The 249467-nt window shown below is 42.2% G+C and overlaps 5 protein-coding genes across 9 annotated transcripts in view; all 5 read right to left on the bottom strand.

Moving 5' to 3' along the window:
• Positions 1–24981, bottom strand: part of CACNB2 (calcium voltage-gated channel auxiliary subunit beta 2) — a 135588-nt gene extending 110607 nt beyond the window's left edge. For both annotated transcript variants that reach the window (XM_035129854.2, XM_035129858.2), the window contains exons 1-2: positions 24439–24981; positions 15960–16052 (exon numbers count right to left, since the gene is read on the bottom strand). In XM_035129854.2, coding sequence (XP_034985745.1) covers positions 15960–16052; positions 24439–24546 — 201 coding nt within the window. In that variant the 5' untranslated portion in view covers positions 24547–24981. The remainder of the gene's footprint in view (positions 1–15959; positions 16053–24438) is intronic.
• Positions 24982–42854: 17873 nt separating this feature from the next.
• On the bottom strand, positions 42855–59865 carry SLC39A12 (solute carrier family 39 member 12). The gene is given in 12 exon segments (XM_035129852.2): positions 42855–43051; positions 43511–43663; positions 45103–45193; positions 50633–50656; positions 50658–50752; positions 50755–50778; positions 52390–52554; positions 54547–54754; positions 56282–56352; positions 56355–56470; positions 56472–56548; positions 59671–59865. Coding segments are annotated over 12 exon segments (1341 nt in total). The 5' UTR covers positions 59791–59865.
• A 7667-nt stretch (positions 59866–67532) lies between these two features.
• LOC118091915 (macrophage mannose receptor 1) lies at positions 67533–111076 on the bottom strand. 2 transcript variants are annotated; one of them, XM_035129502.2, is made up of 30 exons: positions 110907–111076; positions 108139–108540; positions 106779–106952; positions 105539–105703; positions 104044–104157; positions 102976–103119; positions 101873–102055; positions 100989–101146; positions 100191–100304; positions 97486–97601; positions 96549–96697; positions 95245–95444; positions 93944–94065; positions 91720–91798; positions 90540–90681; positions 88674–88709; positions 85571–85740; positions 84753–84820; positions 82916–83016; positions 81954–82096; positions 80902–81013; positions 78873–79015; positions 78081–78183; positions 77374–77606; positions 74935–75100; positions 74282–74434; positions 72319–72429; positions 71350–71538; positions 69252–69290; positions 67533–68179 (listed from the first exon to the last, which is right to left on the bottom strand). In XM_035129502.2, exons 1-30 carry the CDS (start codon positions 110965–110967, stop codon positions 67947–67949), a joined length of 4323 nt encoding a protein of 1440 aa, XP_034985393.2. In that variant the 5' UTR covers positions 110968–111076; the 3' UTR covers positions 67533–67946. The 2 variants fall into 2 exon arrangements, with proteins under 2 accessions (XP_034985393.2, XP_060136777.1); XM_060280794.1 differs by lacking the exon at positions 110907–111076 and adding an exon at positions 110029–110438.
• A 10820-nt stretch (positions 111077–121896) lies between these two features.
• Positions 121897–186402, bottom strand: LOC118092113 (macrophage mannose receptor 1-like). The gene is made up of 30 exons (XM_060281062.1): positions 186184–186402; positions 182512–182913; positions 179466–179639; positions 174454–174612; positions 173901–174014; positions 171286–171429; positions 169742–169924; positions 169186–169343; positions 167612–167725; positions 165814–165929; positions 164630–164778; positions 164151–164347; positions 158869–158978; positions 158114–158189; positions 156397–156532; positions 152247–152282; positions 150916–151085; positions 149177–149277; positions 146706–146806; positions 144140–144288; positions 143214–143325; positions 140343–140485; positions 138203–138305; positions 136799–137031; positions 132461–132626; positions 130867–131022; positions 128121–128231; positions 125550–125729; positions 123692–123730; positions 121897–122416 (listed from the first exon to the last, which is right to left on the bottom strand). Exons 1-30 carry the CDS (start codon positions 186242–186244, stop codon positions 122280–122282), a joined length of 4230 nt encoding a protein of 1409 aa, XP_060137045.1. The 5' UTR covers positions 186245–186402; the 3' UTR covers positions 121897–122279.
• Positions 186403–191583: 5181 nt separating this feature from the next.
• LOC118091811 (macrophage mannose receptor 1) lies at positions 191584–243840 on the bottom strand. Of its 3 annotated transcripts, none has more exons than XM_035129237.2 (30): positions 243684–243840; positions 242719–243114; positions 242135–242308; positions 241102–241266; positions 240311–240424; positions 239660–239803; positions 238359–238541; positions 237654–237811; positions 235613–235726; positions 233896–234011; positions 231848–231996; positions 231565–231764; positions 230988–231106; positions 228279–228357; positions 225717–225849; positions 225276–225311; positions 222127–222296; positions 220417–220484; positions 218627–218727; positions 216640–216782; positions 215181–215295; positions 213098–213246; positions 211827–211932; positions 210702–210934; positions 208783–208948; positions 206660–206812; positions 201349–201459; positions 199584–199793; positions 197521–197559; positions 191584–192044 (listed from the first exon to the last, which is right to left on the bottom strand). In XM_035129237.2, the coding sequence occupies exons 1-30, from the start codon at positions 243742–243744 to the stop codon at positions 191815–191817; spliced, it is 4335 nt and encodes a 1444-aa protein (XP_034985128.2). In that variant the 5' UTR covers positions 243745–243840; the 3' UTR covers positions 191584–191814. The 3 variants fall into 3 exon arrangements, with proteins under 3 accessions (XP_034985128.2, XP_034985129.2, XP_060136776.1); XM_035129238.2 differs by having other exon boundaries at positions 191584–192041; XM_060280793.1 differs by having other exon boundaries at positions 199584–199790.
• Positions 243841–249467: the final 5627 nt, after the last annotated feature.

Below are 249467 nucleotides of genomic sequence, written 5' to 3'. Positions count from 1 at the left end.
TCACCAAGGCCAAGAAAATGCCAACATTGTTAATAAGCAGAGTAAATGAAGCTGTTAGAGACAGTAAGTCTTCCTTTAGAAAATGGAAGTATTGTCCTTACAGTAGAGCAAAAAGGAACACAAACCAAATAAATAAACAACACAAAATAAATGCAAATGGACACACACAAAAATGATTTTGAGGAGCACACTGAGAAAAGCAAAAGCCCAACAAAATACATTCTTCAAATATGTTAGTAGCAAGAGACAAGTGGTTGAATCTTTGGATAACAAGGGAGTCGAAGGTGTACTAGAGAAGGAAAATGAGATTGCAGCAAAGCTGAACGAATTCTTACTATCTGCCTTGAGAGGGAAAGATACACAGTGGTACCTCGACATATGAATGCCTCGACTTCCGAAGGTTTCGACTTACAAAGTCGACAACCCCGGAAGTCTTTTCGCTGCGCGCATTCTGCACCTGCGCAGAAGCGGCACGTGCGATCCGCGTATGCGCAGAAGCGCAAAATCACGTTTCGTGCATGCGCGCAACGGGCGCTTCGACAACCGAAAACCTCGACTTCCGAAGAGTGCCGCAGAACGGATCGTCTTCGTAAGTTGAGGCACCACTGAACAGCACATCCCTGTGCCTGCATGGGACTCTGAAGAACTGTGGCAAACAAAAGCTGTGACAAAAGATGAAGTTCTAGATTTTACTGAGAAATCCACCAGGTTAAGATGACATCACTGGAGAGTTTTTAAAGAGCGTAAACCTCAAATTGCTGATCTTCCAACAAAAATATGTAACTTGCCCCTAAGATCAGTCCCTGTACAGCCACAGATTTACTACCTATTTTATAGGCTAGCCGCCAGCTGTTCCTCCGGTCACACTTGGTTCTGCACCTGACAACAAAGTGGGCACAATTTGAGGGAGGTTCCCACATACCCTGATTGTAATAATTAACAATAATGTTTGGCAGTCATTTATATCCACCCATATGATTCGTTTTCCTTAGAATTCTCACACTCAAGAAAACTGGCTTTTAAACTCAAGGGATATAACAGGCAGTTTGCTAAGTGGCATGGGAGTTTTCTATTCAAAGGTCCCAAATGTTAACTTATCATCTGCAATAAGATAAACAAAGACTGTACTGATCTTTTGTCCCTTTGTTTTTCTCTCTTTCTTTCCCAAGGGCAATTTTGTAGTGGCATAACAGAACTGTAAGCAACTGCTGTTCTAGGAAAATTGTTGAAGATAGAAATCTACACCACTCTGTGGAATATAAATGTTTCAGTACTTACTTATGCAAGCGGTATCTATTCAGTAATGTTTCAGGCAGTAGTAGTCTCAAACAGATCACAGCCACTTTACATTTTTGGCCTAATGGAAGACATGTTCACTTAAAAATTACCCAAATAAGCTGAATAAAGTACTCTTATTTTCAAGTACAGCATAAAACTCCTCAAAGTTTATATTCTTTATGTTGCCACCCCCATAGCAAATACTCTGCAGTCTCTTTCATATTTAGAATTTTTCAGATCTGAACTTGCCTGCTGACTCACAGCTCATAGATTGGTCTCTCATAATCAGGTGTTATTCTTAACCATTAGCAACAAGGCATTAAAAAATAGCAGTCAATACAAAATATAAATATAAATACAGTGGTACCTCGGTTTAAGTACACAATTGGTTCTGGAAGTCCGTACTTAACCTGAAGCAAACTTTCCCATTGAAAGTAATGGAAAGTGGATTAATCTGTTCCAGGCGGGTCCACGGAATACTCAACCTGAAGCGTACTTAACCTGAAGCAAACTTTCCCATTGAAAGAAATGGAAAGTGGATTAATCCATTCCAGACAGGTCCGTGGAGTACTTAAACTGAAAGTACTCAAACTGAAGCGTACTTAAACAGAGGTATGACTGTACTATTTTAACAACTGATGGTACAACCCATACAAATCTGATGGCAGGAGGGAAGGTTCATCAGGTACTTTTCTAGAAGCTCTGACAAGAGAGAGAAGTGTGGGTATGCCATTCCCCAGTATTTCTGGCAACCAGTCTTTCCATTTACAGATTAGAAGGACACTGAGCCATGCTGGTTGCAGACCACACTGGGAGACACCACTCTACTGCCCTCATAGCAGAATAATAGCCCTTCAAACAGAACATGCATGATATGCGTTGAGTAGAGACTTGGAGAACTAGATGTCCATATTGGGGCATCCTTGCTTTATTTTTGGACTTCCCACTGATAAAAGGATGCTGAACTGGGTGGGCCACATTTTATCTTTCCATGAAAAGAAGTTGCAGAGGCTGCCAACTCTATCAGTGAAACATCACTACAGAAGGAGTTATAGCTTAATTTGTCTAGGCTGGGAGAAAGAAAACCTGAGGGATCCAGTCATGGATATGTTGAATAACATGCAGTTTGATCCTAACATCATTAATGTTAGTTTAATACCTGTTTTTATTTAAAAATATTTTTTTAACTAATGACTTGTTAGTAATCATAAAAAAATTGAAATAGTATTTCCAATATAAAAATAGTGCCATCCAAACCTACTGATTTTTCCACGGCAGAACATTTTAACAGAACCAATGACTTTCAGAGCAATCTGATAGAATCCCAACAGAAGATAGCACAAGCTTCAAATTGGAACATTTCCCTACTTTCTGTCATCAAACAGAGTCTCTTCTATATCAGATGAAATGTTTGTAACCCAAACATTATCTTAAAAGTTCAAGAACTACCATACAAATGTGCTATCTTATCATGCAAGAGCTTAGATTTAATTATGTGCTGTATGTTTATGTCTTCATATTCCTAAAAAGGCAGAAGCATTTTAAAACGAAGAAATGAACTTTCTGCCCTGTTAATGATAGCATTTTATGGATGATTCTTTAATGTCTTTCAACAGAAAAAGAAAAAAGGAACACCATTAATTCAAAACTGCAATAGAAATGTATTTAAAAGCCATTACAACTCTAGTCTGTTTTTAAAATTGATTTTGCTAAAAAACGAGAATACTGATGGAATATGCTTTTCTCAAGAGGAACCACTAAAGTATTTTCATCTCAACTTAAAATGTACTAATATAAATTAAAGGGCAATACAGAGACCTGTAAGAAATATTCTGTCTCACAAAACCAAGGTCTCTTGAAAGGAAGCCTGGCCCATTTACAATCAGTTGCATAATGAGCACCAGGATTTATAACCCTTCCTCAAATTATAAATAATTTATCATCCATTAAATGAAAATTACAAGCATTTGCAATCAGAATCTATATCGTTAAAAAAAATAAAATTTTAAAAAACCATCTACCTTACTATTTCCCCGAATACTCAGATGATTCTGCAATGTTTGTAAATTACAGAGTGAAATGATAGAAAATTTACCTTTTTGAAGATTTATTACCATATCATTAGATCTCATACAACAAAGGCAAAAGCTTACAAAAAATCAATGCTGTAGACAACTGTTTATGTATGCCATCACAGTCGCAAGAATCTTGATAGCTAAAAATTGGAAAAGTAATATAATCCCCACCCCACCAAATCTGACTGGTTAGCCAAATGATTGCAAAATAGACAGGGAGAATAAGAGGAAATACCACTCAAAAAGTTGATAAAGAATGGTTAATCTTCAAAGAATATCTTAAAAATTATATGGACAATGCAAGTCTCTTAGCAGATTTAGACTAAATCAGGCATCCCCAAACTTCGGCCTTCCAGATGTTTTGGACTACAATTCCCATCTTCCCCGACCACTGGTCCTGTTAGCTAGGGATCATGGGAGTCGTAGGCCAAAACATCTGGAGGGCCGCAGTTCGGGGATGCCTGGACCAAATCTTGCAAATAAAGGGAAAGTATAGAAAAACATGATTAGATAAACAAAAAAGGAAATGTGAAGTAATTATTGGGACTTGCGTATTGAGTTAAGATTGGTAACAAAGCAATAAGTGAAGAGTTGTAAGTCAAATGTGTGTGGTGTGATATCCAATATGTAGGTAAGAGGGTATGTATAGTAAGCAATGTATGTAATGTGTGTAATATTTGTTGAGTTTTATGTTAATTAAGGTGTGATAATAATAAAGATTATGTTTAATAAAAAACAAAGAATCAATGTTATTTTTATTTTATAAGCTCCTATCATACTGTTAAAAGACGTTATTAACAAAACCTGCATCTTCATGCTATGGCCCGTCGGCTATGCTAATAAAGTTTGATTTTATTTGAACCTGCATCTTCAACTGTTGCTTTTAGAAGTTTTGCTGTATTTTGTACATCGTTATTAATTCCTATGGATTTTATTTTTGTGCTTTTGCTATAGCTCTCCACAGCAGCATATTGTCCTCTTTTTGCATAATCCTAAAAAATCACAATCTTACCATTACATTCATCTGTACCAAAAGCATTATACCGTTGCATCAAAAAACATTGGGTGGTATTCAACAGTTGTGCTCAGAGCAGGCCCAATGAAATTACAGTGGTACCTCGAGTTACAAACGCCTCAGATTACAAACGCTTCAGGTTACAAACTCTGCTAACCTGGAAGTTACCTCGAGTTGAGAACTTTGCCCCAGGATGAGAACGGAAATCATGTGTTGGTGGCGCAGCAGCAGCAAGAGGACCCATTAGCGAAAGCACGTCTCTAGTTAAGAACAGTTTCAGGTTAAGAACGGACCTCCAGAACGAATTAAGTTTGTAACTAGAGGTACCACTGTAATTAACATGGCCAAGTTAGGTCCATTCATTTCAGTGGGAATACGCTGAGTAAAACGTAGTTGAATACCCCCATTAATGCTGTGTAAGTAGATTTTGCTAAAATTTAGATGCTTTTAGAGAGACTAATGTATATATTTAAGAAACTATAATGCTACTGTTTTTACACTTATTCACAGTAATTTTAAACCATGCATAGACAGACTCCAGGCTTGTTTGATTTACGTTTTTTTACTAGAACCCCGAGGTCCACCAACCAGAGCCAAATACAAAGGAGAGTGCCACAGATAGCAGGGGATACTTGTGAGCATGTGCCCAGCCCAGCAATTAATTTGTAATACAAAGTTTATTTCTGATTTCCACAAACCTTTTTAAAAATTTCAACAGCCTAATTAAGAGAAAAGCTTTTTACTGTTGCTATTATCAAACAACTGGGAGTTACAAATCCTTGCTGATCCACTGTTAATCATCCAGAGATCTACTAGTAGATAGCAAATTCAATCTATCTGCTGTCCAGCTCCGGTTTAACAAACCTTCTGGACTTGAGGACCACAAAAATGAGCCTTACTTTTCTCAAAATAGGGGGCAATGTTAGTGGCAACCAAATATAATAATTTATTTAAAGAGTCAGGCCAAGACTTGGGAGACCAGCAGTCTCTGCCTATCAGCTTGTCCTACCTCACAGAGTTGTTATGGGGATTAAATGCAGGGGGGAGACCCATGTACACCACCTTGAGCTCCTTGGAGAAAAAGGTGGAATATAAATGCACTGTATAAAATTAAATAAATACAAATCAAGCATGTTTGACTCTCATTGCCTTATAGGCAATTATAGGTATTATAGGTATGACAATTAAATATAAACTTGTATTCACAATGTTCCAAAACTAGCCACTCTGACTAAATCATTATTTTCACCTTCTTGGAAATACTAAATTGCATTAAAGGAAACTAAGAAAGTGCAATGATATACTTAAAAAGCACAACAATAGACAAGATGATAAAGGAAGAAACTTTATTCGCCTCCCAGGTATGCACTATGTCTTTTAAATAAGATCAATAGGAGCTAAACCGGGAGACTGGTAATTTTTTGAACTTGCAGCGATGGGCTCCATTAATCCCTTTGACAACCAAACTACTCCTGATTAAACAGTATACCTTATAAATATGCAAAACCAACTGTTTTATATGCTTCAATATTTAAAAGAAACTCTCTAGCTTACATAATTACTTCTTATATATTTGAAACTATTTTCTCTGCTACATATTATACTTTTCATGAAGCTTTTGCCCGGAAAACATATCCCTTTTCCCCAATCTATGTAATTCAAATGTGGTCTCCTCCCAAAAGTTCAAAGTATTACAACCTAGTCATAAAAAAATCTATTAAAATAATAAAGCAATGCATAAACATTACATTTCCGTTACCTTCTTCTCTTTTTCAGGTTTAGGAACTAGAGTTTCCTTTGCGTCCTCACTTTCATTTTTATTTGATGGTTCTTCTTTGCTTTCTTGTTCATCTTTATTTTGCAGTTCCTCAGTATTTGGAACTGTATCTGCATTTTGTTTTTCATCTGTATTCTGTATATCGGTATGTATTTCCATATCTGTATTTTCTGTTTCATTTGAATTCCATTTTTCTTCAACATTGGAGGTTTCTTCAACAAAGTCTTCTGCCATTCTGAACACATAAAACAGTGCAGCCAACTTTCCCCACAAACATTTAAGTGTGAGTGTCCAAGTATTAAGTTTGTGTCGAGGTGATAGGATCAAAGCGAGCTGGAAAACAGACACCTGAACCTAGTACTAACACCTATGTGAAACGAAAGCCTTTTGTTGTATTCCTCTTTTTACATTTAGTTCTAATACTCCACTAAGGAGAACATTAAAATATAAGGAAAACTGAGAAAGACCTAAAATAATCATATTAGGTGGATAAGAAAATAAAAGATCAAAACCTTTAAAACAATCAAGGGTAAGTGTACGTGTATGTGTAATTCTATTGCTTAGTCTATCATTGTTATGGAACCCAAACTGTGACTGAAAACTGACAAGAGAGTAACAATGCAGCAAAAATAAACTAGTTCTACAACAACATTCCCCACAGTCCTCTAGTTGTTCTCAGTGAAGGCTGACATGGATACTTGATCGTTAGTCTTGTAATTAGAGTAGTTTCAGCCAGCAGGAATCAACCAATGCAAAGGGTGTGCTTGGGCATTCACAAGTGGCAAGTTGTACGTATCTGTGCCCAACATGGTTGATGAACCTTCTAAAATATAAAAGGTAATTCAATGGATCATCTCTCTGTGACAGTTGACATTCAGGGTATTTCAGGAAATGAATGAAGCCCCATGAGGTTAGAGATACAATCTATGTATCACTGGAATTAAAAGCAGAAGACCATACTGTATATTGCAGGCTTCCCCAAACTAAGGCCCGGGGGCCGGATGCGGCCCGCGAGGCTCTTTTATGTGGCCCCCAGTGCCCCCCGCTGTTAACGGTGTGACGCGGCACAGCTGCCCACTTCCGGGTCGCTGGAGCATCAGAAATAGCTTGTGTGCATGCGCAAGTGTCATTTCCTGAGCACTTCCGGACCAGAGGAGGCCCATGCGCATGCGCACAAGCTATTTCCAGTGTTCTGGCGACCCGGAGGTGCGCTGGAAATGACGTGTGTGCATGCGTATGGGTGTGCGCTCCCACGCGCTCTGGCCCGCAGCACAATCAGCGCTGGTGGCACTTGCCCTCGGTGACGTAAGTTTGGGCACCCCTGGTATATTGCAAATAACTAGGGGGTTTTGTGGCAGTTGCAGCAGTGAAACCTCTAATTGGTTGAGCTAATGTGAGCTGCCGGCTGCTAATTCCTCCCCAAAAAAACTTCTTTGTTTAGCCTGGCTTGATTCTTCCATCACTATAAAACCCCCTTCCTCAACGCCACCAACAGTTAGTTATACTGATGGGTGCTGAAAATGATAGTAAAAGTAGTGATGGTGTTGCCAATGTACAAGTAGGCCACATTTCTCCTCCTCAGGGGTTGCTTTCCTATCTTCAGACATTTTTTTGCAATATGATTCATTTCCCCTTGACTAAACAGCAAGAGAGGCAATAATTTGTCGCAGAGTACATGAGCTTGTCTCAGACACATTAGCCTATTATCTTGCTGAAGCTAAGCAGGTAGAGGCCTGACCAGTGCCTGGGTAGGTGACCACCTGGGAACTATGTGGTCACTTTCTTAATCGAAGAAAGATGGAATATAAATGGAAGAAAATAAAACTTTATTGTTTGGCAATGTCTGGAAGATGTTAGCACTTTCTGTGCATTTTTTTTACTGCCAAGAGAACAGCCTGACCTCAGAATTGCTTTCTTAATTGCTTTCCTGCTGAGATGAAAATGGAAATGGTCAGTGGAGATAAAAAGAAATTATCCCACTCCTTGGATTTAAAAATTGTCAGAATAGCTGTGCAGGGAAATTACAACTTTTTGGAATGGGATAGTGAACTGGAGAAGAATAGGTGGAAAGGGAATAAACTGGATGAACATTTTCATATAATTTTTACAATAAGATGGCCGTTGTGTATGATTTCTAAATGGAAAAAGTACCATATTTTATAGGTAATTTAACATATGTTTTGCAAAGCAAGTTGAAAATCTGCTGGTACTGGCGTTTCTAAGTTCTGTTATAGAAGTGAAAGCTAGTCATTAAATTCTAAACCTTAATTTAATGATATCCTTAAATTTGGCCTTACAACCCAATCCCCTAGGTTAGACTCTGTATGACATTTCTAGGTCAGGGTAGGTATATATATATTTAAAGAACCAACATTATAACTACACAAATTTTAAACACTATAGCTGATGAAAAGTTAAATCAGCAGGGAGAAAAAAATGTAATATTTGTGTATGATGATGATATCATTTATTTCTTGAAGAAAATCTTGTGAAGAAATCTGACATCAGGAATCATAAGACAGAGAAACCAGTAGGAGAACATTTCAATCTCCCAGGACATTCTATACAAGATCTCAAAGTAGCTGTCTTATTACAAAAGAATTTCAGAAATAGACTGGAAAGAGAAGTTGTTGAATTGCAACTTATTACCAAACTTAAAACCATGGAGAGACCTGGTCTGAATAGAGACATTGGATTCTTATCTCATTATACATGATAAAGTAGCTATCTCACCCTTTGCTTTTTCCTGTAAGACCAATTGCAGTCGTTAAAAGTCATCAACAGGTTTACCACACCTATCAGCCAATCACCCATTCCCACCACCCTTCTGAGTAATACCCCTTCTCCTGAGTAATACCCCTTCCCATCCTCTCACTATATATAAGGGTCTGGTGACTTCTGTTTCTATCTGAAGAAGTGTGCATGCACACGAAAGCTCATACCAATGACAAACTTAGTTGGTCTCTAAGGTGCCACTGGAAGGATTTTTATTTTATTTAGTGAAGAATAGTTCAATTTGTCATATGACTTTCAATTATTTTTTTCATATACAGTGAGCTGAGGGGGGAAACAGAGGGAAAAGATAATGCTTAGATCACTGTGAACACAACACCCTTGTTGACAACGAGTGAAATAAAAGATATCCTGTGCTCCAAATCTTGTTGGCATCAATCTGTCTCAAGAGATAATGGAGGAGTGCACACTTTTAGTAAGATCATACTTTCAGAAGGATACAGCACCTGCTGTGGCTGTAGAGAATGATGTAGGAGAGACATGCTTTATTGCAGCTAGGGTAGATGAAGGCATCCAGTTTTGCTGCTGCAGATGCACCATGGTGTTTCTTCTTTCTGTGCTCCTCCCAGAAGCCATTCCTTCTCTGGTCACTGCTATGGATAGAGCATGTCCTTGGGGATCCTGACATTTTCCATTCTGTGGACATGACCAAGCCAGTGTAGACATCGCTAAGATAGAAGTGCAAACATGCTGGGACTGTCTCATTGATCGGTTCCTCTGTTGGTTAGGACCAGGTCCAATATAGATTGTTGCTTCTTCTGAGAAATGAAATTGTCAATGGAAATTGTCAATGGAGCAATGGATTCAAACTACAAGAAAGAAGATTCCACCTAAACATTAGGAAGAACATCCTGACAGTAAGAGCTGTTTGGCAGTGGAATTTGCTACCAAGGAGTGTGGTGGAGGCTCCTTCTTTGGAGGTCTTTAAGCAGAGGCTTGACAGGCATATGTCAATAATGCTTTGATGGTGTTTCCTGCTCGGCAGGGGGTTGGACTGGATGGCCCTTGTGGTCTCTTCCAACTCTATGATTCTATTATTCTAATGAGGCAACAGATGAATTTTTTGGACCTTACATTCTTGACAGAGTTACAGGTAGGTAGCCATGTTGGTCTGACGTAGTCGAAACAATTTTTTTTTTAAAAAATGATTTTTTCTAATTCTTGACAGAGTTTGAGTTCCTACAGATATCAGAAAAACTGAAGTCTCCCATGACTATTAGCTCTCTCCTTTTTGAATGTTTGGTAATCACTCAGGAATTATCACTCAGGTTTTCTGTCTGACTTAGATGTCTATAGCAGACCCACTCCTACAATAGTAGTTTCCCACTCCTACAATTTTTACCTGTACATACATTCTCTGTCTGCCCTCCATGCTTCAGGGCATGTATCTCTTCACAAGTGTACACATTCTTTACACATAATGCTACTCCTCCTCGCTGTATGGTCTATTCCTTTTGAACAGGTTATACCCCTCAATTCCTACATTCCAGTCATGAGTCTCATCCCACCAGGTTTCAGTAATGCATATTAGGTCATATTTGCCATTCTGAATTTAGAGCTCAAATTCGTCTTGCTTGTTCAACATAGTCTGAGCATTAGAACAGAGAAAACTAAAACCACAAGTCCAGCTGCTTCCTTCTTGTAGCGTCCTATCCTTTAGCAGGTTTCTCAAGCAACAACTCAGTTTCCTGTGCATCAATGAAGTGATTATTCCCAGTACCAGGTGTTCCCCTGTCATCTGTAATACTGTCTCCCTCCTCCTTAGGATTTAGTTTAAAGTTCTTCTGATCAGGTTTGCAAGACTCTTAGCAAACACATTCTTGCCAACTGCTGCGAGGTGCAACCCATCTCTTGCTGGAAGTCCTTCCTCAAAGAAGCAGAGGCCACGCTCCAAGAAGGCAAACCTTTCCTGATGAAAACACCTGCACAGCCAGTGGCTTACTACCAGTATTTTCCTCTCTTCCTGGGCTACAGTCTTCAACAGGAAGCAATAATTTAAAAAAAAACTCTGGGCCACAAGCCCCTTCAGCTTGACACAAACTCATAGTCTCTTGCTATACGTCAAAGGCTGCATGTTCAATTTCCGAATGCATCGAATTTCCAAATGTTTTTGAAAAAGTTGCTCCCTATTAATATTGAACACTCTCCTGACTGCATTGTTGATGATATGTTCGGATATCCTCTATTTTGAAATTTAGCTAATATTCTGGAGTCTCTTAAAAATCCCCCAGGTTGAGTTCTGTCTGAGTCTAATCATTCGACTAAAAGGGAGACTGTCTCTTAAGCGTCATAGATGAAAGGAGTCATATCTTAAAAGGGAATTTTAATCTTTAAATTTAGTAAAAAATGTAACACTCAATTGCCCATTGAAACTCCTATATACGGTCATGTCTAAAAAGGAGATGGCCTGTTTGTTATGCTGCAAACTAAGCTTAATTGTGGGATGAACTGAATTAAGCCAATTGTCCAGGGCATCCAAATGTGGTTCATTGGAAAAGTTCATAAATATGTCATCTATACCAGGATGTACAACACGTCGATCTCGATCTACTGGTCAATCCCTGTGAGGCTTTGGTAGATCCCGGTCGATCGCTTGTCCCCTTCCGGCCCCGGCCCCTCTCCCTCCGTTGGCCTCTATCATAGCAGTAGGGAAACCTGAGTTTTGAAATGGAGGTGATCTTGTCAGCGATCTAAGTTTATTTGTTGCTTCCGTGCTTTCCCCCTCCCTCTGAAGAGCTTGGCCAAATCCCGTTAACCCCTTCAAAATGGAGCATTTCCATTTCCAGCCTCTAAAAAAAGCTCAACAATTTTGAGCGGAACCCCCCAAAATGGGGGGTAGAGCCCTGCCAGATTTTAAATCTGAAAGTAGATCACAGTCTCTCGGGAGTTGGCTATCCCTGATCTATACATTTATATAACTCAATGCCATGGAAATAAGGGTTAGTGTTGGGATCCAAGATCCATTGTTTTTCAAACTGATACATTAATAAAGTCTCCACACTAGGGGGAAATGGTGAGCCCATTGAAATACCTCTAATTTGGCAATAAAAATCATGGCCAAATCTGAAATAATTCTTTTCAAAAATCAAGTCAATTAATTCAATCAGGAAGAAGGTGAGGGTGGGGGGGGTCAAAGACTTTCGAGCATTTAGAATATCCTCCAGAACTAACCTTACCTCATCCAAGGGAATAGATGTACAGTATACAGAGACTGTGCACCTAAAATGATTAGAATGTTTGATTCTATAACTGGACATTGTTCTATAATTTGAATGAAATATGTCGTATCCTTAATATATGTATCTGACTTACTAATGTGAGGCCCTCGGAGCTGGACCTCAGTGTCCGGGCAGAACGATGGGGGTGGAGACGCTCCTTCAGGTATACCGGACCGAGGCCGTTTAGGGCTTTAAAGGTCAACACCAACACTTTGAATTGTGCTCGGAAACGTACTGGGAGCCAATGTAGGTCTTTTAGGACCGGTGTTATGTGATCTCGGCGGCCGCTCCCAGTCACCAGTCTAGCTGCCGCATTCTGGATTAGTTGTAGTTTCCGGGTCACCTTCAAAGGTAGCCCCACGTAGAGCGCATTGCAGTAGTCCAAGCGAGAGATAACTAGAGCATGCACCACTCTGGAGAGACAGTCAGTGGGCAGGTAGGGACTCAGCCTGCGTACCAGATGGAGCTGATAAACAGCTGCCCTGGACACGGAGTTAACCTGTGCCTCCATGGACAGCTGTGAGTCTAAAATGACTCCCAGGCTGCGCACCTGGTCTTTCAGGGGCACAGTTACCCCATTCAGGACCAGAGAGTCCTCCACACCCACCCAGGAACTGGTACAAGGGGATGAGATTGTATTAAAAATTGTCCTGCCTTATCCGATAGGTAACCCAGTTACATAGCCTCCTGGATAATAGCCTCCTGTTATTGCCCCAACTCTATTCATTATTTTCATTGGCATGATCCTACACTTTGTCGACGGGAAACTCCCCACCAGAGTAGAAATCATATATTGAACAGATGGAAAGCTCTTCAATCTGAGCAGGCTGAAAGCAAAGAGTAAGGTTACCATAACTTCCATCATAGAGCTTCAGTATGCTGATGACAACATAGTGTGCGCATGCTCAGAGGATGACCTCCAAACCATCCTAAATATCTTTGTAGAAGCTTACGAAAAGCTTGGCCTATCACTCAACATCCAAAAAATCAAAGTCCTGCACCAACAAGTACAAAACAACCCCTCTGCAGTGCCACAAAACCAACTCAGTGGTGTAACGTTGGAAAATGTTGATCACTTCTCCTACCTAGGCAGTTACCTTTCCACAAGGGCCAACACTGATGCCGAAATCCTGAGCTCTGCGAGTGCGGCTTTCTCCCGGTTGAAGTGCAGAGTGTTTGAGGACCGGGACATTCGCAGGGAAACCAAAATGCTTGTTTACAAAGCTATTGTACTACCAACCTTATTATATGCTTGTGAAACATGCACCACTTATAAACGCCATCTCCAACTCCTTAAAAGATTCCATCAACGGTGTCTCCGAAAATTTTTACACATCACTTGGGAAGACAGGCGAACTAATATCAGTGTACTAGAAGAAGAAAGGTTACCAGTGTTGAAGCAATGATTCTTCAACATCAACTTTGTTGGACTGGTCATGTTGTGCGGATGCCTGATGATCGTCTTCCAAAGCAACTACTCTATTCCGAACTTAAAAATGGAAAGCGTAATGCTGGTGGTCAACAAAAGAGGTTTAAAGACATTAAAAAATGTAGTATAAACACTGACAACTGGGAAACACTGGCCTGCGAGCGCTCCAGTTGGAGAACAGCCTTTACCAAAGGTGTCATGGGCTTTGAAGACACTCGATCTCAGGACGCAAGGGAGAAACGTGCTAAGAGGAAGGCGTGCTTGGCAAATCCACACCGTGATCAACTCCCGCCTGAAAACCAATCTCCCCACTGTGGAAGGACATGTGGATCCAGAATTGGCATCCACAGTCACTTACGGACCCATTGTTAAAACCGTGTTTATGGAAGACAATCTTACTCAGATACGAGCGATCGCCAAAGAAGAAGAGTCCTTACCAAATTTTGAATATGTGCTGTGGGGTCTGAACCTATTTTTCTGTAGGTTGTGTCACCTGCCAGTTTTCTCCTATTTACTACTATATAATCATTGTTTTCCATTATTATGTATATGTAGTCAACAAATGCATGTTTGGGGAACCTGCTGCTAATGAGGCCTCTCTGAAGAGTGAGTCACAAAGAAAAAGATGGGCACATTTTGTCACTCATGGTATTGGACATGAAAGATACAAGCTATTTCCTCCTTGGGAATGATATCCAAGTACACAATTCATCATGTGTAAAGCAGTGCTAAAGACAGAAAAGGCCTCTACAGAAAATCACATGGATAATAAATTCACTTTGCCATTATTTATAACCCTGTTTGTGACTGAACACAGCGTAATAGGCATCCTGCCAGTATTTAAACACTGTGGGGCTACACTGGAAATATTGGTCTAAAGCAGCCCATGTAGCCTGTAGTCTTTATCACAGCTTAATATTTACAAAAGTGATTTTTAAATAAGGTTGCTTATTTTTAATAAACATCAGGATATAAAATAAGATCTGAATACAAGGCTCACAAGGATAACTTTTTATATAAAAGTACCAATAGCATATAGAATTGCTTTATAACAGTTATGTGCCTTTCATCAAAGTGATTTTGCTCGCACAATTTGGTTTACTTGATCTGTACTTTTATAAGTCTTTTTAATAATTAGATAGCTGTGATCTACTTGAAACGCTTAACATGAAATTATAGTCAGACAAAAAAAATCACTTGCAAGTAAACTATTTTGAAATTTTGCAAACTTAAGAACCACGTTTCCATATCTAATTTCATTACCGAAACAGTTGAAAGTTAAAGTTATGGACTTCTCTAAATCATCATCATCATCATCATCATCATCAGTACTAGTCAAACCCCTACATAAAAATAAATTGAATCTAATTAATTAAATAAAATAGAGTACAACAGAGTACAAAAAAATAATTATGCCTTCAATACAGGAATTCTTCCTTCATACCCGTACATCAAAATGTTAAAACAAACTGCTACTGCTGTTTAATCAATACTGAAAGTTATTTTCCATTCCAAAAATATACACAACTGAGACTATCTAGTTTGGCCCTCAAATTTAAAGTATTTAATTTGAAATGTTCAAGGATACAGAAGTATCGTCAAATTACTTTTTATATATTGCATTTATGTTCAGAAGGTACAGTCATCTCCCATCCAAGGACTGATGACACCCACACCTGCTTTGTTTCAGTATTACTGAAACCACTGGAGCCTGAAATCCACAAAGTCCTTGATGACTGCAAGAGTTGCTCTTTCAGTTCCATTCTAACTCATTAAATGGGAGAACCACAAAAATCCCACACTAACATTGAGAAGAAACACTATTGGGGAATGTGAAAAATTAAGTTAAGTACAGGCAGTCGTCCCCCCCCCCTTTTCCACGCATTCAATATGTGCAACTGTGCATATGCGCATAGTGCTGACCCTGGAAGTGGCCATGAAATGTTATAAAGAAATCACTGAAATGACACTAAAAGGGCAGAATGGGGTGTTTGCAGACTTTTTCAATGGGTTTCAATTATACATGATTTCACCAGCACTGCGGTACCTCGGAATGTAACCCCTGTGTAAATGGCGGGGGCGGGGCGTCGCTGCCTATGCTATTCTATCCAACAGGAATCAAATGCATATTTAAGCCAGGAATCTACATATTCAATTACAGTGCTTTTGCCTTGCTCTCCAACACTCCTAAGGAACAGAAAACCACAACTTGTAGTAAGATCTACTGTGAATATATATGGGCTTTTAAGCTTCACAGGATGCATCAACATGAAATTATATATTCTACAGTTACCACCATATCACCTTTGATTTGGATTATGGATCAACACAACACAATAATACACCATTGGGGAAAGTGGAGGAAATAACATACCTGTCGGACAAAACTATTAGAGGTAGTGTCAGAAGATGTACTCCCATCTGAACCTTTGAATCGGTGTTTTCTTCTTGCACCTTTGCTGTAAGACTGTTAAAAGAAAAGGTTATTACTTTATGCATACATTTCTATACATCAAGTAGACACAAATACTCAACATATTATTATTATTATTTTATATTAGCAAATGTCAGCTTTAGAAATTAGCCAGGCACCAGAATCTACATATTATAGCACAAAGTGAACGAACCCCTTACACAAGTGTTTGCCCAACTGTGCTGAACAGCTATTTTCTTTCCACTCACAGTTCTTCAAACACAATATAAGAAAGACAAATGAATAATCACAGAGAAGAATGTGTCACGATAGTTTGCTACTGGGTGTTTATTGAGTTCTTAAGATTATACATGGGAATAGATATCAGCTTCTGGCATTAGAGAGAACACTCCCTGTGGCATGCAAGCAGTAATGTTGTAGCAGTTATAATATATAATATCAATATTGAAGGGGAAAAAAATCAAATCAATAGGTAAACATCACAGGAAATGGTGCTTTAGGGCAGTGCTTCAGCCATTATGATCTCCTGGTTCCCTCTAGCTCAATTTTTTTTAACATACTACTTGTACATTAATACACTCAGTAAAATTGACTTACCAAACATACTGAAAATGATTTTTAAAAAGTTAAAGGAGAATAATTGTTCTTCTCCACAAGTGGTAAAAGAGTAATAAGGCAAGTTGTTATACAATAATATCCTCCTTTGATTTTAGGAGGTTACTAGTCCAAAACAGTTTAGCTTGGTTAATAATATTCAAATACAACTTTTTACAGCAGTATCCCTTCAATTAAATGTCATAAATGGAGTCAAGTGGTTCACTGTTTCATGACCTAGTTGTGAAAATCTAGCAATACTGTACATAATTTATCTTTACAGGGCAATGAATGTGATTGTATAAAAATATGAAAGCTACACAAGAGGGACTGGAAATAAAAACATAAGGAAGTTAGCTACTCAGATAAGGCACTGACAAGACTTCAGGGGGAAAAACAGGGCTCCGAAGGTATGCATATTTCTCAACAAGTAGGAATTAAAAAGCTATGACAAAATGTAAACGTTCAAGAGGTTACTCAAACCAGAGACCGTCATATTTAGAAATCTAATTTTAGCAATGTTAAGATGTACTTATAAGGGGGAAATTAGAAGACTAAGATTATTTAAGAAATGAAAAGAAAACAGCTCCAAATTAGAAACACAGAGACCATCAGGAGTAGCAAGTTTAAGGAACAAACACAAAGTAACTGCTAAAGTACCAGGAGCTGTATAAAAAAATTAAATAAGGAAAACAGCTAATGAAAGAGGAGACACTAGTAATTTATTACAATTAAGCTCTGCCATGAATTTCTACCCTCCCTGCTTTGGGGGGGGGGAGTTCTTTATTGTTATGAATATATGTTACTGATTATCAGAGATTACACTGTCAGAGGTAATGGTGCCAGAATAATGAGAACAAGGACGATCAAAAGGTGTAAATCCAAAAGGAGGGCATGGATAAGCTTGAACTGGCAGAACAACATTAGCAGTCTGCAATATGGAGTTATAGGAGCCATATTATAGCCATTCTATTACAAACCAATACATCAGAGCTTTCCAAACTGTGCGTCACGACACTTTAGTGTGTCGGCTGCAGTGTGTAGGTGTGTCATGTGAACACCCCCTTGCGCTCCTCCCGGAGCTGGAAAGGGGTTAGTTTAACCTCCAGTTTGCTAGTAAAACTGGATTACTGTGTCACAAAATGATGCATGCCAGGGGCGTAGCCAGGATGAAAATCAGGGGGGGCAAGGGGCGGGGAGCAAGGGGCGGGGCCAAGGGGCGGGGGCGGGGCCACATCGGAGCAGCCTGAAATCGGGCTGCTCCGACTCCCTCCTCCCCCTCCGCAATAGGAAGGGACGAGGGGGAGCCAGGATCAGCCCGAAATCGGGCTGCTCCGACTCCCTCCTCCCCCTCCGCGATAGGAACGGACGAGGGGGAGCCAGGATCAGCCCGAAATCGGGCTGCTCCGATCCCCTCCTCCCCCTCTGCAATCGCTGGGGCAGGTGGAGGGAAAGCCCCAGAGCCGCGCAAAGCGGTTGCCTGGCTTTCCCTCCGCCCGCCCCACAGCCACCCGGCTAGAAGGGACGTCTCCCTTCTCCCTTGCTGGCTGTGGGGCGGAGGGAGGGAAAGCCAGCCAAACGCTTTGCGCGGCTCTGGTGCTTTCCCGCCGCCCGCCCCACAGCCAGCCAGGGAGAAGGGAGACGGCACCGGGCGGGCAGTGGGGCAGGCTGGCCAGTGGCCCTGCTTCTGGGGGGGGCAATTGCCCCCTCCTGCCCCCCCTGCCTACGCCCATGATGCATGCCTAAAAAGTGTGTCACCAACGAGAAAAGTTTGGAAAGTTCTGCCATAAAATACATGTTTTCCCAACCAGGTAAATTAACTCAAATTAAAAATAAAAGACAATCAATGCCAATTTATAAAATAAGCACAATCAAGTGAAAAGGTTTTCCTAGCCTATGCTGCTTCAAGCTGCAGATAGGGGTTGTATGTCAGGATACATCCTGGCAAACATGCTTTCCCTTTTTTTACTGTCATGCTTGCTTATATGCAGAAGAGTCTGTTCCCTAGCAGGGGCATTTAATAATACAGCCCACTCATTCAAAGCAGCCCAATGCTCAGAAAGCTTGTATATCCTAAAGAACCCTTGGGAGAATGTTATGGATGGGTTTTTTTGTTATTGTTATTCCCAAGGTTTGAAAATGATGGCAATCAAGCTGAAAGATCAAAAACAACAACAACAAAATTAAAATCCCTTTGTTCTAACTCCATTTACAAAGGCTGTCCAGAGTGTAATGATGTCCCCCCCCCCATTTTGACAACTTCTCGCAACTCCTGCATCTAAGCTAGTGCTCTGCTTTCCTTTGGACCACATCAATGAGGCCTTGAGAGACATCGTCATCTGGGAAGTCCAGGATTTCTGTACACACTGCTCCAGGCTTACACCCCAGAAAGGTCAATTTGGTGCTGCTGACACTGCAAAAACAACGTGGGAGACAGCAATTAAGAGTTACCAATCTCCATAGCCACAGCAGGCACTGTGATTCTCCAGCAGTTTGTGTTCAGTCCTGGAAGCACACTCCATTGCCTCTCAAGACAGATGCCAACAATATTCTAAATGCAGTTGGGTCCTGTTCATTAGATGCTAGTTAAATAATATTTACTAAAATATTGTGCTTAGTGAAAACTAGGGCCGAAACCATTTATGGATTTGGGGAACATATGTAGCTCAGTTTAAGAACATATGCTTTGCATACAACACGCCCCTTGAATACCTCACATCTCAGGATAGGAATGGGAAGGACTGCTGCTCTAAACCCTGTCAGTGTCAACAATACTGAGCTAGATGGGACTAATAGTCTGACACCTATAACTTCCTATGTTCCTACGTAATTGATTAATTCTAATTAAACAGGCAACATGGTTGGTTTTTTTTAAAAAAAAATGTTAATTATTTTTATATAAAACGTATGCTTTCATTTCAAAACATTCTATCCTGCCTTATATTTTTCAGAAGACAATCCAAGGCAACTATTAAATATACAGTTTTAAAAACAAACAAAGCAAAGCAACTAAGTAACAAAAAACAGAATCAAAAACAAAAACCGTAAGGAAAACTGCCAAACAATAACTGAAAAAAATCCAGATAAACCAACAAAAAGCAACATCAGTTCAGTATACACTTGAATTTCAAAATACTTAAGATTTACTTGTTGCCTTTAACTGGACATTAAGTGGTAGGAAGTGTAGTTCATGTATTTATAAACATATTTATATGATTCCATGTCATAAAGTATTAGGTTGGTGTACAATGTTAAAGCATAAACCACAAAATAAAAATGTATGTACAGTGGTACCTCTGGTTAAGAACTTAATTTGTTCTGGAGGTCTGTTCTTAACTTGAAATTGTTCTTAACCTGAGGTACCACTTTAGCTAATAGGGCCTCCCGCTGCTGCCGCCGTGCGATTTCTGTTCTCATCCTGAAGCAAAGTTCTTAACCCAAGGTACTATTTCGAGGTTAGAGGTGTCTGTAATCTGAAGCATTTGTAACCGGAAGCGTTTGTAACCCGAGGTACCACTGTATTCAGTATCACATGGTGCTAACTAAGTACATACTGGCTGGAAGGTGGAACTTCATATTCTGCAACATCTGAAGGTTTCAAACACTTTTCAGGCATGATCCTATGTGGAGCACATTATAATAGTAAGGCTTGCAGTTTACAAAAGCATGCTTATAGATAGCAATTCCCTTCTCCTCAAATAAGCTATATCCAGTTAATTAAATAGAGGGTAAAAGTATCAGTGGCAACAAGTCATGATGGCTGTGTTACCTCCAGTATCAAAGGCAGTGTGACCGAGCAGGAAACAGCTCATGCCCTGTCTGTGGGCTCCCATAAGCATCAGGTTGGCTACTCTAAGAACAGAGTGCTTGACTAGAAAGGCTGCTCTTATGTTCTTAAGGCTCCTGACATTCCAGAGGAGGGAATGTGGTGAAATTCCTGAATTGAAGAGATACTGCTGGACTTTGCCTCTGGAGTGGCTGACACTGAGCAAGTGCCCAGCTCTCTAGCACCCAGACCAACTGTTACTTGTTCTCTGCCTAGAGACACTGCTTTCAGGCTGGTAACCTTTCCTGTTAAAGACGCTTTCCCAGTTGAGCTGTATAAGATGCAAGTGCTGCAGGACAGAGATAAGTCAATAATGATTCTGCAAGATCTTTGTTCTGACATACTGAGGATAACAACGTATATACAGGCAGCAGCAGACCTCATAGTGTGGGTGTGCCGTACACCTGAACTCCATCCTGCTGAGCTGCTGCAGCACACCAGGACAGAGGGAGAGTGGCATATTGGTGGCAAGGCTGGCATGGTACAAGCACAATGGCAGGAGCATCAGATTGGCTCCCCTGGCATGTTTGCACCGTACCAACCTTACTACTCCTTTGCCTCTTCCTTTCTCCATCCAGATATGCTGCGGCCACTCTGCTGGATGGAATAGAGGTGAGTGGTCCACTCCCATCAAGCTGTCCATTGCTGTATGCAGGGATCCTGCTTTACATCTCTGGTGTAGCAGGAGCATGGCATCACCAATTCCACTTCTTCCCAGAGAGGTCATACTAATTCCATAGGAAGAATGGAATAGGACTTGAGAAAAAAGCAAAGTGAGCAGAAGGACCCAGATCCTGCAGCAGCTCCAAGAAGAGATAACAAATTGGCTATCTATCTATCTATCTATCTATCTATCTATCTATCTATCTATCTATCATCTATCTATCTAATGTAATGCTTTCCATCAATAGCAATGGTAGTTAACCCTATGGGTGCTTCCGCAAATGATGGACCTGCCTGTGATGTATGACAACAACCAAGATGTTCAATGTCAGGTTTGTTGCATCCTGAATTTGAGTAATGCATGCTGTACTTTATCTCACAGCTATTATGGTTAGAGACAGCAGGATACTGCACTGGAGATACGTGACCCCCATCTCACTATTATCGCCACTGGTTCAAGTGACTCTTCAAGCCAAAATCTTTGTCTGCAAAGTTATGCAGGCCAGGCATTCCCAGTTGGTGGTTTATGAACTCTAACTGCATTTTAATCTTATTCATTTGTTCTTCACTTTTAATTTTTCTACGGTTTTCAATATGTATTTAGAGACTACTTTGTGCATACGATTGCAAAAAGCTGTTTTTTCCAAAAATAAAAATAAATTAAATTGATAAATAAATAAATAAAAGGCACAGGCAGTGCTGTGTCACTCAATTAAAATTAAAAATTTAATTAAGAGAGTAATATTTCAGATTTTTTTTTTAAAAAAACTCTGCCATTAATTTTTTAACTGCCAGTGAAATGCATGTTTATTCAAACAGCATTGGCTTGTTTTATTTAAAAAGGTTATTAGGATAATTTGTTTTTGTCTCAACAGAGAAACACTATTGTTTCGTATGACCAAAACCAGTTAATTCCCAACCCACCTGTTTCATTGTTAAAAACTGTAATGCTATTCTATGTAAAAAGTCAACAGTTATGACTGCAAGAAGTCCATAAAAGGGAAAATGCAGTGAAAAGGAAAGCATATTTTTCAACTGTAGATGTTTCATTTATTCATCATTAATGTCCCCCAAAAGAAGGTCTATGATGCAGAATTTATCAGACACCAGCATAACAGCAGCATGAAATAAAACAATTGTAGTGGCCCATGTTTCTGATGTCAGATCTTTAATACTAACACAAAAGGTCAGGGTCACTTTACACTACAAAGAACCAGTCATTGCAACCCTGAGGAAAAAGCAAACAAATCAGAGCATGGGAAATATATCCTGAGAAAAAGATACATTTGGGGCATAATTATGATCACCATGTAATGTACTTGTGCAGGTAGTGGGGATATTAGCTGATGAAATCTATAAAGGTTTGTCTGATTTTGAGCAAAAGTAATGAATGGAGTTACACAAGCTTGGTGGATACTCCAATGATCTTTTAATACTTATTAGCAATACGAATAGAGTCCTTCTAGACACTAGAGTACTTCTTTTTGGCTGAATATTCCAGTCAAATAATGCATTTATCATTGTTTTTGTTCATTCACCAACATTAAAATAATTAATTAGGTTAAAAACACCATGCACAATAAGATGTTGCCATATCCCTGGTGAGTTTAAAAGATTCAGCAGCAATTTATGCAGGTAACTAACTAAAAAAATGGAATAATATTTGAAGTGTGAACTACAGTAAGGAACACATTTCAAATACATGCTCACACATAGATCTATAAAATAGTTCCCTTGTCAGTAACACTGAAAACCAGAAAAAGAAATATGGGTTTAAAAAACCAAAAGTAGCATGTAGAAAATTGTTGCTGAAACAACTGAGATGCTAAGGAAAGAAATCATGGCAATACAGTCCTACACATGTACTTTTCAGAGAATGAAAACTATTTGTCTGGCTTTAAGTACTGTAGAGCTATTAAACATCATGGCTTGCTTACATTAACACACGCCATGATACATAGTATTTAAAAACAAAACAAAAAAACTCCAACAACATACAGAAGTACTTGTTCCGTACTGTATGAGTTAAAATCTTTGCCCTGCTCATAAACTCATGCACATTTTTTTCCTCCACTCTGGTCCTCTAACATCTTTATTGTGAGTAATTTATACAACAAATCATATTATGTGTTTTATTAAAACAGATGCAACAAGAACCTGCCTCAAAAACTCCTCGTTGGCCACAGCTCTCCATGTGCCCATAAGGGGAAAACATGAATTTTCCTGACCAGAGTTTCCCCTATCCCACCAACTTTCCAAAGCTGAGCCATTCATATTGCTCTGATTTCCCTACAACAAATACTTGCTTCTAACTCTGAACTTGCTTCTGACTCTGAACAAAGACAAGATTTTCGTTAGGTCTAAAGGCACCTATTAAAGACCATTTAAGGTAAAACATAACCACCGCTGGCCTGGTTCACACAACACTTGCTTTTTCTACGTTTGATCACTGCAGGCTAACTGATGAGTGGCAGTAAAGCATGAGCAGGTGCCACTAAAGTACACTGTGTGGTGAGTGGGATGGGGGAAGGCGACCAGCGAATTATGGGTCTGTTATTTGTGATGGTACAGTGATCAGGTGGTGAAGACTCACGTGTGGAGACAAAAGCAGCCTGTTGCAGTCATAATTAAGGGCACAAATAGCCAGCAACCCCACCCACATCTGAGCGCATGCTTGTAGGTAAAGATTTTCATTCACACCGGCGCATGCTAATAAGGAATTAAGAGCGAAACTGTTCCAGATTGAAATTCTGAAGTTACACTACGACATAAATCTTACAAAAAACAGAGAGGGGCTTACTTCTTAGTTGCAAACCCTAAATACGTTGGCATGTGACAAAATCCCACCGGACACATAAAGCCTACTTCTGAGTAAGCCCACTCACAGGGCTGGGACGTTAGCTTGCAATTCTGTGCTCACAGACCCCGGAGCAAGTCCTCCTGAACTCGGTGGCAAGTAAATCCGAGTCGACACGCCACGGGGCAGAATTTCACCCTCTGCCCAATCTGAGATTGCTCAACAGCGGAGTCTCCTCGCCTTTCCCTTGCTCTTCCCTTAGAACCGCAGCTTTACCTTGTAAAGTAAAAAAGATGGAAGCCAGCAGGATTCTTTTTTTGGGGGGGGGGCCGTCAGCAGGGGATTTTACTGTCAAGTGAAGCCTCGAAAACTCTCGCTCCCAAGAGCAACAATCTGGAAGCGGAGAGTCACCACAAAGGTTCCCCCTGGCCATATGGAGGGGGCGGGGGCCGCACGGAAAGAAAGACGCCCCCTAATTTTTAGGCGAGCAGCCCCTCCCTCTCTGTCACCCTCCACCCCTAAAAAAAACTGCAGCCTACCTGCACAGCCAGGACTGGAGCCGGTGGGTTGTCCAGCAACTCCATTTGCATCTCCTGCGCCGCCGTTGCTGGAGTGGGAGGCGATTTGGACATGTCACTTTGGACCATTGGAGAAAGCGGGTCGGGAAGGTGGGTGGGTGAGTGGGGGGGGGGGACAACTCGCCGACACTTCCAACAACAAAGCGCCTCAGCCAAGCCGTCGCCAAGTAGTCGCCGCCTCTCTCTCTCTCTCTCTTTCTCTCTTTTTGAATCGGCAGAGGTTGGTGCACGAGGATGGCTCTTGCTTCTTCTTCTTCTCCCTCAGGGATGGGCCATTTTGAAACGGTTCAAGTGCCTTTCCTTGCTTGCCTGCTCGCTCGCTCGCTCCCTCGCCCGCCTGGCTTGCTTGCTTAGGTCGGTTGCTGACTTGAGGGAGATGGTGAGAAACAAAACGAAGAGACTCTGGGCTCCTGCTGCCGCAGCTGCTCGCCTCGCCCAGCCCTCAAGTACCAGCGCGGCTCCTCGGTGCCTTGGAGAGCCCAGAGCGCAGCAGCAACCGCTACTACAGCCGAGCAAAAGGGGGAGGAGACGGGGAGGAGGAGGAGGCGCCTGAGAGAAGATGAAATCTCGACAACGACCACCCTCTCGTTCTTCCCCCCGCCTCGAGAAAGGTGGGCGGTGGGAAAAGCGCGGGAAAAGCTATGGGGGGGGATGCTGGGAATCATGCCAAACATTATGTGCAGTTCTTTAAAAGCATGATTCTTGCTGCCACTTCTATTTTGGAGGGAAAGCAGCAGTTCAGCATTTGTTGGTGAGGATAGATTGTCAAATGGTAAGGAAATATGCTGAGTTAGACCAGGCATCCCCAAACTGCGGCCCTCCAGATGTTTTAGCCTACAACTCCTATGATCCCTAGCTAACAGGACCAGTGGTCAGGGCAGATGGGAATTGTAGTCCAAAACATCTGGAGGGCCGCAGTTTGGGGACGCCTGAGTTAGACCTTTGGTCCATCTATCCCTGTACTACAATATTTGGTGTCCTTCCAGATGTTGTTGGACTATCCCATCACTTCTAGCCACTGGCCATGCTAGTTGGGACTGATAGTCCAACAGCATCTGGAGGGCCACGGCTTCCCCATCCTAACCTTGTTGTTTACTCCAATTGGCTACAATTCTCCAGGGCCTAAGACCAGGACCTTTTCATCCCTATTGTTAGAGATCCTTTTAACATGGTGGAACTACTAGAGATTGAACTTCATCCTGCATACAAGGTGCATGTTCTACCATGCTATAGACTGGACTTACTGTTGCACTTTAGAAAGTCTTCTCAAAATTATTGACACAGATAACTCAACCTTTAGTATATTTTAACAATGCATTTGTTCATAAGGATCTCCCTCCCCCTGTGTTTATTATTATTCCCCTTGTGCAGTATTTTCCCCTTTGCAATTTAAATTGTGGCACTGTCGGCTATTTTTATCATAACATGTTGGCTGCTTTTGGATTTGTTTTTGCATGCTTTTTAGTGAATGAATGTGACAGCAGCTATAAAGTAGAGAGGTTCTTTCACTGACATATGAGATAGAAGTGCTTAAATGCAGAAGCAGTGGGTGTGAAATCCGGCCACACTGTCTGCTCAAGTACCGTATTTTTCTGTCTTTAAGACGCCCCTATGTATAAGACTCAGATTTAAGAAAATGGCCTAGGCACTATCCGTGTATAAGACACCCCCAATTTTTGACATAATTTATTAGGGAAAAAACCTAGTCTTATACACTGAAAAATACGGTAGTTTATATTCATATATTTATAGAGAGTTTTAAAAAAACAAAAAACACCTCACAGTAATAGGCTCTTGGTACATTAAACATACTCTTGTATGAAGTAACTGTATAAGGAAAGAGTCAGAAGGGAGGAATGCAAAGTAGCTCTACCAAGATGGATTTTATCATCACTCGTCATTCACAAACCCATATGTCTGTTTATCTCCAAAGTCAAACAAAGAATCTAACAAAATGCAACTAATCTTTTTTCAAAGTATATCTAAGGATTTCACAGTCTATCATGTGGTTAGCAAGTTAAAATTATGTTTCTTTGCTGTTAGTGTAACCACAGCTTTTAATTAAACAGACACAAATCTTCAGAGTAACAATGTAGTCTCACTGACAAAATGTACCAGTGTTAATGAAAGTCTTGTTAGTTTCTTTGAAATTCCTTGGACTTTTTTGTCTGAACAACAGCCTCAAAATTTGCCTCGTTGTTTTTTCCTTTCACCAACTCTAGTGGCAAGTTATGCAGCTGTGCATGCAAACCTGCACACAAACCTTATTTTTAATCTTATTTTAATCATATTGTTACAGAACGGGAGGGTGGGGTCCCCTAAACACTAAAATTAATAAATGGTAAGATTTGTGATATGAAGGGAGAATATAAGCTGCAAAGGAATTCCTGGGTAGCCTGGCCAAACTAGGGGCCTGAAAAGAGCCATTGTGGGTCATTAACAAGACAAAGTAGCTTCTTATCCCAGGTGTGACCAGAGACTGGAGATTTGGAAGGTTGCCAGTGTATCTGCTGGGGGGGGGGCAAGGGGCTTTTGGGAAGAAGGAGGAAGTGAGGTTGAGATCCATCTTTGTGGAGAAGAGAGAAGGTTGCCTGCAATGCTTTGGGCCATGCCATAAGATTTGGACTCTCTCCATGCAGACTGTAAATCCTATTTCTTAAAGCATGACAGTCACTCTGCAGTGTACTCTATTCTCCAAAGGGAGAATGGCCCCCATGCTCTCTGGCCTTTGCTTGGTGGAGAGAGAGGCGGGCACTGGGCTTTTGTAAGAATATTAAAATTATTTTAGTTTCCCCCAGAATTCTTCAGGCACAGCTAATGGCAGAGACGACAGGTGCTATGGAAAGCAGGATATGGATATGCCAATAGATGCTGATGCATGGAGGGTTATATGCAGAAAATGACCTTTTCATTCAGTAGCTACTAGCTAAGGGCCAGTACCTTTTTTAAAGTCACTTTCCCTGCAAGCTCTTAGCTGTATGTTTAGTGCAATGAGTCCTCAATGTTGTAGAGAGTGCAAGGAGATTGGATCTTTCTTTACATGTGGCATTGTGGAAAAATATTATGATTTTTGGATAGATATTAGGGTGATGAATTTTTCATTTTTTGCTCAAAAATTATTTCCTGTAGCACAAATGGATGAACTTTTGCCTACTAATGACTAAAATGAGGTATATTCCATTGAAATATTAAAAAAGGTTACGCACAAACCGTTTTTAATTTTTTTGTATGCCATTTTACCATTTCATAAAATTGTATTACCAATTATACACACACACCACACACACACACACACACACACACACACACACATATATATATATATAATCAAATTTGGACACAACACAACATTCCACAATGGGGAGTGTTCTTAGCAACATAGGGTATACAAATGTCACACCTGTGCAAGGTAAAAGCCCCCTTTTGGGACCTCAAAACTCAGCCAGCAGACCCTGCCGGGCATGCTGGGAAAAGAACCTACAGGAGAGGTAGCAAAAGATCGCCCTACTGTTACTGCAGCTAAAAAAAGCTTCCTTGTGATGACCCTATATAATGTTGTATATATGTGACTCTAAAGCTTGGGTTCAGTTTTATATCTGCCTTAAAGTGACTTCAAAAATGGTCAAAAAACTGATAAATAAAATTTTTAAAATCATTTTGTGCGTGAGGTTTTTTTTTAAATCAAATCTCTTTGAAAGTAAGATTTTATCTAATCTTTAATGAAAGCTCATCAAATTATGATACAGGGAAATGAGGTTGTAAAAAAGTAATCACCCTAATAGATATCTTTAAGATGGTTGGTGAGATCATGGGACAAAGCCATTCAGTGTGGTCCTAAACTGGCCTTATTACCTTTATTTCAAAAGGGAAACAAAAACAAACAAACAAAACAATAAACAAAACCCTGTAGTCATTTACTTCATTTGGTGGCAGCTAGACTAAGGGATGCGGGTGGCGCTGTGGTGTAAACCACAGAGCCTAGGGCTTGCCAATCAGAAAGGTTGGCGGTTCGAATCCCTGCGGCGGGGTGAGCTCCTGTTGCTCGGTCCTAGCTCCTGCCCACCTAGCAGTTCAAAAGCACGTCAAAGTGCAAGTAGATAAATAGGTACCGCTCCAGTGGGAAGGTAAACAGCGTTTCCGGGTGCTGCTCTGGTTCACCAGAAGTGGCTTAGTCATGCTGGCCACATGACCTGGAAGCTGTTTGCGGACAAACGTCGGCTCCCTCGACCTATAGAGCGAGATGAGCGTGCAACCCCAGAGTCGTCCGTGACTGGACATAAGGGTCAGGGGCACCTTTACCTTTACCTTAGACTTTCAGAAGCTGCTAAACCAGTTGATTACTCATGAGTAGTCTGACCAGCAGTACAAGAACAATGCAACTGGAGAGGTGGCTGCTGGAGTGGTTTCCACATGGCTCCCAATGGTTTATAAGCCTAAGAGGAAGTTGCTGTAACGATAAGCCAAAGGCTTCCTCGTGAGGGACAGCAAGCAGACCGAGGAAACCCTGATTCTTGCAGATACAGGAACTGATAGGGAGGGGTAGGGATGATTGTCTCCTCTCTCTCACCTTTCATTTGCACCAGTGGAAATGTTTTTCCCAATGCAAAGCACAGGCAGTGGGCCTTGCAAACTGATTTGGAACTGCAGCAGGAAGGAAAGGATTAAGGCTCCCCAGACTCATGCCAGGATCCCGGTTAGGACCCCAGAGTCACACTACTGTACTTACTTTTTAAAGCTGTTCGTGTGTGAATGGCATCTTTGTCTAGCTTGGCTAGGAAGCAGCTCTCCAGATTCCCAAACATGAGTCTTTCTGCACACTACCCAGAGATAGCAGAGACTGAATATGGGGCATGTGGTTCTTTGCTAAACATACTTTACATGTTTAAGTGTACACTTGAAATGCCTTCCCTAATGATATAATGTGGTCCTGAGGATACTTAAGGAGGATAATGCTTAAATGAGCTTTATTGGGATGGAAGAGATACAAGTTACATTTACAAGACACAGGAAATGAGTTCAAGCAAATAGGTGGGATTTAAGCTTATAATAATAGCTGAGCGGTGCCCAGTTTGGGAGCAAGAGGAAGGGAAGAGGGGCATTTGTTGTTGCTTTGGATGTGCTCTTTTATAAATGCAAAATAAACCTGTTAGTGCTGCTGTGTATTCTCATAATCTGAATGCCTTGTTCTTCCTTCTCAGGTCTCCTTTGAAGTTTATCAAACTGACTCATTTGTCACAAGCACAACCTACAATTAGCATGTCTCTGCAAACTGAATACTGGCATGGAAAATTGCACACGTTCCTCATGGTGAACAAGTCAGATGACCATTTTGCTATGAAGAGGGAGCCAGACAGGTAGGAAATGTTAGACGTCTGTCATGATAAATGTAATTGTTAGCACTATAGTGAGAGGAGGGTAGGTTTTCATCAAAACAAATTGCACATATGACTGGGGGCAGGGGAAAGCCTTCTAAAACACACAAAGAAAACAGGTGATGACTGAAAATACATAAGGCATTTCTGACATGTTTTCTCTCAATTATATGCTTGGCTGAAGAAAGGATAAAGGAATTATTCACAGTTAACTTAACTTGAATTATATGTGAAGAAATTGTACATTTTAACTTATCTTTCCCTTCCCATTCCTGATCATCAGCTTCACCTTCATCTTTTCCCTTCCTAAAATTTACCCACCTGCTCCTTTCTGAGCCAGTGTGGTGTAGTGGTTAAGAGTGGTAGACTCGTAATCTGGTGAACCTGGTTTGCGTCTCCGCTCCTCCACATGCAGCTGCTGGGTGACCTTGGGCTAGTCACACTTCTCTGAAGTCTCTCAGTCCCATTCAGCTCACAGAGTGTTTGTTGTGGGGGAGGAAGGGAAAGGAGAATGTTAACCTCTTTGAGACTCCTTCGGGTAGTGATAAAGCGGGATATCAAATCCCAACTCCTCTTCTTCTTCTGACCACTGTCCCGCTTCTCTGGAAGGGGGAGCTGGAAGGGGTATATCAGGGGGAAGAGGCATTGTATACACACTTCCTATAGGTAACTGTGAAGTTCAATTTCTCTCCATTACTCATTTTTCTAATCTAAAGTTCAGTTCTCCGCATTTGTACATAATTTTGTATTTTTTAAAATAGAAAAAGGCCCTCATGAAATCCATCAGCATCTTAGTGAGAATTTCACTTACTGTATACATTTGTATACAATTTTGTCTAATATACTCATTTCCCAAAACCAATTTCCCCTTAAATAATACACCTTTATGTTATTTGCACAAATATATGCATTTTTATGGACATTTACCCCACTATATTTGTGCAGATCAATTCACTGGAGAACCATATTGCAGAATTAAGAAGAGTGTGAATTTCAAAGTATAGTTGTGTTTTAGTTCTTGTATTGTTTTGGAGAGTGTGAATTATATAGGTTCACCTTTAATTGTGAACTTCCGCTTCCGTATCTATAGCACAATACTTCTGTTTCAGGTTTGAGTGTGGAAGAGGCAAAGTTCTGTTCAGGAGTAGCTTATCTCTGAAACATGAAATAATCCTTTTGACACGGATATATTCATTTTCATTATCTGATATCTTTGTCATAGTGCACAAAATCAGTGCTTTTTTTCTGCGGGGGGGGGGGGGACGCAGGGGTACACATACCACTAAACATTTTGTGAATCTAAGTTTGGCCTCATTGAGGGGCAGTATTTCAATATGAGTGGGAAAATGAGAGTACAGTGGTACCTTGGTTTAAGTACACAATTGGTTCCGGAAGTCTGTATTTAACCTGAAGCGTACTTAACTTGAAGCGAACTTTCCCATTGAAACTAATGGTAAGTGGATTAATCCATTCCAGACGGTCCACGGAGTACTTAACCTGAAGCGTACTTAACCTGAAGCTAACTTTCCCATTGAAAGTAATGGAAAGTGGATTAATCTGTTCCAGACGGGTCCGCAGAGTACTCAACCTGAAGCGTACTTAACCCAAAGTATGAGTGTAATTGGTTCTGGAAGTCCGTACTTAACCTGAAGCATACTTAACCTGAAGCGAACTTTCCCATTGAAAGTAATGGAAAGTGGATTAATCTGTTCCGGACAGGTCCGCGGAGTACTTAAACTGAAAGTACTCAAACCGAAGCGTACTTAAACCGAGGTATGACTGTACCCCTAAACGTTTTTTTAAGAAAGCAAGCACTGCACATAATAGTTTAAAACATATAACATTGTACTGTATTATGTTCCTGGAGACGATGTACCTAATTAGAAAACCCTGGCTAAATTACACTAGCATAAAATATTTTTATTCATAAGCTGAATAGATAGAAAAGTATAACTCAGCTTTTGTTTATGGTGCTTAGACATTGTGAACCTGAATGGGCAGGTAGCATCAAAAGAACCTTTTTAAAAAAAATTATGTTTCATGATTTATTACCCAGAGACTTGAATGTGTAATAGGGTCAGGAAGAGAGAGATTCAAATAATGACAACCAGAAAACTTCATTGTGAGATGCAAAGTTAAAACTTGGGGCTTATCTGAAGCTAATAGAGAGCAGAGGCACCATGGCAACAGGGACAAAGTAACACTCTCCGTAACACTCTCCGTATAGAGCTTTTATTCCCCACAGGGTGCAAGACATTGCTTGCCTATTCACAACATGTAGGAAGGAAGGAAGATCTTTCCTTTGTGCATTTTACAGCATTCCAAAATCTACTTTATGCCATATGAAATAATGTTAATGTAAAAAGGTAAACAGTGAAAAGTGATCATAATATCTAATCTGTGGAAACAAATAATAATAATAATAATAATAATAATAATAATAATAATAATAATAAAATTTATTATTTATACCCCACCCATCTGGCCGGGTTCCCCCAGCCACTCTGGGTGGCTTCCAACAAAATATTAAAATACAGAAATCCATCAAACATTAAAAGCTTCCCTAAAATAGGGAACAACATTGAGATAATTATCAAATACCAACTGTGTATAAATAGCTGTTAGTTACAGAGAAAGAACAAACTGAATCTAGAACAAGCGGTTTGAAATATAGTCCCTCAAATTTTAAGAAACCTGTTTTTAACAGTTTCCCTCATATTTACCTTAAGAATTGCTTTCTCTTAAAATTTTTACATAAACAAAAATAAAAGAACAATAAATATTTGTTCTTGTATATAATAAAGGAACCTTGATGGCAGAAAGTGAGGAGGAATTAAAGGACTTTTTAATGAGGGTGAAAGAGGAAAGCGCAAAATATGGTCTGAAGTTCAGCATCAAACAAACTAAGATCATGGCCACTGGTCCCATCACCTCCTGGCAAATAGAAGGGGAAGAATCATAGAATCATAGAATCATAGAAGAAATAGAAGAAATAGAGGCAGTGTGAGATTTTACTTTCTTGGGTTCCATAATCACTGCAGATGGTGACAGCAGTCACGAAATTAAAAGACGCCTGCTTTTTGGGAGAAAAGCAATGACAAACCTAGACAGCATCTTAAAAAGCAGAGACATCACCTTGCCTACAAAGGTCCGTATAGTTAAAGCTATGGTTTTCCCAGTAGTGATGTATGGAAGTGAGAGCTGGACCATAAAGAAGGCTGATTGCCGAAGAATTGATGCTTTTGAATTATGGTGCTGGAGGAGACTCTTGAGAGTCCCATGGACTGCAAGAAGATCAAACCTATCCATTCTTAAGGAAATCAGCCCTGAGTGCTCACTGGAAGGACAGATCTCAGGATCTGAGCCTCCAATACTTTGGTCACCTCATGAGAAGAGAAGACTCCCTGGAAAAGACCCTGATGTTGGGAAAGATTGAGGGCACTAGGAGAAGGGGACGACAGAGGATGAGATGGTTGGACAGTGATCTCAAAGCTACGAACATGAGTTTGACCAAGCTGCGGGAGGCAGTGGAAGACAGGAGTGCCTGGCGTGCTATGGTCCATGGGGTCACAAAGAGTCGGACACGACTAAACAACAACAACAACAAAAAGAAAAAGAAAAAGAAAGAACTTTTCTTTATAGAGTGGCTGGGGCAAGGCAGGGTACAAATAACAAATTATCATTATCATTATATATAATAAATATAGGCAGTTACTGCCTATAGAAGACAATAATCAGTTCTTACTGTTATATAAAATAGCGTAAGTATTAAGGTTTCTATTATATATAAACAGTATTTTTTTTATGTATTGTAATCAAATCAAACTTTTAATGCGCTAGCCAATGACCATGACAACATCCAAAACATTGACAGACACTAAATATACCAGTACAATAAAAATATACAACCATCTAACACTGATGTCCTGATAGGTAGGGAGAGTGCTGCTCTGAGAAATTTATTCTGCAACATTTCTAGTCCTTTACTGGCTTTCATATTGATACCCAAAACCTCTGCACCATAAAGCATCTGGGGAACCAATTTACTAGTAAAAAAATTAAAAGCAGGTACAAACAGCTTTCCACCTACCATGCAATAGAACTTCATTAGGGTCTCCCAAGCTTTCTGCACCTTAAGTTTGCAGCCTTAAGTTTGCAGCCTTAAGTTTGCAGCCTTAAGTTCTGCACCTTAAGTTTGCAGCCCTTCCACCATAGTGTCTCAGCGAAAAGGACTTCAAGGAACACATTTGCTCTAGATTCTGCTGCTCCATTTTCTATTTGAATCTGGGACTATGCTTTCCAAGAACCATAATTTTGATCTTGGAGTAAGTCACGGAAAGCACATGCTGCTAGCAATACATACTGAAGGCTTCCAGTAGTTTATTGAGACCAAAGCAGGAGAGTGATAGCACCCCCATGTCATCAGGTTATCCGTCTGTTCCTGATTGTTTGGACAAGGGAGTGGACCTATGTTAAATATGGCACCTTTCATTTTTCATTTATGTAAAAATGAAAAAGTGTAGGGGGCAATATGTAGCCTTGTTTCACACCTTTAGATGATTTGAGGACATCTGACAAGTACCCCCTTAGTCCCACACCCACCCTTGTTTCAGTACCACAATACAGTTCACAGATTAATAAAAGTAATCTAAGATCTGTGTTGACATTAGAAAGTTTCTCCCACAGTCTGACAAATACCTTGATAAATGCATTATGTGTGTTGGATCAAAGAGTACCTTTCCAATAGCAAAATGCCTCTTCCAAATGCTGTATCCCTTCTGTCTTGGGAGACAGCGGAGGAGTGCGCCTTTGGAGGTTAAGTCAAGCTGTTGGAAGGCTACAGCGCCTGCTGTGGCTGTAGAGACTGACACAGGAGAGACATGTTTTGTTGCAGCTGGGGCAGATGAAGGCATCTAGTTGTGTTGCTGCAGAAGTTTCTTCTCTTTGCACTCCTCCCCGTGGTCATTCCTTCTCTGGTCACTGCTATGGATGCATGACCCTACTGCCTGTCTCCAGGTACTGCAAGGGATTCCTACAGGGTGGGGTTGATGTTGCCAGCCTTCATGTCACCTTTGCAGACATCTCTGTAATGCAGAGTTGGTCTGTCAATGGGCCTGGTACCTGAAGTCAACTCTGTTTGGGGATCCTGCCATCTTCTATTCTGTGGACATGACCAAGCTAGTGTAGATGACACTGACAGAGGAGTGCGAACATGCTGGGAATGTGGGCTCGCAACAGCACATCTTTGTTTATGACTCTGTCCTGGTATGTGATGCTGTCAAGGCTGTGTCATCTGCAAACAACATATCTTGAATAAGGACCCACCGCAGTTTTGTCTTGGTGCAGAGATGTGCCAGGTTAAGCAAATGCCCTTCATTCCTTGAATGGAAGTACACACCAGTAAGCAGTGACAAACGTGTAGAACTACTTTTAGGACTGTTTCACGTGTCACAAAATTGCTGACCATGTGAGAATCTACATTTGAAATGTGTAGATCCAGTGTAATGACCCTACACACAATCTCAGCAGCTGAAACAACATTTTTCCTTGTACAATTTTGCTTCAAAACTTTTTAATGTTACAATTCAATGGCAGGGGATGTGGTGATAGTCAAATTCAATGGGAGTTAACCATCCAGAGGTTCTTTACCTTTTATAGTCCCTTCATACAGCACTTCTCATCTCTATGCTATTGCATCCTAAGTAAGCCCAATGGGCTTCTGATAGCTTCCATTTGTGAGACTGAAATTAAATGGAAGCTTTAAGCCTCACACAATTGCTCTGCAAGCAAGAATGAAAAGAAGGTTCACTCAAAGGCTTGTTGAGGGCTGTTAGTGCCTTACTGTCCCTTCAGGTAGTGATTGCAAGACTGATTTGTAGAGATGGTTGCTAGTTCACAGAGACAATAAACATTGAATCTACACCATCTATGAAAATATAGGCAAATAATTGTACAGTGGTACCTCTACTTATGAATAACTCTACTTACGAATGTTTCTACTTACAAATGGAGCTCCGTCCGCCATCTTGGATGCGGTTTAGATAGGATTTTTTCTACTTACGAATTTTTAGATAGGGTTGCTTCGACTTACAATTTTTTCCTCCCAATGCATTCCTATGGGATTCGACTTACAAATGTGCATTCAGAACGCATTAAATTCGTAAGTAGAGGTACCACTGTATTTGCAGAACCAAGGATCATAATAATGTTATCCTGTGATCACATCACACGTTCATGTTAAGAGCATTTCTGCTGTTCCAACTGTCCAATTTAATAGAAGTTTAAGAGGTTTTTTTTATATTGTGTTGCTGTGGCCACATCCATAAAAATTGTGCTCCAAATTCTCCAAGATTGAAACAGGGACAGCTGGAGTCCCTGTTTCAACAGTGACTCCAGAAGGAACTATTCTCTTGATGCAGTGAGGGAGTCTCACATACAGCTTCTGTCAACACTAATCCCTATCCATTGAGAGCAAAAGAAGATTAAACTCCTGTGGTGATTCTTTCCAACTGAAATTCAGATTGTGAGGGAATCTGTAGTGTAATCAAGAGAAGCCATATAGAGTCCTCATTTTTCTTGTACAGCTTGCAAATGAATTACTGACAGAGGAAAAGGACTTGTACTGAAACCAAACCAATTCATTTAAGGAGCAGCATGCTGCTCCCTGGAACAGTCTAACATATTGTGTGAAGTGTCAAAGGGCCAACTAAAGCATGTACATTCAAGGCAAGGACAATGGGCCTGAAAGGGGTGGTGATGATAAGCTTCCTGGAACATCTGGTAATTAATCTTAGTTTTGGAAGCTTTGTAGAGTATTGGCTAATGTAATTGCTATTCACTTTCACTGTAGGAAAATGTAAAACAGCAGACAGCCCAAAGACTTGTCATTATAATTCCCCAGATTTCTTATACAGTACTAGCAGAAAGAAAGAGAAAGAAGAAAGAAGAAAGAAGAAAGAAGAAAGAAGAAAGAAGAAAGAAAGAAAGAAAGAAAGAAAGAAAGAAAGAAAGAAAGAAAGAAAGAAACTTACCTTACTCAGCAAAAAGAGTGCAAAACCAACATCTTCGAATAAGATAAGGGGGCAAAGTGATGCAAAGGTGACATGGTAAAAAAAATCTATGCAAAGATGTTTGCCTCTCTTTCAAATCAGGGGTGATAGAACCATTTTTCCTAATACCACAAAAATGTACCTTATTCACTTCTGGCAGGCTACTGGTATACAACTTTTGTCTGGTGATTGAGAATCCCATATGTGGATAACTGGAATTTGTGCATTGAATTGTTCACAAACTGCTTATAAGGCCATGACAATCAAATCACAACAGTTAGCAATATGGACACTATGGAAGTAAGGGGAATTTTTTTTGAGGGAGTTAGCCATCCAGAGTTAGGGTACTTTCTCATCTCTGTATAAAACTAAAAATATGGATCTAAAGCAGAGATTCTCAGCTTTGCAACTAGTTCTTGATTATCAAATTGTTCTCCTCTATTTCCCTTCAGAATCTGTGTCTACCATTACTGCCTCCTTAGGTCATCAATCCAGGAAGGCTTCTTGCCTTGTGTTTTTTTCCAATGGTATAATTCCAATGGTAGCACTTATGCCACATCCAGTGCACTCCTGCTGCTAATTTTTGAAGCCGCATTGACATGATGTTGATCCATATTAATCCTGTAGTTCCTTGACAAATACTGCTGCTTGCTAGCTTTAGTTTGATTAGAAAATAGGGTATGTTCACATGACCACTTGTTCCACATTCGAACAGCCATTGTGCAAGTGCAGGTCACCACGGAAGCACAGATGAGAGCTTAACAAATAGGAGTTCCTGTTGGATTTTCTCTCTGTGTGTGAGAGAATCATTTGTTCCAGAAACAGAGAAAAACAGAGAAGAAGTTTCAAGAAGAAGCAGAAGGTTGCTTTTTCTATGCAAGGACATTTTCTGTGGGAACTGTTCTTTGGATATTGCGCAGTGTGACAGGAAATACTGATAACAAGAGTTCTGTGTAACTTGTTGTAAGTCTCTTGCTTGCATCTTACAGTGAGAGAAGTAGAGAGAGAGTCCTGCACTCTAAGCATGCCTTGACCACCTCAGTGGTGAGTGTCTGTATATATTTGCTACCAACATGTGATGTAACTGCTGAGTATGGATACTGGCACACACATGCAGTGAAATTGATGCCAGATCGAATCCTTCTAAATCATCCATCAGAGGTTGATTGATTGATCCAACAGTTCCCTGTGTGTGTGTTGAGACATTCCCATCCCCTGCCTACTGTGGACAACTCCATGCAAACTCCATGCAACTCCATGCAAACTCCATGCAGTTTGAAATGACGCAGGGGAAAATGACACAGGCACAGAAGTCCTGTCCACTATTGAGTCTGGCAACCCTAATTATAAAATGATTCAAGCCAATATGGCTAATTTTCTCCAACTCCTTTCAATTCCTACAGACAATATGAATAGTTTAGCCCCTATTAAAGTGTAACTGATAAATGCAGTTTGCATTCTAAACCTTACTATTATTTATTATTATTATTATTATTATTATTATTATTATTATTATTATTTTAAAAAAACTTCCCTCCCTGAATCCCAGCCTGATCAAGGACCCTGGATATGTTTGTAAGATGTAAGGGGGAGCTTAAGGAGATATTAAATTAAAAACTACATTCAAAAGGGATCCCAACTATTCCTAAAATACAATTCGTTAATGTTGTGGAATGGTAGAAACTCTCTGCTCACAAGCTTCTTAGTTCTCTTAGTCTGAACACACACACACTCCCCACAGTCCACACACACACACACACACACACACACACACACACACACACTAGCTCACAGTTCAGTGTAACTTCTCCCTCCACAGCAAGGCTGTGTCCCAAAGCATGTAATACAATGCTGTCAGTTGGTGGTTTCTAAAAAATATGGTGCACCTTTCCCTCTATTTCATCAATCGGCTAGGCTTGACTACAAGAACAGCCTTCTTCCCCTGATCATCCTTGGGGTGTTCAGGCTGCTGTGGCTAATCTTCTGGTGTCTCTAAGTCTGTTTTAACAGGATGAGGGGGAAATGAAATTTGCTTAGCAGCACATACTCTGTCTTGCATGTAGGGTGGCCCCCAAAGAAGAAATGCACTACCAAACAAAGAGGTCAGAAGAGGGCATAGATTTGCATAAAATTTACATATGCTAACTTTTCATTATAGAGCCAACTTAGAAATAATTGCTTACAAGTCTGTTCAAAATGCAGCATTCTATAGTGGGGGAAATTGTGACCAAGTGACCTGCATGTCTACTCAGGTGCTATCCAGGAACTAACTGTTGATGGCTCCCAATCCCCCTCCTTAGAATTCTTTGTCTGGACTTGGGCCAATCAGACATTCATACAGGATGTCTTCAAAAGGGGGCTGTCTGATGTAAAGTAGGATATATAACCACAAAATGTAACTTGATTTGAACTTCACTGGAATGCTAATACTGTATATTATGAAGTAATAATGATGTCTCACATTTGGATTGTCAGTTATAAAAATACCAATTTTTTTAGACATTTATAGTAATTAGGATGCTATAGATCAGGGGTCCCCAGACTACGGTCCGCGGGCCAGATGCGGCCCAATTGGCCTCCCAATCCGGCCCGTGGCGCCCCGCCACCCGCTGCTGCCGCCCGCTCTTGCGGCACGCTGCGCGGCGGCGCACTTCCAGATCTGAAAAAAATCGCCAAAAATCGTTTCTGCACATGCGTATGGGCCTCTCCCGACCCAGAAGAGGTCATTTCCGGTGCACTTCCGGGTCGGGGGAGGTGCCACGCGATTGGCGCAGTGGCCACCGGCCCAAAGGCGGGTAAGTCTGGGGACCCCTGCTATAGATTATACCTGTGTCAAATTTCAGTTTTCAGTGTCTGCTTGTTTAGAAGGAGATATTTTGTCTTTCATACTTTTCTATAGCCAATGTGTCATAAACTATATGCTTTCTATTTTCAGCTTTCCATATAGTTTAGAGGTGTCTTAACTAATTCCATTTTGAAGAAGACATACAAGTGTTCCGTTAGCAGATTTTTCTTTAAAAATAGCATTTTGGGCTATATGTTTACTAGAGTTTAAGCTTCATGTCTTGGGTCATCTGAATGGCCTAAGCACAACGGCCTAAGACACTAAACACAACAAAATGTCCTCCTGAGGCATTATCATAAATGGGTTTTGCATAGAAAAGTGGTTGAATGTTCCACAACAAGTGCTGGAAATAGCTCAGGTGTTGCGAACATAGCCAGATAGGTTTGTCAAGAGAGAAAGATCAGGTGTTTCCAATTTTATCGTTCGAGGGCTCTTGGCAGCTTTTGAGCAATCAGCCTGAAACATCATTATTAAAACCACAATAAAATGGTTCTGGTTTATTACAACTGTCTGCATTTGTTTGATCTGCTGTTCTTCTTGAGTGTTCAGTATACAGTTTAACATGCACACAGCACTATGAAATAACCCTTTCAGTTTAAGAACGCATGAAGGAGAAAATGAGATCGGTTTAGCATGGATATGTGTGTAGCATGCTAAAAAGCTTCATATTTTCATTGTTCTGATGGATTCAAAATTGTCTTTTTAGGCATCCAGTTTGGAATCATTAAGTTCTATTATCCCAGACCAGCTGGGTAGCCGTATGCATCTCTTGGCATGGGGAAAATATGTTTGACTGGTTTCCTTATATTCTTGAAATAAAATAAAATGGAGAAGGAATAATAAAATAGTTGATAGGGCATTTACATCAGGATAAGTTATATGAAAAGTGTATTCAATTTGCTCTCTTAACCCTAGGTCATTAGTCATACATATCATTTATACTCTGAGAATCTATTTTACTTCATCACTCAACACCATGGTCTGTTGGAAAACTCCTCAGTGGAAAACAGCTAACCAAGTAAATCCTATCCCTTCCAAGAGAAAGAGAGGTCTTTTTTCAAATTCTCTTCCAGGATTTGCATTAAAGTGACTAGAAGCTGGAGGTGCCACTATGAACAGACTTTGCAAGCCCAGCCCAGCTCACAAAGAGAAATGCCCATTTGCTTGCCTAGTCTTGGGACTCCAGTCATTTGCCACACTAAGTGCTGTGTCCACTCCATCCTTCAAAGGAAGGTTCTGGAGACATGCCACTTGTTAGATCAATGTCTTAGCTTGTGCTTAGCTTCTTGTACACCTGCTGTATCCTGTAGCAGTGCCTTTCTTATGTACCATTCTTAATTAAGCATTTAAGTTTTTTGGTAGTTAAGTTTTTTCAAACTGGGAATTCAAGTACTTCATACACCAGTAAAACTAGCAAATATATACCATAACCATGATAACAAATGTTGGAGATGTAAGAAAGAAGTAGGCTCATTTTACCACATGTGGTGGACATGTCCACTAGTGAATGACTTCTGGTATAAGATTTATAATGAACTCAAGAAAGTGTTGAAAAACACATTTGTTAAGAAACCAGAAGCATTTCTAGTGGGCATTGTAGGGAAGAAGATTCCAAAGAAGAATGTATCGTTTTTTATGTATGCTACGACGGCAGCGAGACTTTTGATTGCTAAGAACTGGAAACTACAAACATTACCAACGATTGATGACTGGCAGATGAAGATGATGGAGTTTATGGAACTGGCTGAGATGACCGGAAGAATCCGCAACCAGGGAGAGGAAGCGATGGAAGAAGAATGGAAAGATTTTAAACTGTATTTAAAAAAATATGCTAAAGTAACATATTAGATCAGAAATTAAGGTGTAAATAAACTGTGGAATTTAGGAATATGTGATATGAAAGTTAAAAAGTAAGGTTAGGCAAGGTGATGAAAATGATTTAGAATTTGCTAACTATAAATGTGTTAAAGAACCACAGGGAGGGAAGCCCGAGGAGGTCCCATTAAATCATGTGAGATGATATGAGAATTATTACTATATATGTTTTTCTTTTTCTTTTCTTTTTTTACTCTATGTGTTTATCTTTTCTTTTTTCTTATGTATTGTTGTTATTTTTCTGAAAACACTAATAAAAAATATTATATAAAAAAAAATCAAGTACTTCAGTGAGGGCTGGGACAGTTGTGCACCCAATTATATCATTGGTGTCTCATTTGACTCATGATTGGGCTTAGAATAAACTACTAAACTACTATAAACTACAGGATGGTAAAGATCGAACCTGGGAACATTCATGTTCTGTTACTGAGCTATTGCTTTCCCACCCTGTGTACTGGAAAATACTTTATTCTGCCAAATTGCTTACAAATTAAAAAGCAGGAACTGTGATTTTCATCACTAATTTGATACTAGTCATAGCTTATTTTGAAGAGTCATGGGAACTGTGATTATCATTTATCGCACACCTTTCCGCTAAGGAGCTCAAGTTGCCATAGGTTGTTCTTCCACTCAGATGTAATGCACATTCAGTTCAACCAGACCTTTCTTGGTAAGCACGTATATGGTTGAAGCCTAAAACTATACACACTATACACACTAATCATATACACACACTTCCTTGGAAATGTCCCAAGGAACTCATTTGTGGTTAGTAGCCTTCGTAGAAAGCTGCAGGATTGTACTGCGCAGTTAGCAGACCTCTTCAGGCACTAACAATGAATGCTTAATTGCCACATGAAGAGCAGCTGCATTATGGAAACAAGCTCATTAGCTCCCGTCCTCTGTTACCATGCTTGCCACTTATCATGAGTTGGAATAATAATAATAATAAGAAGAAGAAGAAGAAGAAGAAGAAGAAGTACCCCATCCATCTGACTGGGTTGCCCCAGCCACTCTGGGCAGCATCTAACATATAGTTAGACATAATAAAACATTAAACATTAAAAAGCTTCCCCATACAAGGCTGCTTTCAGATTATATAGGTTATATATTTACTCATCTCCTTGACATCTCATTCCTTCTTTCCTATCATAAGATCAATGTGATCCTGATTTCTGCACTGAAAACAATCAAACAATGCTTGTGATCCAAATATCCATTACTGCCATCAGCCTACAAGAGTCCTGCCCATGTACAAGGTGAGAAGGTTAGAAAGAATATAGTAAGAAGCAAGAGGGAGAACCAGCCTAATAGTAATCCAAGGTTCTGTAGCAGAAACATCAACCAGGGCCTCTGTGTCTGGATGTGAGTCATTTCAGGAAGCTAAAAAAAGAATGAGGCAGCAGTAAGAGAGCCAAATATATTAATATCTGGGACTGGATGGGCAGGCTGAGTCTTATGGGAAACATGACAAACTTCATTAGTAAAGACTTTTAAACCCAAGGTTTCTAAATATAAGATTCAAATCTGTAGTAAGCTTGGAACATAGTTTTCTACGTCATGAAATGAGAAATATAGTTCAGTTCTGAGATTTCAGCTCTTACGCCATCACTATTACTGGAAGTTTACATGAATAGGGTTTTTAAAGGAATCCTTCCAAGAAAAGACTGTTTGATAAACGCTTTCCTTATAGCAGAAAGTCCTACTTTGGTTGGAAGTGGGTTTGTTGCACAAGAGCTGCAAATCAACTTTAATTGTGCAACCTACATTTGCTGTTATATAATTGAATCCTACCCGAAATTAGCAGTAGTCCGGAAGCATCCAGAGACTTGATGCAATAGTACAGCACCATATTTATGAGCTAAGCTATCCAACTGTTGGACGCTGACAGAAAGTCAGTGTGGTGTAGTAATTAATGCAAGGATCTTTTGATATTGAAAGGCCAATGTAAAGTCCTATGAAAGCAGTTAGAGCACTTAAGAAGTTCATTAAAATGGCAATCTTTGAAGAAAGACCTGTACTTAACAGTACTGCAAAATCTCCTGGGGAGAGGAAGAGAGAGACATAAAATATTAATTAGCCAATAAAAGGCTGGTACTGTTTCACAGTAGTGGCGACAATTAAGATGGACCTTTCCATGCAAAATGTTACACCATTTCCATATGTGACATTGCAGTCACCTTTCCCTTATATTCTTTATGTCAGGCATCCCCAAACTTCGGCCCTCCAGATGTTTTGGCCTACAACTCCCATGATCCCTAGCTATGAGGACCAGTGGTCAGGGATGATGGGAATTGTAGTCCAAAACATCTGGAGGGCCGAAGTTTGGGGATGCCTGCTTTATGTGAATGCCTGAACATTTTTTATGCAGGAGAATGGGGGCCGGGGGGAGAGCAAGTATACGTTCTGGCCCAAGAAGGTTTTATATTTGCATAATAGCGCAAACCTAAATGCACTTACAAAGGAGTATGCCCTCTTGTTACTTCTGAGTAAATGTGCATATAATGTGCTGTAATTTGTTCTTCAATAACTACATAGACAGGGATATCAGTTCCTAGTGTTCCAGCCTGGCTCGCTCACAAAAGTTAATGTGTGAATTCCCAATCTTTCTCACTTGGAAATGTGATGCAGAATCATATTACTAAATCCCACATGATCTACAGGTCCTTGTTAAGAAGTGATTCGTGTTGGGAATTAGAAGCTTAGGCCCCAGTTTTGATCTTGCACATTGGTTTTTAAAGGTCATCTGAAATATCACCTATAGCAGGCATGGGGAACTGGATCTTGCCAGTGGGGCAAATCTTATCTCCCTCACTTTCCGGGGTTCAGCGTTGATTGTTCGACCTATCAATCACACAAGTAACAAGTCTCTAACTCACCAGGGGTTTTAGACCCACCCATTGGCTACCCTCACCTGGTTCAGAACCTACCTCCCCTAAGCTTTCTGGGAGTTCTTCACACTTGGTAACATTGGCAGGCTTGCTAGATTTCTTTGCCAACTTACTGACTAAACCTAGATGTCAACTTGTACATCCATTTTAAAAAACATGAAAAGCACATTAGAGCATAGAACAAGAGTACTGCAAAAATAAAAGATTCTCTTTGCCACTTTAAGCTTGAAAATGGCTACACACATTAGCTAGGTCAAAATCTTAGAATGCCACACCTGAGGCTGTTCTACTAAGATAGAAATAGATATAGATATAGATGTAGATATAAATATATGTATATGTAATGGCTGTGATAAAGGACAGAACTAAATGGCCTTAACATTTTGTACTTTGGCATTCAGGGGTGATGGGGCTGCTGAGCACCATAATAAGCCCAGACTAGATGGAAAACAATTTGTTTTCCATGACTTTACTGTATTTGCTAAAGATAGACCATGGAGAAGCAGGCAGAAATAACTGTTACCATTGACTAGTACTGCAATATTAAGCAAAAGCCATTCAGCTGATGGTACTGTATTCCATATACATACTTACTATGGGTAGCTGCTTATAATAGTAAAATAAGTGCTTATAGACGTACCCTGTATATAGATGGCTACTGCTTGTAATCAGTTTCTTAAGCTGGAAAAAGTGACAGTATGCCAAGTATGCTTAATGCATGTCCTAAATTAAAGTGGGGAAACAAGTGGTTGTTGCCTTACATGGAAACCAAATACAAAATAATAAGAACAAAGCAAGGACATTGGAGAAGAAGAGGTACCAAAGAGAGTGAGAAGAAAAAGATATATAAGGATAGAACACTGAGCTTCTGCAGGAAAAAACTCATAAAGTTTTTTAAAGCTGATTAATATGTATAGTTGCAAATTTAGATCCATTTTCAGAAGGAATCCAGACTGTAAGTGATTTTTTTTAAGAAGGTGAAGGGTTAGGGCTTAGGTAAAATATTCAGTGCTTGGACCTGTAATAATCCATTGGGGGATTTATATCTCACTCCTGGCTGCTGGAAAGGAGGTTCTAGTGTAAAAATCCACATCTGAATAAGAAAGTGGTGTTACACAAGTCCTTAAAGGAATCATTTGTTGCAGTCTTGAGATGCTCTACTTGTGCAACCATTCTACTTCTAATGCAATAACTCTTGGGTCACTTCTAGATGACCTGTTTATTGAGCTTTTGTTTATGGAGAGATTAGATAATGTTGATTGTTTATTGAGCATTCATTCTGATTTGTTAGCAGGGTGGTTAGCTAATGCTTCAAAGCAAGTGCAATCTCAAGCTTCCCAGTGCATTTTCCTGTCACTTTCCTTTTTGCAAAAAAAAAGTCCAATGGGGGGGGGGGAGAGAGGTTTGTTGAGGTTGACCAAATCAACTATAAACGTGCAGTCTAAATTTAAAACTTAAAAATAGCCATTTTTTGGAAGCACCCTTAGAAGTTGTAGCTATGTATACTCTGTCAACCTTAAACTGGGCCATAGCATTGCTCTTCAGCTACTAGAAATGCAAAAATTGGAAGCCTTTCCTGTCAAAACTGCAAATGAGAGCAAAAAATCACATATCTATTTCTTTGATGCAGAGAGAGATGATGAGATAAAGGAGGACACTTTCTTAGAATTATCCCGATTGCGGGCACAATTAGATTGAAGCAAATTACTGTTCTGTTCTGTTACCTAATATATGTTTTATATTATTAGAGTATGATGATTGAACAGCACAGGAACAGCCAAAGATGGATTAAGATAATAGCATGGAAACTAGCTCTGAAGAAAAGACAGCATTATGCCACCCCTGAAATGGATAGCAAGTCCTAAATGCCAGGGGAAGGAGACTGCTAAGGATCCTACCAGAGCATTTAGGGGTCATGTTTTGAAATTTCCTAGATTAAAGGAAACTGAAATGTATCATTACGAAATGAAGTTGTATACCTATTTGTTTCCATCTGGGCTAAATGAAGTTAACATGGGGATGGGTGAATCTGTCAATTTCAGTTTCTTATTTTTCCAATCTTAATTTCTCCAAATTTCCACATCAGTTTATGGTTTTAAAAAAATATATCCTTTTGAAAATTCATCAGATTTTTTGGTGTAAATTTCTCCTAATGTACACATTTTTGCAATGTAATTTCCCCTAATATAATTCATTTTCGTATATTATCTTCAGTAATATGTGTACATTTTGGTACATATTACTTGGTGGGAGAACGGAATTAAAGCTATGGTTTTCCCAGTAGTGATGTATGGAAGAGAGAGCTGGACCATAAAGAAGGCTGATCGCCGAAGAATTGATGCTTTTGAATTATGGTGCTGGAGGAGACTCTTGAGAGTCCCATGGACTGCAATAAGATCAAACCTATCCATTCTTAAGGAAATCAGCCCCAAGTGCTCACTGGAAGGACAGAAGCTGAGGCTCCAATATTTTGACCACTTCATGAGAAGAGAAGATTCCCTGGAAAAGACCCTGATGTTGGGAAAGATGGAGGGCACTAGGAGAAGGGGACGACAGAGGACAAGATGGTTGGACAGTGTTCTCGAAGCTACAAACGTGAGTTTGACCAAACTGTGGGAGGCAGTGGAAGACAGGAGTGCCTGGCGTGCTATGGTCCACCGGGTCACGAAGAGTCGGAAACGACTAAACTACTACTACTACTACTACTACTACTACTACTACTAAAGGACATAGCTGCCAAGTTTTCCCTTTTCTCGCGAGGAAGCCTATTCAGCATAAGGGAAAATCCCTTTAAAAAAGGGATAACTTGGCAGCTATGCTAAAGGATGGTTCTGTTTTGGTTCACATAGTGTTTTTGAAAGTATGAATTAGATCCCTTTAAGTGGGAACTGAATCAAATTTCTCTTCCATCCCTAGTTTCACATTAATTCATTAATGTGCTCCATTAGTTCAAAGACTCTTAGAGCAGCTCAGAGTTTTTAAATGACTCTCAGAACAAAACATAAAGCACAATAAATAGGTAAAAGCAGTTGCAGTGGTACAATCAATAGAAATACATACACCTTTATGGATAAAAATACTGAAAAATATGATGTGTATCTGGCTCCTTCTACAAGGTTTAAGGTATTACATGACAGAGATATGTTGTGTGTGTGGCAGGGGGAGGTTCTCTTAACCCAAATTTTAAGCATCCCTCATTAAGATTGCAATCCGATCCATGGGAGAAAGTTCCATTGTATGCATGCATACATTTGTGCTGTAGGATGGCAATCCTGAATCGCTAGGATTCATTTTTACCTCTGAGTCAAAATATAGCTTTGATTCCTGGATCAAAATTTTGTAATGAGAATTGAGAGTTGTGAAATTAAATTATTATTTTTTCTTTTTAAATGATCAAAATTTAAGTCCTTGAGGTTCCACAAAAAACTTATGGTATCAAGGCATCACAGGGTGGGATGAAAAACGGCAGTTGGTTTATTTTAAGTGACAAAAATATTGGTGGGGAGATATGCTCTATAAGCCCCTAATACCCATAATTTAAGGGGAAATGTCATTTTATAGCCATGATGGGTAGCATAGAATGTGATTATGTAGTATGGAAAGAGAACTGAACCCCTGGATGGTTAAGTCCAGTCAAAGGCGACCATGGGGTTGCGGCGCTCATCTTGCTTTGAGGCCGAGGCAGCTGACATTCGTCCACAGACAGCTTTCCTGGTCACATGGCCAGCATGACTAAACCGTTTCTAGCGCAGTAGAACACCATGACAGAAACCAGAGCGAACAAAATCACTGTTTACCTTCCCACCACAGTGGTACCTATTTATCTACTTGCACTGGCGTGCTTTCAAACTGCTAACCGCAAAACCCCCAAACTCCAAACCACATAAATCACTGGCCCCCTCTCCTGAATCAGCCTCCAGTCCCCCTGCCTTTGTCACACGCTCGTCAGAGCCCTACCAGTCCCTGACAGCAATAGTTTGGTTGATCATGGGCTTGTCCGCATGGTTACATGTGTATTCGAAACTGCTTGTGTCTCTATCTAATTAGCAGCATTCATATCAGGCTGGTGGGTGGGCAGGTGGGCATCCAAGGCTTGTGAAGAAACAGCAGCCCAGGCCAGTGAGTGAGCAGCCAGGAAATTGGGTAGCCCAGGCTACCAAGTGGAGGTTTTACTAGATCTAAGGGGAGGGGAGAGGTGGTAGTTTTGGGCAAGGTTTAAAGGAAGGTTGGTAGCTTTGAAGAAGGAGTACAGGGATGGGGGTGTCTTTGTCAAGGAGTAAGAAGGTTGGGGATTCCTGTGGCAAGGTATGAAGGGAGGAGTGGGTGGCTTTGGTGAGAAGGTTAAGTGGAGTTGACAAATAAAGCAAGCAGGGATGCAACCCCCATTTCTTGATAAAGTTTTACACATATTAATGGTAGTTTATTTTACTAAATTAGTTTGAAATCATTAGGGTTGCAATCGTGTACACAAAAGCTTGGGATTAAGCCCCACTGAAGTCAGAAGGACTTACTTCCATGTTTTCCTCTACTGCAGCCCTCCAGATGTTTTGAGAGTACAATTCCCATCATCCCTGACCACAGGTCCTGCTAGCTAAGGATCATGGGAGTTGTAGGCCAAAAACATCTGGAGGGCCGAGGTTGAGGAAGCCTGTTGTAGACATACATATAATTGCACTGTAGGCCAATTTGGTTTGTGATCATTACCCTGATGGCGTGCTTTAGAAGATTTGGCAGAGAAAATTCATTTTTCTTTGTACACTTTCCTTTTGGTGTATTTCCAGTTGTTGAAGATAAAACTATGTCCTAGTTCATCATCAACAATCCATTTAATACATGGGACAGGTTTTATCTCTTGCTCCTCCTTGCCTCTAAGGAATATACTTGCATTGTTACATTGCAGAATTCTTGGAGGCACTCACTAATTACAGGAAATGTTTTAATGTCAACATATTCCGATTCTATATTTAAAAAATTAAGGGCAATGTTTAAAAATAACTTAAGGGATTTGCAATCCTTAAACATCCTGGCTGAGTTAATAAATGTTAAGTATGGGTTGTAGTGACTGATGTACCTACACTTTGTCTTAACTTGTGGTAATGTTACCAGCAATACATAGAGATAGAATTGCCATTTCAAATGCTTAATGACAAGTACGGTACTGTAATACTCTTATAATCCAGAGAACCAGGAGTGAATTAGTATCAGTGTGATTCCATGAACTCTTGTGGAACTGGTAGTGGAAGATGTGTCCCGTAATGCAGCAGCATGATAATCTGAAGATTGCATTACTGTATAAGAAAAATGATAAATATCGGGAGTGTGATATAAACAAGTGAGCCGTATCAAGTGGGAAGTTCACATGTACCCCTCACATGTTTTGAAAAAATGGGATAGTCTACACTTCCTGCCACCTATAGCAGCAATGCTTCTCTTTCAGATTCAACTATTTGGATGGCATAGAGCAGGCATCCCCAAATTGCAACCCTCCAGATGTTTGGGCCTACAACTCCCATGATCCCTAGCTAACAGGACCAGTGGTCAGGGATGATGGGGATTGTAGTCCAAAACATCTGGAGGGTTGAAGTTTGGGGATGCCTGGCATAGAGAAAGGCTTTCCACCCATGCTGATTTATGTGGAGAGTTCCTCCACATGGGGAGAGACTCTGGCTCAATTAACAGTGGAGGTAGGACTATTCCACATTGCTGTACAGTTCCTTTCACATTCATTTACCATATTTCATATATTTGTATACTGCTTAATACTTAAAATCACCTCTAAATGGTTTAGAAAACAAAAAAATACAACATAACAATAAAACTGAGAAATCAAAATACAATATTAAACAAAAGTATGATACAATGTAATAAAGCAATAACATCCCGAAAACAAAAACCTACCAGCATATTTTGAAACATCTTTAAAGTCAGGGCTCCCCTCTCTCTTCAGTCTCCCTCTTACCAAGTAACAACCTGACTCACAAAATACCACAAATCACACCCAAATTCTGCCTTACATCTAGACAAATCATAAAATACTGAAGTGCAGTGTGTGTGTGTAGAATGTGTTTATTTGGGGAAGGAATCAGCAGGAATTGGAACTTAAGGAAATAGAAATTTTACATCTCCAGAAAGAGTTCCTACAGCTTAACCCCACAAATAGCTGTAAAATGAGGGTGTAACATTCTTGACAGGAATTAAATAGAATGAGAGTTGTGCTAAACATAGATCCAATTGTCATAAAACTGCAAGAGTGCTATAGTCATATTCTATAGAAGAAAAGATGAAAGCAATGCTAAAAATAATTCTTGCATTTCTGTTGTTAAATTAACTTGAAAGCTCAGCTTTTGAAATCTAATTGTCAAATAAAGAAAAAGGCAAAGAAGCACTTCATTAGGTGAAAGTAAGTTCCATGAATTTCAACAGCTTTCCCATTAAATAGGATTTCTGCCTGACCCAGGTTACAAACCATAGGTCAGAGCTCATATATGCTGGGAGGAATAGGCAAGACTGTGATGTAAGGCAGATGAAACAAAGCACAGCAAAGCAAAGCAAAGCAGAGATGCTGAACAAATGAGCAGGTCATCCTGCAGCAGGCAAAGTAAAATTGGGAAAAGAGGATCAAGTGAATCTGAAGATTATATATAAAAAAATTCCTTCCAGTAGCACCTTAGAGACCAATTAAGTTTGTTATTGGTATGAGCTTTCGTGTGCATGCATACTTCTTCAGATACACAGATTGTATGTTAAAGGAGCCCTGACCATTAGGTCCAGTCGTGACCGACTCTGGGGTTGCGCGCTCATCTCCCATTATTGGCTGAGGGAGCCGGCGTATAGCTTCCAGGTCATGTGGCCAGCATGACAAAGCCGCTTCTGGCAAACCAGAGCAGCACATGGAAACGCCGTTTACCTTCCCGCTGTAGCGGTTCCTATTTATCTACTTGCATTTTGACGTGCTTTCGAACTGCTAGTTTGGCAGGAGCTGGGACCAAGCAACGGGAGCTCACCCCGTCACAGGGATTCGAACCGCCGACCTTCTGAGCAGCAAGCCCTAGGCTCAGTGGTTTAACCACAGCGCCACCTGGGTCCCACGCAGATTGTATGTTAGCTATGCCTAATGGAAGACAATACACTGAACCACTGTGGAGGCAAATGTAATGCTTGATTATATTTAGGTCTTACTAGCAGAGAAACGGTAATATAACCAGTACTTTTGTTATCCTTATGCTAATTCAAAACATTAAAAAATAGTATATGCAATCATTGTGCTGTTAAATAGATAGTGAGAAATGAGACAAGGTGGAGGATGGATAAAAAAACCATACCACTTTTTTATTCTTGAAAAATAACATATTGTATCAAAATAAATAAAAAATTGTCCAGTAGCACCTTAGAGACCAACTAAGTTTGTTCTGGGTATAAGCTTTCGTGTGCATGCACACTTCTTCAGATACTTTTCGTGCATGCACATGGAAGCTTACACCCAGAACAAACTTAGTTGGTCTCTAAGGTGCTACTGGACAATTTTTTAAATTTTTATTTATTTATTTTGACTGCATCACACCAACACGGCTACCTACCTGAGTATTGTATCAAAGTATTGACTTTCAGGAAAGGGTTTCCCAAGTTTGGGTCTCCAGCTGGTTTTGCACTACAGTTCCCATCATCCATGACCACTGGTCTTGCTAGTTAGGGATGATGGGAGTTGTAGTCCAAAAAGTGCTGGAGACCCAAGTTTGGAAAACCCTCCTAGTGTATAGCCTATTGTTGGAAGCAATAATAATGCTACATTAGAGGAGCCACGGAATGCAACACTGACTTTTTACCTCACATTGAATTTATGACACTTTGCTGTCATATATCATTCCAACATAACGTACTTTCAAGAGGTGTCGCTAGAGATTTTGTTTGTTTGAATTCCATAAGCTTGCAAGAACAGCATAGTAACTGTTGAATGATTGCTGGGCTCATTAATGTGAAATGTTCCTTAGAAACTGATGTAAGACCGCAATGAAAAAATATATCCACAAGCTCATTTGCAGAGAAGAAGACGGTAGGCAGTTACCAAATACAAAATACAGAACCACAAGGCAACAATAATAGATATACAGTTCTTTAAAAAAAGCATTGGAGCATGAAATTTATAGACATGGACCTGCATCCAGACTGTTTGAAGGTAGGACCACTGCCATCAGTTGGTCTGAAGCAAAAAAAAGGATGGGTAGTGCTACTGTTTGTGAATGGGTGTCAAGCTTGACTTCTATCTGCAGTGGCCATCAGTCATGTTTACCTGCTGAAAATGCACTGCCCCAGCCTAAAGGATCAATAAAATCTATAGTCTTCATCCTACTCAGACTGCAGATCTATAAAATCTGTATAACTATCAATATATATTATGGATGGATGGTATTACTCAGACTATAGATCTATGGTCCAATTGTATCCATAGTTTTTTTAGTTCTATAGGTTGGAAAAGTGTGCTTTGAATATGGCAGGTGGGAGTGACTCCCATTCAAAAGTGTCTTGGTCCCTTGGCTAGCACTGAAACAGCTCTGGAAGTCTGATGGATAGTGGGAGTGGGGCAATCTGAGAGTGTTGCTACGCTACAGTACATGAGATGCTTTCAGCGTGTGAAGTCCCATAGGACAGACAAAGAAAAACTCATCTTCCTAATGTCTTGTGTTGCTAAAAGCTGCATTGTACCTTGCAAACATAGTTATTCAGAGCCATTGCAAACAGAAATGGCACACTTAAATTGTGCTGAATTTGGATAGGGTTGTAGCTCAGTGGTAGATATCTGCCTTGCAAATGACCCCAGATTGAAATCCTGGAGGCCTGCTGCCAGTCAGTATAGACCAGGCATCCCCAAACTTTGGCCCTCCAGATGTTTTGGACTACAATCCCCATCATCCCTGACCACTGGTCCTGTTAGTTAGGGATCATGGGAGTTGTAGGCCAAAACATCTGGGGGGCCAAAGTTTGGGGGTGCCTGGGGTAGACACACTGAGCTTGATGGACCAATGGTCTGTTTTGATATAAAGCAGCTTCCTATGTTCCAGTACTGGTGGCAACCATTTTAGGTGCACCCAATTGACATACGATCAATGTCAAAGAGGGCAGAACGGGGATATAATGGAGTAGGGTGTGGTTATGTGCACTCTGCCGATGTGCACAGGTAATTTGTTGCATGAGGGGAAATCTTATTTACTATTTGACAAGGGAAAACACAGGAGGGCTTTCAGAGCTCCTTACTGTTTAGAGAACTCTACTTACATGTTTTTCTTTAACATCACTGAGATTTTTCCTTTCTTGAGATTAACATTTTAATTCTAATTAATATAATGGCTTTTATTTTATCAACTATTTTCTTGACAGTTGATGGCCTAATTGTATGGCATTTTATCTGAAGAAAGAAAATTTTGTTTCTTAAATTAATTAGCAGTAGCAAAAACTGGTACCATTTGTTACTAGTGACAAATAATGTTTTTTTTATGTCAGTGTGAAAAACAGAAGATAAAATTTAGTAACAGAATGAAATATATCACTCTCAGCAATTACTTTCTCAAAGGAAGATGCTCATGTCATTAATGAGGCAATTAAGAGAAACAAGAATAAAGGGTGATTAGAAAAAAATGGCTCTCTCTAAAGATGCTTTCAGAATTACTAGTCAACCTAGAAACCATGTAAATCTTGTTATTTGTCTTATTCCTGCCAATTTAATCCCATAGATAAGCCAGTTTGATTTTCACCCTGGCTACAGTTTATCTGGTTTGAGGGTATGATTCTATGAGTGTTAAACAAGGCACCCCCAAACTTCAGCCCTCCAGATGTTTTGGACTACAATTCCCATCATCCCTGACCACTGGTCCTGTTAGCTAGGGATCATGGGAGTTGTAGGCCAAAACATCTGGAAGGTCGCAGTTTGGGGATGCCTGGGTTAAACTATAGTACAGAGAGGAGGCTCTCCAGATTACAAACTCCAATTCTCATCAGCCCCAGCCAAAGATATGAGAGCAAAGATATATTTGGAAATCTACCTGTTATATGGAGTTCATTAATACTGTTTGAAGAATGGAGACCATATTGCATAAAGAATTATGGTGAAGGTAAACGTGTTTTAGTCAGGCAGATTCCATGCAGGGCCAACCTGAGAATGGCAGCGCCCAGCCAGGGAATGGTACTTTCATCAGCACCACTGCTGTCCAGGACAGCAGCTTCCCTTTCCAGGACACTTATGTGTACACACTGAAAACAGGAGAGAATTGGATGAATATTTTTTATGCATTATTTATCAAGAGATTCCTTTACCACCAAAATGGTCGTAGGATGTTTAAAAGAAGAAAATATACAAACATACGGTAACATTTAATTAACTTAATCACCCTGTAGTGCAAATAATGATTCAAAAGACACATGAGAACATTTTCATAGATGGGGCTTAAAGTTGTCTCCTGACTGAGAGAATTTTGCAAGAAGCATTCAAGTTGAACTATTAAAATGGATTAAAGTGCTGTGCTGCCCTAGCACAACAAATCCAGTTGTGTTTTTTTTTAACAAACCAACAAACCAGACTTACTGCTGTTCGCAAAATGACAAGGAAATGCACTTAGAAGTGTGGAATGAATGAATGATTAGTGGGAAGGTATATAAACACCATGCAAAGAAATCAGGATGAATGCTCAATGAAGACCAGATAGTCTAATTTCTACGTAAGCTTTGTGCAAGAAAACCAAAATGAATGCTCAATAAATGGGTCATCTGCAGGAGTATCAGTCTACAATGCAAAAGTACAAACTATGTTTGTTAGAAGTAGTGATGAACACAGAGTTTAGAATTCAGAAGGTTGGAGTACAAATTCTTGCAGGTACAAATGAATGCGGCCTCTCTACTGTTGCAACTGCTGTATCTGCTGCCCTTTCAAGATGGCTACAATGAGAAAGCTTGCTAGCTGCTGCAACATCCATTAAATAGTATCATTGTGGGCACCCAGACATTGGGGAAACTGCATTTTACTGGTGGTGGTGGGTGGTGGTGGAATGAGGCTTGGGGCTGTTGTTCAACAGCAACATATATTAATTCTAGCAGCCAGTTTAATAATCCTGCTTCTTGTTTTGTGATGATCACATGCAATCTAAAGGAACCTGCAAATTGGCCTTTAAATTCAATGTTTAATCAAGGAGAATGGGACGTTCCCCATTACTGTATATAAAAGAATGCTATTTTTACTCACTTTAGATACTGAGCAATTCGCAAACATTTTCTCATTCATATATAAAACAGATTACCGTAACTAGCAGAGGGTTGAGCCATAGAACTCTAGCCTCAGGAAAATATATTTTGAATACATTTCCAACTACAGTATTGCTGTGGCGGTTTTGCCCCATCCTGACAGACATAAAATAGATGAGGTTTTTCTGGAAAATAATACAAGGTTTGGCCAGCATTCTAAATTTCCAGTTCCTGCCCACTTTTGCCACTGCTTTTCATCTACATACAGTTGAAAAGCTCATTGATAAAGCTGATAAGCAAATTTCATTTTCTATGAACTTTATTGCTTTGTGTTGATTTCATGTTTCACCATATCCTTCAAGTTTGGGCAGCACTGTCTACTCAAATGTGTTCATTGATTTTAATTAAAAATAAGTGGTGGTGTTAAGAAAAAAAGGTAATACCTTTTGTAACTGCCATTGTACTTTGGGCATGAGTGCGTACCAGCTAGCTAAAAGAATCTACTCATCATTTTACCTGTGCATTCCTTCAATTTACTTTTACCTGGTATTCAGATATTTTTAAATGTTTCCTTATTGCTTCCACTACATCTTCAGTTTCATTACAAGAGAAAAGTCTTCATTGCTTCTTCAATTGACCATACTAGTTAGGTAAAATTTATAATCTTGGCTCCTCTGACTAAACATTGATGGACAGATGTCTCTTTGATGAGTAATATAATAAAGAAGAATTTTTTTGGAAGACATCTTCACTAAAATAGCCTACTAAATCTCCTCCAGCCATTAATATCAAAGTGTCTGGTTCAAGGCACTGTGAATAAGAAAAAAAAAACACATAAAATTTAAAACACGGCTCAGCAGCAAACCTCAATTAATATTAGACAGGGTACACATTACTGTCTTCAGGTCTTGAATGTTACCCGCAAGTTTGGCAAGTCTGGATGAGCCAACAGAGGTAAACTCCAAAAGAAAGACTCCAAGTTTTCTAATTTGTTAGCACACTATTCATCAGTGGTTGGTGTCCATTGGGACTTATAAGAGCTGAGGGCAAGGAGACCAACAGTAGGTGGAGCCAAAGTCAATGATAGGCAGGGCCAACTAATTCTTGTTTTGTCACCATCATGCTCCCTACTGAGTTCTACAGGGACAAAGCTGAAGCTGAGGAAGATGGCAGCAACTAATCATAAATAATCATAAATAAAAAGGCAGGTTGGCTGAGAGCAGAACAAGGTTGCTGGAGCAAGTTGTAGGGCTGCCATATGTCCAGATTTTTCCAGACATTACGGGGATTTCAAAGGTGAAATTAATGTATGGGAAGAATTTCTTAGACAAGTCAACAGCTTTTTCGGTGTCCTGGTTTTCACTTTTTGAAATATGGCAATCCTACCCATTTGCCCTTATGGATCAGCCTCCACTGCTCTTCATCAGATCTCTTTGCTGTGCCTAAAAAGAAAAACTCATTAAAAGAAGTTGCCTTTTATCAAGTCCTTTTAACTCAGTATTGCCCACTCTGGCTGAAAGTAGCTCTTCATGGACTCAGGCACCATTTTCTTATACCATCTTCTCCTTGATCTTTAAATGAAAAACAAACACATAAAATTGGACCCAGGGACCTACCACATGCAAAGTACGTGCAAATGCAATTATGATTCATCGCTTCTTCATTTTCTCCCTTCCCAGAAGGGAACAACTGGTTATTACCCCTGATGAAGAATATACCATACTCAAAATGCATTTAGCAGTTTGGAGAGGTTCTGTAAACAGAAGCAATTTGTTCAAGCACCTCTTAAAGTTTATCTTTGTTTGTTGGGCTGAATATTGGTGCTGACCTCCTTCCTTTCCTCTCCTTAGACTTTGCCCCAGTTACTCTTGTACCTGCTTTTTCCCACCACAGCTACCACTTCCTGGCTACTACTGTTTTAGGAGCCATGGTGGTAGGTTATGATGCAGGGTTCTGGAAGTAGCATCAGTAGTGAGGTAGAAGAACTGTGTGGTGAGTTCTTTCTTTATTGTTGTATTTTGGGAGTTAATATCTAATGCATAAGCAGCAGAAGAAGAATTTGCCGAAAGCCATCTGATAAACTTCATAGCTGTGTTGGAATATGAACCTGTGTTTCCCACCTGCTCCTCAGCCACATCCAGTGGTGCCAACTTGAATAAAATAGGAGGGGTAAGCCCCACCCTGCACAATCAATCACCCTGCACAAATGCACACTATTTGAATGGCAATACCCATCAACTTGGGGGGGGGCAGGCCCCTCAAATATTTTATTGGGGGAGCGAAGATCCCTTGGCCCCTAGGAGATGGCTCCTATGGCCACACCCCTTGCCACATCTAAATGCTCTAGACCAGGCATCCCCAAACTTTGGCCCTCCAGATGTTTTGGACTACAGTTTCCATCATCCCTGACTACTGGTCCTGTTAACTAGGGATCATGGGAGTTGTAGGACAAAACATCTGGAGGGCCGCAGTTTGGGGATGCCAGCTCTAGACCAGCAGTAGGGAATCTTAGTTCTGGGGGCCATATGCAGCCCTTCAGAATTCTGTGTCTGGCCCTTGGGACTCTCCTTAGGCCATGCCCCTTCTCAGCCACATATTTAATGCCTCCTTACTCTAAACACTGTCTTACATTGGTTTTAAAAAAGTCTAAAAACAGGTGTCATACCCTCCAAAATCTGACAGACAGAAAGGACATGCTTGTAATAGGCAGTATACTCTAAGGGCCCAACTAGATGAGATCCTATTCATCCAGTTACCATTTGTGTGAATGACATTTTAAAAGTCTGATAATCTGAATCATTGGCACATTACCAACATTTTGAACTTCAGGCTTGCAGGAAATGGCAAATGGATCTAAGATCATTTTGGCTATATATTTAGCTCTGCAAAATAAAATAGCTTAGGAAGTTCCAGAGAACCATTTTAGTGTTTGTGAACCCCTTTCTAGTGTCTATGTAAGTGTTACAGTTGAAGCAGAAAAAACTAAATGGTAACAAATAAATGTACACATGTACCTGAAGAATATAGGAGCTCTACCTCTCTTTCAAATCAGAACCAGTGAAGGCGGTGAAGGTCCTGTGTGAGTGCCTGGAGGCGGTTGGAGGATGGATGGTGGCTAACAGATTGAGGTTGAATCCTGACAAGACAGAAGTACTGTTTGTGGGGGACAGGAGGCGGGCAGGTGTGGAGGATTCCCTGGTTCTGAATGGGGTAACTGTGCCCCTGAAGGACCAGGTGCACAGCCTGGGAGTCATTTTGGACTCACAGCTGTCCATGGAGGCACAGGTCAATTCTGTGTCCAGGGCAGCTGTCTATCAGCTCCATCTGGTACGCAGGCTCAGACCCTACCTGCCTGCAGACTGTCTAGCAAGAGTGGTGCATGCTCTAGTTATCTCCCGCTTGGACTACTACAATGCGCTCTACGTGGGGCTACCCTTGAAGGTGACTCGGAAACTACAACTAATCCAGAATGCGGCAGCTAGACTGGTGACTGGGAGTGGCCGCCGAGACCACATAACACCGGTCTTGAAAAATCTACAGTACGTTTCCGAGCACAATTCAAAGTGTTGGTGCTGACCTTTAAAGCCCTAAATGGCCTCGGTCCAGTATACCTGAAGGAGCGTCTCCACCTCCATCGTTCTGCCCAGACTCTGAGGTCCAGCACCGAGGGCCTTCTGGCAGTTCCCTCGTTGAGAGAAGCCAAGTTGCAGGGAACTAGGCAGAGGGCCTTCTCGGTGGTGGCTTATTATTATTATTATTATTATTATTATTATTATTATTATTCTGTTGAAAACAACATATAAAATGAATAAATATATAAATAGCAACACAATCCTTCTTTGCTGAGATGAGAAGTGAATCACATGAAAGTGAAGGTGTTGTGCTTATGAAGTTATCCGTACAATTTTCCATTCACCACTTGACTCACTGACCAGATTACAGTCCTCTTGCACCCCCCAAATCCTTTGTGGACATAAAGTTCTCTCCAGTATTTTCTTGATAATTTCTCTTGTTTGGTTCTGGTGGTGTTCACTATAGTTGCTAACTGACATGATACCTAAATCAACTTTCAGATACCTGTGGAAAGAGGCAGAGCTGCTTTCTTCCTTCAGTTCTTTATCAGGCTGCATTCCTGCAGTATTTGGTCCAAATATAAAAGTTAAAGATGCCATCCAAAGAGTGAGACAGGTAGTCAGGAAACCCATTTCCTCCATGTAGCCTGTGTTTGCGTTGGTGATGTTGAATTCTGGTTTGCAGTTCACAGCTTTAAACTTGAAACCTGAAGAATTTATACAATAAAGGGAGGAACCCTTAATTAGAGTGGCTTAATTAGAGTGGATTTATATGGTTGGCTAAGCTGATTTGCAGCGACAAGCTGTTTCTGAACAATGTGGGGGTCTGCAGGGAAGCAGCAGGAAGCTAAGGCGAATGTGGGTAGAATGGTTCAGTAGCATTACACAGTAAAAGGGTGACTCAAATGGATCATTCCTCTCCCCCATCCCCAACAACAACAATAATAAAATCCTTGTAGTAAACTGCTCCATTCTTCATTCATGGTAATGGTAGGCTTCTGTGATAAGGTTATGAAAAGGTTGTACATTTCCCTTTCACTGCATAATATCAGGAGGACTAGGAAAATTAAACAAAGATTGCATATTAGCATAAGAGCTCTGCAAGGGTAAATATGTACCAGTTTCCAGTCACTTCCAGTCACAACAAAGAGCTTGAAGCTATGAGCCACTGAACAAATAGAAAACAGCAGGTTTCTATTTTATCTGTGTTGAAGCACCTCTGCTTTGGTCTACATTTGTGGGAGAATGAGGTGGTATTCTGCACTACACAGCTTCAAATTGTAGGTGTGTGTTCTGGATTTGAATGTTTCTAAATGGGAGAAGGTGAAGAACACTACTCCAGCACTTTGTTGTGCTGGTTTTCTATTCACAAAGGCATAGGGCTGTATTAAAAATGTGATCACCCACCCACAGATTGAGTGGTACAGTCCAGAACACCGCCTCATCATAACTTCTCAGTCACTGCAGTTCTAGTGCTCTGCCTTCCAACAAACACACATAATACTGCAACATCCAGTTTGTTTATGTATTACATTTGTGCCTCACCTTCCCTCCAAGGAGCTCAACGCAGCATACATGAAGTTGCATTGCATCCCAGTTTATCCTCACAACTATCCTTAGCTTAGGCTGTGAGAAAGTTATATGCCCTTGATCATCCAATGAGCTTCGTGACTGAGTGGGGATTTGAATTTGATTCTCCTTGTCATACACACTGTCAGAGGCTGGACTGAGGATGAATGGTGGGAACCATGCCCCCCTCTTCCTGCACCTTCCCAAGAAGAGGAGGACAGTATAGATTTGGAACAGTGGTTTGCAGAGGGTTCAGAGGCTAGAGGGGAGAAGCTGGGAAATATTGGGGAGCAGCAGAAAGCAGCAGCAGCAGCACCACCAGGGGAGAGACAGCTAACATACTCAGTGTCTCTCGAAAGCATTCCTGACCCCCACTCTCCCGGAACAAGGTGTGCCTTGAGAGTGGTAGAACAGAAAACTCAAAGGCAGAAAGCACAGGTCAGTCGGCGCAGGGGTGACGTATAATAGGGGGGACTGATGTGGTGGAACTTTACTTGGAGATATGCCATTAACTAAGAGAGACCGCATTCCTTTGTCTCTCTCTGTGAATATTGAATAAACTACCTGGTAAGAACTCTTTTGTTTTTCCACTTCTTGGTATCCCACTGTGAAGGGATAGGATTCCCTGAAGCCTTGACACTAACCACTACAACACACACTGTACTCACATTGGATTTAAGATTATCTGTATTGGCCTCGGAACCCAAGACAAAGGGAAGACAGTTGTCATGTTGTTTTCATCAAAATAGAACCTGTAAAAACACTTGTACAACACTTATTTAAGATAGTGTGCCATTGCACATATGTAGAATGCCATTGCCTCCTCATTTTTTTATAGAAAAATCAGTTATTCTCTACGCATCTATAGACCGAAGACGAGTTTCCATGTAAGAGGTCCAACAAGTATGATTTCCAAACGAGATTGACTCCACACTTCTTATTTAGCAACTAAGCCATAGAGCATGACATCATTCTTAAAATTCATGCGTTGTTTGTACCTACACACCCACTGCCAAAAACAGACACAAATACTTTTAAAATTTGAGGAAACACCTGCTTCTAGTTGCATGCAATTTTCCTCCCTGTAGAAAAAAACACACCAGTGAACTTTTCATTATCCAAAACCATTCTTTCTCTAAATTTAAAGAACAAAGGATTCTATGGCACCTAACAGACTAACAAATTTATTAAGACATAAGTTTTTATGGACCACAGGCCATTTCATCAGATGCCTGAAGTGCAATCCTGAATTAGCAAGCTTACATACACGTGGTGGTAGTGAAGAATGTAAAAGAGTGAGATTAGAGGGAAATGAAATGTTAAAAAAAAGAAGAAAGCAGACTAACATCACATTTTGATTAAAGTTTTTAATGTTCTCATCATGCTGAAACGAACCTTGCAAATATGTAATTTTATCAAAACATGATTAGAAATGTATGAAGATTTGCTTGTGCCCATGCCAAGAAACTCCTATAGACGTACAATTTATTCTATAACTAATTCCAGATACCGCAAAGGACAGTGCTTTTTTCTGGGGGGGGCAGGGGTACGCATACCCCTAAACATTTTGTGATTTTAAGTTTGACCTCATTGAGGGGCAGTATTTCAATATGAGTAGGAAAATTAGAGTACCCTTAAACAATTTTCTTAAAAGAAAAAAAGCACTTGCAAAGGACATCGCTCATAAAATGTCCTTCATTCCAATACAATATACCTGCTGCATCAAAAGATAAACTTTTGCTTTGAAATAGGAAGTTTGGCCTACTCTAGCCAACAAACACAGCAAGAATGCATGCATCCCTTTACTGGAAGCATCCTCCATACAGCATTCATGCCTGTTATACACAACATCAGACCTGATTTACTGTAAAAGAATATAAAAGAATATTGCAAAATAAAGCAATACTTAGAAGCTATAAAAGTAGAAGCAGCTAATAATGCCTGCCAAAGCACTGCCTGGCGTATAGTCAGATGGGAAATTAACAACTGTGTGGATGTTGAAGAAGGGCTTTTGATGATTAAAAATAGTTTTAGTTTTAGGGTGGCACTGAGAAAGGATTTAGAACCGAAAAAACGTCAGAAGGAAACTCCTATCTTGAATTTTCTCCTCTTACCTTTGCTCTGGGGGATAAAAGGAAGGACTGTGTATCTTTAGCTTTGTGGCCTTTTGAATCCCTCAAAGTATTAAGCTGCTGGGAAGCCCAGTGTTTTTTAAATTCCTTGGCGGTGCTCTGCAAGCCAGAGAGGATTAGTTTATTCCTGCTTTGAAAAGTTTCTGGTTGCTATGGAGAGAGTTGCACTTAAGGTAACAAGGGAGGTGGATAGACATTTTGTACAAGTCCTTCCTGGCAGGTTGCAGAAAGTACATTGTAAAACATAGCTAACTATTTTAAGTGTATATCTTATGCAACTATACCCTAGTTAGTCCAATCAGAAAGCAGGATGCATATCTGCAAAACAATTTATCCTTCAAAAATTAAGTAATTAGGAAGCACTGCTTCTCCTATCTTTAAAATGATATTTTCCTGCAAAAGAAAAAAGTATTGAAAATGTAAATGCTTTCTATTTCATTCACAGAATGTCTAGATTGCAGGCCCTCTTCCGATCCCTAAAGTAAGAATAACTTAAGAAAGAAAGCTCTATATCCATTTTTATTATTTGGGCTCCTTCCAGGTGACCCATTTAGCAAACATTCATCCTGATTTGTTTGCAGGGAGAGTAGATGACATTGGCTATTTATCAAACATTCGTTCCGATTTGCTTGCAGGGAGGTTAGATGTTGTTGGGTCAATGCCAATGTTATCCCACTCTTCTCAGCACATCCCCCCCCCCAAAAAAATATTTCTTGCAAAAATTATTCCATCTTTTTGGGGAAGCGGGTTGTTCTGCAATACATTCAAATCAATATCTCCTGCCTACTGAGTGGTTCTGTGTTCTCTTTCTACTTTCTGTTATCCTGGCTGTGTGTTTGCTTCTGTAACTGAATGCAAGCTTATGAGCTAACGTTTTTGAACCTTAGCCTACTGGGGATCCAGAAAGATCCTGTATGCTTTTGAACCTCAGTAAATTATTACTGAAGAATTCTACTGCCTGAGTATATATATTTTATTTTGAACTCTGCACAGGATTTGAACCCCATACATCTGCTACTCCCCTACATGGAGACAGGGGGGGTGCTGGATTCTAAATGGAAACATTGCAGACAAGGGCATGCTCTGTGGCTCACATGGATTCTTACTCTCTGCTCAGTGCTGGAGACAGAGCCAAGTAATGGCTAACTTGTATATTTTCAACAAAAAAAGGGGGGTAACAACCATTCGTGTTTCTGTGTCCCAGCAGCCCTTGATGCAGTCTGAAATCTATTTCGCACCCTGGCACAATATACTGTAATTTAATTCAGTCTACATAAAACTTCCCATGTTCCATGTCAAGATAGTTAGATTCTGTAGAATTCCAGGCATTTCCATAATCTCCCTTCTCCCCTCCATTAATGTTATGGTTTTGCTTTACATGTAACATGACTTTGTGATATATTAGTCAGCCCTAATAAAGGCTGTCGGATTTTTCCCCCTATTGGGCCAATCACATGGTTGCCTGTAATTTTTCTAAGCATGAATGCATAGTTTAGTCAAGACAGCCAGTGCTATGTAATGCATAAGAATTCCCTAAATGCAAATATAATCAGAGGGATGCACTCCATCAAAGTCATGCATATGGCTGTTAGCCAGCATTTGGATGGTTGAATCCACAGGTAAGGGCATCTATATCTCATTAGCTCATGACAAGGATTACTTTTGTCAGGGAATGGATGGTGGGAGTGCAACCCTATTGATTTTCCTGGACCTTTCAGCAGCTTTTAATACCAGCTGTCAAGTTCTTCTGGATTAGCTGTCTGAATTGGGACTGAGGCAGGATAGTTTAGTCAAGACAGCCAGTGCTGTCTTACTGAGGCAGGGGAGCAGAGTGTTATGGTGGCTCTAGTCATTCCTGGAGAATCATTTTCAGAAGGTGCCGTTGGCGGATTTCTGTTCCATGTCTCAGCCAGTGGTCTATGGACTGCCTCCTATTCTTCTGGAGATCTGAAGTATCAGCAGTGTGACAACGACACCTATCTCTACCTCTGTTTATGTCTGAGCTGGTCCCAGAGAGGCTGCTGAACTTCTGAATTGATGTCTGGAGGCTGTACTGGGTAAACAACCTGAAACATAATTCCACACATCATATTTTGACTCCCTTCCCCCCTTGAATTTTAAAGGTGCAGCTTATTTGCAGATGTGCCTTATATTCGGGCCAATACGGTAAACACTATGAGTTATTTAGATTTGCTGAGAGTTGATGCTCTCACTGGAGCAAGAGTGAGGGTGATCTTCATCATCATCATCATCATCATCATCATTTATTATGTATACCCCGCCCATCTGTCTGGGTCTCCCCAACCACTCTGGGGAGCTTCCAACAAAATATTAAAATACAGTAGTCGGTCAAACTTTAAAAGCTTCCCTAAACAGGGCTGCCTTCAGATGTATTCTAAAAGTCTGGTAGTTGTTCTCTTTGACATCTGGTGGGAGGGCGTTCCACATGGCGTGTGTCACTACCGAGAAGGCCGTTTAGGGCTTTAAAGGTCAGCACCAACACTTTGAATTCTTCCTTAGCTCTACATGGGAAAACAGGAATTGGGGGAACTCAGGTGAAGTCTGAATCGAAGTGGAAACATAAACCATGTTGCTTTTTCCACCATTCCACATACCGTTGGCAGAACATTGCTATGAACAAGTCCCGGATTTCTGTATTGCACAGTTATTTCCATCACTGACAGCAGCTAAAAAACATGGGGATGTTAATAATAAGCTTTATTATACTCATTTCTTGGCTAATAGCAGAAATAACTCTATATGTTCCAGCAGTTCAGCATAAGAGTTTAGTTTTATTTACACAGCAGTGTGGGATATTATATTTTAATGATACCCCCTTGGTAATGTGCAGCTTTCTGATAGAGGACCACAATTTACTGAGCAACAGCCACTACTGAACCAGTGAACAACTTAGTAAATGAGCTTTGAGCTGTCTCACAGAGCACAGCAACTGTGAGGAACAAAGGACGAAACCTGCACACTTTAGATTTCCCCTATGCTATCAGTGTGCCATGTGCATATATTCTGTAATTAGATCCATATGAAAGAATCTTATTCACTGTACAAAAAAAGAAGTGGTGGAGGAGTACACGTGGCAAGTCTGCCAGTGCAGAAATTACGACAAAAATAATACCCACATTTCGGAGTAATAAGAGAAGTACCATGTGCCAGTGTATATGTGTAGAACTAGATCAGACAATACTTCTCCCCTAACCTAAGCCATCAGGTGGTCTTCCCATGGAGGCATATTGAATTTGATGGATTCCTGAATGTTCTGGGGAATTTTGCAGAATATAGTCAGATAAAAAAACAACAACACGATTTTCACTGTTGTGCTGTAGAGATCCTGGCAGCTAACAGCATCCATGTCAAAAGCCCCTTTTGGTGAAATGTTGTCATAGAATTTGTCCACATATTTAGTAGGATAACTGAGGAGAAATGTGAATGTGTGTTTTAATAATTTCAGATCTCTCTTGATGAATTTCATTCCAGAATAAAGCATTTTCACCTGAGGGGGGGGGGGGAGTACCCATCACCTTTCCCAGCAGTTTGTTGATGTGTTGTAATAATATTTGAAAGGGTGTGTGAGGCTACCAGTGTAGAATTTTTAAGGAACACATGTTGCAGGTACCGATTAGTACGGCTTCAACTTTTATTTAGTTAGTTAGTTAGATTTGTATATCAGCTTTCATCCAAAGATCGCAGAGCAGTTCACAACTTGAAAATACAAAATGAGAACAAAAAACAGTTAATGTAACGAAAACGAAAACAAACCAACCCCCACAACACATTGAAAAGGCCATAGAATGTTAACCAGTCAAAGTCCGGGTTGAAGCGAAAAGTTTTTGCCCAATGCCTAAAGATATGTAATGAAGTGCAGTTGGGCCAGGATTGGTGTAATATGCTCAAACCATCTTGCCTTGGTGAGCAGCCTGGCCGTCAAATTCTGTACCAGCTGAAGTTTCCAAACCGTCTTCAGAAGCAACCCCACATATAACATGCGGCAATAATATAACATAGAGCTTACCAGAGCAAAAATTGTAATTATTTGTCATTAGGTGGGTCAATTATAAATGGAATGTAATTAATGAAATGTAATAGTGATGTTTATTTTTGTATTATTGTAACTATTACTATTGTAACTATTATTGTAACTATGTATTATTTGTTTTATTACTGTGGAATTTCCAAAAGAAAGCATTTGTAAAAATTAAAAGAAAAATGAAAAATAATAAGTTGCATTACTGAAATAAATGCAATTTTCAACGATATTCCAATTTTCCGAGTTTCACAGTTAGGTACTGAATCAGCTGAGCTGCACATATGGAATTCCTTTTTTTAAAAAATCTGATGATTGGCTTCCCTGGAAGAGTGGAGGGGGGGGCTAGATATACCCCATACTCTTCCTATAAAACCAGACAAGTGGGAATTTAGCTTTATGCATGGACACTGTGCTGATTTAGGGCAAAAATATTGTGCAGTACCTTGGTTGCCAGGGGATATCAATGACATGGTCCTTAGTTTTTCAAGTCAAGTCATCTTTAATTTATTATTTTTTATTTCATAAAATGTATACACCTCTTGATTTTTAAAAACCACAAAGTAATTTACAAAATGGTAAAACAAGAAAATCAAGGAGAAATTACAACCATGCTTAAAAAAAAACATACAAAAGTTGAAATACTAAAACAGATTAAAATTACCTTAATTTGAAGTTATTCTAATTAATTAATTAATTTGAATTTATTCTATTTAGAATACATATTTTTCTAAATAATAATTATGCATTCAGGGCATGACACACAATGAATGTGGTGATAGAAAGGACCTCTGCATATGCATATGGTTACTTCTTGGAAACGAATTAATGATGCAACCCTACCCCTGTCAATTCAGAAGTAATTCCTATTGAGCTCAAGGAGACTTACTCCCACATTACAGCCTATCTCCCTCTTTATCACCCACAAGCACTTCTGAATCATTTTTGTGAAGAATGATCTCAGTGTCACGATACAGAGAGTTATCAAAGCTGCCAGTGGTTCGTTGTTTTCTACTTCTTCTTTTGTAGAAAATAAAGAGTCCAGTACCCATGCCAATGAGGATGAAGATAACCGGTAGAACTACCTTTGCAACTCTGCCATGTGCTGATGCAGGAATATCTTCTTGTTCTGTAAATGGGGAAAGATGTATATTACACACACGCACACAATAGACCCCCTTGTATGAAGAGGAGGGATAGCTGGGTGGTGTTTGCAGCTCATAAGCATAGAGTGCCAAGAGCTTACAAACCAATGAAATGGCCACATGACTGGAGGGTACGGAGAGGGGATACAGAAGCAGAAGAGATGTGGAGTCAGAAACATATTGTCCCTTCTTAAAGAAAAGGGTTTTGGCAGACTGAAGGAATCCAACCCAAAAGATGTTAGCTGTTTCAATGCAGCTGAAAAAACCCCAAAAACTACAAAATGCCAAGGCAATGGTGTACCACCCCCCAGTTATTTTTGTACTACATCTTAAACAGAATGCTATTCTGTTCTTTCATGATCCAACTGAAACACTGTGAAATATTCCATTACACGGAAATCTCTCACACAACCCCCAATTCTTCTGCTTCATAGTGGCAGTTCTGTACCAGAAAATAATAATAATAATAATAATAATAATAATAATAATAATAATAATAATAATACATTTTTATTTATACCCTGCCCTCCCCAGTCAAAACCGGGCTCAGGGCGGCTAACACCAATAAAATTACAATAAAACATAGAAAGCAATTAATTAAAATACAGATTAAAATGCAATATTAAAATTTAAAATGCAGCCTCATTTTAAATGGTCCATAAATCCAAGCCATGAGGGAGGAAAACACAGGGGTCCGACAAAGTCCAACCCAAAGGCCAGGCGGAACAGCTCTGTCTTGCAGGCCCTGCGGAAAGATGACAAATCCCGCAGGGTCCTGGTCTCATGTGAAAGAGCGTTCCACCAGTATTGGGGCCAATACTGAAAAGGCCCTGGCCCTAGTAGAGGCCAATCTAGCCACCTTATGGCTCGGGATCTCCAGAATATTGTCGTCACCCTTTCCCCCCAGTAGAGAGCTATCATGCCTTCACCCTTTCCTAGAGATTTCTCTCTTCAGCTTTCAACCAGAAGTTCTTTTCTCAGAATGTTTGGTGCAATGCTCCGGATAGCAAGAATGCTTATAATTTTTCCTGAGTTCTTTTCACTTAACAGCCTTACCTGTCCTTTTCGTAGGTGCTTTAGTTGTCTCTTCAATAACTGTAAAACAAAAGATATGCTTATGTTCTCAGCATAGTAAGAAAGTTAGGTGTGCAAATCAATATTTTTTTAAAAATAAATAATTAGCATTGATTAGCAACAGAGTGAACCAGACTGAGGAATGAAAAGAAACTTAAGCAGCGTGCCAGCAAGCACACCCAGGTGCCATTCCTTCCCATCTAGAACAAAAAATGTAGGATTGGTCAACTGACATTTCATAGCTTGTCATAAGAAGATAAGAAGAGTTTGCTGGATCAGGCCGGTGGCCCATCTAGTCCAGCATCCTGTTCGCACAGTGGCCAAACAGATGCCTGTGGGAAACCAGCAAGCAGGATTTGAACACAAAAGCCCTCTCCCCTCCTGTGGTTTCCAGCAACTGATATTGAGAAGCATTGCTGCCTCCAACTGCAGTGGCAGAGCAGAGCCACGGTGGCTAAAGAACACAGCGAAAATACAGCTGGAGATTAGGGGGGAAAGGTTGGCATGTCCTCCTCCTACTCTGGCTGGTACTGGCGTTTTCTTTGATGGAGAACAAATAATAGGCAGTCTTGGTCTGGCAACTGGAGCTGGAAAGAAGCCTGATTCACTCTCTGTGATGAGTCCAAAGCTAAGGGGTTGGAGACACCTCTCCCCTCCAAAACCTAACAGGGAAAAAGATCTGTTGGCGTTTTAATGCTGTGTGCACTTTCATCTTATGCCTCCAGTGGTTTTCCTCCCAATGAAACAAATACCAAAGGTTTGTGATGGGACCTCTGGAATCCCTTAGTGCCTGAAAAAATGTGGTGTGTGTGTGTGACAATATTATAGGAAGCACATTTATCCTTTTATTTTTCAAGCTCTGGGCCCCGACATATCACACCATGAAAAGAACATGATTATGCACTTTAGATACAGCATTTGCTTTTGGGTGTGCTTCTTTTAATAAAAATAAATAAATATAACTTACTATTTGAAAATGGGAGCCAAGTTTTAAATTTGAAGTGTTTAGTGTAGTCACTTAATCCCTTTGCTTAGCAAGATCAGCAATGATGAGCTGAGTTTTATGTCAATGTAAAGGTAAAGTAAAGGGACCCCTGACTGTTAGGTCCAGTCGTAACCGACTCTGGTGTTGTGCGCTCATCTCGCATTATTGGCCGAGGGAGCCGGCGTATAGTTTCCAGGTCATGTGGCCAGCATGACAAAGCCACTTCTGGCGAACCAGAGCAGCACACGGAAACGCCGTTTACCTTCCCGCTGTAGCGGTTCCTATTTATCTACTTGCATTTTGACGTGCTTTCAAACTGCTAGGTTGGCAGGAGCTGGGACCGAGCAACGGGAGCTCACCCCGTCACAGGGATTCGAACCGCTGACCTTCTGATCAGCAAGCCCTAGGCTCAGTGGTTTAACCCACAGAGCCACCTGGGTCAATGTGGAGACTACTAAATGGTCTTCCCTTTTGAAGAAAATGACCAATTTATGATATTTATCGCACAGCAATTCTGGGGACTGAGAATGATTGTGGGAACCTTGACTATTAGATATTGATCAAATGTTAATAACCTTACCGTATTAGTTATAAAAGACAGAATATTCTTTTATAAATAAATAATTAATAGACCTCAGCTTTGGTTCTCCCTTCTCTCCTGCCATTTATTATTAGGGAGTATTTAGTTGGTTGGAAGTATCAGTAAAGTCTGTCAAAAGTTGAAAAAAAGAATAGGAAGTGACAAGGAGTAGGAAAGACAAAGTGCAGTGTATCAATTTGATGAAATGTGGCTTATGCTAGAAAAAGGATGTCTGATAGTCTAGAAAGATTACCTAATAAGAATAGGACAAGGTGGGATATTGTTAAAATGCCAAGAGAGAAAAAAGTCCCTTCCTGTAGTAACATGGAAGTCCCTTCCTTGGAGAGCTTTAGGAAGAAGGCAAATAAAGAGACAACAAGGATAAACTTCTAGTAGCATAATCAGAGAGCAATTAGAGCAGAGTGCCCTAAGACACAAACTTTAGACAAGCGACTCAATGTTCAACTGCATCAGAATTATTGTGAAATTCAGCTGAATAGCCATTTAAGACTTACTTTTGCGTCTTTTACATATAAATCCCTTAGAGTATCCGCAGTGCTCCCTGGACCACTTCCCATTATGGCTGTTCATGAGAATGCAGTTCTTATCGCTATTACTGAAAATAGCTTGAGGATCGGGGGTGGACTCTTCATCTTTCCAGTTCACAAAATCCAGTGCAGTGTTATCTTGCCATATCCATTCTCCTAATTAGAAAAGTAAAATAAATGGCATAAAGACTATCGAGAAAAAGAGTAGTGCCGCTGCACAATCCTGGATCTGCATGAAGTCAGATGGGGAAAGAGCGAGAGGAAGAAAAGTTGCGGTTTACAACAGCAGCGTTTTGAGTAAAGCAGGAATGGGGAAAGGTTGGGGGGGGGAGAAAGGAAAATGGCAGCTGTAAACCATAGGGATGCCATATTTCCAAAAGTAAAAACCAGGCCACCCTGGTTTGAGCGCGATTTTTTCGAATGACTTGCCTAAGATCCAGTGCAAAGCGATGCCTTTCAGAAATTCCCAGCAATGTCTGGGAAAATCTGGACGTATAGCAAAGGTTTGAGTAAAGCATGGATGGACAGAACTGACTGGGCAATGGCGCTTTAAAACAACAGCAAGGTTTGTGTAAAACAGGGGTGGGGTGGAGGAACAGAGAGGAAATGGCAGGTTTAGACCATGGCCAAGGTTTCAGTAAAGTGGGTAAGGGGGAAGCTAAGGTGGAAGATGGGGAAGATCTAGGGCAGTGTTTCCCAAACCTGGGACTTCAGCTGTTTTTGAACTACTATTCGCACCATCCCTGACCATTGGTCCTGCTAGCTAGCTAGGGATGATGGGAGTTGTAGTCCCAAAACAGCTGGAGACCCAAATTTGGGAAACACTGGTCTCGAGGGTTAATGTGGGGGAAATGGCTGGGGTGGGTGTTGATGAGTGGAGCAAGCAGGGCCACAGCCCCATGTATTATGAATAAATATTCAATGTTAAACCATTACCATCTATGTTTCTGAACAGTCCTATCCAATAGTCAGCATGTTGGGATTGCTGAGTATGCTCCATCAAAAAGTTCAATTCAGCTGAATCTTCTATAGAAATCAAGGTGCTACCTGGGAAACATCATACAAGTAAAGTAAACTCATTTAAAAATTGCATTCCTGTTTTAAATTTTATTTATGCATTTTAATTTATTTAAAATATTCTCATTTTAATATTGCGTTTCTAAATGTGTATGTATGTATGTATGTATGTATGTATGTATGTATGTATGTATGTATGTATGTATACTGGTAGAACTGACATGCAGTTTGATGGGACTCTTGACAGCCTGGCATGTGGTCCTTGGCAATAATGAGGTTGTCAGGAGTGTTGATGAAAACACCTGCCCCCAGGATGCAGGAATGGTGAGCTGGGTGGCGAAGTCCCTTTCTTAGTGAAGCCCTTTTCCCAGGCAGCGAGGACTCTGCTCACCTCATCACCCCTCTGCTTATCTCACACCCCAGGCCAATCTCTCTTCCTCTCACTTTACTTACAGGCAGGCATGTCCACAGCCAACAGCAAAAAGTCAGCTTAGCAGGAAAGCACTGCTTGCTGGCACAAACCATTTTTTGTTCCCCCACAGTGCTTCTCTGGCCCCAATGGAGCAACCTTCTGTCTGTCTGGAGCAACCTACTGCGGAGGAAATAAAATGGCGAGCCACAGCAAGTGGGGTTCCTGGCTACACGGACAATCCTGCATGCTTCAGGTGAGGACAGGTGGAGGGGAGCTGTCCTTCAAAGTGCTTGGATCATCAGCCAATGCCTGAGTGTGCTGATCCCTGATACCAGGCCTGCATATCAGGTTTTCTAAATATTCTTTTCATAATAAATCTTTCTGTTGTTGGATTCAGACAGTAAGAAAGTGAGATCTCATGGGAGCCTCCCACAGCCAGCATGAGAATTCTCCGCCTTGCATATGAGGCAAGACACGCTCGGTGTGCTGGCTCTGGGCAGGTAGGAATGGTTATGTGGGTGGTGGTTCCAGGGTTGTTCTGGCTTTACACGCAATCCCTAGAAACTAACCCCCATATAAAGGTGAAACTTGGAAAATTAGAATATCATCGAAAAGTGCATTTATTTCAGTAATGCAACTTAAAAGGTGAAACCATTATATGAGATAGATGCATGACATGCAAAGCAATATATGTCAAGCCTTTATTTGTTGTAATTGTAATTATTTGTCATTGGACAGTGTTCTCGAAGCTACGAACATGAGTTTGACCAAACTGCGGGAGGCAGTGCAAGACAGGAGTGCCTGGCGTGCTATGGTCCATGGGGTCACGAAGAGTCGGACACGACTAAACGACTAAACAACAACAACAATTATTTGTCGTTAGGCGGGTCAATTATAAATGGAATGTAATTAATGAAATGTAATGGCGATGTTTATTTTTGTATTATTGTAACTATTTGTTTTATTACTGTGGAATTTCCAAAAGAAAGCATTTGTAAAAATAAAAATAAATAATAAATAATAATAAGTTGCATTACTGAAATAAATGCACTTTTCGACGATATTCTAATTTTCTGAGTTTCACCTGTAAGTCATCTGTACCTCCAATGTGTTCAGAGAGATATGCCAGGTTTATTCCCTTCCTGATTTATCATCACAGCAATCCTGGGAGATAAGTTAAATTGAAAAGTGGGCATTGGCCCAAGAGCACCCAGTAAACTCTATGAGTGAGCAGGAATTTGAACCTCTGTCTCTCTGGTCAAAGTCCAAGGCTGAAAGCCCATACCCACTTACTGTACTTAGCTATAGGCTCGATTGAACTCGATGGGACATACTTCTGGATAGGCATGCCATGATATGTATAGGACTGCACTGCAACACTAACTAGTGTACAATACTGGCTTTGGACACTAACTAGGAATCTCCTAGCATGGAAAAATCACGTTTGATTTGAATCAAAATGACACCCACCTAACTGAGTACATTTGAAAGATGCATCCGGCCATCCATTTGAAGGTTTGTTGATTTGATAGCAATGAGCCCGAAAAGGAATCCAAGATCTCTGGTCCTGTTTTGAGTCAGGGCATTTCCCTGGGACTTGTGGAGCCTCAGTTGGGATTTTACCTATTATGAAACAAATATTTTATTTTTTGAACAGGTATCTTAGAAACCCTTAAGTACCAGAGATATGCATAAGATTTGAACAAATCCGAAATCTTGAGGTGCACATGATTATCTTGGAGGAATCGTGGAAATGTAGAAAGCGAAATGGGAGGTGAAACTCTGCAAATTTGCACATGTCAAAGAACTCCCCCTAAAATAATAGGTTTATAGTTTCTGAGTACTCCTGGGTGCTTACTCACAGTAATGTCAAATGGGGCTTACTCCTAGGTAAATGTGTATAGAATTGCTGTCTTAAAACACATGCCTGAGTCTAATGAGTTGCTAAACATGGTTACCTAAGGCTGGATTGTTTACTGCAACCTCTATTCTATTTTTGTTTGCCTATTTATTATAGCCTGATGGTTTGAAAAGTAACATTTTATTCCTTCCCTACGAAAGAGGCAGAAATGTCAATAGTACATTTCTCAGCTCTGTGCTCAGATGGACATTGCTTTGCTTACCGTGGTAGTGCTCACAGAAAGAGAAGTATGCTTCATTGCAAGTTCCGGTTTTCCAGTGACCATCAATGTCTAAATAGACACAGGCTATTTTCTGCTTTGGCTCCCCAGGGGCCCAGTTAGTATATACCAGTCTCCAGTTGCCTATCCACCTATATTGCTCATCAGTCTGAAATCCAAAGGCACAGTGGATTAACACATGCTGGCCTAGAGAAAGCTTTTAAGTTCATTTTCCATAACATGAACTCCACAACATTTACTTTTCTTTCCCTTTCATTTTCTTTATACACACATTTTATCATCCTTTAGGGCAGGCATGTCAAACCTGCGGCCCTCCAGATGTTTTGGCCTACAACTCCCATGATCCCTAGCTAGCAGGACCAGTGGTTGGGGGAGATGGGAATTGTAGTCCAAAACATCTGGAGGGCCACAGGTTTGACATGCCTGCTTTAGGGGATGAAGTCTGAGTAGTAGTACTATATTTATGACGTCTGAAGTCATGCCTATGAAACAATTCTGAGCTATCAAAGGCAGGGGCGAAAATAGGCTTTGTTTCACCCCAGACAAGGATCCAGGTCGGCACCCCCCCACACGTGTTTGTGCACGCACAAACAAACAAACAAACAAACACAGAGACATAGGCTGGGAGCCTGAATGGTGCCCCTCTAGAGGCTTCACCCTGGGCAAAAAACCTGGCTAGCCCCTCTGTAGCTATGGCTCTGTCCAAGGATTTGGAGCACAATGTTTTCAGTATGCTGGTGGCATGAAGCTCTAGCTCTTCATTCCATCTGAATCATGAGAAGCTGTGAAGGTGTTGGACAAGAGCCTGGAAGCAGAAATGGGCCCTGTGGGGGCCAATGAACTGAGGCTGAATCCTGATGAGATGAAGGTGCTGTGAAGGGGTGGTTCCTATGTCTGGGAATTAGGTAGATAACCTGTCCTAGAAGGGGTTGCAATCGCCCTGGAGGAACAGGGTCATAGTTTAGGAGTGCTCCAGGATTTCTACCTGCTGCTGGGCTCTCAATTGGCTTTTCTGACTAGGAATGCTTATGTCCACTTTATGTCTGCCAATCAGGTCCATTCTTGGACCTCCCACCTGGACTACTCTAATGTGCTCTATCTGTGGCTATCCTTGAAGATGGTCCAGGGACTGCAGCTACTGCAGAATGTGGCTGCTAAATTGGTAAGTGGGGAAGCCTGATGGGACAATGTGTGGGTCACCCATCCAGAAAGCACTGCATTGGCTGCCATTGACTTATGGCACTCAATTCAAGGTATTAGCCTACCAAATCCTGAACAGCTTGGGATCCAAGTACAGTACCTAAAATATCAGGAAGGAAGCACTTTCCTTAATATCTACTGTCAATCTACAATCAAGATAGCCAACTTTTTATAAAAGAATGGAAATAGGTTTTTTTAATATTTACAGATAAATTGTAAACAGATAAGAACAGGATTGTTGTAATAACCTGTAGTTTTATAACAGTATATATTTAAAGTAGATGAATAAATGAGCAAATTAAGTTAATTTGAATATGCAGAAGATATTAAAAATAAATTTAAGGAACTGCAGAGAGAGGAGGAAGGATGTCAAGTTTTGAATGTGTGTGTGTATGTATATGTATGAGAGAATCCTGGTTGGTGTTGATCCAGTATGGTACTTAGTTTACGAATGCCTTGACTTCCAAAGGTTTCGACTTACGAAGTCGGCAAACCCGGAAGTATTTTCGTGGTGCGTGCGTTCTGCGCCTGCGCGGAAGCGACGCACGCCTGCACAAAATGGGCGCATCGACACCCGAAGGTTTCGACTTACGAAGAGCACCGTGGAACGGATCGCCTTCCTAAGTCGAGGTACCACTGTATTCATTATCAGCCAGGTATATAGCACATGACTCAGGACTTGTCAGAGATGTGAGCCTTTTGAGACAACCAAAGGTCAAGGGCTAAAAGGCTCTTGTCCTGAGGCTTGTCTCGCCATGAGAAAAGTTAGCCTAATGCACTCATCCAAAGGGACTATGGAGGTATGTAGAAAAGGCATTGTAGACAATGCAAGTCATCTATGAAACCTGTTGCCTCACCCCTCCTAAAGCAACATAGAAGTGATTGATTTCTCTTTCTGAGGGAGAAAAAGGAGTCAAGACTAAAAACTACTAAAGATCTTGCTGCCTGCGGGTATGCTGCTGCACTGGGTGCAGAAGCCCCTTTAGAGACTGGAAATTGTTATATTTCTGTTAAGCTTTTGTGTACAGATAATTTATGGCCACTGAAAATAGCTCATAGGTAACCCACAGATGGTATCCAAAGCTTTTGTAATGCTTACCAAGGATATTGCTAATAAAGTCAGGTAATAAAAGCTATGTATTTTCTATGTCCTTCTGAACACAAGCTCTTGATGTGGATATATAGTACAATATTATGTTCATGTATATCATATGTATTTACCATATTGCTATTTAGGCCAATCCATGCAGGCTCTCCATATTTTAACACCCATAGCCATAGGAATGATTCAATGTAGGGATCCAAAATGCTGGCAAGCTCTGACTGTTCAGATTTACATTTTTTCCTTGCCTCTTCCCATGTCATTTTGGGGCTGAGGAGAGTGTAATTTCTATTCCCAAAAGGGGCATAACCAGAGGCTGGAATTGTTGTTTCAGAGTGTGATAATGCAGGATCTATAGGCAAGTAATCAAGAGAAAAGATTGAGATCAGTTTAGGCTACACACACTTGGCACTAAATTTCTGAATACTATTATTCCCTAAACATTTTAAATCTTGAAAACCGGCATTTTAAATGCCGGCTATAACACTTAGTCAAGTTTTCATCAAAAACATATATGGATGAGGCCACAGAATACATTTAATTTACAATCACAAAAGCAGCAAACATAATCCCTAAAATGTAGTCAACATGACCATTAACAACACACCTCCATTTCTTTCCAGAGAGGTCAAGAATCTATTCTGTAATTAATTTCCTATCCACCATCATTCTCAGATGACAAAATCTCAGTTCAGTCATTAAAGCTGGCAATCAGCTTTTTAAAATTTTTTTACCAGAATGACAAGCCACAGAAAACGAGTTAGACTCTATAATGCAATCTGCATTAAACACTGTTTTCTGTTCCTTCTCTTCTAAAAAAGCATACCAGTGTTTCTTTGGCAGATGTAGCTTTTCTTAGCAGAACATGGCCCATCTCTCCAATATCCTGCCAGCTTTTCAGGCTCCTTCATCATAAAAATGCAGTCTTCCTAAGAAATAATAGCAAAGGGACAAGTAACACAATAGCTATTTACGGTATACAATGTAGGGGCCAATCCATTTGTACTTGAAACTTTCCTTTTATACTCTTAACCTGAAACTCGCTGGAACTCAGTTCTGGCACCTCTCAGGTGGGTGCCATTGCCATTATAAGAGAACAAGGGAAGTGTTCGTGGTGAGTTCTGGCACCTCTTTTTCTAGAAAAAATAGCACTGCTCTTGACAAATACCAGACTCCACAATCACCCAATCAGAGATAGTGGCAAGAATAAACCCAGACTACAAGTGCAGTTTGCATCTGTCAGCGCAAGGCTTTGCAAATGATCTCTAGATCCTATTCAGGAGTAGGAATCAGTAGCTGATACGTGCTCTAGATCAGGGATTAGCTGATGCTTCCTGGAAGTGGGGTGAGATAGCAGATGAGTTATAAAACTTGTTAGGTGTTGCCTAACTGTTACCGTACTTTACAAACTAGCTGCTTAGCTTGAGACAGCTGGCTCTAAAAATAAACAAAGGCGACACCAGCCAGAGAATGAATGGGGAATTGGTGCAGAAATGGGGTGCTAACACTGAAGGTTCTCTGAACATGTAGTTTCACTGCAGGAATGGAATATAGAAGATATTTCTTGTTTCTGGGGTAAAAAGACGAAAAGATGAAAGCCTTTGCAAGCAGGACTTACACCATAAGCTGGAAAACCTTTGGCCCAGTTTGTGTAGTGGACTCCACTTCCATCTGTCCATACAAACATGCGCTCAATATTAATATCATTCAGTCCAATCCAAGGATCAGTTGCAGCACTTTTTAAGTGCACCGTGAGGAATGCTAAATAAAAACAATGACACGTTTTATCAAACGGATTAGGCAAATGTATGCCCGTCACATATAAGTGTTTGATATACAGTGGAACCTCGGTTTATGAACACATTGGTTTATGAATTTTCGGTTTACGAATGCCACGGACCCATCTGGAACGGATTAATTCACTTTCCATTACTTTCAATGGGAAAGTATGCTTCAGTTTATGAACGCTTCAGTTTATGAACAGACTTCCGGAACCAATTGTGTTCATAAACCGAGGTACCACTGTAGTGCATCAAAATGTGATTTGTTGTAGTTTGGGTTCATGTTGTATCATCATCATCATCATCATCATCATCAAAATACATTTGATTAATGCAAGAATCTCCAGTGTGCTGGCCTTCAGATGCTGTTGGACTAAATCTTCCACCATTCCTGACCACTGGCTATGTTGCCTGGGGCTTAATGGAGTTATAGTCTCACAAAGTGTGGTGGACATCACATTGGCTACCCTAGTTTTATAATAACAAAAAGGGCCACTGAATCCAGCACACCACATTCTGTACCTGGATAAATCATTAATAGGCCACCCTTACAATACACACCCCTTGCTTTTTCCCAGCTGAAGAAGGGTTTAGATCTGAACTGACAAGATGTTTGGTGAAGTGAGGTTTTGCCTTTTCTAAGATTTAGAATCATCACCCATTTTCCTTTCTTTTTCCCCAATATAATTTTATTGAATTTCCCAATTTTTACAAATTAACTTCAAATTAAATACATTGTTTCATATATTGACTCCCCATCTCCACAGTATTCTTATTCAAACTCTTTTCTACTGCATTCTATATAAAATTCTCATCTATTACCAAAATCCCTCTGATACAATTACTTTATCATTTTTCTTCTGCTGTTCCTATCTCAAACCCTGCCCTCGATTTCATTTCTTTGTAATGCTTTTCCAAATAGTCCCTCCATTTTCCTTTCAAAATGATGGACAACAGACTATTTCCCTCAGACTGACAATATAGATATTAATTAAGACTCATTATCCTATCAATATAAGCATTGTTGCTTGCCGAAATGGTCCATTTACAAAATTATGCTTTGAGAGACAATAAAATTGGAGTGGGTAGCTTAATTTTGGCTATCAGACTAATTTCGTATGGGTGACGGGAAAGGGTGGCAGATAAGTGGGCAGGGAGGAAAGAGTTGGGAGAGAAAAAGGATGCCCTGGCCACTTTTGCCTTCAGCTCTACCCATTGACAGTATGCAGCCCCTACCGGATGACCCCCCCCCAAGCTCTCAACAGATACAAAGTTTTCCCACCCCAGCTATTGAGCTTGCCTATTAAGTCTCTTTTAACTGCTATTAAAACAGCAGTCACTCTTTCTCAAGTTCCCCAAGTATTGTCCAACTGAAGCCACCAAATGCATTATACAGAATAACTACTGGGTCATTTTATTCTTCTTGCACTTGTCTTGTGGGAATCTTTGCAGAGTAGATTCTTCCTGTGCTGCTTGGGGAATTATAAAATCATAGAATTGTACAGTTGGAAGGGACCACTAGGATCATCTAATCCAACCTCCTGCAATGCAGGAATCTTTTGCCCAACGTGAGGCTTTTGAACCCACAACCCTGAGATTAAGAACCTCATGATATACCAACTGAGCTGTCCCTGAGGTCTATGGCCATGTGGAAGGAGCTGGTAATGCTCTGCTGCATCACTGCCCTGGTTTCCAGCTCCCCCATGTGGCCTGAAGTTTCTCAAGTCACCTGAGTTGTAAGGAGCCACAAAGGAGCCATTTCTAACACTTCTTCTGGCACAAACGTAACTTGAGTTGAGGCTCTTGGACTTCTAACATGTCAAGTCTATATGAACAATCTGTTTTTTAAAAAATAACTGACTGCACCTTGTGTAGCTTTGTTCGGTATAGTTGCCAGATTCCCTCCTAGATTCCTGCAAGTGGTTCGTGCATAGGACCAGTTTTTCCTCTCTTCATTAAGACCAAAAAGCTGGAAGCACTGTGGGGGGGGGGAATAACAACTCTCCAAAATTCCATACATGATGTAATGGTTAATGAAAGTAGCAATCATGAAACGGTATTGAGCAAACAGACAGGGATAATTTAGCTTGGCTTTAAAGAGCAGCCCTACCCCATAGGATTTGCTGGTTGGAAGGGGATTAGGATGGGGTAGAGAATCATAGAATCATAGAGTTGGAAGAGACCACAAGGACCATCCAGTCCAACCCCCTGCCAAGCAGGAAACACCATCAAAGCATTCTTGACATATGCCTGTCAAGCCTCTGCTTAAAGACCTCCAAAGAAAGAGACTCCACCACACTCCTTGGTAGCAAATTCCACTGCCGAACAGCTCTTACTGTCAGGAAGCTCTTCCTAATGTTTAGGTGGAATCTTCTTTCTTGTAGTTTGAATCCATTGCTCCGTGTTTGCTTCTCTGGAGCAGCAGAAAACAATCTTTCTTCCTCCTCCATATGACACCATTTCATATATTTGAACATGGCTATCATATCACCCCTTAACCTTCTCTTCTCCAGGCTAAACATACCCAGCTCCCTAAGCCGTAGAGATTGGGGCAGAGGGAGGGGCTGGGGAGAACACCCACCCTAGTAGTTGTTAATTTGAGCTTTTAAAATATCCCCCTTTAATCCAAAATGTAAACTATTCAGATACAGATTTGATTTTTTTTTTGTATTTACTATTCTAACACAATAGTCCTCTTCACTTCTTAGTGGGGAAGAAGGATGTGGCAACACAATGACAAGCTGCCCCACCTGGTCTATGTGCACGTTCATTTTAAGTTCTATACGGGAAACCTGAATAAGACATGGAGTGAAACCTCTGCATGTTCAGCAGCTCTGGGAAAAGTATTCACTGTATGCACTAATGCTATCCAAAAAGGGCTAGTATGCCAAGTGATTCGTAAGGACTACACTAGTTACCTTTTTATCAAAGAAAAGCCATCCTTCAGCACAGCCTCCAAGAGGTACAGGCAACATGGGAGCAACAGATGAAGGGACAGAACTGTTATGTCTTTCACATACAAATCTGTCCTCAGTACCACAATTGATATCATTCCATAAACCTAAACAGAGAAGTTATTAAATCACTCGCAAACTGAAAAGGGCAAGCAGTCCTTCAGGTATACAATGCAAATGAGAACAATAAAGAGCTACGACAGCAACTTATTCCATATTGGAAGAAAACAGGACAATGTGTAGATGGAATAAGCAACCAGTTGTTCACAATATAAACTGCTGAAAGTCCCAAAGTTATTAAAATAGCATTGAAACAGTGTAGTCTTTCCCCAAATCTCTCTTGCCATATAAAGTTGCTCATGTGATTAAATATACAGCATCCTTTAAAACTTTTATTACCATGTCATATTTTTTTAAAAAGCAATTCAAGACCTGTAAAATAATGAATTTTCCCTCCTAATCAATGTATATGGATGAAATAGTCATTGCAACTATAGATTCAGGGTTTATCCACACTTGCCTTTCCTCCCTGCTTTCCAGGCACAGTCTGCACTTTAAAGCTCCATGTCCGAGTGCTCCTTCCTTCCTTCCTTCCTTCCTTCCTTCCTTCCTTCCTTCCTTCCTTCCTTCCTTCCTTCTTTTGCCTTGGAGCTTTCTCTATGAATACCCACTCTTTAAACCTCAATCGGAGCAAACAGCAATCTGCGAAAAACCTGAATTGCTGTTTGTTGTGCTTCGGTTTTAAAAAGTGGGTTTTTGCAGTGAAAGCTCTGGGACATGGAGCTTTAAAGAGGGGGGCAACGGGCAAGTCCAGATAATCCCTCGCTGTATTGTACTTGTTCTGTATTAATCAATCCCTTGCCCCATCCTCAAGCACACACTATCTCAAGATTTTTGTTTTAATGGTAGTATTTTATTCTACTTGCCTGTGCTGTAATACATGACCACACAGTTTTCATCATCATTTGCAAAGTTGGGTTCATTTGGTGCCCAAGCTGCATAGGTCACTGGAGTTCCATCCAACCAGCTAGAGAAAATGATACGACAGTATTGGACAGAACAATGTAATTGTCCTTTATTTACATTACATATTTCCACAATGGTTTTTGCTATTTGTGGGCTTTTTTAGTCAAGGGAACACCATGTCCAGAAAACATTTCACTTTGAACCTTGCAGGGCAGCATTAAGTTGGCAGCATTAAGAATATCCAGCAAAATTACGGAAGTAATGTACTCAGAATGGCTAGGAAAACAATCCTAATTTTGAAAGACTTAGGTGCTGTTAAAGAGGAGCAAATTGCCAGTTACTTTCTTTAATAATAATTTTGTATCACCATGCCAGACAGCATTTGAAATTTCTGCCTGAGGCAAGGAAACATCTTCTTTAAGATAATGCATTAAGACTTTGCTTCAAATAATGTTAATAGATAGAATTATGAACAGCTCAATTATGAGGGTTTACAAAATCAGTGATGAGGCTAAATTAGTGATGAGTTTATACCTGGCTTTAGCTCTGGCCCAGCCCTATCCTCAAAAATGAATTACTACTACTACTACTACTACTACTAGTAATACCACTACTACTAGTAGTAGTATTACTAATTCATTTTTTAGGATAGGGCTGGGCCAGAGCTAAAGCCAGATAGAAACTCATCACTAATGAGTACTACTACTACTACTACTACCATTACTACTACTACTACTAGTAGTAGTAATGATGAAGATGATTATGTGCTCAATGACTGACAGGTAGAAGTATGGGCTCTTATAGTTACTGGAGCAGTTCATTTTAATTAGAAGAAAATGAACTGCTTGTATTTTATGTAACATTCATAATTACATATGTAACATTCATAGTTGAGAAATGATCAAATAGGTTCTTAATTCACACAAAAAAACTTCATTTACGACTGCAACCTTAATGTCCTGATTTTTGGGGGGGGGGGCAGTAGTGAGGGAGAACAGCAGATGGCTCATTCAGGGGAAGAGGAGCGAGGTTGAGCATGCTTCACATTGCTCCTTTGCTGGCCTGAATGGAAGAAAGGCCAGGTGTGTCAGGTGTGGGGACAACCATCAGCTGAAAAGCACTCTAAGTCTCTTCCAGTGGCATCCCAAAAGAGCTGTAGCTGGGAGATGGGGAATGTCATTGCTCCAACATTCAGAGCTGGGAGGAAAGCAGAAGAGAGACATAACTGGAGACACCCAAGGTACATAAAACAACTGTAGGAGTCAGGGAGATAGGAAGGTGGTGCCCTCTTCTTCAATGCATAAAAAGAAAGTTCACCGGGGGGCGGGGAGCACCCCCAGACCTAATACAGCCTAGAGAGGCAAGGAAGTGGTGACAGCCTGGTAAATGGTATTCTCCACAGTTTGGGGATACATTGTGGGACTAGGAAGGTGTTGGTTCCTTAGGATACAAGCTTTCTCCATGTTCATTTTCCAGCCATGCCAACATTGGGGCTTTCATGTTATTAGGCTGTGAGGTGGCAAGGAGACAGTAACTGACATTAAAGCTTCCTCTCCGTGGTCAGGGAGGGAAATCTGAAGTTTCATGTAGCCTCCAGGACACCATTACAGGGAACAGGACTGTAGTGCAACTTCTGCATTTGGAAGAGTCCTAAATTTCCTTTAGAGATCAACTGTGGAGGGGGGGGGATCTTATAGCTTAGATTAATTAATATTAGCCTAGTAACTTAGGAGAAACTTAGATCTACAATTTTGTTAAAAATCTTTTTTCCACTTTTAGTTTTTCTTCTTCACTTACCCGAACTTTCTATCAAGACCCAATATTAAACCAATGTGAATGTTCTTGTAACTTCCATAAAGCTTGTTCTACAACATACAAAGGTAAAATTCGAAGTAAATGAAACAATATAGTATTCAGATGCAGAGCAATGTAGGAAGCGCAGCAGTCATAAATCAGGCAATACAGAAAGGTTTGTAATGATGAGCACAGCATCTCTTCTTTTTACAAACATCATTAAAGGTTTCCAGTTAAGATAAATTAAAACATGCCAGCTAATATTAGACTAAGCATGGAAGAAAATTATGCATTATGTTGTAATATACTAATGTAGGGCTTCACTGATTTAAGCTGGTTTATTAAAGATTTTTAGTTCTATGTAAGAATTACAGTGCAACTCACACAATCAGCTTTCATGCCAGAATTATACCCACTGTTTCCCACTCTTCCACTTAGTGAATTGCACTTTTTTGTTTTTTAAGTAAGGAGAGGGAGGGGGAAAATTAAACAATGAATGCAAGAACCCTGAATGTCTGGAATCCTGATTACATGGAGACATTTTTCAGCACTCTTCTGTGCTCATGAATAAAGCATGAATCTGTGACGATTAGTGGAGTGACTGGATCATACATTCTTTTTTAAAACTTGGAAAGCCTCACTTACCTGTTAGTGCTGGATGCTACAGTGAAAGTATATGACCACAGAAAGTCAAAGTCCTTTAGGTTGCAATTTTCTACACACTTACTTGGAAGTCAAACCCATTAGATTCAACGAGGCTTACTTCTCAGTAGACCCAGCTATATTTGATTAGGACAGCATATGTTTCAATTATTTCTTACATATTTCCACAAAAACTTTTGTTCGCTGTCTTTTTCAATGACCGTAAGATCTCCGCCATGCTTCTTGCAGTATGCTCGAGCTCTTTCTGCAGATGCTGTTTCATTGCTGAAATAGTACTCATTGCCCTCATACAAGATCCAGCCATTTTCAATTCTTTTGAATGAATATTCTGTAACAGAAGAAGTATTAATTTCATTTGAAATATTTCTTAACTACTCTGCATCAAAATATTTCAGAGTGGTAGTCAAACATGTGAATAGCTTTAAATCACCCAGTCAGCAATTCTCCAGTGTTTCATCATCCTGATCATCATCATCATCATCATCATCATACCTTTATTGTCAATGAACAACCTGTGTACAATGAAATAAACCGAGCCCCCCCAACACTCAAATTCATTGCACTCTGTGTGCTTGTCACACAACACACCAACCCTGAAAGTCAGTTGCACTATATTATTTTCCATTCAGCAGCCTAACAGCCCATGGATAGAAACTATTTTTTAGCCTGTTGGTATGACTGATTATACTTCTATATCTCCTGCCTGAGGGTAGAAGATTCATCCCTGAGAATTTTTCTCGCTCTCCTAAGGCATCAATCCCTTGCGATGTCATCTAGCGGGCTCAGGGGACAGCCCATGATATCATGTGCTGTGTTCACCACCCTCTGTAAAGACTTTCTGTCCGTGGCTGTCAAGCCAACGTACCACACCCATAGCTGCCAAGTTTTCCCTTTTCTCGCGAGGAAGCCTATTCAGCATAAGGGAAAATCTCTTTAAAAAAGGGATAACTTGGCAGCTATGACCACACCTTGATACAATATGAGGACACTTTCTATTGTGGACCGGTAGAAGGTGGTCAACATTGTTCTTTTGCAAGACCCTTAGGAAATGGAGTCTCTGTTGGGCCTTCCTAACCACCTGAGTTATATTGTTTTTCCAAGTGAGGTCTTCATTAAGGTAAACTCCCAGGAATTTAAAGGCAGGGACTCTCTCCACACAACCCCCCCCCCCATATACAATGGGGCTGGTTCCCCTCTCTTCCTCCAAAAGTCCAACACCATCTCCTTTGTCTTGCTAATATTTAGTTATTCTCTAGGCACCATGTAGATACTTTTTGAGCATCTCCCCTGTATGCTGATTCACCTCCACCTATAATTAGACCCATTGTGGTGGTATCATCTGCAAACTTAATAATTGCAGTAGATGGATCAGATGAAATACAGTCAGGAAGGAATCTTTCAATCCCTACCTGAAGATGCTGAGGACAGAACCTGTGGCTTTCTGCATGCAAAGGATGTGGCCCACCATTGAAGTACAGCCCTCCTCCAGTTGAATGTAGCCAATTTGAGGAGCGAGAAAGCCCAAGCCAGAGAGTATCTATCATGGGATCCTCATGACAGAACTGCCAGTGGCCAAAGAGAATCACTGGGGCTGCCCACTTTCCATTAGATTACAAAATACCTCTTTGTTTTGAGGGAAAGCAGAAACTGAGAAGCTGAGGCCAGGGAGCACACATAATGGGTTCTCCAATTATGGAGAGCACGCGTTGCAGGAGGGGAATCAGGATAACCCTGGGGTTGCTTGGCAGATTAGGCAAAATGGCCACTGGTATGACTGGGCATTTTGGTACTGTTGCTGGGTAGAAAAGCTTGTTGCAAATTGGAGTAAGGGTTGGCCCCTAGCCTATAAAAACCCTCTGTGTGACTATATTGGTTTCACTTTTGCCAAGCGCTTCAGATCTCCCGCCCGCCCACCTCCTTTTTTAAGGATGCTTTGCATATTGACATTGCTGTGCCTGTCATGGGGTCACCTGCCTTGGGGCAGGGGCCCAGTAGGAATTTTGCCACCTGGCTGATTGGCTGTTGCCATTTGGTTTTTGCCTACTGCATAGCAAATCGTCACAACTTGTAAGGTTGGCGGCTAGGCATTGGTTAAAATTGGCTGGTAAGAGATTGACTGGTATGAGGAGTATGGAAAGGCTGGAAAGTTACGCTAAATTGCTGCTGCTTATAGAGGTATTCCATTAAAGGAATCCTGGGGCTCGAACGGCTCTCGTCAGTTCCCCGTTAGGGGATTGGGCCTAACACAGAGCAAATTGAGCCTCGGGGAACATTCGAGGGAGGACAAGAAGCATGGGCGTACCCAGGATCAAAACTAGAGGGGGGCAAGGGGAGGGGCCAAGGCAAGGAAGGGGAGGGGCCACAAAGTGGGCGGGAACGGCGAACTCGCGCTCCGCCGGGCTGTGCCCCTCCCTAGAAGCAGGGCCGGTGGGTGGAGGCGGAGCCCAGCCCAGCGGAGCGCGAGTTCAGCGTTCCCGCCCGCCGTGCCGCGCTCTCTGGTTCCCCGCCGCGCTTGGCCTTGCCAGAGGGCGCGACGGGGAGCTGGAGGGAGGGCGCAGCGCGGCGGGCGGGAACGGCGAACTTGCGCTCCGCCGGGCTGTGCCCCTCCCTAGAAGCAGGGCTGGTGGGCGGAGGCGGAGCCCAGCCCAGCGGAGCGCGAGTTCGGCGTTCCCGCCCACCGCGCTGCGCTCCCTGGTTCCCCGCCGCGCTTGGCCTTGCCTGAGGGCGCGCCGGGGAGCTGGAGGGAGGGTGCGGCACGGCGCGGCGGGAATGGCGAACTCGCGCTCCGCCGGGCTGTGCTCCGCCTCTGCCCACCAGCCCTGCTTCTAGAGTAGGGCAGCTGCCCTAACTTGCCCCGTGGTGGGTACGCCCTTGGGCTCGGTACACGGCTCTGTCCTCCCTCTGAGAATGTTTACCTACTTACTTCCTACTTACTTCCACAAAATACCTAGAGGAAGTCAGTGCAGAATCTGTCCCAGGGCAGGGGACAGATGGGTTAACCAGTGCCTAAGCAACCACTCACATTTGATTGTATTTTAATAAAGTTGTGGCCAAAATAATGCCAAAAACCTTAAACTTAATTAACGTGTGTGTGTGAATTATTGGGGGGGAATCCGGTGACCTCGACACGCAAATCTTTGGCTCCTGACAGAATGCCCAATAGCCCGGAAGACCTGTTAAAGCAGCTCCACCCCTGCTTTCCACAGTGTGGCTTAAGATAGACCCGTGTGAGCTGAGGAAAAGCGAAGTCACCCAACATACCGAAATGATTGTTTGGCTCCGGTTTTAATGACACACCTGAAAAAAACAAACACATTAATTATATCATAGCGAATTTTATTCTATTACTTTATTTCATACAAACAGGAGTTTGTAAAAATGGAATTGTTATTTGTACATTTCTACAGCACAATTAACAACCTAATGCAGAGGAACTATCAGCAAATACCTATATCCACCATGGTGTACGTGGCTCAGGTTCATTGTTCTAATTCACGGGTGTCAAACACAAGGCCCGGGGGCCTAATCCGGCCCGCCAGACCTCGTCATGTGGCCCGCATAGCCGCCGCCGACAATAGCCGCTGACAGTAGCTCTGTAGCCTGTGATTGGCCGAGGGTCAAAACCGGGGGCGGGGCTGCAGGCGGAGGCCGGGGCGCTGGAGCCGCGCTGACGGCCTTGGCCAGGGAATTTCAATTTCGAATGAGGCTGAGGGAGGCGGTGGCACAGCGGCCAGACGGGGAAGTGAGATGCAGGAGGAGGAGGAGGAAGCCCGCCGAGGAGGTAGGAAAGCCCTACAGGCGCCGCCAGCAAAGTTGGTGCCGGGACGGAGCAGCGCTGGATTTTTTTTGGGCGGGCTTTGCTGTTGTCTCCAAGAGCGAGTGAGGCGGCACTGGGGAGCTGCCGCCCGCTGCTTCCCTTCCTCTCCTCGGCTGCATCCGGGAGGTGGGCGAGCGAGCGGGCGAAAGGGACGCGGAGTGAGCCTGAGGGGGAAGTAGGCGAAGCGCAACAGCCACTCTCTTGATGGAGCCAGGTTTCTCTTCCCCCGTTTTCTCCTCATAGACACTCGGGAGGGTGCCTGGCTTTTGCTCTGCCCCCCACCCCCGAGCCACCCTTTGGCTTCTCAGTTCCGGCGGAGCTGCTCCCCGGGGGGCGGCCGGGAGGGAGGCGGCACGGGTTCCTGCTCTTCCCGCTCTGCCGCCGCCTCCTCTCAGCCCCTCGTGATGTAGGGCTCCAGATGGAGTCGCCTCGCAGTTTGAGTAGGTGGGAGGGGAATTTTTTTTGGGGGGGGGAGGTTTTCAAGCCTCCTCTGCCTGCAGTCCCGGTAGGGAGAGGCGGCGGCGAAGACGACAACAGCGCGGGTGGGGGGAAGAGCAGTCTGAGGCGAAGATGCACGTCTGCTGGGGCTGCCGCCGCCTTCCTCCTCGGAAAATCCGCTGCCCTCCCTCAGCACGAGGGGAAGGGACTCTGGCGCTGAGGAGGGAGGATGCAAAAGCAAAGCAGGGAGTTGGCGCTGCACCGCATGTTCCTGCCCCTCTCCAAAGCATGGGGTGGGTTGCAGCGTGCAGCCCTCTTTCCATCTGCAGGTTTTTAATCCCAGCAGTGGCTTTCTCCTTCCTGCCGAAGGTTTAGTTGAGCCCCCCCTCGGAAGCCGTCGATCCCCACCTTTTGTTCAAATTTCCCTCGTTTACCTCCCCTCCCACACACGCGCCACGACGCAGGAATGTGATCCGCGTGGGGGCGGTAATGAGCTTACATTATTACAAAAAACAGTAATAATTGAATGCAGTGACAATAATTTATGATAATAAAGAGTGGACACATAGTCCTACAGACACAACCGGCCCTTTGAGGGTGACCAAACTGCTGATGCGGCCCCCGATGAATTTGAGTTTGACACCCCTGTTCTAATTGAAATGGAAAACTTTACATCTCAGCATGAAAGCCAATGATATTAAACCTGCAACAATCATTATGAAGGCTAAATGTGTTTCACATTTCTCATTTTTAACCTCTTCTCAAAAGGCAAAAGGTTAATAGTCATGGGTTTTTTTAAACCCCAGGTTTCAGCAGTGCAGCAGATGTTGGCTTTGTTTAATGAACCTGTTGTAAATGAAGAGGAATCTTACCTCTCTTTATTTGGCAAATCCAATTCAGAAAATGCTCACACCAGGAAGGTTTCCACCACGAATAAAATGAAGCCACTCCTCTGCATCCCATGTCTTTATCTCTTGAAACTTGAAAGAAAAAGCTCCTCTCTTCGAAGTTTAGCTACAGTATGAATAAAGTTTTCTTACTCATTTCCTTTCTAAGAATCATCAAGGGTAACATATAGAAAAGGAGAGACTTACAGCGGTTGTTTTTGAATGACTTGTTCACTAAGGTTACCAGGCATCCCCGTTTCCCGGGGACAGTCCCCAGATTTACAAATCAGTCCCCATACAAAATCCATTGAAGTTGAAAAGCGTCCCTGGATTCAGGTGCATGTATATACATAGAGAGAGATGGGGTGTCATATACACATTAATTGTGTGTGTGTGTGTGTGTGTGTGTGTGTGTGTGTGTGTGTGTTTTACAGGTGTAAGCTTTTGCAAGTTATTCAGATGACTGGCCATGTCATCTGGACTAGAGGGGAGCAGATATATCACCTGGTTAGCCCACATCATCATGGTAATGGAAATGCATAGATTTAAGGAGATGGTAAAAAGCAAATGCATTTTTTTCCTGGCTATCTTATCTCTCTACTTTTTTTAAAAAATGAAATAATTTGCATCTGGGTTGTTGTTGTTTTTACTTTAAATTGTTCTAATTATTTTAATTGACATGATTGCTTCCCCAAACCATGGGTTTGCCTCAGGTAATGCAGCAACAGCAGAACCGAAGAAGGAATGCAGCAGCCACAATCTCTGTTTGTCCTAAGCCATAGCTTGGCTTTGCATTATATGCAAAGTGGGTAGTTAGTGTGTGTTCTCCTGTTTTTACATTTTTTATAAATTAAATTAAATGTTCCTTACACACACACACACACACACACACACACACACACACACACACACAAACACACAACTGAGCAAGCAATAAGTTCAAGCAACTGTGCAGTAATTGCCATAAGTGTTGGGTCTAAAAACTAGATTGCACATCACATTTATAAATACTTTGATGCTGGACACTTCAATAACTAAACTTTTAAAGTATTGCTAGGGACTATATCAAAGTTCACTAAGAGAACAAGAGGCTCAAATACTAAGATTATAAATGAATTTGCAAATAATTTTACCAACAATGGATTAGTATTAATCATTTACTTACAGGAGTTCCATCACTCCAAGTAAATCCTTTATCGGGCTCCAACTCACTTAAACCAATCCAATAATAGTCTGCAGAAGACCTAAAATATATAAAAAATATTGTAAGCTGGTTTTGCTCAACAGGATTAGAAAGGACGATGAAATAAAAGGAGTGACTGTAGGGAAGAAACAATATAAACTTAAAGCCTTTGCAGATGATCTTGTCCTGACATTAGAGGATCCAGAGTCCAGTGTGCAAAGGGCTCTGGAAGTAATTCAAGAATTTGGAAAGGTAGCAGGTTTTAAATTGAATAAATCAAAAACCAAAGTTCTAGACAAGAATTTAGACAGTAAGGAAAGAGAAAAGTTACAGGAAGCGACTGGTTTATCTTTAGTTAAGAAAGTAAAGTACCTTGGTGTTAATATGACTGCAAAAAATTTGAATCTATTTTAAAAATATTGTAAGCAGAGAGTTGATTTCAAGAGTTTTAAAATTTACAGTATAATGACTACTCTGAGGATCACCTTAGATGAGCCATTTGGAGCAAGAACTCTCTCTCTCTCTCTCTCTCTCTCTCTCTCTCTGTGTGTGTGTGTGTGTGTTTGTTCAGATTACATGTGGTCATTTCTTAGGCATGCTTGCATTACATGCTAAGACATTGGATATTTACAGGTGACTGTATTATAAACTAGGCCAGGCATCCCCAAACTTCGGCCCTCCAGATATTTTGGACTACAATTCCCATCTTCCCCGACCACTGGTCCTGTTAGCTAGGGATCATGGGAGTTGTACACCAAAACATCTGGAGGGCCACAGTTTGGGGATGCCTGAACTAGGACATGGGTAGGCAAACTAAGGCCTGGGGCCCGGATCAGGCCCAATCACCTTCTAAACCCGGCCCACGGATGGTCCAGGGATCAGTCTATGGGTTATCTCTGGGAATCAGCATCTCTGGGTTATTTGTGGGGCCTGCCTGGTGTTTTTTTATATGAGTAGAATGTGTTCTTTTATTTAAAATGCATCTCTGGGTTATTTGTGGGGCCTGCCTGGTGTTTTTTTTTTTACATAAGTAGAATGTGTGCTTTTTATTTAAAATGCATCTCTGGGTTATTTGTGGGGCATAGAAATTCGTTCATCCCCCCCCTCCACCCCCCAAAAAGGTCTGGCCCACCACAAGGTCTGAGGGACAGTGGACTGCTGAAAAAGTTTTCTGACCCCTAACTAGGAGTTCCCAATGCAGTCCATGAGCACATTTAGAAATCTTATAAAACTATCATGAGCCCCACACCAAAATGGGGCCATAACAAGTGATGATGGATAAATAAGTTTCTGAAGAAACTGAGGTTGAGGCAGAGGTTTGATCTGAACCCAAACAATCAAAACCCATATCTGACCCCACATATCATAACAAAACACCTATTTCAAAGAAGTCAAACTGGTGATTCTTAGAGAGAAGTAACCTATGCTTGACTTAACCCTTTCCCTGCTAACTGCTTCTATGTTGCAATACATCACCAAGTGATGTATTTGTTTCTTTTCGTTCCATTTAACAGTGTTATTACTCTAATATTTTATGTGGTGTGTGTGTGTGTGTGTGTTTATATATATACTCACCGAGTATATATAAAAAAACAATTAAATTGTCCCTTTTGCTATGCATGCAAGCAAAAGGTGCCTTTAAAAAGTCACAATTTAAAGTGCTAATAACCTAAGGCTGAACTGATCTGCTCCAACCCCAGAACCAGCTGGACTGTACATGGGTAGCAAAATTGTGATACATGTTGCAATTTGGGGGGTGGGACAGTTGTGTTCCTTCTGGGTTCAAGCAGCTGGGAGTTGCCTCTTTTATTTCCCAGAAGTTTCCTGCCAGCTGTTGGCCATTGGAATGTTTGCAAAAGATGGTGGGACAAAGGGAAGCTGGGGGTGCCAGTCTCAGCTCCTCCTTTCAGGAAAGCACAGCAAGCATGAGAGAGGGATGGCACTGGTGCTGCGATCTCCACTTCTGCCAGTTTGGGTTAATTCCTCTGTTTGCGATAAATGACATTTTCCAGTGATGCCTCGGGTACCGTGTGGTTTTTTGGCATGGCTGAAGTGTGTGATGCAGCAGGATTCAGAGTGTTAACTTTAAAAAATAAATAGGTTTTGGTATGTGTATTGGTTTGGGAATTGTGAACTGGGAAGCTGACATTAAAATGCCATTAAACTGATTCTAAGACAATGAGGATTAACATTATATGAAACTCACAACTCTGATAGCATTTTCTGTTCTTCTTCACTATGAACAGACATGAGGTCTCCTCCAATTGCTCTACAGAAATCTTGTGCTTCAAGCCAAGATTTCTTGCTCTCTTTCTCTTTTTTATAGGCCTAAAGGCATAAAAATATAGTTAAATGTCAGTCATAATAATCTGTTTTAAATCTATAACATTCCCTCTCCCTGAATATTGGTAATTCCCGTCTTTATTTCCTAACCAAGGTTCATATCCTGATACTCTTTTCTGTTGGTTCTCCAACTTCATATTATACATCTGATTTGACTACATTTGCTTCTGAGCAATAGCCATTTCCAGCACCCATGTTTTTATCCCAACACAGCCATAAACATTTTATATTGTTCACCCCATTCCTGTGACTGTAATCCATTTTAACTTATTTAAATTTTAAATTGTTGCAACCCACCCTGGGACCTGCTGGTGAAGAGTGGATAGCTGTAGTAGTAAAAGTAGTAATACCAATTCAATTTAAAAGGCTTTTCTGGTCCTTTTCTTTGACAAATCACAAATTACTTCCCCCAAGTCAATTTCTTTAGCAAGGTCACATTTGATAGAAAAAAAAGTATGATGAACGCCAGTTTCCTTTTTTTGCTTCTCTCACTGGCAGGGTGTAAAAAAATCTAGAAAGCTATGAAAATTAGATGCATTGTGTTTTATTTTTGCTGTAAATCTCATTTAATAAGATAAGTGATGACATTTAAAACTCTTTCTAAAAAGTAAATTGAAGGATTTTCCCTCCCAGAACCAATGTTGCACAAGGCAAACTATCTGAAAGTTCTGGTGGATACTTGTGAGGCAGACATTTAGAATCTTATTCCAGTCCCTTAGGCTACAGAGTCACATATTTTAGGACTCAGCCAAATATGAAATGAACATTCTTGGTTGTTTTGAACCTTTGTTTGAATTCATAGATGACAACAATACATAGAAAACATTCCTTCTGGACAAAGACACACTCTCCATAAATATCATTAACCATGATCTATAGTTGCGATGCAAAAATCCATTCTGATCCACCTCTAACCCCCCAGTGAGCTCCATTCTGCCCACTCCTCCAATAAAATATAAAAAGTCTGTACTTCAAATAAAGTACAGTTTAAAATATTGAAGTAAAACTCCACAATAAAGAGAGTCACAAAAAAACCTGCACTGAACATTGACTTTAAAACTAAAACTACACCCTCAAATATCTCAAATGGTTTACTGATCGAGAAGAGCCATTTCTACATTGCCTTGCTATTTAAACAGACAAGAACTTGGACGCAAGTTCTACCTTGAAGCACACATTTCTAGTACTGCTTGAACGCCATCCTTCTGGGCATGGAGGTGGAAGACTTGAGGTGGGGGCAGGAGTTGTTGTTACACCTTCTGCCCATTGTTTGCAGATGAAGGCTGCCTCCTCTTCACAGTTCACAACATCCCACAATCCAGCTGCAGTCCCCGTTCTCATGGCAACACAGCCAAGATGTTGTCCTTTTGGAGACACAAGACAAGAGCCACGTCAATTGAATTTCTGTTCCTATGTGTAAAACTACTACTACTACTACTAATACTACTACTACTAATAATAATAATGCAGAAGCCCTTTGTGAAATATCATTCCAATTAGGCTTCAGGAAGTACTTAACACACAGCTGTCCAATGCAGGTTAATTCTGCATCCAGGGCAGCAGTCTACCATCTCCACCTGTTATGCCGGCTGACACCCTATCTGTCTTCACCCTGTCTCACCAGAGTGCTGCATGCTCTGGTTATCTCCCGCCTGGACTACTCCAATGTGCTTTATGTGGGGCTACCTTTGAAGGCAACTCGTAAACTACAGCTAACCCAGAATGTGGCAGCTAGATTGGTGACTGGGAGCAGTTGCCGGGACCATATAACACTGGTTATCTGCTTCCATTGTTCAGCCTGGACACCGAGATTAGCTCTGAGGTCCTTCTGGCAGATCCCTCACTGCAAGAATTGAAGTTACAGGGAACCAGGCAGCGGACCTTCTCAGTAGTGGCATTTGCCCTGTGGAACACCCTCCCATCAGATGTCAAGGAAATAAATAACTAGGGAAGCTTTTAATGTTTAATAAATTATCGTATTTTAATATTTTTGTTGGAAGCCGCCCAGAGTGGCTGGGGAAACCCAGCCGGATGGGCAGGGTATAAATAATACTGTATATTCCGGTGTATAAGACGATTGGGCGTCTTATACTTTTCCAGTTAAAAGATAGGGTTTGGGATATATAGGGTTTGGGATATGCTCGCCATATAAGAAATACGACCCGGCGTATAAGACAACCCCTCGACTTTTGAGAAGATTTTCCTGGGTTAAAAAGTAGTCTTATACACAGGAATATACAGTAAATTATTATTATTATTATTATTATTATTATTATTATTATTATTATTACTTTTAGAAGGCAGCCCTGTACAGTTTTTAACAGTTCATGTTTTATTGTGTTTTTGATATTTTGTTGGGAGCTGCTCAGAGTGGATGGGGCAACACAGTCAGATAGGTGGCATATAAATAATAAAATTATTATTATTATTATTATTATTATTATTATTATTATTATTATTATTATTACCAGGCATTGCTGAATTCCAGTGGGTGAACAGAACACCATCTCCATTGGTCCAGTTAAATGTCCCTGGTTGCTGTACGCCTGAAAGGCCAATCCAGAAATATTTTTCTGAACGAAGCCCAACTAGACTAGTCAGGTAGGCCTGTTCATATCTGTGGAGAAAAATAAGTAATAAATGCATTAAAAGTGGGTGCTTTTTTTTTTTAAGAAAAAGTTAATTTTCAGGACTGGCCACTCTGTACATCAAAGCAGATGTGAGTTCAACAGCTATCAATCCAAAGTGTCAGACTCCACTACAGAATCATTGTGGATGGTGATACCTGTAATTTATATGAGAAATGTGCTTTTGTCCTGCTGATCAAAATGCTGAAGGAGATCTTCAGATGCAGAAGGAGATCAGAAGGAGATCACATGCAGAAGGTAGCTGTATCATTGGGTACATGTGTGTTCAAATTGCAACTTAGAGGTAAATGTTCTAAATGCCTTGTGTGGTTGTGCTGCCTAAAACATACACAACTCATGAATGCTGGGAACTGTTGTTTACCCCTCACAGAGCTGTAATTCAAAGCACCGTTAATAAACTACAGTTCTCATGATTCTTTTTTCCGAGGTGTGTGCGCCAAATGTATGGTGTGTATACAGCTTTAGTCTTATGTGGTGCTTAGGTGGGCCTGTTGCAAGAGTGTCATTGAACCAGTTGGGTATATTGACCATAGTACTATTCAAAGCAAAAGGTAAAAACACACACATACCCTAAGCTTTCAGGTCCATTGTCACTAAGCAATACATCTACGTATTGCATGTACCAGCACAATCCATACCAATTATTTATCTGCTTGTAATCTTAGAATATTCAGAAATAAACCATTTTTTGCATTTTATCGATATTAAAAGCACTTCTATTTGTTCCTTTCTTCTGGAAAGAAAATCTCTTTAGTACCTGTTTTCCACAGAAGTCAGAGATCCCTTATTTGTTTCGCAGAATTTCTTTGCTTCTGAAAATGTTACAAATGTTTGTCCAATTAAATAACAATAGACACCATGCCTTTTCCAACCCTGTCAATATAAAAGAAACAACCACCACTTATTATTGCAGTATTAGGTTGGAGACATCGAGGTTTTGCTTTAATCATTTTATTTTCTCATTTTACAAATATTATAACAAAGATAAATTTACATAGGCAATTTTTTAAAAACCACATCTTAATATCGACCCCTCCCCCCTTTCTGTGGTTACTTATATATTTTGCCACTACATAACCAATTCAAATAAATTTACTGGTTATCCTTTATATTCTATTTAAGTTATTCTCACTGCACGTTTTTATGTCAGTTCTGCTAATGATTTAAGATGAGGGTTTCTTTTATATGCCACCCCTCCTTTGTGAACACAGAGCCCTCCTTCCAATGACTAGCTAGTTCCAGCTGCTCATTGCTAACAATTCTCTATTGAAGAAGAAGAAGAAGAAGAAGAAGAAGAAGAAGAAGAAGAAGAAGAAGATGGAATATTGAATTTATTTTATTATTATGTTTATTACCACTTCCAATCAATAAGAGCGCTAGAATCAGATCTAAGTGTAGGATTATTGTTATTTTGTTAATTTTGCCTAATTAGATAAATACCCCCTTCCAAATTTTTGAGCTATAGGGCAATCCCACCACAAGAAGCATGAAGTACCGATCCTCTTTCCCTGCATCTCTTCCAGCATAGTGAAGTTCCTTTTATAACATACGATAGTTGTAACAGGTGTCCAGTACTATCCGAATATTATCTTTAAAGTAACTTACTGAAAACACATTGGAATTGAGGGACTGAGTTTATTTTAATGACGCTGCTGAAAGTTTATTAAAACAGGAATCTTGGTCCACAGAAATTGCATGGACATCTTTGAGAATGTTGTCATTCTCTAAATTGGTGCAAGAGCCTTTACATCTGCATAGAAATTAATACACTGGCCATTTCATACAGTCATTGAATTGTAGAGTTGGAAGGGACCATGGGGGTCATCTAGACCAGCTCCCTGCAATGCAGGAATATTTTGCCCAACGTGTCGCATGAACCCATGACCCTGAGATTAAGAGTCACATGCTCTACCAACTGAGCTGAGCCCAGGCAATTGATACAAGAGTCTAGAGCAGATTCTAGGGGAAAATCTGGTAGAAATCCAGATGATGAGTGTGACTTTTGCAAACTGTTTCTAGAGCTGAACATATGAAGCTGTCTGCAACAGAGTCAGACAGCTGGTTCATTTCCTTCAGTAGGGCAGAAGGTTTCCAGGGGTGTTGTACAAAATCCTCTTGAAATGTCAAGGGTTGAATACGAGGCCTGCAGCATATGCTCTGCCCCTGAGTTGCATCACCAGCAGTTGTGTCCGTTGCTATTTTGAAAAATTCAGTTGGGTGAAACAAAAAATTTAAAATAGAACAATCCTGATAACTAGAGATTGAAATACAGTGGTACCTCGGTTTAAGTACACAATTGGTTCCGAAAGTCTGTACTTAACCTGAAGCGTACTTAACCTGAAGCAAACTTTCCCACTGAAAGTAATGGAAAGTGGATTAATCCGTTCCAGACGGTCCGTGGAGTACTCAACCTGAAGTGTACTTAACCTGAAGCGAACTTTCCCATGGAAAGTAATGGAAAGTGGATTAATCCGTTCCAGACAGGTCCGCGGAGTACTTACACTGAAAGTACTCAAACCGAAGCGTACTTAAACTGAGGTATGACTGTAAAACTGAAATGTTTAAAAAATACAAAGCAGTGAATCGATGTTGAAGGACTTTCAATGCACCCATAACATCTCCAAGACATACACATAATCTCCACGTGCCCCATATCTTTCTTTGAACCAGGAAATGCTTCATGCATTTAAAGGAAAATTCACAAATGCATGCAGACCATTATCTGAATCAAATGAAGGAATTGCACTGCCCCTGTAAGCAAATACTCCCATAAGCACCTCCACCACATTTGGTTACTAGCTATGATCCATAAGAAGTGAAGAATACTTGGTTCCAAGTGAATTACTCTTAGCACTTGATGCCTTGGAGACTAAGGCAGATATATGGGAATGTTTCCTGCTGTTGTTGGCAGTGGAAGCAGGGTATCTTGCATATATGTAGTGGATCTGTTCTCAAGTTTAAACATTCTGGAAACAAAATATTAAAAAATAGAAAAAAATAATTGATGTAGTAGCTGTTTGAGATCCATGGCTGCTTATCTTGGGTTTTTTTTTAAATGTAAGATCAGCAAAAAAAAAGGACTCTTCCCTACTAATAGGCACAAGGGTATAATTACCCTTTGGGGGGGGGAGCAGTAACTATTGATTAGAAACTCTCTATTGAAACTTTCTCCAAATTGATATTGTCTTTCAATCTTTGATAAAGCAGCCTTCCCACGGTCAGCAGTAAAAAGGGAAAGAAGCAAAGAAAGCTGACCCATGATGTAGTTGTTGAAGAGAGGAGAAGAGGCTTGAGTGGCCATGGGAAGGGTATGGAATTGGAGGGGAGGGGGAAGATAAATTTTACAGCTCACCTCAAGGCTAGAGAGACCTCTGCATTAATGGACAGTTTTAGGAATAGAAATAGTTTGTGTCTGTGCATATTTCACTTTTTAAACCACCACACAGTTTACTTTAAACTTACTTTCTGGCAATTTGGATCAGCAATTTCAGGTTCTCCAGGAAGAGATGCCAAAGGTTGTCTTTTACAGATGTAACCAAGTTCCGCTTCACAGAAATAATCTGCCCAGTACCCATTCTAGAGATGGGAATGTGAAAAAATACAAATATCAGTGAAGAGGGACCCACTGGCTTTCTCATTTTCTTCCTGCTTGATGCCTTTGTGTCAATGCAAAGCTTTCCATTTTTGCATGAGTTGGACAACTTCACAAAATTCCTATTACATTTGAACTTCACTGAAATCTTCAGCTGAAACTAATGAAGTACAGTATTCAGCTTGAGGATCTGATACTTCTTCTGCTGATGATTAGGACATTGAGTTGGCATGATGGCAGAGAGAGCAGTGGCAGGAAGGAGGAAGCAGTGGCCAGCCAGCTGGCCTGGTAATCTGTTTCCAGTGCTGCCATTGTAAACCAGCCTGTGATCCTCGGATGAAGGACAGTATAGAAATTTAAGAAGAATTGGTCCCACTTGGCTGGAGAAAATTCAAGGGATTAGTGAAGGTAAGTGTGTGGTGTGGAAGCTAGTGAGGTGTGGGGCAAGGTCTAGCAGATGATGCGGTTGGCAAGTGAAGCCAAACAGAGCTTCAATTCCTAGGGCAGCCTAGAAAGAGGGAATGATTGTTAAACCATTCTGGGAATTTTAGCTCTCAATGTGCCAGATTGTCCCTCCATCCATTTATTCAATCTTTTGTGTAATAGGCTGAATAAATGTATTGAGGACCAAGGGAAATACATCTCTCTTATAGGATTCATATTTTTACCTCCTCATTCATAACGACGCATTCATTTTGAGCATCATTTATTTGTTGTGGTTTTCCTTTCTGCCACTTGGTGAATGTCACGGTAGAACCATCACTCCATTCATAATACATCTGAATCTTCTGGTCATTCAGTCCTATCCATAGGAGATCTGTTGGTTCTAAGAACATAAAGCCATCTTATTTATTTGCCCCCAGTCCAGAGTGCCTAGGATCCTATTGCACACAGCCCTATGGTGCATAGATTTGGAAATGGGAGACCACTTTGAACTGTAGCTCAGTTTGACATGTGCAACTAGTTACATAAAGATTAATGGAATACAGAACTACAAATGAGTAGCATCTAATTGACCAGCATTCGCCAAGCTGGTAGGGTTGCCAGACTCAATAGAGGACAGGACTTCTGTGCCTTTAATTGCCCTGCTCTCTTTTGAGTCTGGAAAGCTTAAAGAGAAACCAGCAGACCCGCCGCTTGGAAATTAAACAAAGGGTCTGCTGGTTTCTCTTTAAGGTTTCCAGACTCAAAAGAGAGCAGGGCAATTAAAGGCACAGAAGTCCTGTCCTCTATTGAGTCTGGCAACCCTACAAGCTGATGCTCTGCAAATATTTTGAGCTCTAACTGTAATCATCCCTGACCATTGGTGATATTGGCTGAAGTTGATGGAAGTGCACTAGGTTGTGGAAGGCTATAATAGTCAGTGTCATCTCTCATATTTGACTTGTTTGTGCACCTTAATCACTTAAACAGACTATCGTTCCGTGGTGCTTTTCAATAGGGGAGGGCCTTAGTAACATTGTATAATTGTATTTGCTTGGGGGGGGGAACCACCCTCTCTCTTTTACACACACCAAATACCAGGAAAACAGAATTTTCTGGATGTACTCACTGTAGCCTAGCTGAGAAATGACAAAGCTGTATTCTTCAATGTTGTGTATACTTATTAAATCTCCACCTTCCTTTCGACAGGACCATAACGCATTCTTCCATGTCTTAAGGTCTCTGTTAAGCCGGTAACAGTGACCTGCATATGCAGCCCAGCCATCTGGACATTTAATTGGTTTAAAGCCATCTAAACAGAAAACAATTATATCTAAGATTGTATGACTGGATGATCTTTATTGATCTGCCATTATGCTGTCATTGACTCACCTGTGTGCCAGGACCCCGTGACCCCACCGTTCCCCTAAGGGGGTGAATAACCAGACAAGACAACAGTATATAGGCTTTATCGGTTAAAATTGGCCACAACTTTATTTGTTACAGATGTGAACAATTTGGCACAGGCATTGGGTGAAGCAAGACTACAGCACTCCAGCCTGTCTGCTGGGAGTGTATCTAAGGCTAAGCCACCACCAGAGGGGCCCTATGACCTACATCAAATAGGGGTGCCCCCCTGAGGGGTCCTTGTTGGAGGAGTGCTATGGCCCTGTCCCCCATCTAGGCACCAGACAGAAGCTGCTTCTCCTGGATTCCTTTAACAGGATACCTTCCACCAAGGAGGGGGAGGCAGAGTCTACAACAGGCATCCCCAAACTGCGGCCCTCCAGATGTTTTGGCCTACAACTCCCATGATCCCTAGCTAACAGGACCAGTGGTTGGGGAAGATGGGAATTGTAGTCCAAAACATCTGGAGGGCTGAAGTTTGGGGGTGCCTGGTCTAAAACCTCCTCTCCAGCCAACACCAAGGTTTACCTGATGGCTCACAAAGTTGTGACAATTGCTATGAGGTAAACGAAAACCCAATGCCTGGTGCCAATTTGCCTGGCCCCGAATACAGTGGTCGACATAGGTACCGCTCCAGCGGAAAGGTAAATGACATTTACATGCGCTGCTCTGGTTCGCCAGAAGCGGCTAAGTTATGCTGGCCACATGTACGCCAGTAAAGCGAGATGAGCGCTGCAACCCCAGAGTCGTTCACAACTGGACCTAACAGTCAGGGGTCCCTTTACCTTTACCTAGGTAAACTTCATTCCCAGTTTATCATCCTACCTGAAGGAATAACAGAAGCATCTAGTGAAGAGTTTTCTTTTTTACAAATGTATCCAAGTTTCTCTTGACACTTATCATTCCCCCACTTGCCATTCTTAGACTGCATTGATCCACAGATTTTTTCTGTTTCTGGGGATGGGCTCCCTTTAAGAAAGAGTGAGACAAGTGATTATTGAGTCCTGTGTTAGCACTGCAATGCTGCAGTTTGAGTAGATCTTTCACAAAGCAGCCTACAATATTTTAAATTAGCACAAAACCATTTAATATATATATATGGCCAGAAACGATAAAGTTGAAACTAACCAGCATAGAAAAATAATAAATGAGCCACTTTCCAGTAAACTAACCTAATCCATCCATTGCCCCTTCATAAAGAGCTTTTGAAAAGGCTTCTTTAAAAGTGTGAGTCTGCCTAATCTCTACTGGAATTACATTCCATAATTGTGGAGCCACCATCTTATCACCATATCTTCAGTCTAATCACCTTTACTGGTGAACAATGAAGCAAACCACATGAGCTGGAAAATAAGTCCAAATGTGCATCCGCTATGCAATTGGAAGTGGGTGATCTGTGATCTACCTGATAACTGGAAATCTCTGTTTGGGTTCAGGTACCTTTTCACTTTATTGTGACTACTGAATTACACCACAGTTCCATATTCTACGCAGGAGGAGGGCACATACATTACTTTAAGAATTATGGCACAAATTGAGGTTCTGTTAAGTGTCATTTCCCCTACCGCTTCAACACTGTGATGGGAGAATGTGCACTTAAAGATTCCTGTCCCCTACAGAGCTCTTAAAAAACAGAAGAAGCTGAATGGACAGAAAGTGGCAGATCTTCTCAGAATCATGGTACAAGAACTTTTAGGGAAAGTTAACAGTACAAACTATTCGGTTGAATCATTGCAAGAAGGCTACAAAGAATGATTATTCAAAACTAATTCCTTTAGGTAGTATATTCTGGATATTGTAAATCCCTTCAAAATTTTGGAATTTGTGCCTGAATATTAAGCAGCAATGTTGTTCAGCATTGATCTGATTGTTGGCACATAGTTGTTCACTCACCTGGAGCCCAGTTTAAATATCTGAAAGGGCGGTTGCCAATCCACTGCCATCCACTGTCAAGATCCAAACTGTTTAGACCAATCCAGTAGTAAGTAGCTATACCATTTATTAATCCTATTCACGGAAAAGAAAATCAATTAAACTGTATTATATAGCTAGGAGATTTATATTGATGAAGCTGGGGGGGGGGGGAACATAACAGGATATCAGATCCCCCCCCCCTATAAAGCTGGGTACCAAACAGAAATTAATCAGAAAAAAACTTTTCATCTGGTATGCCGAAACAATGCTTCAACCAGCATCAGTTTCAACCAATGAATTTCTGCTTTTCATACAGTTTTTGAAGACACATGGGTCTTATGTCTAAAAGTATTGGGAAAGTGAGAGACGATGTATGGCATTTCGTTCACAACAAAGTCATAATTGTATTCCTCTGATTAAAAAGGAACATAACATGGTGCATACAACACCAAAATAAATAAATGTAGAGTTTCAAAAGTATTTTACTATATATTCTCCAAGTATATATTACATTTTTTTCAACCAAAAGGCACTTTAAAACACCAAAAGAACAATATACCAACAATAGGAAGGTGATGATTTGCACAAAAAACTCATCCGTGTAAGGTAGCAAATAATAATAACAACAACAACAATAATAATAATAATAATAATAATAATAATAAATATATTATTTGTACCCCGCCCATCTGGCTGAGTCTCCCCAGCCACTCTGGGCAGCTCCCAATCGAATATTAAAACAATACAACATTAAATATTAAAAACGTCCCTAAACAGGGCTGCCTTCAGATGTCTTCTAAAAGTAGGATAGCTGCTTATTTCCCGTTGGAAGGGTGTTCCACAGGGTGGGTGCCACTATCAAGAAGGTTCCCTGTAACCTCACTTCTTGCAGTGAGGGAACCACCAGAAGGCCCTCAGCGCTGGACCTCAGTGTCCGGGTTGAACGATGGGGGTGGAGACACTCCTTCAGGTATACTGGGCCGAGGCCATTTAGGGCTTTAAAGGTCAGCACCAACACTTTGAATTGTGCTCAGAAATGTACTGGGAGCCAATGCAGATCTCTCAGGACCGGTGTTATATGGTCTCGGCGGCCACTCCCAGTCACCAGTCTAGCTGCCGCATTCTGGATTAATTGCAGTTTCCGGGTCACCTTCAAAGGTAGCCCCACATAGAGCGCATTGCAGTAATCCAAGCAGGAGATAACTAGAGCATGCACCACTCTGGCGAGACAGTCTGGGGGCAGGTAGGGTCTCAGCCTGCGTACCAGATGGAGCTAGAAGACAGCCGCCCTGGACACAAGAATTAACCTGTGCCTCTGTTGTGTAAGGCTGTGTGTGTACACATACTAAGATATTCTAGGAGTGGAAAGACACTTCTCATAATTGTTATGAAATTTATGCTTAGAACTGAGACAGTATTGACTAATTAGCAAAATATCACAAGACTTCTTCAGGTATGCTTTGCTATGTCCTACCTGTCATGTATGCTTGTTCATGTAAATCGGTGATGCTCAATAATTCTGCATTCTGTTGCTGGCAACTTTTTCTTGCTTGGTACCATGTTAGAGCTGAGCGAGAATTGATTTGATAGAGATCCCCTGTCCAATGGTTTCTAGTCCAGAAGAATTCATCATGGTCATCTGTAAGCATTGTTAACTTGAGTGCCAAATCTTCAAATCACCTGTGATTAAGCTAATTCTACAGCTGAGATATATTTGATTCTTTAATGATCTAGATTCTTTGAGTTTTCCAAAGAATAATCAAAGCAATCCGCAGAAACACAGAATTTGTGTGATCAAGGGGCAGCTCAAGCCCCACTCCAAGCGTTCACATATTAGGTGTGCTTATATACACATACCTAGATATCTAACCATTTGTGCTTCCCCAGGACCTGGAAACCCTGTGTGCAATCAGGACTTCAGGTTCCAGGATAGTTTTGATGAGTTGGCTTTCTCCCTGTAAACCTCCATACCTAATGCATGAATGTACCTGCACCTGTATGGCCGGCACCAGTCCAGAGCTCTTCCCACCACACAGCTGTTTTGCTTCACCCCATCTCCACTGACACTGCTGCTGGGAGGACATCACGGTGTCCGCCCCACTCACTGCATGAGCCACCACTGGACAGATCTCAAACTGGGAGGGACCAGACTCAGGCCGAAACACTTAGTTTAACCCACCATCACACAGAGAGACCTATTCCCCATAGAAAAGGGAATAAAAGTTTTAGTAGTTCCACTCAAATTGTACCTTCAGGTTCCCTCTCTGTTTTAGTTTTTCTGCCTCTGAGAAATGGCATGCTTTGTTCAACATCAGAACCCAGTTGCCTCTCAGCTGCTCCCCACTGAACAGCTGGTGGTTGTGAAGACCAAGGAGTCAGGTGAAATCTGGCTGAAGGCTATATCCAGAAGGACCCATGTCTGCTCTACGCTTTGATTTTGGCCTGAACTAGACTACATCCTCATCTCTGTTCCTTTTAGATGAAGAACTGCAGGCTTGATCCTGTAGGGGGCCCTGATGTTAATGATAATTCATTTTGTTCTGACTTGCAAAGGAAAAGTTATTTCCACATTTTCTTTTCTTAAATTGCACAATCTGTAAAGATGAGGCAATAATAGCAGCTTCCCTTTTCTCTTTGTAGGTTAAACGTCCCTCTAAGCAGCAAATACACAATAGCATAGTAAAGGCTCAAACAAAACATTGTTAAGTGCTTACCTTTTACTGGACAATATCCGCTTAAGGAGTCTCTATCCACATCTGCTGTTGTTCCACACCAAAGTTGTCCATTTTCATCGTCATCTCTTATGCACTCTGCATGCCATTTATTCTTATACTTGAATGGAAACACACAGGGGGCTCCAAAAGCATTGCCTCCTATGGTATACAGAGCTAAAAGAACATTGGACAGATCATGTTAGGCTGGAATAATTTTGAACACTATTGAGAGGCAAACTCAAATAAAGCAGAAATAACTAAGACAAAGCCCTCTATAGGATTCTATGTAAACTCAGATATGCACGGTTTGTGTGTACAGCCTTACATTTTCACCTCAGTGGAATTTTGAGGATCCATCTCTTTGCATGTACACAGAATAAATGCATGTAATTCCTCCATTAAGTGGAGTGAATTGTCAGCCTCTGGTGTCTCCAGGCAGGGTTAGGAAAGTAGAGGAAGGGTGCTAAGTTCCCAAAGGTGCCACCACCCAGCTGCCCATGCTGGTTGGTCCAGCTTCTACCTAGCCAAAGCTTGAACCCTCCTGACTGCCCAGCCATCACTTGAGGACATCAACCAGTACAGACAAACAGTCAGCGGCAATCAAGTATTGGGCTCTGTGTGTGAAATCTATAAAAACAACAATATTATAAAACAGTAATATGTATGTTTATATCAGATATATGAAAGAAAGCCACTCAAGCTTTTAGATATATGAAACATCTAAAAGCTATTACCATACAGGACAGTCATCCCTCCAGAGGGAAGGGAGATATTCACATAGGGTTGCCATATATCAAAAAGTGAACATCCAGACACAAAGGTTTTTGAGATATTTTTAAGGAAATCCGCAAAAATCCACACTTCCAACATGGGTTGCCATACATCCAGATTTTCCCAGACATTTAAAGCAATTTTCACCCGGTCACAGTTTCCAATGGCCAGGTCCCGGTTATATACAGGATATTCTGCACGTATGGCAGCCCATATACACAGGAACATAATTTGAGAATGGGGGTGGGATAAATATTCTATTCAGTGTGGCAGAACATCTGATATGTAAAAAAGGATGTGTGAGAGTATTGTATTGTTTGTATGAAGGGGGATTTTTAGCTGCTTATTTTTTCAATTTGATCTTTAATTCCCTGACTGTATATATAGTTGGTGCTTATGTTGAGCCACATTCTTGAGTACTCTGCCTTTAGATCCTATTTTGTCCTTCTGATATAACTGGAGTCTGGACTGATAGTTTTGTGATTTGCATCATACCTATTTTGGGTCCCAAACATAGGGGATTCAACATGCTGGAAGCAGATACACCAACTGAATATCTAAAGAAAGAGGATCAACTCTCTCATTTTACCTTCATAGCCCTTGGAACACAAGCTGTCTTTCGTTCCATAGATCTTCCAGGTGCTCTTGCTGTTGGCTACTTTAGAAAGAATAAGACGTTTTTTTTGGCCATTTTCAGGATTTAAAAACAAATCCCCTTGTTCAAGTGCAAGGAGGCTCTCATTTCTGCATTCCCACTTCTGAAGTTCGTTCGTCTCATTACAGGGGGAGAGGGTGAGTGCAACCAGGTTTGACTTGGAAGGCACTGCCAGGCATAACGTCACTGCCATGTTCAAAATCTGATCGTCGGAAACCCACTTGAAATGTTGCCACTCATTATCCTTATCACAGTTGACCAAGATGATGGAACGAGATCTCTGAGGTTGTATACAAAGCTTGAGGTTTTCATTATGTATCAGAAAGGTGTCACTTTCTGCAAAATGAAGAGAGGAAAAATTATAGGAACATGGTGAAAAAAATCCTCATAGCTTCCAACATGGCAACCACTGGCAGGATGGATAATACCAAGAGGCAATAAGATTGAAAGAGCAAAGAGAAATGACTCTCTTGTTAATTCTGCATTTTACAGTGCTGCATCTTAATTTATCAGAGGTCCATAACTTGCTTAATTCCTAGCCAGACAACTGACTTTGATGTCCTTCTTGCAAATCCTGTTTGCAGTTTATTTTATTCTGAATAAGTTTGATTGTTCTCAAAATGCTACATTTTTAAAGGTAAGTGGTTTTCTAAAACAAAAAACTCATACCTTTATAAATAAAGCTTTTTTAAAAAGGATTTTTAAAAAAGGATTTCACTCCTTTTGAGTGCCAAACTAGACATGATGCGAGACATCTGAGATTGAATCTTCCTTATGGTTATTTTTTATTTATTTTTTGCTGAAAGCACGGGGTGGGGGCAATTTGGACTGGAGAACAGAGGCGAACAGGTTCACCTATCCTTCCACATCTGTGCCCTGAAGCTATCTGTCCCCCTGCCACCCACCCCATATCCTGCACTGTACAGGGAATAATATGCTGGCACCAGCATTCTGTGAAAATTTTTCCTCTGCCCCATGGCTAAAAACAGCTTTGGTGGAGGATTTGGACAAATGTATAGCTGGAAAAAAGTTTAGCTCCTCTTGCCTACCCAAACCGTTGATCTGATCCAAATATTCCCCACTTGTCTGCTTTTATTAAAACCAAGACATCTTCTATGGCCCTCAGTATGTGGTGACCAACTGATTTCCTATTTATTTATGTAATTAAAACCATTTGCTATACCGCCCATCAGTAGGTAGGAATTAGTCTGATGGTGAATTTTAAAAAACAACAACACACACACAAGACATGGGAAATTGTTGTTGTTGTTGTTGTTTAGTCGTTTAGTTGTGTCCGACTCTTCGTGACCCCATGGACCATAGCACGCCAGGCACTCCTGTCTTCCACTGCCTCCCGCACTTTGCTCAGACTCATGTTCGTAGCTTCGAGAACACTGTCCAACCACCTTGTCCTCTGCCGTCCCCTTCTCCTTGTGCCCTCCATCTTTCCCAACATCAGGGTCTTTTCCAATGAGTCTTCTCTTCTCATGAGGTGGCCAAAGTATTGGAGCCTCAGCTTCAGGATCTGTCCTTCCAGTGAGCACTCAGGGCTGATTTCCTTCAGAATGGATGAGTTTGATCTTCTTAAAATAAAAAAATTCCTTCAGTAGCACCTTAAAGACCAACTTGGTCTTTAAGGTGCTACTGAAGGAATTTTTTTATTTTACTTCGGCCCAGACCAACACGGCTACCTACCTGTAATTTGATCTTCTTGCAGTCCATGGGACTCTCAAGAGTCTCCTCCAGCACCATAATTCAAAAGCATCATACAGTATCCTAAAACTAGCATCAACAGTCATAAAAAATACCAGGACAAATTCTTACCTAATAGATACAGTAAAAACAGTCATGTAGGCTAACAGCCTACATGATTATAACACTCCAGCCATACCAATAAATAACCTGAGAAATATCACACTGTATTCAAGAACGGTAAGGATATGATGCTGTCCTTTCATGAGGAAGGGGTGTAATTTAGATTTGCTAAAGTGCAAGGGATGCACTCAGTGGGATCCTTCACTCTGAAGGGAGGCTCTTTGATCCTGCAGTTTTCTGTTCGCAAAACAGGAAGGCAGGCAATATTTTGGCATTTCCCCATTCCTCCTGTACACCATATATTTCCTCCCAATTTGCTCCAGAGACTTGGGAGACCCCTTGGCACAGCTTGGGAAGCACGTGAGGAAGGAGAAATGGCAAATATTGTCTCCTGACAAAAGGCTCCACTGGATCAAAGAGCTCTATGTCAGTGCAAAGGACACCAGTGGAAATAACAAAATATGCCTTTTTTGTTGTGCACATAAATATTTCAGATATTCTTCTTGCTTAATATTGTTAAAATGTTATTGTTGACGCATTTCTTATATTTACAGTTTATTTTTATATTGTGAAAAAATAAAGTAACAGGATACAACAGAGCATTGCATAAAGAAAGAACAAATTCTTTCTTGCAACAGTAAAAACTCATGATGTAAATTACATTCAAAATGATGTTGGCTGTGCTGTTATTGTACTGTACTGTAATTTAAACCTGATTTTATTGCTATTAGCAGATTCAATGTTTAATTAATTCTCATTGTATCTCCTGTTGCATGGATTTAACTTTAGCCACGTAACATTAACTTCCAGAAGATGATTTAAATGTCAACAGTTAAATTTATTGAAGATGCACCTTCACTTACTAAAGTAACAATGGTGGAGCTTACCTGGTACCTGAAAAGTCACTTGAATGAGGACCAAGAGATTTAGGAGCAAAAAGGAAGGCATTGGCCACAACCAAACCTACCACACAGATCCCATGGAAAGAAGACAAATCCAAGTCTGCTGCTTTTGAGTTACTTCTTCATAAATGAGTCAAGCAGAATGAAATTTTCACTTCTGTGTTTGACATGTTATAATGTACACAACGCCAAATTTTGCAATACTGCAATTTTTTGTCTTAGGCGAATGCAGCAGTGGACTCAATCTGAATACAGTACACCAGGGCCAGAAAATCCTCTTGGCACCCTTGAATTTTGGGGGGATTGAAAGGGGTCCTTTGACTCTTAAAGGTTGGGAGCCACTGATATAAAGGAAATCTTTCTTGGCTACAGGGAGAAGTCAGCAGGTTGGCATCTTCAAGAACTGTAGAATATGTGGAGGGTAGCAGGATATATAACCTGTACATGTACGGGATTCTTACTTCATAGCCGGTGACATTTTTTCTAATGAAAATAGGCAAATAAATATGTTGCACTTCACATTTAATGTCTTATATTGAGCTTCACATTTAGAAGGATTTTTTTTAAAAAGACACCCAATAGTTGAAATGCCTTGATGAGTCTCTTTATATTTCTGGAGAACTAAATTTCATTTTTACTATTTCTTTAAAAAAAATTATTACTTTTATACCATGCTTTCTAGCCATGGACCTTAAAACTGCTCACAAAATTCATATTTTGGTGTAGGTATGCAATGGTGTCCTTGCCTGCCTTTCACTCATTAGCACCATATGCTGGAACCCATAGCACTGACAATGATCAACACAGTATTCTACCTTCTTAGAATCATAGAATTTTGGAATTGGAAGGGACCCTGAGGGTCATCTAGTCCAACCCCCTGCAATGCAGGAATCTCAACAGGCGGTTCCCCCATCCAATTCTAAACCATATTGTTTCTTTTAAAAATAACATTTTATAGTCATGGTTGCAGCTGACTGGGCATGGTTGCAGAAACCCGTTTTACTTCTGCTTTTAAAATATATTCTTATTATATATTTATTTATACCCCCTACTCGCTGGATCATTACCTTGTCGTGGTGAGTGGGCTTGTATGTTCCTATGACCCTTGTGAGTGAATGGTTTTCGGCCTTCTAGGGGGGTAATGGACATGATTTTCACCGCTTAACAGCTTCAAGAAAAATGCAGAGAGCAAAACCAACCCCTGTATATGGTGTTTATTGACCTGACTAAAGCTTTCAACACTGTAAATTGTAATGCCCTGTGGATTGTCCTTCGGAAAGTTGGCTGCCCAGATAAATTTGTAAACATCATTCGGCTCCTCCATGATAATATGATAGCAACAATTGCAGATAACACTGGCTTTCAAAGTGAACCATTCACAGTGGGATCAGGTGTTAAACAGGGTTGTGTTATTTCCCCAACTCTATTCATTATTTTTATTGCCATGATCCTACACTTTCTCGACTGGAAACTCCCCACTGGAGTAGAAATCATATATCAAACAGATGGAAAGCTCTTCAATCTGAGCAGGCTGAAAGCAAAGAGTAAGGTTACCATAACTTCCATCATAGAGCTTCAGTATGCTGATGACAACATAGTGTGCGCATGCTCAGAGGATGACCTCCAAACCATCCCAAATATCTTTGCAGAAGCTTACAAAAAGCTTGGCCTATCACTCAACATCCAAAAAACCAAAGTGCTACACCAACAAGTACAAAATAACCCCTCTGCAGTGCCACAAATCCAACTCAGTGGTGTAACGTTGGAAAATGTTGATCACTTCTCCTACCTAGGCAGTTACCTTTCCACAAGGGCCAACATTGATGCTGAAATCCAGCATTGCCTGAGCTCTGCGAGTGCGGCTTTCTCCCGATTGAAGTGCAGAGTGTTTGAGGACCGGGACATTCGCAGGGAAACCAAAGTGCTTGTTTACAAAGCTATTTTACTACCAATCTTACTATATGCTTGTGAAACATGGACCACTTATAAACGCCATCTACAACTCCTCAAAAGATTCTATCAACGGTGTCTCCGAAAATTTTTACACATCACTTGGGAAGACAGGCGAACTAATATCAGTGTACTGGATGAAGCAAAGATCACCAGTGTTGAAGCAATGATTCTTCAACATCAACTTCGTTGGACTGGTCATGTTGTGTGGATGCCTGATGAACGTCTTCCAAAGCAACTACTCTATTCCGAACTTAAAAATGGAAAGCATAATGCTGGTGGTCAACAAAAGAGCTTTAAAGACTGTCTCAAGGCAAATCTTAAAAAATGTAGTATAAGCAATGACAACTGGGAAACACTGGCCTGCGAGCGCTACAGTTGGAGAACAGCGTTTACCAAAGGTGTCATGGGCTTTGAAGACACTCGATCTCAGGACACAAGGGAGAAACATGCTAAAAGGAAGGCACACTTAGCAAACCCTCACCGTGATCAACTCCTGCCTGGAAACCAATGTCCCCACTGTGGAAGGACGTGTGGATCCAGAATTGGCCTCTACAGTCACTTACAGACCCATTGTTAAAATCGTTTTTATGGAAGACAATCTTACTCGGCTATGAGTGATCGCCAAAGAAGAAGAAGAAGAGGAAGATTTATATCCCACCTTTTCACCTGACAGGACAAAATATATTCTCCTTTCTGGGGCAGCAGAAGCTAACTGCATTTTATTCCTGTAGTCATGAAAGTGCTACAATTTAAATGAGTTTAAAATGCAAAACGGTTTGTGTTCATAGCATTTATTTATTTTTGTAAAATTATGTTTGGCAAATGTGGTTTGTTTGTATGTTTGTTTGTTTTGCTATAACAAATCAGGAATATGGAAGCAGCTGTAAATAATGGAATAGCTGGGGCTGTGAGGGAGAGATGTTGATTCTGTGCTTCAGAACTGAAGTAATGCAAATTGCAATCTAAAAGGAGGACCCCTTAAGACCATTAAGTCCAGGGTCTAAACTCAATTAGCTGCACTACTGCTCTTTATCATTCCACATACAGAAGCGGACCGGAGTGGCTGTTGAATCTTCAACAGTGGCATTGGGCTGGCATCCTGGACTTCACCTTATGCAGCAAGTTAGTTTAGCAGAGTAGGCCAAGTGGCTCTGCCTTCCAGTTGGGAAGATGGTGGTTAGGGGGCTTAAGAGGAATAGGCAGGGGAATATATTGGGGGAAATTGCACACAAACATGTTTTTGCTCAGAAAACTTCACACTAAGATGATGTTGAATTTTCAGGACCCCATGAATGTAAATAGGTGGGGAAATGTTGAGAAATGAATGGGAAAATGACAAGCCACAGCCCTCCAACATCTGCCACCTAAGGTGATCACCTGACTTTGCCCAATGGTAGGGCTGGTTTGCTCCCAAGGTCTCCTTCTCATTACAGAACTTTGACAGAGCAGCACTGTATGTAAAGGTCCTCTTCCCAAAGGACAAGCTTGATTAGACCAAAGGCCTATCTAGTCCAGATTGTGTTCTCAAAATAGTGAAGCCCTATGGGAAGCTCATAAAAGTGCAACAGCATTCTCCCACTTGCGGGCCTTAGGAGCTGGCATTCTGAAGTCTTCTGCCTCTGATAATGGCGGCAATATAACCATCATGACTAGAATCCATGGACAGCCTTCTCCTCCGTTAATATCTCCGCCTCCACCCCCGTAGAAACTATTTTGCTATGCTCTGTGTTCTCCTGCATCATTATGCTGAGTGTTTTTTCTTGTCCTCACCACCAGCAGCCAATGCCTATTTCTGGAACAGGGGCAGGAAATAACGCCAGGACACGAGCTATAAAGAACAACATGTGCAGAGGAGGTGGGGCGGATCATGGGGCTGCTGTTGTGTCTTGTGCAGTCCAAGTAATCCCTAGCCCCTTGCCCCCTGCCCCAAAGGAGAACTGAAAAATGTGACTCAAGCAGAAAGAGAAGTGAAAGCATTCTGTCATGTTCAGAAGTTTCCTGGAAAAAAATGGAAAAATTGTTCAAGGCACTTCTTCACTGCAGACATTGTTACTGTCTGGGCTGGATACTACTAGACACTACTAGAATACTAGATACTAGAGAAGAATTAATTCAGAAAAAAGAAGGAAATGCTATATGAGCATCTCATCAGGGATTTCCAGATATGTGAAACCCCTCTGAACACATTGTGTGTGTGTCTAAGTGAGGTCTCCATATGTGGACATGGGTTTGTTGTGTATCGATGCTTTGCCCCTGAGCTTTCTGGACATTGATCCCATTGATTCTAACCCCATTGATTGCAATTGTGGCCCTTCAGGAAAAATGGTTCTACACCCAGGAGGTATAGGGTTGTATTGCAACACTGTAAAATTATCATACAAACTGAAGTTTTGCATGATTAGTAGTCATGTGATCATGAACTTCAGGGCCGTCTTATCATTGAGGCGTGCATTAGATTTGATGGCGCATTAGATTCAAGATTCCTAAGGTAACAATGGTGATGGAAGTGAAGAAGAGATTACCTGATACCTGAAAAGCTGGTTGAATGAGGATCAGGAGATTTAGGAACAAAAAGAAAGACATTGGCCACAACCAAACTTGCCACACCGCTCCCATGGAAATAAGAGAAATCAGGGTTCGCTGTTTTTTAAGAACTTCTTGATAAATGAGTCAGGCAGAATGATATTTTCACTTCTGTCTTTGGCATTATGCACACTCACAGATTTTTTGCTAAACTTTTAATCAGCTTCCTTCAGAGAAAAAAAAACTATTTCTGCTGAAAATCTTTGGGTTATTTAGATTTATTTCCCATCACATAGGCTGGTGCAACTCACCAAGCCAAAAAAACAGTACACAGTGCTCCGGAAGGAAGTAGCTAAGAGATTCTCATTGATAACTATGCTACTGCTAAGCCATGACCAAACTCTGAGACGTTCTATAGCTGGGAGTCTGATTCTGACCTAAGGAAATGAGGATGAAAAGGACCAGAGGCAGATCCAAAGGCTATCCATTGCTACTAGCCATAATGGCTATACTCTGTCTCCACAGTAGGAGGCAATAATGTTCCGGATACTATTTGCAGGAAACTGCAGGAGGGGAGCATGCACTTGTGCTGAGGTCCCACTTGAAGTTTTCTGTGGGAACAGAATACTAAAATAATACTGGCCATTGACTTGATCCCGTAGGGTCATCTTACAATGTAGTGAGAGACGGGGTGAAGATCAAGTTCCAGATCAAACAGATAAGGAATCTCTGTGGCTAAAGTCAGTGAGATGAGCTGCTCAGAACAAAGAGCTGACTGGAACTGTGTGAGGCCTGGCGTGTCCCAATGGACTTTGTGGGACCACAGACTGCATGGAGGCTGCGTGTGTTAAGGTTAAGATTCGAGCTGCGTCCTACCTGGGCCCACAAAGTTTACTCTGCAAGGTTTGCTGAGGAGAGTGAAAACTTGTTTGTAACTCCTGCCCTTTTTCTTGGCACCCTATAGATCAGGCACCCCCAGACTTCGGCCCTCCAGATGTTTTGGACTACAATTCCCATCTTCCCCGACCACTGGTCCTGTTAGCTAGGGATCATGGGAATTGTAGGCCAAAACATCTGGAGGGCCGCAGTTTGGGGGTGCCTGCTATAGATACTTGAAGAGTGTGCAGCTACAGTCTCTGACTAAGAGCCATCTATGTAGCTCCTTCTTGTAATAACCTAAGTCCTGTGGTGTAGTGTGGGGAGGGCAGGGAGGTGTTTTATTTATTTATTTATTTTTAGGGGCACAACCAGGCACCCCCATGACTGGCTCCCTCATTGAGGCCAGAGTCGCGGTGAGGGAAGCTGTGCCCAGGTCGTACCAGCTCCATCTGGTACGCAGGCTGAGACCCTACCTGCCTGCGGAATGTCTTGCCAGAGTGGTGCATGCTGTAGTTATCTCTCGCTTGGATTACTGCAATGCACTCTATGTGGGGCTACCTTTGAAGGTGACCCGGAAACTACAACTAATCCAGAATGCGGCAGCTGGACTGGTGACTGGGAGTGGCCGCTGAGACCACATAACAGCAGTCTTGAAAAATCTACATTGGCTCCCAGTACGTTTCCGATCACAACTCAAAGTGTTGGTGCTGACATTGAAAGCCCTAAACGGCCTCGGTCCAGTATACCTGGAGGAGCGTCTCCACCCCCATCATTCTGCCCGGACACTGAGGTCCAGCGCCGAGGGCCTTCTGGCGGTCCCCAGCCAAGTTACAGGGAACCAGGCAGAGGGCCTTCTCAGTAGTGGCACCCGCCCTGTGGAATGGCCTCCCACCAGATGTCAAAGAGAAAAACATCTGCCAGACTTTTAGAAGACATCTGAAGGCAGCCCTGTTTAGGGAAGCTTTTAATGTTTAGCAGACCATTGTATTTTAATATTTTGTTGGAAGCCTCCCAGAGTGGCAGCCAAATGGGCGGGGTATAAACAATAAAGAAGGAGAAGGAGAAGGAGAAGGAGAAGGAGAAGGAGAAGGAGAAGGAGAAGAAGAAGAAGAAGAAGAAGAAGAAGAAGAAGAAGAAGAAGAAGAAGAAGAAGAAGAAGAAGAAGGAGAAGAAGAAGAAGCCTGGCTCCAACTTGTGAGGGAACTGCAGAGGCAGCTTCCTTGCATGACGGCCTAACTGCGGCAGCTGGCCACAGCTCCACTCCCAGGCTCCAATGCAAGAGTGCACGGCCTGCACCACTTTATGAGGCTGAGGTAGGGCAGTCAGACCCCAGCTGTACAGGGCTACCAGGGCAGCATGTGTGTGCCCTTGAAACAATGCACTTGCCCCAGGCAACAGTACCATATGCTCTGCCACTGTCTAGTTCTTTAAGAATGCACTGGATGATATTCCAAGCCCCCAGCTCTTAAGAGAGCTGGAAAACACACACCACATCCACCCCCCCCACCATTTATAGTCTCTGCAGGCTTTAGTCTTTTCTGAAATCTTGAAAGTTCCAGAGCTGATTTTCAGAAGGGTGAATTTAGTGGATGAAGTCAGTCCCAGCAATAATCACTGCAGGTTCTGGGGAGCATGAAAGCAAAAGTATATACAAACCACCCACACCTGACTTACCAGGCAAAGGACAAGAATGATGGGTATGTAACCTACTGCTGCGTATCACTTAAACAAGGATATGTGGGAAATTCAGCCTCATATAAACAGCATGTTTAGTATGAAGGAGTTAAAACCATAGAGTAAACTATTTTTGCTAGACTTGACTGGGTCATACCCCCTTACATTGGGATGAAGGAGGTGAAGTTTCTTTGTTCGCCCCTCTTCCATGATGTGAATCTGGCCATGGAGGACACCTGGGCTTGTCACTCCAAGCCCACCCCATGTGTTTAGAAACCATGTTATTAAATTTTGCAACTTAGTTTTTCTGCCTGTGTTTTCCTTTCTAGTTTTCTATGGGAAACTACATGAATCTGATCTTTGGAAACTTTGTAAGTAAAAAAATCTTTTTAAACTTACCAAACTGTGTGGCCTTTTCTACGCTAAAGGGAAACAAAGGGAAGCTTTGTAAGTGAGTTAAAGTGGGATGTTTTAAAGCTCTAACGGTCTACATTCCCTTGCTTTACTTTGCTGCATGTTTCATTATTTTAAATCTCTGCTGGGCTTACTGACTGGAGAGGGCTTGCCCATCTCTGGATCCAGGCATCCAGGAAATTATTATTTTATAATAATCAGATACCAACAGGTTACATATGCTCCGTGGGAGAGCTGAAGTAGGGAGTGTGCATTATTATGGGCAACTAGCTTATATTACCTTAGAACAGTTAGAACTGTTGTGTCCTTTCTGTAGGCCTTAAATCCTTGGAAACAGGTTAAGTTTAATGTTGCTCAGATTTTGTTTTTTGTCTAATTATGGTGTTCTTTTTTAAGCACCTGCAGTTATTTTTCTGGCACCTATTTGAAGATCACAGTGAAAGCTGAGATGGAAGGGCAGACACAGACTGAGGCAGCAAAACCCAGCTTAAGAGAGAGAGAATGGTATTTGCAAGCATGCGACTGTGCTCATGTGTTTACTGGTCTTCTTAAAATTTTGTGGCAGTGTTATTAACTGCCATACATACAGAAAATCCTTGCATATGTGATTTATGTAGATAAAACACTGTTAATGGTTCATGTTAAAGAATCGTAAGTTATTTGGCTCTGTCACTGCTATTGCAGTGAGTTCCTTCAGAAACTGTTAATAAATACCTTTGCCATCCAAAAGAGCACCAAGAATCGATACTAAACACATTACACTTTCATTGTGAAAGATGCATTGAGTGCATAGTCACATGCTACCTTCTTTCGACATTTGGATTCATGCTTGCTGATATGCTGACAAAATATTTATTCCAATGCTTTAGTTCCTCTTCTGGGGAAATGCTGTGGAAGGAGAAGCAGCCCTTGGTTAATTAAGCAATTTCATGGAATCATAGAATCATAGAGTTGGAAGAGACCACAAGGGCCATCCAGTCCAACCCTCTGTCAAGCAGGAAACACTATCAAAGCATTCTTGACATATGGCTGTCAAGCCTCTGCTTAAAGGCCTCCAAAGAAGGAGGCTCCACCACACTCCTTGGTAGCAAATTCCACTGCCGAACAGCTCTTACTGTCAGGAAGTTCTTCCTAATGTTTAGGTGGAATCTTCTTTCTTGAAGTTTGAATCCATTGCTCCGTGTCCGCTTCTCTGGAGCAGCAGAAAACAATATTTCTCCCTCCTCCATATGACATCCTTTCATATATTTGAACACGGCTATCATATCACCCCTTAACCTTCTCTTCTCCAGGCTAAACATACCCAGATCCCTAAGCCGTTCCTCATAAGGCATCGTTTCCAATTTATGCCTTTTTAAACTGTGGGGAAGCGCAGGGCTGCCCTGGCAGGGGTGTACAATGGAATGGGGGGGCGGTCCACCCCGGGTGCCACCCTGTGGAGGGGTGACAAGATGGCCCACTGCCTCCCCCCAGCTGTAGAGCAGCCGAGGGTGCATGCAGCATCTGTATGGGCTGCCGCGCATGCGCAGTCCCCGTCCCGGGTGCCAGAGAGGCTTCCTCCAACACTGTGCCCTGGGTAGGAAGAAAGGGTGAGCGGAGTTGGGTGCAAGGGGTCTTGCTTTTTATTTTATTTTTTTTAAAAAAATGCTTTATGCATCTGCATCTAATTTGCCCCTTTTAATTTTTTTATTTTATTTTTTGGTATGTGGTTTTCTTTTGGTAAATCTACCAAAGCATAAAATAAAATAAAATCAGGACTAAGGGGTTTTCTCAGGATGGTGGAGGCAGTGGCGTAGGAAGCTGCTCCAGCACCCGGAGCGGCAACCCGCATACATGGTGTCGCACATAGCGCGCATGCGCAGTGTCGCTATGTATGACGCATGCACGCTGCCGGCAAACCGCGAGCAAGCCAGGGAGCAAGGTTGAGGAGATAAATGCCCTTATTTTTATCTGGGGAATGTTGGAGGGTATGGGATTTGTATGTGAGTGGTAGTTAGCCCCTTATTTGCTAGTAGGCATGCTTAGGACATATATTTCAAGAAATATATGTCACTGTTTTCAAGAATTATATTTCACAAACAGGATGTTAGGAAACCCTTTTTCAAGTAAGTTGCAACTGAAAAACAAAACTATATATCCTGTGCAGCTGAGGCCAAAGTTCAGCAAACCCCAAAACGGAAGTATTTGTCTAGAAATCTCTTCACTTAAAATGCCAGATTTGTTACAGGCGAGTAAGCAAAGAAAATGAAGAGCTGGAAATTTTACTATTAAATTTATGTCAGGCTGCAAGCTTAAGAATTCTTCCATGAATATAAACCCAGTGCTATTTTTCTAGATAAAGAGGTGCCAGAACTCACCATTAGCACCCCCCCCCTGTTCTCTTAGAATGGCAATGGTGCCCACCTGAGAGGTGCCAGAACTGAGTTCCAGCAAGTTCTGGCTGAAGAAGCAGCAGCAGCACTGAATAAATCCTTTTTAATTCAATGGGATTTCCGTCTAAACAAATATTGATCTATTAGAACTAAATATATATAGTTTCCCCCTTATAAGTTAAATGGCAAACAAACAATGTAAAAATTCAAGAGTTTCAGCGGAGTCAGCAGGTGTTCAGATCATCTGCCAGCTGTGTGTGAAAGCTGGGCCGCATTCATAGATACTGAAAATCACTCGCTACATATTTATCCCACCTTTTCTCCATGGACCTTCAAGGTGACATACTTGGTTCTTTTCTTTCCCATTTATCATCATAGCAATATTTTGAGATATCTCAGGCTGCAATGCAATCATTGTCCCAAGGTCACCCAGTAAACTTCATGTTTGAGTGGATATTTTTATCCCTGGCCCCCAGTAGCTTGAGCTGCAGGAGACCCTATACAAGAGGGTGAGGGAAATGAGAACACAAACGAGTTCCATGCTGCTGTCGCTACTGACTATTAGAAGAAGCTGTGTGCTGTTGCTTCACATAGTTAGTAGTCATTGATTTTGCAGGTGTTTGCAGTTTCCAGATCATTCTCAAGGGAAGACCCACAAATACTGTGTTTCAGTAATCCAGACCAGTGTGGCAAAGCTATCCCAGCCTAGGAACATTTGCAGCTGTTGTGCTAGCTGAGGGCTGTACAAGAAGCTCAGAGTAGCCACAGACCACGTTTCGTTGCATTTGTTGGCTGACCCCCCCCCCAGGGATGACACCCGGGGTGGCCGCACCCATCACACCCCCCTTCCTACACCACTGCACAGAGAGGTACAAACAGATCTAGTTGTATAGGGAACTACATGCACACAGTTAAGTGCTGCACAGGCAGTCGCACTCTCTGCAACAGCACCTAGGCCCCCTTTGTTAAATCTTGAGAACTGACTCTTCTGGAGGAGATTCACCCTCCTGCTCTTCCTCCTCCTCCTGACAAATGGGATTTTAGCTTTCCTGAAAAGGCCTTTGTGCATAAATGGCCCACTGAATTGGGGCGAGAATATATTGCAGCACCTTGGTTGCCAGAGGATAAGATTGACACGACCCTTAATTTTTTTCCCCAAATTGCATAATCTTTAATCAGAATATAATCAGTACAACTTATTATTTTACTCGTACTAGATAATATGTATTCAGAGTATTCTACATCATGAGTCTCATTGTAGAAAGTACCTCTGAATGCTGCTGCTTAAGACACATAACTTCCAGCCATGGTTACTTCTTGGAAATGAATGAATGAATGGTGCAATCCTACGCCTGTCAATTCAGAAGTAAGTCTGAATAGGGGTTCAATGGGGATTACTTCCAGGTAAATGTATACAGATAGCAGTAGTGCCTACATTTGTTAATTTCCCTCTTCATTCACCACATGTGATTCTGAGCCATTTTTTCCCCTGAAGAATTATCCCACGGTCAGAATGGAAAGAATTGTCAAAGCCTGCTATGGTTTATAGTTGTCTACTTCTTCTTCTTCTTCTTCTGTAGAAAATACAGGCTATGATACCTGCACTGATGAGGATGAAGATAACTGGGAGAACGACTTTCAAATATTTGCCGTGTGCAGATGCAGAGACATCTTCTTGCACTGCCAATGAGAGAAAAGGTGTAGATATATACATACAAAATCCAAGACATTAAATGCTTTACACTATGATAAGAAGGATGTCGGTGTGTGTGTGTGTGTTTACTGTACCTAAGCACAGTGTGTTGTGAACTTGCAAACATGAACATTGCCCCTTCTTTGTAGGGAGGAAATGGGATGCAGAAGACATGTGGAGTCACAACCTGAGCATGTATAGGAGCAGCTTTTATTCTACTCAAAGTAGAAACAGAGTGGCCCTCTTAAAAGAAAGGGACTTGGGCAGGCTGTGAAGGAATGTAACCCCAAAGCTGTGGGATGCTGCAAGGCTGCTGAACAATTTCCATGTGTCCAAGCAATAGTGTATCTTCCCCCAGTAGTTTCAACACTATGGCTAAAAATGACAACATTATTCTGTGCATGTGCCCATGAAAGGGGAACCTAACCTCAGGGGTTCCCCCTCCCCACTTTTCACATGCAACACTATGGAATTTTCCAATAAATCAAAATATCTCTCTCCCACTCCCCAACTCTTTCACTTCAAAGGAAAAGTTCTTTACCGGAAAACAGACCTGCCATTATCTCCCCCCCCCAATAGCCTCCACAAACCTCCCAGCCTGCCATTTTGCTACCAAAGACACAAATACAACCAGGGGAAGCAAGTGACAGCCCACCAAGCCAAATGGCCACCCGTTATTTGATGGTATTGGACAACACAGTCTTGTTGGGCTCAGGAGGGAGGAGTTCCTCACCATGAAGAGTGATGCCTTGATTAGAGAATTTGTTGTGGGCTGGATGACCCTATGGATATTTGATGAATGCTTTCAGTGCTGTTTTTGTTCTATGGACTTGGACTTTCTAGTCATTGCTTTCTGTTCCAAAGTGATTTCTTCCTGCCATGTTACTTGCTGAAATTCAGGCGCATGACAGAGGTTTTCTTATTTCAGCTGGCATTTCAAGGTAGGGTGCTGTTGTTTATAATAATGGAATTTAATTGTCTCTCCCCCGTATGTTTTGTTTAGAATAGAAATTTTACGTACACCACTTAATATACAGAATTTCTAAGCGGCATATAAATGTATGAAATTTATATATATATTAAAATACTGAGGCAGTGGAAGACAGGAGTGCCTGGTGTGCTCTGGTCCATGGGGTCACGGAGAGTCGGACACGACTAAACGACTAAACAAACAACAACAACAACAACATACTGACATGAGTCAGTGAGGGGGTAGTGGCAGCCATCCAAGCAGAATGACCATGTGTCATTAATAGCCTTACCTGTACTGTTTGTAGGTGCTTTCGTTGTTTCATCATTAACTGCAAAATAAAAGACATGTTTAAGGTGTAATCACATACATTGTGCAAGCCACAGAACTTCCTACTTAGCCCAGTAGGGAGATGGTTATGCAAGGGAATGTTGTTGTTGTTTAGCTCAAGAGTTCTGATCAGCAGGAAAGTGAACCAGTGGGAGTTTTGAGTGCAAGGAAATCTAAGCAGCCTCTCTGCCAGCAGGTCTAACCCTCCCCCCCCCCCCGCACAAAGCGCAAGAATCCAGGTTTGGGCATTTGATGCACCAAAAGATGATTTGGCCCATTGGTCCTTCAAATGTTGTTGAACACTTAATGGTAAAGTATACTGTATTAGGGCCATATCCACTTGGATATTAGGCCATATCCACTTGGATATTAGGCAAGGTCTATCAATATTGTAGGGAAAACTTTTATATTTTTCAGGCTTTGGCCCTTGACATATCACATCATGAAAATAACTTAGCAATGTATGCTAGACAGGGCTCTTGTTTTCAGACATGCTTCTTCCTAACTTTGAAGTTTCAATCCAACACATTACTATTTAAAAATGAGAACCATTTGAAATGTTTATTGCATTCATGGCTTAAACAAGCCATCTTTGTGTTTCTCTACAAATGATTTAGAAACTCCCATCACTTTGGAAGCTAAGTCTTACTGCCTATCTTTTCTTCCTGCTGTATGGAAAAGCACATGAATCTGGCCTTTGGAGTGTTTGTTAGTAAACCATTTTTAACCAGCCAAATGTGTGGCATAGCTGTCAACTTTTCCCTTTTCTTGCGAGGAATCCTATTCAGAATAAGGGAATTTCCCTTTAAAAAAGGGAAAACTTGACAGTTATGTTGTGGTCTCTTTCTATGCTAAGGGAAGTGGGGAACTTTGGAAGCAACCTAGAAGAGGATATTTTAAAGGTCTAACAACCTACATTTCAATGCTTTACTTCGCTGCATATTTTGTGATTTTAAATCTCTGCTTTGGTGAGAGACACCAAAGAGTACTTACCTCAAACCTGGATCTTAAGCATCCAGGGAACTCTTTCTCTTATACCTAGTGTTTTTTTCCTTTAACCAAAATACAAAATACCAACAACTTGTGCTAGAAAAGGAATGACTGACAGTTTGGAAAGAACGCTAAGAACTTGCTAGTAAGCATAGCAGGGGGTGGAAGGTTGTTAAACTGCTGAGGTAGGAAAAAGTCTGTTTTGTAGAATCACAGAAACACCTTCCTTCGAGAGCTTTCTGAAGAAGGAAGCAGATAAAGAGATAAGGATAAACTTCTAGTACAGTGGTACCTCGTTTAACAAACTTAATCCATTCTGGAAGTCCGTTCTTAAACCGAAACCATTCTTAAACCAAGGCGGGCTTTCCCTAATGAGGCCTCCAGCTGCCGGTGCCCTTCCACCATTCGGATTCCGTTCTTAGACCGAGGCAAAGTTCTCAAACCGGGACATTATTTCTGGTTTTGCGGAGTCTTTAAACTGAATCATTCCTAAACTGGACTAAAATAAAAAAAATCATTCCAGCAGCACCTTAGAGACCAACTCATTGGTATGAGCTTTCGTGTGCTTGTACACTTCTTGGTCTCTAAGGTGCTACTGGAAGGATTTTTATTTTATTTTATTTTTTACTACAGCAGACCAACATGGCTACCTACCTGTAACTTAAACCGGACTGTTCTTAAACCGAGGTACCACTGTACAATTAATCAAGCAAGAGAGCAGTTGGACAAGATCACCTTAAGACACTAATTGCAGTTCTATATAACTCAATATTCCCCTATTGTATCAGAATTATTGCTAAAATGTAGTTTAATAATAATTTATGACTTACTTTTGGGCGTTTTACATATAAATGGCATAGATTGGCGGCAGCCCGTATCCAACCATTTCCCATCATCGCTGTTCATGGCAATGCATTTCTGATCATGAAAAGCTTGAGGATTGAATACAGGCTCTTCACCTCTCCAATTGACAAAACCCACTTGAGTTTTATCTTTCCACATCCATTCTCCTAATTATAAAAATATATAAATAACATAATGACTGAAAGGAGAAGAGTAGCACCATGACTGTAAGACATACTATATGGAACCGTGTCTTAAAATTACAGTGATCCTTTTTCCTCTTAACCTTTTTCAGTTTGGAGATTATGCAAGCTACTGCCATTATCATATCAGAACACTGAATACACTAACAATAAGGGGGGAGTGCCTCTGATTTCTGACAGCACGTACCCCCCCTCCCCATATTTAATACTATTTTGGATGGTTCTCTGTAGTGTTCTTTTTGGTATAAAGAAAGGAGGGTCTGGTGCCATAGGTGCCAGCAGAAAATGCCTGCAAATGATATCAAAAAAATGAAATAAGTGACAGACCGGGTCCTCCCTTAAAGGTGAGACCTGGCAACCAAACCCTTGTGTTGTGGGTGGGTACGATTGGTCAGCCACAACACCCTATTGGCAGGTCCCTTGATGCTGGGTTCATTCTGACCAATGGGGACGCTAGCCAAAATGGAGCAAGGGACCTATATATGCCAATGCACGTGACCCTGAGCTTTCTCTCTTGGTCAGTGCATCGGAACACCCACCCACCTCTCCCTATATTCAGGGCTTGTGCGCTTGACCTTGCTATGCCGTCATGTGTCGGCTGTCATTGGGACAGGGGCACGGCAGGAATTTTCCCCACTTGGCTGATTGGCTGGTGCCATTTTGGTTTCGCCTGCCACATAGCAAATCGTCACAACTTGTAAGGTTGCGGATAGGCTCTGGTTCAGGTGATAGGGATGGGGGAATGCTCTCGCCATCCCTATGCGAAAGGGGTATTCCGTTAAAGGAATCCAGGGACTCAATGGACTCAACCCTGCGACCCAGAAGAACGAACAGTGCTTTAGTTCCCAGAAAACAAGCCTGGGGCAAATATGCTGGAAATGGGGGTGAAAAAGAGAGCTGTGATTTTTAGGCTCAAATCCATTTCAATCAGGGTTTAGGTCTGGTTTTGGCACAGAAACTGCTTTGGTCGTCTTGTATGGTGACTTTTGTCAAGAGAGAGGGAAACATGTCCCTGTTAATTCTCCTCGACCTCTCAGCAGCTTTCGATATTGTGGCCATTCTATCCTTCTGGAGTAGCTGTACAAGTTAGGGGTAGATGGCACTGAGGTGGTATCGTCCCTACTTGGATGGTCATTCCTAGAGGGTGATGCTTGGGGAGTGCTTTTTAGCCTGGTGGGAAAAAGTGACATTTCAGTCCGCTATCTTGATTCAAAATAGCGCCTGCCATTCCAACATCAATGGAAACTGTCACCCCGACCTCAGGAACCCTCATGCGAAGTTTGGCAATGATATCTTGAGAGATGCCTGAACCTACGGAGAAGAAAAGGACAGGCCACTTCCCAAAGTAATTATAAATTTTATATTCCCAATATCCCTAGTGGGACATCTGGGATGGAACTTCAAGTAATGGCAGAGCCATAAATCAAGTTGAAAGAGATGTGGTATGGGGCAGGGCTTGATTATTTGAAAGCATAGTCAGGGGTCAGCAAACATTTTCCACAGGTGGCCAGTCCACTGTCCCTCAGACCTTGTGGGGGGCCGGACTATATTTTTTTGGGGGAAACCCCCCCACGACTCTCCCCTCCCTTCTCCACAGCACCGGATGAGCCCCGGTGGCTGCTTACCTGTGCCTTGCAAGCGGCAGGGGCTGGCGGGGTGGGGGTGGGGGCAGGATGATGAGCGGCGTGAAAGGGCTGGCTCCGGAGAGGGGCTGCTTAAAATGGCACTCAGCTCAACAGAGGCCAGCCCCCTTCCTCCTCTAGGCAGGGTTGGGAGAAGCCAGGAGGAGGGAGGGAGGAGGCACCGCCACGGTGTGTGTGAGGGAGTGGGGGAATGGCACAGCCCGAACGATCAGAATCCCCACACCGATCCATGCGGCGACCATCCGCGAGCCGGATCCAGAAGGCAATTGGACCAACCCCGGCCCCCAGGTCTTAGTTTGCTAACCCATGGCATAGATCAGGCATCCCCAAACTTCAGCCCTCCAGGTGTTTTGGACTACAATTCCCATCTTCCCCGACCACTGGTCCTGTTACCTAGGGATCATGGGAGTTGTAGGCTAAAACATCTGGAGGACCGCAGTTTGGGGATGCCTGGCATAGATGCTTCCTATACTACTGTTTACCACCTAGTTGATGAATACTCAGATAATGGGTGAGCTTTCTCCTTTTTCCTGAATGCTTCCCAAGAAAATGCAAGCAACATTCACTTACAACTGACAGCTTTTGCTGCTGAGCTCTTTTATGTCCAAACTCCCCCTTCCAAATGAAACATGTGCCATAGTTGAGGACACTTTTGAATAAATGCAGATAATACATTTATTATATATATAAATATTGAGTGTTAAACAATTACCATCTATATTTTTGAACAATCCAATCCAAAATTCTTTATGATCGAACAGCCGAGTGTATTCCAACAAAAAATCCAGTTCAGCTAAATCTTCTATTGAAGCCAAGGTGCCACCTAGGAAATATACCACAGAATTAAAGTAAACTCATTACAAAGCTATCTTCCCCTTGAAAAAGACTGCCTAACAAGATATGACCAAGGACTCACTGCTCACTGTCCAGCACTGGCAGCAATATGAAGTTCTGAATACTTTAGAGAATATACCGGTATATATATATCTTTCAAATGCTTGTGACTGCTATTCTATTGCATATTTTTATTGAAGAAGGATCATTGTAACCTACCCATTTGTAGAAAATAATAATTAACAATTAAAGAAAATCACTTAATCAAACATCCAATAGAAATGTCATTTTTACAAATCAGATGGTTCACAAAAATCCTGTGCTCTAGTACTGAAAACGTTTTTCACTCTATTTCTAAGTGCATATAAAAGGGGAAAAAATCACCTCAGTTCTCTGGAAGAGAAAGATAATACCCTTTTCAAAGTATTTATATTAATGGGGTGCCAATGTGACTTTGATGTCATGTTTGCTGAGTAGGAGGAACTCAGATTAATCCATCCATTCTTATATCAAATAGAATTTGTTGTGATGTGATCGATCAGTTTGAAACAGGATGCAAGTTTTCTTCGGAGAGATATAGCAGCAGCAGCAGCACAAAGAGTAGTATATTCAGCAATATGAACTGGTAGCGATGGATGGATGGATGGATGGATGGATGGATGGATGGATGGATGGATGAATGAATGCAACAGGATGATGATTGGCTGAGGTTCCATTTAGAACTGACACAGCCTAGTTTAAAACATCTGCACGGGTAGCCCTATCATTTCTAGACGCAATTCAAGGTGCTCCCATTTGTGTTAAAAACCCTAAAGGGCACAGGCCTCAAGTATCTGAGACTGATCCCTTCACTCTAAATACTCCCTGATTGCCTTCTTGGTAATTCCACTGGCCTTGCAAGTGCAAGGAATGGCAGCCCAACAGAGAACAGGCCTATGGCCCTAAGTTGTGAAATTCTCTTTCCACAGAGATATGTCCTCTTGCACCTTCATTTTATCACTTCTGCCATATGATGGTGCCCCTCTTCCCCCTGGCCTTGCACACCTGAGATATGTAATTCTCAGGACTGGTTTTAACTTTGTACTGTTTTAACCTGAACTGAGAAGTTATGCTGAAGGACAGGTAAGACCTCCAACATATGACAACAAGAATTGACAGTCAACACCTCCACTGGCGAGGTTTGTCTCTAACAGCATTTTATTTCTTTCCCAAACCTCATATAATGATCTTCTTACCACATGGTCTGTAAAACCTTTATGGACTTTTGTTTTATCATACCAGAGGTAAGCATGCCAACCAAATCTGTTGTCATAACCTTCTAAATCTAACAGATCTGTGTTTTCCAGTGTTATCCATTCTCTTAACCAACAGAGACAGGACACTTCATAATTATCTTCAAATCTGGCATGGAGAATCCACCTCTTTCTTTTCTATCAACCAATAATTTAAATTTTATTCTTGGTTTTTTCCCGTCAGACAAATCTAGACAGAATTTTCTGCCATTCTTTGAATTGTCCTGTCCCTTTAATTATAGGAATTGTTTGAAATAGGAATAACATCTTGGGCAACACATTCATCTTAATTGCAGCTATTCTTCCAAGGAACGACAACTTCATTCTATTCCATGTTTCCAGATTTTTCTTTACCTCTTTCCACACTGGTTCATAATTATCATTGAACAAGTTAATATTCTTTGCTGTCATCCATATTCCTAAATATTGTACTTTTTTGCCACCATGATTCCCAACAGAGAATAGGCCTGTGGCCCTAAGTTGTGAAATTCTCTTTCCACAGAGATATGGCCTCTTGCACCTTCATTTTATCACTTCTGCCATATGATGGTGCCCCTCTTCCCCCTGGCTTTGCACCCCTGATATATGTAATTCTCAGGAATGGTTTTAACTTTGTACTGTTTTAACCTGACCTGAGAACTTATGCTGAAGGACAGGTAAGACCTCCAACATATGACAACAAGAATTGAATGGTGCCACACTGGCAGAACAATGCCAGGTTTGACAGGGCCCTCTGCAGCTCTTGCCGGTCAGTTCTTGGCAACAGTGATGTCCCTTGGGAGGCACGGTGAGGTGGCAAAGGCCCTGTCCAGGGCAGTGAAGGCAGAGATGATGAAGACTCCTTCCCAGGTAGGGCCAACTCTGCTTGCTTGAGCTCTCCTCTGCTTTCCTTTCGCCCCCTGGCCCAAAGCAAGTGCACCCCCAGTGCCAAAAAGCCAGTGTAGCAGGAAAGCACAACTTAAATTCTTCCATGGGGCTTCTGTGCCCCAGTGGAGCAACATTCTATCTGGGCCCAGGGGCATTATGGAGGAATCAAAAGATGAGCCACAGCAACATGGTTTTTGGGCTGCACCAACAATGCTTTGGGATTGGGCAAGGAGAGGAAGACGGGCTGGTGTCCAGGGAATTCAGGCCATCAGCGAATGGTTGTTGGCGCTGATCCCTGATACCAGGCCTGTACCGCATGTTCTTCTCAATATTATTTTGATAACAAAACTTCTTCTTATTGGATTGTGCCAGAAAGAAAGAATTTCCTGCGTGCCATGGGCTGTACCATTTTTCTCCCTACCATTCTCATTTGTAAAACAAATCATTTTTCAAAATGACACTCACCAAAATAAGAACACCTGAAGGCCGCTTGCCACCAAAGTTCCCTATCAGGGTAGAATTTATAGCAATGAGCCCGAAAAGGAACCCAAGCTCTACCGTCTTCCATTGGTGGAGGAGGGCATCTTCCTGGGAGCTGTGGTGCCTTGGTTGGGAATGCACCTGTTATAAAACAAGTAGTTTTCTTTTCTTTTCTTTTTTAAAAAAGGCATCTTAGAAACCCAGGAATACAAGGGGAGTGCTTAAGGTCCAGACAAATCCTGAGTCATGAGGCAAAGCACAATACCTCTTTGGCTTATAAAAGCTGGCATGGGATCTGTACAAGCCAAACATTTAAACAAACTGCTGCAGACAGGTGCCTGCTGAAAGCAAAATGAATTAATGCCTTTAGGGTACCAGATGATGGGAGAAGGGAGAACAAACACCAGAGGGAAGTGGGGACAAGAAGGGGGAGCTCTGTTGTGATTGACAGATCAAGCTTTTAATCAGAGGGAATGATTTTACCTAGAAAGCCAACCCCAAAATCTAAATACTTATTTTTATTTCTTTAATTAAAAACATATAATTCCACAACATAGAGGAACTAAAGAAACAAAGAAGAAAATACAATGGAAGAGAATTTGAAAATAAATACACAGACAAAGACACAGACACAGACACAGACACAGACACACACACACACACACACACACACAAATTTAGGTTGTTTTAGCTGCAATCCCTGGCAATAATAATAATAATAATAATAATAATAATAATAATAATAATAATGGAAGTTCACCTGGTGCCTTCATTATATACCTTTAGGCGCCAGGTAAAAACATTCCTTTTTTAACTAGGGCTTTAGTTGACCTGAGTGACATCCTATATATCCTTTTAAAATGTGGCTCTTTTGGGGGGTGTCATTGGGTTATTGTTTTTATTTTTATTTTATACTAGCTGGCCCTGCCACGCGTTGCTGTGGCTAATCCCTGTGACTGCCACCACCCTGTGTCGATCCATGATGTATCACACCCCCTCTTCCTCCCACCCCCTGGGTCATCCCTCTGACTGGCCCCACTGTGTCCTGACCTATCCCGTCCCCTCCTCCCCCCAATCCCCACCCAGGCGAGTCAGTACCTCCATTTGGCCTAGTCTGTAAAGGCTTCGGCATAGTATGTAAACAGCAGCTGAGGTGCTGTTGAGAGGGAAGGTTCTATAGGTGTAGTACCAGTGTAGCCGCCGCTAGAGGGCACTGGTTTGCAACCTGGTTCTTTTCCCAGCATGCACTTTCGGTGGGCGAGCAGGACCAGCCCCTGCGGAGCCAGCGCAAACCGGCTGTGAGGAGAACCGCCTTGAGCATGGTAAGGACGGGCCTTCAGGTTTGCTGCCCCGGGTGGCCAAGCAGCTAGCTACGCCGCTGAATGTGGTTACCCTCGTTCTGGATGAAAGTGATTTCTATGTTCAGAATTGTGTACTCCAAAATCAGAATTAACTGTTTTATTAAGATCCTATCTGATCAGTGTCTAGAGTACAGTTCTGAGCTCTGTGTTGAAATGGAGACCTTATTGGAATTAGAGTGCTATGCCCCACATTAAAAGAGAGAGGTTCCTTTGCTTACCATGATGCTGCTCACAGATAAATAAGTATGTTTCATTGCAAGTTCCTGTTTTCCAATGACCCTCAAGGTCCATGAAGACACAGGCTATTTTCTGCTTTGGCTCTTCAGGTGCCCAATTAGTGTACATCAGTCTCCGGTTGTTTATCCATGTGTAGCGCTCACCATTCTAATGCACATTGGAACAACACATGCTGGTTGTAGTTTATTTCCCATAACATGAGCTCCACATCACCTTCACCCGCCCTCTTTCATTTTATTTACAGAAACACAATCAGGTGATGAATTCTGGGTACTGCTATAGCTATGGCAACTGAAGACATCCCTGTGCTGTTTAATATCTATTGGAAAAACTCTTGGGAGATGTCATCTGGAGATCTGAAGCAAGGTGTCATTGGTATGCTGATGGCACATAACTCTATCCTCTCCAACTGAATCTGGAGAGGCCAGGAAGGTTTTCGGCAGGGGTCTGGAAGCAGTGAAAGGCTAGATCAGGCATAGGCAACCTTGGCTCTCCAGATGTTTTGGAAGGACAACTCCCATGATCCCTGACCACTGGCCCTGTTAGCTAGGGATCATGGGAGTTGTAGTTCCAAAACCCCTGGAGAAAGGCTGCCCATGCCTGGGTTAGATGGATGCTAGTCGGCCAGCTGTATTTGTTCCTGAACTGAGATAGTTGGGCCTTACTTGTCCATGTTCTGGCGCCTCTCACCTGAGCTACTCCAAAGTGCATTATGTAGGTCTTGCCTTGAAGATGACCCAGAGCAGGCATCCCCAAACTGTGGCCCTCCAGATGTTTTGGCCTACAACCCCCATGAACCCTAGCTAACAGGACCAGTGGTCGGGGAAGATGGAAATTGTAGCCCAAAACATCTGGAGGGCCGAAGTTTGGGGATGCGTGACCCAGAGGATACAACTACTGCAGAACACAGCTGGATTGGTAATGTGACCCTGTGTCACCAATTATTGAGAAATAGCTTAGACTAGCATATGCTCTGACTCTTCTTGACAGAATGAGGCCTCTTTGGGTTAGTGGAGGTAGATAATTGACTGAGAAATGGCAAGTATTCCTGTTCTGTCCCAACTGGGGATTGTGTTAATCACTGTGTTTAGACTGCTGGCAACTGATCAAGTCTTGGTATCTGGTTAGTTATGCTATATCTAGCTGTGAGCTGCCTTGAGTCCCTATCAGGGAAAAGGGTAGGATATAAATAATATAAAATTCTGAAAAGACTGCATTGGCTGCTAGTGACCTACAAGGCCCTATTATTATTAAAAATTTGTATACCGCCATATACCTGCAGGTCCCCAGGTCTTAGCACTAGCACACAAAGCCCTACATGGCTTGCAACCCTGGGCTCCTTTGGAAAGAAGAACTAGATATAAATTTATGCTGATGATAATAATGATAATTAATTATGCACGGAGGATGTGGTCAGCAGAAATCCTCTTGGTTTGTTTATCCCCCTGTCTGACAAATGAGCATTTCTACAGGGAAAACTGGAGAAGTCAGTTTCTCTAGGAAGGACATTTTAAAAAGAGAGAATAAATACATGAGTCTCAGGAATGGTTTTGTTTTTGTCACATGTGTGGCATCTGTACCCTAACATCCCGTGACCCATGAGGCATGGGAAATTGCCTGTGTCCTGCATGCCAGGCAGGAAATGACATTGCTTGTGAATGGTGTTGCTGTGTTTTGTAATTACAGTGAATGTGGATGTTTCTCCTGAATGGGCAATTACTCATGTGGTAACATGCTGGAAGCCAATTATTATGGTATGGTATGGTATGGTATGGTATGGTATGGTATGGTATGGTATGGTATTATAATTACTCTAACTTCCCAGGGAAGGTTACAACATCACCATTTATTGTATCTGAAGAAGTGTGCATGCACACGAAAGCTCATACCTATGACAAACTTAGTTGGTCTCTAAGGTGCTACGGGAAGGAATTTTATTTTATTTTTTGTTTCGACTAGGTCAGACCAACAGGGCTACCTACCTGTAACATCGTTTATTGTGTTCTGATTATTAAAAACAGTTGAAACACTATTTGCATCTTCCTTCAAAGGGAAATATGGAAATTCTTCCTGCACTGGGAGAGATGCTAGGGTTGTCATATTTCAGAATATGGGAAAATCCGGACGTATGTTATTCATATGAAATTAGGTCAAGAGCCAAAAATAAGCCACTTACTCTTGCTTTATTGTCTTCCAAAGTGGAGTTAGGGGAAATGGTCATTTTGGGAAGCAGCAAACCTTACACAGATGAACAAACCCAAATTGTTGAGCTTTTTTGGAAAACCTCCAAACGCTTTTGCCATCGCGTCGCCATACATCCGGGTTTTCCCCCTGACATTTTGCTGACCCCCCCCCCCCCGATGCCATTTTTACACCCGGAAACCAGGACATGTCAGGAATTTGCCTGACGGATGGCAAGCCTATGATGATAATAATAATAATAATAATCCCCAGCCACTCTGGGCGGCTTCCAACAGAAAAATGAAATAAAATAACCTATTAGACATTAAAAGCCTCCCTAAACAGGGCTGCCTTCAGATGTCTTCTAAAAATCTGGTAGCTGTTTTTCTCTTTGACATCTGATGGGAGGGCGTTCCACAGGGTGAAGGCCCTCTGCCTGGTTCCCTGCAACTTGGCTTCTCGCAATGAGGGAACTGCCAGAAGGCCCTCGGTGCTGGATCTCAGTGTCCGGGCAGAATGATGGGGTGGAGATGCTCCTTCAGGTATACTGGACCGAGGCCATTTAGGGCTTTAAAGGTCAGCACCAACACTTTGAACTGAGCTCAGAAACGTACTGGGAGCCAATGAGATGCAGAGAGGTGGAGGAGCTGCATTCAGCTGCTCACATACAGACAATCCTTCACATATATTGCATTGAGAGGCAGGCCCAGAGATATGCATGGGAACAGGGGCTGAACGAGTGGTTTGGTGCCCCCCCCAGTGTACATTGTTAATTCTAGGAAAGGGCTCTGGTCACTTTTATATCTACTGCCTCTGGAAAGTGTTCTATCTAAGTTCCTAGTACAGATAAGAAATACCGTATTTTTCCACCCATAAGACGCCCCCATGTATAAGACAACCCCTATTTTTTGAGCCCAAAATTAAGAAATAAATATTTTAAATATTCCCGTGTATAAGACGACCCCCAATTTTAAACTTTGGGGAAAATATAGTCTTATACACAGAAAAACAAGGTAGATGGACCTCCCCTCTTCCATTAAAAGTGCCTGTAGTGAGGTTTAACAAGAGGAGTGAGCTGGCACTTAGCCATAGACATTTAGCCAGATGCTGGATGAAGCTCCTGGCTCCCTGCCATTGAACACGCCTGCTATGGGGGTTAATGGAAGGCCCTTCAGCAAGTCACTTGCCCCTGTATTAAAGATGCCTGCAAGGGGGGGGGGAGAGGAGAGGTGTGCTTCACGCAGGCTGCAGTGTGAAGCACTTCTCCTTGTTGTTGTTGTTTAGTTGTTTAGTCACTCTTTGTGACCCCATGGACCAGAGAACGCCAGGCCCTCCTGTCTTCCACTGCCTCCCGCAGTTTGGTCAAACTCATGTTCGTAGCTTCGAGAACACTGTCCAACCATCTCATCCTCGTCATCCCCTTCTCCTAGTGCCTTCAATCTTTCTCAACATCAGGGTCTTTCCCAGGGCATCTTCTCTTCTCATGAGGTGGCCAGAGTATTGGAGCCTCAGCTTCATGATCTGTCCTTCCAGTGAGCACTCAGGGCTGATTTCCTTCAGAATGGATAGGTTTGATCTTCTTGCAGTCCATGGGACTCTCAAGAGTCTCCTCCAGCACCATAATTCAAAAGCATCAATTCTTCGGCGATCAGCCTTCTTGATGGTCCAGCTCTCACTTCCATACATCACTACTGGGAAAACCATAGCTTTAACTATACGGACCTTTGTTGGCAAGGTGATGTCTCTGCTTTTTAAGATGCTGTCTAGATTTGTTATTGCTTTTCTCCCAAGAAGCAGGCGTCTTTTAATTTTGTGACTGCTGTCACCATCTGCAGTGATCATGGAACCCACTTCTCCTACCCTGTTTTAAAAGGGAGTTGAGGTTGGGGTGAGCTGTGAAGGGCGGGGCTTGGAGGAACCAGAGGGATGAGAGGGCAGTTGGTCGGATGTGGGGAGAGAGTGGTTGCCAAAGGGGTAGGTGGGGTTGGCAAGTGCAGCGAGCAGTGAGCAGGGGCAGTCCCTAGTTTTGAATAAAGTCAGCTAATGAAAGCCCTGTGCTTTCTAACTTATGTCCTTCTGAATACAAACCCTTGGAGTGGAAAAGCAGTATCATGTTAACATACATTGCATGTTCTTACCGTGTTGCTAGTTAGACCAATCCACACGGGCTCCTCATATTTCAACACTTTTAGCCACAGAAATGACTGAATGTAGGGATTCCAAATGCTGGCAAGCTCTGCCTGTTCAGAATTGCATTTTTTCCTGGCCTCTCCCCATGTCATTTTGGTGCCAATGAAAAAGTAACTGCTATTCCCAAAATGGAAATAGCCTGAGGCTGGAATTGTTGTTTCAAAGTATGGTAAGGCGGGATCTATAGCAAAATAAATAAATAAATAAATAAATAAATAGCCAGAGATTGTTTTAGAATGCATACATTCCTAAAATTTGCTTTCATTTCATACTGAAATGTCTGAACATTATTATTTCCCAAGATTTAACATCTGAAAGCACTAAGAATTTGCAGAGAAACATTAAAACCGACATGTTAGTCAAACTCTATTCTTTACTGCCACAAATTCCTTTACAGCCAGAAATTCCTAAGAAGTAGCCAACAGACCTTCTTGAAACACATTCATTTCTTTTCAGAGAAACACATTCATTTCTTTTCAGAGAAGCCAAGTGACTATTCTTCCATTAGTTTCCTAGCCACCATTATTCATGGATGATAAAAATTTCTGCTTCTGTTTTGGTAATTTCTGTCCAAAAACAGACCTCGGATGGTGGCTGTACTCATAGGGGTCTATTCTTCTTATTAAAATGAAAGTGCATTGATCAGGGGGCAGGCTGTCACTTGCAACATGGCTAGATATTATGACACTAAGAAAGAACTAAATGAATCAATATGGTTAACTTAACCCAACAACATCGCTCCCCTCTCTCACACACAAATCCCACTGCAGCCAACCAAAGACAATCAACCACACCCTAGGCCACCCCAACCAGGAATGTCAGGAATGCTTTGATTGTGTTTTCTGCTTGGCAGGGGGTTGGATGGCCCTTGTGGTCTCTTCCAACTCTATGATTCTATGATTCTAACCTCTCTCACTACTAAGGAAACATAACAAGCAAATAGAAAGAGAATCTACCCAAGTGATACTGACACAAAAACCCCACATACATGTGCTTTTGTAAACAATGAAAACCTTTAACAAAAATTGTTTTAAAAAGAAATAGAACTAAACTTTTCCCCCCCAGCAGCCTCCTCTGTCCTGTTTTGGGGGTGGTATAGAGAAAAGTCAAGTCCCCTATCAAGAAGTACACAACTGAGGTTCTTTGACACCAGGGTTCATCTCTATATATCTATAAAATATTGTTGTCATGATCACATTCTTTTCTTTATACAGCCAAGTACAAAATCTCTAATACTGGAAATCTAATTTTGTTTTTTGACAAAATGATATGGCACAGAAAACAGGCTTTGGACTCTAGAAAGCAATCTGAACTGCAAAATAGTTTTTGTTCTTTCTCTTCTAAAAATGTACCAGAGTTTCTTTGGCAGATGTAGCTTTTCCTGGCAGAACATGGTCCATCTCTCCACTTTCCTGCTGAATTTCCAGACCCCTTCATCATAAAAACACAGTCTTCCTAAGGAATTAAAAGATAAGAAAAAACAAATAAGACAAGAGCCATCAATTTGCGCAGGAGGCAATTATTTTATCCTAGATCAGGCATAGGCAAACTCGGCCCTCCAGATGTTTTGGAACTACAACTCCCATCATCCCTAGCTAACAGGACCAGTGGACAGGGATTATGGGAATTGTAGTCCCCAAACATCTGGAGGATCAAGCTTGCCTATGCCTGTCCCAGATTACACTTAAAAGCCCTCCTTTTGTACTTCTCAAATTTGATGAAAGCAGTACCGTATCCTTTTAGAACCAAGTTTGAAGATGAATACTTGTCGCTTCTCGCCGCTGTCTTACCCAATCCAGCCAAGAAACAGCCTCCACCGTTGAATGAAATCTCTAAGGAGGTGCTGCCCCCAGTGTGTCCTGGGATTAAGGGGGATTAGTGGAGCCCGACATATAACCTGAGATTTCCACCACTCAGGGTACCTGTAAAAGCTAACAGGTCGCATAGCCTAGCACCTGACTCCACAATTACCTGTGTGATTCCAGGATCAGATGGTGCAAGGTCCACACCAAAGCCCCAACTAAAGCTGTAGTGTTTGTCTAGCAGCACAAGAGGTCCTGTCTCTCAAGAGTAGGCATCAGTAACTGATGCATGCTCTGGATCAAGGGCCCCCTGATGTTTACAGGAAGTAGATTAGGTAGCACAGCCAGCTATAAAACTGTTCACATGATGCCCAACTCTTCCTGGTACAACACTTTCCCCAACTAGCTGCTTGGCTTGAGATGCCTGTTCTTGCTAACTGGCTGCACAGCTCCCTTTGCTGTTTCTGCAGTTCTGCCCTGCTTTTCAGTTCCAGTACTGCAAGGCATAGTACACTACCACTAAGTACCCCTCCCCACAATGACACCAGCTGATAAGGTCACTTGACAATCCGCTGATTGACAGCACTTCAAAAGTCCAGCCAGATAAGAGGGCTTGGAAGGCCTACGTAGGCCATAGCTGTCAAGTTCTCCCTTTTTTAAAGGGAAATTCCCTTATTCCTCGCAAGAAAAGGGAAAACTTGACAGCTATGACTTAGGCTTGCAGAAAGACATTCCCCACAGCTATTCTAAAGAAAGGTGTGAGCATCAAACTGGAGCAATAACAGTGGGTGGTCTCCTAATAACTCATCCTATCAGTCCAAGGATTTCTGCTTGCACCATGGGATTTCCCCCTTCCCTTGGATACATCTCATGCCCAACCCAAATCTGCTTCAGAGGGGTTGGGGGAACCCCTATAATATATTTAGAGGGTGCAGAAGGTGAGGAGATGGGGTGGAAGACATTGGTCTTTGCATGCAACTGAATCCTAGTAAGCCAAAATAGGAAAAAATAATAATTGCTGGACAGAGGCAGTGACAGGAAGATGTGTAACAATGGGTGAGATACCTTTTGGAATTTTCTTAATTCCCCAGCACACAAGGGGATGTACAATTGAAGTGAATGGCACTGCTGCTGTGTGATGGGAAGGAAAGAATTCAGTCTAACTAGGAAAAAGGAGCATTGGAAGATTATCCCTAAGTCCTTAACTCATTGGCAAAATTCAGACAGAATAAAAGCAGCAGACAGAGTTGAGATTAAAATTGCAACTCTGGAGAATATAATTGGCTTTAAGTCAAAATTGTCAGAGGATCCTCAGAACATGCTGCCCACCTTGGATACTTCATATATATTTTATTAACTATATAATTTATCTACAGTATTTGTAAAATTTCTATTCCACACTTATTCAGAAGTATTTTCAGAGTGGCTCACAACAGTTTAAACTACAATAAACAGAACAATGAAGAGTAAAATGAGGATTAACAATCATAACCACCAATCCATGTGTTAAATATCAAAATATGGCCAGCTAACCTTGCAAGATTGGCATGGGGAGACTTGTACTTTAATGGGGTGCTAATGCTGAGAAGGCACTCTGAATATATATAATTTCACTGCAGGAATGGAAAATAGGGAACATTTCTTGTATCTGAAAAAAATAAAGATGAAAGCCTTTGCAGGCAGGACTTACACCATAATCTGGAAAACCACTGGCCCAGTTTGTATAGTAGACCCCACTTCCATCTGTCCATAGAAAACTGTTTTCAGTATTAATATCGTTCAGTCCAATCCATGGATCAGTTGAGGCACTTTCTAAGTGCACTATGAAAAATGCTGAATAAAAACAAGGACATATTTCATCATAAAGCATTTGGTAAATACTCTCCCTCACTTATAAGTAATCAATATAGGATACCATGAACTGATCTAGTTATATTTTATGTTCATTTTGTTTTGTTTTTTAAAATTGTGTCATGCAGAAGTTGCCACTATGGTCCACTTCAGATCTTACTTGACTGCATCTTTTTTTAAAAAAAACAACAACAACTTTTTAAACTTGTTTTTCTTACAGAGAAAAACTATATGTGCCACCATTCCTGACCATTCTCTTAATGCAACAAAATGTTGCAGATGCTACATTGGCTACCCCTGCTCTTAAAAGGACCACATAATCCAGCTCATTAGATTTTTGCCTGGAAAAAACACAAACAGGCCATGATTACAATAAACACCCCTCGTTTTCACTCAGCTTAGGAAGGGTCTGGATCTGAATTGGAAGGGTCTTAGGAGAAAAAGGTGAAGTCATGATTTTGCCTTTTCTAACATTTGGTACCATCACACATTTTCCTTTCAAAATGACACACGGCAGACAATTTCTTTCTGACTGATAATATGCATATACATATAAGTTAAGATCTTATATATTAACAATGTAAATGTTGTTACTTCTCAAGTATTATAGTGCTTGTTCACAAGAAGGACTCCAAGAACAATCCCAAGAATTATTGATTTGTTGCATGTTGCATCATATTGTTGAAATTAGAGACTTGGGCAGATAACCAGAATATGATAGCTAAGGAGAAAATGCCTTATCTGTTGATGGATATGAATAAATATACTACATATTTGTTTCGACAGACCAATAGATTAGGCAAAATTTCATTGCAAAGTCTAGTGTGCTGAGGATCACTTATCCCCCTCAGCCTAACTGTGCTTTTGTATTTACCAATGATCTGAGCAAATAAATTTGACTTACTGATGGACATATAAACTCAGATTCATTATTTATCTGTCTTAAGCCTTGCTGCTTCCCGAAATGAGCATTTTACCTAACTCCACTATAAAGAAGGAGTAGGTGGCCTAATGTTGGCTCTTGGCCTAATTTCACATGAGTAACCTAGGGATGACATACGTCTAGATTTTCCCAGACATTACTGGGATTTCAAAGGCAGAATTGATGGGGGGAGGGAGAGGCGGAATTTCCGAAAGGCAGTGCTTTGTCCTGAATCTTAGGGTTTTCCTTAAAAAAAAGTGCAACAACTTGGGGTGTTTGGGTTTTTCCTTTTTGAAATATGGCAACCCTAAGTAACAAGAAGGAAGAATGTGTCAGAGAAAGAGGGGCAATGGGGGAGGGGAAAGAAGAAGTAGAAGAAGAGTTTGGATTTGATATCCCGCTTTATCACTACCCAAAGGAGTCTCACAGCGGCTAACATTCTCCTTTCCCTTCCTCCCCCACAACAAACACCCTGTGAGATGAGTGAGGCTGAGAGACTTCGAAGAAGTGTGACGAGCCCAAGGTCACCCAGCAGCTGCATGTGGAGGAGCGGAGACGCAAACCCGGTTCCCCAGATTACGAGTCTACCGCTCTTAACCACTACACCACACTGGGGTGCCCTGTCTATGTTTACGAAATAACTACTCTCCTGACATTTGTAATGTAGGAAGCTCAACAGAATGGATTCTTCCTATGCAGCTTGGGGAATTGGAGGCCTAGCCACATGGAAGGAGCTGGTAATATGCACTGCTGCAGAACCACCCTGGTTTCCAGCTCCTCTGTGGGGCCTTGAGTTTCTGGCTCATAGATATCTTGCACCAAGGATTCCCTTGCCAAGCTGCTTCAGGTCATAGCGGATGTGCTCCTGGAGACACCTAGTTTGGTTGTCCTAGGGGATTTTTGACATCCATGCCAACACAACCTTACAAGGGGCTGCTTAGGACTTCGTGGAAAGCATGGCCTCCATGGGGCTGTCCCTGAATAAGTTTGGGCCCAACTCATAGTCATGGACATGCCTTAGACCTGGTGTTTACCTCTATGGATGTGGGTGATCTGACACTAAGTAAAAGTGAAATAAAATAAGTGCCATGGTCAGATGACTTCCTGGTGCAACTGGACTTCTCCGCGACCCTTCCCCTCTGCAGGGAGGTGGGACCGATTCAGATGGTCTGCCCCTGCCACTTAGTGGATCCAAATGGTTTCCAGAGAGTGGTAGGGGATGTTTTATCCCACATTGATGGCCTTTCAGCTGATTTCCTGGTGGTCCACTGGAATGTGGACTTAACCAGGGCTATTCCGTGTGCTGCTCTGGTTCGCCAGAAGCGGCTTAGTCATGCTGGCAAAATGACCTGGAAGCCATACTCCGGTCCCTCAGCTAATAATGTGAGATGAGTGCCGCAACCCCAGAGTCAGTCACGACTGGACCTAATGGTCAGGGGTCCCTTTACCTTTACCCTTTTTATTCCCTCACTGCGAGAAGCAAAGTTACAGGAAACCAGGCAGAGGGACTTCTCGGTAGTGGCACCCGCCCTGTGGAACACGCTCCCATCAGAAGTCAAAGGAAAAAACAACTACGAGACTTTTTGAAGACATTTGAAGGCAGCCCTGTTTAGGGAAGCTTTTAATAGTTGATGAATTATTGTAGTTTAATATTTTGCTGGAAGCTGCTCAGAGTGGCTGGGGAAACCCTGCCAGATCGGTGGGGTAGAAATAATAAATTATTATTATTACGTATTGAGTCAGTGTTAAGTCAATGTGAGCAACGTGTTCTAAAAGAACCAACTGCACCTTGTGTAGCTTTGTTCGGTATAGTTGCCAGATTCCCTCCTAGATTTCTGCAAGCAGTTCGTGCATCGGACCAGCTTTTCCTTTCTTCTTTCAACCCAAATAACTGGAAGCACTACGTGGGGAGGAAAACTCCAAAATTCCATCAATTATGAAATGGTTAGTGAATTCAACCATCATGGGTTGCAGACATGGATATTTTAACTTGGCCTTGGAGAGAAATCCCAACCCTCAGATTCACTGACTTGACAGAGATTCAGATTGTGTGGAGGATGTAGTGTAGTTAATTTCTTCATATAGAAGCCAGGGACTAATAAAAAGTTGACCAATGCCGTGGAAAATGGAGGTGGGGGGAATTTACCTAGTTCCTGCTCTGGCCCTCCACCAGCCTGCAGAGGTTTGTAAATGGTAGACCATACACTACTTTACCTTAGTTCCCCAACCCAGTCACAAATGCTCTACTGAACATCTTTGGAAGTGATCAGATATGGAAATACATGTCAGTAAATGAGTGATGGATTGAAAGCAGGGTAGATCTGATTCAAATCAAATCAATTTAAATCACTAGCCAGTAAGACTTGATTTGAATCATTTTTTATTTTTACAGAAAGACTCATTCTTGCTGGTGTAATCTTAATATTTACAACTGGGAAGAAGGGCATGGAACCAGTGAACTCTTATTAGCTGACTGGCCAGCACTTCAAGGTCTCGCAGATCCCAGGACTTACAGAGTTACTATTTCCACCACCACCACCCCCCTTGGTGAAGAAGTGTGCATGCACACGAAAGCTCATACCAAAATATAAACTTAGTTGGTCTTTAAGGTGCTACTGAAGGAATTTTTTTATTTTGCTTCGACTCAGACCAACACGGCTACCTACCTGTAACTGAAAATATACCAGTATATTTGCAATCACTTTCTTAGTTACCTTTTTATCAAAGAAAAGCCAGCCATCCGCACAGCCCCCAACAGGTGCAGGCATTGTGGGAGCAGCAGTTGAATGGACAGAACTGTTATGCCTTTCGCAGATGAATCTGTTCTTAGCACCACAGTTTATGTCGTGCCATAAGCCTGAATAGAGAAGTTATGTGTTGATCAGTAAGATGAAATCACTCCCAAACAAAGAATGACATTTTTTTTAACCTGTTAGATGAAAGTGGAAGTCAAGTTTCACCTAGCGGTTGCTGGCAAAATTGCTACTCCTGCTGCAAACTAAAAACACGCACCAAAAAAACCTCTCTCCTAGTAGAGATCTCAGGGTTGCCATATGTCCTGTTTTTCCAGGACATGTACTCTTTTTCATGGGTTTGTAAAATGAGATTCATCATAGTGATCCGCAGTTAAAAGCAGAAGTTGGCAAATGTGTCCTCTTTTTTGCTCTTTAAAATATAAGACTCCAAGAGACTGGAAAAAGCACAATGATAGCACAACCAGAAGAAGAAACACTCTGCCAAACAATAAACGACAAGTAAAAACTAGAAAAGAGGTCAGGCATGCTAGAAAAAAAATCCCCCACAAGCTGAGGCAGCCCAAGACCTACAGTGTGGGACCTGCAAACACTGATATCAAGGGAATGCTAGTCTCTTTCAGAAAGATAAACAGGAGGAGAGGAGGGAGGAATGGAGTTCCTGCTGGCAGTGGAAAGGTGGCAAACCTTAGGGAGAAAGGGAGAAATAATTCAGACTGTTACACTGTCCTTGTGGAACACATGGCTGTTTTTGAGCTCTAAGATCCATTGAGCAAAGGAGAATGCCACTAGGAAGAGAACTCTTGAGAGTAGGTGAAAAGAAGCACACTTCCACGAGGGAAATCTATTTCTGTGTGGAGGTGACTTCAGGATGGCCCCACTATGAAACTGTCTGGGGAAAGGATGAGATCCCACTGGCTTGTTCAGATCCTTAGAAACAATGCCAGCATAGATGCCTGGTAGTTAAGCATGTTAGGCCACAGCCTCAAGATAAGACCTTCTTGCAAGAAGGGCAGCAGGGATGAAATACCAGCCTTTTAAGGGACAGTATGGTGTTTCCAACCCCAGTCAGAAAAGACTTTCCATCTCCTCAGAACACTTTGGTTGTAGAAGGTAACCTAGAAGCAAACATAATCTCAACTGCTGATGAGGCCGTCCCAGTTTGAGAAGTTGCTCTTGTTTCCTTGCCAAAAAATCTTAATTTCACATGGGATCTGAACTGGTGGTGACTGATAAGAAAGAAACTTTGGGTCATAATGGATTGCTTGAAGAAGATGTCAGCCAAGTGTGCAGCAGCTGTGTGAAAAGCAAGCTCCCTGCTAGGGATCATTAGGGAAGGAATTGAAAATAACACTGCAATCATAATGCCATTCTATGCACAACTTTGTGGAGCAACTGCATTTAGAATACACTGTGTATTGCTCTCATCACTTTACTTCAAAAAGGATATTGTAGAGTTGGAAAAGGTTCAGAAAAGGGCAACCAAAATAATAAAGGGGATGAAGCAACTCTCCTAAGAGGAAAGATTACAATATTTGGTGGGAGGTAAAAGCAAGCAAGTAAAAGCAAGTAAGAGGTGAGACAATACAAATGCATAATATTATGCATGGCAGGAAGAAGGTGGACAGAGAACACACACCCCCCAATAGTACTAGAGCTCATGGACACGCAATGAAACTAAAAGCTAGAATATTCAGGAGAGACAAAACAATGTAGTTCTTCACACAGTGCATAGAATTTGCTCCAGTATGAGGCAGTGATGACTACAAACTTAACAAATGAGCGCTAACAGGATGCTAGACTAGATGGGTCACTTGTCTAATGCAGCAGACAAGAAGAAGAAGCAGGAGGAGGAGGAGGAGGAGGAGGAGGAGGAGGAGGAGGAGGAGGAGGAGGAGGAGGAGGGAGTTTGGACTTGATATCCTGCCTTTTACTCCCCTTAAGGAGTCTCAAAGCGGCTAACACTCTCCTTTCCCCTCCTCCCCCACAACAAACACTCTGTGAGGTTAGTGGGGCTGAGAGACTTCAGAGAAGTGTGACTAGCCCAAGGTCACCCAGCAGTTGCATGTGGAGGAGCGGGGAAGCAAACCCGGTTCCCAAGATTATGAGTCCACTGCTCTTAACCACTACATCACGCTGGCAAGTGATATGTTCTTCTGTGTGTGAGCCGAGGCAAGCAAATGCATTAATGAAAGTAGTGACCCACATATGTTGTTGTTGTTGTTTAGTCATTTAGTCGTGTCCGACTCTTCGTGACCCCATGGACCATAGCACGCCCACATATGTATTAGTGCCCTTATGTGGACATACCCAAAATGTCCTCTGAAACATTTCCATATTCTGAGATATTCAAAGGAAATGCCAAATAATATTATTATTCCACCCACCTGTATCTTCAATGGGCCAGAATAGTTATTGTGATGTGGCATGGGTTCCACTTGTGGTAGTTTCTTTTAATTAATCAGTTGCCCTGCTATTGATTGTATATGCCCCTCCTTTAAAAATTGTAATCTTTTATTCTACTTGCCTGTTTCACGATAGATGCTGACACAGGTTTCGTCATCATTTGAAAAGCTGGGTTGATTGGGTGCCCAGATTGCAAAGGTCACTGGAGTTCCATCTAACCAACTAGAGAAAACAATATTAAATTATTGAACAGAACAGCATAATTTCTCTTTCATTTACACTGCATACTTTTACAATGGTTTTCAGTTTTTTGTGGGTGTTTTTGTTTGTTTGTTTGTTTTAGCCAATGGAACACCAGGTTAAGAAAAGATTTAGATGTCGAATTGAGTTTTGTATCTAGCAGCATTGCCAGATTTTTTTTATTGGCAAGATTCAAAATATGGTTAACAAAAAACCCCTAATCATTATCTTTAAAGATTGAGTTGCTATTATAGGGGAGCAGATTGCCAGTTATTTTGTACAATATTATATTTTAATCACCATGCGGTGAGAAATATTGGTGGTCCAAGGTCACATACTGAGCTTCATGGCTGAGTGAGAAGTCAAGCTCTGGCCTCAGACTCATAGTTCAACAGTCTAGCCATTACACCACACTGGCTACAGGGAGAAAGGAAGGCTGTGCCCCCAAAAACCTTGGAGCAGAGCACAGTAAGTTTGTAATGAGGGAAGCAGCACTCTCAGACCTAATACAGTGGTACCTCAAGTTACAAACGCCTCAGGTTACAAACGCTTCAGATTACAAACTCCGCTAACCTGGAAGAGTTACCTCGAGTTGAGAACTTTGCCCCGGGATGAGAACAGAAATCGTGTGCCGGTGGAACAGCAGCAGCAAGAAGCCCCATTAGCGAAAGCACGGCTCTAGTTAATAACAGTTTCAGGTTAAGAACGGACCTCCGGAACGAATTAAGTTCGAAACTAGAGGTACCACTGTAAAGCTGTGAGAGACGTGGCAGTTGTGGCAGCCTAGTAAATTTTAAGACTGCATTTGTACATTGCAATTTGCCCCGAGACCTTCTGGTGAAGGGCAGGTAAGAAAAGTATATTGATTGTTGTTGTTGTTGTGCGGACAGGCGGAGACCCCCCGACCCTGGGCAACACCTGTGCGGAATAATGACTCAAGACAACATGTTATGGGATTAAAATTTGGCCACAACTTTATTAAAACTTCAGATGTAGGGAGACCTTGGCTTAGGCATTGGGCGTTTATCACTCCCAGGTATGTTCCACCCACTATTGTGTGGGCTGGGCGATCCCTCCCCTTACCTGGCCAACTCTCTACTGGCAACGCCTCCCCATCTGGGATTTGGTAACTGGCAGAGGTAGGCGGCTACCTCAAGGTGTCCAGCCTAGGGGGGGGGGGCAAATCTAGGCTGTACTGCTGGGAGCCGCATGGGATGGGGGGGCTGCGCACGACTGTGCAAAAGGCGCCCCCTCATTTGATGTGGAGAGTGGTTGTTGTTGTTGTTGTTGTTGTTGTTGTTGTTGTTGTTGTTAATTGGCAAGTCAGAGCAGTGATGAAACGTGCTACTGAGCTCTTTGAGCCAAGGCCCCACCCACCAGGTAAACTCTAAAGCAAGAGGTAGCCTGGGGCTCTAAGGACACACTGCAGCTGTACTTTAACTGAACTAAAATGGTGAAAATGGCTAAACTGCAGTATCCCAAGCATTTCTGGGCTCACTGTAGCAGACAGGGGCGCTGATTTAGGCCCCAGATTATGGGCGCCAAGCGGCGTGGGACGTAATGTGACATGTTGTGCTGTGCCATCCTGAAGTCACATTGTGCATGCCGCAACGGCTCCTAGGGACTCTGGAAGTTGTGTCCGAGGCCCAACAAGACCTCAGACACCAACCCCCAAGGCTCTGTGAGGCATCAGCCATGATTTCTGGTGCTTTCTGAAGCACCAGAAGTCACGTCAGAGGCCCAGTGGTGTGGGTGCCAAGCACCCACAACAATTGTTCTCTGGTAGCTCAGGTACCAAAGGCCCCTTATAGTTGGCACCAGTGGTGGCAGAGCAGAATTGAAGGTGGGGTAGGATTTGTGCACTCCCCCATCATTTTCAATCCGCCTTGCCATTAAATTATTTCCACATGCTGATAAACACAAGCTTCTCCGTAGTTCAGGGGCATGGTTGGGGACTAAGAAGATTTTGGATCTTTTGGATCAAAGACTTCTCCTGGTCAGCCACTGGCACGCTCACTTTCCAGTCATTGGAGATTGATTTCAGCAAGGCAATGGCCATGGAAGTTCCTTAGGTGGCATGGAGAATGTAACTGACATCCAGCTGTCTCCGCCAAGCTCAGACCTCCCTCTCCACTCCCAGGAAAGGAAATCTGATGTTCTCATAGGAAACCATCAAAAGAACCACGGGATTGCAGAGTTAATCAGAAGACTAACTGATGAATGGTGGGCAGGTGTAACATCCTTATATACAGAACACTTAAATTTTAATGCTAACCTAGTTATGATCTAGAACAAAGTTAGTATTTACAATTGTTAAAAATCTGATTTCCTCTTCTTCTTTTGTTCACTTACCTGAACTTTCTATCGCGTCCCAGAATTAAACCAATATAATAATAATCATTATAATAATAATTATAATTATAAAAATTAAAATCACTTCCATAATACTTGATCTAAAACATACAAAGGAAAAAAAGAGAGTAAATGCAACGTAAATGCAACGATAAAATAATCAGGTATTCTCCAGAGCAATATAATTCAGTTATTCCTTGGAAAGTTTGTAATGATGAACATAATGTGCTTGTGCTGTTTAAAAACACAATTAAAGCTTTACAATTAAAACAAATTAAAATAGGTCAGTTAAAATGAGGTTAAGCAAGAAAGAAAGTTTTTTATTATGTTATACTTTAACTGCCCATTGTTTCCCAGGCCAGTTGTCCATTTAGAAGAGCATTCTGCCCTTCTGAAACATTATTTTATCTATTACCAGCACCATCAAGTTCCTTAGAAAATTATTCCTGGGCGGGATGTTTAACTTTGGTGCCATTAAAATTACATGCTTCGCCACAAAAATTACACATTGAAGAAAATATTCATAGATTTTAAAAGAATACAAATGTGCTGGAAAGTAGTACAATATAGCCACAGAATATGACGTTCCAACAGGAATGGGCAATAGAACATCTGCTGAGATCCAACAAGAGGATGATAATCACAAACTGTTTGGTGGACACTGTACCTCACTACATCTTAACTTCCTTGTTAACAGATAGCAATAAGTGTCAGCACTAGCAATGCCTTGAGAGTCTAATGCACACACGCCTTGCTATTTTCATGCTTGCTATCCAAAAATTCACTTATCTGCACTTAAATAATTATGCCCAGACCTTGCTATACTCGGGGGCAGAAATCAGAGGGGGGGGGAGCGAGATCATACAATTCAGAGAGCAGGAGAGGTCGGACAAATAAGTTTTTTTACTTTGTCTCTCTTTTGCTGATTGGAGAAGGGGTGGGGAAGAGATAAAACAAATCCTACATTTGCAATGTTCCCATAGGAATGAATGGAATTCATGGACTCATTGTGCAAACTCTCGCCTACCGAAGGATTTCCAGGGAACACATTGTGTTCAGTAAGTAGCAACTGCATCTGTTGCACCACACAATCTCACCAGTCCATTCAGGAATATGACTCATATATCCATGCCTGCGTAGAACCCTGATTCCGTGGAAACTGTTTTCAGTACAATGCTCTGGGTATGTGATGATTATTGGGGGTGGTTATACAGTACATGTATTTGCAAGCCTCATTTCCTTGGCTTATGCTATGATAGAAGTATATGACCACAAAGGTTGCTATATTTTACACACTTACTTGGAATTGAGACCCATTAAAGATAAAGACAATGAGACTGACTTTTCAGTAGGCATGCATAGAATTGCACTGCTAATCTCTGCAAGCTTTTGGTGCCACCGTCCAGAAGAAAATGATTAGCAGACAAAAAAATGGGGGGGGGGCCCTCTGGTGCGGGGGAGGGGGGAGGGAATAAACTCAACTATGAAATGGACCACCTTTGACTGTCAGCCTTCACTGGACTTCCTTGTGGCAGGAGGGGGCCTGTGGATGGCGGATGGGAAAAAGGCGGATATTATGTATGTATGTTTTGTTTTTAATGTGTAAAATTAATAATAATAATCTTTTAAAAAAATTAAAAAGCAGACAAAAAATACCCATGATCAAATAATTTATGTGCTCTTTTTTTAAAACCAAGCTACACTTGATTGGAAAGCATATGTTCCATATTTTTTCTTACATATCTCCACAGAAAGCGCCATTCACTTTTGCTTTCAATGACAGTAAGATCTCCTCCATGTTTCTTGCAGAATTCACGAGCTCTTTCGGCAGGTGTATATTCATTACTGAAATAGTACTCAGTGCCCTTGTACTCAATCCAGCCATTTTCAATTATTCTGAACGAATATTCTACAAAAAGAAGCAATTTTATTATTTTAATAATGAGTATTAAATTTAATATTAAATATTGAAGAAATTCTTAGCCATCCTTTATGGTATACAAAAGTGTGAATAACATTAATTCACACAAGCAGCGGTGTGGCTAAGCAACTTCAATGATCTCGCCCACTTTAGACTGTCAGATATATGATTTCAATTTTGAAGCACACAATGAACAACTTCTCCCTCTCCATTCCCCTGCCACAGCATGGTACATTTAAAGCTGCTACTTTCCTGATTACATTAAACTAAAAAAGAGAAAGAAAACAGTTCGATTACCCTGATAATTTATTTTCAAATTTAAATTTAAAATGAGCACCTAGGACTGTGGAAATATACAGTGGTCCCTTGACTTACAAATTACTCGACATCCGATGTTTTCGACTTACGAACGGGACAAATGGCCATCACACTTACGAATTTTTCTACATCCGAACGGAAACCGTTGGCGGTTTTAAATGTGGTTTTCCTCGACTTACGAATGTTTCCAAATATTTTTTTTCCTATGGGAAATCGCTTTTCGACTTACGAACTTTTCGACCTACAAATGTGCATTCGGAACGGATTAAGTTTGTAAGTCGAGGGACCACTGTATCTCCCATGCAAAAACAACAACTGGTTGGTTCAGTAATGACGATCATGGCATTATTTGCGGGGGGGGGGGGAGTGCTGAAAGGCAAGTTTGCAAAACTGAAGAAAAGACACTGCATATGTTTTTAAAGGTATTATGTTATGACTTCACATTTTCTAGCAGGGCCTGGGATCTCTTGATACAAAGCAGTTGTACCACCGAGCTATAGTACTTCCCCAATTGTATGTAATCCATTTCGGAGGAATGTGCAAGGCCAGGCCAGAAAGCAGCTACCATTGGCTCCTGGCAGGACCCTCAGTGGCCAAAGACAGCCTCTGGGGTAGCCCCTTCCCCGTTTTCCTTGAGGTTACTTAAGACCTGCTTATGCTGAGGGAAGGCAGAAACTGGGGTGCCCAAGCCAAGAAGCACACACATCTTTGGCTCCTGACAGAACCATCAGTAGCCTGAAATAGCTGTTAAGGCAGCTCCACCTCCACAATTATAGTGCTGCTTAAGAGAGATACATGTGACCTAAGCAAAGGTGGAATCACTCGACATACCAATATCACTGCGTGGTTCCGGTTTTAACTGTGCACCTGAAAACCAAACACATATTGCTTATAATGGAGCACAGTGTGATTTATATGGTATTGCATTGTTTCATATTGCAAACAGGAGTACATAAAAATAAAAATGTTTACGAAAACCAGACCAAAGCTGGCAAGTGTATAAGGTTAAAGCTATTCAATGTCACATCAAAATAAAATTAATCACTGTTACATGACATTGCATACCAAATCGAAGGGCAGTACAGAAAATAAATAAATACTTTCCAAATATTTCTCAAAAGTGTTAAGTATATATGATATCACTAGCTGTACCCGGCCACGCGTTGCTGTGGCTAAGTGCGTTAAATTGAGAAGGAAAGAGAAAGTTGACGTTTCCAAGTTGTAGAATATCATAATAGTTGCGGGTAGACAATATTTTTTGTTGTTCCATTGTTTGTGAAGGGCGGTTTCGGGGCCCAGCCTGTGTCTTGAGGGGGCGTCGTCATTGGTGGCGGGGTCTGGCCTGCCTCTGGTGTCATTGGTGGAGCTAGCTTTGGGGTCCAGCCTGGCTCTTGAGGTGCCATTGGGGGCATCGGGGCCTGGCCTGCCTCTTGCGCTGCCGCCGCCGCCACCACCACCATCGGCAGAGGGCCTGGCCTGGTCCTGGAGGTGGTGCTGGCGCCCGCGGCGGGGCCCAGCCTACCTCTCGTGCCTTCGGTGGAATCGGTGGAGGTGGCTTTGGGACCTGGCCTGGCTCTCGAGGCGGTGGAGGCGGCGCGGGGCCCAGCCTGGCGCTTGGGGTGGTAGTGGCTTTGGTGGTGGTGGCTGAGGGGCCGGCCTGGTGAGGTAGGGGGAGGGGGAGTAGGGGGTGGGTGGTGCTGAGAGAGGAGGAGGAGGGGGGTGGGGTGGGGTGGGGTGGTACTGTAGAAATGCTATCTGTTCCTTTTCGGAGATAAGTTGTTTTATGTGTGTGTGTGTATATATATATATATATATATATATATATATATATGTGTGTGTGTGTGTGTGTGTGTGTGTGTGTGTGTGTGTGTGTGTGTGTGTACCCAATGCTATTTTTCTATAAAAGGAGGTGCTAGAACTCACCATGAAAATCTCCCTTCTTCTCTTATATAAAGACAATGGCACCCACCTGAGAGGTGCTGAAACTGAGTTCTAGTGAGTCCTGGCTGGAAAAAAGCCCTGCATGCAGAGGTGTAGCAAGGTCAGGTGGTCTCCGGTGCAGGTTTTTTTTGTCACCCACTTCCCCACGTTGGGAGATGAGTAGGGGGAAGGGGGGAGCTGCAGTGCTTTGCTGGCGGCTCTGACGAGCTGCCGGGGTGGCCGCTCACTGTAGGTTTGGGAGTTGTGGGCAGGGGGGCGCACACCGAATGTCACCCCCCTTCAAGGATGACACCTGTCCTGTCCCCTGCCTGCCTGCCTACTCCAGCCAGGAGCATGGGCGGCAGGGGAACAGTGCAACCCCCTGCTTTGCCGTTGCTTTGCCGTTGCTTTGCTGCTCACTGTAGGCTTGGGAGTCAGGGCGAGGGGGGGCGCCGAATGTCACCCCTCTTCAGGATGACACCCAGGGCGGCCCGCACCCCCCTGCATGTACTTACCTGAAGAGTAGATTTACTTGTCCAGTATAGCATCACTGGGTTGGGCTTACTTGTACCTCTAGTGGACAAAGGCAGGAGTAGCCTTTTACAGGAAATAGGCCTGTTTATTTTGCTCCTGCCTCTTCAGTTTTACGTACAGTGGTACCTCGACTTACGAACGACTTGACAACCGAATTTTTCGACTTACGAATGGGGGGTAATGGTCGCGCGCTTACGAATGTCTCGACATCCGGGGAAAAACCGTGGCGGTTTTAGATAGGGATTTTTCGACTTATGAATTTTTAGATAGGGTTGCTTCGACTTACGAAATTTTCCGTTTCCAATGCATTCCTATGGGAATTCGTGTTTTCAATGGCGTTTTTTGACTTACAAATTTTTTCGATTTACGAAGGTGCCTTCGGAACGGATTGAATTCGTAAGTCGAGGCACCACTGTATTCACCAAGCATGAACAGTCCAGAACTGGAGGCCAGAACAGTATTAACCTATTTCCTATGAGAAACCATTAACTGAAAGCCAACAGAGTTGCAAACAGAGGTGGGAAAAGGTGTTGTAGGTCATAGAAGGGTGTGGCCCCAGTGATCCATTACACTGGATAAGCAAATCTACCATTCAGGTAGGTACAATGCTATTATTTTGCTTGCCGGTGTAGCATCCCTGGGTTGGGCCTACTATTCTATGATTCTGTGAACTAGGGTGGCTCCCAACTGCAACAAGTGATTCTTGTGGGGCAGCCTGCTGTAAGACCTTCTGGCTAAATGCTGCTCCAGAGGATGCAAAGGCCCCATCTTATAGTGCCTGGGGAAAGTGCTCGTGGATGTCCAGGTCGCTGATATTTCTAACAAGGATGCATTCACAGAAAAAGCAGCTGAACAGTAGAAAGAGTGAAATCACAGAAGAAGATTGCTAAGCCAAGATGAAGGAATAAGAGGATTCAAAAGAGAATTTGACTGCTTCATTGAGGCAGGAGCAAAAAACCTATTTCCCATAGAAGCTACTTCTGCCTTTCCCCGCTAGAGGTGCAAGTAAGGTCAACCCACGGATGCTACAATGGCAAGTGAAATCATCTGTGGTACAGGGTGAACAGACTTAAACCATGGAACAACGAATTCAATCTGATCATCCTCCAACAATCCCTCATGAGAAAGGCACACAGGAAGTCCTTCATTTATCAAGTATTTCAGCTTTCTCATTCTGCTAAAACTTTTATCTTCCTTTCATGAGCAGTGCCTGTTGTTGCTGCTGAAGTTCTTGTATCTGTGAGAGTGTCCAGTCTAATGTTATATTCCTTAAGCTTGAGTCTCCATAGGAACTATTAGATCTTTCCACCTTTCTTATTTGTAGTTTCAGTTGCTGTACTACAAATGTATCTCACATGTTGCTTTCTCCTTTCCTAGGAGTGTTTGGCACATCTTGTGTTGAAGGTGGTATGTTAGATGCAGCCTGTTTTTCTTGACAGCCTGAAGGGGAAACACAGTCTTTGGGTTGAAAAAAGGGCGGTCAGATCTCTCATTTTTACCTGCATATGAATTCTTTCTTTCCTAGCTCATGGAGGCAGGATTAGTGCTTGTTGTTGTTGTTTAGTCGTTTAGTCGTGTCCGACTCTTCGTGACCCCATGGACCAGAGCACGCCAGGCATCTCTGTCTTCCACTGCCTCCCGCAGTTTGGTCAGACTCATGTTAGTGGCTTAGAGAACACTGTCCAACCATCTCATCCTCTGTCGTCCCCTTCTCCTAGTGCCCTCAATCTTTCCCAACATCAGGGTCTTTTCCAGGGAGTCTTCTCTTCTCATGAGGTGGTCAAAGTATTGGAGCCTCAGCTTCAGGATCTGTCCTTCCAGCGAGCACTCAGGGCTGATTTCCTTCAGAATGGAGAGGTTTGATCTTCTTGCAGTCCATGGGACTCTCAAGAGTCTCCTCCAGCACCATAATTCAAAAGCATCAATTCTTCAGCGATCAGCCTTCTTTATGGTCCAGCTCTCACTTCCATACATCACTACTGGGAAAACCATAGCTTTAACTATACGGACCTTTGTTGGCAAGGTGATGTCTCTGCTTTTAGTGCTGCAGAACCTCAAAAGTAGGAGGAGATTCAGGTGCCTTTACAGAACTCTCTCTTTAGTTGGCCATTTCCTCAGGTGCTATGACCAAACCCCAATATTTTTACATTTCTGAGGAACAAATAATAACATAATGCGAAGAAACCTTCAGTGGCTACCTGTATTAAGTCCAATGGCCCATCTAGTACAGCTTCCTGTTCTCACAGTGGCCACCTAGATGCCTGTAGGAAACCAGCAGGCTGAATCAGAGCACAAGAATGCTCTCTCCCTCTGTAGCAATTGGTATTCAGAAATATTGTTGGAGCAAGTTCCATGATTTAACTATGCATTGTGTCAATAAGTACTTCTGAATTCACAATGGCCTCCATGCACTAGATTCCTGCTTCTCACTGAAATGGAACATATTATACCTCAGTGTGTACCATAATAAAAAGGCCCTTTCACCTTGCTTAATGAACTAGCTGTAAAATTTTGAAAGTAATCTTACCTCTCTTTATTTGGCAAATCCAGCACAACAAATTTTCACACGGGGCAAGTTCCAACTGCCTATAATCTGCAAACGCTGCTATACATCCTTCGTCTCTGACACGACGTGAAAAATGCATATTCGGTGTAAAGTCTACCTGCAGTAGGAATAAATATTTATTACTCTTTTTCTTTATAACAGAAATCTACAGAAAAGGATACAGACTTACAGTAGCATTCTTTATACACCTGTGGACATGTATTATGTATGTAGAGAAAGATGAGCTGTCATTTCCCTATTAATACAATCTGGGTGCGATAGGCTATTGTAAAGAAACAGTTCCTGCCATTGCAAGTTTTCCCAACGACTGAACATGTTTTGCCTCCGCCTACCAATGCACCTGCTCTGGTTCGCCAGAAGCAGCTTAGTCATGCTGGCCACATGACCCAGAAGCTGTACACCAGCTCCCTCAGCCAGTTAAGCGAGATGAGCACCGCAACCCCAGAGTTGGTCACGACTGGACCTAACGGAAAGGGGTCCCTATACCTTTACCTTTACCAATTCACCATATTCCCACTGTGGGCCAGAGCAGGGCAGACATATCAGCTGATTCGCCCACAGCAATCATACTGAAACCATCATTCATTCATTTATTAATTTAATTTAATCCTTTTACATCATTTTGTATGTTTTGTGGTATTTTATGTATTGTGATTTGTTGCTGTTTTTATCAATTAATTTATTATTATTATTATTATTATTATTATTATTATTATTATTATTTGTGTGTGTGTGTGTGTGTTGTAAGCTGTCAAGGGTGGCTGGGGCAACCCAGCCAGATGGGCAGGGTATAAATATAATAATAATAAAAAAATTATTACATTTTTGCACTGCCCTTCATCTGAGGATCATAGGGTGGTTTACAATATAAAAAACAAAAAATACACAACATAGTAACAAACAAAATTCATAACTAGTTTTAAAAGCCATAGATTGTTTAATTATCCAAAGGCATGGGAGAAGAGAGATATTTTTGCCTGGCACTTACAGATATGTAACAAAGGTGCCCAACAAACCTCGCTGGGGAGAGCATTCCACAAGCAGGGTGCCACTGCAGGAAAGGCCCTTTGTCATGTTGCCACCCTCCAAACCTCTCGTGGAGGAGGAGCATGAAGAAGAGCCTCGGATGATGAAATGCCAAAGGTAATAGAAATGCATGCATTTTATGAGATGATAAAAAGCAAATGGAATCTTTTCTGGAAGTCTTGTCGCTCAACATTCTTTAAAAAAATATTTTAACTGTAATGGCCACCACAATCTTTGTTTTCCCATTTGCACTAGACCATAGTTCATTTTTGCATTACATGTAGGTGTTTATGCTCCTATTGGTGCATTGTTTAATGCTCTGTTTGTTACATGATGATGATGATGATGATGATAATAATAATAATAATACATAAGAACACTATTTTAAAAAGAAAAACAAATCTAATCCAACTGGATAAGCAGCAAGTTCATCAACTCTGGAGGAACTGCCATAGGTGCTTGGTCTAAAAATTAGATTGCATACAAATAATATGCTTAAAGGCTCAGATGCTGGAAATTTAAGTGACTAAACATTTAAAACAATGCTATGGGATCAGCCAAAAAGCAAAAGAGCTTCAACTTTCATATTCAAAATGGTTTCGTAAAGATGATATTACCGGTAATTTTCCTGTCAATACATCAGCATACTTACAGGAAATCCATCACTCCAAGTAAATCCTTTATCAGGCTCCAACTTAATTAAACCAACCCAACAATGCTCCCTAAACCTAAAATATATAAAAGATAATTTTAGAGTGCAGAAAACTGTAAACATAGGGTGTGTTTAAAAACAGCCAGAATTTTAAAACTTGCAACAGAACGACTAACTTAATATTCTCTAGAACAACATTGTGCACCTATCATCAATTCAATCATTCAATTCTTGTTGCAATTTCTGGAACAGGTGTGTCATTTGGAGCCGGAACTCTGCATGTGTTTAGATAACCTTGACCCCTACCTCCTTTTTGGTTGGTTGATGGGCACATTTGAACCTTAAAAAACACCACCCTATTATCGGCACCAGACCAAAATGCCTGACATTGGGGCACGGATAGTCACAATGGACAAACAAGTTCCCAAAGACACTGAGTTAAAAAGCAGAAGTTGTGTCTGAGCCCAATTTCAGTCTACATAGTGCACATATTTCACAGAAGTCAAACTGGTGATTCTCAGAGATGTGTGGCATGAGGTAGGTTCTTCCCCCTCTTTTTGATAAAGGGCCGTCTGTTTTTTTCAGAATAGTTAGTGTGTGTAAGAGAGAGTGGAAGGACATTTTAGTGTGTGAATTTCAAATGAGACGGGTGTTTGGGAGAAATGCAAGCCAAATACAACGTCTTCCCCATCCGTAACCAGAATAGTTTTTGATCCTGAGACAATGTGAAGAAATAAACATTTCATGAAACTCACTGTCGGTACAACTGCGACTTTTCTTCGCTGTTAACAGAAGCTAGGTCTCCTCCAATTGCTCTACAAAAATCTTGTGCTTCAAACCAAGTTAGCAAGTTCCTTGTATAGGCCTAAATCATATAAATACAATTGCATATCGGTAAGAATCTTGCAAATTCCATTCACAGTGAGATCTGTGTGGTTTGCACAAACACCTATTTGGCATGTAATGGTGGTAGCTAAGGGCCAAAGAAGACATGGCATAAAAGTATGTGATTAATCTGCACTATTTTATTTTATTTTATTTAAAAAAAAATAGATTTGGGTGGGAAACGCCCACCAATGCTCGTTAGAACTTTCCTCCTATGTTTCGTCCTTTCCACCAGCTGTCTCTGCTACCTGCCTTTGCACAAGGAAGTCCAGGACTGGTGGTACCTGAAACAGCTGGTCAGATTAGGAAGCACAAATCTTATCTTCCCATCCCAAGTCCTATTTTAACTGCACAAGCACAGTCTCTTTCTCTTCTATAAAAGGGTGTGGATCAAGTTCCCTGTAGAGGAGGAAGCTTTTTAATGTGTAAAGATATATTACGTTTTTATATATGTTGAAAGTTGCCCAGAGTGGCGCTGCCCAGTCAGATGGGTGGGGTACAAACAATAAAGCAATGACAACAACGAAAGTTACTTCTTCTGCTCGAGTACCAGTTCTGATTGTCTCCAGCAAATCTCACAAGATTTGGACCCTAGATACATACGATGTAGCTGCCATAAATATCTTCAAGCATAATCTATCATTAAGCCTCATTTCCAACCTCTTGGTAATAGGGTTGCAGGTAGATAGGACTGCATGGATCTTCAGACTCTAGTAAAGGCACCTACTGTGTTACTATCAATATGGGGGTGTCTTTTGGGGGGGCAGTTTGGGATCTGGTGTTACTGAACAACTTTGGGTTAATGTTGACAAAATGGAGATGAGAACTATGAATAGTGAAATAAATTATGAGAGAGCCAAATTCCAAGGTACTCACCTGATTAAAACAGAAATAAATTTGCATCTACAGTCATACCTCATGATACATCCATGTTGCATCTTTTCAGGTTACGGATATGCCGAATCTTGAAGTCCCAGAACGGGTTACTTCCGGGTTCGGCACATCCGTAACCTGTGCACATGCGCAAGAAGCGCTAAATCATGCATCACACGCATGCGCAGGTGCAGCACTTCATGTTGCGGCCTTTTCATGTTGCGAACGGATCCTGTTCGCAACATGAGGTACCACTGTACAATATGCCAAGTGACCCATGTTAAGTATAGTGATTTTTTAAAACCTGAAACTGGTAATGCTAAAATGCATTGCTTTGTGTTTAATTCTGGGGTGTTCCCCAGTAACTTTCATGTGATTGGTTAGCTTTGGTCACATGGGAGGTATCTTATTCCATTTTCCATTGTTCTTTTGTGTGTGAGTGACTTGACTGTAACCACTGCATCTCCATGAACACTGATGGAGAGATAATTCACTAAATGCAATAGAGGAGAGGAGGGCTGATGTTTTCTGTGTGAATGCATGTGGCAGAAAGAAGCACGGAGGTTTGATGTTCTCCCAAAGAATGAGAGAAGTCTGCTGGAAGGAGAAAGTGGAAATCTCTCAGAGAAGGAACTGCATGGCCTAGCTGGGCGAGTACAGAAGGCTGAGTACAAGAAAAGAGAGAAAGACACAGTTAGTTTGAATGTTTAAGGAAGAAGCTGTAATTTTCAATTAAGTAAAACTAAACCTATGCTTCAATAAGCATGTGAATGTAAATAGTTTGCATATATTCTTCTTTAGCTGTTCTGCAAGTAAAAGCTTTTGAATATTTTAAAAAAATGTTCAGACATTGTATTAATTTGAAGAAAAGAGTCAATATTGCACATGATTTGGCTTCCCAGCTGCAATTTAGTTGCTCTGCCAACCACCCACACACTCGGTAGCAACACTGTTGAAGGAGAAAATTACAGTCAATAGTGATATATTAATACAAAATATGACTTTGAGGGAAGTATTGGATGCCTCGGAAGAAACATTTTCTATGCGGATTGGCAGCAGCACTCCAGTAGTTTAGAAATGATCTGCCTCCACTTTCATAAAACATAGGAACATTGTAAGCTGCTTTATACCGAACCAGGCCATTGGTCCCTCTAACTCAGTACTGTCTACAAGGGGACTGGCAGCAATTCTCCAAGGAGTTCAGGAAGTGTCCCCTCCCATCCCTACTTGGAGACAGGGGGGACTATGGACTTTCCAATTTCTGTGGCAGCCTCTGCAAGGACACAATTCAGTGCCCCCCCCACTCTTGCCTTCTGTTCCGCACATGCACTAAAAAAGAGAAAAGCTAAAGGACCCCAAGATGGTTATGCCCAGTCAAAGGTGACAATGGGGATGCGGTGCTCATCTCGCTTTCAAGCTGAGGGAGCAGGCGTTTGTCCACAGACAAACCAGAGCCCGCGGAAATGCCATTTACCTTCCTGCTGTAGTGGTACCTATTTATCTACTTGCACTTTTTTTTTCAGATACTTTTTTATTAAATTTTCCAATTAAAAAAAACAATTCAATTATTTCAATTATATCCAATTATACATATACATATCAATTAAGCCAAATATTATGCCAAATCCTTAAAACAATTTTTTTTCGACTCCCCATGCTCCAAAGTCCTGGGATTTTAAGCAGCTGTTAACATTGCCATCCTAATCCTATTGTCAAAATCTTGCTGTTATCCATCATAGTCCCAATCTTTTCAATAATCCTTCTAGATGTTTTCCTCTCTCTTTTATCTTTCGTCGCAGCTTCTGAGATAAGCATCAAACAAGATTTAACACTGTCCATTTTTCCTGTGTGGGTTTTTTATCCAGTCCAACCTCCCCATAAATCTCTCTTAGTCCAGTATGCCTTTCTTGCCACATCAACAGTCCGACACAAACCAGCGCCATTTTAGGAATCTCGGATTCTATGCACTCTTCTTCCAAACTTCTTATAGATTTTGCACGAGTCCAGCTTTTGGCGTGGAACAGCTGTTTCACATTATGTATAACCTCTTATGATTGACTTACAGCCTTCCTCGTCCTTCAGCTGGTCCCCGCACTCCGAGACTCCCGTTTGGCTGCTACTATCCATCAATTTTCACATACGCCACAACTCAGCGCCATCTTGAGTGCCTCGGGATATACCTTCTTCTTCCAAACTGATTATGAACTTAGCGAGAGAACAGCTTTTTAGCGAGGGGCCGTAATTGATTTATAGCTTTCCTCACCTTTCTGCTGAACCCTGCAGTCCGAGACTCCGATTAAACCACAATTAGCTCTCAGATTCCAAAGACGCCACAGCTCGTAAATCCCACTCGTCAGCGGCATTCAGGCAGTACTGATAAACGTTCCGGGGAGGGAGGGTTTCCAGTTAAAAAAAACATTTTCTAAAATCATACCAGATGATAATCCTCTATTTAAATAAGATCCAATGCCACACAGTTCATTTCCATTTCTCATTTGTCTAAAATAGTCAGGCAGTCCGTCCAGGAAAGTTATATGTACGTCTTAAAATATGAAAATAGAAAGTTCACTTCCCTTTTCGTTCCGCCCCAGTCATTCTTTTCTCTTGATGAAATACTCTCTCGGCTCTTCTCATTCAGAAGCTGATAAAGTCCTGGCAGTATCTTCCTCCCTTTCCTTTGAAGCATGTCCATGGTTTTAAATCTAATTATTCTTCTTACTCATGGCGTTCGTGCTCGCATGGGGGGCCTCCAGGAGTGCCGGCTCCCATGAGTGCTTAGCCCAGTCCCCCCCACCCCTTCAGGAATCGGGGTGGGTTAAGGGGCACCCGCGGGCCAGCGGCCCCCCGTCACCCCCGGGGGGGTCAGGGGACTGCCTTACTCCCCTGGCAGCCGCCAAAATTCCTCATGGGAGTCAGGAGCGATGGTACGGGTCAGCCATAACTCCCATGAGCACGAGCGGAAGTCATTTATCTACTTGCACTTTGACATGCTTTCAAACTGCTAGGTTGGCAGAAGCTGGGACACAGCAACAAGAGCTCACTCTGTCATGGGGATTTGAACCACTGACCTTCTGATCGGCAAGCCCAAGAGGCTCATTGGTTACACAGCGCCACCCGTGTGCACTACATCATAATTGAAACACCCTGCAGTGGCACCCCTACTTTGGCTTGGTGGCCTGTGTGGAGGAACCAGTCACACTGCTCTAAATCTGCCTCTGCTGGAGAGGAACCAAACATCTTCTGTGTGCAACTCAGGTGATCTACTACTGACCTATAGCCTTTCCCCAAACTTAAAATTAAAGCATTCTGAGCCCATGAGTGAATCACAACTCTTCCATTCAACGCAAAATTATCTGCTCCAAACTGTTTTCATTTCAGCAGTAGAAAAGGGCAGTGGGGATGGGTTGTGAGAGTCATTTTATTGCTAAAAAAATGTAAAGCAAAAATCTATTTTGATCTGCAAACGTACCAGAGATCTGCCCATGGGCGTACCCAGGAAGGGGCAGGGGGGCAGCTGTCCCCCCCGAAGCAATTTTTGTTTTTTAAAAAATGCTTCGCCTCGCTCCAACTTTCCCCACCAAGCCTCTTTGCAGACGCCAGCAAGGAGGGAGGGAGAGGGTCTCTAACCACCCCGCCCCCCCACCCGCCCTTTATCTCCGCTCCGGAAAGTGCGAAGAAAGGAGGACCCTGCTCCGCTCCCACGGTGCACCTTCTTCGCCAAGTGCCACTCGCGGCCATGGCCAGGAAGGAAATGGCACACAATGGGAAGGCAAGCTGGAGCCCCCCCTACAGCCAGTGCCGTCTTTGCGTGCGTCGCGCCCACCCCGCCCCGACGAGAGAGATCCAAGGAGGAGCCATGAGTAAGATGGCAGCAGAGGCTCCACTAAGGCTGCCCCCCCCCCGAAGGATCGCGGAGCACTTCGGGCAGCGGCGGGAGTGCTAATCCCCATTCCCATCCTCCTCCTCCCTTCCTCCCTTTACCATGGCTTGCCCCCCCCCAGTTTTGATCCTGGGTACGCCCCTGGATCTGCCCTCCCCACCTAGGAAACATTTAAAAGGCAATTGAACATTGACACTTCAAATAAACCACAGTACAAAACATTGAACTAAAACCCACTTTAAAAAGAAGAACAACAAAATCCTGCACCAAGCAGTTAAATTGAAAACTAAAATCACATCCTCAAATATCTCAAAAGCTTCATTTAGACAAAAGTAATTTCTCTCTTTGCTTTGATTTTGAAACAAACAAGAACTTGGATTCAAGAAGCAGTATACCCACTTTAAAGCATACGCTTCTGTAAGGGCTTTGAAACCATCCTTCTGGGCATGGGGGTGGGGGAATTGTTGATGGGGCAGGAGTTGTCACACCCTCTGCCCATTGTTTGCAAATGAAGGCTGCCTTCTCCTTACAGTTCATAACATCCCACAGTCCAGCTGCAGTCCCAGTTCTCATGGCTACACAGCCGGATTGTTGCCCTTTTGGAGACACAAGACAAGAGCCAGTTCAATTGAGCTTGTTTTTCATATACATTCAAAACAACTGGAGAAAGGTTTTGTAAAATATGGTTCTGTTGCATAGCCCACCTCATATAACTTGCTTAACCCTTGGCAGGCTGACAAGGGGCTCTTGGTTTTCGAACGTTTCGGAACTCGAACGGTCTTCCAGAACGGATGACGTTTGAAAACCGAGGTACACTGTATATCTATTTTTCCCCCTTGCCATCAAAACATCCCAGATAGACTTCAGACAGTACCTACCAGGCATCGCTGAATTCCAGTGGGTGAACAGAACATTGTCTCTATTGATCCATTTGAATGCCCCTCGTTGCTTTACATCTGAAAGGCCAATCCAGAAATATTTTTCAGAACGAAGCCCAACTAGACTGGTCAGGTAGGCCTGTTCATATCTGTAGGGAAGAATGTGTAATCGATGCATTCAAATGATTATTAATTTCCTGCATTTTAAAACAGGCTAGCTCTCATCCGGTCAAAATGCAGATTTTGGAATGGCAAGAGATAGCTCACAGTGAAAAAATGGAAGTGCTTAAGCCTCTCACTAAGCAATACATCTGCATGTTGCACTTATCAACACAATTCAGACTGCAACTCTTTCACAAGTACAAAACAAAACAAGGGCATCCAGAGAAAGAAACTGTGAAACTGAAGAATCTCAGCCCAGACCACACATTAGGCCACAAGCAGGGGCGTAGGAAGATAGGGGCGGTGGGGGCGGGCTGGCCCAGGTGGCAGGCTCCAAGAGGCGCCGTTGCGGGTGCCTGTCCCGCCCCCAAAACGCACTCCCCACCCCCGGAATGCGCGCCATGCCCCTCCGGGAGGCTCGCCCCGCCCCCCAGAACAGGCGCCAGACTCGCCCCTGCCCCCAGTGCCGGAGAATGAAGCTCCGCCACTGGCCACAAGTGTAACATACATACAGGATAGCATTAAGGATCTTGGAAGGAATTCTAGAAAACATTCACTCACTTTAGACAGAAAAACACAGACTGAGACAACAATTAAATCTGTGGCAAAGATCATTTCAGGAAAGTGAGGCAAGCCACAGATTGCAAATCAAATAGGAAATTCACAAGAAATGAGATGAGAGGAGCCGCTCATTCAAGAAAGGAGCTTAGTCGCATGCTGCAGGTCAAATCTTAATATTTGTTGCGTGGCCAAGGAATTTAGCATCTTAAAGGCATTGCACCTTTCATTCACAGAAACAGAAAAGGTTGTTAGTCCTGTTCGGAGTAAAGTAGACCCACTGAAATTAATGAGCATGGATAACGTATGTCAATTAATTTCAGAAGGTTTACTCTGAGTAAACCTTAGTTGGAAACAGCCCATAGTCACAGGAAAGTCATTTTTCTTTCTCTTTCATGCCCAACAAGGGGGGGAATAGACTAAAATATGCCCTCCAAACAACAAACCCATGGGCTTCCTTTTACCTGTGCTCCACAGAAGCCAGTGATCCCTTATTTGTTTCACAGACTGTATTTGCTTCTGAAAACGTTGCAGATGTTTGGCTAATTAAGTAACAATAGGGGCCATGCCTTTTCCAGCCCTGTTGATATAAAAGAACCAACAACCACATGTTAGGGCAATATTACAAGTTTGGAGACATTGTGTTTTTGTTAGAAATGTTGCTGAAACTTTACTGAAACAGAAATCCCCATCCAGCGCTAGGTATCATAGAAGTTGTACAGCTGAAAGCAAAATAATAATTAAAAAAAATTCCTTCAGTAGCACCTTAAAGACCAACTAAGTTTTTATTTTGGTATGAGCTTTCGTGTGCATGCACACTTCTTCAGATATCTGAAGAAGTGTGCATGCACACGAAAGCTCATACCAAAATAAAAACTTAGTTGGTCTTTAAGGTGCTACTGAAGGATTTTTTTTTTTTTTTACTTCGATCCAGACCAACACGGCTACCTACCTGTAGCTGAAAGCAGAATGTGTTAGAATTTAGTTATAAAATAAGAATTCCCTGGATTCCTAGATTGAGATTTTGGGGCATAATACAAACAGAGGTTTTTAAAAAAGAAAACATGCAGCAAAGTAATGTGTGGAAATGTAGGCTATTAGACCTTTAAAATATCTTCCCCTTTTGCATAGAAAAGACCATACTGTTAGGTTAATTTATCATTGTTATTGCTGCATTTAACCGATCTTCCTGTTCTTTCAGAATTTTTGGTAAATTATTCTGCCTTAAATAGTCCTCCATTTTTTCTAAATCCTCTTTTCCAGTTTTATATAAGTCTCTATAAAATTTTAAGAATTTTTTTCTAATTTCTTTTGGGTTATCTATTAATTTCTCCTCTACCTTTATCTTATTGATTATATTTTGGTCTTGTTTCTTTTTCAATTGCCATGCCAAAAGCTTTCCTGGTTTATTTGCAAATTATATATATATATATTATTTTCCATTCTACTTCTTGATTAATCACCATTGAAAATTGGGTTTGCAGCATCTTAATATTTATAATATTTAATGTTTTATCAATGTAATTCCAGGTTTTTTAGTTAACTCATGTTCATTTTTAATGAGTTCGTCAAGTATCTTTTTCTTCTCCCTTAACTTTCTCTGAAACGTATTGTGTTGTATCAAGAAACCTCTCATTACTGCTTTACTACCATCCCACACCATATTTATATCAGTTTCCTTATTCAAATGTAATTCAAAATGATCTTTTATAGTTTTTAAGGATATTGTAGAATCGTTTGATTATCTAATAGGCCTTCATTCAATTTCTATCTACATGTTGAATTCCCTTCACTTCTCAAATCCAATAATATTGCATACTGATCTGAGAGAGTCCTTGGCAATATCTCTATCTTCCTCACTATTATTCCCTTCTTTTGAGTCAGTTTTCCTTATTGTTCTGTCCATTTCAAGGGAAACCACCCCATTCACATCTCCCATTACTATTATTTTCTGATCCATGTAATCAAATACAGTACCGTAATTTTTCCTCCAAATATTAGTAAAATACTGATTTCCTCTCATTTGGGGCATATATCCCCACAATTATTATTATTTTTGCCTTGCGACTTTAACTATACAGCTATCACTCTTCCTTCCTCATCCTTGAAGATCTGCTGTGGGTCATATTTATTTTTTACATACAATACTCCTCCTCTCTTCTTAATTTTGTCCGATGTTATAAATTCTCTTCCTAATAAGGTATTTTATTTATCAACCTTCTTTCATTTGTTAAACTACTGTACAGTTTACTTTAGACTTACTTTCTTGCAATTTGGATCAATATTTTCAGGTTCTTCAGGAAGAAATCCCAACGGTTCTCTTTTACAGATGTAGCCAAGTTCCTCTTCACAGAAATAATCTGCCCAATATCCACTCTGGAAATGGAAAAATGAAGAAATAAACATTTCAGTGAAGATGCATACACTTCCTCATTTTCTTGATTTTATTTCGTGTTGATATAAAGCTTTCTATTGCCAGTGTGGTGCAGTGGTTAAGAGCGGTAGACTCATAATCTGGGGAACCGGGTTCGCGTCTCCGCTCCTCCACATGCAGCTGCTGGGTGACCTTGGGCTAGTCACACTTCTCTGAATTCTCTCAGCCCCACCCACCTCACAGGGTGTCTGTTGTGGGGGAGGGGGGGAAAGGAGATTGTTAGCCGCTTTGAGACTCCTTCGGGTAGTGATAAAGCGGGATATCAAATCCAAACTCCCCCTCTTCTTCTTCTTCATTATCTTGTCCTTAAAAAGCATAGTTTGACTCTGGGCAATTCAAATTCTCTTGCTGAATTCTCTTGAATTCTTCAGTTATTACAGATTGTGCATAATCGTTTGCCTTACAAAATATATTCTGCAATTTAGTTTTGTTAGTTGTGCAATTTATTTGTAATTTTTCTTCTCATGAGAAGCAACTATTAGCCATGCATTGAAGCATAACCACCAAGGAGTGGAAGTTTTATTCAGCCACATTTTTGGCTTCTGATATTTCAAGAGGCAATTCCCACCTAAGTACTGGCACAATCGTATCTGCTAAACACTTCCTCTTTTAAAAACAAAAATCAAAAGAATAAAGGTGACATTCTCAAGAAGATGGTTCTACATGTAGCATGTAGCAGAAGAGAAACAGTGCTGATCTGACTAACATGAGATGGAATGGAAATTGCTGCCTCCTTGTAACATACAATTAGCTCTCGACAAGAGCAGCTGGCATGGGGAAGGGTGTCATGTGGAGATGCCCTCTTGATGCCAGCACCGCCGCTTACTGGGACAGTAGGACAGACTGGGGTTGTGAAGGTGCACCAGGGGAATGCCAGATTGACTGTCACTATACACACAGGTCCTGCGATCAGAACGCTCGTCATCCACAAATTTTGTTATCAGAAAATGAAGAATTAGTACACAGATCTTGCTATGCACACCGCAGATTCGGGAATCCAAACAGCCAAAATCTTCTCCCTCCTTACTTGTTTGTGCATTTCTGGTCAGTGTCAGCCTTTTCTGGGCAGAAACCATGCAGGGAGGGAGAGAGATTGGACAGATCAGGGAGCAGGAGAAAGAGGACAAATCAGTGTCCCCCCCCCCCTTTGCATCTCTTTTCCTGGTTGGCTGCAGCCATTTCAGGAAGAAACCATGGAGGGAGGAGGGAGAGTGATTGGGCGGATTAAAAATGTTCCCATAAGAAATAATGTAAATTGCCAACTTGTTGTGTGAATGCTCGCCTAACAAACAAATTCCTGGAAACGCATTGTGTTCAGAAAGCAGGACCTGGATGTATTTGATCTTTCACACAAAACTGAATCGGAAATACATCCTTGTTACGGGTTCCGTGTTTTTTTTACCTCCCCATTCATAACGACACAGGCACTTTGCTCATCATTTATGTGTGCAGGTTTTCCTTTCTGCCACTTGGTGAGTCTCACTGCAGAACCATCACTCCATTCATAATATTTCGGAATCTTCTGGTCATTCAGTCCTATCCAGAGAAGATCTGTTGACTCTAAGAACACAAATGCATCTTGTTTATTTGCTCACAGACTTTAATTGCAATAAACCCAGGTGTTTCACAGGATCCTATCATTATTATTGTTGTTGTTGTTGTTGTTGTTATTATTATTAAATTTGTATACCACTAGGGAGGATGGAAGTTGTAGTTCAGAAACAGCTGGAGACCTAGGTTTGGTGAAGTTTGGTGAAGGCTGTAATAGTCAGTGCCAAATCTCACATTTGGGTCTCATGATCAATACAGCAGACTGGTGCTCCCCCCCCCAGGGGGGGGGGAAGACTCAGTAACATTCCCTTGCATGTGGTAACAAAAACGCAAAACAAAAAACTCCCTCTCTTAATCTCACATATATAGCAGATACCAGAAGAACCAAACTTTCCAGATGTACTTACGGTAGCCAAGCTGAGATATGACAAAGCTGTATTCTTGAATGCTGTGTATACTTGTTAAATCTCCATCTTCTTCTCTGCAGGACCATAACGCATTCTTCCATGTCTTAAGGTCTCTTTTAAGGCGGTAACAGTGACCTGCAAATGCAGCCCAGCCATCTGGACATTTAACTGGTTTCGAGCCATCTAAAAAGAGATCAAATTTAAGACAGCATGACTGGATAGGTTTTTTTTAAAAAAATTGTGATATGCTATTAAGATGTAGTCTCAATTCCTTAATTTATGTACATAAAAAATATCAGAGGCAAATCTGACAACCCATATTAACAAGACAGAGTAGCCAGTTCTTTACCATGAGGATATTATTGTCTATAGGATTGCCAACAATTATTGTATTCAATTACATTTATTTTACCTATGGGAATGTGGGATTTGCTTTGTAATGGCAACAACAGACGGGAATGCTACCTGATAAGTTTAATAATGCAAAGGGGCCCCTGACCATCAGGTCCAGTCGTGTCCGACTCTGGGGTTGCGGCGCTCATCTCACTCTATAGGCCGAGGGAGCCGGCATTTGTCCGCAAACAGCTTCCGGGTCATGTGGCCAGCATGACAAAGCTGCTTCTGGCGAACCAGAGCAGTGCACGGAAACGCCGTTTACCTTCCTGCCAGAGCGGTCCCTATCTACTTGCACTTTGATGTGCTTTCGAACTGCTGATGGGCAGGAGCTGGGACCGAGCAACGGGAGCTCACCCCATTGCAGGGATTCGAACTGCCGACTTTCTGATCAGCAAGCCCTAGACTCTGTGGTTTAACCCACAGCACCACCTGGGTCCCTTATCCTTAGCTAATGACAATATATCCTCCAGCATCTCAGTCCAATTGTCAGGGACTGGGCAGACGTGGAATGGTGGAGACTGCCTCCCCAGCCTGACCCTTTCTAGAGAAGAAGAAGACAGTTCAGAATTACAACAGGGGTCTGAGGGAGGTCACAGCTCAGAGGAAGATGAGGAGGAAAGTTGGGAAAAAATGCGAGAGGAGGAGGCAGAGCCAGAGCAGCAGCTGGGTGATACGTTGTCAGTAGAAAGCATTCCCAGTCCACCACCTCTCAGAAACCCGGTGAACCTTAAATAAAGGAGAGCAAAGGGCTTGAAGACAGATGGCCCTAAGCAGCTACCATAGGGGGGGGGTGCTGTTGACGAATGAGGAAGTGGGAGCGAAGGGGGGGGTTATTTACTTGGGACAATGTAATTATTCCAAGAGGCTGCATTCCCAAGCCTCTCTCTGTGAATATTGAATAAAAAAAAGCAGATGGTAAGGACTTTTCCTTGCCTTATCCGTTCCTGGCAACCTGCCATGGGGGTTAGTTTCTCTGCTGCCTGACATCAATAAAGTGTTCTATATTGCATATACTGCTACAAACAGCAAAACTTCCACTGCTAGAGATAAGATTTAAAAAATGTAATATTGCCATTGGCAAACTCCACAACTTATGACATAAGGAAATATATGTATATGTAAACTTCACGCCCAGGTTAGCATCCTACCTGAAGGAATAAAAGAAACATCTAATGAAGAGTTTTCTTTCTTGCAAATGTATCCAAGTTTCTGATGACACTTATCATTCTCCCAATTGCCATTATTAGACAGCATTGATCCACATAATTTTTCTGTTTCTGGGGATGGGCTCCCTTTAAAAAAGAGCAAGAGACACAATCATTATCTATGCCCTGTGTTAACATAGCAACACTGTATTTATCATTTATTTGGAGGCTCTGCATTTTTAGGAGCTCTGCTAAAAAGTAGCTCATAATATTTTAAATAGAAATGCATGTTATTTGTTTTCCTGTTTGCAGAAGTATTTATATCTCAAGAGAAAATAGTATTCTTGGAATACCTATACAAGAAACTACAGGGACAAAACACTAAAACAATGAGGAAATAAAATATATATCACAATTCAAATAGAATAAGGAGGGGACATAAAGCTACCTGCTTTGTAAACTTTTTATAGAAAATTGGAGGTATTAAAAATATTATCTCATAAATTTTGGTCAAAAAGAAAAGTTTTTTAAAGGAATATTTTTCAGAAAGGGGAACAAAGCTGATAACATCATTAGCACATTTGCAAAATAACTGACTTTGCATTTAAAAAACAACAACAGCAAGCTTGGTTGTCCAAAGAATGGTGAAATTTAGGCCTTATGAAAGAGTAAACTAACACACTTTACCGAATCTGATGCTGATAAACCTCAATCTCCCATAATTATCTCTGAACTCTGCAGAACACTTGGTGAGTAAAAGGGGTCGTGGGGAGCCTCCAGACCAGATGATTTAAGGTTGAGGATTATAAGAAATTATTGAATAAACCAGAACAATCTTTGCTGGAGACACAGAATGAAATTATGGCAAGCCATACCTTTCCTAAAACTGGGGAATTGGCAATACAGTGATGCCTCACAAGACGAATTTAATTCGTTCCGCAAGTCAATTCGTTTTGTGAAAAATTTGTCTTGCAAATTGCAGTTTCCCATAGGAATGCATTGAAATTTCTTTTTTTGCCCATAGGAACGCATTAATTAAATTTCAATGCATTCCTATGGGAAACCACGATTCACAAGACGATTTTTTCGCAAAACGAATTCGTCTTGCGAGTCACCATCAGATCGCAAGACACATTCGTCTTGTGAAAAAATCATCTTGTAGGGCATTCGTCTTGCGAGGTACCACTGTAATGGTGGTTTATTGTATATATTAAAAAAGTGGAAAAGATCCTTCTAAAGTCTAGAAGACATATGGAGGACTCAGCAAGGAGGGGCTGGTTGGGACCATACTGCCTGGTCTTCATAGCTGCCAAGTTTTCCGTTTTCTCACGAGGAAGCCTATTCAGCATAAGGGAATTTCCCTTAAAAAAAGGGATAACTTGGCAGCTATGCTGGTCTCTTCTCCCAGACAGGAAGACTGTGTGTGGGTTTTTCCTGCTTCAGTTTGTCCAGTAAAATTTCTGCCGGCAGGTAAGAGAGTGCTTCTGCTTCTTGCAGTATGGGGTGCTGTCTGAGTAAATACAGCTGGGGTGTGGGTGTGGTCCGGAGCCTGCTTTGCTATACGAACAGGGTGTGTGGGTGGGTGTATGTGTGATCGATCCCAACAGTGACTGACTTTGGGTCTCAAATTTCTGCGGCGCCTTGTGCGACACCAAAATCCGGTACTCGCTGCTGCTCATCTTCCATTCTACATCATAGCTGTGGCACCCCCAAGACTCTGCACCCAGTGTAACCAATCTTGTCCTGTGCCCCTAAATCCGCCTCTAATACTCCTTTGGGCCATCACTTTGCAGAGACACAGGGAGAGGAGTGTCGTCTGTCCCCCCCCCCACACTATCAGTGAAAGGTGGCAAATGCTGGAATGCGGTACATATTTTGGATATGTTTTAAAATAAGAAGTTTCTGGGAGGATAGAATAAGCGAAGTGATAATTGGTTGTGTTTTACCTATGGGTCTTCTAATTTTGTATTTTTTGAAATCTTAAAGGTATTTTAACAACCAAGAAAAGGGAATTAATACAACATTGCAGACAGCTGCCAGAATGATCACTTGAGCACCGTCCATGAGAGAATGGATAACTAAACTTCAGAAAAGGTAGACAACCAGATAATGCTTTTGTGGGGAAATGGAGTCTTTTCAGAATTTACTGGAGTAATAGGGTTCAGAAAAATATAAACCCATCTGTATTACATGGAACATTATGATTTTCATACAACATATCCAATATAACCAACCTTAGTTTAATTAGTTTGATTTGCTTTCCTTATTTTATGTCTGGGAAACTTAATTTATTTTGGCATCTGTTAATCTGAACACATCTTGCTTTGTTTTATGATGGTTTCTCTGTATACAGTAATGATAATAAATAATGTTAAAAGTAAAAAAAAGAGAGAGAAACTGAAGATTTTTTTAAAAGGAAAGGTAAGTGATACATTATATTTGCATAAATCATTACACGAAGACTGCTAAGAGTTGTTTTTAAAATGAATTCCTTTGTATTCCTCTGGATCTCCTAAACTCCAGTAAATTCCTCAAAGTGTTTGGCATATGTGAGTAAATATTAAATGGTGATGGCTTTCAGCATTGATCTAATTGTTGGCATGCAGATGTTCACTCACCTGGAGCCCAGTTTAAGTATCTGAAAGGATGATCACCAATCCACTGCCATCCACTCTCAGCATCAATTCTGATCAGACCAATCCAGTAGGCAGCAGTCATACTATTTATTAATCCTATTCAATGAAAAGAAAATCAGTATTATGTAGCTATGGGATCCATAGTTATGAAGCTGGGTGGGAAGGAAGCAAAATTAAACACCAAAGGTCGCTTCTAGGGTGACAGCTTTTATTCCAGTATGGCTAGATATTAAGCAGAAATTAATCTGATGAAACATTTCATCTAGTATACAGATGCTATGCTTCATCAGATTCAACCAATTAATTTCTGCTTCTCCTGTTGTCAAAGACACAGAGGACCTGCCGGAAGATTTGGTAACCATGAATGCAATGAATAATCTGCACTGGGATCATTTGAAACTGATGACATTCAAATTAATTCTGGGACTGAGGGTACTTATTATATTGAGTTTATGAAATTGTTCCCAATACTGATTACGTTGCAAAATATTATTAGAACTGATTACTTCTTTAAGTGCACTTTATTATGTTCTACCTGTCAGGTACGCTTGTTCATGTAAGCTGGTGATGCTCAGTAAATCTGCATTCTGTTGCTGGCAACTTTTTCTTGCTTGGTACCATGTTAGAGCTGAGCGGGAATTGATCTGGTAGAGATTCCCTGTCCAATGGTTTCTGGTCCAGAAGAATTCATAATCTGTAAGCATTGTTAACACTAGCATCAAATTATAAAATCACAATATTATGTTCAATTTTTATTTTAAAATCAATAAAGTTTGTTTTTTTTTAAAAAAAATCACAAATGGCAAAGCTAAATCTGCAAGTGAGATAAATCTGATTAATCAAGATACCACTTTTCCAGAGGATACCCAAATTATATAGAGCAGCACCCGGGGCCTCCCTCCATAATAATATGGTTTCCGAAGCCCCATCTGCAATATTCAAGCATTAGGTGGGGATATCTTCAGGCGCAGCAACTTAACCACATCGATTTCTATTTACACTTCCTAGAACCCTGTGTTCAAAGAGGACTTCAGGTTTCAGGTGAGTTTACATGAGTTGGCTTTATCCACGTAGACATTCACACCTAATGCATGGATGTATATACAACTCTACCCCACCCGCTGCATGAGTCACCACTAGCCAGATCCCAAAACAGGAAGGATCAGACACAGGTATAATCACTCATCTTTAACACATCATCACACACAGAGGCTATTGTTCCACATGGAAACAAAGGCATATATTTCATTTTAGTAGCTCCACTCAAATTGTACCTTCTGGTTCCCTATTTGCTTTGGTCTTCTTACCTAAGAGAAAGGATCTGCAGCAGGATACAACATCAAAACTCTTTCAGCTGTTCCCCACTGGGATGGGAGAAGACCAAGGGACAAATGGAATCTGGTTGCCCCACTTCTGCTATAGACGTTGATTTTGTCTCGAACTGAACTACATCATCATCTCAATCCCTTTCAAGTTAAGAAGCGCAGACCTGATCCTGTATTTTACTTTCATTCATAGGGGAAAGTCCCATCTGTCCCCCACCCTCATTTTCTGCTTATGTTGCACAATCAGTAAAACAGAGGCAATAATGACTATTTCCCTTTTCTCTATGTAGGAGAAACTTTCCTCTAAGCAGTTCATAAATGATGGCAAAGTAAGGGCCTGGCTTATTCTTATATGTTGTACTCCCCATGATTTTTTTAAAAAAATTAAAACTGTATATTATAAATAAACAAACTTGGTTTTACCTTTTATTGGACAATGTCCTCTTAAAGAGTCTTTAGTCACCTCTGTCCAACTGGCTTCCATCTTTTAAAAATGAAAGCTAAGAATCTAGGGCCACAGCTGACTCCCCAAATTCAGACCCCTTCTCTGTTGGCAGCCGTGCAGTAATCCCATCAAAACGGTAGAAAGAAGGTCAATGTGCAGGTAAACTACAAGCCCTGCCTTACGCCTATTCAAAGTGTCAAATGTCAAGATTTAAGTGCATCCTGAAAATTGCAGGTATGCAACTGGAAAAAATGCAAAAGCCTATTTACAAGGGACAGAAGTCTGCCAAGACATTTCTCCCTCTGCTTTGATCTTCTTGCAGCAGGGGAAAGACCTGCAATTGCACACTTTGGAGATTATCAAAATCCTTTTTCCATCTAAGCTGCTCCCCACTGAACAGCTGATTGGCTCGAAGGAGATGAGAGGGCCAAAGGAAAACTGGTTGCACCCTGCATACAGCGGCTCACCACCTCTACTCTGGATCTTGCTTTTGGCTTGATGTCTGTTCCTTTCAATTGAAGAAGTGTGAGCCTGTGCTATCACTCAATTATTTCAGAAATTTAAATCTGTCCAAATTAAAAGATGAAGAGAAAAAAGAGTTAAGTACCCCAATATCAAAGGAAGAAATATTTGGCGTAATTAGCAAATTAAAACAAGGAAAGTCTCCCGGGACGGATGGATTAGCAGGTCAACATTACAAAATTTTTAAAGACGAAATAATTGAGATATATCAGAAACTCGCTAATGAAATTTTGGAAAAAGGAACATTTCCCAAATCCTGGCAACAAGCATTCATTGTATTAATCCCAAAAGATAATAACAAGAAGGAAGAAGTTGGAAATTATAGACCCATATCCCTCTTGAATTCGGACTACAACATTTTTGCGTTGATTTTGGCAGATAGATTAAAGAAAGTATTGAATAGGATATTGGGCATTGAGCAGCAAGGTTTTCTGCCCAAACGAAAAATGTGTAACAACATGAGAATACTTTTGGATGTGATCGAGTTTCTTGATTGGAACCCGAGCCAAAAAGTAGCTTTTGTTTTCCTCGACACTGAGAAAGCGTTTGATAATTTGATCTGGAAATTTATGAAGAAAGCAATGGAGGAGATTGGGATAGAGGGGAATTATTTAAGGGGAATAAATGCGATATACAAGGAACAATCAGCAAGAATAATAATAAATGGCGAAGTCACAGAAGAATTTGAGATTTAAAAAGGAACGAGGCAGGGATGCCCTTTGTCCCCCCTCCTCTTTATTTTATCAATAGAGTGCCTGATAAAGGAGATTAAAGAAGATAGAAATATTAGAGGATTAAAGGCTAGGAAGAGTGAAATCAAACTTAAGGCCTTTGCGGACGACATCTTGATAATACTGGAGGACCCAGCAGATTCCGTGGAAAAGTTGAAATCAAAATTAAAAAATTACGGAGAGATAGCAGGATTTAAGGTTAATAAAGGGAAAACAAAAATGATTGCTAAAAACATGAGGGAAAATGAAGTGAAGAAATTAGAATTGGTCATTGGCTGGGAGGTGGTAAAAAAGGTAAAGTATTTGGGAATAATAGTGACAAAGAATAACGTAAACCTATATGAGAATAATTACGGAAGGTTGTGGAAAGAAATTAAAAGGGATTTAGAGAAATGGGATAACTTACACCTATCAATAATGGGAAGAATATCAACTATAAAAATGATGATTCTGCCAAAAATCTTATTCTTGTTTCAGATGTTACCGATCATTGGGAAAAATGAGATTTTTAATAATTGGAGAAGAGATCTAAGTAGATTTATTTGGGGTAAAAAGAAACCTAGAATCCAATTTAAAATTCTAACAGATAGCAAAGAGAGAGGAGGTTGGGGTGTACCTGATTTAAAATTGTATTATGCCGCAGCAAATCTGTGCTGGCTAAAAGAATGGATTATACTAGAGAATAGAGAAGTATTAGATTTAGAAGGGTTTAGGAATTCTCTTCTCAATATTTAAGGTATGGTTGGAGTATAGGAAATTATTAGAACCGAAGACACCGTGGTGGGCATCGCCTTTCGAGATGACGGCCCGGGGGGGGGGGGGAAGAAACAAAGAAAGATGGGTAACATATCAAGACATGATAAAAGTGGTAGATAACCAATATATCCTGAAACCATACGAGGAAGTTAAGAATCACTGTGCAAGCTGGCTACAGTATAATCAAATACAGAGCTTGTTTATGAAACATAAGGGAATTGGCTTCCAAGAAAAAAGATCAAAATTACAAGAGATGTTAATTGAAAATGGGGGGAAACAATTGGCAGCATTATATAAATTTCTGTTGGAGTGGAATCTAAAAGATGAGATAGTCAAAGTTGTTATGGTAAAGTGGGCACAGGATTTTGGCAGAGTTATTGATTGTACACAGTGGGAGAAATTATGGACAGAAAGTATAAGATTCACAGCTTGCACAGTGATAAAGGAAAATACATTGAAGATGGTATATAGGTGGCACTTAACGCCAGAAAAAATAGTAAAGATATATAAAAAAAGGTTCAAATAAGTGCTGGAAGTGCCATCAGCAAGTAGGAACGTACATGCACTGCTGGTGGTAGTGCAAAAAAGTACAAAGGTTCTGGAACATAATCTAAGAGAAGTTAAAGAGGATGCTAAAGTGTACATTTGAAAAGACCCCAGAGTTGTTCTTACTAAGCATGGTACCCGAGGGTATACCCAGTGACAGGAGGAACATCTTACTATACGCGGTAGTAGCGGCAAGGACTCTTATAGCACAGAGATGGAAAGGGGAGGAGACACCAACATTATGGGATTGGCAAAATAAATTAATAGAGTATATGAACTTAGCAAAGATGACAGCCTACATAAGAAACACCCCAAATCAAAAAATCCAAAGGGAATGGAAATTATTAGAGGAATATTTAACAAAGGAGGGCTTAAAATCGGAGTTGGTGATATGCTTAAATTAAAAACTGTACAAAGAGAAAACATATTTTAGGTAAAAGTAGGTAAATCTACCAGGAAGTGGCCGGGGGAGAAAGTTGGAGTATAACAAGTAAAGGAAAGACTATATTACAAGATATCAGTACGCAGACAATCGGAAGTACTTTGGTTTTTTATTTTTTATTTTTATTTTTATGTGTATTTGCATTCTGCATTTTGCATTTTGCATTCTTTGTACCCTTTTTCGTGTTTTTTTTCTGTCTTTTATATTATGTCTGATAGTTGATGTGTGAGTTATATGGGAATCAGTTAGCTTTTTGAGTTAGTATATATATGCATGTATGTACGTTATATATATATACGTTATTTTTGGTTATTATGTTTGGTTACTATGATTTTTGTATGTTTGGTTAGGTCTACGTTTAAATTTGAGTTTTGGTTCATGTAAATTTAGGTATAAGGAATTTTCTTATGTCTTTTTACGTTTATGGTTTGCTTGGTTCCCTTTTCTTGTTTTCTCGGTTTCTCTTTGTGTTTCTTTTGTGTTTCCTTTACTATGTAATTTTTAAAAATTATGAAATAAAGTATTTTAAAATTTAAAAAAGAAGAAGAAGAAGTGTGAGCCTGATCACGTAAGGGGACACTGGCATTACTGACAATTCAGTTTGTTCTGATTCACAGGACTGTTCTGTTTTGTTCTGATTCCCCCCATTTTCTTCTTAAGTTTCACAATCTGTACAACAGATATAATCATGACTACTTCACTTTTCTCTTTGTAGGAGGAACATTCCTCTAAGCAACAAATACACAATGGCAAAGGCTCAAACAAACCCTTTTTGTTTACCTTTTACTGGACAATATCCAGTTAAAGAGTCTCTATCCACATCTGCAGTTGTTCCACACCAAAGTCGCCCATGTTCATCATTGTCTCTTATGCACTGAGCATACAATTCATTCCGATACTTGAATGGAAACATACAGGGGGCTCCAAAAGAATTGCCTCCTAAGGTATACAGAGCTAAAAGAAAATTGAATAGATGTTATGATGAAATATCTGTTAAGATAAGATAAGAACAGAAGTAGGTAAGCAGAAGAGATGAAGACAAAGTCCTCAATATAGAATGCCAGATATACTCAGGTGCATATGTTGACTTTCTGTGTGGACAGGCTTCGCCGTTGACATCAACTGGGTTTTGAACATTCATTCTGTTGCATGAATGCACATGTGCCACTTCCCTTTTAATTGAAGTGGATCATCAGTCCCTGGTGTCCCCGGGAAAGGTTGGGAAAGACTTCTGAATGAAACCCTGGAGAGCCATTGACAATACAATGTGGATGAGCCAAAGTTTTGACATGGTATGAAGTATCTTACTGTCTTCCTAAGACTTTTTGAAGTAGGCTGTATGGTAGGCACACTTATACTCTGGTGCCCATCATGGAATTTCTGCTCAGGGGTAGAGTTGCCAAATAAAACAGCTACCAACCACCCAGTTTTAGTAAATCTGGCCCCTTGTTGCAATGCAAAGGAAGTGAAAGCATTTCCTTCTAAAGCAAATGGAACTAAAGGAAATTGAATTGATACTGTTGGGCTATATTTCTATCCTTTCATGATTTTTTTCCAGGGATTCTTACAGTTTCAAAACATCATTTGAACATTTTCTTATTGGAAAAGATGGCTGTGTCTAGCATGGAAGGAGAGATTCAGCACTTGGGAGTGGGGAATATTTCTGTGCAGCACCGCCAGTACGAAAAATTGAAATCACTTTCCATGGTGAAATATACTCGGAGTCCTGTAGTGACTTCATGCTCTTTATTGCAGCTTGTAAACCAGTGAATGAATTGCCCCCTAAACCTCAGGCTTTTATATACATTATTTACACAATGAGTCCTGTCTGATTGGCTGATTCTGCTTCCCTCCTGGAGTCTGATTGGTCTTTTCCTGCAGGCCAATCAGTTGTTGCATTCTACAATCCTACCAGACTAATAGGCTGATTAACTTCTTCCTGGAGCTGGATTGGTCTTCTCCTGCCAGCCAATCAATTGTTGCATTCTAGGATCCTACTTGCCTATTGTTCTAGGAGCCAAGCTTAGTACATAACACATAGTTTTGCCATGCTTAGCTGCCAAGTATCCCGTTTTTCGCGGGAAACCGCTGGATTTTAATCCGTTTTATGCTGTTCTCCCGAATGGAGAAAAATCCCAGAAATCCCCCGGATTTCCTACCTGCCACAGAGCCTCAATTTTGGGTGCTGCTCTGACCATGTGTGGGCACCAGAAATAGGGCAGAGCAGCACAGGAAGTTGCTTCTACGCATGCCCGGCGGCCATCTTGGTGGTGGCTGCATCTACGCAACTGCTTCTACACAACTTCCGGTGCCGCGCCGCTGCTGATCCCGCATTTTTCAGCGGGAGACTTGGCAGGTATGTTGCCATGCTCCACAGAGCAGCAATACCCAGCACCCATAACAAACTGCATTCCCCAAGATTCCTTGGGGGATGCTTTAAATGCAAGGTTTGTGCGCAGCCTTAATGTTTAATCTGCAGCTGATCTCAGCTGCTAGAGTACTATAGATCTTGCCCTGTATTTCTGACATAGCTGGAGTCTGGACTAATGGTTTTATATCACATATAGATGCATTGCTTGATAGCAGGGGGAATAAATACAGAACACATCTACAGCCCAGCCCATTTATCATTGGGTTGCATCATTTACTATCTGGACACTGACCTCCAGGGCATGTTTGCTGTCCCTTTATTAGCGGATTCTGCCCAGCAGATTCCAGCCTGACCCTCCTGATACTATCCCTTGATCTTTTAACTTCTGTTCCTTAGCTAGGCATGGAAGAATCTGTCAGTTCTGGTTTTCTCAGTTTCTCATTTTTCTAATCTTAATTTTAGTTCACCTTTCTGCAGGAATTTTTGATTTTAAAAATAATAATCCTCATAAAATTTCTCCATGATTTTAGTATGAATTTCTCCTAATGTACCCATTTTTAATATGCAGTTTTGACTAATGCACATATTTTAGCAATTTCCCTTACATAATGCATTTTGTATGCTATTTTCACAAATATATTCTTTTTAATGCACACTTCCCTATTATATGCCTTTTCGTGAATGTTCATTGGAGAACAATATCGCAAAAATTTAGATAACTGTGGATTTTGGAGGGTAGCTGTGTTTCAGTTTTCGTATTGTTTTTCAAAAGTGCAAATGTGGCGAATTCAGCTGTAAATGCAAACTGAATAGAATTTCAAACGCACACCATTGCTACCCTTGAACCCCCACGTCGACAGCCCTGAGACCGCAGTCCTGGTAGCAGCATTTTGTCTTTCAAGTGTTGGGCTCTCCCAGAGCAAAAAAAAAAAAAGTCATCCAGTGCTAATATGACATGAAAGTTTTCTTAGTACTTAAATTTGGTTGGACACACATTATCACTACTTTGTTAAAGGAAAGGGTAAGATGCTAATATGTGGGTGTGTGGGTGGGTGTTAGAGAGATACAGAGAGAGATGGTGAGAGAGATAAAGAGGCTGGGCTGAGAGACAGACTGGTCATAACCATGGCAGAAACAGACTGGGCTACACAGCCACTCTCCCTTTGCTGTAGTTCTGTTGAAAACTGGACTCCTGATGACTGCTACAAGTTGGGTTTTCTATGGATATTTTGAAGTTATGTGGTTAGCACCATGTCTATGTCACCCTTGACCATCTGATCATCTAGAGCAGACATCCCCAAACTTTGGCCCTCCAGATGTTTTGGACTACAATTCCCATCTTCCCCAACCACTGGTCCTGTTAGCTAGGGATCATGGGAGTTGCAGGCCAAAACATCTGGAGGGCTGCAGTTTGGGGATGCCTGATCTAGAGAAAGAGGGCAGATTCTCTTTTACCTTCATAGGCCTTAGAGCACAGACTGTCTTTTGTTTCATAGATCTTCCAGGTACTCTTGCTGGTGACTTCTTTAGACAGCATAGCATGGCTCTTGAGGCCACCTTCAGGATTTAAAAACAAATCCCCCTGTTCAAGTGCAAGGAGGCTCTCATTTCTGCATTCCCATTTCTGAAGTTCGGTCGTTTCATTACAGGGGGAGAGGGTGAGTGCAGCCAGGTTTGACTTGGAAGGCACTGCCAGGCATAACTTCACTGCCATGTTCAAAATCTGGTCGTCGGAAACCCACTTGAAATGTTGCCCCTCATTATCCTTATCACAGTTGTCCACGACGATGGAACCAGATTTCTGAGATTGTATACAAAGCTTGAGGTTTTCATTATATATCAGAAAGCTGTCACTATCTGCAAAATCAAGAGGGGAAGACGAATAGGAAACTAGTGAGGAAGTTCCACATACTTTCCAATATTGCAACCACTGGTAGGGTGATAATACCAGCATTCAGAATAAGAGGCAGTAATATTGAAAGAGAAAAGGGAGAAATGCCTCTCATGTTAATATAGTACAGTCGTACCTTATTTTTCAAACACCTTGGGAGTCAAATGTCTTGGCTCCCAAACGATTGAAAACTGGAAGTGATTGTTCCAATTTGCGAACGTTCTTTGGAACCCGAGCATCTGATGCTGCTTCCGCGGCTTCCGATTGAGTGCAGGAGCTTCCTGCAGCCAATCGGAAGCCGTGCCTTGGTTCTGAAATGTTTTGGAAGTCAAACGGACTTCCAGAACGGATTCCGTTCCACTTTCATTATCCAGTACAGTGCCTTCTTATTCAGTGCTCAATAACCTACTGCATTTATATGACACTAATTTTGATTCTTTGTGGCAGATATAGTTTGCAGTTTATTTCATTATAAATACTATGCTATTGTTGATGGTATCTGTTGAGCAACATTTCATTTTCATGTTGAGGTTTGTTTTTGTGTTTTTTTAAAAATCTTTATAAATAAAACTTCTAAAAACCCTCATCCATGCCAACAGAAATACTTTCATGTTATATTTCTTTAATACATTTGAGGGACAAAGTAGGCATGATGTGTGAGATCTGAAATTGGTTCCCCTAACATCTTTCTATGTTGGTAAAGCCACGATGCTGGGGCCAACCTGGTGTGCAGATAGAGAAGAAAGATCCTTTCCCTCTCTGATGCGAATTCCATCCCCAACCCCAACAATTTAACTGTGCAGGGAAAAACCTATGACCCTTGTATTGTGCCATATATTTTCATTTACCCACAGGCTTAAAGCAGCTTTGGTGGAGTATTTGGGTTGTGACAAATGTTTTGGGTCATCTGCTTTTAATAAAAGAAAACATATGGTCAACAACTGATATATTATTACTTTAGTTAATTAAAAGAATTTCTGTACCACCTTTTCGCTAGAAACTAATCTAGAGATAAATTACAGATAGTAACTGCAATAACCCTAAAAGCAATATAATACAAAAACATAAAACATGACAAATCCTTGATTCATTGAAACTGGTATCAACAGTTAGGAGTATGACTGAGCAATTGGTTATCTAATATATCTAGAAAATAAAACTACATAGGTTAATAGGCCGTCATCTACATGTTTGAAAAACTCCAGCCACTTCAATAAATGATTCTTCTACTGAAGTATAGCTAACAATATGGTTATTTCCCTTCATGAGAAATGGGCTCCAAAGGGCTGCAGCCAATGTTGTCCTTCACTCATTGATCCAGCGGAGCCCTCTATTAGCAGAATGGGGAGGACACCAACACTCTTGGGGGATCTTTGGTACATGGGGGTGGGAGGCAGATGCAAGAGAAGTGAGAAATGGCAAATGTTGCCGCTTTCCCTATTTCATTGATGGAAGGTTCCACTAGATCAAATAGCTTTGTGTCAGTGCAAAGGATACCGTTGATATATAAACCAGATGCTTCTTTATGATGTCAGATGTTGGCTATATTTCTTGTGTAATATTGTTAGATTATATATATATATAAAATTGGGAAAGGAGTACGACAAGGTTGTATATTGTCTCCCTGCTTATTTAACTTATATGCAGAATTCATCATGCGAAAGGCTGGACTAGATGAATCCCAAGCAGGAATTAAGATTGCCGGAAGAAATATCAACAACCTCAGATATGCAGATGACACAACCTTGATGGCAGAAAGTGAGGAGGAATTAAAGAACCTTTTAATGAGGGTGAAAGAGGAGAGCGCAAAATATGGTCTGAAGCTCAACATCAAAAAAACCAAGATCATGGCCACTGGTCCCATCACCTCCTGGCAAATAGAAGGGGAAGAAATGGAGGCAGTGAGAGATTTTACTTTCTTGGGCTCCTTGATCACTGCAGATGGTGACAGCAGTCACGAAATTAAAAGACGCCTGCTTCTTGGGAGAAAAGCAATGACAAACCTAGACAGCATCTTAAAAAGCAGAGACATCACCTTGCCGACAAAGGTCCGTATAGTTAAAGCTATGGTTTTCCCAGTAGTGATGTATGGAAGTGAGAGCTGGACCATAAAGAAGGCTGATCGCCGAAGAATTGATGCTTTTGAATTATGGTGCTGGAGGAGACTCTTGAGAGTCCCATGGACTGCTAGAAGATCAAACCTATCCATTCTTAAGGAAATCAGCCCTGAGTGCTCCCTGGAAGGACAGATCGTGAAGCTGAGGCTCCAATACTTTGGCCACCTCATGAGAAGAGAAGAATCCTTGGAAAAGTCCCTGATGTTGGGAAAGATTGAGGGCACTAGGAGAAGGGGACGACAGAGGACAAGATGGTTGGACAGTGTTCTCGAAGCTACGAACATGAGTTTGACCAAACTACGGGAGGCAGTGGAAGACAGGAGTGCCTGGCGTGCTATGGTCCATGGGGTCACGAAGAGTCGGACACGACTAAACGACTAAACAACAACAACATATATATATATATGTAAAGGGACCCCTGACCATTAGGTCCAGTCGTGACCGACTCTGGGGTTGCGCACTCATCTCGCATTATTGGCCAAGGGAGCCGGCGTACAGCTTCCAGGTCATGTGGCCAGCATGACAAAGCCACTTCTGGCAAACCAGAGCAGCACATGGAAACACCGTTTACCTTCCCGCTATATAGCGGTTCCTATTTATCTACTTGCATTTTGACGTGCTTTCCAACTGCTAGGTTGGCAGGAGCAGGGACCGAGCAACGGGAGCTCACCCCGTGACAGGGATACGAACCACCAACCTTCTGATCAGCAAGCCCTAGGCTCAGTGGTTTAACCACAGCGCCACCTGGGTCCCCATATATATATAACAATTTATTTCTGTATCATGCAAAAATAAGTAACAAAGTAACAGGGCAAGACTAACTTCTATACAGGTAGTAGTAAATTCTTTATTTCAACAATAGAACACAATAAATTGTATTCAAAACTATGTTAGCCATTAACTTATTGTAATGACTTCCACACCTTTTTTATGGTTATAAACAATACAAATGTTAAACCAATTAACCTTGAATCTAACATTTCATGGATTTAACTTCCTAGCTGTACAACATTAACTTTCAGAAGATGATTGAAATTTCACCAGATAAAATTATGGGAGAAGATGCAGCGCCACCTATTGCTAAGGTAACAATGGTGATGGAAGTGAAGAAGAGCTTACCTGATACCTGAAAAGCCGGCTGGATGAGGAGCAAGAGATTTAGGAGCAAAAAGGAAGACATTGGCCACAACCAAACCTATCACACCGCTCCCAAGGAAATAAGACAAATCAGAGTTTGCTGCTTTTCAAGAACTTCATATATGAGTCAGGCAGAATGAAATTTTCACTTCTGTGTTTGACATGAAATTCATTGTGGTACAAACGGATTGCAATGTGTGTGTGCTGACACACACACACATACTCACAGACTTTTGCTAACCCATCAGCTTCCATGGAATTTGCAGATCATCTCTGGGATATTTAGATTCATTTCTCATCACTTAGGCTCGTACAAATCACAAGCTTAAAAACCAAGGTAACAGTACACAGTGCTAAGGAAGGAAGTAGAGAGGAGATTATCACTGATAAGTACTGCAGAAGCAATCCTCATTTTATTCTTGTAATCACAACTCATGACAGTGCTAACTTTAAAATGTTTAAAATGCAACACTCACTTTATTAATTTTTTTTCCATTTTCATATCTGTGTTTGATGTATGGATTGCAATGCTTTCTCTTCTCCCCCTCCCTCTCTCTTACACACACACACACACACACACACACAATTTTGCTAACCAGCTTCCATGGAAAAGACCTATTTCTGCAGAAAACCCATGAGTTATTTAGAGTCCCATCACTTAGGCTGGTACAACTCACAAGCTAACAAACCAAGGAACATAGTGCTAAGGAAGGCTGTACATATGAGATCCTCATTGATAACTATGCTGCTTTTAAGCCATGGCCAAGCTCTGAGAGAGCCGATAGCTGGAGGTCTGGTTCTGGCCTCAGGAAATGAAGATGAAAAGAACCAGAGGCACTAGCCAAAATGACTATGCTCTGCCTCCCACAGTTGGGGGCAATAATGTTCTGAATACTATGTTAAGTATAATTGTTTAATTGACACTGTAATGGAGAATGCCTGTGTGTATTGCTGAAAAGGTTTAACATGGGGAAATTCCACTGGAGTATTCTAAGTGCTCTCTGAGCTCCTAGATGAGTTGGATCCTTGATTAAGAGGGAGTAACTGTGTGGCTACAGTGAAGACCTTGCAGCGATTGTAGACAATGTTCGTGTGTTTACTGGATTCCTTTCAATTTTGTGTCAGTGATGTAAATTGGCTTATATATGGAAAATCCTTGTATTTGCAGTTTAGATAAAAACACTGTTAATGGTTCATATTAAATAATTATATTGTTCCAGTGCTTACTTCCTCCTGTAGAGGAAACACTGTGGAAGGAGAATGTCAGGGAGTGGACTGAGGAGGAATGGTGGGAGCCCCCCACTTTTCTGAACCTTCCCAAGGGCAGGAGGACAGTATTGATTTAGAACTGTGGTTTGCAGAAGGGAATAGTCCAGAGTGGAAAAACTGGGAAATACTGGGTGAGGAGCAGCTAGAAGAGGAAACACCAGGAGAGAGACAGCTGGCAGATTCAGTCTCCTTGGAAAGCATTCCTGACCCCCCCCCCTTCGCCTAAGACTAGACGGGCTCTGAGAGTGATAGAACAGAAAGCGCAATGGCAACAAGTTCAGATTACCCGACATAGGAGTGCCGTAGATTAATGGGGACAGAGGGAAAACCTTTACTGGAAGCAACACATTTTTTTAGCATGCTATGCCTTCCTTTGTCTCTCACTCTGATTATTAAAGAACTTATCTGGTAAGAACGCTCCTTTCGTTTGATCTGCTTAATTACTGCCACCGGGGGAGGGATCTGATTCCCCGAAGCCTGACAGAGAAGCAATCTAGTCTTGATCCATAGCAGGAGTGGGGAACATTTTTCAGACTGAGAGGCTTATTCTGTTCTAGGAGACTTTCAAAGGACCACATACTTCAATGACACATTCTAGACAGGCAAAATACTCAAGGTGAAGGGGATACAAAACAGGGCCAGTGGCTGGGGGAAAGATCCAAGGGTCACTTAGCGGTTCTGGAGGGCCACAGTCCCTAGGCCTGAGGCTCCCCATCCCTATAGTCTTGGTTGTCAGATGTAAGCCAAGCAAGTTGCAGTGGTGGCTAGGAACAATGTCTCTTGTCATGGACTTCCATCATAAGAATATACTGTAGCCAACATCAGCCCTTCGAGGCCCAGACGTTTCCTCATGACTGGGAAGAGGAGAGAAACACCACCCTCTTTTGTCTTTAGTGTTTGTTTGTTTTTTGCTCTATTGCTATGGACAAGGATTGGATGGTTCTTGCTGTGAATGCTTGTTGTTAAGTTGTTCAAAAGCCACAGAGTGAGAATCTGTTGGCACAGTGTGTGAGAGAGACAATGTATGTGAGACCCCGTTGAAACTCATGATATTGTTATGATTTAAGTGAGTTTAAAAGGCTAAACTGCACATTCTCACCATATTATTTCCGCCACACACACCAGGGTTTACAGAACGCTTTGTTGTTGTTGTTGTTGTTGTTGTTGTTGTTGTTGTTGTTGTTGTTGTTGTTGTTGTTGTTTTGCTATAAGATGTCAGGAATGTAGAAGCAACTGTAAAGAATGGAATGGTGAGAGAAAGGTTTATTCTGTGCTTCACAATGGAAGTAATCTGAATAGCTATCTGAATGGAGGAGCCTGGAAAACCATTAAGTTCAGTGTCTAAAACTACCAAGCTCTTGACCCACTGCCTTTCTGTACAGTAGTACCTTGGGTTACAGACGCTTCGGGTTACAAATTCCGCTAACCAGGCAGTGGTTGGTCCAGGTTAAGAACTTTGCCCCAGGATAAGAACGGAAATCGCATGCCAGTGGTGCAGCGGCAGCGGGAGGCCTCATTAGCGAAAGCGCGCCTCAGGTTAAGAACCGTTTCCGGTTAAGAACGGACCTCTGGAATGAATTAACCCAAGGTACCACACTGTAACAGAGACCAACTGGAATGGCAGTCGAATCTTGCTTCAACACTGGCAATGGAACAGCAGCTTGCACTGTGCCTGACACAGCAGGCTAGTTTAGTGAGGCCAGGACAGGCCATGTACCATACACATCTCTATCTTCCAATAAGGGACAATGGTCATGGGGCTTAGCATGAAGGGGCAGAAGGTTGATGCCACTGCCCCCAAACAACTGCCACCTTAGTTTAATCGTAGAGCTGGCTCTGATCCCAATGTATGCTTCACATTACAGGAAATACTGACATTGGAGGGTGGTAAACAACTGTATATCAAATTCCCCTTCCTATAAAAAGAGCCCTGCTTGGTTAGCCCAAAGGCCTACAGTATTTAGTCCTACTTGTATAGTGGCCAACTAGATCTTGTGAGAAGCCCACAAGGAGGATGCGAGTGCAATGGTCCTCGGCAGCTCTTAATCGGACACATACCCTTTCTGATACTACACTGCAGGTAATATCAACACCATGATTAGAAGCCATGGACAACCTTCTCCTCCATCAATAGCACCCTCTGTAGCACCTGATTCAGCACACTTTGTGTTCTCTTGTCATCATGAAGCAGTGGTTGTTGTTTTTCTTGTCCTCGCCAGCAACAACCAATGTGCATTTCTAGAGCAGGAAATAACACCAGGAAACAAATAAAGAACAGCATGTTCAAATGAGACTGAGGCTGCTGTTCTGTTTGGTAAGCAATGCCTAATTCCTTCCTCAATCACATCTGGAAAATGTTGATCAACTGCAAAGTATAATGAGTTCAAAAGAATTGAGAAGTGAAACTCATCTGTGATGTTATGAGGTTTCCTGAATATTGTGAAAAACGTGGTCAAGTGATTTTTTTTCCCATTCAAATTGCTGAGTTGGTGCCTGGTTAGCCCATTACCAGATAATTCAGAAGAATTTATTGAGAAAAAGAAATAAATCTTTGTATGCAGCTCCAAACCATGGAGAAATGTGGCTCTCTGGGGAAAATGAGATGCAGGACAGTTCTGTAAAATTGTTGTGCATATTGCTGCTTCACATGATTAGTACTGGTAGTTATGTACTCATTAACTTTGTAGATGTTTGTAGTTTCCAGGCAAAAAATAAGAAAAGACCCACAAAGAGTTCACTGCAGGAATAAAATCTTGAAGATCACTTGAAAATCTTGAAGATCCAGGGGTCTGCGTGCGACCATGCAAAAGTTGCCCTGCATTTGATGTGGGGAGCGGTTATTCTTGTGTTGTTATAAATGTTGGAGGCTGCCCACAGTAGCTGGGGCAACCATGTAAGATGTGTGGGGTATAAATTAGTAAATTTATCATTATGGAATGGATTTTCATTGGAGAAATGTTGGAGGGTATGGACTAGTAAGGCAAAGTTATCCCAGCCCAGGAACAGTTGCAGCTGTGGTACTAGCTGAGGGTCATAAAGTAGCTTATAGCAATGGATGCCCTAAGTTACTGCTCTTCTCAAAGATTTTTGAGCCCTAATCAGAAAGGCATCCAAACAAGTAAAACGGCCGAAGCACAATCCAGATGGAGACAAACTGCATATACAAGGAATTGTTTTGCATGCAGTTGCTCTTTCTGAATCAGCACCTGGACTGCACACATGGAGTCCTTTGTGAATCTTGACAAGGCTGCTCACCCCTTTTGGTGCAGCAGCATTGCAGGACGGCAGAGGCTCCACAGGGGTCTTCAGTGCCCTTCCTATCAGGAGCTGGATCCTAGCCTCCATCCTGTTTTGGCGAATGGGGAGACTGGGACCTGGGCTGTGCCAGAGGACGGAGCCAACAGAGCAGGAAGGATTCCATTGGGTCCGCCCCTTGGCCAGGTAGGAATTTGTCCACTGGGCAAAGTGGCTCTGACCCGATGGTTTTGCCTACCTCATAGCAACCGTCACAACTGGGCTTGGACATTGGGAAAATCTGTAGTCTTGGGTGGAGGGAAGGTTGTAGTCTCTGCCTGCCCCTCCCAAAAGCTGGGAGAGTCTGTTAAAGGGATCTAGGCGGAGTGCTCATGTCCATGAGCCCAGGGAGGGCCAGGGCTGAAGGCACTTCCCCCAAATAGCGGTCCTTGCGGGGGTCACCCAATTTGATGTAAGTCTTAGGAACCCCCGCCTGTATTGACCTACGTGTCACTTCCGGCAGCCAGGCCAGAAGGATTTCGATTGCCCCATGCCCAAGCCAAACCTCTTTCATCTGTACTCAATAAAGTTGTGGCCTGTTTTCATCCAAACCAGTCTTATAGGTCTCTTATTTATCTGAGTTGGCGATTGGGGAGCACGACGCCTGGACCTGCAACTGGCTCTTCAGAAGAAGAGAGGAGGAGGAGGGAAGTAGGTTTGCACTCCTTGCCTTTTTCTCCCCTACCTGACGAGTGGGTTCTTTGCTTTCTTAAAGGGCTTTGTGTGTGAATGCTTCATTGTTTTGTGGCAAAAGTGAAGGATACCAACAACATGATCCTTAGCTTGAAAAAAAAAATCTTTCAGTAGAAAATACTCTGCATAGAATATATATTTTATTGAATAAACATTACACATTCAGAGCGTTCTACATCCTGACTCCGTTTGTAGAAAGTGCACCTGCATATTGGGACAATTCCCAACAATGGTTTCTTCTTGGAAATAAATGAATCATTGGTGCAATCCTAAACCTGCCCATTCAGAAGTAAGTCCTATTAAGTTCAGTGGCACTTACACCTATGTAAATGTGCATAGCATTTGAGCCTGAATGTGTTAATCCCCCTCTTGCTTCTCCGCAATAAATTCTGAGTACTGATTCTGAGAAATTATTGTGCTGTCCTGGTGCAAAAGGGTCTCAACGGCCGCTACAGTTCGTGGCTGTCTGTGTATTCTTTTGTAGAAAATATACACTGCAACACCCACAGCAATAGCAATGAAGAGAGTCGGGAGAACCACCACCATCAGTCTGCCATGCGGTGATGCTGGAACATCATCTTGCTCTACTGGGGGGGGGGGGAGAGAGAGAATATAAATGTGTAAGATGCACAGAGAGAGCATCAAATACTTTCCCCAGCAGAACATCCATATAGACCCATGCAGAAAGCTGAGCTGTTGATGCTGCCTGCCACGTCACTACTAAAGACATAGGGTTGCCATATTTCGAACAGTGAAAATCCGGACTTAAAACCTCTTCTTCTTCTTCTTCTTCTTCTTCTTCTTCTTCTTCTTCTTCTTCTTCTTCTTCTTCTTCTTCTTCTTCTTCTTCTTCTTCTTCTTCTTCGCAAAATCTCAAAAAAGCCATTTTTAAACTATTTTTATGGAAAATAAGCAAAAACAGCACTACCGACATGGGCTACCATTCGTCCATATTTCCATGGATATTTCCCTGATTTTCCGCCTGGATGCTGCTGCCAACTGCAGTATTCCGTGTACGCCCAGGAAATTCCAGACATATGGCAACCCTAAAGGAACACTATCAGAAAGACAGCAACCCTCCAAACAAAATAGTAGTGAACAACTCAGAATTCTTCTACTCAAGAAGAAGGAGCCACCCAAAATGATGAGTGATGCCTCAATTAGAGAGTTCATTGTGGCCCCAATTATCCCATGTACAAGAGGCATCCCTGCTGCTGCAGCTCCTCCAATATGGGGTCAGAGTGAGTGCCAGGAGTGCCAACTTGGCCCTGTGACTGTGGGTGCTATTCAGTGTCAGGCTTCAGGGCTTGGCTTCCTCCCCCCTTGGCCGTAGATAAGCAGTACAAAGAGAAAACAGTCTCTTACCATTAACAGAAATGTTTAATGAATGCAGCAAAAGAACAAGCGACCATTCTCAGAGTGCAGGTGTTCCCAATTAAGGTTCCTCCCACTTCCCTCTAGTCACTCCCGTCCTCTCATCTCCTAGCCACCTGACCTCTCAACCATTGAGCCTTTTGCGCAGCCAGCTTATCTAATCTCCTAGCCTTGGGACTGAGAGGCTGCACATCTTTCAGTGAGAGAGAGTCTGCTAGCTCACTCTCTTCCCTCTTCACTCTTTCTTACAGAGGTTTTATTTTGTTTTTAAGGGGAGGGGTCAGGGCTGCCCAGGAGGGGGTCCCAGCAAGCAAAATGGCTGGGGCAGATTCCACAGGGGTGTGTGCACTGGAACAACCGATCTCAGTGGTCACGGGTAGGAGGAGGAGTTACGCTAAGACCAGACCATGTCATTACCGAGGAGGCAGACTTAGTCGTTGTCTGAGGACTATCCCTGCCTCCAGGTCTGGTCCTGACCGGACGGATATTGGAATCAGCAAGGGATACCCACATGACCTGAAGGTGCTGCTGTGCAATGCCAGGTCGATGATGAATAAGACCACCGCCATTCACGACCTGATTGTGGATGGAGGATTTGACCTGGCATGTGTGACAGAGACCTGGTTGGAGGAAGCCGATGGGCCCGTTCTTGGCGCTGCTTGCCCACCAGGTTTCTCTTATGCACAGCAACCCAGGCCATCTGGGCGGGGAGGGGGGGTTGTAGTGATTTTTAGGAAGTCATTAGTTTGCACCAGGCGTCCTATTGGGAAGACCCAGTTCTCTGAGTGCATGTTCTGGAAGTTGGGCAATAGAGGCAGTACAGGATTCCTTTTGGTGTACCGACCTCCCCGCTGCACCAAGGATTCCCTGCCCGAGCTGCTTCAGGTCGTGTTGGATGTGCTCCTGGAGACACCTAGCTTGGTTGTCTTAGGGGATTTTAACATCCATGCCGACACGACCTTACAAGGAGCTGCTCGGGACTTCGTGGAAAGCATGGCCACCATGGGGCTGTCCCTGAATAAGTCTGGCCCAACTCATAGCCGCGGACATGCCTTGGACTTGGTGTTTACCTCTATGGATGTTGGTGATCTGACATTAAGTAAAAGCGAAACAAAAGAAGTGCCATGGTCAGATCACTTTCTGGTGCAACTGGACTTCTCCGCAACCCTTTCCCTCTGCAGGGAGGTGGGACCGATTCGGATGGTCCGCCCCCGCTACTTAATGGATCCAATTGGCTTCCAAAGAGTGGTAGGGGATGTTTTATCCCATGTCGATGGCCTTTCAGCTGATTCCCTGGTGGCCCGCTGGAATGCGGAGTTAACCAGCGCTATTGACTGTCTGGCTCCGAAGCGCCCTCTCAGATTGCATGGAGCCCGGACAGCCCCGTGGTTTTCCCCGGCGCTGAGGGCAATGAAACAGTCGTTGAGACGGCTAGAGCGCCGGTGGCGGAAAACTCATTTTGAATCAGACCGGACACGGGCTAGAGCTCAACTTCGAGCCTACCAAGTGGCAATGGCGACGGCGAAGAGGACCTTCTTCACCGTCTCCATCGCATCTGCAGAAAACAGCAGCAGGAGACTCTTCCAGGTGGTTCGCAATTTAGCGGAACCACCTGCTCCATCCGGGCCCAGTACGGGCCACATGATCTCCTGCAAAGTTTTTTGCAGATAAAGTCGCTCAGATTCGGGAAGAGGTAGACTCCACCGTGGGAGCAGGGCCGGGGCGGGGGAGTGCTAGAGTCCTGTCTAGTCAAGTTTTGTGGGATCAATTTCAATCTGTTACCTCCGAGGATGTGGACAGGCTGCTTAGACGAATGAAACCAACCACCTGTCTCCTTGATCCTTGCCCATCCTGGCTTATAAAAGCTAGCCAGGAAGGGCTGGGCGATGGGCTTCGCGGGTTGGTAAATGCTTCTCTCCATGAGGGAGCCTTCCCAGACCCGCTGAAAGAGGCGGTTATTAAACCGCTTCTTAAAAAACCATCTTTAGATCCGGCCAATATGGCCAACTATCGCCCAGTCTCAAATCTTCCATTCTTGGGCAAGGTGATTGAGCGAGTGGTTGCGGAACAACTCCAGGCACGCCTGGAAGAAGCGGACCATTTGGATCCCTTCCAGTCAGGATTCAGGCCTCATCATGGGACTGAAACTGCCTTGGTCGCACTGGTCGATGATCTCCGGCGGGCTAGGGACAAAGGTAAGAGCTGTTTCCTTGTTCTGCTGGATCTCTCAGCGGCTTTTGACACCATCGACCATAACATCCTTCTGGACCGTCTAGAGGGCTTGGGAGCTGGGGGCACTGTCATGCAGTGGTTCCGCTCCTTCCTCCTGGGCCGTGTTCAGAAAGTGGTGGTGGGGGATGAGTGTTCAGACCCCTGGGCGCTCACTTGTGGGGTGCCTCAGGGTTCTGTCCTCTCCCCCATGCTTTTTAACATCTATATGCAGCCACTGGGAGAGATCATCAGGGGGTTTGGGCTGGGTGTCCATCAGTATGCTGATGATACCCAGCTCTACCTCTCTTTTAAATCAGAACCAGTGAAGGCGGTGAAGGTCCTGTGTGAGTGCTTGGAGGCGGTTGGAGGATGGATGGCGGCTAACAGATTGAGATTGAATCCTGACAAGACAGAAGTACTGTTTGTGGGGGACAGGAGGCGGGCAGGTGTGGAGGACTCTCTGGTCCTGAATGGGGTAACTGTGCCCCTGAAAGACCAGGTGCGCAGCCTGGGAGTCATTTTAGACTCACAGCTGTCCATGGAGGCACAGGTCAACTCCGTGTCCAGGGCAGCTGTTTATCAGCTCCATCTGGTACGCAGGCTGAGTCCCTACCTGCCCACTGACTGTCTCTCCAGAGTGGTGCATGCTCTAGTTATCTCTCGCTTGGACTACTGCAATGCGCTCTACGTGGGGCTACCTTTGAAGGTGACCCGGAAACTACAACTAATCCAGAATGCGGCAGCTAGACTGGTGACTGGGAGCGGCCGCCGAGATCACATAACACCAGTCCTAAAAGACCTACATTGGCTCCCAGTACGTTTCCGAGCACAATTCAAAGTGTTGGTGTTGACCTTTAAAGCCCTAAACGGCCTCGGTCCGGTATACCTGAAGGAGCGTCTCCACCCCCATCGTTCTGCCCGGACACTGAGGTCCAGCTCCGAGGGCCTTCTGGCGGTTCCCTCATTACGAGAAGCCATGTTACAGGGAACCAGGCAGAGGGCCTTCTCGGTAGTGGCACCCACCCTGTGGAATGCCCTCCCACTAGAGGTCAAAGAGAACAATTACCAGACCTTTAGAAGGCATCTCAAGGCAGCCCTGTTTAGGGAAGCTTTTAATGTTTGATGGATTTCTGTATTTTAGAATTTCTGTTTTTTTTTTTTTTGGAAGCCGCCCAGAGTGGCTGGGGGAACCCGGCCAGATGGGCGGGGTATAAATAATAAATTATTATTATTATTATTCCCGTTCTTCTTGTAGTTCACCTCCCAGTTCTGCCCAACTATTGTCTTCTGAACTGTGCCCCTCAGCGCACCATTGTTCCAAATCAACACTACTCCACTGCTCCTCTGGAGTTTCAGGTTCCTGGCCATGAGTATGGGGAGGGGTTGTACTCGTTAGCCTGGTCTCTGACATGCAGCATGCACTGAAATTTGTGGGTGCCCGGCTGCTTCATGGGGAATTTTGTGGGTGCTCAGGGCCCCAGGGAATTGGCACTTATGGTGAGTGAAATGTAAATTTAATTACCAGCTTTGGGCTTTAACTACAGTTTCTTTTCCTTTGTGGTCTGGGCCTTCTTGTAATTTCCTGTCACATGCGTTAAAATAGCGGGACCCAAAGAGGACTGTGAAGGGAGTGCTGATCTGCGTGCTCCTCCTGTGCTTTTTAGATTCATTTTGTAGCATCCACGTGGCAACATTGGCATCAAAGTACCTGTATCTCCCCCCACCCCAATTTAACCTATATATACTCTTTCTGTGAAAAATTGATTAAGTTAAAAACAAACAAAACCTGCAGCCTATGACCTGTTTGTAGGGTCGCCAGACTCAATAGTGGACAGGACTTCTGTGCCTTTAATTGCCCTGCTCTCTTTTGAGTCTGGAAACCTTAAAGAGAAACCAGCAGACCCTTTGTTTAATTTCCAAGCAAAGGGTCTGCTGGTTTCTCTTTAAGGTATCCAGACTCAAAAGAGAGCAGGGCAAATTAAAGGCACAGAAGTCCTGTCCACTATTGAGTCTGGCAACCCTACCTGTTTGTGATATGTGATATTAAGCTCCCACATGGAAGTGAATCAGAGTACAATCTTGCCTTTGGATCCTGTGACAACTTGCATACGGTTACTAGTCTGAAGAGGTTTGGCGCAGTGATTCCTCAACATAGCCTATGTGAGTAAGCAGCTAGGAGGAGTGACACTTTTGTTTCTGTGTGGCAGCTGCCCTTTCCCTCCCAGAATGCCCTAGAACAATGCTACAGCTGCATAACTAATTAATTTGGGGGGATGGGATGGGAGTAAACAGTTGCTGGCAGTCATTTTAAGGACGTCCACTCCCTGTTAAAGGCAATCCTCTCAAAAGACCCTCAGACATTTATCTCTTTAATTTTGAATTAAAAGGTTTTTTTGGGGGGGGGATTTTTAGCTCAGTGCTCCGGAGAACATACATGCCTATACTTTTAACTTGGTTATTTTCATAAAACAGTCTTACCTGTACTACTTGTAGGCCCTCCACTTGCCTTTTCAAAAACTGTAAAATAGAGGATATACTTAAGGGGCAATAAAATATAGGCTACCATAGCAAATTACACAATGAAGCTAGCAGGCTTGGTCAAGAGTTTGGCTTCATCTCTTCGAGCTAGTTGAAGTTTCTAAGCACTTTTCAAAGTGCACATTACATTAATCCAAGTAGGATGTAACTAAGGTGTGTGGCCAAATGAGATACTGTATCTCAAGGAACATGGGCAGCTTATGCACTAGCTTTAACTGCAGAGATACGCTCCTGGCCACCAGAGAGACCTGGGCATCTGTGCTCAGAAGCATGTCAAAACTGTGAACTGATGTCTTCAGGTGGCATGTTACCCCTTCCGGCACAGGCTGAAATCCCTGTTCCCTATTCTGCCTTCCAGCTGACCAAGAGCTCCTCTATCTTGCTGGATTAAGTTTCAATTCATTTACCCTCATCCAGTCCATTGCAGATGACAAGCAATGGTTTAGGACTGAGACAGCTTCATTGGACTTAGGTGGAAAGGAGAAATAGAGCTGGGTGTCATCAGCATATGGGTGATACTGAACCCTGAAACTCCAGACAACCTCCCCCAGAAGTCCCATATAAATATTAAATAGCACGCGGGGCAAAACAGAACCCCCGAGGGACAACACAGGAGAACACCATAAAACAGTGCCTCCAAGTCCCATCCAAACAAGGCAGCGCAAAAGGATACTATGGCTGATGGTATCAAAAGCCGCTGAAAGGTTCAGCAGAACCAACAGGGCCACACTCTTCCTGTCCTACTCCTGGTATTAGTCATATGCCAAGGCCACAAAAGCCATCTCAGTCCCATAAACAGGCTTGAAACTGGAAACTCTCCCCATCTGGGCAGCAGATCCATAGACAAGAATTCTTAGATAAATTTAAGAAGAGGTCAGATAAAGAGATGTCAAAGATATACTTCTAGTACAGTCAAACCTCAGTTTACGCCTACCTCAGCGAGCGACCGCTTCGACGAGCGACCGCCGCGGACCCGGAAGTGTTTACTTTTGGGTTCCGCAGTGTTGGATGCACAGACACGATCTGCGCAGCTCGTGCGTGCGCAAAAGCGTTTTACTGGTGCTTCGTGCACGCGCTGAAGCGTCCCTTCGGTGAGCTGCCGCTTCGGCGAGCGGCCGCCTCCGTGGAATGGATTGTGGTCGCAAACCAAGGTACCACTGTACTATGAATCTAGCCAGAGAACAGTTGGACAGGAGCGTATTATTAATTCTATACAAGTCTCCAGTCCTATTTTTCTAGAAAAAGTGGTGCCAGAACTTGTTAGGATTTCATAGTAGATTCTGTTCCACCTTAAACAGGAACAGGCTTGGAAGAGGATGTTGAGTGTGTCACATGATGTATACCGGTACTTCCGTTTGTTGTACTATTGTAATGTTAGTTCTGTTGCTTTTGCTTTGCTGATGAAGAAAGACACGTTTGGTCTGTCTTCCGAGATGCTTTAGAACAAACGCTTGTAAATATGCAAGGACTTCTCTCTGAGTTTCTTCTTGTTGCTGCTGCCGCCAAACCACGCTAAAGCTGGATAAACTCTGCAGATAACGTGTCCCGGCTCCGAGAGTCTGGATCGTATTACAGTTGGCTTACCGGAGGGAGAAGACACCTGGCAGAGGCTTACCGGGGGGCTTGGTGGCCCAGGTCTTCTGCGTGTATGCTAACAGAACTCACCACGAATGCCTCCCTTGTTCTCTTATAATGGCAATGGCGCACACCTAATAGGTGCTGGAAATGAGTTCCAGTGAATTCCGACCCTTGGGGGGAAAAGCCCTGCAAGTCTCCTCAGCATTCAGATACTGCTTTGTATCATCGTCGTCGTCGTTTAGTCGTTTAGTCGTGTCCGACTCTTCGTGACCCCATGGACCATAGCACGCCAGGCACTCCTGTCTTGCGCTGCCTCCCGCAGCTTGGTCAAACTCATGTTCGTAGCTTCGAGAACACTGTCCAACCATCTTGGCTTTGTATCATAGGTATCACTAAATCAACTATAATAAACAATGAAGTCTTACCTTTGTTTGTTTTACAAATAAATCCACGCGAATGTTGGCAGTCTCCCTTGATCCACTCTCCACTATCGCCGTACATGAAAATGCAGTGGTTCCAATAGTCAGGAAGACCAGAAGAAGGTCCCATAAATTCATATTCTGGATCAAATATGGGTTCTTCACCTTTCCAGTTAATAAAACCCAGTGCAGTGTTATCTTCCCATACCCATTCTCCTAGTTACAAAAGTACATGATTGTTATAATGACTATAAAGGGAAGAGTAGCCCGTTGCAATTCATTCTATATTGGAAATTCATTTTAAATGTATACTTGCTGTTTTTCTTCTGAAGCTTTTTCACTCTGGAACATATGCATGCAACCTCAATTATTGTATAATACATTGCTGATATAAGCTTATGTCCTACATTTTTCTGCTTGTGAAAAATGGTGAGGAAGGTATCTCTGTTTACTGCCCCCATTACTGCCCCCCATGTCCCCAAACCATATTGAACATTATTTTCGAATGGCTGCTCGCTCTCAGGAACAGCATTTTGATAGAGATGTGTGAGTGCCCTGGGAAAGAGGGGGCACTCCAGATCAAAGCCGTAATTAAGATTGTCAGTTGCTAAATACCTTGTTCTCTTTTCTCTAAACTAGACATTACATGTTTTCCATACTTGAAAACTATTTTGCTAAATCAGTAGCAAATCCCAACAACTCTGTTTTGGGGGCAAATGACTAGCTCTTTTATCTTCATATACTGCAATGAACTGAATTAACGATCAAGTAGTAGAATGAGAAGAGGAAACTACCCCCCCCCCATTTTATTAAGTGTGACAATATGGAAGTTTCAGGCAGTCAAATGCAATGCATGTTTACTCAGGCAGAAGTCATAAATGGCTTGGGATCAGGCAACCTGAACCTATTTTAAAAGTGCTCAGATCTTCCAAAGATGCCCTTCTATCTGTCCCACCTACATCAGGTGTCTATTTTAGAGGAAGTTGATAAAGGACCTTTTCAACAGCTGCTCCAAGGATTTGTAATTCCATGCCAAGGAAGGCTCATTTTGCCCCCTTGCTGATGGGACTACATGCTTTTGATTTAAAGCAGGCATCCCCAAACTGTGGCCCTCCAGATGTTTTGGCCTACAACTCCCATGATCCCTAGCTAACAGGACCAGTGGTCAGGGGTGATGGGAATTGTAGTCCAAAACATCTGGAGGGCCGAAGTTTGGGGATGCCTGATTTAAAGAGAGTTTTGGCCTACTGAGATGATGTGGTTTTAAGTACTCTCTGTTTTCATCAGTACTGTAATTTAATTTTGTTTTTAAGTTTTAACACGCAGCCAGTGTAAATGTTCTTCTTAAACTTGATTCTTCAATAGTCTGATACTGCTTCTTTATCATGACTTTTTATTGTGAATTTAATTATTGCTAGACACCTCTCTTCCATGGCTTGCACTAGGATGTGGGGAAAGGGTAGAAGAAAGCAAACGACAATTCCCTTGGAGGGGCAGAAGGCAAAATGATAATGGACATGCCAGGAGATATTACTCTGAACATGAGTGAGGTTTTTTCCTGAATGCTTGCCAAGAGCACTCATAAATGCAAACTGGGGTGAATTTGCTAGCTCTGTTTGCTAACACTGATGGCATTTCCAGCTGAGCTCTTTCATTTCAAAAAGAAAAAAAAGAAAAAGAAATGTGTGTTATATTTTAACATACTTATATACATGGATAAATATTACAAATCTGTTATTTTATAAATAAATATTAAATGTGAAACAATCACCATCTATATTCATGAATAATCCTATCCAAAATCCTCGTTGACCAAATTGTTGCGTGTGTTCAACCAAAAATTCCTGCTCAGCTAAATCTTCTATTGAAGTCAAGGTGCCACCTAGAAAACATCAGATGGATAAAGTCAACTCATTAAAATTTGTCTTCCCATTAAAAACAAACACACAGCAGCCCATTAGGGTAAGACTGGTACTGGCAACAATGTGAAGTTATAGAGATCTAAGAGAAAGTGTGTGTCCAGTGGAGGCAGAGCAAGTAGGGAATTGTCCCACCAAACTCAATGTGCCCTCAGCCATTCCCCACTTTTTTACTTATAACCACTTGCACTTCCTGTCAGTCTCAGAGGTGCCTTTGTATAAGTCAGCAGGGAACAAACTGGAGGATGGGAACAAACTGGAACTGGTTGGGCTCTGCCAATCTTTGGCTCTAGCTCTGCTAAACCTGCGTTGGCTTCACTTACTCTTGGCTTCCCTGCCTTATGCCCTCTGAGTCCAAATGGGCACCAGCCTCTACTGTATATCCATGTCTTTCAAATCTCTATGATTGCTGTTCAATTGGTTAATGTTTTAGTGGAGAAGAACCTTTGTAACTTTGTCCATTTATTAAGTGCATAATGAAAAAGATAACCATTCAGTCAAATTTCAACAGAAATTTTTAATACTTTAAAAACAACAACCCATAATTCGTCCTGTTCTTCAAGTTACACTAAAAAATATTTCTACAGCTTTCTAGCATCAACCCAAGAGAAAGCTAACACTCTACCAAAATATTTTATATTGATGAGTTGGGGAAAAGATCCTCAGAAGACAGAAGCAAAAGAACAGCGTGCTTTTGATGTCATGTCTGCTGTGCCAGCTGCTAAAGCAGAAGCAATTTAATTAATTCATTTTTTTATCAGATAGAAATGGTTGCAATGTGATCCATCAGTCTGAAGCAGGATACAAGTTTCATTTAATGAGCTTCAGTGATACAAGGAGAAATAATAGTACAGTATAAGTAATCTGGACTGGTGGATATGGTGGGAAGGAAATGAAAACTGAATGGAGACTTGCTGGCAGACCAAGATGGCAGCGACAGTGGGGGGGGGGGGGTGACAGAGCACCTTTCTAGGGCAATGAAGACATGAGTTAGTGAAACTCATTTTCAAGGCACTGGCAACTCTACCCACTTCATCTCCCCTCTGTTTGCCTTCCTTCGCCAAGTCTTGCATTAGGCACCTGCATCACCACCAGGAAAAAGGCACTGCCATTTGCACATACCATTGTAATTCCCCCAATAGTGGAGAAATACTCAGTCGGGGCTCATAAGTATTTAAAGGTAAAGGGACCCCTGACCATTAGGTCCAGACCTGACCGACTCTGGGGTTGTGGCGCTCATCTCGCGTTATTGGCCGAGGGAGCCGGCGTACAGCTTCCGGGTCATGGGGCCAGCATGACTAAGCCGCTTCTGGCGAGCCAGAGCAGTGCAAGGAAATGCCGTTTACCTTCCCGCTGTAGCGGTACCTATTTATCTACTTGCACTTTGACGTGCTCTCAAACTGCTAGGTTGGCAGGAGCTGGGACCGAGCAACGGGAGCTCACCCTGTCACGGGGATTCGAACTGACGACCTTCTGATCGGCAAGCCCTAGGCTTAGTGGTTTAACCCACAGTGCCACCTGTGTCCCTCATAAGTATTTTGTTGTTGTTTAGTCGTTTAGTCGTGTCCGACTCTTCGTGACCCCATGGACCATAGCACGCCAGGCACTCCTGTCTTGCACTGCCTCCCGCAGTTTGGTCAAACTCATCTTCGTAGCTTCGAGAACACTGTCCAACCATCTTGTCCTCTGTCGTCCCCTTCTCCTTGTGCCCTCCATCTTTCCCAACATCAGGGTCTTTTCCAAGGATTCTTCTCTTCTCATGAGGTGGCCAAAGTATTGGAGCCTCAGCTTCACGATCTGTCCTTCCAGGGTGCACTCAGGGCTGATTTCCTTAAGAATGGATAGGTTTGATCTTCTTGCAGTCCATGGGACTCTCAAGAGTCTCCTCCAGCACCATAATTCAAAAGCATCAATTCTTCGGCGATCAGCCTTCTTTATGGTCCAGCTCTCACTTCCATACATCACTACTGGGAAAACCATAGCTTTAACTATACAGACCTTTGTCGACAAGGTGATGTCTCTGCTTTTTAAGATGCTGTCTAGGTTTGTCATTGCTTTTCTCCCAAGAAGCAGGCGTCTTTTAATTTCGTGACTGCTGTCACCATCTGCAGTGATCAAGGAGCCCAAGAAAGTAAAATCTCTCACTGCCTCCATTTCTTCCCCTTCTATTTGCCAGGAGGTGATGGGACCAGTGGCCATGATCTTGGTTTTTTTGATGTTGAGCTTCAGACCATATTTTGTGCTCTCCTCTTTCACCCTCATTAAAAGGTTCTTTAATTCCTCCTCGCTTTCTGCCATCAAGGTTGTGTCATCTGCATATCTGAGGTTGTTGATATTTCTTTTTTTTTAAACATACTTTTTATTAATTTTACAGAATACAAAAAAAAAAAACGGTACATACATAAACACCTTTTCCACCTCCTTCCTACCCACGCACATGGGTCCTCCCCTGCCACAGAAGTATCCCATGTATGTGAACAGTCAGAGATGTTCCATTTTATGCTTGGATTTCTGTCCTCCTCCCCCTCCCCTGACCCCAAAGCCCCCCCTGCCACCAGGGAGCTCCAGCAAACCAGGGCAGTACGCAGGAGGCCATCCATCCAACCATCTATTGTCATACCAAAAAAAAAAAGAGAGAGAAAAATAGAAATAGGAAAAAAGAAAAAAAAGAAAGGGCAAAAAAAGAGAAAAAAACAATACAAAACAGAAAAATTTTTCTTACATTCATGATTTTAAAACCATATTTTGTGGGCTTCCCCTCCCCCCCCTTCCCCGGTTTTCATCCCTTTTTTATCATCTGCAACAGTTTCTTACTTTATAGAAATACACCTTTGTATCTTATACAACTTCAAATCACTAAAAAATCAAACTCCCATTTTATCTTCCCGTGCCTAATTTTTTCTCCCTCTATAAGCCTCCATATTTTCACATTTTCCAAAATCCATTCACTTTTAAAACTATAACTATTCTCAATTTAACCTTACATCCCCGATTACCGGCTCCACCCCCCCAATCCAGCAAATTCCATAATCAGCAGACCAGTTATAAACCTGTTAATCCATCCATGTAATCACAACATCACTTTCCCTTCACCCCACCCCCTGTTTACAGTCTTTTGCCATCCAGGCCACCATACAGGGCCCCTGAATTTCTTCTCTTCTCTGCATATTTTTTCCTTCTTCCCTGTGGGCGTTCTGGAGTTCCAATAATACCAATCGTGCCCCCCTCAAAAGCGGGGCACTCCATCCAACTTTTTGTAGAGTAAAGTCATCATTTTTTCCGTGGTGTGCTTCATTTTGTGTTGAATCATCACAGTCCTCATCTTCATCTTTTCCTTCCAAATCACAGTCATCATCATTGTCATTCTCACATTCATCTTTTTCAGTGTCAAAAGCTTCATCTCCTAAAAAATCATATTCTGCCATCACCATCTGAAATTTTTTCTGTAACTCTTGCCGTCGTGTCTCCTCTTGACATAGCTCTATTCTTGTTTCCCACATTAAGGTCAAAACAGACCGCTGGAACTCAGGGGAACACTTTTTTGTTGACATAATTCAATCCTGCCAAGGTCAAAACTTGTCACGTGGGGTGGAATATGATCACAGTTTATTTTCTCAACTCCATTTTAACAAGCTGGCTGCATTCTTCAAGTCTTATTAACAATAAAGTTCGAACTCACATTTCACAAACATTTAAACCAGAAAAGAAATTCCACAAAGTCCAGAAATACAAAATGAAATAAAAATTGACTCATAAATCCTGATCAACTCACTGGGTTGCCTGGGCTGCCGGCTCCCGAGGAAAAGAAAGATTTTTCTCAGTCTTTACCTCTTGCTGCAGGGCAGTCATAAACCACAGTCTCTCTCCCCTTCTCACCCTGCATCAAAGGGGAGATTCTCTTTGATGCCTTTGAGGGATCCTTTGAATTGTAAATCTTCTGTTTATGGCTTCGGGTTTCTATTTACTGTCTCTTTTGTTGCCGTGGGGGGGTGGCTTCCTCTTTTCTCCCCTCTCTCCCAGATCCAAATTGTTTTATAATCCAAATCGTGAGGTTACTTACAATCTTTTCCAATCGTTTTATTTTCGGAAGAATCCAGCGCTCTCCGCCTTCGGCTTGAAGCTTCTCCCTGCTAGAATAACGTTGCCGCTCAAAATGGCCCCCGCGACTTCTACCCTCCTCGCTCCGGAGCTCTTATTAGAGCTAACCGAAGAGTTGGGGAGTCCGGATTTGGGCTGTGCCGAGCAAATTGCCCCCGGGACGCCCTTCCCGAGGTTCTAAGGGACGCAGCGTCGCTCTCGCTGCCCTCCCCACTCCTAGCAGGGACGGGCCGTCTCGGAGACGAGACGAGACCCCGCCGATCGGCACTGGCGCTGAACCCTGAAGCCCGGTTGTTGATATTTCTTCCGGCAATCTTAATTCCGGTTTGGGATTCATCTAGTCCAGCCTTTCGCATGATGAATTCTGCATATAAGTTAAATAAGCAGGGAGACAATATACAACCTTGTCGTACTCCTTTCCCAATTTTGAACCAATCAGTTGTTCCATATCCAGTTCTAACTGTAGCTTCTTGTCCCACATAGAGATTTCTCAGGAGACAGATGAGGTGATCATGCACTCCCATTTCTTTAAGAACTTGCCATAGTTTGTTGTGTATTTAGGGGAAATTAAAATGGCAGGCCACAGAAACAAAGCTTTCTGAGCACACCATGCCTGCTTGGGAGAAAGCAAGTGAAGGGGAGAAAGACTGGATGGTGAGTCCATCAGAGGAGAGGGCTCAGGGCAGCAGCCTAATGGTGTTGATTCCTGGTGTCCGGCTTGTACACTGGTCTCTCTCAATATTCTTTTAATGCTAAATCTTTCTGTTGTTGGATTCAGGAAATAAGAAATAAGTTTCTGGGTGAAGGGTTATTTCTTCCATTCTTCCTGGTTTGTCCAACCTTATGAATCTTACTGATGAAAACAACACAGTTTTCATCCAGAGAACCCCACTGCCCCAAAGATAACACACATATGTTGTTGGCAGGAATTTCAGCCTCTGTCTCTGGTCAAAGATCAGAATCCCGTACCCACTATAAGCCCCACTGAACTCAAAGGGACGGCTCTATCTATAGTCTTGGATACTAACCACCACCACCACTGATCTGATTCGAAATGGCACCCACCTAGCTGAGCACATCTTATGAATGCTGCTGACCATGTCTTTGAAACAGGGTAGAATTGATAGCAATGAGTCTGAAAAGGAATCCAATCTTTTGCGTATCCTTTTGATGAAGGGCATTCTCCTAGGCGCTGTGGTGCTTCCGCTGGGATATCGCCTGTTATGGAAAAAACATATTTTTCTTTTTTATTAATAATATATTTAATATATAATATATTTTATATTTTATATAATATATATAATACCGGTATATAATAATATATTTTAATATATAAGATATAATATAGATTTTCCAAGTAACGCGCTCTCTCTCTCTCTCTCTCTCTCTCTCTCTCTCTATATATATATATATATATATATATATATATACAGTGATGCCTTGACTTACGAATTTAATCCGTTCCGAAGGCACTTTTGTAGGTCGAAAAATTCGTAAGTTGAAAAGCTCCATTGGAAACGCGATTTCCCATAGGGATGCATTGGAAACGGAAAAATTCGTAAGTCGAAGCAACCCCATCTAAAAATTTGTAAGTCAAAAAAACCCTATCTAAAACCGCCACGGTTTCCGTTCGGATGTCGAGTAATTCGTAAGCGTGCGGCCATTTGCCCCATTTGTAAGTTGAAAAATTCGGTTGTCGAGTCGTTCGTAAGTCGAGGTACCACTGTATATATAGAGAGTTACCTGGAAATCCATAAATACCATGGATGTGACAAATCATGCATCTGGGCAAATCATGCACCAGGAGTTGAAGCAGGATACTTAAGAGGAATTTTGGGCTTGTACAACATGAAATGGAATCTGTCCGTACAATTTGCAGAAAGCAAGGACCATGGAAGTGCCTGATGGCAATCCAGATATTTGTGCAGCAGCTGCAGATTTGCAGCTTGTGAAGGTGAAACAGGAAGAGACCCAAAGAGTTTGATGAAGTACTAACACCGAGGGGAGGGGCAGGTCAGGAAGCATGCTCAAGAAAATGGTCCCAATGGAAGTGTGATTGAGGCTTTTAAGCCCATGGCCCACCAACCCCTCGTGAAATCCCTTGAGACTTCTCAGCCTCCAACAGGATCTTGAAATGGCACTGTGAGAAGCAGGAAGCTGGTGCCCACCCTTATCCTGGATCTGCCATGCCACTGGACAAAGGTGCTCCACTCACAAGGGCATGTAGAGCAATGATTGAAACAAAGTGCTGCAGACAAGTGTTTCCTGAAAGTGAAAATGAGTGTAACAGAACACCAGCATCACATGGTGGGGGAAGGTACAGCAGACATCACAGTGGGGAGGGAACCAGGAAGGAGAGCTTTGTTTTGATTGACAGTCAAACTTGCATCAGAGGTGGAAAGAAAATCCTTTCATTCTTTCTCACCACCAACTGAATTTTCAAGGTGCCTAGTTCAAAGACCCCTGGACAGATGACAGGGTGTGGTTTTTTGCCCACATATGCTTTTCTCATGTTTGCATTTTTCAGACCAATTTGTCTATTATATAATAATAATTTATTATTTATACCCCGCCCATCTGGCTGGGTTCACCCAGGCACTCTGGACGGCTTCCAACAAAATACTAAAATGCAGAAATCCATCAAACATTAAAAGTTTCCCTAAACAGGGCTGCCTTGAGATGCCTTCTAAAGGTCTGGTAATTGTTTTTTCTCTTTGACCTCTGGTGGGAGGGCATTCCACAAATTCTACAAAGAATGATGGGATAATGTTATGCACCCCAAAACTGTAACATCTGCTCTTGTGGGTAAAGCAGTGCAGTGAACCTTCTGAAACATGGAAGGATTAGTAGCTTTAGAAAGTCAACATCGCATGAAAATAAAAATTAGAAAGTTGTAAATGTTTTCTTAGAAGCAAAACAACACTCCTATTTCTCTTCAATCAAAATCAGTGGGACCTAAATGGAGTTATCTGATACTGGATTCTTTATTGTAAACTCCACTCTGTTTTCACCAATCCATTTGTTATCATTGGATAGTTTGAACAGTATCATTTTGTTCATTTATTTCCTATGAAAGAGGCAGAAGTACCAAGAGCACTTTTCTCAGCTCTGTGCTCAAATGGGGACCTTATTAAAATTAGAGTTTGATGTCTCACATTAAAACAGATACCGTATTTTTCTTTGATTACCATGATGTCGCTCACAGACACTGAAGAATGTTTCATTGCAAGTTCCTGTTTTCCAGTGACCATCAAGGTCTAAGTAGACACAGGCTATCTTCTGCTTTGGCTCTTCAGGGGCCCAATTAGTATATGTCACTCTCCGGTTGTTGGTCCACTTGTATTGCTCACCAGTCTAAAATACAAATCACAGTGGAACAACACTTAGAAAAAAACCTGTGGGGTTCATTTCCCATAATGTTATATTTCTAACACCTGAAGTCTGCTCTCTGACCTGCTCAAGGACTCTCATAAATCTAGATCAGGCATCCCCAAACTTTGGCCCTCCAGATGTTTTGGACTACAATTCCCATCTTTCCTGACCACTGGTCCTGTTAGCTAGGAATCATGGGAGTTGTAGGCCAAAACATCTGGAGGGCCGCAGTTTGGGGATGCCTGATCTGGATGGTACCAACTCCTAGAAAACAAAATTAGATCCATAGGCATTGAGCTGGAGCCCTTGTATAATTCAAGTGAGCAATATATCTCCCACAATGTCCAAATCAGATTAAAGGATGTTGAAAGACAAAACATTGTGGCAGCTGCAAATAGAGTTTGCTCCCCCATGTTCTATGATTTAAATATCCTAGATAATAGGGTCAACTATGTTACAAAGCTAATAATCCCAGCCCAACGTAGGACATTTATGCTAGCCCGACTGAATGTCTTTCCCTCGGCATTTGTCAGGGGTAGATATCGAAACACTCCCAGAGACAAGAGATACTGTAGATGTTCTCTGAATGTGCCGGATACTGTAGAGCATATTCTCTTTGATTGTCCACTCCACAGCATGCTGCGTGAACGTGTGTTGTCCCCCTTCTGGGTGCTCTGACACCGCAGCATGGTGGAAATGTTGGATTCTGCCTTTCTGACACTGACCATAAGGTGACTGCGGGAGTAGCTGAGTTCTTGGCAGCAGTGTCTCAAGGAGTAGTTTAATAGGAAGAAATCTCAGATTATACACACACACACACACACACACACACACACACACACAATTAGTGTATGCAGTTTACTGTTGGCTCTTTGTATGCATTTTAAATACTTTTGTATGTGACTCTTTTTCTTGTGGTTCTATTTGTAAAATGTCTAATAAAGGTTTGATAGTCCATATTATAACACCTGAAATCATATGGGAAGGTAGTTGCCTCCATAATATATGCTGGTTGCAAGACCTTGTTTGTGCATTTGCTGCAGAAAGAAGCAGCAAGAAGAAAAGAGAATGTAAATGCAGCTACACAGCAGAACATGTCTTGAAATGCTTATCTTCTTGCCTGACAACTGAACTTTATATAGGACATATAAACATAATGTATAATAATGATAATTTTATTATTTGTACCCCGTCCATCTGAGTGGGCTGCTCTAGCTGCTCTGGAAGGAAAATTAAGTTACTGGAGGAGGAGCCTTTTTCTTTCCACAGATGAGAGTGAAGGCAAAAGATCCTTTTTGTTTGTTTGTTTGTTTAATCACATGTTTGCCACGCTAGCAGGATTCTATGCAGGAGTTGGTACTTCTGAGAATGCTCGCGAAAGGTGCTACTGTGCTTTTTAATGATAGTGAATGTGGATATTATTTCTGAATGGGCAATTCCTCTGAAGGTGTGTGTTTGAGAAAAACAGGAAATGATTTTCTCACTGGGAGATAAACAAGAAACGCAGGGTGGTTGAGTTGCCTTTGGGTGGAGGGACTCTCTTGGCAAAACCTTTTGGGTTTTTATGGGTGTTTATACATTACCAATTGATTATATCTAAAGCTGTTTGGGGCGAGTTATGCTCAATAAAATGAGTTAATAAAGGCCCTGCTGCACTTTCTAACTACACACCTTTGAATACAAACCCTTGTTGTGGATGAATAGCATTATGCTCATGTAAACTGCATATACTCACCATTTTGGTGTTCAAGCCAATCCACATGGGCTCCCTATATTTTAACACCTGTAGCCACACGAATGACTGAATGTAGGGATTCCAAATGCTGGCAAGCTCTGCCTGTTCAGAATTGCATTTTTTCCTGGCCTCTTCCCATGTCATTTTGGGGCCAGCAAGAGAGTAACTGCTGTTTTCAAAGAGGGTATAGCCAGACACTGGAATCATTGTTTCAGAGCGTGATAATGCAAGGTCTATAGGAAAGCAATAAAGAGAAAAGGCAAAAGCTCATTTTAGACATTACACTATCCTAAAATTTGGTTTCACCTGACACCGAAACAGTTTTAAACTGAGGTTGGATGGCCATCGGTCAGGGATTCTTTAGTTGTGATTCCTGAACTGAAGGGGGTTGAACTAGATGGCTCTTTGGTCCCTTCCAACTCTACCATTCAATGGTTCTGTTAAATTTATGGATGCAATCGTCCTGCAATATCTTATACAAATCTGAAATGAAACATTTAGAAACCTTGTTGTGTACTTTTCAATGCTGACAAGTCAAATGTTCAGTCAAGTTTGATCTGGATCAGACTGCAGAATACATTTTCTTTACAACCAAATTCCTAATAAGTATTCACAGACCTATTTGAAACCCATCTTCATTGTTTCCAGAGACTATGCAGCTTTTCAAGGTGGATTCAATAAACACCCTCCAAGGACAGTGGCTGTACAAATGGGGCTTTGGTCTTTAAAAAAAAATTATTTTGCCCAGGTCAGTGGAGGAGCCCGTGATTCGATCAACTGAACTGGCTGCATATTATTACACTAGAACAACTAAACCTATGCCAGCAGCCTCATTCTGTCCTATTTTTAGGGTGACCTGTAGGAAAATCAAATTACAGGCACATATAGTAGGCAGATATAGTAACTGTGGTTCTTTGGCATCACAGTTCACCTCTGTGCATGTATAAAATTATGCTGTCATGACTGCTGCTTTCTTTGCTGTATAATAGGGAGTATGGAATCTCTACTACATTGCTGACAATCTGGTTTTCTTTCTGGCCAAAATGAAATGGCACAGAAAACAGGTTTGGACTCATTAAGATGAATTAAGCAATGTTCTCTGTTACTTCTCTTCTAAACACATACCAATGTTTCTTTGGCAGATGTAGCTTTTCTTTGAATAACAATTTCCACTTCTCCAATTTCCTGCCTCTCTTTCAGGTTCCTTCATCATAAAAACGCAGACGGTTTTCTAAGGAACGAAAATGTACGAAAGTAACAAGTAAAACAGGAGCCACCCACTCTCTGCCTTTGCACACCTGATGTCTGCCTCTCTTCCCTAACTTAATGATCCACCCACTGATAACTATGGATTACTCCAACCAGGTGTAACCCACAGTGATCTAGGGATATATCAGCCTTACTCAACTGATGCCTGGATCTTCCCAAATCTGCCTGTTTTGGTTTGAAACACACACACACACACACACACACACACACACACACACACACACCAATATTTTTTGTGATTTTCATCATTAAAATTCTTTTACATTCATTATAACCATACATTAAAGAATTAAACATCGACTTCCTTTCTGCCTTTCCATGGCTTCCTTCGACTAGCCATTGCAGCTGGATATTCTAGTCATTCCTTATCTTTCTCATTTCATCTCAACTTATACTGCTGAATTTAAACCTACTGATGTTTTAATCTGTTTGCAATGATTCTTCATGTACTCTGCAAATATTTTCCAACCCTCCTTAAATACTCTGTTCCTCTTGTTCTCTCATTCTGGTTAAACTTGCCAGTTCTGCATATTCTGTCATCCTCAACTACCATTCCTCCCTCATTGGGACTGCTCCCCCCCTCCATTTTTTAGCATATGAAATCCGAGCTGCAGTTGTTGCATAGAAAAATACTCTTTTTTTTGGTCCTTGGGGACGTCTGACTCAATTATTCCAAGAAGAAAAGCCTCTGGTCTTTGTTTAGGCCTGAAACTTGGTCAATTTTTTTTATACAGCCCTACTACAGAGGGCATTTCATGTTTCAAGGGGTAGGGGGAGGAGAGTAACATTGGTTACATTTTGATTGGGATTTCTTGGACCCATAGAAGCCATTGTCTAATCTGCTAAGGTCATTTTGAATCCCGATTCTTCTATAGCAATGGTTTTCAACCTTTTTGAGTCCATTGCTCCTTTGACCAACCACATTCATTCTGCAGCTCCCCTATGGAAGCCTCTTACACTGGGGTTCTGTTATAGGACACACGTAATTGGGGATATTTGTGTTCCCGCCTCTTCGACACCAGTTTTACTTGCAGTTTTGCAATCTGCTGGAGGGGATTAGATCCATCGTGACAGTAGCTTCATGGATCCAAAAGACAGAGATGAAAGCCTTCACAGGCAGTACTTACACCATAATTCCCAAGTGGGAAGCCTTTGGCCCAGTTTGTATAATAGACATCACTTTTATCTTTCCATACAAATGCGCCTTGACTAAAAGTATTACTCAGTCCAATCCAAGGATCAGTTGAAGCACTTTTTAAATGCAGTGTCAGGAATGCTGAATGAAAATAAAGACACATATTTACATGACATATTTGTTAAACGAATGCCCTTTAGCTATAAATGGTTAGTATAGGACAGGCATCCCCAAACTGCGGCCCTCCAGATGTTTTGGACTACAATTCCCATCATCCCTGACCACTGGTCCTGTTACCTAGGGATCATGGGAGTTGTAGGCCAAAACATCTGGAGGGCCACAGTTTGGGGATGCCTGGTATAGGATAAAGGTAAAGGGACCCCTGACCATTAGGTCCAGTCGTGACTGACTCTGGGGTTGCGGTGTTCACCTTGCTTTATTGGCCGAGGGAGCCGGCGTACAGCTTCCAGGTCATGTGGCCAACATGACAAAGCCGCTTCTGGCAAACCAGAGCAGCACACGGAAACGCTGTTTACCTTCCCGCTGTAGTGGTAACTATTTATCTACTTGCACTTTGACGTGCTTTCGAACTGTTAGGTTGGCAGGAGCTGGGACCGAGCAACGGGAGCTCACCCCGTCGCAGGGATTCAAACCGCTGACCTTCTGATCAGCAAGCCCTAGGCTCTGTGGTTTAACCCACAGCGCCACCCACCATTGTATAGGATATAATGAACTAAACTGGTTCTATCTTGGGTACATTTATTATTTTTAAAACTCGAACGGCGCCCTTCAGATGCTCTTGAACTTTATCTCGCACCATCCCTGATCATTGGCCATGCTGGCTTGAGCTGGTGGGATTTATAGCTCAGCACCATCTGGAGGGAACCACGTTGGCATTTATTTATTTATTTATTTATGCATGCTCCTGGGTCATACCAAAGTGTCACCTAATTTAGCACACCATGTTCTCCACCTGGAAAGAGGGCAAATATACCACGATTACAATAAATGTCATTTGCTTTCTGCCATCTTAGGAAGGCTTTAGTTCTGAAATTGAAGGAATTTAGAAGGGGGGGAAGGGGGGGAGTCATGATTTTGCCTTTCCTACAATTTGGAGGTATCATTCATTTTTCGCCATCGCCTATTTTCCTTACATAGGACACAGCTATACAGGTGCAAATAAAACGCTTTAAGTGTGTTGTAAAATGCAATATACAAATGTGGCACTAGATAGCAACAGTGAGCTATGGCAAATTCAATGCATTTTTCAAAACATTATACGCTCACTGGTCTCCCTAGGCAGGTGCTCATTGCTTACCACCACTGCTCACTGCTGTCGAGCGCTCAGCACTGCCTCCTCCTCCTCCTCCTCCTCCTCCTCCTCCTCCTCCTCCTCCTCCTCCTCCTCCTCCTCCCTAGTGTCATTTGACTCCCCAAGTCATCTCTAGGCACTGGTGGCCGCAGAGCGGGGGGAGGCAGTGGCTTGGGGCATTTTCCATTTTGCCTGGAGCAACAAAATGTTCTGAGCTGGCCCTGCCAAGTGGTGTTAATTGTAGCCACCCATGCATTTTGCAAAATAACTATGGGCTCATTTACTCTTCTGACATCTGTAATGTGAGAATCTCTGCAGAATGGAGTCTTCCCATACTGAATGGGGAATCGGATTCCTGGAGCCACATGGACGGAGCTGATATCATGCACTGCTGCACCAGCGCCCTGGTTTCCAGCTCCTTCATGTGGTCTGGAGAGTCCCAAGGCACTTCCTAAATGGCAAGGGAAGGAGTCGCATTCCAGTAATTCCTCTGACGGGAAGATACCTTGAGTAGGAGTGCCAGGACTTTTCATATATGAGACCTCTCTCTATACGATATTTGCACACATCTTCAGTCATGCTCATAACTGGCTGGGTGTAGTGGAGAATAGGGACTGGTGGAGCTGTCAGGGAATGGGGAACATGGGGCTGGGGTGAGCTGTGAGGGGATGAGGAAAGGGAGTTGGTTAGCTAAAGAGAGGGGAGTTTGCAATGGAGTGGAAGCTAGTGGGCAGGCAGAGTGTTTTGAAACCACTGACCGCACCTTGAACGACTTTGTTTGGAATACTAGCCAGGTTTCCTCCTAGATCTTGGCAAGCAGCTTGTGCAGCAGACCAGTTTTTTCTTTCTTCTTCATGAAGACCAAATAGTTGGAAGCACTGTGAGGGAGAGGGAAACTTCTAAATCCCGTGACCCATGAATTGTTTAATGCAGTCAACAGTCATGAAATGGTGCCGGGGTAGCAGTAGCAGAAACTGATATTTTAACTGGGTTTTAGAGTCATTGTAACCACCACCACCCTGATTCACAAACTGGAGGGGGAACCCCGTGGGATCAGGGTTGGGGAGAGATCATGTACTCTAGAAAGGGCAGCTATGTCTGCTGATAGCTCTGCAAGTGCAGATATGCCATTGACAGAGGGCCTACATCAACATCACATGACGCCACTGGACGAAAATAGAGGAAGGCAGAAATGAGGAACAGGACTTTTCAGTGTTCGCTCTAGGAGGCCTGGATGGGACAGCATTTGGGAGAAAGCAGTCTGTATTTTTTCAGATTGTCATTTAATAAATGCTAATTTAACTTTAAAGCAAGAAAAAATGCTGAACACTTAGGTTGAAGCCACTTTCAATGCTCTTTTCCGTAGCTCACATATATCTTGAGCTTTTAAAATGCCAATTTTTATAAAAAAATTGTTAAACTACCCTGAAAATATTATTTTTTGGGGGAGGGGTTGTATTCACAGTATTTTTCACTTTCACTGATACTTCCATTTTGCAACATGATAGTGCTTTGTCCCTTGATAAATGCTAATATAATTGAATGTTCAAAACTTAGTTTGAAATTTATTTCGTTGTTCCTTTTGGCAGCTGATGCTTGAACTTTGAAAATTACTGCTTTTATTAAAATTTCCCTATTTGACCATTAGGTTTTGTTTTGTTATAAAAGGTAAAAGGGACCCCTGACCATTAGGTTCAGTTGCAGACGACTCTGGGGTTGCGGTGTTCATCTCGCTTTACTGGCCGAGGGAGCCGGCGTACAGCTGCCGGGTCATGTGGCCAGCATGACTAAGCCGCTTCTGGCGAAACCAGAGCAGTGCACCGAAACGCCGTTTAACTTCCCACTGGTGTGATACCTATTTATCTACTTGCACTTGGCATGCTTTCGAACTGCTAGGTTGGAAGGAGCTGGGACCGAGCAATGGGAGCTCACCCCATCGCAGGGTACATTATTTACCACTTTCATTGTTACGTTGCAGCTCAACAGACCTTTTCAGTCTTCATAGCATATACTGAAGGTTGAGAGAGGATGTGGAATCCTGATGGCAGGATTCATGCCCCTTCATGGGAAGCACTCTAAAGAGCCATTCTATAGAATAGAACTGTGGACGTGGAGGGCAATCTCTGCATATTCAACTACTCTGGAAAAGTATTCATTCTCTGTGCCATAGTATCTGAAAAGGGCTAATATACCAATATGTTTGCAATAGCTGCATTGGTTACCTTGTTACCAAAGAAGTCCCAGCCTTGAGGACAGCCTCCAAGAGGTTCAGGTGTTGTCGGAGCAACAGTTGAAGGGACAGAACTGTTACGCCTTTCACAGATAAATCTACTCTCAATTTCACAATTGAGGTCGTTCCATAAGCCTGAACAGAGAAGTTGTGACGAGTCAACAGTTAAGATCAAATCACTAGTACAGCCCATCAGGTACGTATTCCAAGTGAAAGCTTAGCAACAAAAATAGAAAAGCAACAATAACAGTTGTACTGCAAGTATCTCTTTTGAGACACTAGGCTGTTTCATATAGGAAGGTGGTTTATAATGTAAAAACATATATATGGAGTTCTTCATATTAGAAACGACTTAATTAAAGCCTCAAGGTTACTAAAACGACAAATAGCAACAAGTCAAAGTAGTATTTCCTAAACTCTGTCTTGTTGTATGCTCAGAGGATGCTGAATTACAACCCAATCCTAACAATGACTAGTCAGAAGTATTTGATTTGTATCTGTGATGGAAAGCTCAGGTAGGCCAGAGTCTGGTGATGCAGAGAGCTAAGTTGCAGCCTCACTCTGACTGGCTGTGGGTGCAGCGAGCCAGAGCAGGGTGGGCTCAGCACTTTGGGAGGGAAAAAAGAAAGCAGTTGAGAGTTGAGTTCCTGGCATTCATCTGGATCAGGCTTCCCCAAACTAAGGCCTGGGGGCCGGATGCAGCCCGCGAGGCTCTTTTATGCGGCCCCCGGCAGCCCCCGCCACCGCCCACTCTTAACGGCGGGGCTGCCCAATTGCCGGAGCATTGGAAATAGCTTGTGCACATGCGCAAATGTCATTTCTGGCGCGCTTCCGGGCCGGAGGAGGCCCATGCGCATGTGCACAAGCTATTTCCAGCGTTCCGGCAACCCGGAAGTGGGCCGGAAATCGTGTGGTGCGCACGCATATGGGCACGCACTCCCGCACGCTCCGGACCACAGCGCGATCGCCGCTGGCGGCACCGGCCCTCGGCGAGGTAAGTTTGGGGACCCCTGATCTGGATACTATAAATAGCCTTTGAGCAGGGTGTACTCCGCCCTGAGGAAAATACCCACACCCAGAGAAAGAAGTCTCTAAGCTTAGATTGAAAGGCAGTATAAGGACCAGTGAGAACTGGGTAGCTGAATTTGAGGCAGGAGAAGTGGAGTTGTGAGGGGACACTCTACGCGGGTCTCAGTGCAGTCGGAAGGGAATAAAACTTTCAGTGAGAGAAGTATAACCCCCCAAAAAAGATAGGTTGGGTGGGTGATCCCCCGGTCTGGTATAGCCTACTAATAGAGGAGCCTCAGTAATTTGATTTATAGAAGGTTGGGAAACTGGCAGAAAGTACCAACTTGTTTCAGACAGGGGTGTAGCTTGGTGGGCAGGGGGCCCACAATTTTGGGCAGGGGGGGTCATGAACCAAGTGCCCTACACAGGGATTCCCACCATGCCCTGTCCACTCCCAGGCCCCCTCACTGAACCAACATGGGTGTGTGTGTGTGTGCCTGACAAGTGGCTGCCTGGGCTCCCCCCTACACAGGGAGGCAGGCAACACAGTGCAGTCCTGTGAACCCTCCTTAACATCCATTATTATTATTGTCAATGGTTTCTTGAAAGAACTCTATCTCCTGACAAATCTTTTGTTTTACCCATTTTGTTGTAAAATAAAATCCTTCTCCTGTTTAACTTCCCTATGTCTCCAAGTACCAGAGTTTTCTTTTTTAAAAAAGCAAAAATAGCTAGTAGTAGTAAGAGGGGCCATGCCTCAGTATCCTTTAAAGCACTTTAATACCCTGTCCTATCCAAAGGAAGACAATTATTGAGGTTTAACATAATGGATTATCCTCGGTTTAATGTTTTAATTTTGGATGAAATAGTGATTGTGGCTCAGTGTGTGGTGCCTATTCATATTAGTCCTCACCATTAAGCATTCACATTCTCAATAACTGCTTATAATGGTAACATTTTATTCTAATTACCTGATTTGTGATACATGACCACACAATTTTCAACATCGTCTGCAAAGTTGGGTTCGTAGGGTGCCCAGGCTACATAGGTCACTGGAGTTCTATCCACCCAGCTATAGAAAATAATATGCGGTGTTTAGTCCTTCATTCGCACTTCATAAGTTTACGATGACTTTTGTTTTGTTTTTAACAAAGAGAATGTCAGGCTAAGAAAAGAAATATTTAGGTGTTGAATTTCCAAGCCTGCAACTTGGCCCTTCAAGAACAGCTGGCAACATTAAGAATGCTGAGCAGGATTAATGGATATAATGGCGATTATAAAAAAAAATACATTGAAAAGCCTCCTTATGGTGAGGGATGCGGTCTGAATGTGGGGCAATGTGATAGGAATACCAGCTGAAAAGTACTCTCACCCTCTTCTTGCAGTGTCATGAAAGGCTGAACATCATTTCTGAACCACTTTCAGAGTATGGTTGGGAGCAGAAGACAACAGAAACTAGGGGTGCGCAGCATCCAAGCTATGTACAAGACCAGGAGGATTCAGGAAGAGAGGAGAGTGGTGCCCTCTTCCTTAGAGGAGAAAGAAAGTACAGGGAGAAAGGAGTGTGGCAGCCTTGGAGGAAATATAGCACTATCAGCCCTAACGCAAATAGGAGAGGCAAAGGAGTTCTGAATAAAAGAGATAATTCTGAGTCTTAGGGCATGTCTACACTTACCTTTTGTCCTGCTCTTTCCAGGCAGAGGCCCAATTTTAAAGCTCTCTGTCCAAGCATTGTTGCTTTCCTTGCCGCAGAGATATCCCCACAAAAACCTCCTCTTTAGTGCTCAATTGGAGCAAACAGACATTCAGAGGGGGAGGGGGGGTCCAGAGTTTGTTCTTAGCTCCGATTCAGCAGTAAAGAGTGGGTTTTCATGGGGAAAGCGCTGAGGAGGGGACGCTCAGGCATGGGCACAGAACTTTAAAGCATGGATCATGCCTGGAAAGCAGAGTGCAAAGGTAAGTGTGGGTAAATCCGTATAATCCCAGTGGCAAGCCAGAGAGGGAAGGGAATGGACAGAGGGAAATAAATTTGCACTGCCCCCCCCGGCCGCCCATGAAATTATTTCATTTCCATTGGGAAAATGGATTATTCCACAGTTTAGGGGCATGTGGGCAGTGGCGGAGCTTCATGCTCCAGCACCGGGGGTGGGGCGTGCCTCCCGGCGGGGAGGGGCATGCATTCCAGGGCTGTGGCACGCCTCCTGGGGCACGACGCGCCTCCCGGAGGGGCGTGACATGCGTTCCAGGGGTGGGGGCGCCTCCCGGAGGGGCGTGGCATGCGTTCTGGGGGCGGGGCGGGTGCCTGTGATGGCGCCCCTTGGAGCCCGCCGCTCGGGGCGGCCCGCCCTCACCGCCCCTATCTTCCTATGCCCCTGCATGTGGGTGCTGGATCTTTGGAGTCAAGCTTTTCCCCTAGCCTGCTTCTGCCACACTCGCTTCCCAGATTTACTGACATTGAGCTTTCATAGCAATGGAACAAGATAGGGACAAGGTAGATGAACGGAATCTCCCTCTCCAAGATCAGACCTCCCTCTGCACTCTCAGAGCAAGAAATGCAAACTTCCTATGGCCCCTGGAGCACCATCGCAGAGACCATGGGCCTGTAGTGTCAATCAGTGTATTTGCTCAAGTCAGTTAAAATGTTGGCAGAACATCCTTATATCCAGTTTATTTAATACCAATCTAGCTATTATCTAAGAGAAACTTAATAATTACCATTTAAAAAATCTGATTTCCATTTTTTATTTTTCCGTTCGCTTACCCAAATTTTCTATCCGGACCCAGAATTAAACCAATGAAAGGGTTTCCTTCAGTTCTGAAAGTAATGTCCTATAACATACACGGGGAAAGATAGGAAAGAAACACAATAAAGTACTGCTGTTCTCCAGTTGAAAATATGCCAGTTATTCCAGAGGAAGTTCAGAGTCTACAAATCAGGCCATATGGAAAGAAGCTAGTAACGATGAACAATAGCAACAGCGATTGTGCTCTTTAAAATCACAGTTAAAAGCTTTTCAGTTCAAAAGTTGTGATTCTTTACTTTAACTGCCATCGTGCTGAAAAGAAGAAACAAAAAATAAAATAGAGGAAAAGGTATTTTGTCTGAAAACCAAATTCTCACCACACAAAGCATTTCTAACTTGAAGAGATTTTAATACTGCTATATTCAACTGAGCTTAAAAGTAGGGCATGTAACTCATTTCTTCAACAATTTGAATCCAGACCTCTCTATATTCATACCTGGATCGTGTGTGTGTGTGTGTGTGTGTGTGTGTGTGTGTGTGTGTGTGTGTTAGGGTGGCATATGATCACCTCAATGCTTGCCTAAAGAGGAAGGCTGCTGGCTGAGGTGTCTCTGCTGTGGCAGAGATCCCAGCTTTGTCCAACAGAGTGGAAAGATACCATTGGTAGCCCTGCCCTGATTGTTAAGTATAAGTGACAGTGTTTAATTGTACATTGAAATGGAAAATAACTCTGTTCTCTGTATGTGTTCTGCTGTAAGTGTAGCATGGAAACTTCCACTGAAGCTAAACACCGGAGAAGCAGAGTGGCTGACAGTTGAGAATTTACTTAGAATGCATCTCTGCTGACTCTCACATGACAAAGGTACAGTGGTCCCTCGACTTATGAACTTAATCCGTTCCGAATGCACATTCGTAAGTCGAAAAGCGTTTTCCCATAGGAAAAAAAAAATTTGGAAAAATTCGTAAGTCGAGTAAACCGCATTTAAAATTCGTAAGTCGTTGAAACTGTATTTAAAACTGCCAACATCCGTTCGGATGTAGAAAAATTTGTAAGCGTGCGGCCATTTTTCCCGTTTGTAAGTCGGAAACTTAGGATGTTGAGTAATTCGTAAGTCGAAGGGCCACTGTATTCGGTTAGAAATCTCCATTTTGTGTGGGTTGGTCTTTGCTCTCTCTTTCTCAAGCACCAGAGTAGAAAGGATGGGCAAATAATTCTCTCCAGGAGCATAGCCTCAGGCTGCAATGGAGGCTGTGGGAGAAACAGAGCTTTGATTTTAGTGCTGAGTGAAGTAAGTCAGACCCTCCAAGTGTCCCTATTTTCCAGGGACGTCCCTGATTTAGAGAAGCCATCCCTGTTTCTGATTTGATCCCAGGTCCCACTTTTTCTTGGGATGTGCCTATTTTCCTTGGGGAAGTGTTGGAGGATATGGAGTTATCTGACCCCTGAAGGCAATTCTGCATGGGGAAGTTTTTAAAATGTTTAATGTTTTATTATGTTTTTATATATGTTGGAAGCTGCACAGAGTGTAAGATGTGTGCAGCATAACTCGCATAGGATTGCACTGCTAATCTCTGCAATTTTCTGGTGACACCATCCTGAAGAAAGGGTTTAGCAGGCAACGAAATGGTCACGATCAAATAATTTATCTGGCTTCAAAAAACAAACAAAAATCAAACGAACTAGTGATATGTGATCAGAAGGAAAATACATCTCATATATTTCTTACATATTTCCACAAAAACTTTCTTTCACTTTCACTTTCAACAACTGCAAGATCCCCAGCGTGCTTTTTGCAGAATCTCTGGGCTCTTCCTGCAGATAAACTTGCGTTACTGAAATAGTACTCCATGCCACTGAATGCAATCCAGCCGTCTTCAGTTACTTGAAATGGATATGCTGCAAAAGAAGAATAAATGCCCCCCCATTTAATTTAAAATACTTTAAATATTATAAAATGAAATACAATAGTACAAATAAATTTACTCCACAAAACCAGTGGTGAAGCTAAGCAATTTACAGTAATAGTCCTAATTGGGATGACCCCAACAGTGATGTGTGTTATTTCAGTTTTGAAGCAGACAGTGAATATGTCCTCCCTCCTCGACTGTCCCCAGCACCCCATACTTTAACACTGCTACATTCCAGATTAAGTTAAACTAACAACAAAACAGTTGTGTGGCCCGGTACTTAAAATAGAAGAGCACATCAGAGCCATGGACAAAAGATTCTGAAGAAAAACTTGACTAGTTCAGTGGTGGTGATCCTGGCATGATTTGGGTGGGGGATGAAATGCAAGTACAGTGGTACCTCTACTTACGAATAACTCTACTTACGAATGTTTCTACTTACGAATGGAGCTCCGTCCACCATCTTGGATACTACTTACGAATAACTCTACTTACGAATTTTTTCTCCCAATGCATTCCTATGGGATTCGACTTACAATTTTTTTCTACTTACAAATGTGCATTTGGAACGCATTAAATTCATAAGTAGAGGTACCACTGTATGTAAGATTGAAGAAAAATCACTCTGTGCGTGCTTAAAGGTACTATCTTAAGTCTCCACATATTGTGGCTAGTCAGCCACCCATATGCTTGTTTTGGGGCAAGGTGCATGAAAGGTTAGTCATGGTTCAGGTGCTCTTTCGGAGAACTGATGGTTTTGACCTATTTCTGTCTGGGTTAAGCACCACATTAGCCTTCATCCCCGGTGGATGATATTGTTTGTGTCCGAGAGGTAGAATAGGAATGGAACCATTCCTCTTTAACAGAAATCAGTGAAATTTACTTCCAAGTAGATGTGCAGAGGATTTGGGCTAGATGATTCTCAGGGTCTCTTTCCAACTCTACAATTCCATGATTCTATGAGATAATTTCTCTCTAACTCTCACTCACACTCAATAGTTGCCTAGTGCAGCTAAACATCAGACAATCAGGTGGTTTTTCTGAAGATCCCAGCTGGAGAACCACTCCAAAGGCTCACTAATATGATAATGTGATAATGAGCAGCCAAGGAATATACCTGAAACTTAGGAACATCGGGAGCTGCCTAAGCCAGACCACTGCTTCATCTAGTCGAGTACTGTCAACACTGCTGGGTAGTGGTCCCAAGGGTTTCGGTCAGGGATCTCTCCCAGTCCTTCCTGGACATATGGTAGACCTAGGACCACTTTCATGCAAAGCAGATGTTCTACCACTGAGCTACAGCCCTTCTGCATTTTTGTGTAACTCATTTCAGAGGATATATATATATATATATATATATATATATATATATATATATATAGTTGTTCTGGGTATAAGCTTTCGTGTGCATGCATTATAAGGGTCTGGTGACTTCTGTTTCAGTGCATCTGAAAAAGTGTGCATGCACAGAAAAGCTTTTACCCAGAACAAACTTAGTTGGTCTCCAAGGTGCTACTGGACAACTTTATTATTATTTTATTTATTTTGACTGCGTCAGACGAACACGGCTACCTATCAGAACCATTTCAGAGGAGTGAGGAAGCCCAGACCATTGGCTCCTCAGTCCAGTATACCTGAAGGAGGGTCTCCACCCCAATTGTTCAGCCAAGACACTGAGGTCCAGCTCTGAGGGCCTTCTGGCAGTTCCCTCACTGTGAAAAGTGAGGTTACAGGGAACCAGGAAGAGGGCCTTCTCAGTAGTGGCTCCCGCCCTGTGGAACACCCTCCCACCAGATGTCAAGGAAATAAACAACTAGCTGACTTTTAGAAGGTAAGTTTTTGATGTTTGATGTTTTATCGCTTTATTATTATTATTATTATTATTATCATCATCATCATCATCATCATCATCATCATCATCATCATCATCATTTTGGTAGCCGCCCAGAGTGGCTGGAGAAATGGGGCATGCATAAATAAATAAATAATCATTAGAAAACTTTCAATGGCTGAAGAGAACTGCTGGAGCAGTTTCTCCCCTACATTCCTTAGGGCAGTGATGGGCAACCTTTTGAGCTTGGTGTGTTAAAATTCACCAAAAAACCGAGCATAACTCGGGTGGTGTGTCACTTCAAGAAAAAAAACCATAATTTCGTGATATTTATAGTTTAAATAACAAAAATGTATAATTGTAATATATAACTGTATTTAATAAACAAAAAACTAATTATTTAACTAAACCAAACAAAAAAAAACCTTATTTATCACAAAGTGCCCAGAGTTGTTGAGCTTTTCGGGGGGAGCTGCTGACCAAAGTTTTCGAGGTTTTTTTTGGGGGGGTGCAAAAGTTGCTTTGCTTTTTTGGGGGGTGCCCCAAAGCTGCTGCGCTTTTGGGGGGGGAAAGAGAACAGAAATAAATGACGAATAATACCTTTGCTGGAACTAACATGCAGCACCAACATAGTCTGCCAAAGCGCCAAAAAACCCAGCATAGAACGGGTTAAAAAATGAACACTGTTACACCCAATCATCGTTTGCCAAAGCGCCAGAAAAAACAGCACAGAAAGGGTTAAAAAACCAATCTCTGGGTACCAGCAACAACAACAACAACAAGAAAGGATCCGGGGTTTTGACCACGGGATTTAACAGCGGAGACAAGCTGTAGCGTGAGGAGGAGTGGGAGAACAAATGGGGGGGGGAAACAACAACCACAGCGATTGGGCCGATGGGGCACGTGCCAGCAGTGAGGGCTCTGCGTGTCACGTCTGACACGCGTGTCATAGGTTCGCCATCACTGCCTTAGGGCTACTTAAAATCTGCTTGTTCTGAGGGAAGGCAGGAATTGGAGCGCCTGACAGAACCATCCTTGACTTGAGAGAGCTGTTGAAGCAGATCCACCCCCACCTTTCATGATGCTACTTAATGAAGACCCGTATGACCCGAGGGAAGGTAGTATAGGCCAACATACCAAAATCATTGCTTGGTTCCGGTTTTAACGGTACACCTGAAAAATCAAACACATACTCATTATAACGAACCATAGTGCAATTTATATTGTAATACATTATTTCATATTCCAAAAAGGAGTTCATGACAATGAAAGTAAAGGGTTATTTCTAGCATATCACATTTCTGAGACACAACTAATAACACTGTGTGAAACTGTCAGTAGCTTCCTGTATTCACAATGAGCTTGTTCTCATCAAAATGGCAGCCAAAGCTCTGGGCTCTGCAACATTCATAATGAAAGCTAAATTAATTTCACATTATCTTTTCCTCCTCTCAAAAGACCAGGCAAGTAGCAAGCATGTTTTGTTTTTTTTTTAAAAAAAAGGCAGTTTCAGCAGTGCAGGAAAAAGTCCTCTTCACTTTGCTTCACGAACTCATTGTAATTTAAAAGTAATCTTACCTCTCTTTATTTGACAAACCCAATCATGATAATTATCACACCATTCAGGCTTCCACCATGAATAATATAGAATCACTCCTCTGCAATCTTTGTCTTTGTAAGCGTTATGTCCAAAGTATTCTTGATAGTCAAGCTACAGTAGGAATAAAGATTTCATTAGTGACTAGCTGGCCCGGCCGCGCGTTGCTGTGGTTCTTTCCTGTGATTCCCCCCACTCTGTCCAGACACATGACTTAACCTGCCCCCTCCTCCCCCCACCCCCTGGTTCATCCCTGTGACTGCCCCCACTCTGTCCCGACCCATGAGCTATCAAGTCCCCTTCTCCCCTCACCCCTCCAGCACATTCCTGTGACTGGCCCCACCCTGTCCTGACTCATGAGCTATTGAGCCCCCTCCTCCCCCCCCACCCACCCCGTCTGAGCCCTCTATTGTCTCCGGGGAGTGTTGGCCCCTACCCCCTGTTTCTCCATACCTTGGCCCCCACCCTAGAAGAAGGAACTGTCAGCTTCTGGGTTCTGTTTCCCAGCATGCACTTTTGTCTGAGCCCTCTGTTGTCCCCAGGGAGTGTTGCTCCCTCCCCCCTGTATCTTCCTACATTGGCCCCCACCCCTGGAGAAGGAACTGTCAGTTTCTGAGTTCTATTTCCCAGTATTTACTTTTGTCTGAGCCCTCTGTTGTCCCCAGGGAGTGTTGGCCCTTCCCCCCTGTATCTCCATACATTGGCTACTGCGCACGCACCGTGAACATTTTTTATACCGGTATATATAGATTAAATTTGTTTGAAATAAGAACATGAGAAGCAGAAGTTACTATTGTTTAATTTTATTTTGGGGGTTGTCATTCATTTTGGTGGGTATTGTATGATTTGGGCATTGTTGTGTGTTTTGTGGTTTGTTTATTTTGGTTATTTGGATTTTCTAATTTTGGAGTAGGTGTTTTGAATGTAGGATGTGGTGTTGGTTTGAGGAATTAAACTGGAGAGAGAAAGTGCATGGCTGTGTTTGTTTGTTTTTTTAAAGATGCAGAGGCTGGCAATCAGTCATAGTATAAAGCCTAGGTTAAAAGGGGCACGACTGCCCTTACTTAAAATGGCCACCATAACCTCGCATGTGACACAATGCCCACTAAATTAAAAAGCAAAAACCCCTCGCCGTGCCCCCAAGTGCGTGTTAGGGGAAATGATGAACGACTGCCTAATGCTGCCAGGCGTTTATTAATGCAGCCACCGGGAGAGGCTTTGGGCTTGGGCTTTGGAGGTGGAATGGCCGTTTTAGCGGTCGGCCTACTCAGTTTTCCCTGTCCCAACCCACCCCACCCCCCACTGCTTTGGCTGACTCAGGGTCCTCCCCCCCCCCATGGCTATGTGTTTTCCCCCTCCCTTTGTTGTGCCTCATCCCTCTGCCCCCCCCCCCATTGTGAAAGGCCCTATTCTGTTTGTTTTTCCCTGCTTGGCAATGCTGCGGCCTATTGAAAAAGCTGGGCCTTGTTGCTGCAAAAGGACTGTTTTCCGTTGGTTGCTGTGGAATTTTGTGATGTCATCTGGCAGCGCAGCTGCTGGAGTCTTCAGAGCTTCTGGTGGTGACGGCTTATTTGGGCGCCACTTTTTGTGTTTAATCATTAATTTAGGTGTGAAAGGTGTGGCTTTTTGGGGAAAAAATTATGCCAGATCCCACCCTGATGGGCATGGAACGTTGTGGCTAAATTTGTTACATTACGGTTCAGCAGTTATGGAGAAAGGCTGTTTCATCCGCGTGCACAATGCCTACATTTTTATATACAGTGGTACCTCGACATCCGAATGCCTCGACTTCCAAAGGTTTCGACTTACGAAGTCAGCAAACCCAGAAGTCTTTTCACCGTGCGTGCATTCTGCGCCTGCGCAGAAGCGGCGCATGTGGTCGGCGCAGGCAGGAAGGGAGGAAGGCAGCTCGCTCCACCCCCTTGGATGCTCATCCCGCCCCCATGGCCCTGCCTCCAGGGTGCTGGAGTAGCTAGCCCCGCCTCTGCTCCCAGTCACCAGTCTAGCTGCCACATTTTGGATTAGTTGTAGTTTCCGGGTTACCTTCAAAGGTAGCTCCACGTAGAGCACACTGCAGTAGTCCAAGCGGGAGATAACTAGAGCATGCACCACTCTGGCGAGACAGTCTTTCTCATACAAAGTTTGCAATGTGTTTAACTGAAACACTTCTTTTATGTGCCTAGATCCAGCCAGTCATAGTATGGCTTCGCATTACATGCAAACTTGGTAGTCACTCATTGTGTGTTTTCCTGTTATAACATTCCCGCGCCAAATGTTCGTTTTTATGTAGTATTCCTTACTTAATAATGAAACTATTTAAAAAAATAAAATAAAACAAATTCAATGGGGCAAGCAGCAACTTGAAGCAACTCTGCAGGAATTGCTTTTAAATATTGGGTCCAAAAATGTTATAGCATACAAAGCATATGCTTAAAGACTTTAATGCTGGATCGGTCAGAGTTTAGTATGAGGGCAGGAGTCTTTGAACCTTAAAACTAATAATAATTTTGGTATCAGTACATCAGCATTAATCATTTACTTACAGGAGATCCATCAGTCCACAAAAATCCTTTATCGGGCTCCAACTCATTTAAACCAATCCAACAAAGGCTGTCACAAATCCTGAAATATATAAAAAATAATTATAGAGTGCAGAAAACTGGAAACAAAGAATGGATTTCAATACAGAGTTTTGAAACTTTCAGAATAAGGACTATTGATACTTTCTAGAACAGCATAAATGCAACCATCATCAGTTCATTTATTTAAAGTGTATCAAGTTTCTAGAACAGGTGTGCCATTCAGAGCAGGAACTCTCTGTGTGTTCATATCACATGTGGTCATTTTTTAGGCACACCCGCATTTAATGCTGAGTCTGGATCTTTACAGCTGACAACTTTATAAACCCCGAGTCCCCTGTCCTTTTTGGCCCATGGGCCAAATTTAGGAATTTGATTTTTTAAAAAAATTATCACAAGCAACCCAACAAAATATCTGACTAATCTCAATGGACATCCCAGTCCTTTCTTCATTATATACAAAAGGTGTTTGGTGTTTCTTGGCTGGGCCTTATCCTTATACTGTTTAAAAGGTAAAGGTAAAGGACCCCTGACAGTTAAGTCCAGTCGCGAACGACTCTGGGGTTGTGGCGCTCATCTCACTTTACTGGCCAAGGGAACTTACGTTTGTCCGCAGACAGTTTTTCCGGGTCATGTGGCCAGCATGACTAAGCCGCTTCTGGCAAAACCAGAGCAGCTCACGGAAACACCCTTTACCTTCCCACCAGAGTGGTACCTATTTTATCTATTTGCACTTTGATGTGCTTTCGAAGTGCTAGGTGGGACTGAGCAATGGGAGCTCACCCCATCGTGGGGATTCAAACCGCCGACCTTCCAATTGGCAAGCCCAAGGCTCAGTGGTTTAGACCACAGAGCCACCTGCATCCCTACTTATATACTTACTAGTGTCATTGAGCCCGTTAAATAAACGGGCGCTAGAACATATGTGAGAGGAGCGGTGGGGCCGCGGCCTTCCCTCCCTCTCTGCGCTCGGCCGCGAGGCGCGCTGGGAACGCAAGTAAACAAACTTGCTCTCCTGTCATGCCCCGCGGCTGAGCGCAGAGAGGGAGGGAAGGCCTCGGCCCCGCCGCTCCTCTCATGAGCCAGGGAGGGTTGTGAGGAGGAGGCAGAGGAGGAGGCAGTGGACCAAGATGGAGCTCCCGCTACGAAAAAGCCAGGATTTTGAGGGGTCTGTCGGTGGAAGAAGAAGAAGAGGACGGCGGAAGTATGGAGGATGGGGGGAGGGAGGGAGGACTCCGGTCCCCGAGGCTCCGTTCGCAACCAGGCCCCTTTGTAGGAAGCGGACACCCCCCTCCACACGCTTCCGTGGCTGCCAGCGCTCTCTCTGCCCTCTCAGGAAAGGTAGCCCTGAGGGCTGGGAAGGGAGGGAGAAGCTCGAGCGGATCCGGCTGCTGTCGCCGCCGCCTGGCGCTTCTTTCGGCCGCCGCCGCCATCTTGTCTGTCTTTCTCTTGCTCTCGTGCGCTCCAAGTGTCTCTGTGTTCCAAGTCCCAACGGCTTCCCGTGGGGCACATGCGCAGTAGTGCAAACCCAAGGACACAGGGACTGGATGCAGAGACACTTGGACTTTATTATATAGGATATACTTATAGTTAGTCCTCAGTTAAAATAGGTACTGAGGCAGTACCACAGCCATTCTCTCCTCTGCCTTATTTCTGCTATTCTAGCATATCTGTAGGCCCATATGAATATCTGCAAATGCTGTTACACTACTGAAAGAGAAAGGGGCAATTCACACTTCAGATTATGTGGTTCCTTCTCTGAATAGGATAATGATGAATTGAGTGGTTCTCCACAATGAGGCACAAATCTTAAAGGTGATTAAAGGTACTAAGGCTGAGCTGAAATGCTTTCCCTGCTCAACGTTTGTTGCACTGTACATTTTTTGTTTTTTAAAAAAACACAACCCACAATTTTATGACCTAACAATTTAATGGCATAATAGCAGTGGTACACCTTCTAGGGGCTACTGGCTGGGAGCTGCCACTTCTAACTTCTAACTCCCCAGAGGCTCCCCCTTTCAAAGAACAGAGCTTGTTCTGTGAGGAGGACTTCTAAGAAATAACATGGCAGCTTCCAGCTGGGAGGAAGCTGAGAGGTGCCAGTTTCAGCATCTGCTTTCAGGAAAGCCTGGCGAGGTGAAGAGAGGGATGACACGGCTTTTGTGATCTCTGACTCTGACTCTTTATGATGTGGATTCACTCTTTGGAATAAAGAGCATTTTGGAGGGATCCCTCTGGTGCTGTGTAGTTCCTGACAGTAAGAGCTGTTCGGCAGTGGAATTTGCTACCAAGGAGTGTGGTGGAGTCTCCTTCTTTGGAGGTCTTTAAGCAGAGGCTTGACAGGCATATGTCAAGAATGCTTTGATGGTGTTTCCTGCTTGGCAGGGGGTTGGACTGGATGGCCCTTGTGGTCTCTTTCAACTCTATGATTCTAGGATTCTAGTTAGTTAGTTAGTTAGTGTGTGAATGAGAGACATGGAGGGGTTTAGAGTGCAGATTTATATATTTTTTTAAAAAAGAATTTTGCTCCAGCTACTGGTTTAGGGGTGTAAATACATAAAATTGGGAAGTTCACATTAAGATGCAAACTGAACAAGTTTCTTCCCCATCCCTAACCAGCATAGCTTTTTGATTCTGAGGCAACGTGAATAAACATTTTATGGAACTTCCAACCTTTTTAGCAGCTGATGCTCTTCCTTATTGTGAGCAGACACGAGGTTTCCCCCAATTGCTCTACAAAATTCTTCTGCTTCAAACCAAGTTTTCTTGTCCCGGATGTCTTTGTTATAGCCCTGGATGCATATGAATACAATTAGATATTTGTCATAAACACCAGCTTTTAGGAAGATTAATTGGGCTTCACCTCACTTGCTGCACACGGAGACACAGAGGCGCAGCAAGGTCAGGTGGTACCCGGTGTGGAAAAATGTTTGTCACACACACACCCCACACACACACATCGATGGCTCGGGGTAGGCTTGGGAGTCTCACGTCACGCAGGTGGTGCGCCGAATGTCACCCCTGGGCCCGCTGCCCGCCCGTGACTCCCAAGCCTCCCTTCTAAATCTTGAACTTCAAATAAACTTAACGAAACTGCACAATAAAAAGAAGAACAATAATGCGCGCTGAGCAGTTAAACTGAAACTAAAAGTAGCACTCCCAAAAACCTATAAAGGTTCACTGACAGACAAAAGCCACTATTTCCCTCTGAAACAAACAAGAGCTTTGACTCAAGAAGCCTGATACCTACTTTAAAGCACACACTTCTAGACTTGCTTGGATGCCATCCTTCTGGGCATAGGGGAAGGGGAACTGTTGTTGGGGCAGGAGGAGTTGTCACAATTTCTGCCCATTGTTTGCAGATGAAAGGTGCCTTCTCCTCACAGTTCACAACATCCCACAGTCCAGCTGCAGTCCCCGTTCTCATGGCAACACATCCAGAAAGTTGCCCTTTTGGAGATACAAGACAAGAGCCACTTCAATTGATACTCTTTGTGAAATACAATCTCAGTTCGGCTTCAGGCAGCACCTACCAGGCATTTCTGCATTCCAGTGGGTGAGCAGAACACTGTCTCCGTTGGTCCAGTTGAATGTCCCTGGTTGCTTTACATCTGAAAGGCCGATCCAGAAATATTTTTCAGAACGAAACCCAACTAGACTAGTCAGGTAGGCCTGCTCATATCTGTGGAGAAGAATACATAACAATTGTATTAAAAATGCATTCGTGTTTCTGTGTGTTTGTGTTTTCTAATTTCCAGATTTTAAAATTAAATTAATGGCTTACCATGGATGGGCCAGCTCTCATCAATTCAAAGGGCAGGGGGTGGATCACAGTGACCAAGGGGGAGTGGCTACGATTATAGGTCCACCATCACAGATCAATACATTTACACATTGCAACCTGAGCATGTAGCTGAAGTTGGGTGAACCTCAGCTACACTCGGGTAATATATGGAACCGGTGCTATTTTTTCTGGGGGTACGCTGGAGTACACATATCCCTGAACAATTTGTGAATCTAAGTTTGGCCTCATTGAGGGGGCAATATTTCAAACTGAGTGGGAAAATGAGAGTGCCCCTAAATATTTTTGGGGGGGGGGCGGGGAAGCACTGCATGGAACTCAGATTTGTACAGCATAATATTAAGAATTTTAGAAGATGTTCTAGAAAGCACATACGTATTTAAGGTGGAAACACACGGAGCCTAATTGTCCAGGTCCACCAGTAAATCTATAACAAGGAATTAAAGACTCTCTAGGAAGGAAGTCAAGCCATAGGTGGCAGCTCAAATAAGAAATTCATGAGAAACGCAGAACGGATAATTCAAAAGGGCAGTTTAGAATCCTGAAACATAATTTGTTGGGCTGAGCTTGCCTGGGTTACAAGTGGAGCTCCACTAGGCTATGGTGGCACACCTCCCACACTCCGAGTCAGTCAGGACCCTCCTGGTTCCACCTAGCCTGGAGGGCCTTAAACCACCATAAGCCCCTAAACAGGGACATGGGATGGGCAGTGCAGGAGGGAGGGAGGAGGATTTAAACTGGATCATAAGACTGTTCTACTCAGTCATGTGACCTGAGAAGCTGGTGGGACCTATGCCAGAAAAGAGGGTGATCCATACCCTCCAACATTTCTCCAATGAAAATAGGGACGTCCCATTCCATAATGATAATTTTACAATTTATACCCCACACATCTAACTGGGTTGCCCCAGCCACTCTGGGCGGCTTCCAACATATATAAAAACAAGAAAACATTATCTCATTATACATGATAAAGCGATCTTCAGCCATCTCAACCCTTGCTTTTTCATGCAAAACCATTTGCAGTCGTTTTCAGTCATCAACAGCTATCAGTCAGTCAATCACCCACTTCCACCACCCTTCTGAGTAATACCCCCTCCCCACCCCACCCCTCCCCACCCCTTCTCCACATAAGCGCCTGGGGACTCCTATTTCAGTGTATCTGAAGAAGTGTGCATGCACATGAAAGCTCATACCAAACTTAGTTGGTCTTTAAGGTGCTACTGAAGTATTTTTTTTATTTTACTTCGACCCAGACCAACACGGCTACCTACCTGTAAAGAAAACATTAAACATTAAAAAAACTTCCCTATACAGGATTGCCTTCAGACTGCTTGGAGGGTCAGATAACTCCATACCCTCCAACATTTCTCCATTGCAAAGAGGGACATCCTAAGGAAAAGTGGGACATTCCAGGATTAAATCAGAAACCGGGACGGCTTCTCTAAATCAGGGATGTCCCTGGAAAATACCGGTAGTGACATTTGGAGGGTCTGGGTGATCTAATCACAAATCACAATAGAAGTCAATTGAGCCCTGGGGCTGCTCCTAGGGAAACAGGTCCAGGTTCATCTGGTGACCCTACCCAGGTCCAAAAGAGGTCTCTGCTCCAAAAGAGGTCTCTATATCCTGCGGGTCTTTGGCCAATCACAAGGCAGCACCTGCAGGTTTCAAACTGAGCATGCTCAAGCCTCAGCTTACCTCACTTCTTGATTCCCATGACATAAATGTTACTTTTCATGTCAACCAACGTCAGGTGGGGGGCGGCGGGAATAATACCTGTTCTCCACAGAAGTCAGAGATCCCTTGTTTGTTTCACAGAATGCCTGCGCTTCTGAAAATGTTGCAGGTGTTTGTCCAATTAAGTAACAATAGGATCCATGCCTTTTCCAGCCCTGTCAAAATATTTAAAAAGTCAATACACACACATTATTGCCATATTAAGTTCAGGGCATTGAGTTTGGTGGAAGGAGGCAGCCCCATTCGCCGCGAGCCATTATGGAGTCTGATTTCTTCAAACCATTTTTGAAGCAGAACATATACAAAGCAGTTGTACACAGAGTCATAAGGTCTGTTCATCTCCTTCAGCTTTGTTGGCTCTGACTGACAGCGGCTCCTGAGGGTTGCTGCCTGGCATCCTAAGCCTCCGGAAATGTCAGAGGTTGAATTTGAGACCTTCACCATATGCTCTGCCACTGAATTGCAGCAGTAGCCGTTGCGTCCACCTCCGCTACATGTTGCCCTTTTAGCAAAGTGCAGTTTGTGAAACCAAAACTTGACGTGGGAGAAAACCTAATCCTGATATCCAAGTAGAATTTTATATTTGAAGTTATGAACAGAGGAATGAATGATAAATGCATACATATGGGCTCTAGTGCATACGCATAAGCTACACACCCCCATAAAGGTAAAGGTAAAGGGACCCCTGACCATTAGGTCCAGTCGTGACCGACTCTGGGGTTGCGTCGCTCATCTCGCTTTATTGGCCAAGGGAGCCGACGTACAGCTTCCAGGTCATGTGGCCAGCATGACAAAGCCGGTTCTGGCAAACCAGAGCAGCGCACGGAAACACCGTTTACCTTCCCGCTGTAGCGGTTCCTATTTATCTACTTGCATTTTGACGTGCTTTCGAACTGCTAGGTTGGCAGGAGCTGGGACCAAGCAACGGGAGCTCACCCCGTCACAGGGATTCAAACCGCCGACCTTCTGATCAGCAAGCCCTAGGCTCTGTGGTTTAACCACAGTGCCACCTGGGTCCCTCATACACCCCCCCCATACTTTTCTCTGAATCAAAAATAGGGGTGGGAAGATCTGCCCGTTTTGGGTTTTTCTCAGTCCTCACTGTCTTCAATCTTAATTGCAGTTCTCCACATTTCCACACCAATTTGAATAATAATAATAATAATGTCCTCATGGAAATTCAGCAGCATTTTCTGTATTATGGAATCTTGGGAAGTATAGCCCTCTTGTAACAGAAGGACTGTTGTATGACAAGAACCAGCCCTGTAGGTCAACAGGGCTATCAAAAAGAGAACCTGCTCAGACCAGCAGTCAAAAAAACAAAAGGAGTGAGGAAAGTGCCGGAATTGTGGTGTAGTTGTGGAAGAGTGACGAGGAAGGGAAGACAGAAGAGGAATAATACGCCTCATATCTCAAGGTTAGAGATGTCTCTGTATTAATGGGCAGGGGGAAAACCCAAGCCTTAAAGAACAGACCTTGACATTTCTGACATTATCGTCCTTTCTTGACTACTACACAGTTCAGAGAGTGTAGTGCGCTCTGGTTTCCGTCACAGTGTCCTGTTGCGCCATAAACTGTTTAGTTATGCTGGCTACATGACCAGGAAAGCTGTCTGTGGACAAACACTGGCTCTCTCAGCCTGAAAGCGAGATGAGCGCTGCAACCCCATAGTCGCCTTTGACTGGACTTAACCATTGAGAGGTCCTTTACCTTTTTTCTTTTTTCTTTTACATTACACAGTTTACTTTATACTTACTTTCTGGCAACCTAGATTGGCAGTTTCAGCTTCTTCAGAAAGAAATGCCAATGGTTCTCTTTTGCAGATGTAACCAAGTTCCTCTTCACAATAATTATCTGCCCAATAGCCCCTCTGGAGACAGAAAAGTGAAGAAATATAAATCTCAATGAAGGACCCACTGCCTTCAAAGTTTTCATTTTTTACGTTTGATCCATTTTGGGTCAATGCAAAACTCTTTATTGTTGTGCATGCTAGAAAACTGCATTTTGCAATTGTGTGAAATCTATAGTCTAAAACAGGGAAGTACAATTACCAAGAAAAAATAACGAGAAGTTGTTAATGACAGACAAACAGGAGTTTGTAGCATTTGAAAATACATTTCTATATTGAGAACTTAAGGCTAATATGGTCTAATTCACACTTACGAAAAAATTTAAAACACAAAAAATCAGGACTGCATTCATTTGTTCTATTAAAAAATATTTATCTAGGCAATCCAAATTCTGCTACAAGAGCAGTTGAATCCCAATCTCTCTATATGCTGTCTTTAACTTTGCAAAATGTATTCTCCAATTTCCAAAATGTATTCTCCAAATTCTCCAAAATGTATTCTCCAATTTATTTTTTACTAATTGCATAATTCATTTTGGGGTTTTTTTTCTGGTTATGGTTAAGAACATCAGAAATGCAGGGGATTGAAGCATTGCCACCCAAAATAGGATGCCTTTCATCTTTTTTGGCTTCCGAAATTTCAAGAGACAATTTGCACCCAAGCACTGGTACTACAGCTATGAAATCACTTTTTTAAAATGTGAGATTATCTAGACAAATTGTGCCTCTAGCACCACGCTACATGCTAGTTTTCTTTTCTCACAGAGTTCTAACATACACTTAGCTCTCCAGAAAAGTGGTTGGCATGTTGGGGGCAGTGTTGCAGAGCCACTCTCCTGACCCCAGTGCTACTGCTTACCTGGACAATGCAAAGGTAGCACAGGATAGTTGCAAGCTGGGGCTGTGCGGGCACACCAGTGGGAGTGCAAGATAGATCCTCAATATTTTATTAGCCCAGTCTTTCACACAAAAAGGAATCCAATGGAAATATACATCATGGACAGGCTTGGTGCTGAGGAATGGTGGAAGGCCACCACTTGGGGCTGGGGAAGCCCCAAAGGAAGAAGGCGCAGAGACAGGAGACTGGCGGTGGGGCGACAATGCGTGGTCAGAGGAAGAAAAAAGAGCAGAATGGGAGGAGGGGGAGGAGGTGTCGGAAGCTGAAGAGGCAACAGGTTTCAGTGAACAGGATGAGGCTGGGGCAGAGGGCAGTCTAGCCTCAGAGGCAGGAGAAGAGAAGGGGCCAGTGACATATCAAGGGGGGCAATGGGGGGCAGGTCGCCCCGGGTGCCACCCTGGAGGGGGGTGAAACTCGGCGCCCCCCCCCACTGGGGAACATTTTTTTAATTTTCTGTTGCATGAGATTTTTCAACTGTTCTTATATGTTCTTTCAATGCTGATTTCATATCTGAAGTCAGTTTTGTTCTGTAAGCTCTAGTTTTTTGCAATTCATGTTTTTCACTTTTCACCAGAGCCAGAGCCGCTTGGGGGGGAGGGGTGACAAAAAAATTCCGCACCGGGTACCACCTGGGCTTGCTATGCCGCTGGAGGGGGCAGGAGACAGAGATGAGGTAGCCTGCTGAGGAATCCAGGGACCCTCCCTCCTCCTTCCGTCACCAGCTCCCATCCCCTCTCGTTTCCTAGAACACAGAGAGAAATGAAGAGGGAGGAGCAACGAGAGACAAGGCAATGGAGCCTTAGGCTGCTGGGGAAGGAACCAGGAGGGGAGCCTTAGTAAGCAGTGGGAAGGCAAGGAACTTCAGTCCTCGCTACTGGTTCATTGGGAGAAGACCTATTGGGAAGGGTTGCTGTGACCACTAGGACTGGGCTGTTTTGTTTCTTTGAATCAAAGTGAACTTCACTGACATCAGGTGCTATATTGTTTTATTGCTGGCGTACGCCTGACTCCAGCTCCTGGCAATATTAGGGGGTTCCATATTTTTTTTACCTCTCCATTCATGATGACACAGTCGCTTTGCACACCATTCATTTGTGTGGGTTTTCCTTTCTGCCACTTGGTGAATCTCACTGTAGAACCATCACTCCATTCGTAATACATCGGAGTCTTCTGGTCATTTAGTCCAATCCATAGAAGATCTGTTGGCTCTAAAAACACAAACGTATCTTATTTATTTGCTTCCAGATTTTATTTTCGAGGGTGTTGAACAGAATCCTACCACACACAGTTTTGTGGTGTATAAGTGCGGCTAAAGGAAGTATTCATCACTGCTTTCCAATTAGGGATGTCTGAGTATAGCATGGGGACCATCAGTCCTGAAATGCAGCACTACAACTAGACAGCATCTAATGCCTAGCTTTCCCCCTCTGGTATATTTTGGGCTTCGAACTCCAATCATCATTCCTGATCATTGGTTATGCCGGCTGGGGTTGATGGGAGTTTTGGTTCAAAACACATAGAGGGAACCTAACTGGGGAAAGAAGTAGAAGCCAGTGCCATGTCTCACATTTAACTGGCTTGCACCTCGATGTGCTTCCAAAAGAATATCCCTCCATTGTGTTCTTCAACAGGGCAAGGTCTCAATAACATTCTGTACTCACATGTGGTAGCAAAAAATGTCAACATCTTGCTCCCACTCTCATACTCACACAAACACCAAAGAACAGGAAAGCAGAACTTGCTGGAGGTACTTACGGTAGCCTAGCTGTGAAATGACAAAGCTGTATTCCATAGTGTTGTGTATACTTAATAAATCTCCGCGTTCCCTTCGACAGGACAGCAATGCCCCTTTCCATGTCTTGGGGTCTCTGTTAAGGCGGTAACAATGGCCAGCATATGCAGCCCAGCCATCTGGACATTTAATAGGCTTTAAGCCATCTAAAAAGAGAATAATAATATTTAAGGCAGCATGACTTAATGGAATTTTTTTAAAGCAATTATCTGCTGTTACAATGTCATTGACTCTCATCCTTAATTTAAATATGCAGAATTTAGCAGAGGCAAATCAAGACATCAGTATTAACACAGGGTGATCTCTTCTGTCCTGCGAAGATATTATTGCCTATATGGTAATCAACAGTCCTTGGGGTCACTCACACTGAATTTGCGTACTTTTCCCTACGCAAGTGGGAGAGGCAACCAGTTCGAAGATCCCTTCCTCTACTGCATGAAATGGTGAAATTAAACCTGAAAGCATCATTCCACTTGCAGAAGATAATGGGCCATTAGAAGCATGAGGAAACATGCCATAAGATCTATCATTTTTTTTACCCTGACATTAACATATCTCCTTTCACCAATATCACAGTAGTTTACATTGAAATATAGCTTTAGCAAAGTTTCTACAACATACGCCTTTAGACCATGCTTGAGATCTTTCCTGATAGATAACTTTTTTTGGCTACTGATTAAATACTCTCTGGCATCTCAATCCAATGAAATGTTTGGCATTGCATACACTGCTACAAAAAGCAAAAACCTCCATTACTAGAATTAAGTTTTTGAAATATAGCTTGGTAAATGAACAGCATTGCAGGCCCAGGCATCGGACTTCCCATACCCCAACCTGTGTAATAAGAGACCAATAAGACTGGGTTTGGGGTCAAAACAGGCCACGACTTTACTGAATACAGATGACAAAGGTTTGGCTTGGGCATGGGGTAATCTAAATACTTCCGGTCCACCTGCCAGAAGTGACATGTAGGTCAATCCAGGCGGGGGTTCCTAAGACTTACATCAAATAGGGTGACCCTTGCAGGGACTGCCATCTGGGGTAGTACCTTCGGCCCTAGGCCTCCTGGGACATGGCCACTCCCCCTGGGTTCCTTTAACGGGATACCCCAGCATTTGGAGGGGCAGGTGGAGACTACAACCTCCCCTCCATCCAAAACAAAGGATTGCCCCAATGCTACAAATAGCAAAAACCTCCACTACTAGAAATAAGTTTTTGAAATTTAGTTTGGTAAATGAATAGCATTCTCTGTTTAATCTCCTACCTGTGGGAATAAGAGAAACATCCAATGAAGAGTTTCCTTTTTTGCAAATGTATCCAAGTTTCTGTTGACACTTTTCATTCTGCCATTTGCCATTCGTAGACTGCATTGATCCACAGATTTTTTCTGTTTCTGGAGATGGGCTGCCTTTAAGCAAGAGGGATATAAACTATCATTGTTTGTGCCCTGTGCTAATTTTATTTATGATTTATTTGAAGACTCCACCTTTAGAAGATATCATCATCCACCTTTAATAAAAACCTTTTTACACACATAGTCAAAACAATATATTTTAAAGTCACCAGCATAGCACCACAGTAAGTTAGCCACTTAACTATAGTCACTCATAGGTTTTGTAAACCACTTTTTGCTGTTCTCTTCAATCAAGCATTATATAAATTTTACAAAATAAATAAATGCACATGTACAACAGTTTGAAAAGATTAGGTTCTGCCTAATCTCAGCAGGAATTGCATTCTAGACTACAAAGAGTTATTTTCAAATGCCACCTGGCCTATTTAAAAAGAATTGCTTTAAGCAATATCCACTGGGCTTTTAACCACCAATAAATCCTTGGAAGTGCTTTACATTGGTGAATGACTGTTAAATGGGGGGTGGCTTTCAGTATTGATCTCATTGTAGATGCTCACTCACCTGGAGACCAGTTTAAATATCTAAACGGATGGTTGCCAATCCACTGCCATCCATTGTCAAGATCCAAAGCATTCAGACCAATCCAGTAGTAATTAGACATATCGTTTATTAATCCTATTTAAGGAAAAGAAAAATCGGTTGAATTGCATTTTGTTTCCAGGGGTTATACAGGTGAAACTCGGAAAATGAGAATATCGTCAAAAAGTGCATTTATTTCAGTAATGCCACTTAAAAGGTGAAACCAATATATGAGATAGATGCATGACATGCAAAGCAAGATATGTCAAGCCTTTATTTGTTGTAATTGTAATTATTTGTCGTTAGGAGGGTCAATTATAAAGGGAATGTAATTAATGAAATGTAATAGTGTTGTTAATTTTTGTATTATTGCAACTATTTGTTTTATTACTGTGGAATTTCCAAAAGAAAGCATTTGTAAAAAATAAAAATAAAATAAAAAATAATATGTTGCATTGCTGAAATAAATGCGCTTTTCGACGATATTCTCATTTTCCGAGTTTCACCTGTATTTACGATGTTGGGATGAAAGAAAAAAAACTCATTCCAACATTATTAGGGTTCCCAGCTTTCCTTCTTGTGCCAAGAAGAAATTAATCAGATGAAAGCTTTCAGCCTGCATGCTGGATCTAAACTAAATCATCTTGTACTTTGTGGGAGGGTACCTCAGTATTATGCCATGTGATGTCTGCTTACAGTTTAGACAGCATTTCTTAACTAGCAGAATCAAAAGATATCAATCACTTCTTCAGGTATGCCTTGTTATGTCCTACCTGTCAGGTACGCTTGTTCCTGTATATCTGTGATAGTCAGTAATTCTGCATTCTGCTGCTGACAACTTTTTCTTGCTTGGTACCATGTTAGAACTGAGAGGTAATTGATCTGGTAGAGATCCCCTGTCCACTGGTTTCTGGTCCAGAATAATTCATCACGGTCATCTGTAAACGTGAGTGTCAAATCATCAAATCATCAGCGATGAAGCTAAATCTTCCAGTGATGAATATTTGAACATTTATTAATCTAGACACCACTTTTCAGAAGAAAATCCAAAACAGTATGCAGAAATAGAACCACTGGCATTGCCCCTTAATCCTACAAGTGTTCCTGCATTTCGTGTTGATATTCAGCATCCAAGGAAGAAACCAACACATTTCAATAACCTGGAACCCCATATACAATCAGTGTTTTAGTTCCTAGGCTAGTTTTTGTGAATTGTCTTTCTCCTTGTAAACATAAACACCTAATGCATAGAAGGTCAATGTATGGATGAATGGCGAGCCCATCAGTGTGTAAGCACATCCTGAAAACTGCACACAAGCAATTTCAAAATACACAGATGTATAGTTACAAGGAACACAAATCTTCTGAGACGTTTCCCCTCTGCTTTGATTTCCTTGCAGCAAAGACGGAAACTGCCATTGCATGTTTAGTACAATATCAAAATCTTTCCCGCCTCTCAGTTGCTCCCTACCAAACACCTAATGCTCGGGATGTAATCTGTCTGCTTCCTGTATTCAGTGACTCTTCACCACAGCTCCGGAACTCAATTTTGATCTGAATGGAGCTACATCCTCTCAAATTAACAGCTGCAGGCCTGATTCTGTTGGGGAGCCCTGACATTACGGACGATTCATTTTGCTTTGACTCACAGGGGGGGGGTGCCCCCCCCAACCATTTCTGCTGTAGTTGCACAATTTGGCAATGGTGCCAAGTTTCCCTTTTCTCTTTGTAGGAGAAACATTCCTCTAAGCAGCAATCACATGGTGGGAAATTAAGGCCTGAAATAAAACCTTGTTAAGTGTTTACCTTTCACTGGACAATATCCGTGTAAAGAGTCTCTATCCACATCTGCAGTTGTTCCGCACCAAAGTTGTCCATGTTTATCATCCTTTCTTATGCATTGAGCATGCCATTTATTCTGATACTTGAATGGAAACACACAAGGGGCTCCAAAAGCGTTGCCTCTTAAGGTATACAGAGCTAAAAGAAATTGGATAGGTACCAGTGAGAAAACTGGATAGATACTGGTGAGAACAGAACTAGGCAAAGCAGAAAGGATCAAGAGAAAGTCCTCAATACAAGAGCTCCATGAATTCTCAGATATACACAGGCACTTTTTGTGTCTGTCACTTTCCACCATCCATGGAGTTTTCAGCACCAATTCCTTTGCATGCTTGGATGAATACATGGTATTGGGTTGGGGTTGGGGAAAACTTGTGTCTGAAATCCTGGAGAGCCACAGCACTGCAGGGCTGCTATCCAATTTGGGTTGTTTATCAATATGATTTGAAATTATGCACCTCTCACCATGTCTATTTTGACCCCAGATGCATACATGCTTGAACTGCATATTCAAGCTGACTATCTAGAACAGATTGTCTGAATTTTACCTTCATAGCCCTTGGAACACAAACTGTCTTTCGTTCCATAGATCTTCCAGGTACTGATGGCTGCTTTAGACAGCATAACACGGCTTGGGGAGCCACTTTCAGGATTTAAAAATAAATCTTCCTGTTTGAGAGTGAGGAGGCTCTCATTTCTGCATTCCCATTTCTGAAGTTCGGTCGTCTCATTACAGGGGGAGAGGGTGAGTGCAGCCAGGTTTGACTTGGAAGGCACTGCCAGGCATAACTTCACTGCCATGTTTAAAATCTGGTCGTCGGAAACCCACTTGAAATGTTGCCCCTCATTATCTTCATCGCAGTTGTCCACGATGATGGAACCAGATTTCTGAGGTTGTATACAAAGCTTGAGGTTTTCATTATATATCAGAAAGCTGTCACTGTCTGCAAAATTAAGAGAGGAAGAATAACAGGAACATGGAGAGGATGTTTCACATACCTTCCAACATGGCAACTGCTGGTAAGATGATTAATAGCAGGATTCAGAATAAGAGGCAATAAGATTGATGGAGAAAGGAGATTAGATAGATAGATAGATAGATAGATAGATAGATAGATAGATAGATAGATAGATGATAGATAGATAGATAGATGATAGATAGATAGATAGATAGATAGATGATAGATAGATAGATAGATAGATGATAGATAGATAGATAGATAGATAGATGATAGATAGATAGATAGATAGATGATAGAAAGATGATAGATAGATAGATAGATAGATAGATAGATAGATAGATAGATAGATAGACAGACAGACAATATCTATCTATCTATCTATCTATCTATCTATCTATCTATCTATCTATCATCTATCTAATGTTAAATTTTCCTTGTAGCTGAAATTCCATGGATTTAGCTTTAACAGTACGACTTTAGCTTGCAGAAGATGCTTTACTTTTAACAGTTAAAAATGTACCTAGTGGTGATGGAAGTGAAGAAGAGCTTACCTGATACCTGAAAAGCCGGCTGGATGAGGAGCAAGAGATTTAGGAGCAAAAAGGAAGACATTGGCCACAACCAAACCTATCGCACTGCTCCAAAGGAAATAAGACAAGTCAGGGTTTGCTGCCTTTCAGGAATTCCTTGATAAATGAGTCAGGGAGAATGAAATTATTACTTCTGTTTTTTGACATTAGGAAATGCATCATAACGTGGCACGCACACACACACACACACACACACACACACACACACACACACACACACACCATAATCTTGCTGACCTGTTAATCAGCTTCCATGGAAAAGACAGAAAAATATTTTAAAAGCCCATGGGTTATTTAGGCCATTTTCCTTCACTTAGCCTAGTACAAGACCAGCAGATTTTTGGATGAACAGTTGAAAATGTCTTCAGATTTCCCCCACCTGCTTTAGGATTGCACACTTAGCTCAATACTAAACTTATCAAACAATAAATGAAATGTCTTAGGAACCAACTGTAACTCCTGTAACATTGGGGAATGTGAGAGTGCCTCCAATGCCTTGTTAAAAAGCAAATATGCTCCATAATTCAGGAATTTAAAATGGAAAGGTGGCATGGGCAGGTGAGGTCACAAAACTCTTTACCTCTCCATTATTCCTCCACTACAGCCTGCCTCCAAGTCAAATCAAATCAAAGCCTGTGTTTGCAAGGGCAGACATCAGGGCCGGCCCTAGGGCAAGGCTGGGTGGTGCAGGGCACCAGGGCGCCGGGCTGCCAGGGGAGCACCACGCTGCTACGCCCGCGGAAGCCGCACTGTGTGAAGCGCCCACCAGCCAGCTGCGCTGGGAAACGGGGCGGGGGGACGCCAGAAGGATCGTCGCACCATGGCGTCAGGGTGCCCAATATGCTTAAGACGGCCCTGGCAGACATGCATGTGAAAGCCTAGGATGGGTGGGTGAAAGGAAGTCACTTACAACGGGGAAATCTGATTTGGCCACTGTTATATACAATTCATAGGGACACAGGTGGTGCTGTGGGTTAAACCACAGAGCCTAGGGCTTGCTGATCAGAAGGTTGGCAGTTTGAATCCCTGCAACGGGGTGAGCTCCCATTGCTCAGTCCAAGCTCCTGCCAACCTAGCAGTTCGAAAGCACATAAAAGTGCAAGTAGATAAATAGGTACCGCTACAGCGGGAAGATAAACGGAGTTTCCATGTGCTGCTCTAGTTTGCCAAAGGCGGCTTTGTCATGCTGGCCACATGACCTGGAAGCTGTATGCCGGCTCCCTCAGCCAATAATGCGAGATGAGCGCCGCAGCCCCAGAGTTGGTCACAACTGAACCTAATGGTTTTATACAATTCATAGATAAGAAGCAGTTAGCCCCTTATTTCCTAGTAAATATTCTTAGGACTGCAGTTATATTAATTTAAAGTTATATTTAAGTCAAAGGAACTGTTCTCAGAAAATTTGTTTCACAACAGGATGTTAAGAAACCCGTTTCCAACTCCCCATGAGTAAATTGCAACCAACAAGCAAATGAGATTTCCTCTGCAGCTGTGTCTAAGGTGAAGTAAGTTCAAAAAAAGAAGAATTTACAGTTAAATTATTAGAAGGCACTAGAGCAAAGAAACTTAAGGGGCTATTTTCTTTCTATTAAATTTATATCAGGCTGCTTGCAAGCTTAAGTATTCTTCCCTGGAAGTAAGTGCTTTTGAACTCAGTGGAGTTTCCTTCTGAGCAAATATATTTAGGATTAGGCTGCCAGAACAATTCCTCTTCCCCCCCCCTCCAAAAAAAAATGTAAATGGCAAAGTTTATTCATCAGCTGTGTATGAAAGCGTGGCATCATTCTTGCGACTGAAAATCTCTGACTTATTTTCTTTATATCCCGCCTTTCCTCCATGGAATTCAAGATGGCATCCATGGTTCTCCAGCTTCCAATTTCATCCTAAGAACCCTGTGAAGTGGGTTACATGGAAGTACAGTGACTGACCCACAGCCGCTCCATTGCCAGGCTTCCTTGTTAGGTGGGGCTGCCACATTTTTAGGTGGGACATTTTTTGTGGGTGGGTGGGGCAAGTATGTTGAGCCTCATATTGCCGTCTAAAAGGAGGAGCCTGCAAGACCATTGACTGCAGGGTCTAAAATTACCAAGCTGTACCTCTGCCCTTCTCCAATCCATATACAGAAGCTGATTGGCCTGGCAGCTGAACCTTACTTCAACACTGGCAATCGGGTGGGATCCTGCACTGCACAGGGCGGAGCAGGTTAGTTTGACCAGCTAACCGTCTTCCAAGAAGTAGGTTGGCCATGGCCTTAGGATGATTAGGCAGAGGACTGATGCCACCGCCCCCAACATCTGCCATTTGAGGTGCTCCCAATATCTACCAAAAAAACCACACACAAAACCAGACTTGGAGTGAGTGAGAGAGAGCAGCTGTGCATCAAGTTGCCTTTCCTATAAGAAGAGCCCTGCTTTGGACCAAAGGTCTGTCTAGTCCAATATTCTGCTGTCGGAGTGGCCAGTCTCATGCCCATGGAAGTCCACAAGCAGGAAGTCCACAAGTGCAACAGTATTCTTCCACTTGTGGTCCTCAGCAACTGCATCTGATACTGTAGGTAATATTGCCATCATGACTAGAAGACATTGACAGCCTTCTTCTCCATTGATGGTCCCCTCTGTAGCATCTAATTCAGGCATCCCCAAACTGCGGCCCTCCAGATGTTTTGGCCTACAACTCCCATGCTCCATGGCTAAGAGGACCAGTGGTCAGGGATGATGGGAATTGTAGTCCAAAACATCTGGAGGGCCGAGGTTTGGGGATGCTTGATCTAATTCATTAGGCTCTGTTTCCTCTGGGCATCATTATACTGTTTTGGTTTTTTCTTGTCCTCACTAGTTGCCACCAATGTGTCTTTCTGGAGCAGGAGCAAGAAACAATGCCAAGTTATGAGATTTAAAGAACCACATGTTATAGGGAAAATGAGGGGGGAATGAGGCTGCTGTTCTCTCGTGTGCATTTGAAGTAATGCCTTGTTCCACCTTGAGTGTTAGCTGGAAAATAAGAAACAAACACAAAACAAAATGAGACAAAAAAGTGAAGTGAAAGTAAACTGATATTAAGAAGTTCCGTAAAATTTTTGGAAGAATTATTCAAGCAACGTCTTCATTCTGGTGGCTGCTGTGATTGTCTTGATCAGGTGACTGCCAGCTAATTCAGAAGAACTAACTCAACAGATGTTAGAAATGCTATGAGGGGGGGAAATGCTGGCGCTGTGGGTTAAACCACTGTGCCGCTTGGGCTTGCTGATCGAAAGGTCGGCAGTTTGAATCCCCACAATGGGGTGAGCTCCCATTTTTCGGTCCCAGCTCCTGCCAACCTAGGAGTTTGAAAGCACACAGTGCAAGTAGATAAATAGGTACTGCTTCTGCGGGAAGGTAAATGGCATTTCTATGTGCTGCTCTGGTTTCACCAGAAGCGGCTTAGTCATGCTGGCCACATGACCCAGAAAAACTGTCTGCGGAAGCAGACAAACGCCGGCTCCCTCGGCCTTTAAAGCGAGATGAGTGCAGCAACCCCAGAGTCATTCATGACTGGACTTAATTGTCAGGGTCCCTTTACCTTTAATTTTCAGATGTGTCATGAGGGGTGTGGGTGGGTGTTATTTCGATACAAAAATAATTATAACAGGGAGTGTGAGGGAATGGTGTTTGCCATCTTAAAGGAGGTAACAGGACTGCCACTATTTTAAAAAGCCAACGCTTGACCAAATTGATTGTCACAACTATGGCATACTTGCAAATACACACTTTCTAAGGAATCAACTTCAGGTGGAACAACTGGAACCATACATTCCTGGATGAGACTGTTTATCTGGAAAAGAGGTAGTAAGGGGACACCTAGCTACTTTAAATGAATTCAAATATCCAGGAGAACATGTTCAGAGGAGAGTGAGGGGATATGGGGCACCTGTGTAGGGCAACAGTTGTCTTCTTTTTAATGCCAAAGTTCCTCTCTTGACAATATCTGGATAATGTGAATCAAATGGAAACACACACACACACACACACACACACAGACACACACACACGAGTGAGAAATGAAAGTAATCTCTGCTGTTAAGAAGCTTCTTGAAAATTTTGGAGCCACTATTCAATTGGACTTTTTTTATTCCAATGCCTATTGTCAGCTGTCTTGTCAGACTATTGTCAGATAATTCAGAAAAGGACATAAATGTTATATAAACCTCCCACTAGCGGGTTTTTTTAGAACTGTCATCAAGTGGGTTTAAAAATATATACATAATAAAACTACAATGCTAAGCACACTTATGTGGGAGTAAGCCCCTCTCAATGCATTGCATGTTTACATAAGTGGGGGGTCTCTGTGTGTAAATTGTGTATGGATGTTTTGGCCCTGCCCACTTTGGGCTTTGGCCCCACCAACCACTGCCAGGCAGACCTCGAGAGCATGACAAACATGGCCCTCAGGGTAAATATGTTACCCAGCAGTAATAAAAGAATAAGACATAGATAAAATCAGCAAAATTTTAAAAGTCAGTACGCAATCACATAACTAAATTATCTGTCTTTGTAGGCTTGCTTTCAGAAAGTGTCTAAAAGTATTCATCAAGAGTACCTGCCAATAGTCAGGGGGTTTGTTATGTACTGAGCTGAATCCTAGAACAATAGGATTCAGAATCAGCGGGAGCTACCCAATCCAACTCCAGGTGGAAGTGAATCCGCAACCTGATTGGCCTGCTGGAGCAGCCAATCAGGCGGCTGGCAGAAGTGAATCTGCTACCTGATTGGCCTGTAGGAGCAGCCAATCAGGCTGCAGGCAGAAGTCAATCCACAATATAATTGGCCCACAGGTGTAGCCCTGAAGTAGCCAATCACGCAAGGCCCATTGTGTAAATAATGTATATAAGCAGATGGTTTTGGGAAAAGAGCCATTCGTCTTCTCTTCTCCTCCTTGATGACTATGAGCTGAATAAAGAGCATGAAATATTTCAGGGTTCCAGGACATATATGCCACATTAGAAGATGGACCGCTTGTAAATGTGGAAAGAAAAATGGTCCGAAGCTGTTAAGGGGCTTTATAAACCAATAGTAAAATGCTGAATAAGGCCCAGTAACAAATCAGTGGCCAGAGTAGATCTTTGCAGGGGTAATATTCTGCCAGAATCTTACCCCTGTTAGCAATTCTGCTGCAACATTCTGTACTAAGGACAGCTTCCAGACTGCTTTCAACTGAAGACCCACAAATAGTGCATTGCAGTAATTTAATGCAGGCGTCCTCAAACTAAGGCCCGGGGGCCGGATGCAGCCCAATCACCTTCTCAATCTGGCCCACGGAGAGTCCAGGAATCAGCGTGTTTTTACATGAGTAGAATGTGTCCTTTTCTTTAAAATGCATCTCTGGGTTATTTGTGGGGCATAGGAATTCATTCATATATATATATATATATATTTTCAAAATATAGTCCGGCCCCACACAAGGTCTGAGGGATAGTGGACTGGCCCCCTGCTGAAAAAGTTTGCTGACCCCTGATCTAATTCTTGAAGTACTGTGGCCAAGCTATCCCAACCAAGGCTGGCAATAAGTGCTTCTAGACAGCAAAGCTACCTGGGATCTCCAGTGGTAAAGGTGGATGCAGGAACACCTCCAGATTGCATCCCTGCTCCTTCAAAGTGAGTGCATCACCTTTAGATTGTCACTTTGTCATTGATCCTGCTGAGATCAACCTGCCATCGCCACCTGCAGCACACAACTTTTATCAGTTACGTCTGAGGCTATCCCTATAAC

Source organism: Zootoca vivipara, chromosome 12 (assembly GCF_963506605.1).
Source record: "Zootoca vivipara chromosome 12, rZooViv1.1, whole genome shotgun sequence".
Lineage (NCBI taxonomy): Eukaryota > Metazoa > Chordata > Lepidosauria > Squamata > Lacertidae > Zootoca > Zootoca vivipara.
The sequence above is the reverse complement of the archived record's forward strand: the minus strand, read 5'-3'. Positions and strand labels throughout refer to the sequence as shown.

Bases quoted from the DNA above. Each gene is read 5' to 3' on its own strand.
- LOC118091915 (XM_035129502.2), bottom strand. From the start codon at position 110,967: ATGCCTTCCTTTTTGCTCCTAAATCTCTTGGTCCTCATTCAAGTGACT. The intron at 101,147-101,872 runs GTGAGTACATCC...TTATGTTCTTAG, and splicing joins CATTTCTCAGCTAGGCTACA to AACCAACAGATCTCCTATGG. The intron at 85,741-88,673 runs GTATGTTGGGTG...CTTCTGTTACAG, and splicing joins GGAGCCAAACAATCATTTCG to AATATTCATTCAAAAGAATT.
- LOC118092113 (XM_060281062.1), bottom strand. From the start codon at position 186,244: ATGTCTTCCTTTTTGCTCCTAAATCTCTTGCTCCTCATCCAGCCGGCT. The intron at 174,015-174,453 runs GTAGAACATAAT...TTCATTGAATAG, and splicing joins TGAACAAGCGTACCTGACAG to GATTAATAAATAGTATGACT. The intron at 128,232-130,866 runs GTGAGTGTCATT...TATATTTCCTAG, and splicing joins CTTCAGGTGTTCTTATTTTG to GTGGCACCTTGGCTTCAATA.
- LOC118091811 (XM_035129237.2), bottom strand. From the start codon at position 243,744: ATGTCTTCCTTTTTGCTCCTAAATCTCTTGCTCCTCATCCAGCCGGCT. The intron at 243,115-243,683 runs GTAAGCTCTTCT...TTAATTTTGCAG, and splicing joins GCCGGCTTTTCAGGTATCAG to ACAGTGACAGCTTTCTGATA. The intron at 206,813-208,782 runs GTAATCAAAGAA...TTTCCATAACAG, and splicing joins TGTCTGTGAGCGACATCATG to GCGATATCCCAGCGGAAGCA.